Here is a 267587-nt window from a genome sequence, read left to right on the forward strand (position 1 = left end):
GTATAGGATTTGGACATAAGGGACAAGGGGAAGGGTATTCTAGGCAAAACAAAACAAAGCAAAACAAACAAAAAACCAGCATGGCAAAGGCTCATAGTCTTTCCATACAAGGAACAGTGACTATTTGCAGCATAGAGTACTTGAAGGTGAGTATTAGGGGAAAGCTTAGAAAGGTATGCTGGAACCAGATTATGGAGGATCTCCAGTACCTGGCTAAGGTGTTTGAACTTTATTCTGTAAGCCATGGAAGGAATTTGAGCTGGGGAGTGGTGTGGTCATTGACAGACTCCGGGAACATTAATCAGGGCAACAGTGGGTGGAGTGGATTGGAGAAGGGAGAGTCTTAGAGGAAGACGAATTTGGAGGTCATTGTAACTTCTTTATTACACCCTTTTATAAAGCCCCATACTTTTCATGAACAGCACTTATCAGTTGGTAAACATCTATTTGTGTGATTGTCTGTTTGATGCCTGTCTCCTCCACAGTGAGCTCTATAAAGGCAGATTTATCTGTTTTGCTCACTGTTGTATCCCCAGGGCCTGACACATGGAATTATGTGTTTGTTTGTTGAATAAATGAAAATAATGAAGAATCGAACTGGGATAACAGGAGTGAAAACAGTGATGGTGGATGTGAGGACTATTAGAGAGACATAGAGATGATGCAAAGGTTTCAGGTCTGGGTGGGGAGAATGTTTCAACAGCATCAAATATGGCAGAGAGTTTTGTATACCTCTGTGAATGTATAAAATCTGGTGACTTGGAAGCCACGATGACTTTTGAGAGCAGTTTCAGTGGAGTGGTGAAGGCAAAAGCCAGACTGCAAAGAAATACTGAGGTGGGAAGTGGTAATAGATAAGGCAGTTACAGCACAGCAGCGTACCCTGGAACCAAACTGCGCAGGTTCAAATCCTTGCTCTCCCACTTACTAGCTGTACGACTTTGGGTGAGGTACTTAACCTCTCTCCAGGCCTCAGTTTCTTGTCTATAAAGCTTCCATAAAAATCACAGAGTTGTAAAGAAGATATGGCATATATATACAATGGAATATTACTCAGCTATAAAAAGGGATGAGATGGAGCTATATGTAATGAGGTGGATAGACCTACAGTCTGTCATACAGAGTGAAGTAAGTCAGAAAGAGAAAGACAAATATTGTATGCTAACTCACATATACGGAATCTAAAAATGGTACTGATGAACTCAGTGACAAGAACAAGGACGCAGGTGCAGAGAATGGACTGGAGAACGCAAGGTGTGGAAGGGGGCGGGGGGTGAAGGGGAAGCTGAGACGAAGCAAGAGAGTAGCACAGACATATATATACTACCAACTGTAAAATAGCCAGTGGGAAGTTGTATAACAAAGGGAGTTCAACTCGAGGATGGAAGATGCCTTAGAGGACTGGGACAGGGAGGGTGTGGGGGGACTCGAGGGAGGGTGGGGGGGGGAGTCAAGGGAGGGAGGGAATACGGGGATATGTGTATAAAAACAGATGATTGAACTTGGTGTACCCCCCAAAAAATAAAAAATAAATAAATAAAATTTAAAAAAAAGTTTAAAAAAAAATAATAAAAGCCATGGAAACTCAAAAAAAAAATCACAGAGTTGTAAAGAATAAATAAGTAAACACATGCAAAGCTGGTAGAGCGATGCCTGACACCTAGTAAGTGCTTCTGAAGGTTTGCAATTATTATTCAGCTCTTGCTCTCTAGCAGGGTCCCGTGTTTCCCCAAACCCACTAACTCTTAACACCCTCTTATTCTATTTCTCCAGATCTCAATTTTCCAGCCCCAGGAAAGGCTTCCTATCTTTATGGGGCAGCTAGAGTGATGTGGGGTTTTTACCTTCTTGTCTGTTGTCTGCTCATCAGAGTCTAGACTCTGGTTTTTATTCCCCTTTACCTTCTCTATTGTCTATTGTTATTTCTTCTCTAGAAATAGTGGGGTGAACTCTAGTAGACCCCGGAGAGCAAGCACATTTTGTCTCCCCTACTTAACAGCAAGGAGGGTGGGGTCCCCGTTGAATTTTGTAGGATCTTTTTAACTTTACTTTTTGAGTTTCTTTCTTTCTCTTTCTCTCTCTCTCTTTCTTTCTTTCTTTATTGCAGTTCACCCCTCATTCCGCTGAGGAAACGTCAACCTGGGAACCAAGGCCAAAGGCCTGGGAATCTTTTTTTTTTTTATTTATTTATTATTTTTTGGGGGGGTACACCAAGTTCAATCAACTGTTTTTATACACATATCCCCGTATCTGGGAATCTTTTTAATGCCTCAAGAAAAGTGGAAAGTTGAAAAGCTCACATTTAATTTAACAAAGTCAGAAATTGCTCTGACTAAAAGCCAAACCTGGTGCATCTCTGTCTGCAGGGGCATCGGAACTAGGAAGCACTTCCTGGTTGGTGTCTCACAGCTGATGGCCCTCACGCTCTCGTGGGAACCACCACCAGGAACTACTATCTGCCACTGTGGGGCACCTACACTCTCCTTAGGAGGGCTTCTAGTGCCATTTTTGACACCTCCATTTCCATATTTCCCTAGCACCATTTCTTTGTCTAACGGTAAGTAATCAGAATCAGCACCCTCTTCTATCACAGTTTTCTATTTTTTTAAGCTCTCTTGGGATACTACACCTCCACCCAAATGGGAAAAGGAAATTTCCCGTGTCCTAGTCCACACATCTCCTGTGGATCCTTTTGCTCCCTCCTTTCCCGCAGGCATCTAGCCTCTGTGTGTAACGTTCGATCGTGTATAAACCTTGGGCCATATTCTTTGGCAGCTGTATTTAAGCCTTTCACGTAATCTGCATCACTGTTCATTTGTTATTTTCCAACTGCAAATGCACAAAAGGCATGAACTGTCTTTTCATGAGGGATTCCGCATGGTACGTGTCCTTTAGAATTCTGTTTTATCATTGTCAGTAAGCGTGAGAGCTAGAAGAGGCCGTGGAGATCATCTGTGCGACCTCCTCCTGTTTTAGATGAAGACAGTGAGGCCCAGAAAGAGGGAGTTCATTCAACAATCATTTATTGAGTGTTTAGCATGTATTAGCTGCTGTGAGGGATACAAAGATACACCAGATGCAATCCCAGCCTTCTAGAAGCTTTTTGTCTAACTGAAGTCCGTTATGGACAAGGGAGAACAGAGTAAGTTCGTATAACCTGCTAAAGTAGTGCAAAGGAAGGGAGGCGGAAGCTCTTATGGAGAGACCAGTGACATCATCATGAAAAATGCCATTGAAGCTGAAACTTGAAGGGTTTCATAGAGATCAGGACTGGAAACATTCCAGACAGAGGCTTTGCTCACAGCTAAAAAAAAGCAGTCTAGATTGGTTTAGAGAGAAATATACAGGAGATAATGCAGAAAAGCAGATCGGGGCCCGCGGAAGGTGTTCAATACTTCCCCTGCCCACATCCCACACCCCTCCCCTACCAGGCTGGCCCTGCTGGGCTTTCTGGGTCTAACCTGAATGTCACCTCCTCAGAGAAGCCTTCCCTGGGCACTGTCTCTAAGCGGGCCCCTCGCTATATTATCCTCTATTGCTGCATCCTCTATTTCTTTCACAGCATTTAGTATAACAGGTAATTATATACTTAGTTACTTGTTTGTTGCCCTCCCCCACTAGACTGGAAGCTCCTCGAGGGCAGGGACTGTGTTCATTTGATTTGCCATTGTATTTCCAGCACCAAACACAAGTCCTGTCATGAGGTGCTCGCCGGGTCGTGGCTCTTGTTATCGCGAGGGTAGGGGCAGTGCTAATGAAAACAAAGCACTAAAATGAACAGACACTGTAAAGAATCAAGTTTTGGTAGGCGATTGGATATGATGACCAAAGGAGAGAGATCAGATTTCGAGCCTAGGTGACTAGGAAAATGGTGGCACTTAGGAGGGGGGGAAGAGGGAGTGAAGGAGTCTTCCTTGAAGCCAAAGGGCTCCAGGGAGTAACGGAGCCACCGCAAGGAGCAGGGGATGTGGCATATTCATCTTTCTATGACGCTAAGGCTGAGAGAGGAGTCTTTGGAAGTCATGCTTGGGAGATCCTGGCTGACCGAGAGCTTCTGGGCACTCAATAAACTTGTGCTTAACAAACACGTGGTCAGTAAGTGGGAGCAGAGCTGGGAGACTGTTCAGTTCCTGGCGAGAAGGCAGCAGAGTGAAAAGGGGAAGGAGCTAAAGGAGAGGAAGCGGTTGGAGATGAAAAGGAGTCATAATTGATGCAGCAAGATCCCAGAGGAAGTACCAGGGCCTCCAGGATGGAAGCTCTCCATAAAACAGCAAACAAAATTCACATTCAGCACAGGTTTGGGCCGTGTCAAATCTCTTCCCTCCAAGCTTGAGTCAAAGACTAGGACATCTCTTTTACTGAGCACCTGCTATGCGACAGATACTGTGCCAAATGCTGGAAATGGGAAGGCAAATAGGACAGTCTCTGCTCTCAGAGAGGAGTCAAGGAGCGGAAGCCAGATGTCAAGAGAGAAGGGCCTGAAAACGCGTGGCAGAGGGAGAAACAGCACAGCACTTGAGAGCACAGACACTGCGGTCGGCCTGCGCTTGACTCATAGCTCTGCCTCAGGAAAATGAGGATAAGAGCACCAACCTCATAGGGATGTTTCTGGCAATAAATGAATTAAAATCCACAAAGCACTGAGCACAGTGCCTGTCACACAGTAAGTGTGAAATAAATGTTAGCTGTTACGATGACGGCGAAAGGTCTTACAGGGTCTCACAGCACAAAGGAAGGAATGGTCAATGTGACCCATGGTGGTGGAGGAAGAAGAGGTGCTTCAGGAAAGGCAGCATAAAACGAGGGGAAGTCTTGAATCAAGTCATAAAATGTTGAGGAGTTTTCCAGGTGAGCAAGATGGGGTGGCAGCGAGGGCATTTATAGGCAGAAAAAAAAAAAAAAAGTCAGCGAAGACACAGGGTTGTGCTGCGTTCAGAGAACTCACAGCTGGAGTAGACGGGGCCACAGCAAAAGATGAGGCAGGAGAGAAAGGGCAGGCCTGACGGTGGAAGGGTCTCGCTGAGGATCTTGGACTCTTCCCTGTAGGCGACAGGGCCCCACAGGAAGGGAGGGTGCTTTAGTAGGCAGATTCTGTCAGCTACAGGGAAGATGGCTGCGGTGAGAGGAAGGCCAGTCAGGAGAACATCCTCTTGCACGCCTTCTTCACTGCCAGCAAGCAGGTCTGAATCCTTCTTCCCAAACCACCCACTTTCCAGTCCCCTGACATGCGCTAGATGCTTCTGGTGAGAGTGCGAGTGCTGGGGAGGGACAGGACGCAGAGGGAGCCCATTAGGTCTAATGTGGAAACCACCAGTGGGTATCACTGTGCAACAACGGGCTCCGTGCTGCAGATAAAATCTAGTTGGGGCTTCACAGCTGAAACAAACTATCCTCGGCGAAAGCTCTTACTACCAAGACCCTGTTGGTTTGGCAGGAACCAAGGTGTGTGGGGGTGGGAGGACAGTTCTGCTGTTTCTGGGAAGTGTTGAGGAAAAGAGGCTTTTGAGGAAATTGGAATTTGAGCTTCAGAAAGTTACTTGCAGTAATAATAGAATGTCGTAGAGGTGCTATAGAACTGACTGAATGGGTCAGAGGATTAGTGGCATCGAGGCCATGAAATCCTAGGTGGGAACAGGGATGAAAGACAAAACATGGGCGCACTAAGGTGAGCATCTTCTACAGGTGCTTGCTTGTGGGGCTGCCTTGAGAAAGCTAAGGCTCGCTCATCAGCCAGCCACTCTGACACCGTGGGCCTCCAGGGGTTGACACCAGGCAAGTGTTGTCCCTGTGGAGAGGGCTCTGTTGTCCTTTAGCGCTGATCTTTCTGCTCAAGGAGCCCAGTGTCCCTTTTCAGTCCCATCCTTTTTAGCGTGACCTTGACCCGCTCAGGATATTCCCCTTCTAGTCTCTTCCCAGTCCTGCAGCTCAACCCCTACTTTCCTCTGTATCCATATTAGCTTCATCCTTGAGCATAAGTGCCACACTTGTTTTGGGTAAAGATTTTGCTTTCATTAGCTAATTTCTAGAACCACTTTCACCTTAAGATAAAGTTGATCATTCGTATCTGAACAAATATTTTATGCAGTCATGAGTACCATCCTAGGAATGTTTTAATTTAAGGTCTGTTAGAGACAAAGAGACTGGGGCGTGACTGGCTGTGCTGTCAGCAACAGAGCCGAGGAGAGAGCGCAGCGTTGCCTCCCTGTGGAGCAGCGGGAGAGTTCAGGGTGAGGGTGTCCACCTCTGCTCTTTCCAAGTTGCTCAGCATCTTCCCACCGGGGCTGCATGTTCTTCAGCTGCACCGCCTCTAGGAGGGACAACAGCTGTGGAGCCGGAGTCTCAGCGCAGCGGGATTAGAGGCCAGCTCTTTGTGCCCTTTGCACTTAGGACCTGGACTTCCTTAAAACCCCACGGAGCACTTCAGGGACTCCTTTTCTGTCAGGCTGCCTTCTAGCAAATGAGAGACTGTGTGAAAAGAAACACCCTGCAAATTGCCAAGCACTGCAGACAGCTACGGACTGTTGTCCTCGCTGTGGTTCAGCCCCACACACTGAGTCATGGGTCTTGACCTGAACCACAGCAGGACGTCCTCAGGCTTCCCCACACGAGCTGCAGGGACATCAGCCATGTCACAGAAGCCTGCTTTCAGCACTCCTGCTCTCGTCAGACGGCTGCCGGGATGACTGCCACCCTGCTCTGCAAACTGAGCCCACCTCACTCTCATTCCCCCTGTGCTCTGATGCTTTCTAGTAGCCGGGAGGCCAGCTTTTTCTTACCATATTTATGATTCGGTTCTCTGCTGCTCCCTTGGCTCCCGCTTTCTCTAACAAATTCTCTGTGCTGCAGTAGGCACCTCCTGTCTTGTGCACCTTTGCCATTTTGCCCCAAAGGACGTGGACGCCCTCCACAGACACCTGGCCAGCACTACCTTAGGCAGTTTTGGGGCGCGGGGGTAGAAGACCGAGCACATGGCTTTCACAAAGGACCTGTTATGACCACAGGAGTCTAGAGCCACCTAGAGGAACACTTGACTTGGTCAACTGATGGTTACTAAGGAGAGAGCCTTTTGGCCCCCAAAGGTCTGGGACATTTTTCCCACTGCCGTGCCCCCCACCCTCCCCTCAACTACTTCAAGAAGGTCTCTGAGCCACAGTTCATTGCAACTATCATTTATTAAAAAATATATGTCTCCTTGGAAGGAACACTGGTAAACCAGCTAGTGTCATGCTTGCTTTGAATCTCTGCTTTTCTTCCCTGGGAGGGGTAGAGGGTTGAGCATCATTCAGACTACAGCGCTTAATATCACAGACATCAACAACACTTCCAGCTCACCCCCTCCTCACCAGAGTCATAACTGGCCTCCACTTTACCCCTCTTGCCTTCAATCCAGTGCACTGCCCAGGTAAAGCTGCTGCCCTTTCTTTACCCACATTCTGGGCCCCACACTTTACAGTTAGCCTCCTCATGCTGGTAGACCTGTTAACAGATTTCCTAAATTTGGCTGGCAGTGCTCAAAGCATCTCCAACGTGTGTCGTCTGCACCAGTTGTAACACAGTGGGCTAGGAAACAACAGTCTCAACCCTGGGGCCAAGCATGTCCATGCTCTGGTCCCCTGTGTCGTGCCTCCAGCATGGAGCTGAGGGAGGCATGGTGGCTTCAAAGGAGCACCGTGGGGTGGGGGTGGGGGGGGCCTGAGCCACACCTGCCACCTGCATTTGTGGTCTGACAAAAACCCCCTTGACCACAATCACTGCCCTCTGACTCTGGGAAAAAGCAACAAGGTTTCACATCTCAACAGTAAGTGCATCTCAGCTCTACAGCTCAAACTGACAGCATTAAAGTCTATTTTCTTCTTAAAGAAACAGTAAGCTACCAGCTGTTGGAGAAGGGCTGGGGTAGGTAGGGCACATGAAGGAGCTGCGAAAAAACCCAAATCAAACTTTTCATTACACGGCTAGCCGAGCTCAGGGCCTTCCCACTGTCCCAGCGCAGAGCTAGAAAGCAAGTGGCGCCCCATCCCTGCTAGTGGGCCCCATAATGGGGCCTCAGCTGAGCCCAGCATGTCCCTGGCAGGTGAGTGAAGGGACACGTTACGACAGGAGCCCCAGCTCCCGCTGGTTGTCACCTGCCCCCACTCCCCCTTCCGCTAGTGAGATGGCCAAGCCCAGGTCACCCAGGCTACCCCGAGGCCTGGCTCCCCCAGAACATCATGACCCTTTAGAACCCGCTCAAACTGGATTCTACGCATTCACTTAAATAGTAAAAGTAAAATCTGGAAGAATGAAAAGGCTGACACAGTAGCACAACATGGTTTTGGTTTAACAGCAGCTTAAAAATGAACAAAAAGGAAACCTCTCATGCAGACACATCAGGTGGCATAAAACAATCAGCAATTTAATATGGTGGGAGCACCGTTAGCCATTCTCTCGCTTCCCACACGCGGGCCTGACTGTGCCCCACGGGCAGCATCGGCTCTAGGGTCATGGCTCCAAGCCTCTGGCCCCCAGGCAAAAGCCCCTTCTCACTGGCCTCCGGCTGACCCCTCCTAGAGAAAAGCCCAGCTCTCAAGAGAATGACCAATGCGAGTGCCCTCGGTACAGCACTTACTACCACTTTCACTCCCTCCCCAACCAGTTGGGATATAAGATGCCATCTGATTGGAATATGAAAATTAAAGCATTTCTCTAATAACACAGTACCGTTGATGAAGTCTCCATAGATTTTCTAGTCCAAATGCATGTGAATATATATATATATTATATGAGAGTGTATAATATATATATATAATAATTTCTATATATTTTATATAAATTACATATATATATCTATATATAAATAAGATACTTTCTGTCGCCATGACCGCGCCGTCCTGAGCCACGAGGCAGCATACAGATCGTAGCAGAGCCCGGGAGCCTCTCCTCGCATGGTGTGCGGGGCTCGCTTCATAAGCCACGCAGCTGTCCAGTCTGTCTTTCCTTCAGTCCTCCTCTCTTCTCTTCGCTTCTGCTTGGTTTTATGAAAACGATGACTCTGATGGATTTGCACCTGTGCTAGTGCTTGGGAAAGGTCCATGCAGGAATGGGCACAGTCACATGATGAGTGAGATGGCATCATCCCAAAAAATAAACCAAAACAAAACAAAAATTTAAAAAAACAGAACAGGACTAGAAAACTCAATTTTTTGGACATATCTAAAAAAGGGGATAAGAACAGTAGTCATTTGTTCTCCCCATGGGGACAGGAATGAAGAGGGAGGAGGGAAGAGGGACTTGATTTCTTCTGTTCACAATAGAATGGTTGGAGGGGATTCTTCAGAGTTTTTCAGGGGATGGGACCCAAATGTAGTGCCCAGACTGGTCCTCAATGATTTGTTTGATTTTGTTATAAATCTCTTCCAGTGAGTCACCCTGTACAATGGCTGAAGAGGAAAACAGAATTATTATTGTGGTCCACAGCACCACCCAAACCCTGACAGCCTGGCCCATCCCAATCGTCCCACAGCTCAGCCCCACTCATTCACTAGGCAGCCGTCCGGGAGCCCGGGGCACGATGTCAACTTGCTGAGACAGTGAGACTGGGTGGCAATGAGTAGTAAAATGTGTTGTTCAAAAAATGTTTACTGAGCACCCACTAGATGCCAGACCTTGCAGCTTGTGCTGCTCTTGGCTGCCATGAAGGTGGCAGCTGGTAATTCTAATGCAGCCTCAACCAGAAGATTTGGAAAATCCTGGTTATCCAGTGCAAGAGCTGAAGGCCACAATTTCTGGCAAGAAGCAGTGCTCCTGGGGCCATCACATCTGCTCTATGTCAGAGGTCAACCCGGCAAACAAGGACACGGATGCTAACAGCAGAGGGAGCTCCAATACCCAAGGTATGTGAGGACAGTTATGAATCCTGTCCCCAGGTAACCTTGCAGCACCACCAGCTAGAGTTTACTCAGCACCAACCTGTTCACATATGTCACCACACTTCAAAAGGTAAGCAACACATTACACAAAAACCTTCTCAACCTTTTAGGAACTGACCATCTAAAGTAGGTGAACATATAACACGCACACACACGTGTGCACACAGTGCCGGAGAGCCTGAGCACCACACCAGGGAAACATCACCATCATCAACAAACGTGCATTGAGCGCGTAAAACAGGCGAGGCCAAGGGCTGGATGGGGGAGCCTGGGAGGGAGGGAAACAAACTAAAACAGGGAGCCTACAATCTAGGAAGGACGCGAAGACAAAATGAACAAAAACCATCAAAGGCAGCACTTGGTGATGGTGGCTGTTACCATAAACTGGCTAAACTCCTCTCGCTGGAGGGCGCTTGAGTACTTTGGAAACGCTTGAGCTCAAAAGCACCCAGAAACTCTGTGCAAGGTGTCTAGGCCTCTTGGAAACACTCACAGAACAGGTGTCCGGCTGCTCCCATGTTACCCTAGCTGCGCAGCGGGGAGACTGACCTGTGAAGTATTCTCCAAACTCCTGCTCCAGTTTCATGGCTTTGTCATAGATCTTATTTGCTTGTTCATATGTCTGCCGTCGGTTCATTTCCCTGCCAAAGACACGGAAGAAAATAGTACCTAACTAGGTTCTATGTTTTGATTAACAAGAAGGATTGTTCTAGGCTCCCTGAAAAGCTGCTCAGCTGCCCTCTGAGGGCACCAGTGGCCCAAGGTTCAACACCTTCCTCAAACCTTCCAGGTTTGAAAGCTCAACCAGGAATACACGCACGGGCACTCGAATCCAAAGGAGCCCCCACTGCACAGAGTGGGGCGCAGACATTCCACTGAGCACCCGTTGGGTCTTACCCCTGCCCAACAGACCGCTTGATTTTTCATTTCCTTTCTAGGGCCCTCTCTTAGCCAAGAGTCTCAGCAAATACTTACATAAGCGCTTCAATGGACTTGGGCTTGATGAAAATGGCAATGGGGTAAAGTTGTGACTGCTGCAGCCTCTTGATAGCATTGCCAGAAACATCTAAGATGCAGTGCTTGCCCTGAAAAAGCAAGGACTGGCATCAGTCCACCCAGTCCCTATCTACCCACTGTGCTGACCCAAACATCCACCTGCCAGAAACATGGATCATCCAGAGAGGCCTGGAAGATTCTACCGCTGAGGTACCGAGGCTCCACATTTTGCTCCTACAACCCAGAAAAGGCCACACGTGCAGATGCAGGTGGGTGGCGCTCTGGGGTGGGTTTGCACAGAAGAGACAGACGCCTCCAACCAGGCGCTGGGAACACGGAGCGCAGGCGTGGCTGTGGTCAGCACCGCCGCGGCAGGCCATGTGCTGGAAGGATGAGGACCCACACGGCACTCTGGCAGGAGCATTTCTGTGCTCCCTTTGAGGGTGATTTCATAGGGCCACCACCTCTCTCCTTACCCTCTCTGCAACTGCCCTCACTGACTGGATGCTGGTCCCATAGAGATTATCGTTGAATTGACCCGCCTCAATGAACTTGTTGTCCTGAATATCCTTTTCCATCTGTTCTCGGGACACCACAAAGTGGTAGTCTTGCCCGTCCACTTCATTATCACGCCGAGGCCGGGTAGTATCTGCAGGGAGAGGAAATGCTCTGTGGTGCAGGGACAAAGACCTGCCCCAAGCTGCCGAGAGCTGACTTGTTCCCCACCCCCCCACCCCCCAGCTGGGCCCCAGGGCCACTCCAGTGCTTTTCAGATGAGTGGGGTAAAGAGTCTGGGAAGAAGTCTGTCTTGCCTACATCTCTTCTAACTGCCAGGTCTACACACAGGGAGCTATCTGCTTTAGCTTCAATTGGACCAGAAAGGTGGGGTTTCCTGGGCCAAGGTCTGGCAGAGAGAGGGTGCCAAATGTGGTACAGAAGCCAGCAAGCCTAACAAGCCACCCAGCAGGCCGCACCCACACCTCATGGGCTGGGCACCCCCAAGCGTCCAATCGTTCCTGACCATCACCACTCAAGCTCCTCTCCAAGGGAGCAAGCAGGCTGGCCTGATGTCTCAACCCTCCCCACTGCATCAGCTTCGGGGCAATGCATTGCTGCTTAATCTCTTCCAGGGTGTTTATATATATATTTTTAATATTTATTTATTTGGCTGCGACAGGTCTCAGTTGCGGCATGCAGGATTTTCGTTGTGGCATGTGGGATCTTTAGTTATGGCAGGCATGCGGGTTCTAGTTCTCTGACCAGGGATCAAACCCAGGCTCCCAGCATTGGTAGCATGGAGTCTTAGCCACTGGACCACCAGGGAAGTCCCTCTTCCAGGGTGTTACATGCACCCTGTTCATGGAGAACCCTAGAATCCAGCCGCAGGCCCTTTCCATAAAACATCAGAGCAACAATTCCCAGAGCACCAACACCTCCCTCCCAAAGACGCCCTGGGCTCTTACGCGGTACACAGGATCCAAATTTATGTGGGAACTCCGAAATCAGATCATCGTTGACTCTATCCTTCATTGGGCCCAGGATGATGACAGGCCTTGCATAGTGAACTGGAAAGCAAGCACGGAGACAGTCAGTGAGGCGCCCACCAGACGGCCTGTCCTCCCTCCCCATCTGCCTAGAGCACTGAGGCTCTGGAGCCACAACTCAGATGGGACAGCGCATCTTCAGCCATTCTGCTTTTTAACTACAGAGACATCAAAGAGCCTTTAACTTAAGAATATCTAAGTCCTGTATGCTAACTCACATATACAGAATCTAAAAATGGTACTGATGAACTCAGTGACAAGAATAAGGACGCAGATGCAGAGAATGGACTGGAGAGCTTGAGGTTTGGGAGGGGGCGGGGGGTGAAGGGGAAGCTGAGACGAAGCGAGAGAGTAGCACAGACACATATATACTACCAACTGTAAAATAGATAGCCAGTGGGAAGTTGTTGTATAACAAAGGGAGTTCAACTCGAGGATGGAAGACGCCTTAGAGGACTGGGGCGGGGAGGGTGGGGGGGACTAGAGGGAGGGTGGGGGGCTAGTCAAGGGAAGGAGGGAGGGAATACAGGGATATGTGTATAAAAACAGATGATTGAACTTGGTGTACCCCCCAAAAAATAATAAATAAATAAAAATTAAAAAAAAAAGTCAGAGTTGAAAAGAAAAAAAAAAAAAAAAAAGAATATCTAAGTCCAAGGCAACTCTGAAATCAGAAGCATCTCCCCTTCCGACAGATTCAGGAGAAATCTCTGCACGGGCACCAACACGGACAAGGTTTTTTCAGAGTAGCCACTGAAGGGAGGGACCAGAGCCTCTCTTTTAGCAGTAGCCACACCCACTGAAATCGATCTTTGCCACCCTTGTCAACCTGTTCTATCCTTCGGAAAGCATCCCAGCAGCAAGCAAAGGTATGGTGAGGGATGCACTGTGGGTGGCCCTCCCCCTTCTCTCTAATGCCGGGAAGAAGTAGACAAGAAGGAGGCACCCAGGGGCTGGCGGCCCTCCTACTCTCCCACGTTCACTCCTCCACCGCCATGGCCAACCACTGGGTTGGGCCCCACGAGCACCAGACTCGCTCAAAGGCAAGACTCTCAGAAGGGGGCTTACTTTCTTGCCGTGTCACTGGCTCATATGACAAAATAGCATCCTCTTGTCCTTCTGCAAGAAAAAAGGGAGACGTTAGCACTTTATAATCTACCGCCCTGTGTCCTCACCTCCCTACAACATTCACTTCACCCCCACTTCTGCCAGAAAACAGTCTTGTCAACTGGTACTTGCTAATACCTGCCCTGGGCCTGTCTACTTCCCATTGGCAAGAAAGCACAGGAAGCCCTTCACCACCCCTGGGACAGGAGTCAGGAGTCCTCTTGTTCAGCAAAATATAGCTGAGCAAAGGGATGTGACCCAGAAGCCATGAAGCCTCCACCGAAAACCACCTCAATTTCTCAGAACTCTTCTTATAGGTGCTAGTCAACTGTGCTCAGTTGCCGTCTTGCTCTGATAAGAATCACAGGAAAGCTTCAACTGGTCAGACACACTGCCCGTGTCCACTAATCGCGGGCAAGGGATTCAGGGCACTCATGTAGGTCCCCAAAGCTGCAGCTAATCTTTGCCCTTTTAAGAGTCTACCTATCTCCCCTTCATTGGAAGAAGCATCCAGAAAAGTGGCACAAAGCTGGGCTAAGGTCCCCAGTGCCCTTTAAGAGCAGTGCCGAGCCCTGCTCTCCCCTCGTGGTAGAGCTCTGTCTATCCTACCAACAGCTCTTCCTAAAACAGTCACCAAGGAACTTGGCACTGGGCGCTAGGAGGCCCCAAAGGCAGTGCCGGGGAAGGCAGCGATATGTGCATCCAGCCCCGGGATGCGTCCTCAGGGCCTCCAGCCACAACTCTGAGAGGCCAGTATAGTCCCAAAGTTCATGAGGTTTGAATTGTGGCTTCTCTGGCCTGGTCACAGGATCTCTGAAGGAAAACCGGGCAGTTATCTGGTCATTTAGCCCAGCGAAAAGGCAAGGACACCAAGCCTCAACCCAGGAGGTACTAGTGACCTGGAAAGGCAATTTAGGACAATATCCCCCAGGAGCCATTCTTTTGGTCTCTGAGCAAATCAGTAAAACTGGCAGCACCTACAGCCCATAATGCCCATGGCAGGGATTTGCTCACTGGCAGCTCACCCTTCCCAGGGCCCAGGGAAGATTTTAACTGAGGTCCTGGCCAGAACTGAAGGGCTTATACTCTCCTTTAACCCACAGCCTAAACCCCATCCCATAAGGAAAAAAAGGCCACAGCATTTCCAGGATCTCCAAGTGTACATGGCTAAAAGAAGCACTAGCCTCTGAACAGAAATGGCAGCTGTGCAACGCTGGAATGAGGATGGCTGGGACACGTGGTAGAGCTACATGACATGGGGGAGAATGACACACACTTACTGGAACTGCTTTCGCTGTCACTGGTGTTGGATGTCACTCCCTCTGCAAGCCAACAAGAAAGAGACTCCGATTCAGAACACACCACTGAGAGGTCACACGCGGCACAAAACTCAAATGCTCCAAGAGTGAGACACTGAGCTGCCAACCAAGTCAGGCCACAGGAGGCCTGCCACATCAGGCTACCAGCTGGGAGGCGCAGCTCCAATTCTGAGCTCCTGGCCACCTCGCACTTGTCCCCAGGGCCCTCTGGGTCTGCCAAGGTCCTCCCTATAGACTGCCAGCTTCCATTCTTTGGCAGCATCCTCTTCATCTGAATCAAAAGAACTGACTTGGATGGTTTCGAAATCCTATCCCAAAATGCACCTCCCAATGCTAACAACAGGAAAGGCAGTGACAGTAGCAAAGAGAAGCCCAGCAACCAGGATGCTCTTGAATTTCCTCCCCAGATAGAACCCCCAAAGTATAGAATTGTGCACGATTAAGATGCTAAGCACTGGGTCAGTTGAGCAATCACCAGGGAATGATGCATTGGCCATCTGGTGGAACCAACAGCCCTCCTGCCACAGCTACCTGGAAGGAGGGCTTGGCCCCAGTGGTGAAAGAGGATGCTCCTCCATCCATGGGAAGACAGACACATCAAAACACGGAGACAACGAATGAATAAGAACACTTGGAAGACAAGACGATCCTCCTGTCTCAGATTGTTGGGACCTGCCCACATTTGAGTGGGCAGAGCAGCCACACTCACAGGAGGCACAAAGCACAGTTTGGCCTAAAGAAAGCCCACCGCTCCCAAGACGACAGGAGAATGAAGATGAAACATGGATACAAACTATGGAGTGAGACGCTGCTCATTTCAGCCAAGATGACACTGTTCCAGACCGTGATATGCTGTGGCCCCCAGGAAGGACTGGCTGAGTCACCACCCATGCTAGTTCCTGAGCAACCCCCCGAGGAAGCTCCTTTACTCTAACGCCTGTGTTATTTATGGAAGGAGGGTGTACACTAACAGAGCCCGCCCAGCATGGCCGTGTGCACATACGTGCGCGCGCCCGTGTGCACAACAGGAGGCTAAGGCCCTGTCATCTAGGTCCCTTCCTTTTTCAACTCTAGGATTATTTTCCAAAGGGGAGAGGTTCGTCAGAATTTTCTTAAGCTAAAGTACCAAATATATATAGTCCATAAAATGCTGTCGAGGCCCCCATCCGCTCAGCCCCTTAGAGATGCTCTGTGGAGAGCCAGGCCACAGCCATCTGCTGAGGCCCCCAAACCTTCTGGGACATCACAGATGTATGCTGGGTAAAGGGCTTCACAGTACTCTTACCCCCTGTTTAGAGAGACTGAAACAGCTAATTCTTAAGTCCGATTCTTTAGTGCTGTGTCACTGGGAGAGGAGTACAACGGGCGGGCACACCTCACCTCAACAATAGGTTAGAGGTGAGCTGAGCGGTCACCCCTGGAGAAGCACTGCTTGCCCCCCTCACTTGTAAGGTGGGATGCCAAGACAGCTCCACACCATTTCAAGGTACAAAAGGAAAAAACAGACAGGAACGATAGGCCTTTATTAGGGTACCAGGGATCCAGAACAAAAGTGTGACATTCAGAGCCACTTCTACTTCCTCCCGCTGTGGTATCAGTTCTCACAAACTCTCTCACTGCCCTCCCCTCCACCCCTTGCCCTCGCCCATGTCCCCTATACCCCCAACCCCAGCATGTCCACTCATGCCAGAAATACAGTTAACGGTATGTAAGTTTGACTTACTCAGGTTCTTTGCTCCATAATAATCGTCACTTAACCCAGGGAAGTCCTAATTTCACAGACAGCAGGACAAAGAGAGAGGGAGGGAGGGAAAGGATTGGGGAGAAGAAAGAAAACAGAGAAAAAAGACAAGGGGAAGGAAGAATACAGAGCCAGGTGAGCATCAGTGACAGAAGTATGAAATACTATGAAGACCTATAACTACAGTGAGGTTAAGAACTTTGCTACAGAAAGAACATCCCAGGTCACATATGACACCTGGATTTCATGCTGCCCAATTTGCTGCCAAAAGGCTTTGGAGTGGATGACCTTTTTGAGGTGGTCTATATATAGCCTACAGGCCAACAGGACAGACAGGTGACTTACCAAGGCTTGGAGCACCTGCTTTGACTAAATTTGTAGTTACAGAGCCATCTCTGCTTTGCCCCTGAAATCACCATTTCCCTCTGAGGGTGAATGAAAAATCAAACATCTATGTGTGGCAGACAGGCAGGCAGAATTATCATCATCCCAAGAAGCTTTCACCCAATACTGACTCACTCTCTCCAAACCCTTCAGGGAAAGCTTCATGCAGTCTGAGGTGTGGCCTTCCAAGCTAACCTGAGTTGTGCAGACCACAGGGGATGAGATCAGCTTCTGGAGAATAAGCACTAGGCAGTTTCAACTCTTACCCAACAGCCAATCCCCTCCCCCATTCAGCTGGGCCACCCCACAGCAAACTTTCCCCAGGTTGGGCTCAGCATGGAAGTTCTGGAACTCGTCTGGTGAACTGTGGTGACCTCACCGTGGGCCTCTGTCTCAGACCACCTCCTACTGCAACTAGTACTTCTTATTGAGCTACCCAGGACTGTGAGCCCTAACCTCCATCTGAATGAGGGCACCCTTGTAATCTACTAGCTATCACCCCAGACACCAACGACCTATGTATCCCATGACCATGAAACATAGTGGCCTAGAAAACGGACAACCCCTATCGGAACAGTCAGTCTCCTGCTGCCCCAATAGCCCAGGACCCCAAGACCCCTCCTTGTGAGGCAGAAGAGGAGAGTTTTACAAATTCACCATGAGCCACACGAGAAATATTTTAGCAGCCTGACATGGTGTTTAAGGTTAGGGTGAGCACAGTTAATTTCTGAGGCATATGGTAGAAAAGAGTATTTCTCAGGATTGCAAGTTCATTTAGCCCAGCTTTGTGGCCTTTTCTACCAAACCAGCTTTGTGTTTCTCAATAAACTTTTATTTGGGCAATGTTTAGTAATCCCCATTCGGTGTCAATTCCTTTAAGGAAGAAGGATTTTATTTTGAAAGCTGGCTCTGTAACACTCTTGGAAGACAGTCAAGTCTGTTAGAGCCGTGTGAATCTCCCGTGTGCACACGCACATGCGTGTAATTTAAGACGTAGCCCCAACTCCAGATATCCAGGGAAGAAAAGGCTCTTCTCTTGACATAGATGAGTGAAGATAAGGGAAAGAAAACACAAGAGTAAGAAGCCAGGAGAGCAACACTGAGTCCCTAGACTTGGTTTTCTTGAAAAACCATTTTTCTAAACTTGACGCTGCAGCTGATAACCGCTCATCACCACCACAGCAGAGCTCAGGTGGGCACTTCCAATGCCAGTGCCAGGGACTTCCAGGTGGGCCAGCCCTGGAACCAATTCTATGTCAGAGCCTCCAACATTCTTTCAGAGCGAGGAGCTGGACAAAAAAGACCCAACGTCTCCCTGTGCAGACCAATTTCTACCCTGACTCTGCAAATAAGCAGGTCCACACACACACACACACACACACACACACACACATGCATGCACACATGGATGGACGGACGGACGGACACACACACACACACACTTTTCCAGTCTTCGGTGCAAATGAGGAAGAGAGGGCGGGGCTATGGGCGGTCTACTCTCTGTTTCCTGCTGCTACTTACGTTCCTGTACGCTGCTCTCCTGGGCCATGTTTTCTTTGCTCTTGTAAAATGGAAACTTTCGAGAGAGGCGGAAACTCTTTTTACGTTTCGTTTTGATCGACTGTGAAAGAACATGAAGATGGAGGGGAAGGACAGAAGAAAAAAAAACAGAACAATGGATTTTAAAGCATGCAAGAAAAACTAAAATGGAGACAATGGTGAGCTAAATAAAAGACCATCTGTCACAAATGGAGTCTATGAGATTAAATGAAAGTTGATGTAAGAGGAAAATTATGTTTACAGGAAAATGTTGTAGGGATGTTAGAGGTTTCTACCTAATCCAGACTCACAGCACTCACTGGTACTTCCTAAAGGACAAAGGTCACTGTAGTCTCCTGGACACATGCCCTAAGATGCCACTGATATACACAGAGTCATCTACTCCGTGTCTCTCTTTCCTCTACCGCTCCGGAAGTTCTTTGGCCTGCGAAGCTCACAGAAGAAAAGGGGTGAATGGAGAGAGCCCTCACACTTCGTTTGGTCTGAAGGGCAGTTGGAGCTCTGGGGCTGGCCTTCCTGGCTGGATGACAAGGTCAGGCTCTGTTCAGGGTCCCCACAGCTCTGAAAGGGTCTACAGCCAGGGAGACACCCACAAGTGGTTTCATGCGCCCCAAGAAAGTCAGCCTTCCAGACGATCCAACTCCAACACATCATCAAGAGCCAGTTACCCACGGGGAAGGAGTATATACTGGCTGTAGAGTTTGGGTCTGTCTGCTTTCTGAAAAGCAGTCAGTATTCTGATAGGACAGAGCCAGCACCCTGAAAAAGAGATATTCTTCTGTGCTCCCCAGTTCTCTTATCCACCAGACAGACTTCAAGCTTCTTATGCCTCTTCATATACGGCTGACTTCCTTGGGGATTCCCCACTTACCCTGTTAGACTCAATCATCCCCGTCCTGGCATGAAACTTCACGGTTTTCAGTCGAGCCCTTTCTTTCTTTTCCACCCTGTTTTGGAGTCAGAAAGAAGTCCTGTTACTGCCAGTGCATGGTCTCAGCAGTGGGCTGCAGTGGGCGCAGCAGCCATCTTTGGCTTACTGAATCGTAACCATGTCCTGAGCACCAACTCTCTACCAGAAAGGAGTAATAAAGCACATCCACTGCTCTCAAGCAACTTATAGTATGATAGGTCAAAAAGAAATCAATACGAGGAAGAGGACAAGGAAAGCCTCTCTCACGATCATGACAACTCACCTCTTCTTACTGGGGATCACACCGATTTGCTCACTTTCTCCGTGTGGGGTCACCAGTCTCGCCTGCCACCACTCATCATCAGAGGCGTTAATGACATGTAGAATGTCACCATAGGAGAAGCTGAGGCCTTGGCTCGGCAGGCAGCTGTCCCGAGTCCGGTCATAATCAAACAAGGCCCTGGAAATAAATACTGAAAGATGAATGGTCGTCTCAACTCTAAATGGATGGAAGGATGGCAGAGGAAGGCTGAGTCAGCACAGACCCAGCAGCCTTACAGCAGACCAGCAGCAATTCTGTGGGAGACTGCATCCTTTGTTCAGTCTTAACACTGTAAATATCCCATTCTCCCAACAACGGGTTTAAGGGGAAAAAATCTTTTATGAGTCCCATCTCCTCCCAGCTTCTGGACACAAAGCTGGAAGTCCAAAGCAGAACACCCTTGCAACTCCCTCAGCCGCATCCTAGGGAAACAAGTTAGCTCTGCCAATGGGCTGTCTCAGTTTGCAACAAATCTTCAAATAGCAGTTGAAGATAGGGCATAAAAATGTTAACTACAATCCCAGTGAATGGTTAATGCTGAAGAAATACAAAAGAGAAAAGGGCTCTCTGTCCTGGGACAGCCCAAGAAAAAGCGAAGGCTGATGTTGAGCCACACAATGATAAAGCTGAAGGGGCCCCTGTAAAGAAGTCTCCCAATTCATTCTCTCTCTCTCTCATATATGGGGAAACAGAGGCTCGAGGAGGAAGAATAATTTCACTGAGGTCACACACCAAACTAATCTGGGACAGAACCCAGGTCCTCTGACAAGACATGCAGAGTAAAGATTAAAGGGAAGGGTAGGAGAAGGTGGGGAGACAAGCTATACCATCTAGGCTTGAAAAAAAAGGAGTCATGGAAAATGAGGTTGCAGCTGGGAGTCATGGAAAATGGGGTTGGAAATAAAGGTCTGGGGCCAATTTTGGAAGGCCTTGGATAGACCTGATCTACTGACCCCTGAAGATTTGGGAGTAAGGAAGTGACACATCAAAAGAACCTTAGGAACATTAATCTGACCTCATATATGAAGAGACAGATACTGGAGGAAGGGGGTGGATTTGAAGGCAAATTTAAACCAAAGCTACAACTCAATCTTTCAAGATACACCACTGACTTAGGCTTTGGTGAAGCTGGTACTTTACAGCAGAGCTCCTCTGCTCGTGGAAAAAACTCATCTACATGAAAGTACTTTTCTCATCCACTGGATCTCTCCTCATACAGAGTCACCACAAATGGGTGATTTCAGTGAGAAGTTTGTATTTTCTACTTGCAAGCTAGGCTCTGCCTTCTTTGCGTTCTGTTAACACCTTTGCACACACGGCCCAGCAGAGTTCCCAGAACTAGTTCCAAGACTTAGACTTCTACCTGCAATACAGTGGTCTGTGGCTCAGCTGGAAGCTGCACAGTAAAACACACTACTTCCCTACGTGCAGCCTGGTCCAAATGAAAGGCAGAAGGTCGTAAAACTGTGGAATGGGAAATACCCATCTACTTTTTAACCTTCTTAAAATGGAATCCTTAAGAAATCAGTCAGATTATCCGAAAATGAAAATACCTAAACTCTGACAAAAAGCCCTTTTATCTCCCTCAATTTACACACTCAAAGCAGTAAGGAGAGAGGCCGAGGTCAGCAGATTACGGAGGCACTCCATCCCCGAGGTTCTTTCTGGGCTTTGTGTGACAGAATCAAATCTGAATGTGTTTGCACTGCTTTGGAAACTGAGGGTCCTAAAGCAAGGAAGCTATTCTGTCAAGAGGTTCCTACAAACACATGCATGGGGAAGACCTTATCCTAAGTGACAATTAGAAACACTAAATGTCATTATGGGCTTCAAAGATTAAAACAAATGTAGTAAGGAAAAGAACAGAGCTTGGATTCAGCACAAATTAGTTTGTGGAGGGAAGGAAGGAAGATATTTAAATAAGGAGAGATTAGGATGAGGTTGTAGAAGATTAGAAGGGAGAGTTTACTGGTCACAAGTTTAAAACATAAAAGGGACAATCCAATATATATTTTAGCATCTCACAGAACCATATTGACCTTTGGCAACAGCAGTAAGAAGCTGGAGTACATATAGTAAAGCTGACGTAAACGTTTTCTTGATAAGGAATCCAGTTATGGGTAACTGATTGAACATCTGAGATTTAAATAACACTAATAGGTCAGTTTACTTTCAAGATGAATTTCGGATACTTTACAATATTAAAACACATAACACGAGCTAAGTAAAAACAAAATAAGCACAGATCCAAGACAACAAGAATGCCAGCAGTTCCCACTGTGCGTCAGGAATGGAACTGTTTGGTTTGTTTTTAAACCACAGGCATGTTCCTTTTACGACTTTCAAAAATGTAAGTCAATTAAAACGGAACTCTTTCAAATATTTTAGCTGTTTCTTTTTCTTTTCTAACATATTTCTAAACAACTGTTTCTTCTTGCTCTTTCTTGTTTTGTTTTTTACATTTCAGACATTTATGTGTTGGTTTTCTATAGCACTCACTCATCCTTTTTCCCCTGCCCTCCCAATTTAGTTACATCAAAATTTTTGGTTAAACAATATTAAATTTTACACCATTATGTAAGTGGTGTTCATAGATGGCTAACCCTCCTTTCCTATAAACTTTTTCTATTGTTTTTTTCCTGGTGAAAACAAATGCTTGATTTTTCATTTGACTGTATTTCTACATCTCTATTATTTTGTAACTCCATTATTTAACAAATAGAAGATTTATTTAGATTTACTATTTCTTTTTGTTACAGTTAAAATATTTGAAAGCAGTTACCTTTGTGTAGCAAGAAAAGGGATGAACAGGCAAGGGATTAAATTTTTTGCATATACTATTGTAATATCTGAGATTTTAAACTATCCATATGCATTAATTTCATTAAAAATTAAAATAATATAAGCTCGTTATAGAATATTTGAAAAACATAAAGCTTAAAAAAAGAAAAATCACATTTATGTAACTTAGAAGCAACTCTTCATAATGTTATGGTATTGTATACTGTTGCAAAATAAACACAAAAATCAAAAAATACACATTTCACTAAGTTAGAAACATGGTGTGTACACACAATTTTGCAACCTTAGCTGTCAACTGAAATTGTATCATTCATATTTCCCATATCATTGATTATTCTTCAAAATTAATAGTTTTGGGCTTCCCTGGTGGCTCAGTGGTTAAGAATCCGCCTGCCAGTGCAGGGGACATGGGTTCAATCCCTGGGCCGGGAAGATGCCACATGCCGCAGAGCAACTAAGCCTGTGCACCACAACTACTGAGCCTAATCTCTAGAGCCCATGAGCCACAATTACTGAGTCCACGTGCCACAACTACTGAAGCCCACGTGCCTAGAGCCCATGCTCTACGACAAGAGAAGCCACTGCAATGAGAAACCTGCGCACCGCAACAAAGAGTAGCCCCTGCTCTCCGCAACTAGAGAAAGCCATGCACAGCAACGAAGACCCAACGCAGCCAAAAATAAATAAATAATAAAATAAATCTTAAAGAAAAAAATTAATAGTTTTAAAGATGATACAATAGTCTATTCTTAAGGATATTCATTAATTAAGCAAATATTTATCAGCATCTAATATGAACAGACACCACTCTTCTAGGCACTTGAAAAAAGAAAGAAAAGGGAGGGGAAGTTGATAAACCAGACACCTGACTTGAGTCATCTACTTCAGATGAGGAACATGTTTGGCTCTAAGTTCCCTGTAAAACAAGGCAAAAAAGGCAATTTCCCAATAAAATGTGGTATCCAAGTCTACCTGCATTCTATCTGATGAATTTGTGAATGATCAATAGTGAATAACAGAATGGACAATGCTTTTTTCAAACCATGATTTTGGTAAAAAACATAGCATAATATTTGAATTTGAGATTCTGAACTACAATATCATTCTCAGTTGAGAACGTAAAAGGTGAATTGACAAGAATTTCCTTTTCTATCAACTGGAACTACAAGTGAAAACAGAGCTTTGCAGAACAATCATTGAAGCCTCAAAGGTCATCTCATCCCATTTCCTATCTAATAAAAGAAATTTCTTTGATATTCTCTTAATTTCTTTCCAGTGCAAACATTTAATGCGTCTAAGTCTTTCCTAGGTCTTCTTTACGAGGCTAAACATTCCTTATTCTTTCAACAGTTCTTCCATTGTCATGATCTTGATTTGTTTTCCAAATCTCTTCCTGCTGAAATTTTGTTTGACCAAGAGCTGGAAAAGTTCCTCATAGACAATGAAGACCAGTCTTAGAGATGCACAGGGCCTCATCTTAGAGTTGTATGGTGGTCAATTCTCAGACCAGGGCTTTTAAATCTCAGAAAAATTTTGTGAGGTCTAAGTCACAGTCGCATTAAAAAAAAAAAAAGAAAAAAAAAAGAAACTAACTTACTGAGTCTACTTTGGGGCACTGTATTTGACAGACGGGAGATACAGAAGCAAAATCAGTCTTGGCCTTGTGGAGTGTGCTATCTGGCACAAGGGCAGGACAAACCAAGGCCTAAAAGCCTTCAGAAGGAGCATAGGTCATATCAAGCTTGGGGAATCTATGAGAGAGGTGTTGACTTTTGAACTGGGCCTCAATGATGGTTCAGATTTCAAAAGACAGAGATGGAGAGAGGCCCTTCTGGCTCTAAGGAACAGCATGAGCAGAGGCTCGGAGGCAAGCAGCCCAGGGTGTGTGCCGGGGTCAGCAGCACCCACGTGTGGCCTCACCGCAGGGCACTTGGGAAAGCAGCAGGCCAGGGCCTGCCTGTGGACAGCCTGGAGTCCAGCTAAGGAGTCCAGCATTCATTTAGGAGGCCCTGTGTGATCCACTTCATTACCTCAGCTTTTTTTTTTTAATCATTATAAGCTAAACTTTCACATGGAAAGTGATCCAGTAAAAAAGAACAGGCCTGAGTAGTAAAGTCAAACCACCTTTCAAATGACATATTTCATGTAATATGAAAAAGTGTAAAAATTAGACCTTAATAAATTTTGAAAAAACACTGACTACCTACATAAGATCTTTAAGAAGCATGCTAAACTGTGGCCATCTAGCAGTAACAGTCTCTCTTAGGAACAGCCTAGAAACCTAAGGAAGTGACAGCGATTGGCACCTTGTTACAAATGCCTCTGGTCAGGCTTGGTAAGAGGATCACAGAGCACCTTTCTCTACAACATGAACATACCCTCCTGCCTGCCCCTTTTTATCCTTAGGGCAAGCACTAGGGAAAGTCAAGGCAGTAACATACCACCCCTTTTAAATCAGACTGAACCACTGTCCCAGAGCCAAAATCCTACACAGGTAGGGCCAGAGGAGACAGCAACCAACCTTTTCAACCTCTGACTCAAACCAAGAGTGAGCAGGAAAAAAAAACCCAACACCTATTTGTTTCCGGACGCCTAAAGAAAGACCATACATAATAAACCACTCTGTCACCTTGGTCCCATCTCATGTGTGTGAGCTTATTGACAAGATGGTGAGTTGGGAGACTAGAAGCCTCAGAAACTCCTTATCCTTTCTGGGTGTAAATAAAAAGAATTTCATAGGGGCCTCCAAGTTAGGGACTGGTCAGATCAGAGGGAAACACTATGTCAGGAGAGAACAAAACTTATGGAAATATTATCATCCACAGCCTAAGATCACAGTGAGTGGTCTACATAAAAGACTGTTCTTCAACCCTGAAAATGTTCTCCTTGGTTATGGCCATGCACCTCTGTGAAGCAAAGGAGAGCCAGATCCTGGGTTTTCCCACAACTTCTCAATCATGGCCAGGCCAGAAAACACTGATTTATCTTGAGAGCAGGGTAAAGAGCATGTCCCAGGGAAATGTGGCATGTAAAAACAAAGTGGGCAATGAAGCCACCTGCTGGAGCCAAGTCACACCAGCGTGAAAAGCAGATGCTCACTTCCCAGGGTCTGCAAGTTGGAGTTCCCAAGCTAAGTTTCAGCATGGCGGCTTTAAACACCACTGCCTGTCTTTCCTAAGAAGAAAGTATTGTCAAAGGTCTTGAAAGATATGTTGTTTAAGTTGTGACCTTTCAAATAGTATCCCCTAAGAGCTGCTCACAGGGATGATGCCCCTGCTCCGGGGAACTTTGCTTCATCTTCCTTTCAGCTGGGACCTCACTGCCAAGTGGGAAAGCAGGACTATAATCAGCTCAAAGTAAACAGATTACCAGGCCCAAAGTGTCTGCAGTTCAGGCCCGAAATTTTAAAGTTTAGGGTCTGAAAGATCCAGAGAAATCCTAAGCATCTGGCCTAGCCACCATAGTGTCTTAGTGGATTGGAATGCAACGAAAATGGCAACTACCAAGGAAACTGGTCAGGCAGGTTTCTCAAAGCAAAGTAAACAACAGCACTTCAGCACTACAGCCTCAAAGGCAAGTAGCTGCTTCTGTGTGCTCACCTAGTAGTATGCCCACCTCTCTGCCTGTGGCTCCAGCCATCTGTCTGGCCTGGGAAGCTCTGCCTGTCCCCTCACACCATCGGCAGCTCCCGAGGCCCAACCCAAGTCCCATCCTTCTCTGTGACCCTGCCCACTCCAAATTTCCTTCCTCCACATTCATGCTATGCATTTAGCAGTGATCTTTGTTTATTGCTATTTAACTCTTGCAGTTTTTAAATCTTTCATATTATAATCCCTTTGGGGGAATCCCTTTGAGGACTGAGGCCATGTATGATGCTCGTGAATGGTGGATGAGACCAAGCTGGGGCAGGGAGCACAGAACACCCTGCTGGTTACTATCTTGCAGACTGTTCTCCCATTGCATACCCTCCCATACCAGTCGGGAGCATCACTTTCTTCCTTTGGTCAGTGTCATGGGCTGAATGTTCGGGTGCTCCCGCCAAGTTCATATGTTGAAGCCCTAACCCCCAGTGTGATGGTAATTGGAGGTGGGGCCTTTAGGAGGCACTTAGGTTTAGATGAGGTCATGAGGGATGGGCCCTCATCCTAACATCAGTGCCTTTATGAGAAGAGGAAGAGACAGGAGAGACCTGTCTCTCACCTTAAAACACACCCAGGAAAAGCCACATGAAGACACAGCAAGAAGGTAGTCATCTACAAGCCGGGGGGCGGGGGGGGGCTCACCAGAACCTGAATTTGCCAGCACCTAGAACTTGGACTTCCCAGCCTCCAGAACTGGGGGTAATAAATGTCTATTGTTCAAGTCATTCAGCCTATGGTATTTTGTTACAGTACCCCGAAAGCTCCCTGAGATACAAAGTACCGGATAAAGGGCACATATATATTAAAAATTGAGCAGTCCCTTCCTTGCCTGGTCCATCTAAAGGATGCACAGAAAAAAAGCAGCAGTCATTCATCAGCCCTTGACCTCAGTGCGAGAGTTAAAATTTCTAGCAGCTTCTGAAGAGCAACTCAAAAGTCCAAACTTGAGTACCCAGGTAGACAGAAGATGGGTCATCACAAGAGGAGTAAGTGCAGCTGGCAGCAAGTCAGGAACAGCTTGAAGAAGGGAACATGGAGAACAGGGCAGGGCGCTGTTCTCCTTAGTCTACCTCAGAGTCTCAGGCCTTAGAGAGCAATTATAAAGTTAGAGGGGCATTCACGGACCCACAATGTGTGAACATTCGGGGTTCACAGCACCTGCTGGATCAGCTGAGGGGATTACAAGTCTAGGACTGGTGTTTGCATATGATCTAGCAACAGGCATTTCCAGAATCACTGATACAGGAAACTGTCCCATCCTTTGGTAGCCCCGAACACTACATAAATTGCTGTTGTTTTTTAAGATGCAGATTATCATCACTCCCAAATTCTGTCAGATAGTGAAGCCTGCCAATATTACCTCGTTGGCATCTTAATCCACTACTGAAACTCATTAATGAGCAACACAAAGTTGGGCTCCCCCAAGTACCACCCTGGGCTAAGCACAGAGTAGTGTATAATTAATGTCTACTTATTAACAAGAAGGAGGATCTTCCAGCCTTCTTTGATGACCAAGCCAATATTTCTGACATTGTTTCTTGAATCAGGACTACAGATGGGGCATGATTTCCTTCCTAGAGTGGGAAGAAGACTGGGATGGCAGATGGCCAGCCAGAAGGCCAGGACTCCCAAAATGCCTGATGCGTCCTGTAACTGCAAAGAATGTAGCCAGGCTAGCCAGAACAGACTTTCAAAAGCTATTCCTACAAATGTACTATCAACCCCCTTGGCAACCTCTGGAGGATAAGGTCTTTTGTTCATTCAATCAATCAATCAATCAATCAATCAATCAATCAATAAAAATTAAATACAAGTGTAGAACTTAGAGGTCTCTGGAACTCTAACCTACCCTGTGTCTTTTTACTACCTTCACATCAGAATGGCCTGAGTTAAACATCTAATCACCCTGACCCTGAGCAAAAGGCTCAAGAGGGGCATATTTCTGTGGACTTTTCCAGTGTGGAAGGCACATTAACCAGCAGGCCAAAGACCCTAGACTGGGCAGAAAGAGGGGCTGGACTCTGTTCACCCTGCCTATACTATTAAAGAGATGTTTCTAGTATGATGAAGGGTGGGGAAGGCCTTTCCATTAAGTCCCTAGTGACTTTAAAACCAAGTTTCGTTTTCCAAACACTGTTATGTTTCCTTCTTCCTCCGGCTCCCCGCTCCACAAATCCCATCTCCCCTGTGGTTAGTGCAGCTGCAGCTCTCTAGGGCTTCACCTGCTATAGCCGCGGTGCAGCTGCAAGAGGGTGTTATTTGCTTTAAAATAGCTTTGCAACCCCATGCACGCCAGAGAAGGAAAGAGACTCAGGGGAAGGGAAGGGAGGAAGAGCATGTCAGAAGGGGAAACAACAACGAACAGAATTAGAGGTGAAACCCCACTGTAAAGGGTTCCTTCACTTTAACCACCTGCTGCGCAGTATCTTCTGCGTGGATGGCAAGCTGTTGGAGGGCAGGAACCACTTCTACTGCTTCCTTGAATCTGCCCCCGCAACCACGCCCAATTTCTCAGGCCTGTGCTTTACTGCTTTCCACACAGCAGGGGCTAAAGTAAGTATAATGTTCAGTTATTCGAGTGAAACAGAAATAAATGTCTATTGTGACAAACAAGTGGTCATTCCTAAGCATTATGACTGCTTGTTAAAAACAGACATTTCCCCAAACCTGGTGAATCCAAATTGATAGAAGAGGAGGCTGGGAATTTGTATTTTTAACTAGCATGCCAGCTGATTCCTATCAGCAAGTTTGGGAAATGCTGAGAGAACCACGCTCTAGACAGAACAATCAGTTCAAATTCCAGTTTTGGAACTTCTTAGCTGTCTAACTGGAGTCTCAGTTTTCTCACCTGCAAGATGAGAATAATAATGCCTACTTTGTAGCATTATTAAAAGGATTTTGAAAGCAATTTAAAGAGAATAACAAAGGTCCTAGTGTAGAGCAGGTGTTCCCTAAATGTTTGCTCCCCTTCATCCTGAAGACACTGGGAACTACTGAAAGCCTCTGAGCAGATCTTTAGCTTCAGCCTGCTCTGCAACACCCAGAAAAATGGTTGCCCAGCCTCTTCTGTAACACTTCCAGTGACAAAGGATCAAATTCACTATCTCCAGAAGCAGTCCATTCCACTTTCAGACAGTTTTAATCATTAGCTCTCTCTTCCTTATGTTCAGCTGAGATCTGCCTTGGGTGATAGAACAAATCCAATCCCTTTTCCACATGATAGGGTGATGCAATTAATTTTGATAAGGAAAGTGAGGAGGAGTAGGTGTGTGTGGGGGGGTCCATTTGGAACACACAGGGAGGGCAGCTCTAGTCAAGTGTCCAGCAAGTGGTTGATAGGCGGGTCTGGAGTTCAGTAAAGAGATCAGAGTTGCCATTTACATGACGACGACAGGATCTGAATCTATGAAAATAAATGACATTGCCGTTTATGGGACAGACCTAATGAAACGTACTGAGGAATGGTCAGCAAGGTAGAAAGAGAGCCTTTCATGAAGAAAGCTGGTAATTCGTGGAAACAAATGTGGTGAAGAGGTCAGACCAATGGCAGAGAATCTGTGAACCAGTCACCCCTGACAGAGTTGGGCTTCTGCCCCTCTGGAGCCTTCCAGAGTTGCTTGGAACCACACCACCATGCTGAAAAGCAGATGCACACTTCCTTCCCTACTGAAAGAGAGGCAGTTTGAAGAAAAAGCAGCAGCAAGTACAGACAACTGCACCATTTCCCAGCCTGGATGCTAAGACCGATTTCTCCAAATAAGGCTCCCATGTGCCTATCTTTGGGGGAAACACTGCCTAGTACAGTCCCTCCTGGAGATTAACCACAGCAAAGAACCCTATTTACCTCTGCTTAACCCTGCATTCACCCAACTTACTGAACCACTGATTTTTCACAACATACTTAACATCTTGAGGAACTAGTGTTTCCTAGCACATAATCTGGCAAATGTGGTCAGCAGAACAAGAGAGACAAGACAATAGTTTAAGGGACTACTGGTATCAAGGGAATTTTTTTCTCTTCTTTTTAAGAATGGAAGAAACTTGGACCTCCTAGGTGGCGCAGTGGTTAAGAATCTGCCTGCCAATGCAGGGGACACGGGTTCGAGCCCTGCTCTGGGAAGATTCCACATGCCACAGAGCAACTAAGCCCGTGCGCCACAACTATTGAGCCTTTGCTCTAGAGCCCATGAGCCACAACTATTGAGCCTGTGTGCCGCAACTACCGAAGCCCAAGCGCCTAGAGCCCATGCTCCGCAACAAAAGAAGCCACTACAATGAGAAGCCCGTGCACCACAATGAAGAGTAGCCCCAGCTTGCATCAGCTAGAGAAAGCCCGTGTGCAGCAATGAAGACCCAACGCAGTCAATAAATAAATAAATAAATAAATTTATTAAAAAAAAAAGAATGGAAGAAACTTGAATATGTTTAAATGCTGAACAAAAGGAAGCCACCTGTAGAGTAAAAAAAGGCCAAAAACAGGCACAAAAGGCAACAGAGCCAGCCAGGCTCCAGGCTTTGATAGAGGGTTAGCTTAGCGAAATACCTCAGCTCGCTAATCTAGCCATAAAATATTATTTCCCTTGATGAACTCTAGAGATTACAAATGTTCACTATTCTAAACCACATTTACTTTCCTCTGAGGATACAGATGTTATCTAGATAAGGTTAAGGGCAGTTGATATCAAATGTATAAACTGATTCACTAGAAACAGAATGCAGTCTCCACCCTCCTCCCCAGAGTTAGACGGAATGTGTCTCTTGCCAGGACCGGAGAAGGGTATTCCAGGTCTTCCAGGTAGGGAGCTGATGCCCCACTCCCCCTGCCCAGGCAGGGAGAGCTCGAGCACAGGATAAGCGGAGAGGGGAAATCTAAAAATAAAGCTCTCCAAAGAAACTGTCTTGCCTAAAGAGCAGCTTCCCACGCACACTGGAGTGCCACATCTGCGGGGGCTGGAAGCACGGGAATGGAACAATCCTGACCAAGTCATATAGGTATTACCCTTTTGCGGGAGGTAACAGCACATTTCTGAGTCCCCCCATTGGAACCCCAGTGTCTAGCCTGCAGACCCAGAGCAAGGGCTTAGTGACAGAAAACAAGAGACTGAAAAGGTCACCAGTGACTAGTCCACCCTTCCTCCCGCTCTCCTCTCTTCACAGCGAATGTAAAGAAAGCTGTTCTCAACACAGAGGGAGTCAGGCTGAGGGTTCATTTTAGAAAAGAACCATGAAGGGTTCTAGTGGGCTTGAGGCTCAAATCTGGGCTACCTTGGCTCCTCTCCCTGCAGGAGGGTCAGGAACTAGCAACTGAGGAAAAAGAAAATCAAGCACCAAGAGAAAAACTGCAATTAGCATTTGAATCAGTTGGCTACAGTCATCTCAAACCCTAAGGACAGAGTAGGTTTCCCGTTGCCAGGCAACTGACAACTGTAGCCTCCCCTCCCCATCCCCCAACTGGTATCAGAGGCCACTAGAAAAAGTTCAACCCAAGAGTTTGATACAAGCATTAAACACACACACACACACACACACACACACACACAGCTCAGAGGAGTAATCCTACCACCTCTTTCTCCCAGGATTATACCCTTGGAGAGATACAATGTACTTGCCCCAGATGCTGGAGTTTTGCCAAGAAGCTCAAGCAGGAAGAAGGAAACTATTCCTAATTCTAGGAGGAGTCCATAGTGTTCATTTTGCAATCCAACTCTCCAAGAGGTTTGTACTTTGACCTGACAAAGTATTATAATGTGCCTCAAGGGTCAGAAGCTCAACTGTGGACATTATCTCCGAATAGCTTTCAGCAGCTCAATGCTATATATCTGTTCCACCCACCCTTCCTGTGGAAGGTACACCATCCCATCCCATGTCCCATTATTCAGATACAGCAAACCAGTGCAGCAGGGAGTGAGGAAACAATTTAAAAAACAAACAAACCAGAATGCAGCAACCTGTCAGTTCTTTGGTCTCTTAAAAGAGACCCTGTACCAGAACACAGTAATAGCTGATATGCTCAGATACAAATTCTGATGTCTATTATGCATATGTGGAAGGGGGAATGCCAAGTTTCTCCTCAAAAGCACAGATTGCAAGGAAAGTACTTTGAACATTTGAGTGCTATCTGAATGCTGACTAGCAATAATCACCCAACAGTCTTTTACAATTAGAGCAAACTGAAAATTTCCTGTACTGAGTCATTCAGGAGCAAAAAGGAAGAAGCCAGCTCACAAAAGGGAGGAGATACTGACCATAAAGTACACAGCCTGTGCATACAGTGCAAAGTGTTGTTTTCGTACTGGGAGTACACACTCCCTACCCCACTAGTTAAACAAGAAGGGCTGGGTTGGCACGGAGCTCCCCTCGTGCAGCACAAGGCCTAGTGCTCAAAAGTGAGACTTACCTGACATACAAGGACCTCTTCTCACTCGTTCGCAGGGACCCAGACCCAGAGCTCATGCTGCTGTTCATCATCTGTTCTCGCAAGTCATGTATCTTCGATTCAAAGCGACTGTATTCTGTCAGGGAGACAAGGGAAAAGACAGGAAAAGAATGAACCCACGGAGCTGCACCAAGCCTGTGTACCAGCAGCCAAAAAGCCAGGACCCTTGGCTTCAAAGCAGCCAGAGCCAGTCCAGTCGACCTTTGCTTTGATAAGCAGAGTACCTCCTCCAAGCACAGAAAGATTTCTCTCCACCCCCAGACTGACAGAATGAAAGAATATACCTGAAAAAGGAGTAACATTTGGACATATCGAATGGAAAAAGTGCACTAATCCTTTAAAAAAAAATAACAACTGGAACGAGGTTCCAGTGCAGCCTTCATAAATCTTTAGAGAAGGCACTAAGACCCAAGCAGAGCAGATGGGAAAGGAGACTTTCCCGAAAAGTGGACTGCAGAGAACAGATGGCCCTGAGATGCAGGGTGGTGGGGCAGGAAAGGACCTGAGGCCATTATATCATTGTTAGGCAAAGAAGATGATCTGGTTTTTTTGAGGGGGGAGATTGGAATGCAGTACAAAGGTAAAAACAAACCTCACAATCAGAAGAGGAGATCACAAAGCTCTCCTGAATTATTTCCCTTTTAACAAACAGTCTTTGGTGCTCGCTTTGCTTCGACAGCACATATACTAAAACAAACAGTCTTTGGCTTCAGTAACAATTGAACATTACAGTAGAAATTCTCCCAAACCCAGAAGTCTGCTGACAACTCTCTCCTCCAAAATCATCTAGTCAGTGGAGTTATAAGTCCATACCCAACTTTGCAGCCCACTGACACCATCGCAGCAGCCTGAAAAGGCCTCATCATTCTGGAAAGATGACTACAGGTCTACACCCAACATAAGGAAACCTGACATGGGAAAATTAACTCTAACCATACAATTATTATAAAAGGCTTTTTATAGGGCTACTTTACTGTGACATTCTCCTAGTACGTGTAAAATATGATATTCACCTTTACCCCACACACACACCCTCCCCCCACATACATACCACACACATTTTTCAGGTCTATAATTGCCACATAAAATGGAATATATCTAAGGCACAGGCTGTGAAAATGGTAGAAAACAGGTATACTTCATTATGACAAGCTGATTTTAAAGGAAGTCCAAATTTATACTACGGGTTGAAGGTTGGGGAACTGCTTTAAAAAACAAACACATTTCCAGGGGAAAAGAATTCCACAAAAGCATTTTCATGCACCACAGAGGGCTGGCAAGAAGCATCCCCATCTAGTCTGTATGACTCTACAGGCAGAAAACAAAACACCTGTTCCAACACCTGACACTCTTCTTCCCGCAGCAAAGCAACCTGACCTTCAGCTGACTATAAAGGAAAACAGTAAAAGGCCTAAAGGGGAGGGAATAGAGTTCTAACTCACACAAACAGCCTCCTCTCAACAAAGTTTCTTTTTGTTCACTCCAGTACCAAGGAAGCCAACTGGTTAAATTCATGTGCTCTTTCATTCATCACCCACTGGTGTTACGGTGATTTGTCCTCATTGCTTACTCCCCTCCCTGAAATCCTGCAGGAAGCAGTTAAGTCACTGACTCACCCATTAAATGTTGAGGAAAGAAAAAAAGAGAGACAGCAGTTGGACAATTTCCCTGTTCTGAGGGTTACAAGGCAACACATCAGTATTAATGGGGCTTCCCAATCTAAAGGTAGAGGGTGGTGACCGATCTGTCATAGCAGCCCTGGACGGCTATCTACCTCTAGAGCCGCCCGGGCGGAGGTGCCACCCCAAGGCTCAGCCCTCCAGCCCAGCCCTCCAGCCCAGCCCTCTCTGGTTGGCTTCTTTATGGCCCTCCTCCCCACTCACCAGCTAAGAGGAGACCGGGTGAGACAAAGAGATTTCTAACCTAGCAGCCCTTTCTTGCGCAGATAAGTAAAAGGAAGAAATATGCATTGAACGCAGGGGGAAAAAAAAAAAAAAAAACCCAATCTATCCTTAAGCCATTTTCCCCCTCTCCCAACTTGTTTATATATTCTCTTCTTTGGAATTGGCTTGCCCACTGAACTCCAACTTAGCAGCAGGTCATGGCAGTTGCTTAGTAACTACATTTCTTAAAAAACCCTTTAAAAACAACCACCAAACCACCATTTCCTCAAAGCTCCTAATCCAAGGTTGATAACGCTGGGCCAGAAGGCCCACTTAAAATAGACTATAGAAAGAGAACAAGGCAATTGCTTAAAGGAAGCCACTTTCTGTTTTCTACATGCTACTAAGCCTTCAAGTCTATTAAATAGTGTTTTATTCGCTTTTTCCCCATTCAGATGATCCCCTTAGAGTTCTAGCTGCTCATCGGTCTCTGGCTTTTATTTGTAGAGTTATATAATGTCCAGTAAGCACAGAGTAGGCTCTGAATAAATGATTGTTAGGTAAGCGAGGAGCAAATTAGAAAACTGTGCCCAAGTCGACATTTCTCTCCTCAAACTAATGAAACTAATTGTTTATTTAACTGATGGCTGCCAGCTTCACTAAGGGCTTGGAAAGGTAGTTAAGAAGTATTCCCATTTACTTCTGTTCCCAAGGTTAATTGTTGGGAGCAATTGGAGTATATGTTTTTTAAACACCTTTTTGAGATGTTAATAACCCATCGTGGGCATCTGATTAATAAACTTTGTTTATAACAAAGAAAAATTCTAACAAAAAGCTGTTTAGAATAGTGTTTAGATAGTGCCTCATCTTAATATTAGAGGCATCATTTTCCAAGGAAAAAAGCTTCATCTAAAAAGCATCTGAATTCTAAGACCTCACAATTTGCCAAGGTCTCTCTTATCCTTCCACTCATAACAAAGCCGCTGCTGGAAGGCACTTCCTAGGCCTAAGTCATTCCCTAGAAAGCCCACCAGACTAGTCTCTATAATCCAAAGGGCCTACTTCAAACAGGCTATTTTAAAGAAAACAACACATTACTAAAATCTCAAGTCTGCTAAACTGAGTTATATTCATTTTTTGCCATTCAGATGAACCCAACCACCTGTGATCCACACAGATATCGACGGTGAGTCAGTCACTGCTCCCTCGTTCCCTTTACTAATCACAGAGAGAAAAGGGGGTGGGGTGGGGGGGATAATCAGACGTCATTCCCCCAAACAGGATTCCTCACTGACCACCTGGGGTGCCTCTGAAAGATCAGCATTTTGGACCCTACTCCCTGACGCATTGACTCAGAACCTACTGAGCGGGCCCAGGAATCTGTATTTTCAACATGCATCAAGGTGATTCTGATGCTGAATAAAGTTTGAAACTGCTGGTCTTGATTACAAAATTGAGTTTTGTTTTGTTTTGTTAGTTCAGGGAAAAGATAAGGTAAGTATACTGCAGCTTCTGTCAAAAGGAAGGTAGGACAGGAGGGTTCGAAAGCTCTCCAAAAAAAAAAAAAAGGCAATACAATTGCAAATTTCACGGGAAAGGAAAGTGCTACACAGGCCTCTGTCCAATGTGCCTGCAAAGAAAGCTAATGAGTTTACACTTCTTTAAATTATAAAAGTAGCACATGATTTTTTAAAAATCTTTAACTTTTTTCTTTGGACATTCCTGTATCATTTTCCCATCCCCCTACCCAGCAGTAACCAGTTACGATTTTTAGTATGTATCTTTCCAGACTTACTTCCATATATATATCGTTTACATACATACACTCACAACTCACATAGAGTCACATGCTTTCTTCATTCTCTGATATGTCATGGAAACCTATTCATGTCAGTACATAGTGATCTACCTCATTCTTTATAAAAGCTGCACAGTATTACATATTATGGACAGACCATAATTTATTCAGTCATAACCCAACTGACATACATTTAAATTGTTTATAATTTTTTTATATTACAATCAGTGCTGCTCTGTATATTTGTATGAGCATTTCTACAGCATTGATTCCTAGAAGTGAAACTGCAGGGTCAAATTATATGCCCATGAAAAAATTTGATTGGCACTACCAAACTGAACCCCAACATTCTGAAACCTTTACGACTGGAAGTAAGGATAACCTGCTATTCTAAAGCTCCCAGCAACTTTTCTGTTCCTGAAGAAGCAGAGGCAGAATTTACCTTTAAGGACAAACTGATCTTTTTGTTTGGGGGCAAAACTTTAATAAGCCTTTTAAGTTATGCAAAAGCAAAGCCAAGACTGCATTCTGGAATAGAGACAAAGAGGAACCTCAAATGTTCTCTGTGCATAATCACAGAAAAGGTCCTCCTGTGGGTGGAGCTGCTGATTCAAAGGGCTTGTCCTACCACCTATATGACACTTTATCTACCTCTAGAAATATCTACCTGTAGACTTGACCACTCTGCCTCCCTCTACTTGGTAATTTCATGCCAATCCTCCCTGGTACTCTTAATGACAGGCCCCTTCCCCCTGTGCACAACCAGTGTTTCCTCAAGCTTTGCTGATGTTCTTCCTAACTGCTTCCTCAATCCATCCCTTTCTTTCTAACTTCCACTGTCATTGCCTTTTCTTTTTCTCATGATCATTTCATCTCTTGCTTGGATTTAGGTCACACTGTGTTATTTCTTCTCTGGACTACTGCTGTAATGCTCTAACTGGTAGTCTGCCCCCAGGCTCTCCAAACTCCAATCCAGCTTAAGATTCTTATTTGAAAAGCCTTCCTAAAACTCCAACTTGTAGCCCCCTGTCCAAGTATCTATAACAAGTCAACAGCAACTAAAGAACTTTCATATCTCAACTAAAATTACAAAGGCTGCTAAAACCATCATCCTGTCACTCTCAGCTGATCTATCCCATGTCTCATTAGATAGGTCCTCTGTCGAACTAACCTGCCTGGAACTCTTGAACACAATTTGTTCATTCCTGCCTATTAGTTCCTTGTCCTGAAATTTTCCTCCCTGCCTGACACTCAACATCTTGTATGTCCTTCACAATCCAAAAGTTTTATTCATTCATTTATTTATTGAAATATTAACTAAATATCTCCTGTGTGCCAGGCATTATGAGAGCTGTTGGGGATATAATGGTAATAAAACAGTTCCTAGAAATTACAATGATGAAAGAAACAACTATTTAATTACAATTTTAATTACGATTGTGACATCTACTATGAAGAAAACACTAAGGGAGACTAACAGGGTGATCCCACCTACTGAGGGGGGATGGGAGGGTGTTAACAAAGGTTTCCATGTGGAAGTGACATTTAAGCTGAGCCTTTAAGGATGAAGAGTTAGCCAGGGGAAAAGGGGTAGATAAAGAAAGCATTCCAGACAGAAGGAACAGCATATGTGAGGGCACAAAATATCTGGATCACAGGGAAGTAAGGGGATACTGGCAGGAAATCAGACTAGGAAGGTAGACACAGGTCAGATTACATGTGACCTTGCTTTCATCCTGAGAATAACAGAAAGAAGTCCCAAAAGATTTTAAGTAAAGGAATGACATGAACATGTGTGTATGTGTATCACTTTGGCTATTATGGGGAGAATAAGTGTGGTGACTCACATGTAGATTTAAGTTTCTTGACAGCAGAGGACCATGCTTTCTCTTTTTATCTAGCCCCTACAGCCCCTAGGAGGGCCTACTTTACAGCAACCAAACCAGCTAGCCACCCCCCAGCCTCTGTTCAAATATATGCAATGTTAGGAAGCTCTGTATTCCTTATTTACTAGACAACACTATTCAAGAGAAAATTTTTTGATTGCTGGCCACCTCTTTTGCTAGCTGGTCCTATTCTGGTGTCTGAAACAGTATAAAACATGATGGATTCTCTTCTGCATAACTGTATGAAGAAACAGCTTAAAGAAAATCAAAGAGCTGGAAAAGCCTGGAGCAGGTTCCAAGACTACTGAATAAGACTAAATAGAAGGTAGAGTGTGAACAGGGGAAGGGGAAGTGATGGAAGGTTGGGGGCCAGATTATAAGAGTTTGAAATAGGACTTTTCTTTCTAGGCTTTGGGAACCACTGTTAAGTGTTTAAATAGGAAAGTGATACAGTCAGAACCAGGTTTGGGGGAAGATTATTCTGAGAACATAATATAGAAAGGAAAACAGGGACAAAGATAACAGAGACCAAGAACCTATTCTACTAGTATAGACAATGATTTCAAAGGCTTGACATAGCATGGGGGCAACTGAGGACAGAAAGAAGAGGCAAGAATTAAGAAATATGCTGGAACTAGAGGAGAGAAAATCTGACATCTGATTGGATGTAGGGTGAGAAAGGACCAAAGGCAGCTTCAGAGTTTTTTCCTGAAAGACCAGGAAAAGGCGGGATAATATAAGCCATAATAGAAAATGGCCATCATGTCCTCAAAATAAGTTCTCTCTTCTCCAGGCTAAATATTGTTACTTCCTTAACCATTCTTCATCTAACATGGTTTCCAGGCACTCCACTACCTCTCCCTTTTTAAAATCTAGTGCCCAGAATTTGTGGTGATGTCATTTCCTTTACAAAACTATAAGCTCCTTGATGTGGTTTTTGTTTCCTTCTCAAAGTTTAGCATGGCAATCTGCACCCTTGTTGAGTCAACAATCTTTATTGAATGTGTTAACTGGCTATAAAGATCTGACAGGACAAACCTGGACACTGTAATTCTCAAATTCTGGCTCCTCAGGCACTAATGTAAGAAAAAAAGAATACAAAACTTTCTCCTTCTACTCACCCCAAAATGGTAAAAACTGAACAACAAAACCACAAACCGCTCCTGCAAAGAACTAACATATCAGAGGTTTCAAGACCTACTTAATACCCTAATAAAGCATCAAAGAGGACTGAAACTACAATGTTCACTAATATGAAATGCACACATAACCAAGCCTCCAAATCCATCTCCCCTCTAAGCCTATGACCTCAAATGCAACTACCTTCCTAATGACAGAAAAATTGTCTTCTCAGGATAAAAAATGACATTTGTCTGTAATTTGGAAAAGCAGAAAGGGGCTGTTTCTCAACCCGCAGAAAAACTTATTTGATCCTATTTGATTATGGGTAGGAATATGTTGTAGAGACAGGAAACAAACAGAAGCAACAAAGGGTACTCACTCTGCATGAAGCACTGACTACCAATGGTTTGAATGAAGATATGAAAGGTAAATGCTCCAAAACAAAATAAAAGCTATGCCTACCAAATTTGGAAATGACAACAAAGCTGGGGAGACAACTGGATGACAGACTTCAGACACACAGATTGGGATAGGTAGGAAAAATGGAAAGACACATATACAAATAGAGTGAAGAAGAGAAATGTAACTTCCTGACCTTAAGTCCCCACACGAATACTGAATAGGGAAGACGGGCTGGATAACAGCATGTGTCTTGGTTGGCTATCAACACAAGATAAGTCAACAGCTGCCCAAGGACTCGTTTGTTCCTATGGAAGTGAAGGTGTTCAAACCTCAAACTCAAACAGCCCTCTTTTGCCATTGCTGAACTGCCCTGAGCTCAGAGGAATCACCCATTGTGCAAATGTACAGAACTAATGAGAGAGTCATAGATTTTGATGAGTATGAATTGTGTTTTAGGTCTCTACAGTTGCCTCTGGAGTGCAAACCCTCAGGATTTGTATGAATTACAAGCATCTGTCCCAACAACACAGCTCATATTTTCAAAAGAAATGGATGGAGCCAAAAGTAAAATAAGCCCATCAAGAAGGTACCTGTCAAGACTTCCCTGGTGGTGCAGTGGGTAAGAATCCATTTACCAATGCAGGGGACACAGGTTGGATCCCTGCTTCAGGAAGATCCCACATGCCATGGAGCAACTAAGCCCATTCGCCACAACTACTAAGCCTGCGCTCTAGAGCCCGTGAGCCACAACTGTCGAGCCCGCGTGCCTCAAACTACTGAAGCCTGTGCACCTAGAGCCCGTGCTCCGCAACTAGAGAAGCCGCTGCAATGAGAAGCCTGCACACCACAACGAAGAGCAGCCCCTGCTCACAGCAACCAGAGAAAGCCCGCACGCAGGAACGAAGACCCAGCACAGCCAAAAATAAATTTATTTTTTAAAAAAAGAAAAAAAGAAGATACCTGTCAGTGCGGTGATAAGTACATGAATAGTCAAACAGCACAACATTTTTTGGAATCACAAACTTGTCTCTATAAAATAATATGAACCCTATTACTTGGGTTAGTTTCTAAATATGGGACCTACTATTTAAAGAATCTGACACCTTTAAAACTAGACAATTTCTCAGGTCTCTTCTAATTTTGACATAATTATGATTTTGAAACCAAATCAATGAGGTCCATAAGAAATCAAACCTAGGGCTAGTCGAATTAAAAATTTTAATATGATCTACAAGAAGGAAATCTTCACATCTGCAAATAATCCTAAACTCTTTGGGTCAGAAAATACCAATTTAAGGAGTATAAATTGCAAAAAAAAAAAAAAAGAATTTAAGGCTATATGAGAGGGCAGAAAAGTTGGAAACAGACCCTCCATATGGGCAAATACTGCTTGAAGAAAAATAATTTCAGCTCTACTTTTAGAACAACGGGCTTGGAACTATGACTAACCCAGAATAGAAACTTCAGTGTCGTATTCTGGTCCCTACACTGTCACAATGTGCTTCCTCAGCCATATACACACATTGCCAGGGTTCCCGATAGCATCCTGATACAGGGAATAAAACAGAAAACAAGAAAAGTCATATCACCATGCCATAAAAAATTCCAGATTATCCCTACTGACTGGATGTTTCTGTCCCCTGAAGAGCTTAGTGAGGATGCAGGAAGGGCCACTGACATTCAGCCACCTGGTCTGAAATGAGTAGAATGAAAAATGCTTTCATCTCACATCAAGCTAAGAAAAAGTTTTTCACAGGATCTGACCATTGGCTCTTCTCACCCTATTCTGGATCACCCAACAGATCAGGGTAAAAGCTTGAAATAGGGCCTTTTCTCTATTTCAAAAGAATTTCATATAGCATACTCAAGTGCAAGATTAAGAAAGCCTTTAGCTCCTTTAATCCATAAGTCAAAGTCTATGTAAGAACTGCCCCAAGACAAAACACCTCATCTAGAAACCATGAGAATGAATACAGAATTATACCTTTCCTTACTCTGAAGGTAGCAGGTACTCTTTTTCACAACAATCTTTTCCACTTAACAGAAATGCTACAACACAGTGACTGAAACACAACATTTTATGACTAAGCTTGCTAACTTAAGTTAATGTAACTGATTCCTATGTTTTGTTTTGTTTTTTGGTTTCTTTTTTTGGCTGCACCCGGCTACTTACAGGATCTTATTTCCCCCACCAGGGATTGAACCCGGGCCCCCTGCAGTGGAAGCACAGAATCCTAACCACCGGACCACCAGGGAATTCCCTGTTTTACTATGTCAATTGAGAGTCTAGATCCAAATGTTCTTTTCAGTAGTAAATCTGACAGGATCACAAATTCTCTGACAATATTTATTGGGGTATCAACTGAATCTCTTTTAGGTCAAGTTTCTGTGGAAGGAACCCAGAAACTGAGACGTAGAGAAAGACCCTTCCAGTTATTTGTCAAAACACCTGGGGTCATTTTTCAATAACTGATAATCCCAGAGTAAAATATTACAGAACAGAATTAAGAAACCCCAAATCCAAATTACGAGCAGGTATGTGTGGTTGTGTGTGTAGACTGTTAACCACTTCTCTGGTGGCTCAGTGGTTAACAGTCCACCTACCAATGCAGGGGACAAGGGTTCGATCCCTGGTCCGGGAAGATTCCCACATGCCGCGAAGCAACTAAGCCCGTGCGCCACAACTACTGAGCCTGTGCTCTAGAGCCCACGAGCTACAACTATTGAGCCCATGTGCCACAACTACTGAAGCCCACACGCCTAGAGCCTGTGCTCCACAACAAGAGCTGCCACTGCAGTGAGAAGCCCGTGCATTGCAATGAAGAGTAGCCCCCGCTCACCTCGCATGCAGCAACGAAGACCCAACACAGTCAATAAAAAAACAAACAAAAAACAAACCAAAAAAAAAAAAACACAGCAGGAAAATGATGGATTATCTAATAAATGGTACCAAGGTATGCCTTAAATATTTGGAGCAAAAATAAGGTAGTGTCTTACCTTACATCATAAAAAAGTCCAGGCGGATTAAAGTTTTAAATGCAAAAAGAAAAACATTAAATAACTAGAATAAAACAAAGATGGACATTTATTTTCTCTCAGGGTAGGAAAGGCCCTTCCAAACCTATGAGCAGAGGCAAAATACACAGAAGAAAACACAGATAGATTTGACTACATAAAACATAAAACATCTGTACATCAAAATAAATAAAATAGCAAAATGGGAAAAATCTCTGCAATATATAGGACAAAGAACTAATATTCTAACTACTTCAAAGCTTCTACATATCATTAAGAACTGATGAACATACCTCAACAGGGAAATGGGGAAAGGGTATGAACAGGCAATCCACCAAAAAAAATGATCAATGAACACACACACACACGTTCAAGTCTATTATTAAGAAGAAATACAAATTAAGATATGAATTAAACATTTTTACCTATCCAACTTGCAGAGATTTTTTTAAAAATAACACTCCATGTTAGCAAGGATCTCAAAATATATACTTGTAATATTGCTGGTGGAGGTGGAGAAATATCAAAATATATCAAATATATCAAAAGTTTTAAATATGCTCATATCCTTTGGCCCAATAATTCCACTCCAAGGAATTCATTCTGAAGACACAATCACAGATTCACAAAAAGCCTCATACAAGGATATCCATCAAAGTGTTATTTATAAGATAAAAAAATTGCAAACAACCTAAATGTCCTCCGATAAGGGAATGATTACATGAATTATGGCACACACATGATGGAATATTATTTAATTATTAAAAGTCATTTTAATAAAATATTCATGACATGCAAAGTTAAAACAATGGATATAAGACTGCTTAAATACAATGATCCCACTCTTTTTTTTTTTTTTATTGGCTGTGTTGGGTCTTTTTTGCTGTGCACGGGCTTTCTTTTTAGTTGCGGTGAGCGGGGGCTACTCTTTGTTGTGGTGCGCGGGCTCCTCATTGCCGTGGCTTCTCCTGTTGCGGAGCACGGGCTCTAGGCGCGTGGGCTTCAGTAGTTGCAACACATGGGCTCAATACTTGTGGCTCACGGGCTCTAAAGCGCAGGCTCAATAGTTGTGGCGCATGGGCTTAGTTGCTCCGCGGCATGTGGGATCTTCCTGGAGCAGGGATCGAACCTGTGTCCCCTGCGTTGGCAGGTGGATTCTCAACCACTGCGCCACCTAGGAAGCCCCAATGATCCCACTCTTGAAAGAGATACATACATTATATTATAAACAAAAGTTTGGATGGAAATATACACAAACACAAGGTTATTTCTGAAGGTAGTTTTACAGGTGATTTGAACTTTTTTTTTACTTTGTATTTTGTTATGTTCCAATTTCCTACAAATCTGAATGTAATATTTATATATCTACAAAAACATAATATTTAAAATTATATATTTTAAAATTATATATATATTACAATGTAAAATATAATTTGAGAGGGATGGGGAGGCAGACTGAAAAAGGCCCAAGGATGAAGCCAAGACACACATGCACTAGAAATTCCCCTCCACACTGCTCTTGGCTCATTCATTATTTTCCTCTGGGACTGATCTCTCAACCAGTTGCAGACAAATCCACTTAAAACGTATTATCACTATTATCACCTTTGCCATCTTATCCAAGAGTAGACCAAAGAAGCCCTGCCAATGCCTTGCTGAAATCTAGATATTCCACATCTACCATATTTCCTTGATCTACCAGTCCAGTAACCCTGTCCATCAAGGCAATTTGCCAGTCTGACATGATTCATTTGATCTTGGTGAACAAATACTGGTTCCAGTGTTCACCACCTCTTTTTCTGTGTTTACAAAACAACTCAATAATCTACTTTGGAATTTAACCCAAGATTTACAAAATTCTCTTTCTCCTTTTTGAAAGTCTGAAGGACACTCATGTATCCAGATCCCTAATGTACATATTTATACAAAATATGTTAATTTCATCAAGTTGAAAAATCCCCAAATCTCTAGAGTCTGTTTTTTTAAGATATCTAAATTCAGTAAAAAGTAAACAAAGATCCATTTCAAGAGGATGAAAGCCTTATCACAGGAAAGAAGAGAAGACAAGACCTTCACTAAAGCAAGACTGTTATTAACTCAAGACTGTGATTCAATAACAGTCTAGGTACAAACAGGAACTTGTGGATTGAATTCACAACCCACTTCCACTTATCTAACACAGAATTTGAGTTAACGTGTGAAATCATTTTGCACAGTCCCCTCATTTTACATATAAGAAAATTCAGGCCCAAAGAGGTTGACTAGTACAAGATCATTCAGCTACATAAAGTCAGAACTAGAACCCAGGGCCTTGGCGACGCCTCCAAGATGATTCCCTTTTTTAAGATAAAGGGAGCAAAAACAGTATTTTTTAATCTCAGTGACAATGAAAGGCTCAAATCATTCTACTTCTCCTATTTCTCTATTAAAAACAAAACAGGGACTTCCTAGGTGGTGCAGTGGTTAAGAATCCACCTGCCAATGCAGGGGACACGGGTTCGATCCCTGCTCCAGGAAGATCCCACATGCCATGGAGCAACTAAGTCTGTGAGCCACAACTATTGAGCCTGCGCTCTAGAGCCCGTGCTCCACAACAAGAGAAGCCACCACAATGAGGAGCCTGTGCACCACAGTGAAGAGTAGCCACCCACCTCACTCGCTGCAAATAGAGAAAGCCCGTGTGCAGCAACGAAGACTCAACACAGCCAATAAATAAATAAATTGTAAAAAATTAAAAAAAATAAAACAATAAAACAATTACCCTATTGTGGAATATAAGTCTAAAGCTTTAAACAAATCAACAGTGTAAATATCAGGGCCAAGATTTCAACAAGCAACATGTTAAATTAAAAAGAAATCCTAGAAAGTTACAAATAAGAAATAATTCATTCTGTATATTATTCTAATCACTCTACCCCATCAAAAGAACCGATGTTTTACAGACACCAAAGTTCCTAGGATTTTGCCTCAAACCATCTAAGAAGGACAAGAAAGCACCTGTCTAGTTAGATTCAGAATGCGTTGCCAACTCTAGCTATCATGTCCTTAGGCTACATGGAAGACAGAATAACACAGTGCACACACACACACACACACACAGCTGTATATCTGTATATAAAGTTCAGCCCCAGGAGGTAAAATTGAAAAGAAAGCTAACATCTTTTTTCTCTTCTAAGTTTGCAAAACAGGGTGGGCCTAAAAGGGTGCAGCCACTTTGGGAAAGTCTGGCAGTTCCTCAAAAATGTTCAACATCGTTGCCTTATGACCCAGTAATTCCACTCCTGGGCATATATACCCAAAAGAATTGAAAACATATGACCACACAAAAACTTCCCATGAAGGTTCATAGCAGCAATATTCACAATAGTCAAAAGGTGGAAACAACCCAAAAATCCATCTGAGGAATGGATAAACAATTTGTGGTATTGCCATAGGATGGAATATTATTTAGCCTTAAAAAGGAATGAGGTGTTACATGCTACAACCTGATGAACCTTGAAAACACTATGCTAAAAGAAAGAAGCCAGACACAAAAGACTACATATTGTATGATTCCATTTATATGAACCAGCCAGAAAAGGAAACTTTACAGAAACAGAAAGTAGATTAGTGGTTGCCTTGGGCTAGGGGAGGGGAAGAGTCTGGGGGAAATGCGGAGTGACTGCTAATGGGACAGGACTTCTTTTTAGGGTGAGGAAAATGTTCTAAAATTGATTGTTGCACCACTGTGAACAGTCTAAAAACCACTGAATTGTACAGTATATGAATAAGCTGGTTTTTTTTTTTAAAGGTGGGCCCTATCATCTTTATCAGGTCAGCATTCCTAGCTAAAATTATCTGCACCCAAGCCCTCCAGCACACAGTGATAAGAGTGAAAGGTAGTCCCTTATCCTCCTGGTTCCCTCTAATCACCTGAGTAATAACATAGTTGGCATGCTCTGGTCTCAAGTCACTTTACAAACAGCCTGAGAATCAGGGGACTAAGCAAAGCAAAACAATAAGTACATGAAAAGATGCTCAACATCATTAGCCATTGGGGAAATGCAAATGAAAACCACAATGAGATATCACTTCACACCCACCAGAATGGCTAGAATCAAAAAGACTGACATTAACAAGGGCTGGAGAGGATGTGGAGAAATTGCAATCCTCATACTGCCGGTGGCAATGTGAAATGGTGCAGCCACTGTGGAAAACAGCCTGGCCATTCCTCAAAAGGTTAAATATAGAGTTGCCATATGATCCACTAGGTATATATAACCAAGAGAAATAAAAACACATGTCCGTGCAGAAAACTGCATACAGATGTTCAAAGAGCAGTACTCATAACAGCCCTAAAAGTGGAAATAACCCAAATGGATAAACAAAATATGACATGCATATAATAGATTATTCAGCCATAAAAAGAAATAAGAATTGACACACGCTACAACACAGATGAACCTTGAAAACACTACGTCAAGGGAAAGTAGCCAGTCATAAAAGACCATATAATATATGAATCCATGTATACAAAATGTCCAGAACAGACAAATCCATAGAAGCAGGAAGTAGGTTAGTAGCACTGAGGCACTGGGGGATGGCGAGTTGGGAGGCTACAGCTAAAGGATTCAGTTTCTTTTTGAGGTGGTGAAAATGTTCTAAAATTGATTGCTGTTACAGTTGCACAACTCTGTGATTTTACACCACTGAATTACACCCTTAAATGAGTGAACTGTACGGTCATTAAAAAAAAATGAATGACAAATACAACTCCATTTCACTTGAAAAAATGGGAAATGCCTATTTACTGCATTAGTATTCTTAAGCCTGTACACATTTGCTATTAAGTCAAGCCAACCAACTCCCATCTTTTGGCTCCTCCTGAGGTAGCCCCCACAATATCATTCTGTGGTAGTCTTCCTAAGTCCATTTTCCTTTTGCAGGAGAGGAGGGTCTCCTTCAGGCTTCCAGCAGCCCCTCTACCCCCAGCTTACCTCCTCCTTTGGTACAGGAGTTTGTGGTCATCAAGACTTAAAAGCTGACATTTGGGAGTTGGTTTTACTCCATTTGTTAACAGCTTCTGGCACCTGAAGAGTCTCAGAGAAGTATCTTCTGGGTAGGGAGAGGGGGCTCACAGCTTCTCTGCTGTGGAGAGAGGTAGTTGTGGTCTATTGGCAAAAGCCCTGGACACTAAGTTCTCAGGAAATCTGACTTCAAGTTTTGATTCTGCCCCTTACTGGCTGTGGGACCTTGAGCAAGTCACTCAACTTCTCTGATCCTCGCTTTCCTCATCTGTAAAATAGGGATAATACCACCTATCCTACAGGGATATCCTGAAGATTAATGCTTACAAAGCCATCTAGAACATAGAGATACTCAATAATTCAACAAAACACGTACCAGGCTCTGGACTAGGTGCTGGGGCACAAAGATAAATACAACAGTAGCTGCCTTCAAATTGTTCAGTGCAGAAATGCTGTTAACAGGAATTCATTTTCTTCTTTCCCTATATTAGCCTTCTTTAAGGATGGCAACAGGAGTTTCAGGACTTTGATTCTTTGCCTTGATAAACTTTCACCTCTGCGCTCTCAAGAGAGATCTTGCTGACAGGGTGGCAGCTACGTTTACATCCCTCATTCTCAAACAGGGGAGGTGGGATGGTAACTTAAATGTTATGGGGAAAATATCCCCTTTATGCTTTCAAGTTATTATCAACACTGATCCTTAACTCTTCCAGGCCTTACCTGAAGGTGTTTCCATGTTGAAAAGTGCGCTTCTTAGCACTTTAAGTATGGAAAACTCTTTTCCATTCCCTGTACCCCCAGCCTGTCTGGATTTACATTCCAGCTGAAAAGACTAGTCACAAAGGATCAGTTCCCAGTTTAGCTACCTTAGTGACCAATTTCTGGCTCACCTCCTGATTTGGGGTTCAGATTCTATGCTAAAAACAAAAGGGCTTTCCAGAAAAATACTAGCTGAGTTTATAAACAGAGGCTGACAGAAAGTAACTAGGGAGGAAAATGTAGGAGATAGTTTCTAAATCAAAATGTTATAACATGAAATCCATCCTTCCCTTGGTGAAGCAATTCCGCAAGTCACAGAAAAATATTTTTCATTTTAGAACAGATTGGAAGAGAGCCTTTGCCAAGAGCCAGTTGTTTAAATTTTCAATTTGAATTTTAAGCAGGATTATACATGCCCAAGAACATCATGCTATTTTTAGCTTAATAGGTAGGATTGCTGTGTCCACAACAGTTTGGAGCAATCAGGAGTGAAACTATTAAACTGCATCTCACTGTGGTACCTTATCATTTAGCACTTCTATTTCTATTTTAATATTTTCCAAACCTTCATCATACAAGTATTTGTAAAGTACCCATGCTTAGGCACAACACAAAGTTTAAATAGACAGACAAGGTTCCTACCTTCATTATGGGTTCAACCCATTAAGCAACCAGATATATGAAAGAATCTCAAAGTTAGAGCTGCCATCCAGCCCCTAAGTGCCCAGATGAGATACATCAGGAAGCAACTGTCCTACACCTATCACCCTTCCAATGCTTGCACTATCTCTATGTATTCAAAAGAGAGGGGTAATGAAAATGTTCTAAAATTGACTGTGATGATGAATGCACAATTCTGTGAATACACGAAAAGCCACTGAATTGTACACCTAAATGGATGCATTGTATCGTGTATGAATCATGTCTCAATCAAGCTGTTAAAAACAGGAGAAAAACTGCTGTTACTCTGATTATTCTAATTAGTGAAAGCTATTTTTTTAAGCTCTGGTACTAAAGGATATCTAGCTAAAGGCTGCATTGGTTTGGCAATGGTGCCTCAGGGGTCACCATGGAGATCACTCTAATCTTCCCCTGCACATACATCTTTCTTTCCCTCACTCTCTTCTATATTTTCCCAGTTCCTTTCCTCTGCTCCAACTAGGTGTTAGGTTTCCCAGGTATTCCCAAGCACAATTTGTCCCAACTGGTGGACTTCAGGATTAGACTGATTGCTGACCCACAGCAACTTTCCCTTCATGACCTTAGGCAAGTCATGTCCCTGCTCTCCTGTCCCTGTTCTGATTTGCACAATGAGGGGTTGAACTACATGATCCTTTCCAGCTCCCACATTCCATGTGAAAAAAATACAAATGATGAACACTTACTTGGCCAATGACATACAAAATCTCTGCCATTTTAGCCAACAAATATATATTTGGATTATTCATTTTGTAAATGCCTATGCGATGCAATCCTCCAAAGAACAGTATTTAACATAATTATAAAATGATCAACATGGAGTCCTTATTCTTAAAAACTATCACTTTATCAAAGAAAAGTCAGAGCCCAACATGGAATGTTTGATAGTCCCTCGGGATCTGTTTCCAAGGGTCCATTCTTGAATGGAAAAAAAAAAAAGCTTTTGAATGTTGGGGCCCTGTTGGATTTTCCAAACTAAAGAAAGAAATGAGATTGGGGTGGCAGAGCCTTAACAACAGTGGCTCAGCCAAATCCTAAGAGAAAAGAAAGGCTTTGTTTGGCAAATGGTAGAGAGGCCTAACATAAGACAGCACCTCAACAAACATAAATGCTCAGAAATATGCCCAGAGAACAATGAACACTTGCAGGAATCCCTTTAGCCAGGACACCTTGCAGCTTTTTATGCTAATCAATTACACTCTCCCAACAAAACTCATAGAAACACGTAGTCACCAGTTTCCAACATACTACCACCAGACAAATTCACAGTATTGTTTCCATGTGCCCAGCATCAGTGAGCAAAACCGAAACACATCAATTTCTCCTACACACACACACACACACACACACACACACACAAATATGCAAGAGAAACCATTTTCTTTGCAGAACCTACGGTGCCTAAGTTGTGGGCATGAAATGGATAAATATTGGTTGCTAATAAAAATCAGATGGTGAGCTCTACACTGAGAAGCAAATAGCACACGCAGGCATCATAAAAACAATAACCCTAATGCGTATTTCTTGTCATCAAGCTGGACGCCCAACATGGAAACAAACGACTCAAAGTGTCCATTTGCATCCCTCTTTCCCACTACCTCAGACCAACAAGCTCTCCTGTTAGTCACCTCCCTACACTCGTCTCCATCAAAAGAGCCTAGTGCAGAAGGTTGCAGGCCCTTCTCTTCTTGGCCTGCAGGCTCCTGGCTTGAGGCGCTGAACATGGGATGGAGTGGGGGCGGCGGAAAGGACAAAGGTAGGCGCTTCCGATCCCTCACGGCTTTGCAGCAGGGCTGCCAGCCTCTCTCCATTCTCATCAAGGAACGAAGCACCTGCCCGGGAGAGGGCCCTTCTTCCACCTTAGTAACCGGCCGGCGGGGCCTAGGTGTCCCAGGAGCCCAGGCGCTGCAGCCCTAAGGGACAAAGGCGGCCCTTACAAAGAGATGGGGAAGGCGAAAGGAATCGGCGACAGTCGGAAAAAGCTGGCAAACAAAAGCGGCGTTGGGGAGGGGGCGGTGAGAATACCAAGCCCACCTCGGGGGTTCCCAGAGGTCGCCGGGTCGCGAGCGGGGTGAGGCGTCGTAACGGGGGCAGGCGAAGGGAAAACGGTGAAAATTCCTCAGGGGACAGGGATGAGGGAGCTGCTGGGGGCTCAGCCGCGGGCAGGAAGGAGGCTGGGGGGCGGACAGAGGCCCCGGACGAGAAGGGGCAGAGCTCGTGGGTGGGGAGAGGTGATGGTTAAGAGGTAGAGGCTGGCCGGCGCTCGGTGGCGCGAGGGCTCAGCCGCGCGCGACGCTCCGCGGGGCCGCGCGGGGCCCTCGGGAGGGGCTCCAAAGCCCCGCGCCCCTCGGGGCTGGGGACACGCGGCCCAGGGATTCCGGGGAGAGCGCACAGTTGGGGACGCAGTGTAGGAAAAGAGAGAGTCTGAGAACAGAACCGTAGAGAGGCTAGGGGGGACTGTGAGGGGGCCTGACCCCCGTCCACCCCACCTCACCTGGCGCCGGGTCGGAGTCCAGGTCTAGTGCTGAGAAAGCGCCAGCTCCGGCCGGCCCCTCTGTCCCGCGCGGGAGACCACGGACACAAAGCGGGGCGCGCGGGAGGAGGGGAGGAGGGGGAGAGGAGGAGGAGGAGGAGAAGGAGGAGGAGGAGGAGGAGAGGGAGGGAGGAGGAGGAGACGCCTGAGGCGCGCGAGGCGGGGGGAGGGGGGAAGGAGGGGCGGAGGGGCGCCCGCCGCCCTCCGCCTGGGTCAGGGGGCGGGGCGTAAGGCTCGAGGCCGCGCTCGGCCGGCCAATGGCCACCCCGCCGGCCGGCTGGCTCAGGCGCGCCAGCCCGCAGCTCACCTCGGCACCTGGGCCTTGGCTGGCCCCAGCCAATCAAGCGCCTTTATTTGCATAACCGACCCCGCCCACTTGCCCAAGCCGGGGGACTGCTCCCAGAGAACACAAAGAAGACCCCCGTAGGGGGAGGGGCGTCCACTTTCGATTCCTTCCCCGGAGAGCCCAGCATCACCTTTGCAGCGCGTTTCACGGTCACCCTGATGAGGGGAGAAGTGGGGGTCATAGAGGTTTGGCCCAAGCTGTCTTAAGAGGTCGGTACTCTTCTCCCTCGGGTCCTTCTAATCAGGAGCTATCCTCCTGTTCCAGGGTACACAGTTATGGTCTTCGCCTCTTGAACCGTCTGCCTCTCCCCCTCCTCTTTTTCCAATCGCCCCAATCTCTGTGCTTCCTCCCGCAGGCTGCTGCCCACTACTGGCCTTCGGCTGCACTGCAACCCTAGTCACCAGGCTCTGAGCAAAGCCCTGATTGATGCTCCCAAGCTGCTCAAACCCACCCCAGCCCAGAAGGAAAACGAGGGAAGTGGTTACTGTATCAGGGTAGAAGGGACCTAGTCAAGTAGCTTTGCTACCTATGATGGCAAAAAGCTAGCAGTTAGTAACGAGTCTAATCTCCCCAAATTATCTTGTTCCACCTTCCTTCTCCTACCTTCAGGTCTGTACTGGGCCACGATGGTGACTGACTGGCCAGCCCGTTTCAGAGCAGCTGCAGCCTGCTCGTGAGTTGCATTCCTCAGGTTCACGCCATTCACCTGTCCAAAGAGAGGAGTCTTGAGCCACCCCAAAAGCAAGAAAGGAGTCTTCTGTTGGAGCAGCTAGGAGAAGGAGATGGGTAGCCCATCCCTAAGCCTACTCGGATGCCTCTCTCAATATCCCATCCTTGCCCCTAAGATGAGACCTAAAGGATACATCTCTAGTGTAATAATTATCTTCATGGGGGTCAAATGCCAACCTGGGTTAAGATCCAAGAGATATTCATTTCCTCCTTAAGTGTAAGTCTGGTCTCTCTCCCTCACTAAGGAACTTCTATAAAGAGATTCTGTTTTCTCCAGCTCTTAGCCTTCCTGCACTTCAAGAAGCATTCCTTGGAGAAAGCGAGGTCTTCCCTCCTCCCTTTTAGACTGGCATAGCTCCCATCCTCCCACCTTGCCTTTGTCTCCTCACCGATAAGATCCGGTCTCCCCTGCGCAGCTCCCCACTCAGGTCAGCTGGGCCTCCTGCCAGGATGAAGGAGACAAAAATGCCTTCTCCATCCTCTCCTCCCACGATGTTGAAGCCCAGGCCTGTGGAGCCCTTGTGCAGGATGATCTTGCGGGGCTCTCTGGTGGGAAGAGTGGAAGAGTCAGGACAAAGTAGGTATAAACTGTTGTCCCTGTGAGGGCCAGCCTGGAACAAGGCCCACATAGCCATGTAGAAGGACTTAGGTCCCTAGGTATGATACTCTGTTGTTCCCTTTCTCTCCTGAAACCTGCCTGGCTGCTGTTTGTTGCCAGGTGCCAAGTTTCGGTTGTTCTTCCTCCCTTCTTCCTGAGGGCTTGAAGTCAACTTCTTAGTGGATAGTCCCTGACTCTCTCAGGTCAACAAACCCCTACCTTGGGCTCTAGAGACCATATCTCAGAACCCACTCACTGGTCCTCTTCCTCCCCAGATTCTCCCATCCTGCTAACTGGTGTGATGAAGCCTAGGCCACAAGAAGGGGAATCAGGGGCTGTGGAATGGCCCTGGGGTTGATGGCACTCACCACCCACAAACTGTGCATACCTACTTTACACATGCTCCTCCGCAGTCTCAAAAATCCACCCACCAACTATGACCCCTCCTACTTTCCCCAACAACAGATTTAGTCACCAGCTACCACTATGTACCCTTGCTGGGTGATGTGGGAGACAGAGATAAAGAAACCTCAGGTCCCCAGAAGGAGCTTAGGAGCCTAACTGAAGAGAGGAGACAAGCACATGAAAACTCTAACTCCAACTAACCATGTCTAAGGAATCCCTCTGTAAATGGTCACAGTGTCATCAAGTGAGAACAGCAGCGGCTCCTGTATATTCATACAACCCGACTCAGCGCACTTGCCCAGCCCACTCCCTTCACTTTAAGCATCTTTCATCAGAAGAGCCCCAGGTCCAAGGCTCTTCCATTCTTGCTCCCAGTCTCAGGTGCGAGGCTCCCTCCCTGAGACCCAGATGCTCTTGCTGAAGCCCTCCTCTCCTCCTACCTGGCATCCCCTCCAGGCCGCAGGGAGCGGAGCGGCCAGGCCCATCTCTGTGAAGCCCTCCTCCAGGCCGAGGCCGAAGCTGAGCCCAAGCCCAGGGCCAAGCCGGAGCCTGAGAACTTGCGTGTCCCCTCCATGGCTCCTCCAGCTCTCCCCCACCACTCCGTCCGCCTACCCTTCCGGCTCCACCGCAGCCAACCCAGCAGCCTCCCAGGGCCCCACCCTGCAGCAAACCTGTCCCCCGGAACCCCTGCCGGCCCGACCAGTTCCGCGGCGGCGGCAGCCGCCAGAGTGGGGTGGGGCCTTTCCCTGCGAGGCCACCTGGCCCGCCAGCCCGCCAGCCTCCCAGCATCCCGTCAACCACCCCGGCTGAACTGCTCTCTTCTCTAACGTGGAAAGGTTGCAGCAGAGCAGCCTGCAACTGTCTGAGGCGGGAAACCCCGCAGCCTCCACCTCCTCAGCCCCCTAAACACTCCATCCTACCCTTTCTTGCACTTTCGAATAGGGGTTACACACATGGCACTCCCCCTGATGGTAGAACTTGTCCCTGCAGCCACCTCTGTCCCTCCTTAGGGCCCCAAGGGCTTGAGAGGGGGCCTCAGACCCCAAAGACAGGAGCGATGGGGGCTTTATCCTCTTCTTTGCCATACTACAAGGAGGCCTGTGGCCAGCCATAAGCGATTCCTCTCCTCCCCATCACTAGGTAGGATGGTGGGGGTGGGGGAGGGTCTTACCTGGTGAAGTCTTCCTCAGCCAGCATGTGCCTGGGGATGGGAGAGTATCGGGCAGGGGGAACCTGAGGAGGAGCAGGGTAGCTGACCTTGCTCTCCACAGCCCCGAGATAACCCAGGCTGGAGTTATGGCTTATGTGGTTGTCAGCCAAGGCAGTAAAAGCTGGAATCAAGAAAGGGAGAGAAAAGTTCCAAGACCACTCCCCAGTGGTACCCTACTCCACCTGCCACCAAGGGCTGTCTCCCCCACCCCTCCAGCTCAGATGCAAAGAGACCAGACTGAAGGATGCAGATTCCTCAGGCCTCTCCTCCCCACTCCGCCCCCTAGGGTTCCTCCTCCACAGTCCCTTTCTGAATCCTGAGCTCACTCCTGTGAGTCTTAGAAAGAGCTAAAGGCAAGGCAGTCTACAAAAAAAGGCATGACTAGAGGTGTGACTAATAATAATCCCTCACATCTCTAGAGCCTAATACAGTTTTCCAAGGGCTTTCTCGTCCATGATCTCATTTGATCCTTGCAGCAGCCCTATGAGGAGGGCAGCACATATATCATCAGCTCCTTTTTGCCAAAGAGAAAACTAAAGACAGGTGAAAGGGACTTGTCCAAGGGCACCCAGGTATATAAGGGACAGGCCTGGGATTTGGACTCAGCTCTCCTGAGCACCAGTCTTATTCTCTCTCTCTCCCTCTCTCCCTCTCCCCCCCCCACCCCCGCTCTCTCTCTGTCTGTCTCCCCTTCTCTCTCTCTTCACAAGAAGTATAAACTTCTTCCCCTCCAGAAACCAGGGGGCAGGGCTTCAGGAACAGGGTAGACGGGTACGTACTGCTGGCGTAGTCGGGGGGTGCGTACATGTCGTTGAGGTGAAGGCTGCCTGGCTTGGCCACCTTCAGATAGACCATATCTGATGTGTTCTTCAGCGAGGCCACAGCTTCCTCGTGCCTCACATCCTGCAGATTGGTGTTGTTCACCTAGAAGAGGAGAGGCCTTAGGGCTGGCACCGGAGAGAAGAAGGGAGGGCCTCCCCAGGGAACACTGAGGGGTGACCTTTCAGTGAAATTCAACAGTGCTCTATCTAACAGAGGCCCAAGTACAGAAGCAGAGGGTATGGGTGGACAGGTGAGGGAGTTCCAGCCATGAAGAGGACTAGGGCCTTGCTATATGGGGACACACAGCTCAGATGATGCTCTTGAAACTTCCCATGATGCCTAGTCCCTAAGTGAGGTTCGGGTGGGGGGAGAGGCAGCTAGAGCTCCACCTCCCCACCCCACCATTTGGGCATCCCTGGGAAGGCTGTCTCACCGCCAGCAACCTATCCCCGATCTGTAGGCGTCCATCCTTCTGAGCAGCACCCCCCTCGATGATCTTGGTGATGTAGATGCTGTTGTCTCCTGGGATGTGCTGGTTGCCAATCCCTCCAGCAATGCTGAAACCCAGGCCTGGGTGGGAGCCAGCAGGGAGTGGGAGAGGGACACAAGGAGAAGTGAGAGTGCTCAGTCAATTCCAACCCCAATCCCCCACACCCAGCCAAGCCACCAGCCACACAGGAGCTCCCCCCAGGGATCCCAAACACTAGGCTGCCATCCTGAGGTCACTAAGGGTGAGGTGTGAGGTCAAGAAAGAAGGCTGTGAGCTGGACCGGGGAGGCAGGAATGAAGTGAGGGTATTCCCTTCCAGTTCCTACAGGGCCAACCAGGGGCCTCTGGCCAGAGCACGGGAACCCAGAGGGCCGCACCTTTGGGCCCTTTGAGCAGATTGACCTCCATGATGGTCTCTGGTGGGGGCTGTCGCCTCCGTACCACCAACCGCACCACAGGGCCGGCCTCCTTCAGCGCCTCCACCGCCCTGCTGTGCACCACCTCCGACACGTCCACCTCGTTCACCCGCAGCACACAGTCATTCACCCTGTGGGGGAAGCCCAAGAGGCACGACACCCTGCCACCAGCCCTCTACCCCCTCTCCCACCTCCTCCTCTTCCTTTCCCCTCCCAGCCTCCTCCTTCCTCTCCCCCTCCCCCCTCAGATCTAATGGAAGGGTCATCCTGCCAGGTGGCCCTCCTCCCCTCCCCTCTATCCTGCCCCTGCCATCCCCCACCCTGCTTCCAAGCCACCTCACCCCAGCCTCCCGTCCATGGCAGCTGCTCCGCCAGGGATAATCTTGGTAATAAAGATTCCAGGGTCATCGGGGACATGGGGGTTGTCGATGCCACCAGCAATGCTGAAGCCCAGGCCAGAATTGCCCTGCAGAAGGAAGTGGAGGGGCACGGTCTGCTCATGCAGAAGGCATGGGGGAGGGTTGCTGGGGCCCCATCTCCCCCTGCCCCCCCCAAAGCAGCTTGTCCAGGCCTCAGAAGGGGCCACGGCAGGCTGGGGCACATTCATCACAAATCCGGCAGATTCCCAGCCTGTGCTGGCCATTCTGGCATGGAGGCCTCCGCGAAGCCATCCCCTCCTCAATTCCCCAGGCCTCAGTGAGCAAGGTCAATTAATATTTGTTAGTTGATTGACTGATGCAGCCTCTGAGGGCCACTGTTTCCTCATTCTCTCAAAGCAAGTCCCCCATGAGTCTTGAGCCCAAGATTCGGGGCCCTCCCCTCTCCTGGTCCTAACCCTCCCCTCCCATTTCATCCTGCCCCACCGCCAGACTCACCCGTTCAAGGACTATCTCCTCATACTTGAACATGCCATCGCTGCCATTCACCTAGGGCAAGACACAGGAAGGGCCCTAAGTGCATCCTGCCACCCGCCCCCCCCCCCAGTCATCTGCTCCCGGTCAACCTGCTTGTCCTCCCACTCCCCACAGAGTAGGAGAGCCCAAACTGACCCTGGAACACCTCTTGGCCACAGATGGGACAGGCTGACCCTGAGGAGCACCCCCCTCTTGCTTCCAGCCATATCAGGCCAAACCCAGCTGCTCATTTAGCCCAGATCAATTATCTGGGACCGAGCCAGCCAGTGGTGCACTCACCAAGAGGCTGGGCTCCGGGGCCTTGGGATTCACTAGGAGGGGTGCAGAGCTGGCCTGAGGTGGGTGGCAGAAAGGGGATCAGCATCGACAGGGGTACTCAGTGGCCTGCACAGGGACCTGCTCCCTTTCTGAACAACAGCTCTCCCTGACTTGGGGATCCCAGACTCCCACCATGTCAGAGCTGGAAGGACAGCAGACACCATCTTTTTCAGCCTCTCCTAGGTTGACAGATAGTGACACTGAGGCCCAGAGAAGACACAGGTTGTGCCTAAGGGCACACTGGGAGTTAGTGGCAGAGCAAGGGCTAGAACCTGGATCTCCAGGTGCTCCTTTGAGTAAAGCAAGCTGCCAAGGCCATTGATGTTCTGGCCACCCACCACCTTTTCCCATGAGTAAAGCTCATGGGAAAAAGAAAAGTTACCCTCTTCAGAGTACCTCATGAACCCTCATTCTACATCTCCTTCTGTGTCCTGAAGAACCCAATTCCTCAAATGGACAGAAGGAGTCAAAGTCTTAATCCATTTTCTAATCAAGGGGCCTTTGACCCCAAACCCTTTGTGTTTCCCAGCAGAAAGAGATCTGGTCGGGAGTCAGAGGCAAAGCCAGGGGTGGGACAGGAGCAGAGTGGACAAGCGTCCCCATGAGGGAGAAGCTGATGACCCATGGACTGATTGGCAGCAGAGTCCATGGCCTTCAACATGCAACAGCCACGGGAGGAGATGCAAGGGAAGGGGATGGAAACACAGAGTTTGTCTGACCAACCCACAGAGGTGACCTCCCAGACAGGACATACTTGTGACCACTGTCAGGTGAAAATGTGATTCCGGACCGACAAGTAGCACCTGCTCCCTGGCTCACACTCTCATTTCCAAGAATGGAGAAGCCCTCTTGCCCCTCTCCCCAGATAGCCTGGTGCCCTTCCCCCATCTTTCCTGACCCCTGTCTCCTCCTCTGAAGAGGGAAGCTGCAAACCTACGGTGAGGGTTCCTCTGCATGTCCTGCTCTGCTTCCGCCCCTTCCACCTCCACGCCACACAGCTTTGGCTTCGAAAAGCAGAGAGGAGGAGAGGACTGGCTAGTCACACCTCCATCTTTTCTGAGCCTGGCCCCAGGACTTTTTGCCCTGCAGTCCTAGGAGTTGGTGGGAGGGTTCCACTGCAGCCCTGCTCTTGTCCCTGATCTCAGGAGGAAGAACCGAAGGCTCTTAAGAGCCCAGAAACCAGCACAGCTGCCTGTGTCATACCATGCAACAGACACATAGGCAAAAGGAGTTCCATGCAGCTCTTGTATGCATCTGGTGGACCACGTGTGCCCACGTGCGATAACCATGCTTCCACCAGTCCACCCTCCAGCCTCCCACCACCCCCTCAGGGAACTTGTTCCCAGGGCCAGGAGCCATGCAGGGATCAGCCCTGGCAAAGAAACCTTGAACACCTGGCCCAGCCTTGGGACTGGCACCTATCTCCCAGTTGAGCCGGACAAGCATGAGAGAGTGTTTACAAGGGTAGGGTCCCAAGATGGAGGGGGGAAGGAGAGAGGAGACTCCTCTGGAGAGGGCAAGGGGCCAAGGCAAGGGACACAGGAAACAGGCAGTGTGGACAGATAGAAGGCCAGAACCGAGGATTCCTCTCCCCAGGAAGTCCCCACCTTTGCTTCTGAATGAGAGCACATCTGATCCCCAGAGGGGGACGGAGGTGGCCAGAATGGTCACCAGCTTGGGGCAGCCAGCACCTGCCCTCCACAGCAAAGCCTCCTCGTCCCCGCTCCCTACCCTGGGGGCTGCAGAGGCGAATAACCAGACAGGCCCTCCGCCATGCATGCCAGGGACCTGGCTCTGCCGGCCCAGCCTCCATTTTGCTGCTTCTCCCACAGATGCTCCTTCCATTTTCTAAGCTGGCAGTTTAGGCTGGGAGTGGAAGCCGGAGTTGTGCCCAGCACCCAGGGGTTCCCAAGCTGTGCCAAGTCAGGGCTGGGGGGCCAAGTTCTCCCACATCTTGGGGTACCCAATGGGGACATGCCCCACTGGGGCCAGTCCCTGCACCAGAGCAGCTGCCCCTTGCCTGGCTCCAGGCATCATGCCTGTTCTGGAGCAAGGAAGCTTGTTTCAGTACCCCCCTCGGCCCCCGAGCACACATATACACTTCAGAGCTGCTTGGACAAAAGAGTCCATCCTTCTCAGCAGCCTCTCAGCCTTGCTTGGGACGTGTCTCTCACCTCTTCCCTCTCCCCTCCCTTGCCTATCAAGCTCCTCTCGCCAGGGACACCACACACACACACACACACACACACACACACACACAGGCACACGCGTGCACACACTTGCAGCCACATGCTCACACACATATACATGTAGCCCTCCCCCCGCCACACACACACAGGCAAATACAGCCAAACCTGCAGCTTCATCTACAGAGACACCTCTACACCCAGAGAGACATCCCCACATGTCCATGTGCACATTCACACACAAAGGGACTAGGACGGAGAGGGACTCATGGCATCAAGGGATGAAGCTCAGTGAGCTGGGCACATGGACTCCTCGACACAGATTCACAGGAGCTCCACTGCCTTCCTCCACACACCTCAACACACACACACACACACACACACACACACACACACATGTGCCCCCTACGCAGAGCACCATGCCCCCTCCTCCCCTCCCGTGGAGACACACACGGCACACAGCCCCCGCAGAACCTCCCGCCCCCTGCCAGACACAGAGACGCTGCTAAACCCCCACACTGAGGCGAGCCCAATCCCCCCACACAGGAAAATGTGCCCCTCCGCCATACCGCCACCTCCTGACACACAGCTCCTCCCAATCCCCTCCAAATGGAGACCCCCCAAAAGACACACACAGAGAAGAGCACATTTCCAACCGCCTCTCTTGGTCCAGCTGAAATGCTAGGGCTCAGGGTCTGCTGGCTTGAAGCCCCAGGAACCCCTGCTGCACCCCAGACCTCCAGGCGCCCACTCCCTAGCCCCCCTGGGTTGCCCCACCACCACCCCCCCTCCGCTGGTCCATACCTGTTCATACCAATCCCGGTTGGTACAGGTGCACTCGGGCCACCAGCTGGGGCCGCTGCCGTTGAGTTTGGGGGTGCTCTTGCCTGGGACTGGTTTAGGGGGCACTGGCCCCACATCCCGGCCGGTGGGGATGAGCTTGGCCTTGGTGCGGGGGGTGGGGGTGGCCCCCGCCTGCGAAGGCAGGGTCTGCGAGCTGTAGCCCCCATAACTGGCGCTGGCTCCATTGCCCCCACCTGGCCCGTAGGGGTCGGGTACCTGCCAGTCCCCGTAGCCGGGAGGCTCCAGGCGCCGCAGGGCGGCCAGGCGGGTCACCTCGTAGCACTCGGGGCACTTACAGCAGTGCTGGTGCTTGTGCATGGCACTGCCCCCCGCGGCCCGGACCCCCCAGCCCACGCCGGTTTCCACGCCGCCGCCGCCACCGCCGCCTCCGGGCTCCCGGGCACACTCACACTGCTCGGACCAGGAAGGGGGGGGCACCCGTGGGGGCGCCCGGGCGGAGCGGGGCCTGGGGCCGGGCGGGCGTCCCGGGGCCTCTGCCCCCACGCTGCCCCGCACCCACGGCTCCCCCTCCAGCACTGGCGGCTCCGTGTCGCCCGTCGTGGCTCCTGGGCCAAGGCCCAGCGGCAAAGAAGAAGCGGGAGCCTGGGCAGAAGCTGGGTGCTGCGAGGACCGCTCCTGCACTGGTCCCCAGGATGGATCTGAGTGGAGTCAAGAGCATCTCTCCCTGGCTCCCTTCTCAGTTGATTCCAGCCAATCAGCGTGCAGAGTCAGGCAGTGGCAGCGGCAGCGGCAGGAATGCTAAACAGCGGCTCCTTAAAGGAACAGAGGCAGTGGCGCCCCCAGGCTCAGCCCCAGCTCCGCAGATATCTGGGGTAGGGCCGACCCTAGGGCAGGGACAGGGGACTTGGGCCATGGGTGAGCTCAGCCTCCACTCTTGTGCGCCCTCATCTCCAATTTCAGCCTGTCCTCTGCCCACTCCACCCCACCCCACTACCAAGAGGGAGTTGCAAAGAGATGCTCAATGGGTCCCTGGGCTTGCTCTGAGCTGTGGCCACCAGAAGTAAAGACTTGAGGCGGCAGAACAGATCGAAGGGACATTAAAGCAGGGTGAGGGAGGTGCTCTCTCCTAACAGGGGACCAAGGAAGAGGGCAGCTGAGGCGGCGTCTCTCTTGTCAGTGCCTCTTCCTCAGGACTATTGTTCTCTCAACCTCTAGGCCCAGAAATGACTGCAACCTCACACTTGACCTGCTTCCATCACCAATGAGGGACTCAAGCCTAGAACCAGAGGAAAGGGAAGCTCTAAGCTTTTGTCCCTAGAGCACAGATTCCTGTCTCCTCCACTCCACTCCTGCATGGTTATGATGGGGGAAAGAGCTTCAGGCTGCCAAGAGAGTAAAGAAAGTCCAGGGAAGAAGGAAAGGTAAGAAGAAACCTGAAGTGAAAGAAACCTGGGGGGTTGGAGGAGAAGTTGGGAATACTTGTCCAAGGACATCTCCTTAGCCTCTCCTGGCTCAGCCTGTTGGTGGATGGAAGAAAGATAACATGCTGGGAAAATTATTATCTTTTTGCTGTTCTTCTTTTGTCATTAGCTACCAATTATTGAGTCTTTACAAAGTCCTAAGTGCTTTGCATGCAAACAAAACTGCTACCAAGGTGCTACTATTATTATCTGACTTTTACCAATGAGAAATTGAGTCTCAGAGATGTTAATACAGCTCGGTTACACAGCTGGAAGTGACAGAATCAGGATGCAAATCCTGGCCATTTGACTCCAGAGTCCATGCTCTGAACCACTCAAGTACAACAGGTCTATTCACTCAAGTTCTCCTGTGCATCTCAGATATCAGTTCGATGAACATTCATTGCACACCTACTGTGTGCAAGACCTTGACCTAGGCCCTAGCGCTACAGAAATTCATTCTTAACTCAACAAATATTCACTGAGCACCTGCTATGTGCCAGACACTGTTCTAGGACTTAAGGATATAGCAGCAAACAGAACAAAACACAATAAATCCCTGCCCTTGGGGAGCTTATATTCTAGTGAAAGCACACAGACAAAAATTAGCACGATAAATAAGTGAAGTATATACTACAATATATGGTGATAAGTGCTGTGGGGAAAAAGAAAAAGAGCAGAGAAAGAAGGATTGGGAGTACTAGGGAAGGACATGAGGTTGTGATCATTTTTCTTCAAGTTTTTTACCCCTACATTTTAAAATGAAAATTTTCAAACATACAGGAAAATTGAAAGAATTTTACAGGGAACATTTTACTATACTTGCTTTATCACATATATATCCTCCACATATCCTCTCCAACTTTTTTAAAAATGAAAATTTACAAACATACAGAAATGTTGAAAGAATGGTACAATGAACACCTATATATCTTCCTCATAGAGCCAACAACTGGCAATGTCTTGTTATAGTTGCTCTACCGATCTATCTACAATTTTTTCTGAACCGTTCAAATGTAAATTACAAATTTCATTACACTCCTTTCCTAAATATTTCAGCATCCATCTTGTGGGAATAAAGACATTCTCCCATGTAATGACAACATGATTATGACATCTAAGAAAATTAACAATAATTTCATATCATCTAATATCATCTAATGTCCAGTCTATATTCAAATTTCTCTAAACTTGCCTTTTATATTTTTTAACATCAGAATCTAATCAAGGCTGTCACGTTGCATTTGTGTCTTTAGCCACTAGAACAGCCCCAATCTTAAAAGAAAAAATTTTATTTTGAAATAATTATAGACTTACAAGGAAGTTGCATAAATAGTACAGAGAGGGCCTTCACCCAGTTTTCCTCAACGATTGCATCTTACGTAATTCTAGTACAATATCAAAACCAGGAAATTGACATCGGTACAATGTGTGTATAGTTCTATACCATTTTACCACATGTGGAGATTTCTGTAACAACCATTGCAATCAAGACACAAAACTATTTCGTCACCACAAAGACCTACTGGTGTCATCATTTTAACAGATTGAGGAAAGTGTAAAAAACTTACCTCCCTTTAGGTCTCTTTACCCTGTCTCATTTATAGTATGGTTGTCTTAAATATCTCCTCTACAATACTGAGCTCCACATCAGATGATGTTATACTTATTGCTTCAACCATCAAACATTATTTAGACAATTCAAGAGAAGAAGGAAAGTTTGTTGTACGTACTTACATTTTTACTCATCTATTCTTTCTTCCTTCCCGATGCTCCAAGATTTCTTCTTTTATTATTTCCTTTTTGTTTTGAGAACTGCCTTTAACCACTCTTTTAGGGTGGGTCTGCTGGTGTCCTGGTCTCATAGCTTTCCTTTCTCTGAGGATATCTTGATTTCTCCCTCATTTCAGAAGGATATTTTCACTAGATATAGCATCCAGGTTTGGCAGTTCTTTTAACACTTGAAACATGTAGTGTCACTTCCTTCTGGCCACCATGGTTTCTGGTGAGAAATCACTGATACTTGAATTGTTTTTCCCCTGTTGACAAAGTGGTGTTTCTCTCTTACTGTTTCAAGATTTTCTCTTCGTCTTGTTTTTAAAAGTTTGATTATAATGTGTCTTGGCATGGATTTCTTTGATTTTATCCTGCTTGGGATTTGTTCAGCTCCTTGAATCTGTAGGTTTATGTCTTTTGCCAGATTTGGGGGATTTTCAGCCATCATATCTTGAGGACTTTTTCGGCCCCACCCTCTTTCTCTTCTCCTTCTGGGACTCCGATGACATGAATGTTAGGTCTTTTGTTATAGTCCCACATGTCTCTAAGGCTCTGTTCATTTTCTTTTTCACTCTGTTTTCCCACTGTTGTTCAGATTGGGTAATTTCTAATGTTCTATCTTCCAGTTCGTTGATTTTTTTTCCCTCGTCCTCTCCATCCTGCTGATGAGCCCATCCACTTAGTTTTTTGGTTTAGTTACTGTATTCTTCTCTTCCAAAATTTCTATTTGATTCTTCATCATATCTATTTCTCTGCTAAGACTTTCCTTTTTTTTTTCATTTGTTTCAAACTTATTTGTAATTGCTCATTGGAACATTTTTTTTTAAATGTTGGCTGCTTTAGAATCCTTCTCAGATCATCGAAAGCTCTCTGTCATCTTGGTGCTGGCATCTGTTGATTATTTCTTATTCAAGTTGAGGGTCTCCTGGTTGCTGGTATGATGCGTGGATTTTCATTGCATCCCAGATATTTTTGGATATTATGTTATGAGATTCTAGATCGTTTTTAAATCGTTTGTTTTGGGTAGGCCTCTTCTGACACTGTTGCCATCAATGGAAGGGGCCACTACCTGGCTACTGCCAGGTAGGGGTAGAAGTTCAAGTTCCCCCCTCAGCATTGGTTGATACCCAAGAAGGGGATTCCTCTTTATTGCTGGGCAGGCGTGGAAGTTCCAGCTCCCCATGAGGCCTCCACTGACACCTACCTGGCTGGGAGGGGTTGAAGGGCCTCCTTCCTGTTACCCAGGTGGCTTCCACTCACCACGGGTGGGGGTGCAGGTGGGGGTGAAGGTGGCAGAGGACTAGGGTGGGGAGGGGAGGAAGAGCAGGGCAGCAGCAAAAGTCCTGACACTCCACTAGGTCTCCTCTGATGCTCTGATACCACCCAGGTTACACTGTGGGGATGGAAGTCCAGACTCCCTACTCAGACACCACCCCGGAGAGCCTGGGGTAGCCTGGCAAGAAGGAAAGTCTTGGTTTCTACTTGGTCTTTGATGGCTGGCATGGGTGGAACTGCAATTTTTTTCTGTGATGTCTGGTTGCAGGAGAGTGGTTACTGTCTAAGGGTTTTCTTCTGTCTGGCTAAGCTGCCCATTCGCTAGTCTTTGGGCTAGAGAGAGCAGGCTTTTATTGAGGCTTTTTGTTTTGTTTTGCTTTGGTCTGTGCCTATTGGCATTTCCAGGCTGGCTTTGCCGGCCCCCAGTCTGGGATATATGAGGCAACAAGAAAGCCCAGGAAATTCACCTAGTCAAGTCTGCCCTTTTATCCTTCTTTAAGAGTCTTTCTATGTTTGTTTTATATGTCACATGCAGAGTTTTAGCTGTCCTTAGTGGGAGAAATAGGGAGAAGTGTGTCTACTCCAATTGGGTCCAGAACTAGAAGTCTCTCAACTTTATTTTTTTTAAATTAATGACATTGGCTTTTTGAAAGGTACAACTCAATTGTTTTGTAGAATATCCTACTTCTGGATTTGTCTGGGTTTTCCCCCCTTGTGGTGTCATTTATCTTGTTCCTCTATACCCTGTATTTACTATAAACTGGAGATTAGAATAGAGGCGACCTTAAATAGGTTGGTCAAGGTAGGCCTCACTGAGAAAGTGATGTTTGAACAAAGACTTGAGGAGGTGAGGAAGCGAGTCATGCAGAAGAGTATAGCTAGCAAGGGAACAGCCAGTGCAGAGGTCCTGGGTAAGAAGTGTACCTAGCTTGACACAGCAAGGAGGACCAAGTAGCTGAAGCAGAGTGGGAGGGGGGATGTACTAGGAGATAAGATCAGAGATTTAGTAGGAGATCAGATTTTATAGGGCCTGTAGGCCACTGAAGGATTTTGGCTTTACTCTGAGAGAGATGGGAAGCCGTTGGGAGAGTTTTGTGCTGAGAACTGACATGATCTGACTTGCATTTAGCAGGATCACTCTGGATTCTGTGTGGAGGATAGGCCACAGGAGACATGGGTGAAGCAGTGAGACCAGTCAGGAGGCTACTGCAGTGATCCAAGTGAGAGGTGATGGTGGTTTGGACTAGAGTGGCAGCACTGGAGGTGATAAGAAGTGATTGGATTCTAGATGTATTTGGAAGAGAGAGTCAACAGGATTTGCTGAAAGATTGAATACAAGGTGTGGTTCAAGGTTTTTGGGCCAGAACAACTGGCAAGGTGAAATTGCCATTAACCGAGATGAGGACCGCTTTAGGGGAGGGGTCATTTGGGGGAAGAAGATCAGGTGTCCAGATTTGGACATGTTGAGTTTGAGATGTCTATCAGATATCCAAGTGGTGATGAATAGTACACAGGCCCTGTTGCCAAGGTGCTCAAAGTTAGAGAAATGGAACTATAGAAGCAGATCATTACAATAACTGTGAAAAGTGCTATTTCAGAGGGTTACACACACACACAAAAAACCCCACAAGTTATCAACTCTACTTGTGGGTGGCAAAGGCCTTACAAAAAGTTTCATAAGAGATGATATTTTTAGTTTGGTCCTGAAGGGTGACTAGGTATTCCTTAGGTAGAGAAAAAGAGAGAAGTGTCTTGTTTCCTGTATTCTTAGACCCTGGCACACAGTGGTTGTTCAGCCAGACCCAACCCAGTCACTAGTTGTGTGACCTTGGCCATCACTTTACTTCTTGAGCTTCAGTTTCTTTATCTGTGAAATGGACATAATCATAGGGTTTTTGGGAGGATTAAATGTAAAACATTTAGCACATTACCTAGTACACAGTGGGTTAGGGTTAATTATTATTGTTGAATGGACAGATGAATCAATATCTTCCTTCATGACCAAGCCTAGACTATGCTTGTAACTCAGGACCTTAAAGGCTTTTTATATGCTCAGCAGCTTGTCAATACTATAGAGCGCTAGACTCTCTTCCTACATCCTGAAAGTAGCTCAGGAAAAAAAGAACACCCAATAGCCTGGGCCTCTGAACTGCTCTGATTGAGGAATAAACATCGCTAAGCCTGGAGTGAATAGAGAGGGTCAAACTGCCTTCCCCACAGCCCGTCCCCATTGACTGCTCTCTCTCTCTCTCTCTCTCTCTCTCTCTCTCTCTTTTTCTTGCTCTCGCTCTCTCTCACACATACACATTTTCATTTTTAATGAATATGAGTAAAACCCCTTTACATTCATAGTGAGCTTCTCCCCACTCTACAGGCTCTCTAATGCTCAGACTGGGCTTGGTTGACAAGCCTGGGGAGAGGTCAGCAACCCCGAGATGCTTTGAGACTTGGAAACGCCTCCCAACTATTAGAGCTCCAGCCTGAGGCCCCAGGGAGACAGGCGCCCCCTACAGGTCGAAAACAGCCCACGGCCCTGCAGGCGGTTGTGGTTGCTAGGCAACCGGGCGGCCCTCACAGAGACTGAAGGCACCTAGGAGCCTGAGAAGGGATTTGGGAGGAGAGGGACTGTTTCGCACTCCCGTCCACCGTTTCTCCAGCACCCTCAGCAAATTGATGGGGTTAGGGTAGTGCGGCCCGCTGCTGTCTGATAACCTGGGCTCATTCTTGAAAGTACAGCTTCACTGGGTGAACCCAATCTTTCTGTGTGGAGGAATAATCACACTTGGCCCAAAGCCCTCGGGTTTCACCTGGGAGCCAGAGATCGGGGTTGCTGAAAGCAGGAAGTTTCTGGTTTGCGGGTAAGGGGCATTGCCGTGAGTATGCATCCTTGGTGGATGGGAATTCTAGCACATTGGGCGTGGGTAGGAATAATTTTGATGATTAGTCTACTAAGGTATCAAGATTTCCCCACCATTCCCAATGTATGGATTAGGGAACTCCTACTTTCACCCATTAAAATAAAAAGGACCCACAGGAATGACAATATATAAAGGATCATTCATACCTTGGTGGAGACAAGTTTCTCAGTGGCTTTCCTGAATTAGATTTCTCTAAGGAGTAGGGAGAGATCCTGAGTTCTGTTGACCCCTGTGAGTAGGGACAGAGCCCAACAAGAGGGAAAGAAACAAAAAGAAGAATGGGAGGGTAGTAACACAGAATTCGGCAGCTTCCTAGTGCTGTGTCTGGTTTGGGGCTAGCAAATTCTGTCAGCTCTGTGCCCTCTCTGTGAGAACCATGCTAAAGTATCCCATCCTTATGAGGGCCTATGGGGGACCAGAAATCCACAGCTTTTCCTCCAAGTAACCTAGCATTCTGGCCCAGGAGTAGGTCCAAGCAGGCCAAAGCCGTGGGCACAATAATCCTTCCACTTGGGATTCATCTCTTCACTCTAAGTTAGTACAGCAGGAACTTCACTGTGCCAGAGCCCAAAGCCACGGCAAGCTTAGGAGTGAGCTGTGCCCGGCGTCTCATCGTGGTCTTTCCCTCAAGAGTTCCAAGGTAGAGATATCAGGCTGAGATACTGGCAGCCAGAGAGGTCCTGGTCCAGCCACTGCCCCAGTCCACAACATCTCCACAGCACAGGGGGACAGGGGGAGGCTCCTTGCTCCCTGTGCTTCTAAACTGAACTGGGTCGGGGCTGTGCCTCAGCTCTATTAATAGCCCCTTAGCCCAGCCTGCTAGCCCCAAACCCGGATGCCAGAAGCTATGAGTCAGCAGCTAAAAATAACGAGAGCAACTGCACCCGAACCCCAATGAGCAGCTCCCCTTGGCCCTCCGCCCTCAAGTTTTTGTCAATCTCAGTCACCAGTCCAGGACCCTATAGGGGTTAAGTGCGCCATAGCTGTACAGTCCTCCTGGGAAGAGAGGAAGGATGTGCGGTGGCAGGCTCAGGGCTGAGTCCTCAAGGCTAGGGGCTAGGGGCACAGGCTTGGGGGCGTTCTTGCCGGGAGTCTGTGAGGCTAGAGGCCTGCAGCTCAGAGCCTGGGAGCTGAGGTGGAGGCGGCGGGGGTTGGAGACCCTGGATGTGGTCAGGGTCAGGCAGGAATAGGAGGGGAGGAAGAAGCTGCGGGGCTGCGAGGCTGGGCGACTGGGAGGGGAGAGAAAGGTAGGTATGGGGAGAGGGGGAGGTCCATGCTGAGAGGTGAGAGCCCGGCAGTACCTGGGCGCCCCAGAGCTGAGGCCGGCAGTCGGTCTGAGGGGCGGGATCGGGAACGGGGAAAACTACGCAAATGCAGCTTGAAAAAGTAGTGTGTGGAAGAGGTGGTCCAAGGCCGCGTGGACCTCCGAGAAGACTGGGACCAGGCAGCGGCCGCGGCACGGGCTCCCAGCACTCCTCCCACCTCCCAGCCAGTCGCACGCCGGCGCACCCGCCCACCGCAGGCCAGGTATGTTGGCGTGGACGGCGGCCTGTGTACGTATGTGCATGTGTGTGCACGGCGGGCACCGGGCCGCGAGAAGGGAAGGGGCGGGGTCCGGAAGGAGGAGGGGGCGGGAACACAAATTCAAACTGGCTTCTGTCCATCCTGAGACCGGAAGTGGCCCGGGGCATCCTGGGAGTTGTAGTTCTCGGGGCTGCCCTGCAACCGAGGAGGGTCTTGTCCCTAGGTGACAGTGCCGCCCCAGGTCCCCGTCTGGCGAGAGAGGAGGAATTGAGAACTGAACCTCCTGACCTCATCAGACCCTTATTTCCATTTCCCTTTGTGTGGAGGCATGAACCGGGGTGAATGTGGGTGCGGTGGGGTACTGAAGAGTCAGCCAGAGCCCCCTCCTGTCCTTGTGTTTGCCTTAGCCCCTCTCCCACTTCTACCAGACTCCTTATCCTAAGCCAGCTCCGCGCTGGTCATCTTAACTGTTTAGCCCGGGGACTGACGAGCAGCAAACACACCGGGGAACTTGCTCCTCGAGGGTAAGGTGGGCCCGGCAACCTGACCCTGTGCGCGGCCCAGAGAAGCGAAAACTTGTGGAAATCGAACCATGCCCTCGGGGTCCGCAGCCAAGGACACAGGTCCCCAACGGGCACGAGAAACAGGTGGCATTCAGCAAATACGTCACGGGTGACGACTGTGCGGCCCGCCTCTTGGGGCAGGTTACCACAAGGTGGAGCTACAGCGCAACTCTGCACAGCGCGCCTGGGCCACACGGAACGCCCTCTGTGGCGGCTGCGCTCCTGCTTCCCACTTGCACCCTTTCATTGCCCCAGGCGGTCCTCTTGCCACTTCCAACCCACGATTCTCATCACGATGACCCCTCAGTGTCATGTCACATACAGCCCTAGATGGAAGGTGCATCCTCCACCCGGCCCCAGCCCTGAAAAGATTAGATTGTGCCAAATGGGCATTAAATTCATTGAATAACAGATTAATGGACAGGATTCAGTAACCAATGTGTCTTGAAGAAAAGACTGTGCACAGCAAAAAGCCACCTGTAGGCACAGAATTACATGGCTAGATGGGCCCTTTGGCCACCAGCCTCTAGGCAGGAAATCAGATAAATTGAATGTCAAGGGAGGCAGTGAATGGAGCCAGGTCGCTATCTCCGTCATCTTATAGTTCTCCAGGAAAGGCCGTTTTGTCATCTCCTTCAGTCACTGTTCCAAGCTGTCCCATCCCTGACACCCTGTGCCTTCTACACAAGAACACATGCACACGGATCTGAAACATTCTCTTGGCAATCTCCTTGTCTCTTCTTCTGTTCTGGTTTCATTTGGGGAGAAACTTCTCGTGACTCCGTGTCTTCCTAACAACCTCAGGTCAAAATCCCAAGGGAAGCAGATTCCATGGAAGCTTGGGGCATGCCCACCATCTGGGCAGAGGCCCCTCATAGTTCAAAACTTCCTGTTGTCAAAGTTCACCCCACACCAACCCCACCAACATTCCACCTCAGCCATTCTCTCCTCCTTGCTGTTGGCCAATGCAAACAGACCTCAGACCTTGGCTGGTGGGGGCCCAGGACAGGGCATTCACTCCATTATGAAAGTGTTGATCCTGGTCAGCAGCACTGCTGTTTCTAAGCCTGGGGAGGGAAGGGTGGGGGGGGCATATAGGGAGTGAGCGATGGGAAGGCTAGAGGAGGAGAAAAATTAGGTGAGGGGAGAAAGTTCTTACCGGTTCTCTCTCTCTCCTTAGCACATCTCCTGTAGGGAGAAAAGCTTCTCATTGTGAGTTCAGCCAACTTCAAGCACGACCTTTTGACCCCAAGTTCCCCCAAACTGCCTTTCCCAGGTTCAAGCCAATTGGTTGTATAAGAAACCAAACAATAAAAAATTAAAAAATAGAATTTCTAAAAAAAAAAAAAAAAAAAAGAAACCAAACAGATGAAACCCCAAGCCCCAGGCAATGTTGAGTCTGAATCAGCCCCATCACCAGGACCGTAGGGAGAATAAAGACCAAGAAAGCTGAGGCACAAAACACTCACCGTTGGAGGAGGAAGGTCCACAAAAGCAGTAGGATAGAGACACAATTGGTAATGATCCACATCATTAGGTAGATCTGAGGGGGCTGTGGGAGTAGAAAAAAGCCCCTGTCAGTAGCCAGAGCCACCCATATACAGATAGAGGTAGTACACTGGGGGGGGATAAGTAAGGTAGAGAGGGACAGGGACAGGCTTAAGGAGAAGCAGGGATGGGAAAAGAGGAGGAGGGGTGACAGTCCCAGAGCCCTTACAATAAGCCAGACAGGGTAACGCATCTGCTGCAGCAGCTGGCAGTCGTTGGTGGTGACCGAATCCACTCCTGCACACCAGAGTAGGGAGAAGAGCCAGGGCTTGTTCACTACAAATAGGTTCACCGAGACATTATCTTGGTGCAGTGCCCTGTGGAGGCCGGGAAGAAATAGGGAACATCCAGAATTATGGGGCTCCAGGCATGGGAGGGAGACAGCCCCTCTCTGTACTTGAATCTACAGTGTCACTGCCCCAGAGCCATCAGTTCTGCCTTTGCATAGCAGTCCCTGACCAACTCTGTCTCCTGGTGGATTCCACCTATGGGTCCTAGCTTTGCTATCTGGGGCCACACAAATGTGTCTCTCCTCTTTGTCCCCTGACATCCCCTCAGAGGTCTGAGGGACAGTGACCACATTCCCCCGAGTCTTCTCTTCTCCAGGTCCTCAGCTCCAGTTGCTTCAGCCGGGGCTGGGGATCTGGCTTATCATTCCCTTCACCATACAAACCTCTCTAATCTGATCTTACTCTAATTTACCAATGTTTCTTTTTGAAGTATGGAGCCTGCATCTGAGCGTGATATCCCAGGTGGGCTGGGACCAGCTTCGAAGAAAGGAAAACTCCTCCTGCCTTCTGGGCACTATGCCCAAGTAAAGGCAGCCCAGGGTCAGGCTAGTTTTCCGCAATGTTACGTGCTGCTGGTGACTCATTCATTAAGCAGAGGGTTCAATCAAAGCCCCGGTCTTTTTTACACCTGTTCCTACTAATGCCAATGTCTCCCTCTCTCGTTCTTGTGCAATTGGGCTTCTCTTGGACCCTGAATATAGGTCTTTACATGTATCTCTGTTGCGTTTCATCTTGGTACATTTGGCCCGTCATCTTAAGAGTGCTTAGACCTTTTGGGGCCTCCATTTTCCCATCAGTGTTTTCATTACCAATTCATGCCTTTTGGAAACATGGTCAGCAGTCAATGTTGACTAGGACAAGATGAAGGGGAGGGCCAAACCTGATGTCGTGTCTCCTCCCATGGTGACAACTCGGGAAAAGTTCCTTAAAATACTTAATATGATAACTGGGCTATCATTCAGTGCACAGTTTTTTTGTATCTGATCACAGGGCTATTATACGAGGCCTTGGCAACCCCATGTTTTGAAGTCTATCATGTTCCCTGGCTGGGTCAGCTTCTGGGGCCCAGCTCACATCTGGGACTCTCTCGCCTCTCTCCCCTGGACCCATCCTCTCTTGCACCTGTCTCTTTGGTGTAGAATGAAAGCTAAAATCCTTCTGGTGGCCAACAAGGTCCTACCCAGTTTGGCCCCTGCCTACCTCTCCAGCTTCGCCTTCCCCTCACTCATGAGGCTGCTGTTCCTGCTCTTCTGCAGCTCTTCCCATTGTCACGTCTTTGTGACCTGTCAGGTCTCAGCGCAGACCCTACCTCTTTAACCACTCTTCCTACTGTGACCCTCCCTAGCCCCTCTCCCCCAGTCTGTACTACATCTTCCCATTTTTCTTCTTCAGGTCACTTATCACTATCCAATATACATGTTTTGTGCAGTGGTTTATTGTCTGTCTCTTTCACGCCCAAAGCCTGCAATAAACAGTACATGACCCATAGCAGGTGTTCAATAAATATGTGTTGTATGAGCAAATGAATGAATGGCCTTTGCCTTCCCAGCCTTGACTCTACCCTACCATTAAGCCTCACGTGATTCCCTCAGCTGCTTTCCTCTGGCACTCACTTGATATCCAACAGTGGCAGGTCTTGATAGGGGAGGTTGAGAAACTGGGGTCTCTCAGTGCTGTGGCCTCCCAGATGTCCATATATCTGGCGCATTTGGGGGGCCTGTTGTTGGACATGATCCCGATCTTCATCCGGTAGCCAAAGGACCTGTGGTTCAGGGTGGATGGGCGTGAAGCTGGGGAGGGCCTGGGGATCCCGGGGGTGGGGGCAGGGGCAGAGAACTCTGGCCGCAGATGGGGTATATGAGCTGGGGTGGGGCCCTGGGGTTCGGGGAAGCCCCAGCATTATCATCGTGGCCTAGGGAAGGCAGGGGAGAGGGGCAACAGGGGGCACTTGGGGTCCCGGCAATATCACCATGGCTTGGGGCACCCCTGAACTCAGCACAGTCTCCAGTGTCTGGTTCACAAAAGTGTCATGGTATGTGTGGTTTCGTGGGGGGCGGCGCAGGTCAAACATGACAGAAAGGTTGAGGGCTTCAGCTTCTTTCAGTAGCTCTTTCAAGGCTGGCACTGTCTGATTCTCAGCGTCTTTCCGATCAGGGCCTGACAGTTGCTTAGCCCCCCAGAAGGGTCGCCTCTATAAGAAGAAGAAAATTATTTCAAGGCCAGAAGAAGCCTCCAGGCCATCCCCCATCCCCATTATCTTCACTCATTACCCCCACTTGGTGCACAGCTTCAGCCCACTGTGGCCAAGCTGGCCTCTTCTAGACCCTCTGACATTTTACTCTGACCCTAACCTCCTCCCCTCTCGGTTTCCTAACTTCCTTGCTCTCACTACACTTTCTCTTTGGTCTCTGAACCCCTTGGTTTCCTTCCAATCCATCCACCCCTTTCGGGCCACACCTACATCCCCTACCCATGGTCCACCCACAGCTTGAACTACTTTTCCACAGCCGTCTCAACTCCTTGCCTGCCCCGTCTGCCCCACAAATCCCAAAGTCTGAATTCTACAATTGTCCGCCTCCTCCACCCCTAGAATCGGGGGGCGGAGCATACCACGTGGGCTGTTGGCACTGTAGTCCTATTTTTTGCTCTCAGTGCCACTTAGCCATCCTTTTACTTGTTCTTGATTTGCTGCCTCTCCCATTCCTCCTGGTGGCTGTTCCAAACCTCTGCCAATCTCCTCTCCTCCCCTCCCCTTGAAATCAACAAATGACCTTACCTCCTAATCACTGACATGGAAAAAGTGAGCTATCAGCACTTATTAGATGTTTACTATGTGCCAGGCAGTATTAGAAGCACTTTATGTGTATTAATTTATTTAATCCTCCTGATAATCCTACAAGGTAGGTATTGTTACTATTCCCATTTTATAGATGAGGAAAATGAAAAACAGAGACCCTAAGGAATGTTGCCTAGGCTCACACAGCTAGGAAGTGGTGAAGCCAAGATTCAAACTCAGACATCCCTTACTCTTAAGCACTCAGCTATGTCTTAATCACTCAGAATATGTACCCAGCTGAGGGGCTGGATTACAGGAGATGTTTCAATTTTAGGTTACTTCTCTGACAATTTTTTTTTTTTAAACAAGGAACTTGTATTACTTTGGTAATCAAGAAAAGAAGAACTAAACAAATTAAGTATCCTTTTAAATATTTTCCATCACCTGCAGGATCGAAGTCCACACTTCCAAGCCTGGCGTTCAAAACCCCCCAAGAGGGGCTTCCCTGGTGGCACAGTGGTTAAGAATCTGCCTGCCAATGCAGGGGACACAGGTTCGAGCCCTGGTCCAGGAAGATCTCACATGCCATGAAGCAACTAAGCCCATGCGCCACAACTACTGAACCTGTGCTCTAGAGCCCATGAGCCACAACTACTGAGCCCACGAGCCACAACTACTGAGCCCATGTGCCACAACTACTGAAGCCCACGTGCCTAGAGCCCTTGCTCCGCAACAAGAGAAGCCACCACAATAAGAAGCCTGCGCACTGCAACGAAGAGTAGCCCCCGATCTCTACAACTACAGAAAGCCCTCACAGCAACGAAGACCCAATGCAGCCAATAAATGAAAATAAATTAAAAAACAAAAACAAAAAAACCCAAAAAACCCCAAGACCAAGCCTCTGCTTCCCCAGCCCTTGGTCAGTCTCATCTCCCACAACCCCCATGCATTTTTATCTCCTGCTTCCACTGAGCCACTGTTTCATTCTTTTTTACTTTTTTTATTTCTTTATTATTATTATTATCATTTTTTAAACTCTTTATTGGAATGTATTTGCTTTACACTCTTGTACCCGTCTCTGAGGTACACCAAAGTGAATCAGTTGCATCTACACATATATCCCCATATCCCTTCCCTCCCGTGACTCCCTCCCAGCCTCCCCGTCCTGGCCCTCCAAGGCATCTCCCATGAAGTTGATCTCCTCTTGTTATACAGCAACTTCCCACTAGCTATCTATTTTACAGCTGGTAGTGTAAATATGTCTATGCTACTCTCTCACCTCGTCCCAACTTCCCCATCGCCCCTCACCCCAGCCCCATGTCCTCAAGTCCATTCTCTACTTCTGTATCTCCACTCTTGCCTGTCACTGGGTTCATCAGTACCATTTCTTCAGATTCCATATACATGTGTTCGCATACAGTATTTGTTTTTCTCTTTCTGGCTTACTTCACTCTGTATGACAGACTCTAGGTCTATCCACCTCATGACATATAGTTCAGTTTCATTCCTATGGCTGAGTAATATTCCATTGTATATATGTGCCACATCTTCTTTATCCATTCATCTGTTGATGGGCATTTATTATTATTTTTTTCCCGCACCGCCTGGCTTGCAGAATCTTAGTTCCTCAACCAGGAATTGAACCCGAGCTCACGGCAGTGAAAGTGCTGAATCCTAACCACTGGACCACCAGGAATTCCCACTGAACCACTTTTTGTTCCCTGGAAGTGCTTCTTCATATTTCTGGGCTTTACACACACCCTTCGCTCTGACCAGAATTCCTGTTCCCTGCCTTGTCCATCTTAAAAACTACTCTCGCTTCATATGCTGCCCAAGCATCTTCTCGTGTGAAACCACTGATCCTCTCCCACACTCCCCCTGCCCAACAGTGACCTCTCTCTCTTCTCTACCCAGTGAAGACCTTGTTCTCACTGGAGGTTTCAATTCTGATAGCCTGTTGCCTAGTCGCTTTCCTTGCTAGGAGGGAATGCCCTGAGGGCAGAGACTGTATACCTATCGCCCAGCACAGGGCTCAGCACATGCTTGTGAATGAATGACCTCTGCCGTGGGTGCCCCTGCATGTGGCTGCCTCTTCCGGAAGGCTGTCCTCACCTGTAGGAACCAGGCTCCAGCATTGAGTCTCTTCAGCTCAGCCCAGGAGAAGTCGCTACTATGGCTATTGACTCGGTCTGGGAACACAGAGGCCACATCTGTGGTTCTGGTCAGACGCTCATCATGCATGAGGAAGGGGATCCCATCGGAGCTGCAGGCACAAGAGGAGTCAGAGGGCCAAGCTCTGGGGCTGGTCATCATTTCCAGAGCCCCCCTGCTGTGTCACTTGGGTGGGGGAGGGTGCCCCAGCTTCTCTCACCTGACCATCACGTCGGTCTCAAACACAACAGCTCCACATTCAGCTGTCTTCCGCAGGGACATCAGGGTGTTCTCGGGGGCCAGCTGGGAAAAGCGAGGAGGTAGCAAGGAAGGGTGGGAGCCTGGGAACCCAGAGGTCTGGTTGCAGCAGCCTGGAAGAGCAGACCCTCCCTGCCCTGCCAGCATTCTGCCCAACACTCACCATGGGGGCCCCTCGGTGTCCTATCAGCTCAGGCTTGGGGGATAAGTCTTTGGGTTCCATGATACAGGCTGAGGAGATGAATACGGGCACCAGGTAGATGGCCAGGGCAACTCCAAAAAGTACGAGCAGTATCAGAATCTTGGGACCTTTGGGGAGTGGGGGACAGGCTATGGAGAAAGGACAGAGATAGGCCCTGGGGGCAGAAAGCAGAGTGCAGGTGCGGGGAACGGAGCCCCAGGAGGCAGAAGCATTGATGGCCAGTGAGAGTGCGTGGAAGGGTGGAGTTGGCACCTCTTTGGTGGATACGGTAGAAGGTATCAGCCACCGGCCAGGCCAGGAGGGTGATGCCAGCAACTGCTCCAATATGAAGGAATGGGGCTGTGGCCTGTGGACGAGAGCTGGTGAGGAGGGCTCTTCTCCCTAGAACCCCTCCCCTTCTCTTCCTAGGACCTGACTTTTGAAGTTGAGGGCTACCTGGAGTCTTGGGGCACCCGGGAGCAAGCTGTGTCCTGGGTTTGGCCACAGGTGAAGGAGGCTCCCCCCTAAGCGCCGGGTATCAGCAACTCACCTGCAGTGACAGACGTAAGCTATGCCATTCCTCTCGCCATTTGACCTCCAGTCCCACCAGGCCAGCGGCCACAAGAAGTATAATGAGGAGGAGCAGCACCTGGGGGACCAGGGAGGAGTGGGGCACTCGTGGCAACCTGGGCTGCCCCTTCCTCTATGAAGACAAGACCATTCCCTTCTCCTGACTCATCCGCTGTCCTTCTTCCACGCAATGCATATTTACTGGGCTTCAGGCCCTGAGCTCGCGCCCAGGGATAGAAGAACCATCTAAGCGCCGGGCCCAGTGTGCCCCTCCCGCGCTTGCTCCCATCCCCACTCTACCTTGTGGACGGTGTGCAGACACAGAGGCTGGCCACACAGCCACAGAAGCAGGGCCAGGAGCTGGGGGCAGAGGTGGTGGGAGTCGTGAGGTGCCAAGAGGGGTCCCTGAGTGGGCTTCCCAGGCTGACACCTCCCTCCTCCCCTCCCCTCAGTGGCCAGGGTGAGAACAGGGCAGAGCCGAGCAGGAAGGAAGGGCTAAGGTTAGGCCAGCTGCCCCTGGACCCACCAAGAGCAGGGATGCGTAGGTGACCAGTAGTGAGATGACCAGCAGGAATGCCGGGGACCAGTCCATCCAGTGTCCCCAGTGCTGGAACAGGAATCTGTGGGAGGGGAGAGGGAGGTGCCGAGTGGGGGAAGGACGGTAATAGTGGCCTGAGGGGAGTTGGGCTGGGTGGATCCAGGATGGGGGCTAGAAGGGAGTGAGGGGAAGCCCTTCATGGGGTCAGGGTCTCCAAGCACTGCGGAGACTTCACGGAAGGGTTTTCAAGGGGACTGGGTAGGTGGAAAGCCAGGCAGGGCTGGGGATGACTGAGCACCCAGGGGTCCCCGGGTGGGGAGTACGTTGACATGTCTGCTGAGGAAGGGGGTCCGTGACACACTCATTGAAGTTGTGTAGGTCATTGAGGAGGATGAGCACGACGTAGAGCCAGCCCAGAGAGAGGAGGAAGGTGAGGAAGAGCAGGCCGAACCAGATGCACTCGCGCTGCAGAGGAGCAGGAGAGACGCTCACAGCCCATCCCCACTGTGGCTCAGAGTCCCCAGTGGATGGTAGCTCAAGGGGGCTTCCTGCCAGGCGTGGGGCTGCTCTGCTTTGCAGATAGTTCTTTCCATACTTGAGGGGATCTTCCTTCTGGGGAGAGAAAGCCCCTTCCCCACCCCCTTCCCTCCGCTGCCTCTGAACACACCTGGCCTTCTCATCCCCTCCAAGTGGCCTCTGCTCTGGACTCCCCCGCCCCCGCCGCCTCATCCGTACTTCACCTTGTTGGTTTGCGTCCTGTCTTTGGGACGTTTCTCCCAGTGGCAGCTGTACAGGCAGTGGAGGCAGTGGGCCCAGACGGAGCAGCAGCCAGGGGACTCACCCATGGCGGGGGCCTGGGGGGAGGGACACCGGGCTAGCAGGAACCCTGGCAGAAGGCGGATCCCAGCCTCCCTCCAGTATATGTGAGGAGCCTGGGGGAGGAGCAGAGGCCTGCGCTGCTGCTCAGCAACCGAGGTCACAGCGCAGGCCCCGAGGGCCAGATTGGATGAGGAGGGGAGCAAAGGGGACAGTTTCCAGGGTCTTTCTTTCCCTTTTATCTGGACACCTGGAAAGTCAGTGGGACACCCAGGAGGTCTAGCCGCCAGGCAGGATACACACCCACTCTCTCCTTTTAACAGCATCCCTATCTGGGGATGGAGTGCTTGCCTGGAGTGGGGACTCAGGAGGAACGGCCTGGGGGGGGGGCAGACATGGTTTAGCAAGTCGAGGCAGATCTGGCCAAGCTTCAGGCAGCCCCATGTTGAGGCTTCCACCACAGGAACCAGGAGTAACCTGAAGCACAGGCGCCAGTCCTGATCTGGGACTGAGGGGGCCCTGGCTAGTGGCTAGTTGGCCAGTTGCTATGGATACAGAGATTGCACACATCATAAAGCCCTGAACTGAAAGATTCTCTGTCTCTGCCTCCCAGGGGCAGGGGGCACTACCAATAAGGGGAAGTCTTTAGGGGAACGGGTTGCCTGGGTCACTCCCTACCTTCTGGAGGAAACTTTTTCCTGCCTGCACACACCTTGAAAATCTAAGCCTTTGCGCTCCAGTCCTGTCCCTTCCTGCCCAGTCATCCCCCCACCCCAGCCAGGAACCCAGTCCCCGCCTTTCCCCTTTCAGAGGCCCCACCCTCTGAGGTCACTTTGGTGAAAGTACAACAAATACAGGGCAAAGGTGTGTATGGGGGGGGTGTGGTTGTCTTGGGACAGGGGATCCCTGGACCTTGAGCTTTGGGGTCAAACTGAGACCAAGCTGGCTTTCTGATCTCCAGACGGGCTGGGTATGTGATTGTGATTCTACACGAGAAGGTGTGGGACTTGTGTCAGCATTTGTATGTGAGTACGCACTAGTGGCTGTCAGTAAAATGGGTTTCTAGGTGACTTGGCGTATGTAAAGGAGCCCCTGGATACACCCAAAGTGTGTGTGGTCTGAGGAACACGAGCCCTTGCCTTGTCCTCTGCACTCCCCCGAGGCTGTGGAGTCTTAGGGGATGCACAGTGGCCGGGGCCCTGAAAGGAGAGAGGGTGTGGCTGTCCTGAAACAGCCCTTCTTACCCTCCGCTTGCCTTGGGAAAGCAGGGTTGGGGTAGGGCATGGAAGTTAGGGGGCTGAAGCTGGGGGGAGGGCTGGGGAAGGAAGGCTCTCCCCTCCCTGACACCCCTCCCAGGAAAAAGCCAACCCAAAAGGAGGCCCTCCGCCTCGTCCCATGCTGGGACCGAGTGGTAGTAGCCTGCCTTGAGCTCCATCCATACTTTGGGTCTTGCCCCTGCACCCCAGACACTGTCTTCCACGGTCCCACCTCCCTCCAGGAGATGTCTGTAGGATGGGGTCAGGATCTGAGCAGTCAGAAAACTCCAATAAGTGGAGCTGACCAGGGGTGCTGCTCAGTCCCTGGGCCCAGTCCCTCCAGCAGTAGCTGGTCTCCACCCCGCCACTCCCGCCTGTGGCCCCCAGCCTTCCCGAACCCTCACACCTTTTCTCAGCAGCAGCTCCGCTCTGCTCTCTGCTCTCTGCTCTGCACTGCACTGCACTGCTTCCCAGCTCCTTTCCGAGTTGTCTGCCTCCTCCCTCTTCCAGTCCTTGGCTCAGCCCCACCAGTCAAACAGGTGGCACTGTTGCCACCTACAGGAGGCTGTGTGGGTCTTCTCCCAAGGCCTGCAGCTGCTCCGTGGCCTGTGGTGTCTGTGCCCGGGCGGTTGGGTGGGAAGATGGGAGGGAGGAAGGGGGAGGGCGAGCAGATCTGCTTCTTTACTTGCTGCCGCTGCCGGTCAGGGGGCTTGGGGTGAGGAATTCCTTTGTGCAGCTTTCCCCATCCCTCTGTCCCTCCTCCTGTTCTCCTCTCAGTCACTGCTGGGGCTTTGTCCTGGCTCAGGGAGGCGAGGGCTGAGGGCACGGGTGGGCGGGAAGCTGGGGGGAGGTGACCACACAACTTTGCGACTTGGCAGTGAGCAGAAAGGGCCCAGCCAGCCCCCTGGAAAGGGGTGTATGTGTGTGTGAGGAAATCTGGCATCCAGTCTCAAGCTCCCTGGGAGGATAGCCTTAATTCATCAGCCTCCCTTCCCTCTTGGGATCCTGCTTCCGCTTCTGCAACGTGCATCTAGAAGAGAACTGAGTTGCAAGCCACTTCCTGTTTCACCATTTCTGGATTGGGGGTCTCCATGGGCCTTGTGGGGCCTGGATGACATGAGCAGCCCTTCCCTCCCGTCCCCATCACCCCAGAAAGGAGATGCTCATTCAAGACGTGCTGAGATTTGCATCTTCCCACTGCCTGGACCCCAAGGCATCTACAGTCTCTTTCCAAGAATCATTTGAGGAGTGTATAGTGTCAGGGTCACTGGCTTTTGGAAGATGAACACATACAAAAGACGCTTTTACCACACCATCAGCAGGAGAGGGATGGCCAGTAGGCTGTAGAGTCAGCTTAGCGCTAAAGCCCAGGGCTCTGGGTGGGCCAGACACTGGGGGCTGGCTTGACTGACCTTCCCTCTCTACCCTTCGGCTGATGCAGTGGCTTGATGCCTGGGGGGTTAGTGCCGTGTTGGTGGGAAAGTATGTTTTCCCTGGGGATAAGCTCGTTTACCCCTCCCCCCAAACGCACTGGATTTGGAACAGTGAGAAGGAAGACTGGCTCTCTTATGCCAAGAGACGGCCCCCCTCCTTCTCTGCCTTCCCATTGTATCCAGGGGCTCTAGTTGGCAATGGCAAAGGCTCCCTTGCTCCCTCGGCATTAAAATGCAAAGAGGAGCAGGGCTGCTTGCTGGCAGGAGGCCAGCAAGGGCTGCAGGGTCACCTAGTCCCACAGGCATCGCTCTAGGCAGGTTGTCCTTCAGTTTCCTTTGCTTGGCCTCTGTTGGATTCTGGAGGAGTCTCAGCTTTTATGTGCCAAAATCTGGGGGGGGGGGGGGGGCGGGGTGTACTTTGGGAGCTTCTCTCAAGGTAGGGGGCTGGGATTCAGAATGCATGGATATGAAGCTCAGGGTCTCTGAACTCCTGAGAAGGCTACAGGGCCAGGGCTGGCTCCCTTTTTGCCTTAAGCAGAAATGGAGAACCCTGATGCAGAGTGAAGAGTAAGCCATGCCCTTCCTCTTCCCTTTCAAAAGAGAAAGCAGGCAGTAAGTGCAGTGTTGGCCAGGGCTGGGCAGCAGTATGGTCCCAAGCCCAGGTGACCCCAAATCAGGCCGCAGGGTGTTGGTAACGGCCACCGCTGCCATTCTAGAGTCACATAAGAAGTTTTGGTGTCAGATCTGGGTTCAGGGCCTAGCTCTATTACTAACTGTGACTTTAGTGAGGTGACTTAACTTCTTTGCATCTCAGTTTCCTCATCTGCAAAATGAGACCTATTCACCCTGAACTTTTTTTGTGAGGAGCAAATAAAATTGTGGCAAGTACATGGAGATGCTTAGTAAATACGGTTCCTTCCTCCTAAATCTGGAGGTCAGGTAGGCTCTACAGTGAAGGTCAGGCCACTGGCCTTGCCAGCATTATTCTAACTTCCTGAGATAACAGAGCAACGTGAAGACACATGACTTGCTGCTCCACACTCTCCTCGGGGGACAAGGGCTGCTACAAGGCAGTGAGGCCTGGGCACTTGCACTGACTTTTCCTTAATAGCGTTCCCAGGGGCGGAGGAACACAGGTTGAAACTGTATTTCCCCCTCTGGCACAGAAGAATCTTTCCCAAACAGCAGATGGACTAAGATTCATTTATTTACTTAACATTAGCATTTAAAAAGATTTCATTTTCCTCAGCAACATAAAAGACACCGAGGGTACTGTTAAAACACTTGAAATCCAGAGACAGGAAAGAGCCGAACCCCATACTGGAGGTGGCGTGAAGGATCTGTGCCAGGCCTCCAACCTAGGCCAGGCTCTGCCATTACGCTGAGACAACCTAGAGATAAGACAGCCTCAGCCTTGCTCCCATCGGGAGGGAGCCCTAACTGCTCATGAGTAAGAAAGAGCTAGATTGTATGAGTCATCAGGAAGGTCAGTTGGTTCTCTCTTCAGCAGGTAGCTTAGCACCCTTCTGGAAAGGAGAGTAGTAGTCTGGGGCTGGGGGGCTGGACACTGAGTTGCCAACATCCAACAAAGGTTCCTACTTTTTCAGTAATGTGCTATTCCATTTTTCAACAGCAAGAAACCTGAAATCAAGAGGAGTCATTAAAAAAAAACCCTCCTGGCTGCAACCTGAATGCATCTCCCAAGCCAGACTGGGGCAGAGATGACGAGTCCAACTTCAGTGGGCCTCTTCTTCAATAGGGGAGCAGCCAGAGAAGAAGCTGATGTTGCTGGCCAGAGCTCGTTTCTTTTTCTTCCCTGGAGCTTTATTTTCTTGGGATTCTGTTGCTACATGTTTCGACTCTGGGAGGCCAAGGGAAGAGGCAGCTGGAGCCATCTTCTTTAATAGCACCTGCTCCACCTCACACATATCTTTCAGGATCTAGGAAGGACAGAGACAGCTATGACTAGATCTGGGGTAGGGACAGAGGCTCAGTGCAGATGAGCTACTACAAATGCTTAGCACACTCTCAGTGGTACGAGGTGACCTCCAAAATTGCTCTGTCGAAAAAATCAGACTCTAGCTAATGCCTGACTCCCAGTTTCCTGCAAGCTGATTGTACTTTTACCTCCTTTTCTCCCACAGCTCTCTGTCAGCACTAACGCAGACATGGATGCTAATACATCTTGAAACACCTGGCTTTTAGCCCACCTACCTTGCTGTTGGGAGTGGCACAGACAGGGTTAAAGAAGCTCAATCCTGGGGTCACCTCTGTGGGATCCTCCAGTTTGAAGGAGCCTTCAGAATCCTGAGTCCGCTCAACAGTGCCTAAGCTATCCTGAGAATCAAGCAGATAGGCATATTACAAATTCAGCTATAAGGGTTATACAATCAGTCTGCTCCTCTTCAGCCAGTGAGGTACCAGCTCTGAGGGCCCCACCAGTCAGTCTAAGCAAGTCTTAGGGTGACCCTGATTGGGGAGGTCACAATGCTCAAAGGCAGCCTCTGAAGGCAAAGGACTGGGTAGGAGAGTGGCATGGACACATCACCAGGCAAGGTTTAAAACAAGGCTGAGCCTTGGTCATTTCTTTGATTAATCCTCTCCCCTCCACAATCTACAATATACTTTTTAGCATTTCTAGAGTGTTGCCTGTACTGGTCTTCCTTTCAGAGAGGAAGCTGAGGCCAAGAGAGAGAAGTTGCTTAGGTAACAAGGCGACTCTGTGGTAGAGCTTTGGATTAGAATTGTAGCCTGTTGTCATGGAAACCGAACTGGATTAAGAGTCAGGAAGCCTGAGGACTAATCTTAGCCGCCATGACCAGCTGTATAATATCAGGTGAGTGACTTAAGCTTATCTCTGGGCCTTAGTTTCCTTCTCTGTAGAATGGCAGGATTGGACTAGATCAGTGGTTTTACAACTGAGATTCTAAGAGGAAACGATATATAAACAAGAGCAAGTTGCTCTGGTTGGCATGGGGTCAAACTGAGCTGGGCCACACTCCTCTGCCTGGAAGCACTTCCATGGAGCCACTATAGGACTCTAGAACCCAAACTGAGAAAAGCACAGGAATAGAGAATCCTTATGGTCCTTCTACAATGCTACTTCCACAGTTCTTAGCCTGACCTCTAGCTTGCCACTGTAGTCCTCTAATGACTACCTTAGAAGTCTTTTTAATAGAAGACCCAGGGCAAAACTGCTCCCATATAGATGGGCAAGAAATGCATGGTGAACTAGTCTTGCTAGAATTACTGTGTATCACACAGAGAGCAGTAGGAATGAGCTTTTGCCGTGGGCACAGGTAGGCATCTGACCTGCTTGGTGCTGCCCTCCTCAGTACACATTTTGTTTCTCTGCGTTTGCTATTCCTGAGAACAATATAAGAACAGCTACAGTTAACTTGGCTCAGAACAGCGCCTAGAAGAAAGACCAAGTTCGTGTGGGTCTTTTCCTAGAGCCATGGAATAGCTGGTTCCCATGGGGAAGGTCTAAGTAACTAACGTCTCAAGATGTCAGAAGGATTAACTTCCTTCCTGGAAGCTGCTGCCTCAGCACGTGGCCCTTACAATTCCAGCTAAGCCTCTGGACTAGTTTGATCCTGCGTGGCTGTATGCCTGTAAATGCTTGCTCTACTGTTCCTTGTTCCTGACTTAGACACTGTACAGAAATTTTACAGCCAAGGCTAGGGGTGGGGAGCTGCATATCTGGGAATCTCCTGGGAGGGGCTGTGGCTCCTGAAGAGGTTGTGTGGACAGGCTAGCAGCAAGGAAGAAGGACTGAGAAGTGAAATGTCTTTCTCTGGTTCCAGAGGGAAGAAGGGCTGGAAGGGCTGTGCAGGAGACTCCAGGTTTTAGGAAGGAAGGTGGAAGAAAAGGGCAGAAACTGCTGGGAGACCTGAAGGAATGATGAGGGATGACCGCACTGATCCTACCTTGTCTTGCTGACGGTTCCTACACTTTGTGGGGTCACAGCTACAGTCCGTGCCACAGTCCAGCTTTTGTCTCCTGCACCCACACTGCTTGTTCCCACACCAGCCCTTGCAGGAACACTGCAAGACAGGTTTGTAGAAAGACACATTACTGAGTCAGAAGACTAGGTGTGAAGCACCTTCCCTTCATTCTCAAGCCATTCTAGAAAAAATGGAAAGTACCATCAACTTTACTAAGCTTCTGTCTCCTCAGTCCTTTCTTCTTCTGTGAAACAATGATCACCATGAACCATCATACGTTTTCTAAGAACAAGTCACACCACACTTTGGGGATAGTATACTTGAAAGATAGATTGGAGGGATACCATAATAACGCAGGGCAACTGACAAAGATTCTCATGATGATTTTATGACCAAAGTGAAGAACTGTGCGCTGGATGGGAGCAGAGTTAGGCATATTTAAGGACTGAGTATAGCTGCTCAGTATCTTTAGATCTACCCAGCTGTACTTTCATCCAACTCACATTTCTACAGTTTGTTTAGCATCAGCCTGGGCTTTGTCCTCAGCAGTTTAATCATTCAACATTTTAATAAATCACTGATGTGAGATAAAATCATTTACATTTGCATAGCACTTTACAGTTTTCCGAGTAGTTTCATATGTAGAAATACAAAATCTCACGTGAATCTCATAACTAGTCTACAAGGTAGGTATATTTATCAGCCGTAACAACAACACAAAGCTGGAAGCATGATTAATATGTAAGATGACAGAATCACAATTCAAAAATATTTTGCCAGGCTGGAATTATGGGCTGGAAGGAGACGGAAAAGTTATAACAGGGATAAATGTAAGTCTGGCATTTAGGTTCCCCTCAAGTCAGCCATATAAACAGAATACGGGGGGAGATCTGGCTTAAACTTAGTTTGTGCAAGGAATTCCCTGGCAGTCCAGTGGTTAGGATTCCCAGCTTTCACTGCCGAGGGCCCAAGGGCCCGGGTTCCATCCTTGGTTGGGGAACTAAGATCCCACGAGCTGTGTGGTGCGGCCAAAAAAAAAAAAAAGTAGTTTGTGCAAAAAGGGCCTAGGGATTTGAGGTGTCAGCCAGCTTCATGAGTCAACAGTGTGAAATGGCTGTCAAAAAGGAAGTCAGTCAGGCAGAAATTTGGAGTTCAGAAATCACAGGGAGCGAATGCTTCACTATACCCTGGGTGGGTCAGTCAGACCCCATTTGAAATAATGTACCCTATTTTAGGGCACCATAATTTTTTTAGGCATAGAAAAAGTGTAGACAATAAAAAAAAAAAACCCACTGACGTCCCCAACCCTCCCTCGATGAGTAAAATACAGATAGAATGGAAGCCTCCCACCTACCCTTTCCTGATCCCATTCGCCTCCCTCCCTCCCAGGGGCAGTCTCTTGAATGAGGTGCTTATTATCCCGTGCATGTCTTTTACCACATATGAGTTTTTATTTAAAAAATACAAGGAATTATCTTACACCCTCTTAAACTTTATATAAATGGTATGTTATTATCTTGATGCATGTAGCTCCTGTTTCATTCATTTTCACTCTGTGAATATGCCACAATTTGTCCCTACTCCTCACAGGGCCATATATCACACTTACCACAGGCTGCAGTAGAAACAGCTGACATTAACATGTGCCAGGCACTGTTACAAGTGCTTTCCATGTATTAAGCCCATTTTATCAATGTTTCCATGTGTACACATTCAGGAGTTTACTGTGTATGTGTTTCATAAAGAGGATAAAAAGGGGGCGGATGACCAGCATTACAGGAAGTGATATTATAAGATAAAGGGTGGAAGAAAGTAGGATAGTTCGGCTTGGAGCAAATGTAGGTGGCAGAGCTCACAGAATGATAGTCAGAGGAGACCTCAGTGACCATCAAAAGCCTGATTTGACGTATGAAGCCCCACTCTAACATCCCTGGTCATATTATCCAACGCTCTATTTATTCTGAGATGATAACTATTTCTATATAACTTCTGACCTCAGGACCCAATTCTGCCATTTGGAATGACATGGAATGAGTCTAACCCCACTTTCACAGCAAAGATGTTCAACCCCTGTTCAAACCCTGAGCATCATTTTCACTCCCCGGTCCCACTCTGTCCAAATCCTCTCAAAGCTAAATACACCTAGCTCCCGCAATGATTCACCCCATGACATGGTTTCCAAGAATTCTCACCACCTTGGCTATATACCAATTTGTTCATCTTTAATTGTGACATCCAGAAATGAGCATTACTTTCTAAATGTGGTGTGACCATTGTGAAGTAGATTGAGACAAACACCTCCCTTGTTATGAACTCAATAGTTCTGCTAATGAGTCCTAAAATCACAGTAGCTTTTTTCCCCTTGGCATATCTTTGTGGATTCATACTACATTTACAGTTAAATTCAAGCCCTCAAGTTTCTTCCATATGGACAACCATCACCATTGTTCTGTAGTTATGAAGGTAAAAGAAACCATTAAAACATCTTCCACCCCCCGATTATGAGAATAATATATAGTACTTTTATAAAATCCAAAAATCAAAACTATTTAATTTTTAATATTTAAGAGTTGTATATAGTCTTTTATCATGTGGAAATGTCAATTTACTTAACCAGTCACCTAATGTTAGACATTAAGATTGTTTTGAAAGAAATTGTTTGCCATTATAAATCATGTTACAGCAAATATCCTGGTACACAAATACAATCCAAACCCTACCATGATTGACAAGGCCCCTGATTACCCCTCTGACCTGACCTTGTACTGCACTCTTCCACTTCTCAATATCCTCCAGTCACACTGGCCTTTTCAGCTGTTCCTTGATAAGCCAAGCTCATTCCTGCCCCGAGGCCTTTGCATTTACTGTTTCCTTTTCCTGAAATGTTCTGATTATTTTCCTGACTTGCTCCTTCACTTTGTTCATATCTCAGCTTAAATATCTCCTCCTCAGAGAGGTCTCTCCCAAGCACTCTTCCAAAGTACTCTTTTCCTACCCCGTTATTCTCTATGACTTGACTCTATTTTCTTTTTATCTCATCATCTAAAATTATTTTATTTGTTTTTCTGGTCACTATGTGTCTCTCTCCACAAGAATGTCTTCAGTTTCATGAGGCCAAGGATCTTACCTGTCTTGTTTATTGTATCCTCAGCACCTAGAAGCAGTGCCTGACACATTAGTTTGATTCTCAAAAAAGATTTATAAATCTTTTTACATGTCAATGACTATCTCCTTAGTATAAATACCTATGTATATAATTACTGGGCCAAAGGATAGGAACATTTTTAAGGCTTTTGATACATATTTTCAAGTTGCTTTCCAGAAAGGTATGCCAAGTTACATTCTTAACAACAACAGACAGGGATGACCACCTTAGTCACCTTTGCCAACACTGGACATAATAAAAAAACAAAACCCAATTTTGCTTCTTTAAATAAGACAGAGTAAAGACAGAGTTCTATGACATGTCCTAGAGACACCTCACCAGGATGACATTGATCTACTGATTGTTATAGGCTGGGTGTGGTCCTCTGACCATTGACACATTTATCTATATGCCTCAAAAACATTCTATTACCCTGTCCATGTGTCTTTATTTTATCCAAAGGGTTAACAGTACAAGGATGGTATCTGAAGGGCTGTCGTAGGAAGAACAATTAGACTTTTATATAGCCAAGACTCCTTGGGACGACAGCACACTTTAGTTCAACAAGCAACAACTTTCCAATAGCTACCTGGAATACAATAGGCTGCCCTGTGAGACTGTGAGCTTCCCCCTACTAGACTGCTTGTTTTCAAGCAAGCAGAGGCTAGATAAACACCTGGATGTGGTATTATAGAACAGTCATGACATACATGACAGATGTATTCACATGAATGCCATGTGTACTAGCTATAACTTCATCCTATTTTCTCTCACACCAGTTTGCAGATCAGAATATAGGAGAGGGAGAAAGACCTTGCCACAGACAAAATCTCAAATATGTATGTGGCGTGTGTGTGTATACATGTGTGTGTATCACAGCTGCTAGCAGCCCACCAGCATGTCCCAACATAGTTGAGAACCACTATAATAGATTCTTTTTTTTTCAGATCTTTATTGTTAGAGAGAGTCTTTATTTAGAGTGGGAAGTAGAGATGAAAGACCTCTGGGGTTCCTTTAAGCCAGCGGTTCTCAACCCTGGCTGCATATAAGAAACCTCTGGGGAGCTTTTCAAAAAGGCCAGGTCACACCTCAGACCAATTAAATCAGAATGTCTGGGGGTGGGGTCCCAGGCTCCCTGTGTTTAAAAGCTCCCTGGGGGATTCTAATGTGCAGCCAGGGTTGAGAATTATTTCTTTAGAGTCTATAATTCTTCTAGCACTGATTTCAGTGTTACATTATACCTCAGAATGATAAGGTCTGGTAAAATTGCAACACAAAGAATACCAGGTTAGAAGTTAGGAGACTTGGACTCTAGTCTTATATTTAATACTTGGCATGACCTTTGACAAGTCACTCCATCCAAGTTCATCTCCATTCTTTCATTACTAGAGACCAGAATACCTGCTCCCTCTTTTCTGCCAAAGGGGATAAATGGGAATATTTGTAAAAATGCTTACAGTGCTTTAATAACAATAGCTGCATGATATTTTATCCTTAACAAGGTGCTCTTGCATATATTCCTTCTTTTATCTTCTCAGACACCATATAAAGGTAGTGTTATTAAAATCCATCTATTATGGGACTTCCCTGGTGGTGCAGTGGTTAAGAATCTGCCTGCCAATGCAGGGGACACGGGTTCGATCCCTGCTCCAGGAAGATCCCACCAAAAAAAAACAAAAAAACAAAAACAAAAAAAACCCCATCTATTAAAAACAACAACAAAACCCATTTATACATCTTTGTTACTCTGACTCAGGATATTAGTGCTGGAAGTGATATTGTATATCACCATTCTAGTTTCATCCCTTTATCACATAAATAAGGAATCTGAGGCCCAGAGAGATTAAGTGACTTACTTAAGGCCATCCAACTAAACAGTGGCAAAGTCAAGACTAGAACTCATGCCTACCTGGCTTCTAAGCTATCATTTCTTTACTACAGTACATGGTTTATCCTTCGGCATCTCCTTAGTCCATATAGGAAATACGATTGAATGAGGAAACCTATTTTTTTCAGCATTAGCTTTGGACAAGTCATCATTTTGGTGCTTGCTGCAGTCTCCTTTGCAGATACCTAGTAATTCATACCAGCCGGCTTCAGCTGGGTTGAAACAATAATAATCAGGATGGCCTTCATGCAAAGCATCAAGGTCTACAGCTGATGTGTCTACAAGCAGTCTGATCAAAGAGCAGTCACAGCATCCAAGTACTTCGAGGCCGCCAAAAGGGAGAAACTAGATTGTATGTCAACTTGCTCACCTTAAAGCCCAGTTATATTCTCAAGTTGTAAAATCAGGGGAAAAGCCTAGAAAAGAATCATTTCTCAGTGTTTTAGACATAGGATTTATCACTGATAGCAAATATCACTTACTTGCAATTTCTGCTATACTTCTATATTTCCTTTTTAAGCTTATAGCAATAGTGCTATTATATATATGCATGTGTGTGCGTGTGTGTGTGTGTGTGTGAGAGTGAGAGAGAGAGAGAGAGAGAGAGAGAGAGAGAGATAAGCTTCCCTCAAGGATAAGTATACCCATATTTGCTTCCTATTTGGAAACTCCTTCCCAGGGGTTTTAGGTCCTTTACCATTTGTTTCTGTGTGTACTTCTCACCTCTGCTTCCTATTACTTGGCTGACCTTTTCATCAACATTCAGCTCATGCTTCAACCACAGTAGAGAGCATAAATGTTTGCTGAGTAAGTGAATGAAACTCAGACATGTTCTGCCCCATTTTCTCTCAATGTCCCAACTCTCCGTCAGTCTTTGCAATATGCTATTCATTGTGCCAGAAAATGGTCTCCCAGTTGCTCCTTAGACTGTATTTCCCTTTCTGTCTTATAATGCAGCAACAGTCATCTCTTTCATGTCATGTTCTTAAACTATATCTACTTGACTTGGCTTTATAGTCACTCTTAAAAGTCCCTCAGTCCATCTCCCTGAGATGAGTATGCTGAGATTCTATGATGTGCTCCTATTTCTTTGCCTTGCTTCCCCATTAGATTATAAGCTCTCTGAGGCTAGGGATGAGCTCTTAGTCCCACTAAGAGCACATGGTATGTTGCATTCCTGATGACCTTCCAAATGACTTAATGCCACCAGGACTGTCTATTCCTCATGCCTTTCTTCTCTCCCATGTTGTGGCTTTACAAGGCTCAGTTCCCCCATGCGGTGTGCTATCAGCTAATGAAATCAAATAACCTTCCAGGAATCCAGCTAGGGTAATTTGCGAGCTGTTCTCTTTAAGTGGAATGTGACTGCAGGGCACAGTTGGGGTAGTGGTGAGCTGTAATGCCTAGGAAGTTAATGTTTAAGCATAAAACATCTAGGTTTGATAAATATGTAGGACCATCACTGTGTAAGTAAATAGAGCATGCCTCAAAGTAGGATTGTTCCTAGCTAGCCTTAACTTTGGTATGTTCGATCTTAAAGTTCCCACTCAGCTTCTGGTCTGCAATTTTTGCTGATATGACCACGATGTAGTAGAAACAAACTGGACTTGGAGTCAGAATATTTGATTTCAAGTCCTGACTGTCACTTGGTTTTGTGTCCCTGGGCAAGGTCACTTCCCTCTCGTGGGTCTCAGATCCAGCTGTAAAATAAAAATAATAAACACCTCACTGGATTTCTTTTTTGGTGACAATGAAAAGAGGTAACATATATGAGAATGGTTTATAAACTGTAAAGTGCTATAAAAATGTGAAAGATTATTATGATCACATTGGAACCAGTTTCAATGAGATGGTATAGAACACTACTACTCATTGAGACTGGTAAGAACCTGAAAACATGAAGAGAGCCCTGCTGTGCACCCAGGCAGCCCTGTCAACCAGCTTCCATACAGAGCTGGCACAATGATCACCACTCAGTGGAGCCAGTGCCTCTGGATGGGATGCAGGGGCTGCCTGGGGTGTAGGGTCTGGGGCTGGCACATCCTCACCGGCAGTGAAGATGAAAGACTAGAACCCCTGAAAGAGCTGAGCTGCCTCCTACCCCTTGGATGTTCTTCTTGGACATCTTAACTAATTTTGTTGGCTTCCATTCTTCATCATCCCCATCGTCAACATCACCATCACTGTCCTCAGGCTCGTTCACAGAATATTCTGAACAATATCTTAGATCTTCAATGTCCATGCTTTGCTCCGGGAACTTTTCTTTTAAACGGGAAGGTTTGGGCTAAGAAAAAAAGGTTTGGAATGGTTATTTAATTAAAAACAACAACAACACGTGGATCATATTTTCCCAGTAGCTGCTGTCAGCTATATTCTCAGAGCAGAGATTTCAGACGCCCTCAGATATACCCCACTTGGCTTTATCAATCAGAAGAAATTCTGCTTTAGCCTTTGGCCTCACAGAGTCTTTGAAGGGAGAGAAACTGAAGGGATAGAGGCTGAGCAATCTGAGGGAGGAGGGAGGGACTCAAGATATGATTAGTATCTTTGGATGGACAGATGAACACTGCTCTTATCTATGCTCCTCCTCCTCAGTTGTGTTGCATAAGGCCTGTATGTGGCCCGAAGTCAGCCTTCCAGGGAGAGAGAATGCCTACTTCCCTCAAGATTGTACTTTAGTTTTATCTGGGACTCCATGGAAAACTGAGACGATGGAATGCAGGACTTTTAACTCTCAACTGCTTCTAAAAGGTGATTTTAGCACACTGACCCCAAACATTGGCTATGCAAAGCTGAGCAGTTTACCTTAGGTGGGATATATTCGAAAGAAGAGTCTGGAGATAGAAGGGTATCCTTAGGAAGATGAGATTTCTGTCTGCTGGCTACTTGGAGGAGGTTCAATTTCTATTTGAAAAGAAGAGACAAAGTGTACATTGCAGGGCAGCTTCTGAGAGTGTTCGTGGCTAAAACATAAAGATTCCTAAGTTAGTTTAATTTTAAGCCATGGTAAAGTGAGGCAGGGTAATAGCAAAGTGGGTTGAAGGACTCCCACTTTACAAGATCAGTATCAGATTCAGAAAAGAGCAAATTTAAAAATGTGTTTATACCATCTGAAATGCACATGACCATATCACATGAAAACTAGATGTAGACCGCATAAAATAGAGTCAAGTCATTATACTCAGGGCTGCTCCCAAGAGCTGGCCTCAGTTGCAACAGGGTCTCCCAGGGCTTATTAAATGGGTGGGAAGCTCTACTACCTGCTTCATGATTTCATTCTCTCGGAGAAGCTGCTGATTTTGCTCACACACTTCCCGCATCTTCTCAAGTTCTTCATCCTATTTCCAGATAATGCAGTGATAGGTAGGGTTATTTTGGGCACTACATGTGGGTTACCAAACAACTCACAGAGATGAAAACATACTACTGCCAAGCTGCTGGCAGCAGATGGTTTTTGCACAGCAGGCATTGGCAGAAAAATGCCTGATCCCCACCAATTCCTAGGTGTCCTGAATGCCACCTCTATTCCAACGCTCCCAAGCAGCCATGACCATACTTGCAGGAACCATGGGCTCTGCCCTACATGCCTTCCTTACTCTTCTCTATTTTCCAGCCTCATATCCCTTATTCACATCAGGATGCTGATAAAGAAATCCACCCAGAGAGTCAGCTGTTTCTTTGAAATCTACAGATGCTCTTGTCCACGTTTCTCAACATGTAGCAGTTTATTTGCTACACTAATAAGCCTGATTAAACTTACTCAGCATTTAAGACAATTGGATTCATGCATACGACCTTAACAAGTTTGGTTATGTCTTCGATGGGAGATTCTAAGGAAACCTTAGAGACTGGTAGTTCAAGAAAAAGATTCTAAGCTGGATAAAACAGTGCTCCAACATGCTACTAAAGGGTGTGGTGTTCCCAGCCTCTGGAAGAAATGCAGACCCCAGGCATTTTACAAATAGGTCAGGTCTCAACTCAGAACAGACACAGGAAGAGACAGCTAAATGCCCCTAGGATTCTATTGGATGATTTAACTTTCTCAACTCTTTAGAGCTCAGGTTGAGGCAAAGAACCGGGAGGCCTCAAAATCTGGTATGGAGTATGGGCTGTCATTTTTGTACCCAAACGGAGGTTATCCTATGTGTGGCTACATCCTAAATACCCCTAAATTGATCAAACAGGGCTAGCAAGACAACAGAGGCTATCATTATAAACCTTTTCTCAGTAGGTAATTACTCTTTTCTGCAGGTACAATGGTCTAGATCAGACAGGATTCTCAGTCAGGCCTGGGGCCCCCATCTCTGGAGACCTTTGTCTCATCTCCATACCTGACACTTTAGGGTGCTCAGCAGCTGCTGTTCCTTTTCGCTGACTGACTCCTCTAGCTGCTTCTCCGCCATTTGGCTTTGCTGCAGCTGGCTGAGGAGGTATAGCACCTAGAGAAAGATATAACCCAATGTTACTAAAGGAATATGAGGAAAAAGTAACTCCACTTTAGTCCAAGCAGTGATCCAGTTACTCCTTTGTGATTTCAAAGTAAATTGTTCTCTTTTGCTCTCCTGGCTTGAAGTAGTAAGCACAGCCACAATGGTATCAGCATGTTCATCTTGGTATTAAATGTGGAGGCTAAGAGTCATTGTCACTGGTATGTGTAAAATTATTAGGTAAGTCATTGTTCTCTATTTCTGGTTTCTCATTTGAAAAAATTGGAAAAGACTACGTGTTCTTTTGAAGGAAACTTCAATCCCCTCGTTATTATTATTATTTTTAACTAACAACCAAAAGCACCAGTTCTCAGTATAGCTTCTCGGCACGCCAGCTTACCTTCTCTTGGTGCTGTTGCTCCACTCTCACCAGCTCTGCCTGTAACTCTGTCTCTATTTCAGCAAAATGATTTCGTTCCTCAAACAGCATCTTCTGCATGTCAGCACAGCTGGCCTTGTTCTGTTTCAGGCTGCTTGCAAGCTTGCTGACCTGTATTTTGGAGGAGACCAGCTGGAAGGGATAAAAGAAGATCAGTTTATTTGGAGAATGGCCACCTTTTCTCAATCATTAGGCAGGAAAATGTCAGCTTTCTTGAAATGGACTGAGAAAAGTCCTTCCACGTCCAAGTCCGTGCTTATTTGTTCATGTCATATGGATTCTACCATTGAGTAGTAACAACACCACCCAAACCAAGAGCTAAGATAGATATCCGTTGAGATAGAAACCTTAGAGGTGGAAGCCACCGCTAAGGTCATTTAATCTCTTGTTCTACTTCAAGGCAAGGATAAACCTAACAAACAGTATCTGACAATTACAAATTCTGATATTCGAGAAGTTCTTCCTTAATTTTAAAGAGAAATCCATAGCACACACCCTTATGGCTAATTATGTCCCATTTCAGAATGTCTGTGTTCACATGTTGGAACTTGTAGACACATTAGCTGAGACTGCAGCTCTGGTTCTTCAGGCTAGATTGATATCCTATGCTGGCCTAGTTTTATATTCTCTACCAGCCCAGATGGTGAATATCATAAATACCAGTGTTCACAAGACTAATCAGGATTTCCTTAGTAGGATAAATCTGCTAACCCAACACAAAAATGTATAAAGGACAGCATTGCTCAAACTTGCAGAGTCGGAGTTTGTATGCTTGCCTCAGTCACGAGAGGTGATCAATTTTAATTCCTCTTGTGACAGAGGAAGATGATATATTATTTTAAGGTCAGTGAAGATGGATTTTCCTTAAGGTAAATCTTTATATGTCAAAGGTTTTCTCTTTCCTAGATTGTATCTTAAACTTTTTGAATATAATACATGCCAGAGGTGGTTTTTTTTAAAGCTCTTTATTGGAATATAATTGCTTTACACTCTTGTACCAGCTTTTGAGGTACACCAAAGTGAATCAGCTGTATTTATACATATATCCCCATATCCCCTCCCTCCCGCGACTCCCTCCCACCCTCCCTGTCCTGGCCCTCTAAGGCATCACCCATCATCGAGTTGATCTCCCTTTGTTAGACAGCAACTTCCCACTAGCTATCTATTTTACAGTTGGTAGTGTATATATGCCTATGCTGCTCTCTCACTTCGTCCCAGCTTCAGAGGTGTTTTAAAAAGCAGTACAGTATATTTTATGTTTGACCAGTGGCCTACTATGGCATCCTGATCTTTTCATAATAATAACAATGAACATTTATTGAGCACTTGCTATATGCCAGGCATGAGTAACAACTTGCAAGTCATATATATTTTTAAGTGACTGGCCTATACTTGCTCACACCAACCTTTACCTATAAAACTATTTCTCTAATGATAGTGTTATTGTGGTTTCTACCATGAACAGTGGCAATAACACTATGACAGTATTCTAGGCTAACATCTTATTTCAACGCACCAAGCCCGACCCCTAATTGCTGATAGGAAGAGAGATGTTTACCTCTCCAATTAAGTATTTCAGGGCACACTTGGCTTCCAGAATGGTAGCGATATTCTCCCAGCGGTGTTTTGGCCTGTCTTCACTTTCTGCATCCAGCAGCTTCTGCTGTAGGTCAGCAATCTGAGCACTCCTTCAGGGAAAGAAACAGTGAGCCTTATCGCCAGTAGCCTCAACACCAAGGAGAGGGGAAGAGCTCTGAGGAGAAACTTCAAATAGTTTTATGGACAGGGGTATCAGTTAAATATCATTCAAATAATGATTGAGTCACCTGGTTAGGATTTTATACAGTATCTCAAATCTTGTTACAAAGGGACTCTAAGACTATCTAAATGGTTTTATTTTATTAAATACTGGTTGAAATAAGTGGGTCATATAGTGGGACTTGGAAAGATTTGTTTTAGTGAGGCTTTTGCTGTAGTGCATTGACTGTAATGTGACTTCGTCTTGAGGCCACATAACATGGAATTGTGACATGGTGGCTCACCTATGCAAGGACAAGATTCAGGATAGAGACCTTAAGGAAAAAAAATCTCAAAAGAACAAGTAGGTAGATGTTCTTTGCAGGAATCGAACACCAAATTGATACCTATGGCTGGTGTTGTGAGAGGTTATCTTGGAGTACCTGCTGCAGGACTGAGAAGTTTATAAGAAAACTAGATACCAGGACCCTGTTTATAGCTTCCAGATACTTTACGATCAAGTGTGGCCCGAGACCAAGATCTACATGATATTTCAGTTTCATCAATAGCTTCCTTCTCAAATTTGCTAGGTATCCAGTGAGAGGGAGAGTACCGGCATGTGTGTAACATGCAGTGCTGTGTAAAGTACTATAAAGAAGATGGGTACAAAAATAATCTAAGATAGCAGTTCTAAACTTTCTGGGTCTCAGGACCCTTTTATACTCTTAAAAATTATTGAGGACCTCTAAGAACTTCTGCTCATATATGTTATACCTGTAGATATTTACAGTATTAGAAAGTAAACGTGAGAAAAATATTTATTGATTCACTCAAGATCACAATAATCCATTATACATTAACAATTACATCTGCAATGACACTATTTCTAGATAAAGTCATATTCTAAGGTCCGGGAAGGACCACCACAAAAATTAATGTAGTGAGAAGAGTGGGATGGTTTTACATTTTTACAAATCTCTGTAATGTCTGGTTTAGTAGAAGACAGCTGGATTCTCACATCTCCCTCTGCATTTAATATTTTGTGACATGTTTTGGTTGATGTAAAGGAAGGTAATCTGGCTGCACATGGATATGTAGTTGGACAAGGGAGGAGCATTTTATTATTTTGTTTTATTTTATTTTGGCTGCGCCCTGTGGCTTGTGGGATCTTAGTTCCCCAACCAGGGATTGAACTCGGGCCATGGTATAGTGAAAGCGCCAAGTCCTAACCACTGGACCACCAGGGAATTTCCAGGAGGAGCATTTTTAATAGCCTTTTCAGATAATTGTGGATATTCTTCTTTAAGACTACACCAAAACCCAACAAGTTTCGTTTCTTTTCTTTTCTTTTTTTCTCTTTATTGGAGTATAATAGCTTTACACTGTTGTGCCAGTTTCTGCTGTACAACAAAGTGAATCAGCTGTATTTATAGATATATCCCCTTGTCCCCTCCCTCTTGAGCCTCCCTCCCACCCTCCCCATCCCATCCCTCTAGGTCATCACCGATTGAATTGATCTGCCTGTGTTATGCAACAGCTTCCTAGCTATCTATTTTACATTTGGTAGTGTATATATGTCAATGCTACTCTCTCACTTTGTCCCAGCTTCCCCCTTCCCGCTCCCTGTGTCCTCAAGTCCGATCTCTACATCTGCATCTTTATTCTTGCCCTGCCATTGGGTTCATCAGTACCATTTTTCTAGATTCCATATATATGCGTTAGCATATGGTATTTATTTTACTCTTTCTGGCTTACTTCACTCTGTATGACAGACTCTAGGTCCATCCACCTCACTACAAATAACTCAATTTCATTCCTTTTTATGGCTGAGTAATGTTCCATTGTATATATGTGCCACATCTTTATCCATTCATCTGTTGATGGGCATTTAGGTTGCTTCCGTTTCCTGGCTACTGTAAATAGTGCTGCAGTGAACACTGGGGTGCATGTATCTTTTTTGATTATGGTTTTGTCAGGGTATATGCCCAGTAGTGGGATTGCTGGATCATATGATAGTTCTATTTTTAGTTTTTTAAGGAACTTTCGTAGTGTTTTCCATAATGGCTGTACCAATTTATATTCCCACCAACAGTGCAGGAAGGTTCCCTTTTCTCCTCACCCTCTCTGGCATTTACTGTTTCTAGATTTTTTGATGATGCCCATTCTGACTGGTGTGAGGTGGTACCTCATTCCCAACAAGTTTCTTAAAAGTTAGGTGAAATGTGGTTACTTGCAGTCTGAGTGGATCTTTTACTCATATGTGATTCTGTAACATGTCATTTAGACAGTCACACAGAGCCTTCAAATCAACACATTTCATTACACAATATAAAAAAGACCATAATTGTTAATATCACTACTGATCTCATTAGAAAAGTAATGAAAAACTGTCAGCTTTACAGTGGCAGATACATATTTTCCAAAATTCTAAGTTTTGCTTGAAAGCTGAAATTTTATTTTTGGTGACAAACACTGTCAGTTGTTTTCCAGGCTCACTTGGTTCATTTTTGAGGAAATGTCTGCCAAGTAGCAAGTCTGAATACCCATAGGTTTTCTGTCAGTCTTTCAAGTAAAAATGATGTTCCATGAAAAAAGAGGCCTGTTGAGCTCACACCTCAAACAATTGCACAAGTGCTTTTCCTTGAGAGGAACATCATCCTTTGGCATCAGCACAAGTGCTTTATGTGTTCTTCCCATTCTGTCACACAGAATACTAAAAAGATCTGAATTCAAGGGTGGAGATTTAATAAAATTAATAATTTTTATTGCTTTATCAAAGCCATTCTTAAGTAAAATTGACTTTTAAAAAAAACTGAGAGTATGTGGTGGTGAAGTATTCAATGACTGCTAGTACAGGTTTGTGCCATTGCTTTGATTCAAGCTAAGGTGCCAGCAGTTCTGTCCACTGTTGCTTTTGCACCATCATGGCAAATGTCAATGTAGTAAAAATGGCAAATGACGTCTTAATAGTATTATAAAAACAGGGAGTCATGTAGACTCCCTGAAAGGGTCTTAGAGACCCCCAGGAGTTTGTAGACCTCACTTTGAGAACCCTGGTCTAATATACAGTCCTTTCCTTTAACAAGCTTACAATCTGTCTAGATTCATAAGACTAATAAGTGTGAAATAATTAATAAATATTTATAAAGCTAACATATATCATCTGTACTACATGATTGAGTGCTGAAGGAGTTCAGAGAGAAGGAAAATTAGTGAGGGATGAAGAGTCAGGGAAGGCTTCTTGGAAGAGGTGGGCCAGAACACTTCAGAGCTGTTTTATCTATCAAATGCCCTTTCCTGTCTTTAGGGAAATTCCCTTGATTAGACTCACCTCTGTCTAGTTGCCCTCTACCTGGCACCTGCCCTATATTTAAATAATCATTTACTTATGCACAGTAGTGTGCATGTAAATGTTTAACAAACAGCACCTAAGAAACCAGACCTCATTTGTAGCTTTTGCTAAGTTTCTCTCACCACAAGCAACTGTAAGCTATCAACAGTTTACAACATTCCTGAAATTTTAACAAACAATTCCAACACACCACTGTCAGTCATTATACTGTTTCTACTTGAGAGCAAGGACAATGCCACGCAATCTTTCTGGATATCCCAACTGCATCCAGTGCAGCACAAAGCAGAAACTCAAATGTTGAGTGACTTAAAGACGTATCCAAAGATAAACAGCTAGTATGTGTTGCTAAAAACAAATGAAATGATCTCCAAGGTCTTCTGGGCAATAAAATTCTATTATCCTAAGACACTATAAAATATCTGTCAAAATTCTGTTCCTTTTGGATTTCACAGATACCTAAAAGACGGTAATGGTGATTAAAGAGAAGAACATTCATTGAGTACTTCTAATATGCCAAGTGCTATGCTATGTACTTTACTTTCTAATCTCATTTAATGCTCATGATATTTTACTTATGCATTATATTATATCTACTTTGCTGATGATCGCTAATGTTCTCCTTCTCCCAGGTTGTTGATCTTCTGGTATCATTTCTTGGGTTCCTTAAAATTTTGTTTTTAGTCAGTTCTTGTGGTGTATGATAAAGACCACAGGCTTTGGAATGAGATAAGCTGGGTCTCGAATCCCAGCTCTGTATAACCTTTAGCAAAATTTTTAAGATCTTCGAACTTTAGTTTAGATCTCTAAAGTGAGAAGAATGATACTCATAAGGTATACCTCATAGGGAGAGACTGAATGAGAAAATGTATCTAACATGTCTAGTGAAGTGTATAGTTCAAAAAACCATTACTTTCTCTTATTTCTCCTACATCACAAAGCGTTTGAAAAACAAGATTCTGAATCACTGATTGATAGGTTCTAATTTGGTTCAAGGTGTAAATTTTTATAATGCCTTAGAGATAGTCCCATTACCTGAGTTCCATTTCAGTCTCTAGGCTTTCAATCTGCTTTGAAATGGAATCCTCTGACTCAGATACTTGACCACGCAGTTCAGCAAGTGAGAATGTACGCCTCTGTAAAGAAAAATAGTGGGTATGAGGATGAAGTACTAATTGGAAAGTAGTGAGGACTTCTGGGGAGTGAAGAGTCTTGTCACTGGTAACATATTTCCACAGGGCACTTACGCGGAGTTTAGAGGGTGGATTCTCCCCAGATTGCATTTTTTCTTTGAGTTGAGCCACATCCTGAGCCAGGATCTTTCTGTCTTCAAGAAGGTCATTCAGATGGCGTTTGGCTTCCTCAGTACTAACCATAACCTCAATTTCATTTCCAAGCCAACTCTAGGAGATAAATCAGCGATGTTGGGTTAGGGATGAGGAGTCTCTGGCCCATGGACTAGATTCAGCTCCAAATTTAATTTCACTTGGACCAGAGCCCAAATGACTAGAAGTGAGATTTCCAATTGTGCCGACAGTCACCAAAAATCCCAATAGTGCTCTAAGAACCTTTAACAGCAATATCCCAAAAGGTCACAAGAAAAGCTTTCTGCAGAACACCTTTCTCCAGATATCCTAGCGTTTCAATGTATTTTCATTTTAACATCTCCATTTTCTCCTTAACAAGTTATAATATAAAACTGAAGTACATTTTGATTATCTGTTCTGTTTACTAAATAGATAACCATTATTAATCTTTAAAATAGTTGAATGGAATTTTTTTTAAAAAAGCACATGAAATAAACTAAATTCAGTTTTTGTTTGTTTTGTTTTGTTTTTTTGGCACACGGGCTTAGTTGCTCCATGGCATGTGGGATCTTCCTGGAGCAGGGAATGAACCTGTGTCCCCTGCATTGGCAGGCGGATTCTTAACCACTGCACCACCTAGGAAGCCCCTAAATTCAGTTTTTAAAAAAGTAACGATACTTGAGAAAACTTTCACTTTTGGACGAAGATAAACCATGCTCAGAGTAATCAAAGAAAGCTGGAATGGATATATTAATATCAAATAATATAGAATTTATATCAAAGAATATTAAGAAGAACAAAGCTGGAGGTATTATGCTCCTTGATTTCAAACTATACTACAATACCACAGTAATCAAAACAGTATGGTACTGGCACAAAAACAGACACATGGATAAATGGAACAGAATAGAGAGCCCAGAAATGAACCCACTTATGTGGGCAATAAATCTATGACAAAGGAGGCAAGAACATACCAATGAGGAAAAGACAGCCTCTTCAATAAATGGTGTTGGGAAAACTGGACATCTACATACAAAAGAATCTGGACTACTCTCTCACACCATGCACAAAAATAAATTCAAAATGGATCAGAGACCTAAACGTAAGACCCAAAACCATAAATCTTTTTAGAAGAAAACATACGCAGTAAACTCTTTGACATCAGTCTTAGTAATATTTTGGGGGGGGGGATATGTCTCCTCAGGCAAGGGAAAAAAAGCAAAAATAAATGAATGGGACTATATCAAACTAAAAGCTCCTGCACAGTGAAGGAAACTATCAACAAAATGAAAAGGCCACCTACTGAATGGGAGAAGATAATTACAAATGATATATCTGATAAGAGGTTAATATCCAAAATACACAAAGAACTCATACAACTCAATATCAAAAACAAACAAAAATGAACAATCAGATTTAAAAATGGATAGAGAATCTGAATCAACATTTTTTCCAAAGAAGACATACAGATGGCCAACAGACACATGAAAAGATGCTCAACATCACTAATCATCAGGGAAATACAAATCAAAACCACAATTAGATATTACCTCACACCTGTCAGAAAGGCTATTATCAAAAAGACAACAAATAACAAGTGTTGATTATCCATTTTAAGTATAGCAGTGTGTACACCTGAAACTATCACAGCATTGTTAATCAACTGTACTCCAATATAAAATAGAAAGCTAAGAAAAAAGTGTTGGTGAGGATGTGGAAGAAAGGGAACCCTTGTGCACTGTTGGTGGGAATGTAAACTGGTGCAGCCACTATGGAAAACAGTATGGGGATTCCCAAAAAATTAAAACTAGAACTACCATATGAGCCAGCAATTCCACTCCTGGGCATTTATCCAAAGAAAACAAAAACACTAATTAGAAAAGACATATGCATGAATGAACCCCATGTTCATTGCAGCATTATTTACAATAGCCAAGATACGGAAGCAACCTAAGTGCCATCAATAGGTTAATGCATAAAGAAGATGTGAGATATGAAGGTATATACGATGGACTATTACTCAGCCATAAGAACGAAATCTTGCCATTTGTGACAACATGAATATACCTAGAGGATATTACGCTTAGTGAAATAAGTCAGACAGAGAAAGACAAAAACTTTGTGTGGTTTCAGTTATAAATGGAATCTAAAAAACAAAACAAATGAACATAACAAAACAGAAACAGAGTTATAGAGAACAAACAGGTGATTGCCAGGGGGAGGGGGATAGAGGGAGGAAAGAAATAGGTGAGGGAGATTAAGAGGCACAAACTTCCAGTTGCAAAATAAAGGAGTCAAGGGTATGAAATGTACAGTGTGGGGAATATAGTCAATAGCTATGTAATATCTTTGTATGGTGACATATTGCAACTAGACTTACCATGGTGATCATTTTTAAATGTATAGAAATATTGACTCGCTGTTGTGTAAGAGGAACTAACATAGTGTTGTAGGTCAATTATACTTCAAAAATAAACTAACAAACTCATAGGAAAAAAATCAAATTTGTGGTTATCAGAGGTGAGGTGTGGGGGAAGGGGGAACTGGATGAAGGCAGTCAAAAGGTACAAACTTCCAGTTATGAGATAAATAAGTACTAAGGATGTAATGTACAACATGATAAATATAATTAACACTGCTGTATGCTATATTATAAAAGTTGTTAAGAGAGTGAATCCTAAGAGTTCTTATCACAAGAAAAAATATTTTCTATTTCTTTAATTTTGTATCTATATGAGATGATGGATATTCACTAAACTTGTGATAATCATTTCATGATGTATATGAGTCAAATCACTATGCTGTACACTTTAAACTTATACAGTGCTGTATATCAATTTATCTCAACAAAACTGCAAGAAAAAAAAAGAAGTATTATCAAGGATAAAAAAAAGATCATTTCATAATGGTAAGGGAGTCAATTATTCAAGAGAACTTAATCCTTAATGTTTATGCCCCTAATATAAAAAGCACCAAAATATCTGAAGCAAAATCATATACAAGCCAACAAAGGAGATAATATGGAATCATGAAAATACTCAATTTGAAAAGGGAATGAAGAACAGATGGGACAAATAGAAAACAAACAGCAATATGACAGATTCAAATCAACCCATATCAATAATCATATTAAATGTAAATGGTCTAAACAACCCAATAAAAAATGCAGATTGTCAGACTGGATTTAAAAAGCTAGTTTCAACTGTAAACTGCCTATAAGAAAAACACTTTAAAAACGAAGGCACACAGAGGTTAAAGCTAAAAAGATTTTAAAAAATATACCATGCTAACATTAAAAGAAAGCTGGAGGGACTATATTATTATAAGAAAAAGTAGATTTCACAACAAAGAATATTGCTAGAGATAAAAAGATCATTTTATAATAATAACAGGATCAATTAATCTTAAATGTTTATGCCCCTAATAATGGTATAAAACCAGAAGTATAAGAAGAAAAAGACAAATCCGTAATTCTAATTGAAGATTTCAATATGCATCTCTAAGTAATTGATAGAACAAGTAGGCAGAAAATCAGCAAGAATACAGTAGAAATGAATGGCACAGTCAATCAAATTGACATGATTGACATTTACAGAGCACTCTATCCAACAACAGCAGAATATACACTCTTCTCAAGTACACACAGTGTGAACATTTACCAAGATTGACCATATTCTAGGCCATAATAAGTCTCAATAAATTCAAAAGGATTCAAGTCATATAAAGTATATTATCTAACTACAATGGAATTAAATATAAATCATAACAAAGATATTTGGAAAAACCCCCTAATATTTGGAAACTAAATAACATCCTTTTAAATAACTGTGGGTCAAAGAAGAAATCAACAGGGAAATTAGAATGTATTTTGAATTGAATGAAAACATAACTATCAAAATTTGTGGGATGGCATTAAAGGAGCATTGAAGGGGAAATTTATAGCACTAAATGTACTGGAAAAGAAAAGAACTCAAATCAATGACCTCAGGTTCTACCTTAAGAAACTTAAAAAAAAGCCAATTAAATCCAAAGCAGAAATAAAGAAATAATAAAGATCAGATTAGAAATTAATGAGCTGGGTTTTGGGGGTATTTTTTTAAATTGTGGTAAACTGTATATAATATAAAATTTACTATTTTAATCATTTGTAAGAATGAGCTCGTTCTCTGATAAATCTTAGCCAAACTAATCAAGAAAAAGGAGAAAAGACAAAATATCTGTAACAGGAATGAGATAGAGGACATTACTACAGTTTTTACAGATGTTAGAAGGATAAGGGAATATTATGAATAACTTTATGCCAATACATTTGACAATTTAGATGAAGCACACAAACTACCAAAGCTCATTCAAGAGGAAATATATAACCTGAACAATCCTATATCTATTTAAAAAAGTTAATTACAATTAACCCCTCCACCCCCACCAAAAGCAACAACTAACAAAACATCCTTCAGGCCTAGATGGCTTAACCTGTGAATGGTACCAAACTTTTAAAGAAGAAACAATATTAGTTGTATACAGATTCTTCCAGGCAATTTAAGCGGGGGCAATAGATTCTAACTTATTCTAAGAGGCCTTGATACCAAGACCAGACAAAGACATTATAAGAAAACAACAGACCAATATCCCTCATGAACACAGATGCAAAAATTTTACACAAAATTTTTATTTTAGCAAAATTTTAATTTTATGTATTGTTGAAAAGGATGATATATCACCAAGTGGAGTTTATTCAAAGAATGCAAGTCTGGTTCCACATTTGAACATCAAAATCATTCACCAAATCAACAAACTAGAGATAAAAAGTATTTGACAAAATTTATATCCACTCATTGGGAATTCCCTGGTAGTCCAGTGGTTAGGACTTGGTGCCTTCACTGCTGGGGGGCCCAGGTTTGATCCCTGGTCAGAGAACTGCAAGCCACATGGCACGACCAAAACAAAAAAACTCACAGCAAACTAAGAATAGATAAGAACTTCCTCAAGCTGATAAAGGGCCTCTATGAAAAACCTACAGCTAATATACTTAATGGTAAAGACTGAATACTGTTCCCCTGAAATCAGGAACAACAGAAGAGTTTCTACTGTCACTACTCCTATTCAACATCATCCTGAATGTCCTAGCCAATGCAATAGGGCAAGTAAAATAAAGACATAGATTATAAAGGAAGAAATGAAACTGTATTTACAGATGGCATGACTGTCTATGTAGAAAGTCCCAAAGAAGCTACACAATAGCTAGTAAACTAATAAAGTCAGAAGATCAAAGTTAATATACAAAAATCAATTTTATTTCTATACACCAGCACTGAACAACTAGATAAGTAATTTGGCAGTTTCTTATAAAGTTAAACATACACTTACCATATGACCGAGCAATCCCACTCCTAGGTATTTACCCAAGTGAAATGACTACCTTTGTTATACAGAAGCCTGTATGTGAATGTCTTTACAGTGGCTTTATTCACGATCCCCAAAAACTTGGGAAAAAAAGACTCCAAGATAACCTTTACCAGGTGAAGAGATAAACTGTGGAACATCCATACAATGGAATAACATAGGCAACAACATGGATTGATCTCAAATGCCTTATGCTAAGTGAAAGAAGCCATACTGTATGTTTCCAGTTATATGACACTGATGCAGTGCGAAGTGAAAACAATAATGACAGAATACAGATCAGTGTTTGTGAAGGGCCAGGGATATGGATGTGGGAGAATTTGACTACAGAGGGTTATAGGGGAATTTGGGGGGATAATAGAACTATTCTATATTTTTATTGCGGTGGTGGTTATACACCTGTATATGATGTTAAAACTTTCAGAACTGTACATGAAGAAGGGTAAATCTTACTGTATGTCAGTTATACCTTAATAAAATAAATTGGAAAAAAAATCAATGTCATTTGCTCTACTGAGTAAAAACAAACCAACCATAAGATTATCTCAAGAAGATTCAGAAAAAACTTCTGAAAAAACCCAACATACATTCATGATAAAAACTTTCAGTAAACAAGGAATAGACAAGAACGTCTTCAAACTGATAAAGAACATATACAAAAACCTATAGCTAATATACTTAATGGTGAAAGACTGAATACTTCCTCTCTAAGACTGGGAACAAAGCAAGGATGTCCTCTTTTCACCTATTTTATTCGATATTTTACTGGAGGTTCTAGGAAGTACAATAAGGCAAGAAAGGTTTTTTAAAGGCACACAGAGTGGGTTAGGATAAATAAAATTGTCTCCATGTGCAGATGACATGATTGTCTATGCAGAAAATCCAGTGACAGAAAGCAGATTAATGGAGTTGGGGGTGGGGAATAGACTGCAGAGGGGAGGGAGGGATTACAAAGGTGTACAAAGAAAGTCTTGGTCCTGATGGACACTGACATTATCTTGACTATGGTGACGATTTAATGGGTGCATATCTTTGTCAAAACTTATTAAATTGTACAGTTTAAATATGTATAATTTATTGTAGGTCAAGTATACCTCAAAAAAACTGTTAAAAAATTAACTGAACAGGGGCAGGGATAGAAAGGGTTCACTACTCCTGGTCTTTAACAACGATTCAGAGATAATCATATCTTTAGGAAATAAGGATTTCAGGTAGAACTTCAGATTTTGTAGTGTTTACTTTTAAACAAAAAGAAAGCTATTTCCCATTTTTTTCTATCCACAATGTACATACGACAAATGGCAGTTCAAGCACTCCATACCTTCACTCGAGCTGCAGTGCCTTCCATTCCACGGCTCTGAGTCTCTTTCCGCTTATCTGCGACCTCTCGTTGTTTTTGGAGAGCATCCTTGAGACGCTTGTTGGCAGCTGCTGCCTAAAGAAAAATGGTTCATAGTATTGTTGAATTAAAGGGTAGAAAAGAAGAACAGTCTAATTTCTAGCATATTAGTCAAGAAAAATTAAAAATTCTATGGGTTTGAATTCTTATAGGAATCATGTTTATAAGTCTCCATGTACATAACACTGATGAACAGCTACTGCTTTAGAGCCTAGGGGAGGCACACATTTCAAGGAAGTACTGCAGACTGAAAGTGTCTGGAAATGCCACATATCACTATTACTCTGTTTTTTATTTTTTTTGGAAAGAAGCAAGCCCAATTAGAAAAAATCCTTATTTGAATAGTGCCAATTTTCATCAGGTTTTTATCTGCTCACAGTTCATGATAAACAGGGATCAAGACTTAGGAATTACTGGTCAAGATTGGTATCCCTGGTTTCTCAGGACACTGGTTCATTTAAGGGACACTACTCTGCCAGCATCTAAGCCTGAAAGTGATAATACATTTGACCTAGCTGACTGGATTTTCTTACCTCCTCAGTTTTACGTCTGAGCACATTAGACTGTTTCTGGAAGTTTCTTTCAAGTTTGAGCAGTTCATATTGCCTCTTACGGTCCTGAGAAGAAAAGAGTCAGACTTCTCATTGCTATTCAGCTAGCGAAAATAAGACCTTATAATGTAAGCGAAGAGTCTTTCAATGGTACAGTCATTATGGAAAACAGTATGGAGGTTCCTTTAAAAGTTACAAATACAAAGACCATATGACCTGGCAATCTCACTACTGGGTATATATCCAAAGGAAATGAAATCAGTCTCTTGAAGAGATTTCTGCATTCCCATGTTCACTGCAGCATTATTCACAACAACCAAGATATGGAAACAACCTAAGTTGACCTAAGTTGTTGAAAAATGAATGGATAAAGAAAATGTGGTATATGTATACAGTTGATGCCTGAACAACGTGGGGTTAGGGGCACCAACCACCATGCAGTCGAAAATTCATGTATAACTTTACAGATGGCCCTCCATATCTGTGGTTCTGCATCTATGGATTCAACCAACTGCAGAGAGTATAGTAGTGTAGTATTTACTATTTTTTAATTAATTAATTAATTGGCTGCTTTGGTTCTCATTGCTGCACGCGGGCTTTCCCTAGTTGTGGCGAGCAGGGGCTACTCTTCATTGTGGTGCTCGGGCTCCTCATTCTGGTGGCTTCTCTTGTTGCAGAGCATGGGCTCTAGGCATGTGGGCTTCAGTAGTTGTGGTACATGGGGCTCCATAGTTGTGGCTCATGGGCTCTAGAGCACAGGCTCAATAGTTGTGGCGCATGGGCTTAGTTGCTCTGTGGCATGCAGGATCTTCCTGGAGCAGGGATCGAACCTGTGTCCCCTGCATTGGCAGGCAGATTCTTAACCACTGTGCCACCTAGGAAGTCCCTGTAGTATTTATGATTGAAAAAAAAACCATTTATAAGTTGACCTGTGGAGCTCAAACCCTTGTTGTTCAAGGGTCAACTGTATACATGAGGGTGAGTCAAAAATTATCCACACTCTAGTCATATTAAAACTTCTATTGGTTGCACTGTCTTATCAGCATTTTCCGTTCAAGGTTACTGTCTCCCCAGTCACTGCTGTGCAGGTGTGAACGTGTTACATCAGTTCATTTGTAACTGCGGTGTGAGCGAAAATGGATGCCCCACTTGTGATGTGCATGAAAGAAGAGCAGCGTGATGTGATTCATTTTTTGTGGTCTGTGGGTGTGTACATCCATACACACTGTCAACACTCTGCAAAAACTTCATTTTGAGGTGTTAAAGCATCCTCCCTGTGGTCCTGATCTTGCTCCATCCGACTTTCACCTGTTTGGTCCCCTGAAAGCAGCCCCGTGAAGATGAAGATTCACTTCTGATGAAGAAGTGAAGACAGCAGTGCATCTGTGGTTCACAGCTCAGCCTAAAACATTTTTTTACTGAGGGAATACAACAGCTTGTTGACAGATGGACAAAAATGTATTCAAAAGCAAGGAGGTTATGTTGAAAATGATGTATCTGCCTTTTCTAAAAGTTAATTAAAATAAATGCTACAGCCAGAGTGCGGATAATTTTTGACTCACCCTCGTACAATTGAATATTATTCAGTCACAAACAAGAAGGAAATCCTGCCATTTGAAACAACATGGATGAGCCTGGAGGTCATTATGGTAAGTGAAATAAACCAGACTGAGAAACACAACTACTATATGATCTCATTTATATGTGAAATCTGAAAAAGTCAAACTCACACAACCAGACAGTAGAATGGTAATTACCAGGGACCGGGAGCGGGGCATGAAGAAAATGGGGAAAGGTTGGTCAAAGGGTGCAAACTTTTAGTTATAAATGAATAAGTTTTGGGGATCTATGTGTAACATAGTAACTATAGTTAATAATACTATATTGTATACTTAAAATTTGCTAAGAGAGTAGATTTTTTTTATATAAATTTATTTATTTATTTAATTTATTTACTGGCTGCGTTGGGTCTTCATTGCTGCACACGGGCTTTCTCTAGTTGCTGTGAGCGGGGGCTACTCTTCATTGTGGTGTGCAGGCTCCTCATTGTAGTGGCTTCTCTTGTTGTGGAGCACAGGCTCTAGGCATGTGGGCTTCAATAGTTGCGGCACATGGGCTCAGTAGCTGTGGCTCACGGGCTCTAGAGCACAGGCTCAATAGTTGTGGCGCACAGGCTTAGTTGCTCCGTGGCATGTGGGATCTTCCCAGGGCAGGGCTCGAACCCGTGTCCCCTGCATCGGCAGGCGGATTCTTTACCACTGCGCCACCTAGGAAGTCCCGAGAGTAGATCTTAAGTGTTCTTCCCACACTGAAAAGAAGGGGTAACTGTGAGAGGTGATGGATGTGTTGCAATCAAGAAGTGTGATATCTCCAAATTTATTCTTCTTTCAAGATTGTTATAACTATTCTGGGTCACCCACATTTCCATATGAATTTTAGGATCAGCATGTGAATTTCTACAAATAAGCTAGACGAAATATGGTTGTGATTGTGTTGAATCTGTAAATCAATCTGGGGGGATATTCCAGTTAAAGAATATTAAGTCTTCCCATCCATGAGCATGGGTTATCATTCCATTTATTTATATCTTTAATTAACTCAATGATGTTTTGTGGTTTTTAGTGTACGTCTTACACTTGTTTTGTTAAGCTTATTCCTAAGTATTTTATTCTTATTTTTTTATTCTTATTGATGCTATTAAAAATAGAATTTTCTTAACTTCATTTTCAAATTGTTAGTTGCTAATGAATAGAAATACAACCAAATTTTGTGCATTGAACTTGTATCCTGCAACCCTGCTGAACTCATGTATTAGTTCTAATAGTTATCAGTTGATTCTCTAGGATTTTCTACTTATAAGATCATATCTATAACAGAGATAGTTTTGCTTTTTCCTTTCCAATCTAGATGTCCTTCACATATTTTACTTGCCTAAGTGTCCTGGCTAGAACCTCCAGAATAGAAGTGGCGAGAGTGGATACCCTTGTCTTGTTCCTGATCTGATGAAAGTTTAGCCATTAATTTTATTGGTATTTCTTTGTATGTGATGAGTCATTTTATCTTGCTGCTTTTAAGTTTTTTGTCTTTGTTTTTCAACATTTGGACATGATGTGTCTTGGGTGTGGATCTCTTTGCATTTATCCTACTTGTAGTTTATTGAGCTTGTTAGATGTGTAGATTAATGTTTTTCATCAAATTTAGAAAGTTTTCAGTCATTAGATCTTTGAGCATTTTGACTGCTGTTTCATTTATTGTTCTCATGGAGCTACCAGTCTCCTCTTAATTGCTCACTACCAAAATTTCCACTATTTTTGACAGCACCTTTAGTTTTTTTTTTTTTAATAAATTTATTTATTTATTTATTTACTTATTTAATTGGCTGTGTTGGGTCTTTTTTGCTCTGCGTGGTCTTTCTTTTAGTTGTGGTGAGTGGGGGTTACTCTTTGTTGTGGTGTGCGGGCTCCTCATTGCCGTGGCTTCTCTTGTTGCAGAGCACGGGCTCTAGGCACATGGGCTTCAGTAGTTGCAGCACATGGGCTCAATAGTTGTGGCTCACGTGCTCTAAAGTGCAGGCTCAATAGTTGTGGCGCATGGGCTTAGTTGCTCAGCGACATGTGGGATCTTCCTGGAGCAGGGATCGAACCTGTGTCCCCTGCGTTGGCAGGTGGATTCCTAACCACTGCGCCACCTAGGAAGCTCGCACCTTTAGGTTTTAACTTCCCCAGACTCTGTTCCCAAATAAAGTCAGTCCCCCTAGGGAGAGCTGCATTCCTATGGCCTGCCCCTTCCCCTGGGCAGAAACCTCCGCATCACTGCTCAGGACCTGGGGGTGTGGACAGCAGCCCACTTCTCTGAGTGACATTTCTGTTCTCTGAGTAGGATGCTGGGCAGAAGCAGCACACCCTATTTTTCTTGGCTTGTCTCTCCTGACATGGAACCTACATCCCATGATTAGATGGGTTAGGGTTCAGACCCCAGTAGTCCTGTTCTTCTGCAGCAGGGGTAGAGTTTCCACCCTCTGCATGGGGGCTAGGTGGAAGAAGAGATCCCCAGACTTCTTGGCTGCTCTTGCCTGAAACAAAGCTTCAGCAACACGGAGCTGTGGGGGATCAAGGGAGGGAGTTGGTTGTGGCTTAAATGTCACAGACTCTTACTGTTCTTACTGAGATTTAGTATATCTCCTTGAATAATCGTTTACTTGCTGTATGCCCTTAGGACAATTTCCAGAGACTTTTAATGATTGTTTTTATAAATTTCATCAGTTGTGCTTCTTTTGCTGGGAAGAGAGTCCATAAAGTTCCTCATGCCACCATTCCTCATGTCACCATTCCTAAAGAACTTCTCTCATTTCTTGACCCTACATATCACATTCTGGCCAATTCTAGGACCAGAAATTAAGGACCCCAAATGAATGTCCTTCCCAGTGTACTTTCCAATAACACTGTTACTGCTCTAATTCAGGCCCTTATTATCTTTCCAGATGATGCAATATCTGCTTAACTTATGTTCTGGCCTCCAATTTCTCAATACTTCAGTTTGTTCTACACCTGACTCCCAGATGTATCTTTGGAAAACAGTACGTTGCTGATTACACTGCTAACAAAGTAAAGTTCAAATTTCCTGGATCTTTAATAGACCAGCTTCAACTTGTCTTTCCAATGGAATCTTCTCCTACTATCCTTCATCCCACCTGGATAATTTGCTATTCCTTGAATATTCCTACAAAGTTGTCATCTCTGTGTCTTTGTTCCTGCTCTTTCATTTATCTGGAATGCCTGCACTTATCTCTGTCAAAATCCTCCCCATTGTTCAAGGTCTTTTCAGCTATCATCTTTTCAGTCCCACTGGAAGTGTGCTTCCCTTTCTTCATTACATTGGTATTTTAGACTATTTGTAAAGCACAAGTCTCTTTATTTCTTGTATTGAAGAAAACCATGCTTATTTCTCACTTTCTCCTTTAGACATGATATTCTTCAAGGGCAGAACACATCAACTACCCATCTATGTTCCATGGTGTCTAGTGGATAGTTGCACATAGTAGACATTTAATAAATAGTTGTTAAATTCATGAATGTGTCATATATTTAGATACCAGTTGTCTGAAGAGAAGCTTTAATGTTAGCCAGAAAAGCATTCATCAGGTAGGACTTTGCGAAGTTGTAGTTACTTACCCGTTCTTTTAACTGGATTACTTCTTTGTCTTTTTGTTGCTTCCACTGTCTAAACCTCTCAGCATCCTCTTTCATCTGACGCATTAACTGTACCCGCTGGTTTTTCATCACCTATAAAAACAAAAACCAGCATGAGTAGTAGTCATCTGCACTTACTCTGGGCTGATGTACAGATGGATAGACTAACCATTAAGAAGAGAGAAAATCCAGAGCTGAGCTGAGAAGGCTGCCAGCAGATTTTCTGATTACACTTGCAATACTCCTTGCAATGCTTACGCTTGCACAGAGTTTCCAAGTATAGACTATACAAATGAACGCTCTGAAGAAATAATAGAAAAAATGTACCTACAAGCTAAATCCAGCCCTAAATTCACCACGTATAAATGAAATTTCAAGGAAGTATCTACTAAGTCTCAAGGACAAATCTATATAGCAACCACTGTATTAGAATAGTTTCAGTACAGTGACCTGTAACCACCACTTTGTAGATGTCAGAAGTTGAACATTCAATGACTGAAAATTTTCGCTAGGTGTCTGTTGTTTTGCAACCACTTTGCAAAGTTATTCCACATGATCATGGAAAGCAGTCAGAATATCACCACTAAATATTAAGGTATCCTTGCTCTTTGGTTTCAGAGAATCTAACATTAAAAATCTGAATGTCAAAGCAGAATTTTGCTATTCAGATTCTAGATGCCTATTAGCACAATGTCCTACAAAAGGGACATTTGTAGATTCAAACGCTTGAAATGATGGGCCCTGCCTGCTACCTTCTCACCTGAAAACACCTCTGTAGTATAATTCAAAATAGAACACCTATGTTTGCATAAGTTTCTATAGGGTAAATGCAAGGATGAGAGTTTGTTACCCTTATTTCCTGGTTCAGTTTGGAGACGGTATGCTCTGTGGATTCTTTCAGCTTCAAAAGTTTAGACTGTTCATTCAGTTTCTTCTTCAGATCAGCTATTTGACCCTCTAGCTCCTGGAGACGTTTCCGGCGGCGCTCACTCAACCTAAACACAGATGTTATAGGAATGAGGACTAGCAGCAGCAAGTATGACTTCAAAAGACATAATATTAGACTCCCAGGTTCACAACCTTGATATATATAAAATAGCTGTCTTTAAATAATGAATACCACTCAAACAACCAAAACTGTCTCAACGATGGGAGCTTAATACAAAGAGTACAGGAAATTTTTTGCGTACGTAACAGTGTAGCTGCCGCAATACATTACTCCCCCACCACTCTGTGTTAAAAGGATGGTTCTTTGAAGGCATTTCACTTCACTTTAGCTGTAAGGAATAATTCTGATGATTGTTACACAAGTCTGAGACAGAAAGTAAACATTCAACATAACTTTTAAGAACATGAACTTTAGATACTATAGAGAGATATAACAGAATCACTGAGTAAAAAGAAGGCATGATAGCCAATAAGGCAAAGATCTAAGGGAGAGTAGGATATTCTGGTAATTTGTCTTGGTTTTATTCTTAACTGACTAAGGGATGGCTAGATTGATTTTTCATTTATTAGCCTGATATTAATTATGTTCACAAGCTAATTTACCATGAGTGCAGGGACAAAGAAACTGCTGCTGTCTGGTAGGTCTGATAATCTTTCAAAATCCAGCTCAAATGCTAACTTCTTCTAAAGCCTTCCTTGTTATCATGCCAGTCAGAACCGATATCTTTTGCCTCTGAACTCTTAAAGCAATTACTGCCTAAGAAATTTATTTGGCTACTAATCAAGTACTGTGTTATGGCATTCTTTTACTGTCACCATGAAATGTTATTTAAAATCTCACTTCCTTAACTTTTCTTTTGTTTTAGGTCTCCTCTCCATAATTAGGTTTAAGTCCCATACAGGCAGGAAATGGCTCTTTTACTTCTCTATTTCCTCTATAGTTCTTCACACACAGGGACTTGAAATAACACTTATTGACTTTTTCCTTACTTGGCTTGGTTGACATCCTTCTTTGTTGTCTGAAGTTCAAGAACCAATTCTTCTTTTTCCTTTTGCAGATTGATGACTTCCAATTCTAGATTTTTTATGTTATCCTAGAAATGTTATAGGTCAAGAGAAAGAAAGCATTACGAGGCAAAGGAAGAAAATCACTTCAACATCTCATGTCTTAAGGAACTATGCATTTACTTTTACCACTTCAATTGCACACTAAAAACATTTGTATTTGATTTGATGGAGATTAAAGTTATGTAGTGGGAAAAGTACGAACTTGGAATCCAAAGGCCTGGGTTTGAATCTTGAATCCAGTAAGTCTTATCTAAATAACTTATGGAAAGCCATTTCATCTCTTTTAGCCTTAATTTCTGTGCGAAAAAGTTAATGTGGCAGGCCTGAGACTGGTATCCTAAAAACAGACCTGCTTGCAAGTTGGACCTTGGCTCATGTCTGCGAACTTGGAGTTTGAGAGGATTCCCACCATTTCCTAACCGATAGGAGTGGCTCATTATGCCTAAACTATGCAAACAACATGATTTATCTTGAACACATTCTTTCCTTTTGGGAGTCTAGAATTTTCTCATGTGCTAGGCAGACAATGCCTACATGAATTAACCCTGCTAACAATCCTGGACCCCTAGGCTCAGGGAAGCTTCCCTGATAGACAACATTTCAAATGTGCTGTCAAAACCCATAGCTGGAGGAATTAAGTACATACTATATGACTCCATTGGAAGAAGACTCTTGGAAGCTTGCACCTACTTTCCTTTCGACTTTGCCCCAAGTGCTTTTTCCCTTTGCTGATTTTGTTTTGTACACTTCCACTGTAATAAATCTTAGCTGTGAGTATGACTATACATTGAATCCTGTGAGTCCTCCTGGCGAATCGTTGAACCTGGGGGTGGTCTTGGGGACCCCCGAGAGTTTTCCTACCTATGTAAACAATGAACACCACCTACCTCACAGGGTTGTTGGGAAGATCGAATAAGACAAAAAAAAAGTAAAGCTATTTTGTAAACTGTAAAGAGTTGCATAAACATTCTTATATACAGAACTTTCAAACGTATGCATTCAATAACAACTACAGTTCTACATGCACTTAGAAAACAAATTCTAGAAACTGAAGTTTGGTAGTTTTTCCAAGATTGGGAAAACTCAACGAACAGATTCCTTCCTGTTTTCATAACCAAAAAAAAAAATTAAAGGAAACTGGTTGAATGCGTGGTTGCCAGCCAAGAAGATTATATAAGGGCCTTAGACCAGTATTGAAATGACACAAAGAAGCAGAGCAGGTTAGGTGGCACTGTATCTAAATAGGCAAGAGCTATTTTCCATGAAATATATTTTTAGTCATCTCAATATAATCAATGAAAAGCAATCTCACTGTTTTATATACCCTGTATATTTAAACTGGCAATAATGTGTGTGTGTGTGTGTGTGTGTGTGTGTACTTATAGAAGTAACACATGAAAACATTCTTATAAAAAATAATCCAGATAATACATATAAAGAGCAAGTCCCCTTGACTGCCCCACCCTTGCCAAAATTCCAGTCATCTCTCCAGAAGTAACCATTGTCATCAGCTTGGTCCAGATCTTCCAGACATTTTTTTCCTAGACATTTACACACTACATATATGGACTTGCACATATTCTAGACATTTACATAGAAATATAAACTCCTAGCGTATGTGTGTGTGTGTGTGTGTATTTACTAAATATATTGTGGCAAATGCCTAGAATATATAATAATATATGTAAATAAATAGATTTAAAAATAATATATATATACACACATGCATATATGTATGTGTCTATGTGTCCCTACCGAAATATGTTAAAGATAGAGTTACATTATATGTAGATAATATTCTGTAACTTGCCTTTTTAAAAAAAAAACTTGGTCTTGGAGATTTATTTATATCAGTGCATACAGACTTATCTCATTCTTTTTTTTTGGCATAATGCAATATTCTTATACGTGCCTTCTGTGTGCATGTGCAAGGTTTTTCTAGGGTAGAGACAAGTGGAATTACAACTGGAATTACAAGCTCATGGGGGTACACATTTTCAATTTTAACAGATACCGCCAAATTGTTCACCAAAGTGGTTATTCCAATTTACACTCTCGCTAGCTATGTATGAGAGTACTTGTTTCCCGGCACCCTTGTCAACATTTGATATTGCTACACTTCAAAATTTTTACCAATTGGATGGGTAAAAAAATAGCATCTCTTCATTATGTATGCCACATTCAGTCAATAGTTGTCTCACTGGTTCCACTAAGGAAATTACTCAAATATTTGACTCCTGGTATTATAATTTATGGTAATCTTCACTAACCAGAACTTTATACCTCCTCAAATTTTTCTATAGCAATTCTTCAGAGTGATAGGAAAAAAATGTTTAGAACAAAAAACTACCTATATTTCTTAGAGAAAGAGAGACATTTACATGTGATTAAAAGGTACTGTTAACATTAAGAATTTATTTCCTTTTAACTTTAAGGTTTGGAAGCTCAAGCATATTTGATTCCAAGGGAAAAAAGGGACAAGTTATCTTACCACAGCTATAGCTATAGCCCATTGCTAGCACCCTCTCATAGGGTTAGAAGTACACTGGGGGAACATATGTCCCTGTGTTTCTAGGCAAGAGTATAAGAGAGGAATAATTTTGCAGCCTAATCGTTAATCCTTTGTTTATCCTGGAAAGGCCAAAATACATTTGACCTAAAAAAGGCTGCATTTTATGTCCTGTTAGTATGGAGGATTGAGCTATGTACTTAACTTGCTCTCTCCTGAAAGCCCACTAAAATGACCTCCCAAAAGGGTATAAATCAACAAGGATGAAGAGAGCAGTCAAGAGATATAAACAAACTTTTTTGGAAGAGGAAAATAGTTGGATAAGTGGTAACTGACTTGGCAGAGGAGAAGAAGCTAAACTATGACTCCTATAGGACAAATGTCAAGAAGAAAGCCAATTTGTACTGTAGAACCACAAAGAGGAGAAGAGGTTTCCTCTCTGGAGAGGCTGAACCTGACAGGCTGGACTCACAGGCAGCAGACACAGTGAAAGGCAGGGATAAAGTAACATACTACTGATAAGGGATTAAATAAAAGTCTGTATATAACTGGAGAGACTTCAACTTCCTTATTTCCTCTGAGTTACCAGAAATAGGGCATATTACTACTCTCCCCACACAACTCCAGGCAGGAGAATGAAAGATTTCTTTATTGGAAACTGACCAGCCCAGAGAAGCCGATGCACATAGAACTTCCTATTGGCTATTAGTGTCTCACTGTTAAATATGGGTGGACAACCAAAGATCACTGGAAATTTGAAGAAAGCTTCTTACATGAAAGAAAGACCAAATCAAACACAGTAAAGAAAGGAATTTGAATGAAACAGAGGCAAGGCAGGAAGATGAAGAAAACTTCAACAAAATTGAATTTCTATCCTTAGATATGAGCACTACATCCATGAAAAAAAAAAGAAGAAAAGGCTATAAAAAGGAACAATTAGAGGATTTTAAAAAATCTTAAAAATAGGCAAATAAAAAAATTCACCATAAGGAGTGCAAGAAAATCTCCCAGAGAGTGGAATAAAAAGACAAAGAAATAGAAAATAGGAGGAAGGAGATAAGAAAAGCGGAGACTAAATCTAAGAGAGCCAATATCTGACTAAGAGGAGTGCAAGAAAAGAGAAAACAGAGAAAATAGAGAGATGGCATTATTAAAGGAATAATACAAGAAAACTTCCCACTACAGGAGAATACAAATTTCTAGATTGAAAGGACCCACCACCAAGCACCAAGCACAATAAGTTAGAAGAGGTCCACACCAAGGCACATCACTGTGAAATTAAATACTTGGAGACAAAGAAAAGATCCTTAAAGTTGCCAGAGGGGAGGAAAATACAGGTCAAATAAAAAGAATCAGGAATTATAATGGACTTCTAAACAGCAACATTGGAAATAGAAGACCACGGAGCAAAGCCTTCAAAATTCTGTAGGAAACAATTTCCATTACAGAATTCTAAACACAGCCAAAATAACAAGTGTAAGAAAACACCACCGTCACCACCACCACCACCACCACCACGACAAAAAGCTATTCTCAGGCACGCAATGGTTTAAAACATTTTCCTTTCATGTACACTTCCTCAGAAAGCTATTTGGCTTGTACTCTACCAACACAAAGGAGTAGCCCAAGAATGAAGAAGACATGGAATCAGTTTCAACATAGATATGAGAAGTGAAACAGGTTCCCAGGATGACGGTCCCAGGCTGATGGCTGGGCAGTAGGCCTAGAGAAAGCAAACCAGAACAGAAGATTCCAAGAGGGTTGTCTTCAAGAAAGAAATGGATTGATAAATTACCTGGTATGTTTGACTCTACTGCGAGCGGCTTTATAATTCCGTTAAAAAGTTTGGAGATAAGTTATTGACAGGTACATAGAAGACTAAGTAAATGAAAATATGAAATGATGCTGATGATTTTTGGCCACACCGCGTGGCTTGCAGGATCTTAGTTCCCCGACCAGGGATTGAACCCACGCCCGTGGCAGTGAAAGCCCCCAGTCCTAACCACTGGACCGCCAGGGAACTCCCCAAAATGAGATTATTAACTTCAGGAAATGCAAAAGGCTGTACAAGAAAGGAAATGGAATCATATTATACTATGTGGCTCAGCTATAAAATTTATGTAACCATAAAATTTAAACACAATATTCATTTAATCAAAAACTGTGATATAACCATTTTGAAAAAGAGAGGTGAGGCAGTGTGCATGGGGGGATGTATAAGAGAGCTATATTCCCATCTTCCATAGTGCGAAGTCAATTGATAATGTCTAAAATTTTTAAAGTAACATAATTATACTACCAACTCTTATCTAGAAATCTGGAGGTAAATGTCAGAAGAAACAGCTTAAAGAACTTAAAGTATAAGCCCAGGGAATACAGGAGAAGGTAGTAGGGCAGGAGATTGTTTTTATTTTTCTGAGTATTGTACTATTTGAGCTGTAAAAATGATATACATGCATTTGTGTGACATAGATAAAAAATAAGTTTTAAAAAAGTTAAGACTGTGATAACAAAAAAGAAATAAAACCTCTATTAGCAACTCAGGTATTATTTTGGAAGCAACTTCTACCCTATGGGAAAAAAGTGGTGAAAATTATTTAGGAGAAACACTTTTCTTGTTTTTGCCCTGAAAATTTAGGGGAGCTGGTGGTAGAAATGTATGAGTAATATAGGAATTTGTCCAGAACAGGATATAGGATTTTGGGGGTAGCAGGATATAGCTGAATGGGAAAACAATCCACCCTTCCCCCTACCAGGTCTGCTAACATCCCTTTGTGGATGGGAAACACCGGGCTACAAGGGAAAATAAGGTCTGGAGCAAGGGTAACCTTGTGGACAACCTAAAAGCCCAAAACTTGTCTTTAAGTAAAGACCTGATTATTAATTAGCAAGGGCCACTTAGGACTACCACTAGGAAAAGCAGTTTAACCATTTGCCAAGTCATGTGACATCCACTACAAGTGTCTTCATAATTCTCACTATAATCCAGACAGTCTACTAAGAGATGTACCTTTCTTAGAATCCCAGCATAGTTATTAGAACACAATTTCTCTACAAGTAGGGACCACATTTATTATAACATTATCTAACTATTTATTAAATACCTGTTGCATAAGAAAGGTATTAGATTAAATGAAAGAAAATTACGGTTTCTTTATCTTGAATGTATCCTTTTTTAAACCAACAGTACAACTCCAGCTGTACAATGCACATTATGTTGCTTTGTCATCATCAAAAACGGTGTGCCTGTTTTCTTCCCATACAACTAAAGAGAGATGCTAGACATGAACACTGCGGGCCCTAGTAAATATTTTACCTGGTACTGGAACTGGATGGGCTGTAGTTGGCTGTCATTCTGAGTCATTTTCTTGGCTAGGGCCTCTTTCAGTGCAAGGGCTTTGTTCAATTCAACCAGCTCCTTAGACATCTGAGCTTGACGTAGAGCATGCTGAGTGGTGAAAGCATCAGAAGACCTGCTGCTCCCTGGACTGATTTCCACTTGCTGGAAAAGATCAGGATAATAATTTGTAAGAGAAACAAGCAATTGGAGTTCCTTAGGCACTATTTCATCAAGTCTCACAGCCACTTCTCCATTATCAGTACCTCTGTTCATTTAAAACTGTGGCTTCTCAAACATTTGCTTTAAACACTGGAAATAAATTGAGCTAACCTATTTCTCTGGTTTCACAAGCACATTATTTCTTTTGTCCTTTAACTGACTCTTTTAGAGTGAACCAAGTTTCTTGCTCTTTCCTTTATGGGTCTGGCCAACACTTCTTCCTTTCACCTTATTCTAAGGGGTCCTTAGAGGAGAGAAGGCTCTGGAAATGGCACTTTAGTAATGGTGGAAATGGAGAAGAGGCTTCATTCATTCTCAGAGTTGACCTCTGCCCCCTGATTTATCTCCTATCTTTCTTCTTTCAGAATATAAAAAAAATAACCATATATATTTGTTTTAGGGGGAAAAAGCTGTCTCAAGCAAACCATTGTCCAGCCTTTCATTTTAACTCTGCTCTATAACCTTCAGCCAATATCTAATACGTTTTATCTATTCTTGCAACTTGAATGCTCAAAATATTTTCCTTGGTTCTTTTAGCCCCTAACCATCGCATCTACAGAAACATATGCTGAGAAGAAATTCTTTCATTTTTTTCTCTAATGCTTTTTCGACTTTGCCATAATTTCCTAATTTGTTTCCTTCCTCACCTTAATGTGCTAGACAGTTGATGCAGAATACTAGCATCTAAGAAGAAATCAGTAAGCCAGACTGCAAATATGGAAAGTGGCATCCCTGGGAAGCTCTGCTACCCATTAGCAGTTATACTATTAGAGAGCCTATCCAAGTTAGGGATTTTACAGTTAACTGAGGTTTATACTCAAGATTTCTGGATTTCCAAGGCATTCTATGGAGGATGGTAGCAATCAGGGATTCTCTTCCTCAGTGGAATAATAAATTATAACAAATGGTACAGTTAAAGGTCCTGGTTCTACACAAAGGAGCCAATTACTTACCGATTCTGGTTCCACTGCAGTATCAATGGCTGCTGCCATGCAAGCAACAGTTTCATCCTGCAATGACAAATGATGTCTCAGTTTAGGAGCTTACTAGTGGGTTTTATATAGGTTATTTAGTTGTTTTCAAGTGTATATAGAGACCATTTAAGGTGCTGGACCAATTCTGTAGTAACATATACCCCAACAGCCACGTTTCCACTTCCCATCTCTCAAGAGTCTGTCTTCTTTATAAAGGTCGATTGTGTGGTCTTTGTAAAAATAGGATCATATGGCAACTGCCATATTTATTGCACCTTTCCTGTTCTGCCAGAGATCACTGGGCTAGAGTGAAACAGCCACTCCAACAGGCCAAAATTCAATCCACTTTATAGACTCTACCCTTTCTTTCTCTGTTTTTTACCACTAAGTCTATCTCTATAATGTACAGGTCTAGCCGGTTCTCATGGACATACCATCCTAAGACCAGACATAGCAAATGTAAGGCAATGCAACAGAAAAGTGAAAAGGATGAAGGATTATTTTGATTTTTATTTTATAGCCAGTCAAGGTAGCAAGAGCCTACTCTATGAGGAAATAAATGCCACAGGTGAATGCCCCAGAAAAATGAAGTCAGATATACTTCAGACACTGTCCCTCATATACATAGGACCCAATCATATGCAGCTACCCCAGGTAGTGGTTACTTGAAGGGAAAGGGTAAGCACCGATTCCTTCCCAGAGAAGGGCACATTCCTTTCTTGGGTGTTAGAACGACAACCACCTAAAAGGGAAAGCTGTAACTACTTATTAGGACTAATTTGATTATAGGCTATCATATGAGCGAGCTCTGTTCTCCCCACTGGAATTTAGGCTTTATTTGGCATTGCAACATAAGGATTACCACTTCTGTTTAAGTGATTCTGCAAAGCCCTGGGAAGAAAGGATTATTTCCAGGATGTCACATGATTAAGGTCATAAGTGAAAGAGCTATTGGCTCAATAGCAAGGAAAGAATTTAGGGTTAGCACAGGGAGTCTCTGCATCAGCCCAGTGAAATATTACCTAGTTGCTGAAACTTGAATCTTAGTACCTTTAAGGCGACAAGTGAAAAAGGCCCTTAACGGGACTTCCCTAGTGGTCCAGTGGTTAAGACTCCGTGTTCAAAATGCAGGGGGCACAGGTTTAGTCCCGCAGGGGAACTAAGATCCCGCATGCCACACGGTGTGGCAAAAAAAAAAAAAAAAAAAAAAAAAAAAAGCCCTTAGTAAATGCTGTCGGTAAAGCATTTCCCTTATTCTGCCCAGAAATTCCTGACCAGTGAGACTCAAAGAGAATTCAAAGGAAGCCCCAGTGTTCCTACATCCTTTCTCATCATGATTTACACTACTAGTGACTCTCCAAGGGCAGGACATACTAAATCCTTCTTAAAAAGCAGAGCACTTCACTATATTATAAGTTAATGGTTACCCTTTTCTCCCTCCCAGTAAGTCTCAGTAAAAGGACTAGTTATAGGTCTATTCTAGATTAGTAGGGCCTATGACATTGGCTTTTGGAGACTTTTTCTAGGACCTTCCAGAGGGTCAAGATCAAAGTAGATCCGATTCAACATGCTCTGAAGAAGACATGTTGTTACTATGGGCTTACCTTTTGGCTTTTTGCCTAATAAAATTTCACAATGCTAAGGTTTTAGCTTTGGTGACATGTTCTACGTGAACATGGCTGGATTCTGCCTTTATAATCCTAAACGTAAATATATAATAATAGAATTTATTTCAATCTAACAGTCTCTTTCTCCCTCATTCTAAGGCTACTTTGACCCTCTTGTAATAAAAAGACATGATTTGCTGAAGGTGATGGTCAGGGGAACAGGGCTACGGTATACTGAGCTACATCAACCAGTAATACCCTCCAAAATGAAGTTTGTGCTTGTAGGCTGTAGACAATAGCATTACTGGGCACGCAAAAAGCTTTTTATGGAACTGGTCTTAGAGGAGGGGGTAAAAACACAAAAAAATTGATTTTTGTGGGAACTTAAAAGGACTGCACGAATTTCCTCACAGGTAACTGCAACAAGGAGGTTTGCTTGAATTATATTTTAAAGGAAGAAATGGTAGAGTTTAGCACTTAAAGCCCTAGGAGAAGGGTCTGGGAACAATGGTTGCCTTCATAACTGAAAAGGGGGTGTTCACCCATCACTTAAAATAAAAATAGTTTTAATACAGAAAGAAGGGCACAAGCACTTACATTTGAAACATTTTGTTTTCACTATAGTGAGTCTTAATAAAAGCCACAGGATACATTGTTGCATATTTCCAAAAAAAAAAAAAAAAATGTAGCTGGGAGGGTCTCCAAACAATAGACACAGAGAACTCTGATTCAAGAGTCCAGCAGGAGCCCAGGGTAAAAGGGTTTACTCTACCTGACCGTGGCAGTGGATGGAAGCCAGGGACTTTATCAGCTTGTGGCAATCTTTAGCACCCTCCTGCTGTGTGTGCCAAGTGAATTTTAGTGGCAGACAAAGCAATTCTCTAGAGTTCCTTTGAGCCAGCCACCACTAGCAACTTCCTCTGTAGTCACTCCAGGCACCAGTCATACTGCCAGATCCTCACTGACGATATGCCTTCTCTTATATTGTTAACTTGGTTCCATTGGTTTCCTTCTTCATCTTTCCCATGTAACTCGAAGACCCAGAAATGAGGTGATACGGAATCCTTCAAGATCGGTGTGGTGGCCATGAACAATGGTGCGCTGGACCACTCTTTTCTGATCTTACAAGCTTTGGCTCCAGTAGGCTTCTGCAGCCTAGGTTATCTGGATTCTGAGGCAATTCACACAAAGTTTTCATACATAAGATGCTTCACCTCTATTACAGATGGTGAAATTTAACCTTGTGATAGCCATTCTCTAGCACTCACTCTATACTTCAGCCACAATGAAGTTCTTACCATGTTCTAAACATTCATACCTCTTTGCTTTTGCGTGTACCTTTTCCTCTACATAGGTCGTCCTTTCCTTCTGTCTGTGTGGCAAACTCCTATTCATTTTTTAGGACCCAGTTTCTTCTTCCTGAATTTTCTAGGACGTTAACCACCCCTTCCTTTGGGCTCCCACCATACTTTGCTCATATTGCCAATGTAAGAGGATTAAAACAGACATGAGAGAGGGTTCCTAGTTTTCCTTGCCTCCTTTTCCTTTCCCCCTTTTTTTCTACCTCTCCCACCTGTGAACCTTTACCAACTGACAAACAACAAGGCTTGCAAAGACAACTCTTGAAAATAAGCGGACATTTATCAAGATGGGATTACACCAATGTTCATGAGCAAGAAGCATGAAAACTGGAGCATCTTCCAACCAAAACATTCACAGCAATTAACAACAAAAACTGCCACCTGAGCCAAACCACAAGGATACGTACCCTTCCCTTCTCACCCTATGAAACTCCAATCGTGTTTCAACTTGGGGACTTATCTGGAATTCAGGTGATCCCTGAGTACATCAGCTGAATAATGCTGTTAACCTCGATTTGAGTCACATGGATTATTTTCTTTTGATATTAATACAGTACTTACCAAGGTTACACAGCTAGTGACTGGCAGAATGGGCTTCAAACCAGGGTTTGTCTGGATTTGGAGCTCAGATTCTCAATTACTATGGCCTAACGAACTGTCATCTTGGACTATCTGTAATACTTTTGTACAGTACTACTCATTCTGCAACACTTCTTTTTAGTCTTTTGGAGGTTTACTCATTTAATTTCTTGAACTAGCCATCCTAACCACTCCCCCCACAATATTGTATGGTATTTTTTTCACTGACTCTTTAAGAGTAAAATATAGGTGTGGATGATTTTGCGATACCCTTTTGACAACTCTAGAAAACACTGGGCAGGACCCGGGGTAGAGATTCACTGTTCTGGTAAAATTAAAATCTGTTTCAGAGCTAGGAATTACTACCAGGCATTTACATACACATTACTGCTTCAGAATAATAAACAAGAGGGTATAGATGGAACAAAACAAACCATAACCCCTTTACCAACCATGACCCCTTAACATAATATGATTTCAATTTTTTAAGAAGGTATCTATGCCTAAGGACTAAGATGGTGAAGGAACACCAAAAATAAAAAGAGGTTTTTAGGACAGTAGGATTGTAAGAATGTTTCTTCTGGGGAAAGCAACAAACAACCACCCTCCCAACAAAATCCATCTGCAACTATTATACTAGTTCTAAAAATAAATAAAAAAGGGAACTTACAGCAGAATGATCATTCAAGCTAATTTATTACCGGTTATAAAAGAGAGCTATGGTATTCCCTGGAGGCTCTATGCTCTCTGTCAGAACCCAGCTTATTTAAAATTGGGGTATGGTATAAGGCCTCTTATTAAGTTAGCCTACACTGAAAGGACAGCAAATCAATGACTGCCGCTTGTGCTACCCAGACAATTTTGCACCACTGTGTTGCTGCTTCCAGTGTTTGATTAGAATACTGAAATATTAATGTGCCACTGCACAGGTAGTCTATGCGTGTTTTGATTTAACTAATTCCATATTCAGATCGTATCCAATGATCCAGGATCTTTGTCCTCAAACAGCTCACAATCTAGTTGTTTCAGTAAAAGGTACAGAGTTAGACATGTTTATATGCCTAAGAGAAACAAACAAAAGCAACATGCCTATTTACACTGCCCTTACTTGGCTTACCGATAGCTGGGTAATCACTTGCTGCAGGTTACGAATTATCTCTACATTTTCTTTTAATTCCTGGTCTTCCAAAGTCTCCACTAGCTTTTGAAGATCCACTTTGCAGCTGAAAATTCAAGCAAAGGAACCCAAGGGTTAATCATACTGCAAAGGCCAGTGGGTCTGTGATTATGTACTAAGGTGGTATAGGTCACTAACAAACACCTGGTAGGAAACTTACGCTGCATGCTGCCTGAGCTCTTCCAGCTTGGCGTTCATTTTTTCATTCGCTTGTTCTGTCTGCAACAAAGACCCAGGAGATCATCAGTGGCAGTGCCTGACAGCCTCACCTAATCACGCCCCCTCTCCTACTCCTATGGATTAAAACCTAGGTAGAGAGGCTGCCTCCTTTGCTATAATAGAGGATTTATTGGTCTTTGGTTATTTAGTGAGAAATGTATTTTTTACCAGTCATGGAAATTAGCCCTTCAGTCAACATGAGCTACTAAAAATAGTATCCAAGCAGCTGGGTGTTATGCTTGCCATGAAGCTCAGACTATGCGGTGGAGTGTGAAGCCTTAATTCCACAGAGAACTTTGCAACTGGGTGAAAAAGCAGTACTTCCTGGCATGCTACTCCCTGCTGTTTGCAAAAAACCCACTTGCTTTAAAGTGCCTCCTACACTACACTGTTCCGTAGCCCCAGCATAAGGACATTTAAAACATAAAAGGGCCTCACATTGAATATGAGCTGAGGGTTTTTTCAAGTTACACTATCTGATATGGTAGGCTAGTTTTAGCAAAAGAAAGCAAGAAAAAGGATGAAGCATAAGAATGATGGCAGAGAAGAAGAAATGGCAGAGGCAGCTGGCTATGTCTTAGGAAGGGTGAAAGATAATTTTTAATTTTATTTCAATCACAGTCTGTAACATGCTAGATGCTGCAACAGATTTGGGAAGGACAGTTTATAGAGGACAAAAATGTTGTGCTTGTTATGAAGTTCTGACAAGACATCAAACAATAAGCCTATTGAGCAGCCATTGTAACAGCATCATAAAGGTCAGATTGTTACGTGGCTAGAATAATAAGTACTGTCTGTTACGTCGGCCACACTCACATGTGAAGCATAGCTTCTAGAGTTACTTCAAAGACATAAAATGTAGCACTGGAGATAGAAAACTGTATATAAAAAAATCCCCTAGATCCCATTTTCACCCTTCTGCTAGTAATGGACCTGACAATGGACCTAGGATTTGGTCCCCTTTAAAAATCTTTAAGCAGCTTACCCTTCCTTGACTGGAGCACACATGCGTAAAGGTGTATAAATTACAGACGTTCAATTACATTTTGGTGGAAACTCATTTTCACCTCTGGCAATAGCTGTGCTATCAAAGATTGAGTTGTATTTAGACTAGTAGAAAAATGTTAGTGACACAGCCAGCACGCACTGATCCAGGAGGTTACTATCAGACAGGTAGTAGGACACAGAACTGGTGTAGTCAGCTACATAGTGATCCACCATTTAAAAATTAACCATATGTAAAAGGAGTTAAAATTAATTTCCCAGATGTTTTATCTCACCATGACAGCTGTCAGGATGGGATATAAAATGTGACAACATTAGGGGAAAGGAGATAGAAAGGAACTAAAAATCTTAGGGGAGTTACTTGGTATTATGGATGATTAGGCAGAACTTAAGGTGACAGAGAGGGACCTGGTTCTTTCCTCTCTGGTATTTTAGAACAAATCCATTTTAAGATGGGATTCATGTAGATTCTTTGTGGTAGATATACAGGTGTTCATGGTTTAATTCTTTTAATTTTTCTGTATGTTTGATTATACGTTCTTGAATTTTCCCCAGAGGGGCTCCATTGAGGATATGGTAATACTAATCCATTTCTTTCCATGTAATTTGTCTCGCATAATGAGAAGCATGTCAAGCATTTCAGGAACTAAAGCTAGTAAACATCCAGACTGTTAGCAGTAGTCTCAGGGCCTCACCAAAATGATCCTCTCCAACATCTGGGCTGTCTGACCAGCAGCCTCACTTAGACTACGACTTAATTTTTCATTCTCCTCTACCAGTGACTGATTCTTCTCCATTAGGGATTGTAGATTCTCTGATGGTTCCACACTAAAACAAAGAGAGTAACATATTAGAAAAATACCTGGTTTGATAACACCTATATCAAAGGTGGATTAAAATATATATCCCATAGGCCTTTGGGGGGGAATTGGTTTAAAATTACCCCCAAAAGTCTAGAAAAATATGTTCATTCCAATATATCCTTCCAGCCAGGTGGTATATTGGATAAATACAAAGGTACGCCTGAACTACTTTAAATTAATGGTTTGGAGGAAGGTAGTAATTCAGAGCCAAATATAGTTGCCACAGGAATGACTAACCTCTACCCTTGGCTCTTAGTTTAGGATCTTTCTATTTACGCCCTGTAGGTAAGAAAGTAAAGGCTAACTACAGCTAAGATACATGTTCTCTCCCTCTTCTCATTCTCAACCCCTCATTAAAGATTACGGAAGTGGAGAAGGAACAGGTATGGGGGAGGTAGAAATGACACTATTCAGGGTCAAAATTTAAGCTCATCAACATAAGTCAATTACCAATTTGCTGTAAAGTTTACGGAAACTGCATTTAAGGAGTCAAAAAGTTGAAATGATGGCCTGTGGCCACTAAGAACACATTTCACAACTCTCTGTAAACAAGTGCTCCCTTCTAAATGCTTGTCTTGCTTCAGACTGATGACCTACAGCCTCCTGTTCATTTGTCTATCAATTTTTAATGGCTTAGAGTGGGTGGTGGCAACAATAGTATTCATTTCAAATAGAAGTGGAAGGGAGGGACAGAAATAGCTTAAAAGATAAGAACATTTGGAATTTATGCAGATTACTTGCTATCAGTTCTAGACTAATGAAGCAGATCAATAAGCAGTTTTGATTTGCTTTTTTTTTTTGGAATCCACTAGGATTAATTGTTCAAAAGACTAGAAAATAGGACTGGCAAAAAAGGATCAGAATAAATATGAAGATTTGATCTGAAGGAAACGGAAGGGGAAAATGAATAGTTGTCAAGGATATAATAAAGAGAAAGAGGACAGAGAACAGCCTGTTCTCAATCTCAAGAAAGGATAGAAAAGGATTTCAGGAATAGATGCCCTCTCACCCAGTTTAAGACTTCCATGAATTCTTTTTTTTTTGGTCAAATTTGCTTTTATTTTATATTTTTTAAATTGAACTATAGTTGATTTACAATGTTGTGCCAATCTCTGCTGTACAGCAAAGCGACTCAGTTATACACACATAGACATTCTTTTTTTATATTCTTTTCCATTATGGTTTATCAGAGGATATTGAATATATCAATAGTTTCCTGTGCTATACTGTAGGACCTTGTTTATCCAAGGACTTCCATGAATTCTTATAGAAGATCGTAGCATGTTCTTTATCAAAAAGTTAACAGCAAGGCCGCACCATATTATACTCTTGAGAATTTACTAGAACTCTTATGAAGGAATGTTGAATTAAAATGTGGATTATGAAAATAAACTGGGTAAATTTAGTGTTTAGATTGCTCTGATTTCCTTATTGCTATTAAACTGAAAATTTCCATGCATCATTCATGCAAGTTGACAAGCTCCAAAGTAATGATACTTTTAACTCAATAGTGTTTTTCCTGTAAAAATTTCCAAGACTTCTTTAAATGGGGGCAAATACAATGGAAACCCATGTTTCCTCTTTCAGATGCTATTTAATCAGTGCTAGTAGGAATGAAGTTAGTTGAGCATGTGCAAACTGACAAACACGTGCAGAAAAGCTATACAAAGTCAAAAAGAAAAGAATATAACCTAAGGAAAAAAAATTCATGTATATAACCTGTACATTTTGTAAAAAGCCTTAAGAAATGTCTCTAAAAATATAAATATACATTTTTGAGAAAAGTAGCATCTTTATTTCTCTGTAAAACATTGAACAATTGAGTTAAAGTGTTTCATTCATCAACTGTTTCTTAGAATCTGTTACTTTTGTAGCTGATATCCTGCAGGATATTCTAGGTAGTTGGAAGTCTGGAATAGTTTTCATTAGTCTTGTCTTAGGTGAAACAGGTCTGTGCTAAACTGAAAGGAAAGGAAGATGGGTCAATTGCTTCTAAACTGGGTATACTAGAACAGGTCTTTAGGAGACCCTTTAAGAGAGCCAAGCTTTCCTCAGTTTCTTTATCCAACATTCTTTTTTTTAAAAAAAAAAATTTCATTTATTTATTTATTTTTATTTTTTGGCTGTGTTGGGTCCTAGTTGCGGCACATGAGCTTCTCTCTAGTTGGGGTATGCAGGCTCCAGAACACGTGGGTTCTATAGTTTGCACACATGCACTCTCTAGATGAGGTGTGCAGGCTCAGTAGTTGCAGCGCTGGGGCTTAGTTGCCCCACAGCATGTGGGATCTTAGTTGCCCAACCAGGGATCGAACCCACGTCCCCTGTATTGGAAGGTGGATTCTTAACCACTTGACCACCAGGGAAGTCCCTATCCAACATTCTTAAAATATTATCAGGAAACCAAGATTAAATGACCCAAAGAGGGAGAATTACAAAGAGAAGGGCAGTCATTTCTAGGTGATAAAAATATGGCAATTTTCAGATTTATTTTTTATACTTTTCTAAATGTCCTACAAGAAGCATTGTGACACTTTATAATCAGAAAAAATGAGTTACTGAAAATAAGGATATTAAAAGAAAATAGGTTCACACCAAACAGAAGTATAAATTCCAAATGGAAAAATGAAATGTAAAAAATAAAGCCAAAGTAAATACTAGAAGGAAATATGGGTGAATTCCTCTTTAATCTTGGCATAGAGAAGGGATTTCTAACTATGAATCAAAATCCAAAAACATGAGGAGAACATAAACAGTATAGCCACTTTGGAAAACAGTTTGGCAGTTTCTTTAAAAGTTAAACATATGACCCAGAAATCCCACTTCTAGGTATCTACCCAATAAGAAAATATATCCATACAAAAACTTGCAAGTGAATATTCATGGCAGCATAATTCATAATAGCCCCAAAGCTGAAATAGCCTGAAAGTCCATCAACTGGTAAGTGGATAGACAAAATGTGGTGTATGCAGACAATGGAATACTGTTTAGCAATGAAAAGGAATGAAGTACTGATAATCTCAGAAACATTATAGATGAAAGAAGTCAGACAAAAAGTCCACATACTGCAAGATTCCACATATGTGAAATGTACACAATAGGCAAATCTTATAGAAACAGAAAGCAGATTAGTGATTGCCTGAGGCTGGGAGTGGGAATAGGAGTGACTGGAAATGGGCACAAGGGATCTTTCCAGGGTGACAGAAATGTTCTAAAATTGGATTGCGGTGATAGTGGCACAACTCTGTAAATTTACTAAAAACCATCAAATTGTATACTTAAAATGAGTTAATTTAATTGTATGTAAATTATACCTCAATAAATCTAGAGGCTAAAAAACCCAGAGGCAATAAAAAAATGATTGATAAACTTTTTACTGCATAAAAATTAAACTTTTTTACATGACCAAAAAAAAAAAAAACCCCACCATAAACAAAGTAGAGAATAAATTAGGAGAAAATATTTGTAACACACACTACAGACAAAAGACTAATATCACTAATATACAAAGAATTATTGAAAATAAGGGCCAAAATTAGGGTGGCTGTTATTAAAAAAAAGAAGAAGAAGAAGAAAATACCAAGTGCTGGCAAGGAGGTAGAGAAATCAGAATATTTGTGCACTTCTGGGAGGAATGTAAAATGGCACAGTCACTATGGAAAACACTGTGGTGATTTAATTAAAAAATAAAAAATAGAATAACTACATGACCCAGCTATTCCACTTCTGGTATATACCCAAGGAATTGAAAGCAGAGTCTTAAAGAGATATTTGCATACCCATGTTCATTTCAGCATTAAAGCAACCCATGTCCATTGACAGATGAATGGATGCACAACATGTGGTATATACATACAACGGAATATTATTCAGCCTTTAAGAGGAAGGAAATTCTGACACATGATACAACATGGATGAAACTTGAAGACATTGTGCTAAGTGAAACAAACAGTCACAAAAGGACTATTCTATTATTCCATTCATATGAGGTACTTAGAGTAACCAACTAAAGTAGAATGGTGATTGCCAGGGGCTGGGGAGAGGGGGAAATGAGAAGTTATCGTTTAATGGGTACAGTTTCAGTTTTGCAAGATGAAAAAAGTTTTGAGGATGGATGGTGGTGCTGGTTGCACAACATTGTGAATATACTTAGTGCCACTGAACTGTCTACTGTAAAATGATTTAAATGGTAGATTTTTTGTTATGTATGTTTTACCACAATTTTTTAAAAAAGGGCCAAAGGATCAAAAAACCCAATAGAAAAATGGGACACATGAACAGACAGTTCACCAGAAAAAGAGATAAAAATGGCCCTGAAACATATGAAAGAAAAAAAAAAAAAGCTCAAACCCACTCATAAGTAAAGAAATGCAAATTAAAACAACACTGAGAATTTCTCCTGTATCAGATTGGAAAAAATTGAAAACGTATGACAATACATTCCATTGGCGAGGCTGTGGGGAAACAAGCACTCTTATACACTGCTATTTGGAATGCAAATTGGTATAATCCTCCTGGAGGGGAATATGGCGATATCTAACAAAACCACGTGCACTTACCTTTTGCCCCAGCAATTCCATTTCTAAAAATCTACTCTGAAGGAAATTAAATAACAATATGAAAATATATACATACAAGGTTATTCACTGCAACATGTTTGTAATTGCAAAATATTGGAAACAACCTAAATGCCCATATACAGGAGAGAAGTTGAATTACTATGTATGGCACATATACACAATAAGAGTACCATGCAGCTGTAAAAAAGAATAAGGAAGACTTCTATCAACTGATAAATGATTTTGAGGAAATACTGAAAAAAGCAAAGCCATGAAGCATATCTATAGTATACTACCATTCATAGGAGAAAGAAAGGGATATGAAAAAACACACAGGTATCTGCTCATTTGTACAAAAGAAATACAGGAAGAAACTAAAGAGATTGGTTACATACAGGGTGGTAAAGGAGTGGAAATAAGGGCCAAATGGGAACAGTGTAGCAGGGACAAAGAGGGAATGACACTTCTCTGAGTATACACGATTTTTTTTTCTCTTTCAAAAATATTGTGGTAAAAAGCATAACATAAAATTTACCATCTTAACCATTTTTAAGTGTACAGTTCAATAATGTTAAGTATATTCACACTGTTGTGCAATGGCTCTCCAAAACTTTTTCACCTTGTAAAACTGAAACTCCATACCCATTATACAACTCTCCACCCCCCAGTCAATTATTTTAGTTTTCTGCCACTGCTTTTATTCATAGAATGTTCTTTACTTTCACCTATGTGCACACAGAACTTTGGCTATGTTTTCTTCTAGGTCTCCTGTACATTTTTTCTTTTTTAAAAATTGCGGTAAAAAAAACATATTACATAAAACTTACCATCTTAACCCTTTTTAAGTTTACAGTTGAGTAGCGTTAGGTATATTTACATTGTTGTGAAATAGATTTCCAGAACTTTTTCATCTTGTAAAACTCAAATTATATACCCATTAAATAACAACTCCCCCTTTGCCCCTCCCTTAGCTCCTGGTAACCACTATGCTACTTTCCATTTCCATGAATTCAAGTACTTTAAATTCCTTATATAAGTGGAATCATACAGTACTTGTCTTTTTGTGACTGGCTTATCTCACATAACGTCCTCAAGTTTCATTCATGTTGTAATATGCGATAGGATTTCCTTCCTTTTTAAGGCTTAATAATATTCTGTTGTATGTATATACCACATTTTATTTATCCATTCATCCACTGATGGACATTTGTATTGCTTCCACTTCTTAGCTATTATGAAGAGTACTGCTATGAACATGGATATGCAAATATCTCTTTGAGACCTTGTTTTCAATTCTTTTTTTTTTTTTATTTTTTTGGCGCACGGGCTTAGTAGCTCTGCGGCATGTGGGATCTTCCTGGGGTAGGGATCGAACCCGTGTCCTCTACATTGGCAGGCGGATTCTTAACCACTGCGCCACCTAGGAAGCCATTCAATTCTTTTTAATATATATCCACAAGAGAGACTGCTGGATCATATGATAGTTCTGTTTTTAATTTTTTGAGGAACCTCCATACTGTTTTCCAAAGCAGTTATACCATTTTACAATCCCTTCAACAGTGCACAAAGGTTCTAATTTTTCCACATCCTCCTCATATTCTTTCCAACATTTGTTATTTCCTTTTTTCTTGTTTTTTTTTTTTTTTGATAGTAGCCATCTTGGCAGGTGTATGGTGATATCTCATTGTGGTTCTGATTTGCATTTCTCTGCTCTGAGTATATCTTTTTGTAAAACTCTGACTCAGACCATCATAATATTTCACATACCCTTAATATACCCAAAATATAAACAAACAATTAAAACCAACCAAGCAAGATGAAGGGGGGACCCACAATGTATTACAAACAGTAACTCTGAGAAACAGTATCTTGCCTGGATACTCTAAGTCTAAAGACAAGAAGAACTGTACATATATGCTGTAATTTAATTCCTAAAAGTGCTTCTCGCAGGGGTATGGGCTAGCAATTCCATATTTTTATGCGTATACTAGAACTGAACAAGTAAGTAAATAGAATGCAGATAATGAGAGCTGATTTTTTACTGCTGGAGAAAGAAGTTATAAATAAGGAGAGTGGGAAGATTAAAATAAACCCTGTAGTGTTGGACTGGAATTACAGGTATTAGTCTAAAATCATGGTTTTATATATATATATATATATATATATATACACACAGTTTGATAGGTATAAAAATATAGATATATGTGTGGGTAGTATATATACAGATATTTCCTAGCTCTACTCACTGAGAGGGCCTAGAAGTGGTGACATCCCAGTAACAATGAGCACACCTAGCACCTGCATCTGGTTTCTAAACACCATTTTCCAATTAAAAAAAAAAACCCAGGGTTCCTTGGATATATGGTTGATTCCAGAACTGGGGCAGGGAAAATACAAGGTGGGTGTAGAACATCTGGTTGATATGCTTAAAAACTTGATGTCATGTTAAAGAATACAAGAGCCACCCTGAAGGCTCCTAGTAGACAAAGCAGAAACAACAAATAAGACAAGCAATAAAACAAATAATGATAGTATTGGATGTTAATGCATAGAATAAAATAAATACCCATGAGTCTATATGGCTCTAAATACATAATGAAATAAATAAATGGTAGGAGGGGAGAGACAGCTCTTCCTCATGGTAGAATTCCAATTAATAAATTTTTCAGGCCAGGACCCATGCTCTTTCTATTATATCAGGTTGTCTCAAAGCTAACTAGCTAAGCCCTAAATAGACAGCAAATTTGTTAAGATCCCTACCTTGTCACCAAGTACTACCAGAAACTTTAGAGTATCAGGGGAAAACAATCATAAGGAGAAAAAGGCTCTGTTAGAATATACATTTAAAATTAGTCTATGACTCTTACTTTATAGATCCAGGCAGGGTACCTCCATGGGCTTGTAGCAACAAGACCTGTAGCTGTTGTACCTGGAAAAGGCAAAGAAAAATAGTCAGCTAGTTACCAATCAAAAGCTACTTATCCCTTATCAGCAAAATAACCATGATTAGCAGTAGGGTAATTTTACTTGATACCTATGAAATCTAAGGCATATCTTAGGTATTACAGAAAGCAACATGACTGATAATTCAATGATAAAAGGACAATCCGCATTACATGAATAACTAGCACTTAGAAGATGAGTCATCTCTTTTTACCTAAGCATCTTCATGAGTTTTTATTGAGCATCTATTTTTTTTAAAAAAAATCAAACCTAGTACTGGGCTAGGCAATGTGGGAGGGTGATACAAGAATAAACTCTTGTGGTTTATTACCCAGTTTACAATCTAGTTGATGAAGACAAGACTAAGGCCTGAAAAAGTAGGAAATAACACAAGACAGAAGATACTAAGTTATCAAGTATAGTTAAGTACTTTAGGGTTCTGAGAAGAAGCAAATTAATGAAATCCCAAAATAGTCCAAAGGAGGCTTAATGGGGATGGATCTTAAACCAGAGTGCACGTGCAATCCTCTTCTCCATTTCCTCATGACAAAAGAGGAGCTGTTCTGCTTGAGCTTTGGATCACAACTCTTCTTGCCTTTTGATAAATTTTATTCTGTGTTATCCCTTCTCTTTTCTATATCTTTGACTTCTCCCTTTTTACAGGATCCTTCCTACTAAAATTAAAACATGTTCAAGTCTCTCCCATCTTAAAATAACACAAAACAAAAGCACCTTTCCCAATCCCACTTCCTATCTCTTTTGCCTGATTTCCTTCACAAAGTTTGACAGAATAGTCTACACCCACTGCCTCCATTTCCTTTTGCTCTTCTCTCACTTGCTCTTTAACCTATTCCAATCTGATTTGTGCTCACAACATTCTACTGAAATAACTCTTGACGATGTCACCAATGATCTGCATGTCACTACATCCCATGGGCATTTTTCTGTCTTCATTTTATTTGTTTGGTAGCATTTGGGTTACCAAGACATCACACTTTGCTGCTTTTCCTTCTATTCTTCAAGCTGATCTTCTAAGTCTCTTAGTTCATCTTTGCTCCAATCATCCTTTAAATGATAAAGTTCCTCAAAGCTCACTCACTTTATATTTTCTCCTTAAAATCTCATCTCTGCCTGTGGTTTCAATTACCATCTATAAACTGGTGACTCCCAAATTTATCTCAAACACAGATCTTTCTGAATTTAGAACTCTTTTAAAAAATACATTAACACTAGTATTTTACATTTATTATCACGTCATTATTTCCAAAGCATGACTACACATGTGATTTCATTTGATCCACATAGATTTCGAAAGCATTTACAGGGAACAAGGCTGTTTGACAGGGAGAAACTGGTATTTTATATCCATTTTATGAGTAGGAGTCTTCGGGCAGAAAGCTTAGGGGGGATTTGCTGGCCACCAGTGAAGGAATTGCTGGTAGGGGGGTGCTGTTCCCTCCAATACAGCTCTCTCTCCCTTGCAACCTGCAAGTAAGGCTTATCAGAGTTACTATCACATTGCAGGGAGAAGAGTTTCTCTGTTCCTTGACAAGCCACTATTGCTCCATCTTGGGGAGATAGTGGGAAAAGTCAAGGGCAGGATATCAGGAGACCTGGTTCCTCCATCAGCCTGCCCTGAACCACCTATATTCACTTCTTAGACCCCAGTGTCTTAAAATGGGAATAAAGATATCTGTTGTGTTCACTGGCTTATTATGATGATAAAATTAAATGATGAATACAAAAGGTTTTTTTTGGAACCATAATCACTACGTGAATGTCAAGGTGAGACAGGAAATCTGAAAGGAAGGGAGCTTCTTTGAGGCCTGAGTCTAGCCCCTGGAGCCAGACACCATGCAAAATGGTTTAGACATAATATCTCATTTAATCCTCAAATTAGCCCAGGGAGCTGAGTATTACTATTATTAGATCCCTTTAGTTTTTATGTTTGAATTTAGAACCTTTATATTCAACTATCTACTTAATATTTCCACCTAGTTGTCTGCTATCCCAAACCTGGTCCTTCTCCAGTGTACTCTAGGGCAGTGAACACGCAGTTTCACATGCCAGAAAGTTGGGTGTCATACCTTTACCCCCTTATCTAATCCACTGGTCACTTCTTTCACCACCACCACCCCCCTAAGTCGAAACCACCATTTCTCTCTCTTGGACCACTGTAGGAACTTCTTCAGTGGTCTCCATGAGTCTACTTCTGCTCCACTGTAATCTATTTCCACACAGCAGCCATATCATCTTTTAAAAGTGTAAATTATCAACATTGCCACCTTGCTTAAAATCATTTTTAACATAGTACATGAGGCCTTGATCAGGCCTCTGCTTCATCTCTAGTTTCAGACTGGAACACCCTTTCCTTGCTCTCTCCATTCTAGCCATGCTGGCATTCTAAGGTCTTCAAATGCACTATACTCCTTGCAAACTCAAGACCTTTGCAGACATACTGTATGCCTGGCACTGTTCTAAGTGCTCTACATGTATAAACTCATTTAACCCTCACAAAAACCCTACGAAGCAGGTACTATTATTATTTCCATTTTATAGATAGGAAAACTGAGGCACAGAGAACTTGCCCAAGGTAAATAGCTAGTGAGGTAGAGAGCCAGGATTTGAACCTGGGCAGCCTGGCTGCAGTGTCAATGCTCTTTCCCATTATACTTTGCTACCCATGCTATTTCTTCTCCCTGGAATCCTCTTCTTTCTTTTCTGCATAGATGATTCCTACTCAGTCCCTCAGATCTCAGCTCAGATGTAGCTACCTCAGGGAAGCCTTCTCAGATTAGATATTTAACAGAAGATCCTGTTCACAGTGCCCTATAGCATACTATCCAAGTTTATAATGATATGTTGGTATGATTGTGTTATTTAATGTTTGTCTCTCCCACTAGGCAATAAGTTCCATGAAGGCAGAAACTGTGTCTGCTTTGCTCAACAATGTATCCCAGCACAGTACCTGGCACATAATAGTGTTCAATAAATATCTACTGTTGGAATGGATAAACAAATAAATGACCAGGAAGAAGAGCACTTTTGTCAATAGGAATACACATGAAAGAAAACGGAGGAGCAGAACTGAACAAGGTATTTTATAACTGAGATGATTCTGTGAACAGGTAAATTACTTATATTTTCTATAAGTGAACCCTAGGAGGGAAGGAAATAAAGGAGGATAAGGGGAAGGAAGACAACAGATTAAATGAATAGTAATTATTATCACTGAAGAGGAAGGCCAGAGACAGAGGGAACGCTAGACAGTTGGAAAACATTAGATTCCCATTGGAAAGAGTAATACACCAAGAAAAGCTGACCCACCCCCGGCAAAGGGGTCAGTCCAACCATCTGCCCTCTCAGCTCCTCTGCCAGGGCTACTGCCAGTCATACTGATACTACCACAAATTCAAGTTCCTAGTCAGCTATTTCTTCCATTTCCATGATTTTAAGCCTTCTATGGTCACCTCAGTCCCTCTACCCTGTCATCTGCTTGCTTGCTCTTAGAAGATGACCTCTGAAAATTACTCGATTTCCCTTCTTCTTCCTTTAGATTAGTGTCACCGTATTCTTCCTATCCTAACCTCTTTTCTTCTAGTCTTGGGGGCAAGAAAAGCCCTCTTTATTTGTGCTCAGGATCTCAACTAAGAGATGACCCCTTATCAACTCATCCCTATTCTCAGTTTTAGTCTCTCCCAACTGGTTCTTTCACATGTTCAAGTCTCTTCCACATTTTAAAAACAAACAGATTTACATCCCTTGGCCCATGACTACCAGCTATTGTCTTCTTTCATCTTGCCTTCTTGAAAGAAGAGCCTATCAACTTCCTCCACTTCCTTATCTAGCATTCACTGTCCATCCCATAGCAATCTGCTCCTATCATTCCCCTGACCCTTTCTCATTGCTGTCATCAATAGCCTCCTTGTTGATTTAAAAAAAAGCAATGGATACTTTTCAACCTTTATTTTACTTTACACTTCTTTATACATTTACACTTTTGGTGGCCCTCCTTGAGACTTCCTTCCCTTGTCTTCCATGAACCACTGATTTTCTTCCTACCTGTTTGCTCCTTCTTCATCTCTCTTGTTGTCTTCTCTCCTTTCCCCCTTCCTTAAATGCTGCTGTTAACCCTGAGTTCTGTCTAGCCTTGTTCTCTCATCTTGGTCATTTGCTCATTCAGTAAATATTGAATACATGCCTTTAACATGCCAGGCACTCTTTGATCTCATCCACTCCATAACTTCAGATACCATCTAAATGCTGATGATTCTCAAATCTGTAACTTCAGTTCAGACCTCTCTACATTAAACCCACATACCCAGCCATGCTTGAACTCTACTTAGATGTCCCCCAAGCCCTTCAAATTCAAAATGCCCCAAACTGAATTTCATCATTTCCATTTCCCTACCTGACCCCGTTTTTCCTCCTATATCCCCTGAGTCAATGATTGTTACTACCATTTATTCAGTTGTCCAAGCAAGAAACCTGGGAATCAACTTTGATTCTCCCTACCTACCCTTCCATGTCAAATGTGTTACCACATTTATAAGCCCTATACATTCTACCTCCATGTTTTTTGTTTCTAATTTGTCCCCTTTTCTTCATCTCTATTGCTATTGTCTTTAGTTCAGGCCATAGTTCTCACCTGAGTTATTATATACCCTAATTTATTTTCCTACTTCTAGTCATGCCCACCTCTAATCCACTTTCTATATACTTGGTAGAGTAATCTCATTTCAACATGTCATCCTCTTACTTAAATCTTTCAATGGCCCCCCCTACAGCTTTCAGGTTGGATTCCAAATTCTTTAACAAGTCATATAAAGACCTTTGGGATCTGATCCCTGCCTACCTCTCTCACTGCTCACTTCTTTATCAGTAAAATCTCTAGTGCAACCCCTAATCTTAAATATAACCAAAAAACATGTTAATAGGAGTTACTTTAAGATTTCCCTAAGCTAACATAATGCTTAACCAACATCTCTAAACTGCTGGTAGAGAAGAAGCTGAGAAATAGGAGCTCTATCATTCCACTCACATACTTGTAATTTTCCCCAACAAATGTAAAGTCCCTTCTACCTGTTGCTTCAGATGATTAAGTTCAGCTGTCTGAGGATCAATATTAACAACAGGTTTGTTCTTGATTTTTCTTGCTCTGTCAGCATAGCGAAGAGTATTTAATGTTTCCTCTAGATTGGAGTCAGCAGGACTCACACAGGCTATCATAAGAGTGTGGCTATTTCCTCCTAGAGAATCTGAAACAATGGAAAGAAATGAAATCAAACAAGTAGGATGCAAGCAAAGCTGTCCATTTGGGTTGGTGACTTCAATCTTAGAGCTGTAAGAAAAAAATTCTTAAGTATCTACAAATTTCCTATTGTGTCAACATAAAAACATAAAGATTTTTATTGTGTAAAATGATATAGTTTAGAATCCTATCGCATGTGTCCTCATTCTTAAGAGAGACTGTGACTTCAGCAGCTAATCAGGTTAAAACAACTGGGGCCTGGGCCAAGTAAGTTAGGAGGTATTATTAGGATTAAACATTCTTTGGATGCCCCCTCTAGGTCGATTTTAACTCTTTAGGGAATTCTGCTTATCAGCACTAACAAAGACAGTAACCAAGTTCATTTGCAGGTACAAAGTACTAAGTACAGTTGACACTGCAGATTTTTTGGCTCTCAAAGCCATATATGAAAACATTTTTCCATTACCCCAGAAGCCTGCTTGCCAACAGGTCTCTCTCCTGTTTATCAATTAGACAGCTCTGTATGTAATAGTCCAAAAGTCTGGCTTTTTACCTGTTCTGTCTTTGCTTTCTCAGTACTATCATTCTGAGTTATCTCTTATTTTTAGAGGCACTTTGGGCTTACCTTGAAGCAGTCGCGTCAACTTGGAATCTCTGTAGGGCACGAAACCACCCTTTTTGTCATCTCCAAGAGCACTGATTACATTTCCCAAGCATAGGAGGCCTCGGTTAATATTAATACCTAATAGCAGAAAACAAAATTTAAATTGCTTGGTAACATATATCCATGTTACCTTGGTAATACGTAACATATACCTATCCTAAGAAAGGAAAGAAATAAAGACCCCATAGAAATATGAAGTCAACAATCTTAAGGAACCCTCTTAATCCTGTTCACTTTTCTGAGAGTGCCTCCTTTTTTTTTTTTCAAACAGAAAGCTTTATAGAAATGAAAAACATTATTTAAAAATCTTTAGTGTTCTTATCAAATATTCTTATGTTCTTTGGGAAATAGGCCATGTTTTTCCTAGGGGGTATGGGTAGAAATGGGAATAAACATAATGCTGGTAGAAGTTGGTGATGTCCACTCTAGTTTACTTTCCTTCCATCTCTACCTCTTTCAAACAGTTGGTCTTCCAGTTAAGTAAAGTTCAAAGGACAAAGGTGAATGCACAACTGAGTCTGTTGACACTTCTTGCCCTTTCCGATGGAAACAAAGCAGAGACAGAAAATGATCACCACGACAACAACCACTTGTATAGTTATTTACTTTTTATATACATTATCACACTTAATCCTTAATGTTGTGAAATTACATTAAAAGCTATTTTTTATTATTATCATTATGTTTACTATCATTTTCAGTTTATTGATGAGGAAACTAGCTCAAAGGTTAAATGACTTGTCTAAGGTCAAGTGGTACCACTAGCCGGTAAGTGGTAGGCCTGAGATTCCATCTCAGGATTGCAGTCAAATCCTATGCTCTTTCTACTATACCACACTGAAACACCTTTCCTCTTATTGCTTTAAATAGAGTAAAGATTCTTTTCCACTTCTTAAATTCCAAGGTTTACTTTTTAAACATTGTAATAATCTGAGGTCCCTTGAAAGCCCTGACCCTCCCATGGTTGTTTATCATGGAAAGTCTATATAGTATAATGGTTAAGTGCATGGGCAATGGTGTCAGACCTAGGTTCTACTTCTGGCTCTGTTACTGACTAGCTATGCGATTTTGGGTAAGTTCCTCAATAAAATGAGGCAAACCTACCCACCTCATTAGGTTGTGGTGGGGAGTTAATAAGATACTTTATACAAAAAGTTAAATGATATATAAATGGCATCATTATTGTTAGTGCTATACTGCTTTACTTATTCAGCCGTACTCTGGACTCCCTTGTAACCCAAAACAACTATAAGATCCTGAGCTCCAAAATTCCTCTCTGCATCCTACTACTATCCTTCCATTTCTTTCATGGATCCTATTCTTCACCCTTATTGTGGCTACAAATTTACTGACCCTTCCTTCCTTCCTCCTCCCCTTTCTTTCCAATATTATTTGACCCAAAATGTCAATAGTGCCACAGCTGAGAAACCTTGCTCTACGTGTGAAAAAAATATGTATGAGCCTAAGGCAGGTAGCAAAGCCAAGAAAATTAGGGTGAAAAACAGAAGTAATATGATAGTATAGATATGGTCTGCCTAGTTAGAGAGAAGGGGAATGATCTATTACTGCAGCAGATCACAAGACTTACAGGAGTAACTACTTAGAGGGGATAGAGTGGGAAGGAACTTGATTGGGAGATAGAATCTTAGTTCAAACTCTGCCTCTGCCACTTAACAACGTGGACAAGCCACTAAAATTTTCCTTTATCCATAAAACAGGTGTAATACATACCTTACCTCATGAGGCTATGATAAAAATCAAATGTGATCTATAAAGTGCTACCTACATGTAAGTTATTATTAATAGGATAGAGAAACTTAGATAATCTGGATATTTGCTGTTACATGACACTGAAAGCAGAGCACCCGATAAATTCCTTATCTACCCTGATGACAATTTCTTCACCAAAAAAGATACTGCAAGTGAAGGAGGAAATGGCTGCTTTGGCCTTCAAGTTGACACACATGGAAGAACTGATTACGTAAGTAAAATGATGAGAATGTGGTTGCAGGGGACCGAGGTGCATGGTCAGACATCAGTACGCTAGATGCTAAGAAAACAGATCTTTAAAATTCTGGAAAAAAAGACAGTTAAGTTTCTGGTACAGAAAGTCTAAAAGGGGAAAAGTATGAAAGCCTTTCAAAAAATAAAACTGTAATTATCTAGACACATATTATTCCAATAAAAATTGATATCGCTTCATAGGAATCGATGTAACAAGTAAAATCATATACAAAAAGAACACAGAGAGCATTAAAGGAAATTATGTTCAAAAATAGACTGACCACCGGCATTTCTTTCCCCTCAAGATACCGCTAACAGGAATTTAAAAGTAACAACGCATAAGATCACAGAGCACAGGAGAGGAAATATCAGTAGGCAAGAGGTTTCAATGTGTTTTTAGAGTACAGGTAGAGAAGCAATAACTGACTCAGCAAGATGGAGGAGCCTCAGTCTAAACTACCTGCAAAGGGACAACAATGATGATGACAGTGATAATAACAGCTAAGTTTATACAGTGTTTAAGCCAGATACTGTTCTAGGAACTTTATACTTATTACCTCATTTAACCCTCACAACAGTCTGATAAAGTGTGCATAAAGTATGATTATCCTTGTGTTGACAGATATGAGAGCTGAGGCACGAAGAAGTCAGGTAACTTGCCTAAGGTCACGTAGCTAATAAGTGGCAGAGTCAGGATTCACATGGAGGCAGTCTGACTCCAAAGTCCATGATCTTAACCTCTATGCTCTATGGAAATGAGCTAATTTGCTCACTTAGAGGTATCAGTTGCCTTGGAAAGAGGAAAGATTTGAGGCTGAAAAGATGGGGTTGGGGGAAAATATATTTAAAGAAATCTTGAACTCTCAAGTCCCTCCTCCAGAGCCATGTGACTACTGTGTCCCCCATTCTCAATCATTCCCAGCCTACTTAATGGGATAGTCTTTCCAATACCGGCCCATTAAATGTTGATATTCTCTTGCAATTGTCTTAAACTCTTTGCTTACTACATATACTCTTCCTGGGGTATCTCATCCTTGCCTAGAGTTCCAATAAATACCTATATTAATGACTCCCTCAAATCTGCATCTCCAAACCAGACCTCCTTCCTATTGTATAAAGCTATATTTTGTCTGCCTACTGAATAACCTCTAGTGGGCTGTGCCCAAGTGGCATTGCATAACACATACTTGAACAACACAGAATTCATCTTTCAGTGCAAATCTATTTCACTTCCAGCACTGTTCCTTTTCATTTGTCTCACCACCTAAACAGTCACTGAACAAACAGCAAACCTGAGACATCCTGGACTCTCCCTCTTTTCTCACTCCACACATCCGAGTCCTTTTCATCATCTAGTGAATATGTTCAATATTCTAGGCACTGTGCTAGGCATTAGAGATACAAAAATGAATAAGTCACAATCCCTACTCTCACGGAGTTAAAAATCTAAAAGGAGACAGACAAGCCAACAAAAAATAATTGCAAATATAATGTTAAAGGAAAATTGGGTTCTCATAGGAGGGAGTGGAAATTGAAAATCTGAGCTGAACTGTGAAGAATGACTAGGACAATGCCGATGGAGGAGGGAAGAGTAGGAAAGAAGAATGTAAGGGCATTCCAGGCAGAGAAGTAACATACGTCAAGGCACATACTTGTGAGAGGGCATCATACATCTATGAACTACAGGTAGTTTCGATAGGAAAATACCGCATGTTATGAGACAGAGAGTAACAAATAATGAGGCTAGAGGACAATTAGGGACGGATCATAAAGAGCATGACAGATATGTCATGCTCAGTATTTGTGTTTATCCTGTAGGGCAGTGGTTTTCAAATTGTGTTCCTCAGAACCTTAGGGATACTTTAGGGAACCACAAAAGTACTGCAGAGTTTCCACAAGTGTAATTTGGATTTTTTTTAAAATTATGTTTATTGTGGGAAAATATATATAACATAAAATGTACCATTTTAACAGTTTTTAAGTGGCATTAAAGTATATTATGTTGTTGTGCAACCATCACCGCTACTTAAAGTTATTTTAACTATTTTAAAACTGCATTTTTTCCTGTTTTTTTTTTATTTTTATTAAAAAAAATTTTTTTAAACTGCATTTAAATGGCTCATTCCAATGTGCTATAAAGCAAATCTTAACACACTGGAGTCTACCAACGCATTATCTTGCACAGCAAGGTTAATTACTTTTTCTGTGGTCTTTGAAAATACCTCTATTATTTGTACATGTGGTTGAAGTTTTTGCATATGTGTAATTTAAAGTTGTGGCTTTGTACTAGACTTTTGTTCAGTTCACATGCACACTCACGGAAAACTGTATAAATATTTATACCACTGGAGCACATGAGCTTGTACTGAAACACCAGACAGAGGCAGTTACTCAATTCATGTGCTCAGCACTGTGTCACAGTCAGTTGTGTGGGACCAAATGAATATGGAACTCAACATGTTATGATATGTTATTAAAGATGGTTTCACTATCTGTGTCCATTGATCGAGGAATGAATAAAGAAAATGTGGTACACACACACACACAAATATTATTCAGCCACAAAAAAAAAGAAGAAAATCCTGAGGGCGTCACGCTGGGTGAAATAAATCAGATGGAGAAAGACAAATACTGTATGTCTTCACCTTATAGGCGGGATCTATAAAAAGGTGAACTCATAGAGAGTAGAATGGTGGCTGCCAGAGGCTGAGGGGTGAGGGAAATGGGAAGATGTTGGTCAAAGGGTCAAACATCCAGCTATTAGGTGAATAAGTTCTGGGTATCTCAAGTACAGCATGGTGACTATAATCAACAGTACTGTATTACGTACTTGATGGTTGTTAAGAGACTAAATCTTTTTTTAAAATAAAGACGCAGACATAGAGAATGGACTTGAGGACACAGGGCAGGAGCGGGGGGAGGGGGGAAGCTGGGACAAAGTGAGAGAGTAGCATTGACATATATATACTACCAAATGTAAAATAGATAGCTAGTGGGAAGCTGCTGTATAACACAGGGAGATCAACTTGATGAGTGATGACCTAGAAGGGTGGGATAGAGAGGGTGGGAGGGAGTCGTGGGAGGGAGGGGATATGGGGATATATGTATAAATACAGCTGATTCACTTTGTTGTACAGCAGAAACTGGCACAACAGTGTAAAGCAATTATACGCCAATAAAGAGCTGGGAAAAAATTTATTGAGATAACATTGGTTTATAACATTATATGTTTCATGTGCACAACATTACATTTCTACTTCTATATATCCTACAGGATGTTCATCACCAAAATTTTAGTTTCCATCCATCACCATACAGTTGCTTCCCTTTACCCATTTCATCTTTCCCCAACCCCTTCCCCTCTGATAACCATTACTCTGTTCTAAGGGAGTAAAGCTTAAATGTTATCACCACACACACACACACACACACACACACACACGGTAATCATGTGAGGGGATGGAGGTGTTAACTACCCTTATTGTGGTAATCATTTCGCAATATATATGTGTGTCAAATCATCACATTGTACACTCTAAATGTAACATATGCTATATGTCAAGAATATCTCAATAAAGCTGGAAAAGAAAGATTAAATGCAATGGTGCATATGAAGCACTTAGCCAATGGCACTCAAAAAAAAAAGAGATGGTTTCGATGCTTCTTGTAAGCTTTGTGAGTATCTTGTTAGACATTTATACTTATTATATAACATAAATTAGGAAATATATCATTAGTGATCCAACATTGAATTTAAATGTCCTATCACTCACTGAAGCTCCTAGATCAGTTTAATAATAGAGGAGATTGTAAACTGGGCTGTCAAACAATGTTTATAATTCATAATTATGTATTAGTATGAATCAGGATTTTCTTGATAATATATGACAAGAAAAAATTGTAGAAAAAATTAGATACAAAACCTTAAATAAGATTGTCACCGTCATCCAGAATTCCCATCATGTTATATACTAACAACTAAGAATGTTCACTGTTGCCTAGTGTGTAATAGGAAAAGTCTGGAACCAACCTAAATGTTCATCAATAGAGGAATGGTATAATAAATACAATGGCATATCTATACAATATATGGATATGAAAAAGAATATAGTAGAGATGTATATGCTGATATGGAAAAATCTCCATAAATAAAGGGTAGATTAGAACAGAGTATATAGTATGCTTCCATGTATATAGAAAGAGAGAATGTCTAAAAACACAGACTAGGGATTTGGGGAAAGAGAAAAAATTACTTTTCATTATACTGCATTAAAAAAGCGTTTTATTTTGAAATAATTATAGATTCACAGGAAGCTGCAAAAAGTGTACAGCAAGGTCTTGTGCACCATTCACCCAGCCTCCCCCAAAGGTAACATCTCACATAACCATAGTACAATATCAGAACTAAGAAATTAACAGCGGCACAATCCCCAGATGTTATTCGGATCTGACCAGTTTTTACATGTACTCTGGGTGTGTGTGCGTGTAGTTCTGTGTAATTTTCCCACATGTATAACTTCATGTAATGATCACCCAAATCAAGAGACAGAAGTGTACTACCATCACAAGGCTCTCTTGTACTACCCTTTATAGGCACACCTACGTCTTCACCCTCCAATCCCTAACCCCTGGCAACCATTAAGCTTTCTCCCCTATAATTTTATTATTTCAAGAATGTATAAACAGCATATACAGTGTAACCTTTTGAGACTAGCCTTTTTTTTTTCCACTCAGCATAATAATAATCCATCCAAGGAGTCTTTTTCAATAATTCATTCCTTTTTACTGCTGAATAGTATCACATGGCATAGATGTACCACAGTTTGTTTAACCATTCATTTACCTGCTGGTGGACATTTGAGTTGTTTCTAGTTTCTGGTTATTACAAATAGAGCAGCTATAAACATTCACGTATAGGTTTCTGTGTGAACAAATACTTTCTCTGGAATAAATATCCAACAGCACAATGTATGAGAAATTCTATTTAACCACATTCTTGCCAGTATTTGGTATTGTTACTATTTTTTCTTTTAGCTATTCTGAGAGGTGTTCAGTGATACCTCCTTGTGGTTTTCACTTATATTTCCTAAGGATGCTGAACATCTTTGCACGTGCTTATTGCCATCTGTATATCCTCTTCAGTGAAATAGCTGTTCATGTCGTGCTCATTTCCTAGTTGGATTGTTTTTTACTATTGAGTTTTGAGAGTTCTTCATATATCCTAGATACAACTCCTTTGCTGGATGTACTGCATTTTTTACCATGAAAAATTTTATGATATGCAAGTTAATATAAAGAAAACTTGTGATCATAAAAATAGCTATAATATTCTTATTGTTTGAAGATTGACCTACTCAATGTTATAAATTTGAACTTATAAAATAAATTTATGTGAATTTAAAATCAGTTTTTTAATTTATTTCAATTGTTAGAATTTGTTTTAAGATTTCATTTTAAAAAGAGTTCTTCTGTTCTAAAAGGAAGGCAGATTAAAACCATCTGTTGTAGATGATGGACACAAATGAAACGTTTTAAATAGGGAGTAAACATGATCAAATTTTGATTTTAGAAATACTACTTTAGTAGTCATTTGGAAGGTAGATTTGGGAGTAAAAAACTGGTGTTTAAGAAACCATTTAGGAGGTTATTTTCATAGTTCAGTTGAGAGATCTCTAAGGACAGGAACCATGGGAGAGGAATGAAGGAGACAGAAGTCAAAGGTATTTAAGTCACAAAAATAACATGACCAAGAGACCTTTTGGATGTGGAAGATGAGAAAGAAAGAGAACGAATACAACATATGCTCACATTCCAAGAATAAGGCAGATATTCATATATCCGGCCAGCCAACAGTTATGGAACACCTACTGTGTGTCAGGCACAGTTCTTAGCACAGGTGGCCAGAAAATACGAACTGGTCGCTACCTTCAAGGAAAACAAAGTTTAATGAGAAAAAAAGACAAATATAATTACAATGGAAAGGGAGAATGCTGTGAGATGAGGTAGGATGACAACTGACAGGGAAGGGAGATAATCTTCTATATTATGATAAGGCTTTGGATTACAGACTTTTAGGTAAATGCATTTGTCAAAATTCAGCTAAAATACACTTAAAATGTATGTGTGCTTTTCATTGTAGATTTTACATTAAAAATCTAAACAAATATTAAACTCCAGTTAATAATATGTAAGCTTAAGAATTTGGGAGGAAGTGCACTAATGTGTGCAATTTACTTTAAAATGCATTTTAAAAAAGAATGTGGACTTTACCTCTTCACCTCCCCCTCTTTGTTCTATGGAAGAAACTAGCAACCAAACCCAGGATCAGTCACCTTTTTTGCCTTTCATAAAAAGAGGACAAGATGGCTAGAAGGACAGCAAGGTATCTCTTGCTTAACTGTAGTTAAAAGAAGAAAGATGGTGGCGAAGTAGAAGGACATGGAATGCATCCCTCTCCACAGATGCATCAGGAATACACCAAAAGATGCAATAATTCCCACAGAGAACCAGCTGAACACCAGCAAACGACCTTGGACACCAGAAAGGACTGCAAAGATCCTGACATAACTGGGTAGGACAGAGGGGGAAAAAAAGGAGAAAGAGGAGGAGAAGAAAGGAAAGGGACGGGTCCCACACCCTAGGGCGGGGGATCTGAAACAGAGGAGAGATTGCCGAATTTGGGGAAATGTCCCTTATCTGACGGGCAAACCCCTTCTCCAATGGGGAATTTCCCTGGGACAGAAGGGAGGCATTTGGGACTATTCAAAGAGGGTGAAACGGCTGAGCTGGAAAGTGGCAGACAGGAAAGAGTGAGAAACACACGGAGGGTCTGCACCAGGGCTCAGCGTGTCCAGACTGAGACATTGATTCACAGCTGAACAGAGGGCCTGGGAGCAGGAACATGGGAACTGGACAACTGGTTCAGGGTGAGAAACATTGTTGGCAGTGGGGAGATGGACTGAGGGGACAGGAGGGAAGAAATCTGCAGTGGAGAGTGCCTACCATGGAAAGCTGGGTGGCCATGGCAGCGGCTTGCTGCTGCTGACTCACAAGGAAGGGGGAGGAGCCGTGGGTGTAGCCTCTCTCTCAGAGTCTGAGATGGACAAAGGAAGGAACCCTCTGGGCCTGGCTAATGCACTCAGGGATAACAAAGGCCCCTGGGCGGGGCTGGCCTAGAGTGCCTGCAGCTGAGAGCCAAAAGTCCGCAGAGTGGCCCAGCTCTGGAGACATTCTGTTTACACCTGAGCCACCGGCGTCTCTCTGCAACAGGCACCACCATGGCCGACTGAGCCACCGTGACCCAGGCAGGGCGCCCCGGTGGAGTCGAAGCAGGGGGTAGGAGCCACTGTTGGAGTTGCTCTCTCGGCCTGAGCCGCCGGTGTCCCTCTGCAACAGGCACTGCCCAAGCCGCTGCGACCCAGACAGAGTGCCACTGCTCACTCATTCCCAGGGGAAGAAGCCACTATTGTACCCTCTCTCTCCCCACACATCAGCACTTACAAACGAACAATAAAGGAAGCTCTGCTGGTCGCAGAGTAATACAAAAAGCCCAAGGTGGGTAAAAGGACACCTACAGCTGAGACCCCAAGGAAACAGAAATATTATTATTAATTCTATTGATCTGGTCCATTCTGGGGTCAGGTCTAGTTTGTTTTTTTTTTTAATTACGATCTTAGTCCTAAGGGATCTACATGTTTTATAACATATTTTTTTCTATTCTATTTTTTATTTTTATTTTTAGCCTTTTAATATATTTCTATTTCTAGCTAAGTTTTTTGTTGTGCTGACTGTATTTCTCCCACCTTCTTTTCATCTCTATCTTTTATACATTTCTATTTCTTTCTTTTCATATTTCCAGTCATACTATGCTCTTCTGTTGCCCTGTCTTCTATCCTTTTTTAGTTTATTTTATCTTAATATACTTATAAGCAATATTATCGGTCTGCTCTGTTTCCTTGCTTTATTCTCCAGATGACACAATGCTTTGGTTTTTATTATTAGGTTTTGTCTTTATCTTAGTTCTAAGTATAATTGTCTGAATTCATTCTGAGAATCTTCAGTCTGTCTGGTGGTACTCTTGCCCTTTATTATATTTGATCCTAGCTTTCAAAATCTCCCTGGATTTGTGTTTGCGTGTGTGGGTTTATTTTATTTTATTTTTTTGGTTTTGAATTTCTGTTGGTTTTCTTTTTGATTGCCTGATTGCTTACTGGGGTCCTTCTGTCAGGTCTTTCTAGTGCCTTATGTTTTATTGGATTCAGTATTTGTGTGTCTTCTATATGTATGTGTTTTGTTGACTTACTATTTGTTTCACTCAATACTCTGCCATTAGTCTGGGGCTTGGACAGTCTTCTTTAAACCCCTTTATTGCCAGGACAAGCAACCTCTGAAGTCTGGACTGCTCCATCAGAAGTCAAGTAGGAGGCTCCGGGGAGGGAGCACTGAATGCAGGATGCTAGACTACTAGGGAGTCCTCAGAAACAGGGAAGATTAACTGCAGAGAACTCTCATAGAGCCCTGTATCAGAGTCTAAGACTCTGCTTCATCCGACTGTCTGCAATTGCCAGTGCTGGACACCTCACACCAAACTACAAATAAGACAGGAACACAAACCCTCCCATCAGCACAGAGATGACCCAAAGCCATATTAACCTCATGGATACCCTAAAACACACCACCTGCCATGGCCCTGCTCATGAGAAAGAAAAGACACAGAGCCACACACCAGAAAGCAGACACAAGGCCCCCCACCAGGAAGCCTACTCAAGACACTGAACCAACACCACCACAGGGGGCAGAGGGCAGAAACAAGAGGAATTACTAGTAGGCAGCATAGGGAAAGGAGAAAGAAAATCCTATAAATTAGACAAAATGAGAAAACAAAGAAACACCATGCAGGCAAAGGAGCAGGAAAAAAATCCAGAAGACCAAATAAATGAAGAGGAAATAGGAAAATTGCCTGAAAAAGAATTCAGAGTAATGATAGTAAAAATGATACAAAATCTTGATAACAAAATACAGAAAATACAAGAAACAGTTAATAAGGACTCAGAAGAACTAAAGAGCAAACAGACAGTAATGGACAACAAAATAACCTAAATTAAAAATACTCTAGATGGTATAAACAGCAGAATGACTGAAGCAGAAGAATGAATAAGTGAGTTGGAAGACATAATGGGGGAAATAACTGCTACAGAGAAGGAAAGAGAAAAAAGAACAAAAAGAATAGAAGACAGTCTCAGAGACCACGGGGACAACATTAAGCGCACCAACATTCGACTCATAGGCATCCCAGAAGAAGAAGAAAACAAGAAAGCGTCTGAGAAAATATTTGAAGAGGTTATAGTGGAAAACTTCCCCAACATGGGAAAGGAAATAATTAATCAAGTCCAAGAAGCACAGAGAGTCCAATACAGAATAAATCCAAGGAGAAACACACTGAGGCACATATTAATCAAACTAACAACAATTAAACACAAAGAAAAAATATTAAAAGCAGCAAGAGAAAAGCAGCAAATAACATATAAGGGAAAACCCATAAGGATAACAGCTGATCTTTCTGCAGAAACTCAGCAGGCCAGAAGGGAATGGAAGGATATACTGAAAGTCCTGAAAGAGAAAAACCTACAGCCAAGAATACTCTACCCAGCAAGAATCTCATTCAGATTTGATGGAGAAATCAAAAGCTTTGCAGACAAGCAAAAGTTAAGAGAACTCAGCACCACCAAACCAGCCTTACAACAATTGCTAAAGGAACTTTTCTAAATAGGAAACACAAGAGAAGGAAAACACCTATAAAAGCACCATAAGAGACTACTGCAAGCAACTATGTGCCAATAAAATGGACAACCTGGATGAAATGGACAGATTCTTAGAAAGGTATAACCTTCCAAGACTGAATCAGGAAGACATAGAAAATATGAACAGATCAATCACAAATAATGAAATTGAAACTGTGATTAAAAATCTCCCAACAAACAAAAGTCCAGGACCAGATGGATTCACAGGTGAATTTTATCAAACATTTAGAGAAGAGTTAACACCCATCCTTCTCAAGCTCTTTCAAAACATTGCAGAGGAAGGAACACTCCCAAACACATTCTATGAGGGCAACATTACCCTGATACCAAAACCAGACAAAGATACCACAAAAAAAGAAAATTACAGACCAATATCACTGATGAATTTAGATGCAAAAATCCTCAACAAAATACTAGCTAACAGAATCCAACAACACATTAAAAGTATCATACACCATGATCAAGTGGGGTTTATCCCTGGAATGCAAGGATTCTTTAATATATACAAATAAATCAATGTGATACACCATAGTAACAAACTGAAGGATAAAAACCACATGATCATCTCAACAGATGCAGAAAAAGCTTTTGACAAAATTCAACACCCATTTATGATAAAACTTCTCCAGAAGGTGGGCATAGAAGGAATCTACCTCAACATAATAAAGGCCATATATGACAAACCCACAGCAAACATCATTCTCAATGGGGAAAAACTGAAAGCATTCCCTCTAAGATCAGGAACAAGACAAGGATGTCCACTCTCGCCATTACTATTCAACATAGTTTTGGAAGTCCTTGCCACAGAAATCAGAGAAGAAAAAGAATTAAAAGGAATCCAAATTGGAAAAGAAGAGGTAAAACTGTCACTGTTTGCAGATGATATGATATTATACATAGAAAATCCTAAAGATGCCACCAGAAAACTACTTGAGCTAATCAATGAATTCGGTAAAGTTGCAGGATACAGAATTAACACACAGAAATCTGTTGTGTTTCTATACACTAACAATGAAAGCTCAGAAAGAGAAATTAAGGAAACAATCCCATTCACCACTGCAAGAAAAAGAATAAAATACCTAGGAATAAACCTAACCAAGGAGGTAAAAGACCTGTACTCAGAAAACTATGACACTAATAAAAGAAATCAAAGACGAAACAAGCAGATGGAGGGACTTATCATGTTCTTGGATTGGAAGAATCAACATTGTGAAAATGACTATACTACCCAAAGCAATTTACAGATTCAATGCAATCCTGATCAAATTACCAATGGCATTTTTCACAGAACTAGAACAAGAAATTTTACAATTTATATGGAAACGCAAAAGATCCCAAATAGCCAAAGCAATCTTGAGAAGGAAAGACAGAGTTGGTGACATCCGGCTTCCTGACTTCAGGCTATACTACAAGGCTACAGTGATCAAGACAGTATGGTACTGGCACAAAAACAGAAATATAGATCAATGGAACAGGATAGAAAGCCCAGAGATAAACTATGGTCAACTAATCTATGACAAAGGAGCCAAGGATATACATTGGAGAAAAGACAGCTTCTTCAATAAGTGGTGCTGGAAAAACTGGACAGCAACATGTAAAAGAATGAAATTAGAACACTTCCTAACACCACACACAAAAATAAACTCAAAATGGATTACCTATGTAATCCTAAATGTAAGGCCAGACACTATAAAACTCCTAGAGGAAAACACAGGCAGAACACTCTATGACACACATCAAAGCAAGATCCTTTTTGACCCACCTCCTAGAATCATGGAAATAAAATCAAGAATAAACAAATGGGACCTCATGAAACTTACAAGCTTTTGCACAGCAAAAGAAACCATAAACAAGACAAGAAAGCAACCCTCAGAATGGGAGAAAATCCTTGCCAATGAAGCAACAGACAAAGGATTAATCTCCAAAATATACAAGCAGCTCATGCAGCTTAATACCAAAAAAGCAAATAACCCAATCCACAAATGGGCGGAAGACCTAAATAGACTTTTCTCCAAAGAAGACATACAGATGGCCAACAAACACATGAAAAGATGCTCAACATCACTAATCATTAGAGAAATGCAAGTCAAAGCCACAGTGAGGTATCACCTCACACAGGTCAGAATGGTCATCATCAAAAAATCTAGAAACAATAAATATTGGAGAGGGTGTGGAGAAAAGGGAACTCTCCTGCACTGTTGGTGGGAATGTAAGTTGGTACAACTACTATGGAAAACAGTTTGGAGGTTCCTTAAAAAACTAAAAATAGAACTACCATATGATCCAGTAATCCCACTACCGGGCATATACCCTGAGAAAACCATAATCCAAAAAGAAACATGTATCATAATGTTCATTGCAGCACTATTTACAATAGCCAGGACATGGAAGCAACCTAAATGCCCATCAACAGGTGAATGGATAAAGAAAATGTGGCACATATATACAGTGGAGTATTACTCAGCCATAAAAAGGAATGAAATGGAGCTATACGTATTGAGGCGGATAGACCTAGAGTCTGTCATACAGAGTGAAGTAAGCCAGAAAGAGAAAAACAAATACTGTACGCTAACTCATATATACGGAATCTAAAAAAAAAAAAAAGAAATGGTACTGCTGAACCCAGTGACAGGGCAAGAATAAGGATGCAGATGCAGAGGATGGACTGGAGGACACAGGCTTGGGGGGAGTGGGGGGGAAGGGGAAGCTGGGACGAAGTGAGAGAGTAGCATAGACATAGATACATTACCAACTGTAAAATAGATAGCTAGTGGGAAGTTGCTGCATAACAAAGGGAGATCAACTCGATGATGGGTGATGCCTTAGAGGGCCAGAACAGGGAGGGTGGGAGGGAGTCGCGGGAGGGAGGGGATATGGGGATATATGTATAAATACAGCTGATTCACTTTGGTGTACCTCAAAAGCTGGTACAAGAGTGTAAAGCAATTATATTCCAATGAAGAGCCTAAAAAAATAATGTGGATTAATGAGTGGATAAAAGGACAGATATGTAGTAAAGCAAATATAGTAAAAAAATTAATGGTGGAATCCAGATGCTAGGTGTAGGGATGCTGCTGTATAATCTTTCAACTTTGTTGTATCTTTGAAAATTTTCATGATAAAATGTTAGGAAAAAACACAATGGAGCACCAACTGATGGAAAGACTTCAACCAAAGTAGAGGTTTCATAGGTGGGTGACATTTGAACTGTGAATTGAAATATTAGTAGGAATTACCAGTCAGACCAAAAGGGAGAGAGAACTCAAGCATTCAGGGAGGGCCTATGAGGACATGTCAGGCACTATGCCAGGCCGTTGGGGTTGAAAGATGAATAAGACAGAGTTCCGACTTTTGACTCGCTTGCTGTCTACTGGGAGTCAACCAGGCAAGGAGATGATTGTAGTACAGAGTTGGGGTAGTGTTCGTGTAGGAAAGAGGTACGCGCTAGATGCAGGGGGTGGGAGTGGAAGGAATTGGAGGGGGTCAAAGAACTGGAGGTAGTTCAAGGGGGTGGAGCTGGAGCTGAGTAGCGAAGGGCAGAATAGAATTAGCCACGTGAAGACAGAGGGAGGGCAGTTCTAGCAGGAGGAGCATGATGTACAAAGACGCACAGACAAGCAAGAACGTAGCACACTTAGTATGTCTAAGCAGATTGTGGCGAAGGGCTGGGAAGAGGAGAAGCTAGCCAGGTAGGAAGGCTAGAGCACAAAGGCCTTGCTAAGCAGCGTGGTACAAAGTGAGGAGCTCTAAGCAGGGATATCCAGTTTAGGGAGAACATCCTGGCTGCTGGTTGGTAGATAACTTGAACAGGTACCTGACTGAAGATAAGGAATCCAGTTGGAAAGCTTGCTATGAGCTAATGATAAAGCCCTGAATGAAGGTAGTGGTAGTAGGGTTAGAGAAAAGAAAGTGGCTTGAGAGATGAGAAAGTAAGACTGACAGGACTTGGTGACTGATGAGATTGGGTGGAGGAGTCAGAGTGAAGGAAGAGTATGGAATGATGCCCTGGTTTCTGGCTTGGGTGACTGGGAGAATGTTGATATTACTGAATACAGGTAATGAAGCCGCAGGTTTAACAGAGGCAGGGAGGGATGGGGAGCTGAGCTTTAGATATGTGGAATGGGAGGTACCTGTGGGACATTCATGAGATGCCTCATAGGCAACTACATTTACATACTGAATTGTAGATGTGAGATATGGGCTGGAGATAGAGATTTGGGATCAGCAGCATATGGGTAGAAGCTATAAGCATCTAAGTGAGTGAGACCACTTAGGGTGCTGAGGAGGTGGCAAGGTGATGGGCTTGAACAGTGGGAAGAGAAAGAAAAAAAATCCCAGGACAGAACCTAGGCCATGTTTCAAGTATGAGTGGGTGGAAGAAGAGGAGCCTGAGAAAGAGTCCTCAGAAAATTAAGAGGAAACTCAGGAGAGGGTAGTGTCACAGATCCAAGGGAGGAAAGAGACTGTCCAGAAGAAGGGGCAGGGTGTCAGACACAGTGGAGTCACCAAGAGGAGGACTGAAAAGAGCTTAATAGATTCAGTTATTCAGGTCATTGGTTGATCTCGGCAGGGACAGTTTCAATGGGATGAGGATGGAAGGCTGCCAAAAAGCAGAGTGAAAGGAAAAGGGAAAAGAGCAGTAGTATGAGGGGGATGAAGGATTTCGTTTGTTTTAAAATGGGAGAAACACATTGGTATGCTTCTGTGCTGAGGGGGAAAAGCCAATAGAGAGGGAAAGGTTAAAAACACAGGAGGAACAGGGGCGCTTGATGAAACCAGGTTTCTAAGGCAGTAGGGAAAAGAAAAAACCCAGCATACACAAGTACGACAGGACAGAGATCTGAAACAACAGTACCATTTGGACAGCCATGAGTAGACTGCTGTGGCTGGATCCCTGTCGTTTGTGGGGAAGTGGTGGGAGATGAAGCTGCAAGTATAGAGGGGCCAGAAAATGATCAGGTAGCCCCCTGGTACTACAGAATTTCAGAGGAGAAGAAATACATTAGAAGATGAAATAGTTACAAAAGGTGACATCAAAAACCTTAAGACTTAAGTTGGACCTCAAAAGATGGCCATGTTGTAGATAGTTTGATGGGGGATGGGGAGGATGATTTCATTCTGGGAGAGAAGAGGAGACAGCTGTGATGAAAGTATGCCGAAGCCAGAATTAGCAGGGCATGTTGTGCAAGCCAAGTAGCTGGAGTAGAGAGTGTGGGCAGGGAAGCTGTGAAAGATAGCTGAGGAGGTAAGCTGGGACCAGGGTACAAAGGTTCTAGAAGGCATAGCTATGGTTTTTAGACTTCATTCTATACGCAGTGGTATGCCACTGAGTTTCTAACCAGGGGAGGTGCTGTGTATGAAGTGGTATTTTAAGGAGATGAACAGAGCTATGGTATTTAGAAGGAATGCCTCCTAGGAGTGAAAGTGTTAGGGGGCTCCTGACCAGGTGTGCTGGGGAAGGCATGGACTTTGCAGGGGCAGCAGGAATAGACTAGAAGTGGGTGAATCTCCACAATATTGCTGAGCAAGAACTAACAGCAGGTTATGGGTACTCATTGCTAGTCAAGGAGATCATGTTGATACAATAATTAGAATATTATTAGGAATAGGAAGAAGAAAAAGCAAGACTAAAAAGGAATGGTTTGAGTTAAGAAAAGAACTAGGAGTGTGAGGATTCACAAACCAGAAGAGTTTCAAGAAGGGTATGTTCAAGTGTCAATGCCACAGAGAAGTCAGGTAAGATGGACACTGAAAAGAACCAACTCATTTTGGTAATTGAGATATCACTGGTGATCTTACACATAGTGGTTTTAGCAAAGTGGCTAAAGACAGACTATGGAGAGAATAAATCTGGTTCCTAGATACAAAGTCAATATTAGAAAATAAATTTTATTTCCATATGCCAAAAACAAGGTTAGAATATAAAATTTTAAAAGATTCTATTTATGCTGGTTACATGAGTTTATTCAGTTTGTGAGAATTCAGCACTAGCTATTCGCTTGTGATATATGTGCTTTTCTGTTTGTATATTTTACTATAAAGATTTTAAAATATGACTTCCAATAGAGTCAAAATACAAATTACCCAAGAATAGGACAAAAGATGTGTAAGATGGCTACAAGGAAAATTATTGAGAAATATTAACGAAGTCCTAAATAAGTGAGGAGATATATATAGATTTGGAAAACTTAATTTGGCTTAATAGAATAGAGTGCCCAGAAACAGACCAAGGCATATTTGGGCACTTAATATATGACAAAAGTGGCACTGCTCATCAGTGGGAAAAGGATGGAATTTTCAATAAACAGTGCTAGGACAAATGGGTAGTTACATGGAAAACCAAAATCGGACCTCTACATCATTCCATGTACAGAAAACAGTTCCAGGTGAATTACAGAGTTAAATGTGAAGGCAAAACTGTGAAGCTTTTATTAGGTAATATAGAATATCGTCAAGAATGTCTTGGGGGTACTGAAGGATTTCTTAAACAAGACATAATATAATGGAATCATAAATGAAAAGAGATTGAAAAGACAAGCCAGAGATGAAGGAGAAGATATTTGCAAAGCATGTGGGGGTGGGGAAGTTTGCAATAGATAGAATTGAAAAGTGACTAGAAGCTACAGTATATAAAGAACTACTTTTTAAAATCAGTTAAGAGACAGGCACAATAGAAAAATGGGCAAGAATAGATCGGGCATTTTACAGAAAAGAAAATATACATGGCCAATGAACATATGAAAAGGTGATCAACCAGTCATCAAGGTAATGAAAATTAAAACCGCAATGAAGTTTATCACTCCCCACCTACTAGATTGGCAACTATTCAAAACTCTAACAAAACATGGGGAATATAACCACCTGGGGAAGGTTGAGCAACCAAGACTCTAACACATTAGAATACTTTGGAAGACAGTTGGGTGTATATGTACCCTATGACCCAGGAATTCTAATTCTAGGTATATACCTTAGAAAATTCTTACACATATGCATCAGGATACATGAACAAGAATGTATTGTTGATAAGAGCCAAAAACTGGAAACAACTGAAATATCCATCAACAGTAGAAAGAATACATAGTGGTATAATTACACAATGGAAAACTATACTGAAATGGAAATAAAAGAACTACAGCCATATGTAACATATGAACCTTTCACACACAATGTTGAATGGAAGATGTAAGACGCAAAAGATTACATACATACAGTATGATTCCACATATATAAAGTTGAAAAGTAAACAAAACTAAATTATGCTGTTTAGAGGTGTATACACAGGTGGCACTACTATCAAGGAAGGCAAGGGAATTAGTACCACAAGTCAGAAGCGCTGACCTCTAGAGGGAAGGGAGGGGATTGTGACCTGTGAGAGCTGTATATGGATGCTGGAAATGTTTTAATTTTCAACCTAAGTGTAACTACATGGGTGTTCACTTTACAAATTATTAACAAACTATGTACATGATTTATGCAATTTTCTGTAGGTATGCTATATCTCACCAAAAAACGTAAGAGTGAATCACATGTGTTGCTAAGAAGTGTAAACATTTTTGAGGAGCTTAACTCTAAAGGGAAGCAGATAGGGTAGCAGTTACAGGAGAATTCAGGACTGAAGGAATTTGTGTACATATGTTCACCAAAATACATGTACAAGAATATTCACAGCAGCACTATTCACAATAGCTCCAAACTGGAAATTACCCAAATGCCCATCCAACAGTACAAAGAATAAATTGTGGTATATTCACCAATGGAATATGTATAGTAATGAAAATGAATGAACTACAACTACATGCAATAATATGGATGAATCTCACGAGCATAAGGTTGAGTTAGGGTTACTAGATTTAGCAAAAAAAAAAATACAGACATCTAGTTAAATTTGAATTTCAGATAAATGATGAATCATTTTTAATATATGTATGCTCCATGCAAAATGATTCACTGTGTATCTGAAATTCAAATTTAACTGGGCATCTGGTATTTTCTTTGGCGACCTTACATTGGATGAAAGAAGTCAGACACAAAGGTTACCCTCTGGGGAAGATAGAGACTGGAAGTGAGCGAAGGTGGTAATTCTGGGATGCTTGTAATTTTGTTTCTTGATCTGGGTGCTAGTTACAGGAGTATATTCACTTTGTGAACATTCATCAATCTCTATAATTATGATTTTGGCACCTTTCTATATATATATATATATATAGAGAGAGAGAGAGAGAGAGAGAGAGATATTATACTTCAACTAAATTATCTGTTATCCACCAGTAATCTATTTATAATCTATCTGGTAGTGATCTGAACATGTTTTATATTCAAAGTCACAACAAAATGTAGGGATAAACTTAACAAGAAATACACAGCACCCACACTGATTAAAGGGAGAGAAATGCCTTGAATGGGTAATTTAATCCAGAATATAAATGGTCTATAAATATAAAAGTATGCTCAATTCACTAATAACTACAGAGATGAAAAGGAGATACCATTTTTCACTCATCAAATTGGTAATAATACTTAGTAGAAAAGTGAGAAAACTTTAGAAAAATGAATAATCTCATGGCTTCATGGGAATTTTAAAAATGTAGATGGATTTTAGGAAGATGGTAGATTAAAGACATCCCAGATCCCCTCTATTCCCAATTTTGATCCGTCTACTCTGTTCTTGAGCCAAGTAGGTACTGTAGTCAGCCAAGAGAATGAGGTCACAGGATGGGTCTGAAACCTGAGAATAAGGGGTGATGCAGGGTTTTTCATCTCTAGAACAGAGGAGAGCTCTGGACTACTGGCCTGGGTTCTGCTGTAGGAGAGCCAAAGTGCAAGGATGGGAACACGGCTCCTGGTGAAGGCTTGGCCTGCAGGACTCTATGAACTCCTAGGGGACAGTCGATATTACCTATGTGAGTGTACCAGGTTTTCCCAGATCTGAAAATGCTGAGAAGAAACTGAAGAGTTGGATTGGGTCCTCCCTACCTTGAGACAAGGACAGCACCAGGGAACAAGAGTACAGAGCAGCCTCCTCTTGATGCCTCCCAAGAGTGTGACAAGCTGACTGACAACATGCCTGCTGTGACAGTCCTGGCTCATGGGCAGAAACCACTGTGGCTTTTCCACTCAACATAGCTGCTATGATGTAAGGCACCCGAGCGTTAGGCTTGAGCCCCAATGAGCAGACAAAAAAAATAACAATACATGTAAGGAGACCCGGAAGCCAATAAGAAGAACAAGTGGAACACTTAGAATAGGCCTTTTATGAAACAGAGTTGCTTGCTGAAAGGTAGCAGACAACTGGAGCTTAAAAAAAGATCTCTCAAGGAGATTAAAGTATAACATAAAAAAGACTTTCCGGAACTAAAAGAATTAGATACCATTTACCAAAACCAGTAGCAATTATCATTCCAAATATTAAAACACTAAAGCTATTCCAATTAAAATCAGAAACTAGATTCCTCCCAAGGAAAGCAACTTTACAAGCCCAGGATGTATCTTTCAGCATGCTTTTTGCTAATAAAGAAAAAGTAAGAGAATTAAATAACAGGAATAAGCATTGGCAAAGAGATAATTTTCTTTTTACTGATATGATTTTATACTAAGAAAATTCAAGACTCTAGTTAAATAAAACTTAGAACAGAGCTATATGGATCAAGATGGATGACTCTCACAAGCATAACATTGAGAAAAAAAATCAGTGATGAAAGAACAAATACATTATGAAACCACTTATGAAAAGTTTAGAAACAGGCAAAATACCACTACATATCGTTAAGGGATACAAGAATAAGGAAATTAATGGAACAGATAAACACCGCATTCAGAACGGTAGTTACATTCACACCCCAATCTGATGCAACCTGCCCCATTCCTTACCACTCAACACTGTTCTGGTAAAGATCACCAAAAACCTCAGTGGACAAACCCACCTGTTTCTTCTCAGTCCTCATCTTATGTAACCACTCTGAAACATTTGACACAGGTGACAATGCCTTCTTTCTAGAAACTCTACTTTGGTTTTTTAGCTACTACTATCCTGTGTCTCTTGAACCTCTTTAATTGGCTCCTTTACCCTTGACTCTTAAATATTAGCGCTCCTCACTAAAATTTAGTGTTGGCTCTCAATATCTAGTCTTTCTCTACAAAACTCTCTTTGGGCAATCTCACCAATAGATTCCAAATATTTATCTCCAGCCCAGATGTTGCTTTTAAGCTCTAGTTCTGAATTTCCCATTTCTTCCTGGACTTTTCTAATATGCATTCCAAATCTGACACATGCAAAATCAAACTCATTATCTTTCTCTCTGCTGTCTGCTTCCTATATACCTATGTCTTGTTTTCTCACTAGCTTCCCTTTCAGCTAATGGCATCTCCCACTTGATCTAAGACTCAACTGTGATTTTGTCATAAACTTCTCTGCCTCATAAATCAAATCTGACACTTGAGTACACCTCCTTCCTCTACCCCCAGTAATGCAATATGCAACAAAATTCTGATGCGCCATATCCACCATCTGAAAATATTCTAGAGGGGCTAGTAACTTTCATAGCTCTTGATAGGTAGAAAATGATTCCCTCTAATAGTGGGGGGCTTGGCTTTGGGAATGATATTTTGTTAGCTAAAGAAAACTTAATTCCACTGGTACAAGTCACATTCCCGTAAGCCTCTTCCACCCTCAAAAATCTACCTCAAATGATGACAAGCACCCTAGCAAGCTCCTAGGGGTCTTAGTTCATCTGAACTTGTTTATAAATATATATATGTATATATATATAAAGGAAAATATAAATTACCAAAATTGGCTCAAGATATAGAAAATCAAATCTTCAAGAAACCTTCAGCAGGGCCTTATTAACCACCACTCAGAGCAAGTGAAAACACAGAAGATGGAATTAATCATTATTAACAGGCTACCTATACAGCTAGCAACACAGCTTAAAAATATATAATACATAAACAAAGAAATACAAGGAGAAATTGACAAATCCTTGGTCATAATGTAAGAAAATATATTAAGTAAATAACAAGACAGGACACAGAGACTCTGAATAATGCAATTAATGAGCTTATCTAATAGATATACATAGAACTATATACCTAACAGAAAACACACTCTTTTCAAATACACATGGAATATTAAAGCTCAAACAAGAGTCAGGCAAAATTTCAAAAAACAGAAATCACACACATTCATTGATCATAATACAATAAATCAGAAATTAACAACAAAAGAATACACAGAGACACGTTCTACCTAACTCTTAGGTTAAAGAGAAAATTAAAATGGAAATCTCCTATTTAAAAATGAACAGAGTACTATTTCTCAAAATTATAAGATTATATCCAAGTGGTACTTAGAGGAAAATGTAGTTTTAAATACATCTTTTTAGACAGGGACAATTGAAAATAAATGAGCTACACGACCAAAAGAGAGATAATCAAACAGTATGTACAAATAAAAGAAAAAAAAATTGATCCTGAATGTGATTTAGCCTCCAGATCCAACAACAATTTGTAGGAAATACAGAGGAAAGACAAACATGTTAAAACTACATGGGTCCTTCTCCCTGCCCTGCCCCGCCCCACCATGTATAAAATAGATAACTAATGAGAGCCTGCTGTTATAGCACAGGGAACTCTACTTCACTTCACTGTACAGTATAAACTAATACAACACTGTGAAACAACTATACCCCAATTAAAAAAAAAACTACATGGGGATGCAATCAGTGAAGTTTAGACCATGAGAAATTCTATAAGACAACCTGATTTCTTCAATAAATAAATTCTAGGAAGTTGAGGAGTAAGAGGAGATGGAGGGGGTACCTATAGATTAAAAGACCTATCAAGTAATAACAACACGTGGACTTTGTTCAAATCCTGATGCAAATAAATAAAATCAATGAGACCTGGAAATTTGAACACTTGCTAGATATTGGATGATATTAAGTCATTAATTTTTTAGATTATATTTTTTAAAGAGTTCTTATTTTTTCAGATACAAACTGAAATAAATAAAACATGTCTGGGATTTGCTTCAAAATAATATCACAGGGAGGAACTGGTTAGGATGCAGATGAAACAAGACTGGCCATAAATTAGTCACAGTTGAAACTGCATGACAGGTACATGCGGGTTCATTATAACATCCTGGCCTCTTTTGATAGGCTTGAAAAGCTTAAAAAAAAGAAAAGGAAGAGAAGAAAAGAAGAGAATTAAGCTTTCAACTCAGGAAGCCACAAAAGAACATATCAAAACAAAATAAAACAACCTGGAAGGAAGTCATTAATTGAGAGTAAAAAAATAAATAAAATAGGGGAAAAAAAAGTAAATACAAATCTGTCAAGTATGATAGAAAAAAATAGAGAACATATATAAACAAATGAATTGAAAGTAGAGACATAATTACAGATATAGAGGTTAAAAATATAAAGTAAATCTGTATGCAATACTACAGCAATAAGCTTGACAATCTAGACAGAGTAATTTTGTAAGAAAATATAAATTACCAAAATTGGCTCAAGATATGGAAATTCAAATCTTCAAGAAACCTTCAAAGATAATTTCCATGTTATAGAAACTGTACCAGAGCATAGAAAAAAACTGAAAGCTTCCCAACTCATTTTATACACTTGGCAAAATCTTCAAACCAAAACAAAGAGAGCATGCACACACAAAAAATTTATGGCTACTCTCTCATAGGAACAGACATATAAATGTCCTAAGTTGTAAACTAGTACATGAAATCCTGCATTGTATAGAAAGAGTAATTTATCATGATTAATTGGGGATGATTCAATGATAGAAGATTTATTTTTACAATTTATTCTATCAATAGGTTAAAAAAAAAAGAAAAACTACGTTCATTAATTCCCAATCAATGATAAAATTCAATACTCATTTCTTATTTTAAAAATACATAATTCTTAACAAACGAGGACTAAAAGGTCACTTCCTTAACTTGATAAAGGCTATCTGCCAGTAGATAAAAGTGGAATGCTAGGAATGGCCTTGTTAGAGCAAAAAACTAAAAAAAAAAAGATGAGAATGGTTACTATCATTGGTACTATTTAACCTTATACTGAAAAAATATATGAAAAGAAATAAGATGTAAATGTTGGAAAGGAAGAGGCCAAACTATGTACTTGAAAATAATGTAAATACTTACCTAGGAAATCCAAGAAGCACAACCTGCAAATCATGAGAAACTAAGAAAGCAATTATGCAATGTGGTTAGATATAAGACGGAAATTTGAAAATTAATACTTTTCCTAAACAGGATTAGAAAATAAAATATAAAAAGAGGTATTCAAGGGACTTCCTTGGTGGCGCAGTGGTTAAGAATCCACCTGCCAATGCAGGGGACACGGGTTCAATCCCTGGTCCAGGAAGATCCCACATGCTGCAGAGCAACTAAGCCCATGTGCCACAACTACTGAGCCCGCATGCTGCAACTACTGAAGCCCGTGTGCCTAGGGCCCATGCTCTGCAACAAGAGAAGCCACTGCACCACAATGAAGAGTAGCCCCTGGTCTCCACAAATAGAGAAAGCCCTTGCGCAGCAATGAAGACCCAACACAGCCAAAAATAATAAATAAATAAATATTTTTAAAAAGAGGTATTCAAAATAGCAACAAAAACTATAATATTCCAGAATAAGCTTACCAAGATATGTGGTGGAAGAATTACATTAAGAAAACTATAAAGCTTACTGAAAGACATAAAAGAAGACTTGAATAAATGCAGAGAGATCATGCTCATGGATGGGTAGGCTCTATATTTAATCTATAAACTGAATTTAGTTCTCAATAAAAATCCCAAAAAGATTTTTCATAGAACTTGACAATTTGATTCTAAAATTCACCTGGATGAGAAAATAATCAAAACAGTTCTGATAAAAGAAAAGTGAGGTGAAACTTGCCCTCCCAGAGATTAAAATACGCTATGAACTAGATTTATTAAAAGGTTTAAGAATAAACAAATTCACTAATAGGGCAGAATGGTGTCCAGAAATAGACACACACACATATGGTCAACTCAATACATCAAGATACTAAGTCAATTCAATGGGTAAAGGACCTTCTTTTTAATAAACGGAGCTAGAAGAACTGGACATTCACCTGGGGTGGAGGATGATCTTCAACTCCTATCTTACTTTATAACCGAAAACTAATTCAAGATAGATTATACAACTAATGTAAAAGTTAAAACTATAAAGCTTCAAGTAGAAAACATAGGAAATTATCTTCATCACTTTGGGCATGCAAAGATTTCTTGGACAGGATACCAACAGCTCTAAGCATTAAAGAAAAAACTTGACAAACAACTTCATCAAACTTAAAATTTTTGTGCAAATCAAAACTACAATGAGGGACTTCCCTGGTGGCACAGTGGTTAAGAATCTGCCTGCCAATGCAGGGGACACGGGTTTGATCCCTGGTCTGGGAAGATCCCACATTCTTCTGAGCAACTAAAGCCCATGTGCCACAACTACTGAAGCCCACGCACCTAGAGCCTGTGCTCTGCAACAAGAGAAGCCACCGCACAGAGAAGCTCACATACCTCAACAAAGAGTAGCCCGCACTGCCACAACTAGAGACAAAGCCCATGCATAGCAACGAAGACCCAACGCAGCCAAAAAAACAAAAATGAAAACAACCCCCCCAAAAAAAAAACCCCAAAACAAAAAAACAAAAACAAAAAACTACAATGAGATACCACCTCACAGTGGTCAAAATGGCCATCATTTAAAAGTCTACAGATAACAAATGCTGGGACTTCCCATGCAGGGGACATGGGTTCAGTCCCTGGTCCGGCAAGATCCCACATGCCATGGAGCAACTGAGCCCGTGCGCCCCAAGTACTGAAGCCCACATGCCTAGAGCCCATGCTCTGCAACAAGAGAAGCCACCGCATGGAGAAGCCCACGCACCTCTACAAAGAGTAGCCCCCATTGCCACAACTAGGAAAAAGCCCGCCTGCAGCAATGCAGACCCAATGCAGCCAAAAAAAAAAAAAAAATGCTGGAGAGGGTGTAGAGAAAAGGGAACCCTCCTACACTGTTGGTAAAAATGTAAGATGGTACAGCCACTATAGAAAACAGTACGGATGTTCCTCAAAAAACTAAAAATAGAGTTGCCATATGATTCAGCAATCCTACTCCTGGGCATATATCCAGACAACTATAATTCAAAAAGATACGTGCACCCCTATGTTCATAGCAGCACTATTCACAATAGCTAAGACATGGAAACAACCTAAATGTCCATTGACAGATGAATGGATAATGGATAAAGAAGATGTGGTACGCATATACAATTGAATACTACTCAGCCATAAAAAAGGATGAAATAATGCCATTTGCAGCAGCATGGATGAACCTAGAGAAGATCATACTAAGTGAAGTAAGTCAGACAGAGAAAGACAAATACCATATGATATCACTTAGATGTGGAATCTAAAATATGACACAAATGAACTTTTCTACAAAACAGAAACAGACTCATAGATGTAGAGAACAAACTTGTGGTTGCCAAGTGGGGGGTGGTGTGGGAGGGATGGAGGGGGAGTTTGGGGCTAGCAGATGCAAAATCTTATGTTGAGCAAAAGAAGCCAGACACATGAAAAAATTATATGATTCCATTTACATGAGGACTAAGAACATGTAAAATTAATCTATGGTGATAGAAGTCAGAAAGTGGTTGCTTAAAGCAGAATGTGGGAAGGGTGGACTGACTGGAAAGAGGCATAAGAAAACTTTCTAGGGGAGAAGGAAATGTTTTTATCATGTTTTGGGTGGTAGTTACATGAGTGCATACAACTATCAAAACTCAAGAAACTGAGCATTTAAAATATGTGCATTTTATTGCGTATAAATTTTACCTCAAGAAAAAGCTACATAGGAAGAAATACACACATAAGACATGAGTCTAAAGATTAACAAAGTTACAAAATGAGACAGAAAAATATGTGCAACAAGGGATTAATGTAACAAGGATTAATGTAATGAGGGATTAATATCTAGAATATAGAAACAACTCCTAAAGTCAACAAGAAAAATAACAAGAAAAAGTCAACCTGAAAGAAAACAAAACAAAACAAATGGTATGAGCAGGCAATTCACAGAAATGGAAAAAGAAATGGCCAATAACCTGAAAAGATGCTCAATTTCATAAGTAATTGGGGATATACAAGTTTTAAAAATAACATGCAATGTTCAAGATAGGCAAAACTAAAAAAGGTCAATAATATCCAATATTGTCAACAGTACAGTGAAACATAGTCTCATATATTGTGGGTGATGTGCATACTGGGACAGACATTTTGGAGGACAATATTTAGCAGTATTTAAAAATCTGAAATGTGTACACACTTCAAATTAGCAATTCCTCTTCCAGGTATATAACCTAGAGAACACTCTCATGTGTATATCATATACAAGGCTATTGACTGAGGCATCATTTTGCAATAGCCAGGAATTGAACAATCTAAATGTCACTCAAAATAGGAATAGTTAAACAAACAAGGTAGACTTTGTATCCTGTGGAATCCGAGATAGCAGTTGTAAAAATGAGGTAGATTTACATACCGATGCAAAAAGATTTCAAACATATATTGCTGAGACAAAAGCAAGCTGAAAAATAATATATGCAGTATGATAGCATTTATCTTAAAAACAACAGGAAACACCAATAAAAATATATTCACAGAAAAACATCTTGAATGCTACCCACCAGGCAGGTAAAAGTAGTTACCTCTATATTAGGATTAGGTGGTAAATCAAGGGGGATTTTATCTTCATCCATATTGCTTATGTTTGTATACTGGGAATTGATTCATGCATTACTTGTGTAATTAAAAGGAAATAAATTAATTTAGCAATGCCAAAATTTTAAAAGGCATATAACAAATGTATTACTAATTGTGCATATATATAAATAATGTATGTATACACACACACACACACACACACACGTGCATAGAAAAATATGTGGTGATGATACACACCAAACTTAATACGCATGGTCAAACAACAGCCTGGCTGAAAACTTAAAAGGAAGATCTGGGGAGTGAAATGTCCACTGGGGACTTTTAAAAATTCACAGCTAACATCATACTTAATAGTAAAAGACAATGCATTTCCTCTAAGATTAGGAACAATGCAACAACATCCACTCACGCCACTTCTATTCAACACTGTACTGGAGGTTCTAGCCAGGACAATTAGGCAAGAAAAGGAAATAAAGGTATCCAGACCAGAAAGGAAGAAGTAAAACTATCTCTGTTCACAAACGACAAGATTTTGTAAATAGAAATCCTGAAGAATCTATTAAAAAACTATTAGAAATAACAAGCTCAGCAAGCTTGCAGACACAAGATATACAATATACAATAGCTTAATAAATACAATATACAAAGCTCAATAAATAATCTGAAAATAAAATTAAGTAAAGACAATTCCATTGGGACTTCCCTGGCAGCGCAGTAGCTGAGAAATCTGCCTGCCAATGCAGGGGACACGGATTCTATCCCTGATCCTGGAAGATCCCACACGCCATGAAGTGAGTATGCCCGTGCGCCACAACTACTGAGCCTGCACTCTAGAGCCCATGTGCCACAACTACTGAAGCCCATGTGCCTAGAGCCCGTGCTCCACAACACGAGACGCCACCACAATGAGAAGCCCAAGCACTGCATCGAAGAGTAGCCCCCGCTAGCAGCAACTAGAGGAAGCCTGCATGCAGCAACAAAGACCCAACGCAGCCAAAAAATAAGTTAATTAATTAACTAATTTTAAAAATTCCATTTACAAAAGCATTGAAAAGAATAAAATATTTAGGAATAAATTTAACAAAAGAAGTGTAAAACGTACTCTGAAAATTAAAAAAAATACTATTGAAAGATATCAAAGAAGACATAAATAAATGGAAAGACAGCTAATGTTTATGAATCGAAAGACTTGAAAGAATTGAAAGATGCCAATACTTCCTAAATTGATCTACAGATTCAACACAATCCCTGTGAAAATCCCAGCTGACTTCTTTGCAGAATATGACAAGCTGACCCTAACATTCATATGAAAATGCAAAGGACCTAGAATAGCCAAACAATCTTGAAAAAGAACAAAGTTGGAGCCCTCACACTTCCCAATTTCAAAACTTATTACAAAGCTACAGTAATCAGGACAGTGTAGTAATGGCATACACATATAGATCAATGGAATAGAATTGAAAGTCCAGTTGCTTCTTGCCAAGGATGCCAAGACAATTCAATGGGTAAAGAATAGTCTTTTCAACAAATGATGAGGGGATAACTGAATATCTACATGAAAAAGATTAAAGTTTGGACTGCCACTTTACACTACATACAAAAATTAACTTGAAATGGATCTCAGACCTATATTTAACATCTTTTTAGAAGAAACCTCTTAGAAGAAAACAGAGACGTAAATCTTTGTGACCTTGGATTAGGCAATGATTTTTTAGATATGATGCCAAACACACAAGCAACAAGAGATGAATGGAATTCATCGAAAAATTTTAAATGTGTGTTTCAAAGGACACCATCAATAAAGTGAAAAAGCAACCCAAAGAATGGAAGAAAACATTTGCAAAGCATATAACTGATAAGGGGCTAGTATACAGAATGTATAAAGAACACACACAACTCAACAATAAAAAGATAAATAACAATTAAAAAAATGGGCAGAGAATCTGAATGGACGTTTTTCCAAAGAAGATACACCAATTGCCGAGAAGCACATAAAACATTATTAGCCATCAGGGAAATGCAAACCAAAACTCCAATGAGATACCACTTCATACCTACTGCAATGGCTATAATTAAAGACATAATAAAACTAAGAATATGGAGACATAATAAAACTAAGAATATGGAGAAATTATAATCCTTATATATTGCTGGTAAGGATGTAGAATGTTACAGTTGCTGTGAAAAATACTCTGACAGTTCTTCAAAAGCATAGAGCTAACATTTGACTGAGCAATTCCACTTAAGTATGTACCCAAGAGAAATAAAAACATACATCCACATGAAAACTTGTACATCAGTGCTCATAGCAGCATTGTTCATAATAATCAAAAGTGGAAACAACCCACATGTCCATCAACAAATGAATGGATAAATAAAGATTTATATATTCATGTAGTGGAATAGTTTGGTAATAAAAAGGAATGAAGTACTGATACATGCTACAACTTGGATGAACCTTGAAAAGATGTTAAATGAAAGAATCCAGTCACAAAAGATCACATATTGGATGATTACAGTTATATGAAATGTCCAGAATAGGCAAATCCATAAAGACAGAGAGATTAGTCACTGCCTAGAGGTGGGGTAGCAGGGTGGACAATGGAAAAAAATGAGTGATTGCTAATGGGTGTGGCTTTCTTTCGGGGGTGATGAAAATATTCTAAAATTTATTGTGGTGATGGTTATACAACTTTGTTAATATACTAAGAAAATCACACTTTAAAAAAGTGAGTTTTATCGTAGATTAATTACATACTAATTTTTTAAAAAAGAAATGTAAACAGCTATCATATGACCCAGGTATAACACTCCTAGGTTATACCTAAAGAGAAATTAAAACATTTGTCCACACAAAAACTTATACATAGATGTTCACAGAGCAATATTCAAAATAGTCAAGTTGGATACAACTGATGAATGGACAAACAAAATGTTGTATATCTGTACGATGGAATATGATTCAGCAATAAAAGGGAATGAAACTGACACATTTTTAGAGACATAGGTGGACCTAGAGACTGTCATACAGAGTGAAGTGAGTCAGAAAGAGAAAAACAAATGTATATTAACACATATATGTGGACTATAGAAAAATGGTACAAATCAACCGGTTTGCAAGGCAGAAATAGAGACACAGACGTAGAGAACAAACATATGGACACCAAGTGGGGAAAGCAGGGAGGGTTGGGGGGGTGGGGAATGAATTGGGAGATTGGGATACCAAACTGTACACTCTAAACATATGCAGTTTATTGTAAAAAATTAAAAAAGTAAAAAAGTAAAAATAAATAAAAGGGAATGAAGCAATGATATACACTGACATGGATGATCCTTGAAAACCTTATGTTAAGTGAAATAAGACAGTCACAAAAGACCATAAATTATATGATTCCATTTATATGAAATATAGGTTAGTGGTTGCCTAGGGCTAGAGAAGGGCGTGGGGATGGGGAGTGACTGCTAATGGGTATGAGTTTCTTTTTGGGGGTGATGAAAATGTTCTAAAATTAGATTGTGGTGATGGTTGCACAACTCTGAATATACAAAAGTCCATTGAAAATACAGTTTAAATGGGTAAATTTTATGGCATGCAAATTATATCTCAATAAAGCTGTTAAAAAAAACTCAGAACTGTACACCAAAAAAAGATAAAGGAGGCACAAGAACCTTTAAAAATAGTTTTAAGAAAGGTAAATCTCAAAGTACAAACATAGAACAAAAAGGGCACTTTTAAATACATTCAGAACAAAAAGCTGAATGAGAAAAAACTAGGTCTCTGCCCTGCACCAGCAGTATAATAATGATAAATGACAAAGAGGTAAAATTCCTCAATTACTATTTCTGCTTCTGCTTTCTCAGTTCCCAAGAGGGAACTGAAGGCCAATATGAGTAAAGAGGTAGTAAGCAAGAACTCAGCTACTTTAATAAGAGTTCAAATATCTTGGACCAGATGAATTATAGCTGAGGGAACTGAGAGTAATTTCAAACAAGAACACTGAAGCTATGTCAATGATATTTGAGGAATCACAGAGAAGGATGTTTTGGAAGACTGGGCAGATGTAACTTTAATTTTCGAAAAAAGAGGTGAGTTAATTCCATAAATTACAGACCAGTAAGTTTGATATGAGTCTTCTAGATTATTACAGGGATGGCTTATTACAGGGATGGCTTGCAAGAACCTAGAAACGGAAGAATAAGCACTAGAAGCCAGCTTGAATTCACTTAGAAAAAGTCAATTTAGGCTAATCCTCATTTCTTTTCTGTACTGTAACTAAGCTGGTAGCTATGAAAAATATGGTAGATATACTATACCTGGACATTGGCAAGGCATTTGACCAAATCTTTTATGTGGTCCTTAAGTACAAAATTGAGAAATGGGAGCTGGTTGTTAATTTTCGTTAGCTAGATTAATAATTGCTTGAAAGACCATTCCCAAAGCATGCAGATTACTAGGTCACTATCATGCTCGACGAAGGTTTCTAATAGCATACACCATGGGGTTCTTCTAGCCTTAGGAGCTTCATCATTTATATCCAACAACTTAAATGAAGATATGGAAACCATGCTGATGAGGTTTATAAGTGACAACATCTGGGAAGGATAGTGAATACTTGGGATGACAGAATCAGGATACTGATTTTAATTATAAGTAGTTGGGAGTAAAACAAAACAAAACAAAAACTTAAACTTGCCTGGGCCAGATGAAATCAAACCAAGGACCAGATCTCATACCTAAATTAGAAAATGAGTGCAAGGGAAAGAAACAATTTTTCACTATTTCTGAAATCAGCCTCAAACTTGAATTGTAGCTACTGTTGGAATGTGACTTGAAATATTCCAGTCAAGACACCAACAATAGCAATAAGAGTACTAGAAGTTTTTATCTACAACTGTGGCCTTAATTACTCTCACCCTCTTTTAGACGATCCCCTTCAGCCTTGGTTTTCTTCTGTCTTTCTGATCCAGCAAGGTCTACAAGATGCAGCTTGGAGCGAAAGCTGCTATTCCTGTGATAATAACAGGACACAAGTGAGCTTGAGGGCAGGTAAGTATCAAAGCTCATCTGCCACATATATACAATGGAATATTACTCAGCCATAAAAAGGAATGAAATTGAGTTATTTGTAGTGAGGTGGATGGACCTAGAGTCTGTCATACAGAGTGAAGTGGGTCAGAAAGAGAAAAACAAATACCGTATGCTAACAGATATATATGGAATCTAAAAAAACAGTACTGATGAACCTAGTGGCAGGGCAGGAATAAAGACACAGACGTAGAGAACGGACTTGAGGACACAGGGCAGGAAGGGGAAACTGGGACAAAGTGAGAGAATAGCGTTGACATGTACACACTACCAAATGTAAAATGGATGGCTAGTGGGAAGCTGCTGCATAGCACAGAGGGGTGGGATAGGGAGGGGGGGAGGGAGGCTCAAGAGAGAGGGGATATGGGGATATATGTATAAATACAGCTGATTCACTGTTGTACAGCAGAAACTGGCACAACATTGTAAAGCAATTATACTCCAATAAAGAACTGAAAAAAAAATAAATAAATGAGGGAATTGGTATTAAAAAAAAAAAAATCTCACCTGCCAGCTCTCATTTTCTTTCAAGTCAGTCCAAATGGCTCCATTCATTACTAATGCTCAGAGTACTGATGTCTGGTTGTCAATTCAAGAAGCAACCTATTATTCAACTTTAGTAGAACTAACGTTAAAAATCTTGACTCTTTAAACTGTAACTTACTTGTCACTTTTCTTTCTTTGCTCTATGGAGATTGTAAAGATGGCATGAGATCGGGATGACTGGGAGTTCATAGCTGTGGAGGCCACAGTCCTACAGTTGTTGCCCTGCTCCAAACAGGAAACAGTATCCAGGGCAACTAAAACAGTCTTCTCAGTGAGTCCCACAATCTAATTTAGAGAAAGAAAAACTCTTGTATGATTCAACTTCAAATATTTCATTGGAAACATAAGGATTGGTGGTTTCAAAAATAATGCCTTGATGTTTCAGTAGAACCTCAATAAACAGTCACACTAATAAGGACTGTTTTAGCTAGCAACTCTGTGATCACTGGAAACCAAGGTCTCTAATCTTTGCTAGGGACCTCTAAGACAAGGATGCCAGTCAATAGTGGAGCTACAAAGGACCTCTAGATTTTATGGTAGCAATGGATAGGTGCCTTCTAGGGAGCCCCAAGTGAAGATAAGCTTTGGCCCTAAGGACAGCAAGGGCAACACAAATAGCTATGGTATTTCTCTTTGCAATGTTCTCCTCCATGTGGCCCTATGTTCCTCCCTATATCTTGGGCCCATTTTATACTTGATTTTCACTAGGAGAAATAGCATGGTACAATTTCCACTGGATTAGGAAGCCAGGAAAACAGGGTCCTGGGCTTGGTACTGTATCTACCCAGGAGAATTTGTACAAGTTAAAATCTCTTGGAGCCCGTGGAGATCGAACTAGATGATTATGAAGTCTCTTCTAGCCCCAATATGCTATGATTTTATTACTCCATAGCTCCCAAATCTACATCTGTGGCCCTAATTTCTAGTCCTATATTTCAAATTGCCTGTTACTTACACTTTGACATCAGTGAATTATAAAACCGAACTCATCTTCCTTCCACCAACACTGATTCTCTCCACTACTTTTTCATTTCTAAGATCTCTATTCTCAAAACCTCAGATTCACCTTTAATTCCACCTATCCCCCCATATCTCACCTATCACCAACTCCCAGTCTTCTTTTGAATCCATTCCTTCCTTTTCCTTTCCACTTCTACCTGCCTAATCCAGGCCCATATTACCTCATGCCTGAAAAATAAGGCAAAGTTTTCCCAAATTGTCCTTCCTCATCCTAGTCTTTCTCCTTTTCAATCCATTCCTGTTTAGCCTTCTGAAAATCCTGATTCCTAAAATGTCACCAAACTCCTAAGCCCTATGCTAGATAATGAGGGTACAAAGAGATTTTAAGATACTCTCCTAACCTCCCATGGGCTAACTTACTCGGAGATATACACATAAGATAAAAACTTGGTAAAAGCAGCCACTGCACTCCTTCATTTGGAAGTATTAAGTAGCTTATATACTATTCATGGGGATAGAAACTAAGCTCTTTAGTCTGGCTTCATAATCTGGTCCTAACATATCTCCTATTACTTCCCAACCCATATCCTTTAATGCAGACCAATCTAGTCTTAGGAATATATTTTCTGCTTTCCTCCTTAAGCTATTCCTTACTACAAGAATACCCTTACTTCTTTACTTCCTTATATTCCATCCATCCCGTCCGAAGAGTGCTTACAAACTTGTCCTTACCTACCCCAACGTGAGTCAGAAACTCAACACTTCTCTGTATTGCAAATTTCCCCTCAAATAGTGCTTGGGATTTAATTCCTGCCTTGGTATAGGACATGTAAACGATCTTAGTACTGGGTCAAGACCTGGCTCAGTACCAACACTCTTTCTGGTGGCATGCATTTTACCCAGGTTTCTTATCCTCACTATCCAAATCGTCTTCCTGTATTCCACGCTTATCAGGCTTTCAAAATAGGTCTGATCCTTCAAGCCTTCCTTTTGTGCCTGGCTAATGACTTAACAATCCGGAAGGAAAAAAATTGCAGAAGCATAGGCACCTGCCCCTCAAGCACCTGCACCCTAAATTTCAACTTTCTGTGCAGGGAAGAGAAGAAGGAGAGGACGATGGATAACGTATTATTTTACCACGTTTTCCTAAATCTGTACTACCCTACGGTCATCCACTTCCTACCTCAAATTCTTCCACTCCCGAATACTCATTTCTGCCTGTTTTCAACACTGGCCTCTGGATGTGGCCCACTCCCATATACAAAACTCCCAATCCTGCCTCAAACTTTGTTCAGCTACAGCTGCTCAGCCTACATCTATACCATGTGACAGAAGCCTCTCAAATAAGTGATCTCTTCTTCCTATGGTACTTATAAATTAAAATTTTTTATACCATTTTACTTTCTAAATATCATTCCAGAGAACTAGCACAATGTCTGTTACAGTGCTGTCTAACAGAATTTTCTAAGACCATGTTCTATATCTGTGTAATCCAATACAGTAGCCACTAGTCATGTGTAGCTATTGAGCACTTGATATGTGGCTGGTGTGACTGAGGGACTGAATTTCAAATTATATTCCATTTTAGTTCATTTAAGTTTAAATAGGGGCTTCCCTGGTGGCACCTTGGTTAAGAATCTGCCTGCCAGTGCAGGGGACACGGGTTTGATCCCTGGTCCAGGAAGAAGCCCAAACACCGCAACAAAGAGTAGCCCCCACTTGCCATAACTAGAGAAAAGCCCACGTGCAGCAACAAAGACCCAACACAGCCAATAAATAAATAAATATTTACAAAAAAAAGTTTAAATAGCTATTTGTGGCTAGTGGCTCCCATACTGGACAGCCCAGCCTCAGAACTCTGTAAATAGCCAATAAATACTTAATTGATATTAGCATTCCTTCAAGAGGTAATAGGAAGGTGATAAAACTTTCTTCCCCACAAGAGTTCCCATCTAGGAATTCTAGATTAACAAAGGGAATTAGGACCACACAAAATCTGAAAGAATAAAATGTTAGTAGTCATTTAAAACCACAGTGGCAAATAAAAGGAGTGTGAACTTTAGTAGTGGCCAAAATTTTAAAATAACATCAAATGAGAGACAAACACACCTTTATGCCTTCCTTAGGATCCTCCCGTATATTTATTTGAGGGGCTTTCTCACGAGATGGGCATAGAAGATCCAAGATTTCTTCATTGTAAATCTGGTATTGTTGAAAACAAAGTGGTAAAAATAAGATGTTAACAGTGGTAATTGAGGAGTGGTGGGACCACAAGTGACTTTTAAAATTCTTTGTGACTTCCTGTATTAAAAAAAAAAACTTTTTTTGCAATAAACATATTATTTTTATAATTAAGAAAAGGATTTTAATCCTACATGTAATCATTTGATATTTATAAGAATAAATTCACATATTACTTGTAACAAAATTGACACTGGTCTCTTGAGTTTCTTAGGAATAGCAGACACAATGAAAAGTTGCATGGGTGCCCAAATTCATTTCTTTGAGGGTGTCATAACAACATCACCTTCACCGATTTTGTTAATATGTAAGTAACGGGTCCTTAGTGGAGGGTGGAAGTGGGAATCAAAAGGGAGAAGTGGCAACCAATATTTCAACAACAACCAGAACTTTAAGTACTAAAAGAGTGTTTGCACATAGTAAGCACCATGTTTGTTTGCTATTACTGTTGTTGCTACTATTTAATATAGTAGGTTCCTAAGTTATTTTTACATTTGGTCACCTTGGCCACAACTGGGTCAATCAAGTGATTCAAGAAGCCTAATCTTAATGATGTTTAACTCCTCACCTTCCAACTCTATACCTCCTATACCTATTAACATATTGAGATTCAACTTCAGGATGAACTATTCACATACTATTTATAATTGCATGTTTAAATTATATGCATTTAATTACTGCTCTTTAAAGATAAGACAGCTTATCACGGCTATGGAATCAACCAGCTAGTTTCCCAGAAGCTATAAAGTTCCCTAAATATGTGTTTCTGGTGTCATGAGGTTAGATGTAACTGGTCGGTTTACTTGTATACTGATATATATACTAGAACGAAAATATCCACAAAGGCTGTGACTTTGTTTTCTTCACTGATATATCCCAAATACATAGAACAGGGCCTGTACTCAATAAATATCTGCTGAATAAACACTCTGTCATCACTTACACATCTCAGCACCCAATTTTTATAACATTCTTCATGGAGTAGCAGCATTATCACTCAAGCCTTGAAAAAGCAAAGGGATATCAAATATTTTTCTACAGACTCTGCAGAGAATCAATAATAGATGGCAAACTGGAATTAAAGGATTCCTATCATCTTTTTTATATGGGAATGCCAACTCCCCTAACAATCAGGTTAAACAGGCTGTTCTGACAACAAGGAAAGAACTGGGTGGGAGACAGATTCAATTGAGCCAGTAAGTTTTCTCTATCAATTTATTAAAATGTAATTTACTAAATATGCAATTTATTAATTTGAGTCATGCCAGGAAAAAATCTGATTTGTGTTTATTTTTCTACCCAAAGATAAATTTTCATTCAGAATAGTTAAAGATAAATCATTTACCTCCAAGTATGAAACTTTCAAAGTAAATTCGAAGTCACTCTTTCTCTCAATTTCTTTGAAGAGCAGTTGTATTACCCTAGGAATGACCCCAACTGTTGGTTCATGTTCTTGCTCTGCAGTGTATGCGCCTCCCATCGAATAGGTTTTTCCAGAGCCAGTTTGCCCATAGGCCAGGACGGTTGCATTGTATCCTGGCAAAATAGAAATCCCATACGTGGTGGTGCGAGAATATTTTCATCCAGTCAATACACTCCACTGACTTCAGCAATTACTTGTAACAAAATTGTGACTGCTCTCTGAACACAAGGGTCTCTTAGGAATGTGAGACACAAAGAAAGGTTATAAGGGTATCACGACTTTGCCCTACTCCAAAGAAGCAAAGAAGAAAAATATCAGACCTGAATGTGCGCCCCTCTTGATAGCCCTTAAAAGCAAGGAAGTAAGGGCTTCCTAGGTGGCGCAGCGGTTAAGAATCCGCCTGCCAATGCAGGGGACACGGATTCGATCCCTGCTCCAGGAAGATCCCATATGCCGCAGAGCAACTAAGCCCGTGCGCCACAACTATTGAGCCTGCCACAAGAAGAGAAGCCATGGCAATGAGGAGCCCACGCACCACAATGAAGAGTAGCCCCCACTCACCGCAACCAAAGAAAGCCCGCACACAGCAAAAAAAGACCCAACACAGCCAATTAAATAAATAAATTAATTAATTAAAAAAAAAGCTAGGAAGTAAAACACTTAAAGATATGGCTGAGATAATGAAGGTGGCCAAGTCACCGTCTAAAAGCCATTCAGAGTTTTATAATCCTATCTTCTCTTTACTTTGAACAATTCTACATTATGGGAACTAAATGAAAGTCTCAGAAGCTGCATAAATAGAAGGGAGTCCAACAAGTATTTCTTTGATTAACAGAGTCTTCATTTGAAAAGGCAACAGAGTTGCTTTTTACAGTCAATGAAAGCATGCCTCCCTATCTGAACGCTCAGACTGCATTTGGACCATATTATCAGGCTCCCCGTAGAAATGTCATCATTTAAGTATCATTCAATACGATACATGCCCTTTGCTTTTTTTTTCTTTTTAAAAGAACTTATTCATCTAAATGAAGACCTTGATGTTCTGGAAGATCTTAAGATGTTAAATTGAGATTTTCACGGTAATAGATTGCTAGTGTCACCTGGCATGACTCTGGGGCAAGAGAATAACATTTCATAATCTTCTCAATACCACAGACATGTATATATAGTAATAACTGGAGAAACCAAGTTTCAGCACTTTTTACTAAAAACTCAGGGGGCTGTTGAGCTGGCTGAAAAAGACTGGCTTTCTCTTTGCAACTAAGAGCAATGTTAACCAAACGCATATATATTGGAATCACTTTCTACTTTATATTGCCTCTAAAGATGATAATTCTCATAGTTTCCCAAGTTAAGAATATGAAAGTAGAACTACAGTGTTCTTACTAAGCTGTGAAGGTACATTCTGAGGAAGATAACAAGATAATGAAGGGTCTGGATACCACATTTTTTTAGGAATGGCTAAAGGAAAGGAGGGGTGGTTAATTAGAAGAGACTTAGAATCAAATAATGGTCCTCCAAATATGTAAATAGGAAAAAGATGAACTTCATAGTGGAGAAATCTGGCAGATATCACCTTAATCAAATGATCAAAATGAACATCAATTGTAATGGAACAAATCAAAATCGTGTGCTGCCTGATAGAACTCAAGAAGAAGAATACAGCACCACTTCTGTGATGTTCCTGCTAAAGATATATTGATACAACCTGGATATAATCATAAATAAACATCAGACAAAACAAAATTGGAAAACAGTTTAGAAAATAACTGGCCTATTAGTTAAAAAAAAAAGAAAGAAAATAACTGGCCTGTGATCTCCAAAATTGTCATGATCATGAAAGTCAAAAGACTGAAGGAGTTTTAGAACAAAGGAGACTACAGAGGCAGTACAACTAATACAACATGATTTTGAACTAGATCCTTTTGCTATAAAGGGCATTATTGGCACAACTGGCGAAACTTGAATGAGGTCTGAGCACCAGATGGTAGTGATGTAACAATGCTAATTTCATGATTCTGATGGTCGTATTGTAGTTATGTAGGAGAGAGTTCTTGTTTGTAGCAAATATACACTAAAGCAGCGGTCTCCAGTTTTTTGACACCAGGGACCAGTTTCGTGGAAGACAATTTTTCCCGGGGAGCGGAGGATGGTATCAGGATGATTCAAGCACATTACATTTATTGTGCACTTTATTTCTATTATTATTACATTGTAATATATAATGAAATAATTACACAACTCACCATAATGCTGACAGGAGGCGGAGCTCAGGTAGTAATGTGACTGATGGGGAGTGGCTGTAAATACAGATGAAGCTTCACTTGCTCACTCACAGCACCCCCTCACCTCCTGCTGTGCGGCCTGGTTCCTAAGAGGCCACAGACCAGTAGGTCTGTGGCTGGGGGTTGGGGACCCCTGCACTAAAGTATTCAGGGGGCCATCAGGTCAACAACTCAAGTCAAATGGTTCAGGAAAAAAAAAGTTCTTTATGCTATCCTTGCAACATTTCTTTAAGTTTGAGATTATTGTTTTAATATTTTAAAAATTTGAAACAAAGTGTTCGATGTGTGCTGAGCCATGACATCATTTTAAAAAGTGAAAACAAATATGTGAATAGCTGTTGCCTGGAAGAAGGCTTCTGTTTGTCTAGAGGGATGTACTAATATCACTGGGTAGAAACTACCAGGAAGCAAATTTCATCTCAATATAATCTAACACAATTAGAGTTGTCCAAAAACCATTCAACAGGACTGCCCTGTGTATGAGTCAGTGATATCCCTGTCAAAGGAAAAGAATTTAACCAGGTGCTGGAAGTTCACTTAACAGAGATATCACTAGAAAGTATTTTTCTTTGGATGGAAAGTTAGACTAGATGATGTACAAATATCCCTTTCAACTTTAAGGGACTAATATGCCATGGTTCTACTTCTTTTAAATAGCCCTCTGCTTTGAATCCTGAATAACCACTGTACTAGAATAACGATTAGACCCCTCTCAGACACTGCTCCCTTCTTCAGAATTTTGCCATGGTCTTCAATAACACTAAAGCCTTAGCTTCTGTAATCAAGATTAGTAACTGGTCAGGGTATTTGGGGGCTTTAGAAAATCTCCAAGATTTGATTAAAATCTCAAATATTTTAACTTTTAAAATATTTTTTCTTAAAGATAGGAGCAAAAAGTTTAACATTTCTAATGTATTTAAAAGTATGGGGACTTCCCTAGTGGTCCAGCGGCTAAGACTCCACGCTCCCAACGCAGGGGGCCCTGGTTCAATCCCTGGTCAGAGAACTAGATCCCAAATGCCGCAACTAAGAGTTAGCATGCCACAACGAAGATCCTGCATGTGGCAATGAAGATCATGTGTGCTGCAACTAAGACCCAACGCAGCCAAATAAATAAAATAATTTTAAAAAATTTTAAATAAATTCACAAAAGAAAAAAAGCACAAGTGATAAATGTCAGTAAAATAAAAAGATTAAAACAAAATAGAAGTATGTATGTAGTCATCTACTTCCTTTGAACACTTCCAGGGCCTAGAACCTATGTTATTTATCTCTGAATCCCTCAACAGGCTTTGCAGTGCCTGGGCCTCAAGGAGATCCTCATCAGCACCCATCAAAGAGGTTAGAATCTAATGAGGTTCCAGGACAAACAAACAAAAACGTACACAAGTCAAGGATGAGAAGAGCCACAGAAAGCAAATATAGTATAAAACTAGTTTCAAGGGTACAAGTGATATTGGGTGAGTTCTTAGGTTGTGGACTTTTTGAAGGCAGGACTCATGCTTCTTCCATTCCTGTATTGGCAGCACCCAATCGCAGTGCCTAACACATAGTGTATGCTCAAGAACGGTTTGAAGAATCAAGCTGCGAAGAATCAAACTGCCTCACCTTTAAATACGCCTTTTATGAGTGGTGCTACGGCAGTACTGAAGACTTCCTCCTGTTCAGTAGAGGGGTCAAACACAAAATCGTAGGTAAAGGATTTGTCAGTACCAACCACCACCTAGAGAAGGCAACGGACAAGGAGTAAGAAAAAAAAAATGAAATGCCAGACCATGCCCCTCACTGCCAGCTGTTCAGAGGCAGGCCCAGGATTCCGCTACGCACCTGAGGTTCCCCGGGTACGAAGGAAAGGCACATCTGGCAACCCTCATTAATCTCTTTGGGGACCAGAGGGCGACATCGCAGTGCCACTCTTACAGGAATGCCCTTCACTTCTTCCTTCATGATCCTACCTCGGCACCGTCTCTGCAGGGGCGGAAAAAAGATGCTCGCTGATGACTCTTGGTAGGTCAGCAGGGGTTGGAGGGCGTCCTCCCTCAGTTCCGGCCCTCCTCGGAGGGTGTGGTGGGTTAGGGAAATTAGCTACGGTGGTAGCCTCCCCCACCCACCGGGATCGCTGCTTCGGGCAAGTCACTGTCCCTCGGGCTTTGCCACGACAGGACTGCCCGTCAGCCCGACCCTCTGAAGAGAGCAAAGTGGCATCTGAAATGGAAAGGAAAAGCCCAGCGGAGACGACGACAAAGAACCAAAACCCCAGGGTACCGGGAAAGGCAGATCCTGAACTAAGGTGTGCCCCCTTAACTCACCAAACTAAACGTCCCTTCCCCGGTCTCCCGCTGCCCTGTCCCAACCGGAGCTTTAACCGCCAAGTTTCAAATCACTCCCGGAGGCGCCAACCAATCGGAGCGCAGACAGCCTGTGGGCGGAGCACGCACGCGGCGCGCGCAGGAAGAGGCGTTGGGGAGGGGAGGGCCTGCGCGCCGCACCCTGACCCCACCCCTTTCCCACTCAGCCGAGCATCCGTTTCCGGTTCCCAGGCCGAATTGACGGTAAACGGAGTCACCGGCGCTTGAGGCCTGCGGGCGGGAGAGGTTGTACGACGACTTTTAGAGCGTCGTGGGCGCAGGGCTCAGGCAGGATGCGGGACGGGTATCTGGAAGGTGGCTGGTGGTAAAGGAAGGGCCGATCTGGGGACCTCCACCATTACTGATCGCAATAGGGAATGTGGGGCGGTGCCTTGCCCCGCGTCCCTGTGGATCGTTGGAGTCAGCACGCCCTTGAATTTCGAAAGGAGTCAGATACTTTTAGACGCGATCCGAATTGCCTCTTCTGTAGAATGAAGACGGTAACATCTGTTTTGCAGGATTGTTGTGAGAAAGGGGATCATTTCTATAGTGTACCTAACAGGTTGCTTGGCATCCAGATATTCAGCCAAGCTGATAGTTTTCTTCCTTCTGTGGGCCGGGCTTATAGACTGACAGCCTTGGAATGGATTGGGGTGGTTTGCTGAAACTTGCTGGGCTGCTTTCCCTTTTGAACCATTTTCTCAGCTTTGATTCACCCTTCTATTCCAGGGCCTTGCTGGAAATGGACAGCCGGATTCCTTATGATGACTACCCAGTGGTTTTCCTGCCTGCCTATGAGAATCCCCCAGCATGGATTCCTCCTCATGAGGTGGGAACCATCTGTACAGGGATTTTTTTCCCCCATAGGCACGAGATGATATATGAAAGGTAGAACGGCAGGGTTAGAAAGCTCAGGGGAGAGTGACTCTTAGCCAGAAGTTAGATTCTGAGCAACTGGGCCCATTGGGAGCTTCTTATGGAATCCTCCTGCCAGAGCCCATTTACACCAGAGAATTCTGGATATTCAGAGCCCTAATTTCTATTTTGTTGAGGTAAAGAAGTGGGGAGCTACTGGGTGGCTAGCACTTTCCCATTGTTATCAATTTACCTATTTGGACAGTGTTATCTGTTCTACTTAAACTAAGTCCATGACTTTCCTTCTCCTGGCTTCAGGGAGATGCATTTGTTTTCTAGATGAAGGTAGTAGGACTTGTAGTAAGATTTCTGGGGTTGCTGTGTCTTGCAGAGGGTATATCACCCAGACTACAATAATGAGTTGACCCAGTTTCTGCCCCGTATCGTCACACTGAAGAAGCCCCCTGGAGCTCAGGTGAGCTTATGGAACAATTGCCTCTTATTCCAGGCTAGATTTGTCCGTACCAGGCCCAGACTTTGGCCATGGTTGAGGGGACAGATTGGGAAGCAGGTAGGGAGGTAAAGAAACTTCCTTTTACGGGCAGAAAAGCTGAGATGCCACTTCCACAACTTCTGACTTCTCTCTGAGGGACACAAGGCAAGCTATCATATCGTGATGCTACTAGATGTTCTTGTGTCTGTGGTCTGTAGTGAGCCCCCCTTTCTGTGCTCTTGTCTTACAGTTGGGATTTAACATCCGAGGAGGAAAGGCCTCCCAGCTAGGCATCTTCATCTCCAAGGTGCGTGTGCCTGGTAGGCAATATGTATAGCTACGTCCCTTTGTTAAGTGATCAGGTTGAAGAACCCTGATGTCCCAAGGCTGGGGAGAAGGATGATTCAGTAGACTCATAGAAGGGGCATAGTGGGGATACCCTTGACCACGTAAAACTTCCCACCTGGCAAGCCACCTGTTTCCCTGTATTGAGACACACACACACACACACACACACACACACACACACACACACACGTGTGCGCGCGCGTGCACACACACACAAAACCAATAGTACTTTATGTTTGAATAGCACTTAATTTCACTTATATTCTTTGAAATTATCCCATCTTGATCATATATGTTCTCTCCTTACCAACAGGTGATTCCTGACTCTGATGCACACCGAGCAGGACTTCAGGAAGGGGACCAAGTCCTAGCTGTGAATGATGTGGATTTCCAAGATATTGAGCACAGCAAGGTGAGCACAGCACCTGGGCTGTGGTGAGACAAGAAGCCATCCCAGGTAGGACACAGTGGATAAGATTAGCCTAACATGTAACTTGATAAGAATTTCTCCCTGATAAGAGGGAAGCAGCTATTAGTGATCCAGAAAGTTGGAGTGGCAGACTACATTCCTCCTGTTATGATTCTGTCCCGGCTCATATCTCTTCATTTGTACAAGCTGCTTTGTTCCTCCCAGGCCGTTGAGATCCTGAAGACAGCTCGGGAAATCAGCATGCGTGTCCGCTTCTTTCCCTACAGTAAGTGCTGCTCTCTTTTTTGCTTACCTGGCAGGGCCCTCAGTAGGAACTCTTTAAATACTGATTACTTGAGGCCCCACAAGTTGGGATGGGGAGTTGGGAGCTCAGGCCAGAAAATAACCTGTTCTTTTCCTCCTTTTCTTTCTTCTTTTCCCCAGATTATCATCGCCAGAAAGAGAGGACTGTGCACTAAGAGAGTTTCAACCCACAGCCCTCCACATGGAATCTTCTAGGACAAGCTAGCTAGGCCTCAGGGAAGTCACTTGGGAAATTCTACTCTCAGCCCCACCTTGGCAGAGTGGAGTAGGGAGAATGGGGAGACAGCGAAGCCCTGCACTGAGCCAGCTGGCCAAGTGCATTATCCCAACTGTACTGCACTTTGAGTTTCCTAGTTTTCTAGGTGGGCTTCATTCCTGGAGGGAGAAGGATGATGATGTCTAGGCATCGCTAAGCCTGTGGAGAACCCTGCTAGAGAAGGCAGCTGACATTTATTCAATACCATGTGCTAGGCAATTCCACATATGTCGTGTCATTTTCATTAACGTATACAAATCTTGGGGGCCTCCCATGTATAATCTGCCTGGCCATCTCATCCCATCCTTTTACTACCAGTCCCATACACTTTGGAGTCTCCAGTGGAACCCTGTTTTTTCCCCCTCCCTCCTGTCTTCTCCCCCCAAAAAGTAAAACACAATGCTGAGGAAATGCTGGTGTGACTTTTGGATGATACTGATTGTTAAATGCTCTTGAGATAAAAATAAATAGAAGCACTTTCAAAGACAGGAGCCACTAGAAGCAGCAGAGCAACACCATATGTACTTTACAATTATCTCTCTCAGGCCAGAACATTAGGGAGACCCAGGAAGCTTATCTACAGTATAACTGAAGAATGGTATAGGATGAGGGGTACTGCAGGAAACAGTGCCCCTTCCCCCCTGAGCTGTGGCCATTTCTCTGCAGGGGGCAGTGTTAATATAGTTCTGTCTTCTCTTTTCCTAGATTCTTTCATCTGGAACATAAACTGAGAGAGAGGCTTAGGTGCATTTCTTTTCAGGGACAGCAGTAAGAAATTTGTTCCCAATTTCCGCCTTGTTGGTTGAATAGTACTGACTCCTGATTTCTCCCTTGTCTTCACCCCAGCCCTCAAGTAATCTTCTGCTATGTTCTTAGCAATCCATTTTTAGAGGTTCCAGGCCACACCTTATGCTGTTTCCATTGGCGTGTTCACAATACCCGTTCAGAATAGAAAGTTGTTTAATGAGGTATGGGATGAAGTTGTACCCCGTAATGAAAGTCCTAAATTTGCTTTGAAAGAATCCTGGGAAGCTTCAATATGTATTTCGAGGCCTTTACCCTGAAGAGTGATTCTATTGGTCTGAGATGGAGCCTGGATGTCTGAATTTTTATTTTTTTGGTTTTATTTGTTTTGTACTTAAAGATGTTTTTATTCAAAGTCACAATACAATTATGTACATCAACTGTACCTCATTTAAAAAAATCACAATACAATTAGGTAGGAGGCTGCCCCTCTGGACTTTCAGCACCACTTCTCATGTTACCACAGTTAACTCATTTTGCCACCCTACTCTCTTCTCGCAAATTTTGCACAAACCAACCAATTTACTGACTCTGCCAAGCACTAATCACCCAGGGTTTCCATGCTTTTCTTTAATGAATTTTAAAATAAGGTGACTAAGTCTTCAAATATGGGAAACAATTCTAAATAGTAGTAACATATCTCTGTGAGGAAGTTCTGGTTCTTCCTATAAATCCCACACCAGCTCTACTATGGTACCTCTTCTAGAGGCTCAGTGCTATTGTCAGCAACCTCCGGCCGAGCAGAGCTGCAGATGCAATCTAGCTGTCTTTGTGTTTCCTGGGAAATCGCCCCCATATAGAACATATGCTCCTATTTGCTCTGCTGCCCCCCAGTGGCCGTCTCAGTAAGAAACTAGAGGCTGAGATACTTGCACGAGGGCATATTGGCTAAGTCTACTGAATGTTGAGGTCCAAGACTCTCCCAGTGGTTAGAAGGTTTTAAAACAACTCATCTAAGAAGTATGGTAAACAGGGTAAAAAGTCCCAGCCAGGTGCCATGGGCCTAAGAGGCAAAAATCCTGCCCTAAATTGGTTCTTTGAGGTATTTGGAATGGTTCTGTGTTGGGGTACCAGCATGATGCAACTGCCCTGTGGAGGTGGAGGTGTAGCGTGGAGAAGGCGCAAACAACAAGAGGCTGAGGTAAAAGGACCAGTCATTTATTGAGGGTGTAGGTAAGAAAACAGTGGAGAAGGAACTGTATGGACTTTTGAGATATCCCAGCTGCTGTAGAACTGCATCCCCTATAGATGTCTTTTAGCAGTCAGGTGGGCCCTGCAAGAACTTTCCACCCTGTAACTGTGAGAAGTGGTCAAGAAAAAATGATAGCATTTTCAGGGGTTCCGTTTTATTCCTAAGCCTAGGAATTGAACAAGAGCTTAGTGAGTGGCCAAGTATTTAAACCATAAACATGAGGTTGAGGGAGAAGGACTGGTACTGGAAAGCCCAAATGCAGTAAGTGGATCAAATTAGGCAGCGAGATAGCCTAAGCTATCAACAGGAACAATGGCTTTTGATGCCTGACTCACTGGAAGGTTCCAGTTGGATTTCACCACTGAAGTGTGTGTTAAGGAAGGAAGGTAATAGAGTGAAGTGGCTGGGGTCAAATCTCAACTCCCAGGGGCATCTAGGAGACATAAAAAAGGAATTATTTTTATCTTATGATCCCTTTCACCTAAAGGCAAATCAGGGAGCTGTGTTGGGCTGAAGTTAGTCCCATTTTCCCTTCAGAATCAGTCAGGCAGAAAAACTGCCCTGGCCATAAACTCAGCAAAGGAAGTTTGCCTTCTCTGCTTGTACTCTCCCTGCCCCAGCAAAGCTGGGAGAAAGGATACTCTCCTCTTCCTTCAGTGGAAAGGAATTACCTGTGGAAGTTAGGGCAGAAGCCATGTTATGGAATAGGGGTGTGTGTGTGTGTGTGTGTGTGTGTGTGTGTGTGTGTATGCGCGCATGCGCAAAAGAAAAAAGGTCAGGTTCAAAGACATGATTCCAGGCCTTTGCATTGCATGATGGGGAGATGAACTTTACCCCCACCCCAGCAAAGGACAAGCCAAGGTTATCCAAAAGAGTCAGCAGTGATGAATAGCTAGGGACGAATGCAATGGAAGGATCATAAAGAGAAATGAGTGTTATATTTTTCACATTGTAACTGGTTTTGGTACTGGTCTCAATAAACATCACATTGAGGTCTCTGGATTCTTCTTTTGCCTCCTCTGTAAAAACTTGTTTGGACAAATGAGAAATGATGTAAGGGACCAGATAGAGGTAAGACCCCCTTCTGACCCAGAGTTAGTGGATAGGAATAGATCCTTCTGAGGCGTAATGATGCCTCTCTAGGACCAGGAATGCTCTAAGCCCTGAACCCATGACCTTTCTGATCCCTGACACAGGTAACTCCTCCCAAGTAAACAGAGCAAAGTAGACCCTCTCCATTGGGATTGAGCTCTAGGTATGCCAGAAGCAGTTGTAATCATACCTTTCCTTTTGTTGTTCAGGTCAGTCTTGTTACCCACCAACATGATGATGAAATAATCACCTCCCTCTACATCTTCTACCCACTTATCTGTTTCCTTGAAAAAATTAATGTCTATAAGACAATGTGTTGCAGAGAGTTGAAACATTTAGTAGAGATTTTGAGAGAATAATATACCTGTCTTTCTCTCTGCTAGTCTTTTTTTTTCTCTTATGCACTAATGTTTATATTTTTTATCCTCTCTTCTAGGCTTACCAACCTCTCTCTTGCTTCCCTCAGTCCCCTTTTCAAGTAAAACATGGCATAACACCCACTTGTGATGTCATAGACAACCACAGCAATAGTTGAATCACGAATGTTGCTAGAAATCAAGCTGCAAAAGTTCTGGCCAGCTGTGTTCCATAGCTACAGCTGAACCTGCATAAAACAAATGTTTAGAAAGAAGGTAGAGAAAGAGAGAAAAGAAACTAGCTTTTTAAAGGCTAGAACTTAATAAAGGCAAAATTAAAAAAGTCAAGGAAATTGGGTTCCTGAAAAGTGGCTGCTACGGCCACAAACCAAGTGCCTACCCTCCTAGGACAGACAGGTCTGATCTCAATAGACTATTTTGATTAAGGAAGACCCTACAGAGCAGCAGATTTAAGGATTCAAGGCCACCTGGACTTCGTTACAGCTGGAGATTAGATGAGGGCAGACAGAATAAGAATCAGCACAGGGTTTGGTAGTTTGAGGAGGTTTCACATTTTATTTCTCCTTTATCCACAGGTAATGTGGGGTGGTGCTACCCTACTGTGATGAATAGGCCTAAGTGGTTGAGGTACTGGATTAGTAACATGAGAATGAACACTCACTATTCAGTCCTCCAAGTACCTGACCTTAGACAGGAAGTGAATTCCAAAGGTTGCCTGCAAAGGAGAGTCAGATACTTACTCTGTACCCCTCCTTTACCCCCAATATGAGGCAGTCTGAGACTGGGAAGTGGAGAATGGCCCTTGAAAAGTGTCCTGGCTCAGCTTTTCAACACTTACAATAGATAATTTTAAAGAGACCAAAGAAGGGGTAAGTCGACCAAAGAAGGGGGCAAAAATATACTGTGTGATGCCTTGGAAGTGGGCTCACCCAGCAGGTGCCTTCAAAGCTGTTGTACATAAAGCGAGTGGTGATAAGTAGGCCAAGTGTCATCTTGGGCGAGGAGGAAACTGATTCCCCAGAGAACCCCCCACTCTATTCCATAGCATCACACCTCCCTATCCCCAAAGCCCAACCCAGACGCCCGCCGCTCTTCCCCCCAAGGATTGCAGGGTTTGGATTGCACAGAGACTGGTGCTGAGATGTGATGGATCCCAGGCCGAAGCCTCGGCTGTGGGCCTGTGGTGTGCTGTATGCTTGGCGAGTGGGTGGCACTTGCTGCCTGGGGTCACATGGCACTCTCTGTCCAACCATCAGCGTCACCCTCAGGCCTGCGCTCAGGGTCATGCCCCCTCAGGCCCTGCCCACAGCTCCAAGGTGGGACGGCTGGGGCTCTGTGATCCTGGGAGTGGGATAGTTGGGGGTGGGGTGGGGGCAGGGATGGCCAGGGCTCAGAAGGAAAGTTGAAAGACTCACAGAGGGCGGGTAGCCTTGCCAGAGGGAAGTCGGGGTTCATTTAAATGAAAAGCACGTCCTGCAGGAAATCTAGTCACTGATGTGGGGTGGGGGGTGGGGGAGCTGGTGGGGAGGTGACTCATCCTAGGTAGTTCCATTACCCTCCTCCAGGAGGAGGAGATACCAAAGAGATCAGCAGGCGCATCTGGACAAGCTGATTTATTAGAGTATTACAGTGGGGCTTCCACACAGAGGCACCCGAGCCAGGCGCTCAGCTGCCCTCATCCCCGTCGGCCGCCAAAGCCTCCTGGCTCTCCTCTCCGCCGGGCTCCTGCTGAGCAAACTCCTCGATGACGATGTCCTCAGAGCTTGCAGAAGCAGCAGAGGGGGATGGAGGGTTAGGAATAATTGCCTGAGCGTCTTCCACATCCACTCCCGTTTCCTGATCCCAGAGAAGTGATCCCTTCCCTGCTTCCCAACTCAGACCCTCACCCCCTCTCAGATCCGCACCGCCCCCCACCCCACTTGGACCACACTGGCTTCTTTCCTCCGTTCCCTCCCCAGTCTCCCAACACAAAAGCCCCCATGAGGGCTGGAGGGGAAATAAGAATGCAGGGTGGGAAGGAGGGAACGGATGGAAGAATGAAAGATGGGAGAAGTTAGGGTGAGGAGGCGGGGGGGGGGGGGGAAGTGGAAAAGAAAAATGGGAGGGATGAGGGGGAAGGACGATTGGGTGAAGAGCAGAAGGTGGAGGGCGGGGGATGCAAAAAGGAAAAGAGGGGGGTGTATGAAAAGCACTGAACTATGACACGAAGCTAAACCATATGTTTCCACTGCACACCTATTGAAAGCAACACTCCAGGGAAGCTTTGTTACATTTCCATCATCATAAAATAGAGAGTGGCAGTGAGGAAAGGGGGGGGGGGGCGGTTCCAGGCCTCACATTTTCTTACCTAGCGGCCTCTGTAGCAAGCATGGAGAGGGAAGGAAATATGGATTGAAGCTGATAAATTCCCTGAAGAAATGTCTTGTTACTCTTCCGTCTCCCCTTTTAACCCTCTCCCTCCCATACACAATACACACACACACACACACACAACTTCCCCTGAAAACGTAGACACCCAACCTACCTATTGCTATTCAATCTCTACCCAAATTGCCAGTCCTCAATTCATGAGATCAGAACTGCTTGGTCCCCAACCCTCAGGACCACTGCTCCTGTGAGTCCCACCTGGTCACTCACCATTCGATGGCTTTGGATGCATCAGGATCAGGGGCAGCTCCACGCCAACATCACTGCAAGGATCCCAAGGTGGAATTACAGATCTCTCTCCAAGGCCACTCCCTAAACCTCTCTCCCTCAGTTTTTCAGTCCTGGGATGCCCTTAGATTCTCCCCTGTCACTCTTTTGGTCTCCTGATCACATCCTCCCTCTTGCCCCAGCCCACCTCCCCAAAGTCTCTTACCTGGCTGTCAGGTCGCCTAGGATGCTGAGGGTAGAATGACACCCTAAAATTAGCAGCTGGAAATGGAAAGTAGCAACGTAATTTTGCAGGGGAATGAGGGATTGTAAGGCCAGCTCAACCACAGAATGGGTTTCTGGAAGGGAAGGTGACTTGTTCACAGAGCTCACAGGTTTGGGAAACTGGTCCAGTGACAGACCCTGCACTCTCACTCACCCTCCACAGGACACCATCAGGTTGACTCTGACTTTGTAGGACACCAGGATCCCCAGCAGCTCCTTGTCCATTCCTGGTCGAAGACTGGAGGTGGTAGTATTCATTGTTGTGTGTTTGGGGGGAAAGGGCTGGGGGGTAATTCATTCAGTCCCCCAGTCCCTTCCTGTGCACCTTTTGCCATCTGACAGGTCTCCCAGGCTCTGATCTCCTACTCATTGGGACCACATTTCTGTTCCTCAAATCCAGTTTGACCATGTCACCCTCTGCTCAGGAGCCTACCTCTCTGAATATAACTACTACACTGCTTAGCTTTCATGACCCTTAACAATTTGGCCCCACCTAGCCTCTCTAACATTCCTGCCCTAACTCCCTAACACCTGGGATACAACCTAAGTGGACCCATCTTCTCCATGCTCAGAACATGCCAGGCAGATTCCTACCCTCCAGCCTTTGCCCAGGCTATGTTTCCAACCTGAAACACGCTTTTCTTCTTCTGTTGCTATCCAGATCCAACACATTCTTCAAGATCTAGCTCCTTCTGTCTCATCCAGGAAGCCCTCTCCAGCTATGCTGGCTTCTTTTAATTTCTATTGGATCTGAACCACATGTACTAACATTTAACTGTTAGATTGCATTTGCATTCCTCTTTGTTCCCCGTTTAGGCCATAAATTGACTGAAGTCAGAGACTGTCTTAAAGTTCATTGTATCCTCCCACATTGTTTAGCATAGGAATGAGCATGTAATGGGTGTCCAATGAAAACCCACTGATTGAAAAATAAGGCACAGAAAGCTATATGATCTTGGGAAAGTCTCTTCATTGCCCTGGGATGCTGATTCTCTATCTGTAAAATAATGCTGTTTGGACAATTTCTCAGGCTCTTTCAAGCAGTCTAAGCGACATGATTGATAAGGCATAGGGAAAGGCAGTGGGAATTAACGCTTGTCAGATGATGGCAGATGGCTTTCGGTGGGAGACACATCTTACACTAGGGCCTGCAAGTGTTAGGCATAGGACCAAATGAATGATTTGATAGAATTCTATCAATTCCTATCATATTCTTCTTTTTTTGTCCTCTTTTCTCTCCATTTGTCACCTGCCTTCCACTGAACTTCTATCTTCACTATAGAGTAGCTGCTGTAGAGATCGCAGTGTTAGAGCCAGATGACCTGTGATAGACTCTTTTCCACCTCTGTCACTTATTAGCTATGCAAGCTTGGACAAGTTCCTTCATCTCTCTGAGCCTCAGGGTCATTAAGTGTAAAACAGAATAAGAATACATATCCAGCCTACTTTAATGGGATTCTTATGAAGATAACACTACCATACGTAAGATCTTTATGAGCTGTAAAATATTATACAACATAGGGAATTTTTCCTTTCCACTTTTTCCTTTCTTGTTGCCTATGACCTAAGCCTGCCATTGGTCCCATGGGTATTATTGAGCTTACTGTCAGCCCTCTTGCCGGGAGGCATCTCTGAACACTGACCTAGGACATTTTTTAAAACAGGTAGGCTTCATTGAAGGTGAAACCTCAGAACTGTATATATAGCACACAGAATGGGTTGGGGGGTAGAAAATGGAAGTTGGGAGTTACATTTGAGCTTACATTGTGCTAGAGGCCAGATTGGTGTCACCGTGCTTGAGTTTGCCATCTAGGGCCAGACCCTGTTTCTGGCAGTTGGCAGCCAGGAGTGGGGTTACTGCAAAGCTCTTGGAGAAGGTGGAGTTAGCAGCTATAGTCTCCCTTTGAAAGGAAAAGAAGAGAAGAACTTAAGCTAGGCTTGCCAACTAAGTGATTCTCATTCCCAAGAATGTTTTCTGATTGTGGAGAGGGAACAGTTCCCTCTGGTGGGAATCCTTATGCCCCTGCCCTCTTAGGATTTGATGATCCTCTTGTGTGTATCCTCCCTCGAGCTCTCTTGAGAATCCCTCCGTTTTTCCACATCAACCTTCACCTTGACCTTCCTCAGTCCTGGGCTCTTCTCCACTTCCTTCTTTCCCCAACCCCCTCCTCTGCCTCCAGACCCCAGCCCCCTTCTCACCACCCTACCCCTCGGCTCTCTGACCCCAGCCCCAGAGCCAGCTCACGTGAACTCCTGAACGAACACTGTCTTGGTGTACTTGTCCAGTGAATACAGGACGACATCTGTGATTTGGTCAACTGAAGAGCCAGGAAAAGCACATGACTACAATTAGTCATCCTCGAGACCACAACTTGCTGTCCTAGTACACGGGCGTACTAGGCACGATGTGCTAAGATGTGCATATGGACAAACAGAGATATGTGTTTTGATGAGCCTGCATTGGAGGGAAAGCCTAGATGAATGCAGACTGGGTAAGTGGGGCAGAGTTCTGGAAAAAGAACTATGGATTTGGGACCAGGTGCAGGGGTATAGGAAAAGAAGCTCACCCGAGATCTTGATTTTTTTGATGACCTTGTTGGTGGAGTTGTTGATGGAAACATTGACAGAGATGGGTTTGCCGTGATAGTGAACCTGAAGCCGGAGGGGAGGCCCGTTATAAGATTAGAGAGAGGCCATCTAGATCAAGACCTAGAATTTGTTTCCTCAGTGCTATCGCTACCTTGGCTTCCACCCTTATGTTCCTAAGCAGGAGATCAGTGAGGAAGGAGTTTCAGAGGGGTTGCACGGTAGGGGGCAGGAAATGGGGGTCACAAACCTCCCTGTCCATCCAGGCCTGGAGTTGTAGGGGCTGAGCTGACAGAAGGAAGCGGCGAATGGTCTGGGCCCAGGGGCCAGGGCCTGGCTCCACGGGTGCAAACTGTATTTTCCGAATCACCAGCCGCACAGAGTCTCTAAGTAAAGGCCAAGGGAAGAGCCAGAATGTCTCCTTAGGACCCACAGACCTTTCTTGTGCCAACCCCACAGCCCAATCCTTGCTTGGGGTGTGGAGGTGGTGGAAGGCCTCCCTCAGAGAACTCCTCTGGACTCTCAAGGTAGGTTATTTAGTCCACAGGTCAGCACACTATGGCTCTCCGGCCATATCTGGCCTGCTGCCTGTTTCTGTATGGCCTGCAAGCTAAGAATGGTTATTACATTTTTAAATGGTTGAAAAAAAAGCAGAGAGCAATAATATTTCATGACGTGGAAATTATATAAAATTCAAATTTCATTGTCCATAAAAAAAGCCACACTCGTTCATTTACGTACTGCCTACTGCTGTTTTCACGCTACAGTGGCATAGTTGAGTAGCTGCGACAGAAACTGCATAACTCACAGAGACGAAATATTTCTTTTTAGGCCTTTTACAGAAAAGTTTGCTGACCCTTGCCCTAGAGCAAAGAAGAGAAGTCAGAGGGGAATCAGAACTGGGCATCTGAGTTTGTGGTGACGGTGCTACAGAGCTTAGAAGTAGGGCTGTTTCTGTCCTGAGAGCAAGATCTGTTTCCTGGCACAGGCTGGAGGCAGGGGTTTTGGAGAGGACCAAAGAAATACCTCTTGGAGACTTTCTCCTCCAGGTTTTCAGCACAGAAACTCTTCACTTCAAAGTCAACACCACAGGCCTGCAAAGGGGCAGGAGCAAAGAGAACTCATTTCTGACACTGCCCCTCCCTTCCTCATGGGTTTATAAGGAAATGTCTGATCTCGTCCCTTAGCTGTCCCTTTCTCTAGTCTTGTCCATGTGTCCCTCTGTCTGTCTTTCTCAGAACCCAGGCCTCACCTTTCCTGTATCATCAGGACCTGGCTGCAGTGTCACTGAACAGGGCAGGTTGACAACCATCTAAAAGATCAGAAGGAGGTCAGCGAACAGAAGAAATAGGGACCCCTTTCCTCTGTTCTCCTTTTTTAGCTTCCTCTCTTAATCTTCCCCGGAAGCCTTACCCAGGACTTGGGATCAGTACCTGCAGGGTAAAAGGGTAGGCATTGTCCCCCAGCTTGTGCAGCAGTCGCTCCTGCAGGACTGTGAGGGGTCCCTGGGGGCTGCTGGGCTCAGCTGGGACCACCTGCTGGACCTGTACATACAGATCTTTGCGGAATGACAGACCAATCACATCCAAGTCATCATGGCCATAGCGAAAGGCACACGTCAACATGACAAACACTGCGGGCAAAGGAGGAAGAGAGTGACCTGTCAGGCCTGAGGGGGAAAGGAGATCTTAAATGGCTCAGAGGAAGACATGGAGAAACAATGTTAATATGATCAAAACAATATGGCCGTAAAGAAAAAAGATTAATATATTTGACTATAGTAAAATTTAAAACATCTTTACATTGAGTCTTTATAATGAAACAAGCAAAAGGCTGAGAGGAAATATTTGCAACACATATAACAAACAAAAGTTTCGTGTTTATACTATATAAAGAACTCCCACAAATCAATAGTAAAAATAAAAACATCCTAATATAAAAGTGTGCAATGTGTATGGATAGGCTCTGCATAGAAGCTCAAAATGGAATGGCCAATAAGGTATGAAAACATGTCCAGTCTAATAATAATCAGATAAATGCAAATTAAAACCACAATGAGAGGACTTCCCCGGTGGTCCAGTGGCTAACACCCTGTGCTCCCAATGCAGGGGGCCCGGGCTCGATTCCTGGTCAGGGAACTAGATCTCACATGCCGCAACTAAGAGTTCACATGCCACAACTAAAGGATCCCGCGTGCTGCAACTACGACCCGACGCAGCCACATAAATAAATATAAAAAAAAAAAACACCACGAGATAACATTTCACACCCATCAGATTGTCAAAAATGTTTAAGTCTGACAGCACTAAGTGTGGAGCAGTGCTCCAGATGTGGAGCATTAAGAGTTCGTTACACACTGTGGTGGGAGTATTAGTACAACCACTTTGCTTTTGTTTTTGTTTTCTGACAGAGTCCTTAGGTTTATTTGTTTATTTATTTTTCACATAAGTCAAAGATTTTATTCAATTCAGTTAATGAGGAAACCAGTAAGATGTTAACGCTGATTCAAGAGAAATTTCAAGGACCTGGAGATTTGTAGTTGGTCAAAGGAATGCAGAAATAAATTTGCTAACAAATGCACAACTGAGTTCAACCACTTGAGAAGACTATTGGGCACCATCCAGTAAAACTGAATCTGCTTGTATCTTATGACCTAAGAAGGATTAGAGGAAGTCTTGTTCATATCTATAAGGAGATACATATGAGAATGTCCATTGCATCAATGTTTGTCATAGCAAAAAACTGGAAATGATTTAAATACCTATCAGGGGGAGAATGGGTAAACAGTTGTGGTATATTCATATCATGGAATACTAAACTGAGGTTAAAATAAATGAACCTGAACTCCACATATTACCATGGGTTAAGTCTCAAAAACTATTGACTGAAAAGCTGCAGAGTAATATGCACAATCGGATACCATGTATCTAAAGTTGAACAGCATGTAGAACAATACCAGAGTTTCTCACTGATATACAAATATAGAGTAGAAGTATAGAAACATCATGGGAATAATAAGCATCAATTTCAGGATAGTGATTACCTGGGGTGGAGGCAGGAAGGAAAGGAGGGAGGGAAGAAGGAGTATGGGATTAGGGAAGGATACATGGGAGATTTCAGTTTGTTTCTGTAACTCTTTTTAAAGCTAGGTGGTGGGTACAGGGCATTCACTACATAATTCTCTAGGGTCAGAATACCTGGGATTGAATATGACTTGTATAAATCCCTTGAGTTGTCTCAGCCTCAGTTATTTCACCTGTCAATAATAGGACTGCACTAAGAGCTCTACATGTGTTATTTAGACCTCACAGTCATCCTCTGAAGTATTATTATCTCCACTTTACAGGTAGAGAAAATGAGCTCAGAGCAGCTAAGTGACAGCCCAAGACTTCAACTCAGGCCTGACTCCAAAGCCCAGACTTGTACGTGCCTAACGTAACTCATAGGATGGTTGTAAGGAGTTGATGTATGAGAAATCCCTTTGGAAATTTAAATTATCGATGTGGATGATGATGATGATCCTGATCATGGGAATACTGGAGAAATCGAATAGTTATAATTGAACTTATACATTGCAGCTAGTACCTAAGACTAGGGGCAAATAGAAAGCCACTTCAGTGTACTAGTGGAGTGTGGGATGGGGTACAGAGAGATACCTGTCCAAGGACAGTGACAGAGACTGAGGGAAGGAAAGATTTAGGACAGGGGTGGAGAATCTTATTTTTAATCAGGAGCCCTGACCCAAAGAAAAGAAAACTACCAAGAGCCGCACACTAGTAGAAAGCAACTTATTTTTGTATTTTTAAGAGATCAAAATATCAAACAGCCAGATGATTGGCTTTTCAAATTACGAACAAGCAAAGAAAATGAATCTGTATTCAAAAGATACAACAAAGACTGAAAGTAACGATAATGGTAGTGTTTATAATGACTGGGGCAATGGGCAGCCTCATACCCTGCAGGAGGGAGAGTTAATTGGTACAACCATTTTGAAGGACAATCTGGGGATAGAAAGCTTTAAAAATGTGTCACTGCCCTTTGGCCATTCATTCCTTTCCTAGGCATTTAGTCTAAAGAAATAATTGAACAGGTATGAAAAGAAATGCATACAAGCATGTACTTTATGGGGTTGTTTATCATAGCAAAAAATGTCCAATGACTGAAGTTGGCTAAATACATTATGGTACACCCATACAATATAATACTAGGCAATTAAAAAATTTATAGATTTTTACATATTGCATAGGTAAAAAAGATTAGAAATTGTTAATTATAATTAGCATTTTTAATAAAAATGTAGATGTTTTTGCTCAGAAAATATGAATAAATATGAACTGAAATATTGGTGATTATCTCTGAGTGAGGGGATTACAGTCTTTTTCTCCTGCATCTGTACTTTCTAATGTTTCTACAATGAAGGCAAACTTAACAATTTTCAAAAGATACAACAAATTAAATTCACCTTGGTTCCCAATTATGCCAATAAAAGTGGGAGAAGGGAGAGAGAAAGAAAAGGAAAAGGAAAGAGGGGGCAAAGGAAAAGAAAAGACAGAGAAGATGAGAAAAAGAGGAAAATAGGTGGCTGAAAGGAAGCAAGGGAAGGAAGGAAATGATAGAGGTGAGAAATAAGACAGAAAAAGATCAGGAGAGGCCAGGCAGAAGGGTGTCTGATAGCCCCTGAGGTGAGGATGTTAATCAGATGAATTGTCCTTGTCACATCCTGCTGTGGCATGTGGGGAGGGCATCACCCCACCCCTAAGATCTTATTGGCGCTCTGGCAGTTTAGAATCATCCTTTTTTGTGTTAGGAAACAGCCTGTTTTTATTTTGTTAATTCAACATCTAGTCTAAAGTTATTAATTTATATTTGTGTTTATTATATAAACAATACATATTAATTGTGTGACAATCAGAAAACACAAGGAGAATCACAGCCCTGCCATCATGCATCAGATTCCAGAGATAACTGCTGTTAATTTCTGTTGCATTTGTTTCCCAACTTTGTTTGTTTCTATAATTAAACATAAGGCCACCTTAGGTATTTATGACTTCTCTCTCATTGCCTTTTTGAAATGAAACATTTTATTTTGAGATCATTGTAGATTCACATGCAGTTATAAGAAATAATACAAAGAGATCCCACATCAGTTTTTGTTAAACCACACTTCATTCACACAACCACATATGTTGCCCTACAACCAGATTTTTTTCATTCAATGGTGTAGCGTAAGCATATTTTACATCAACAAATGCACCTCAAAAGAAAAAAAACATATTTGAAAATATGATGCAGATAAGATTATCTCCATAAAAGTGACAAAACATATAAAATAGCTAAGGAATAAACTTAAATATATACAACTTAGAATCAAAGGAAAAAACACATCTTATTCCTGGATCGACGTGCATTTTTTAAACTAAGGATTTCTTTCTGTAGGTTATGCTGGAGATTTGGTAGGACTGTGAAAAAATGATTTAGATTTTAGAAATACAGAGTAATTGAAAGTCTTAAATAAGTTGGTTAATTTACTGACTATACCTCACTGGCTATACCCCAAAGTTCCTCTGATGTTTAAAACCGGGTGGACTGCTTATCCACACTGTTTAATCTGAGCGATGTCTGGTTTATTCCACAATATCTAAAGGTTACATCTGAACTAGTATTCATCAATTTGTTCTGAGCTTTTTTCAGATCAAACCCAATTTTCAATCTAGTTGGATCACAGAGTAAGATTTGAAAGAAAAACAAAGTGGCAAAACAATATTTCAGTGTAGTCTGGATCTATAATACTGTGGCCAGAGCAATGTCTCTTGCTGTTACTTGCTGTAGTTACTGTTTTATTTGTTTCTTTGGGATTTTTTTTAATGGAAAAAATGGGTTTCCCTATAAAAAGTAGATATGGAAAGACATGCAATTAAAGGAAAAAGCAAATGCAATGTGGCAGGCTGAAGGTCACATCCAGCCTATGGAAAAATAAAGTTTTTTGATTTATCCAAGCCTTTAAAAATCTTTTAATTAGTTGCTGACATTTGAAAATCAGGAAAACTGCATTAAAATATGGATTTCTGGTGTACTAGATCTTTCCATAGGCGGTCTAAGTGCATATTCAGATCAACAGTGAAGCAGAGGCGCCACCAATAGTAATGTAGAAAATCAGAAATTTTAGAAGAAAACTTTTCATTTCAGCACATACATAAATGTTGTGTGATCTTGAAAAAAAATTTTATTTAAGCTTTAGAAATATATCTATTTTGAATATCATTTGGGCCTCTCAGGGTCATATTCTGAGCTTCATTTCCAGTTCCTCTTTAACAATCAGAAAATTTGGCCACACTGGGCTGAAATTCCCAGTTGTTAGCCTCCAACCAGACAAGACATTTACAAGTCCCACCACTTTTAAATTTTCTTATACTCCTCTGGCCCACTCATCCACGCCACTCATTCAGGTTCCTTGTCTGGTGTGTGTGACATTTTAGGTTGGGGTCCCTGGCACACACACAGACCCATAAGTTTTTACTTACTTTTTCGACCTTTTAAGTACTCAGGGTCAACCAGGACTACACCATCTGTGGAGAGGGGGAGAGACGGCACCCTGGTCAGGAAAACTCCTTAGACCATGAAACAGAAGTTGACCCCTGAATGGTTCCTCCCATTTTCCTCTTTAATTGGCCTCCTCTTCTGCATGGTCCCTTCTTGGTTTCCTTTTACTCTCTTGCTCCCATTCCCTTCTCCCCAGGCTCTTTCCCTTTTTGGACTCACTGACCAATAGGTTCCACCATGTCCACATGGTCCACGAAGTCCCGTTTCCCCAGGTAGACGGAGAGCTGTTGTGGGACAAGCTCCCATGTTATTCTCATAAGCATCTTTGAATGGATTCCCCTGAAGCCCCCAACCCAAACCCCTGAGACCTTGAAGGACATACCCATCTGTCCCTTTTGCCCTCTCATTTGCCCAGCTGGGCCAGCTTCTCTCACCTTGCCATTGGAGCAGGTCTTCTTAAACACCCTATGAGGAGAAAATCAGAGGAGAGGCAGGGGGATTGGAAGAGGAGAAGAGAGGAAAAGAAAGAAAGGGAAGTGGGAAGAAAAGGAATTATTTCTAGGATTAGAAGAAGAGGCCCAAGAAGAGTGAAATGACACAAAGGTGGAGGCAATTGGGATAGAGTCCAAGACCCAAAGGCAAGTACTTGGGTTTGGGTAAGCGACAAGTCACAGAATCAGAGAATTAGGAGTTCTTACTTACCTGGACATGTTGGCCATGGTGTTGATGTTGAGCCCTTTCTGGCAAGAGAGAAAGAAGGAGGAAGGCTCAATCATTTGGTCCCTATTCTCCTTACCCAGCTCTGGTATACGATCCAGACCCACTTAATGTGATGTAGCCTTTTCTTCTTAGATAGACACCTCACCACCATCCACGCCTCCTATTCTCCCTCCCACTAAGGTTACTTATTCAGCCATATTCTCACCCATTCTGGAAAAAAACCTTCCCTATTTTTTTTTTACCAATTGTTGACTAACCATACTGTCTATTCTCCAGAAAGAGAGAGGCTTTTTGAAATAGCTGGGGCCCTTTTGAGAGCCTTCTGAGAGCAGGAATTTCTGGAGAAAGGCCTCCATCCAGGAAAGTATAAGGAGAATTGGACTGGATGAGGCTGAGCATCACCTGGCCCGCGGCAGGTGCCAAGACATGTTTGTTAGATACACGAATGAATGAATGAACAAAACCCAGACTCTGGGTTTTGCTCATGCAATGGATTCTGAGCCTGAGTTCACCTCACAGTGGCCTTAACACTCAGCTAAGAAAGGAGAAAAGTGCAGGATAGGAAAAGTTGGTGCCCCATGCTCTTGGTTGTTGGTGGCAGAAACCTGCATGGAGGTGGAAAGTCTTCCCTGAACCTATCCATCGCTCTCATCTCCCTCCCCAGATTTTCCCACCCTTATCCCCATCCATGTCTCCAGGTGTTAAGCCTTGGAGTAGGGATCCTTAGAGAGAGGAAGATGTCTCTCTAAAGCTTTTCTTTGATGCGTATCAGATCTGGCCCGAGGGGTGAGCTTAGGGGAGCTTCCAGAGGTCTCTCCCAGGGTCTCTCAGCCTGAGTGCCTGTCAGCTGTGTCGGGAAAGGTGCCCCTCAACTGCTTCTTCATATATTGAGGGGGGTGCTAAGGGCAGGGGATATGGGACCTAGTATGGGCTGGAAATAGAGGACTTTGGACTATTACCTGGGGAGGAAGATGAAGCTCACATTCGTCGCCAGCTCTGGTCGCTATGCTCGTCTCCCCAACCTCTTATACCCAAGGTCCTCTGAGTTTTTAAATTGGTGGGGGTCAGGGGAGAAGAATAGGGTTCGGGGGGGGGCATGAAATACTGCTTTATAAATAGCTCAGGTGCCAAGAGTTTGGAAAGCAGATTAGTGGCTAAAAGATTAGTGGCTAAAGGATTAGTAGGCTCCTGCTGGTGGGACAGGGCGGAGGTCATGGGTTGAAGCTGATGGTGTTAAAGTCAGGGGAGCTCGAGAAAGGGAACTACAAGGTTTTGGCCTTGTGAGACCTTGAACCTGAGGACCGGGATCAAAGGGGAGTTGGGGACATTAAAAGAAAAGCAACGTGAGGGCTAGAAATAGGAGGGCTCAAAGTATAGGCCTTTGTGATTATGAAAGGAAAGCCTCGTGTCCCATTCCAGTCTTTCTATATCTCTTGATCAACTATTACAGGCCACACAAAAGCCAAGGGTGTGGGAAAAAACACCCCTTCCCCAGCCCCGCACTACTTGGGACTTGGGACTCTTGAAGTGATGTTTAGAGACCGGATTATCCCAGCTTATGTGCACAGCAGGAGTCAATCTGCCATAAATGGGGGTGGGGTGGGGCAGGGGAGGCTGAGCGTATTTGAGCTGTGCGCTCACACACGTCTGTGAGCCTTGAACTTCTTTTCTTGTTGGAGAGGAAAGTAACAAAGGATTCTTGGCCCAGGGGCAGGTTCTCCAGGATACTGCCGTGGAGGGAAAAGGAATTGACGCCTATATTACCCCCGCCTAAAGTAACCTTCCCCGCCCCCCAGCCCTTGACTCTCTCCAATCCCTAAAACTAAGTCCGCGCTATAGGCCCTAAGCAGCTTCCCTTGCCTCATATGACCACTCATGGAATTAGAGATATTTCTGTCCTGCAGCTGCCAGGACCCCCACGAGGGCAGCAACAAAAGCAATCTTCCTTTCTTGGCTGTCCTTCCCATAGGGCCCAGGCCCAGGCTTCATGGACATGGGGGATGTAGAGACAGGATCTCCAAGTTCTGGGGATACAGGGCCCTACCCCACCTCACCTTGCCATAACACTGGCTGGGCTTTAGCATCTATCCATCGGTGCAGCCCTCACCCCTCCGCAACAGCGTGTCCATTCCTCAGAGGGTGGCTGTGGCCGCGGCTGGGGGGGCTGGGCCTTCCCTACCTCCCGCTCCCCACTGTGGGCGCTGGATAGCTAGCTGTCCTGTAATCTCTTTGCCCAAATAACCAAGTTAGTCTTTGCCATTCCTTGTTAGTATGCACCCCAGGGCCTTGGCTTTTAAGTCATTGTAACTCTCCGTTAGGGATTTTCAGCTAGAGCTAGAAGCCCAGACTCTACGGGGAAGGTTGGTGTCTATGTGGAAGGTGAAAAGTCAGAATAAATGTGCTTTTGGACTAGCCTTCAACCCATTGTTGTCCTCAGACTCTTAGCCCCTCTTTCAACTCAGGTCCATGGTCCTCTCAACAGGAAGAAAGTAGATCTGGTAAGCCTTTAATTCATTATTATGATTGAACTTAAATCAGTCTCTCTTTTCCTGGAGTATGTGCATTTCTTGCCCGAGATATAATTTAGTGAAAGTAAAATGCACAGATCTTAATTGCACAGCTTGATGAGTTTTTACCTACTGTGGAAGGCTGAATAATGGACCCCCAAGGATACCAGGTCCTAATCCCCGGAACTGGTGAATGTTACCTTATATGGCAAAATGGGACTTTGCAGATGTGATTAAATTTAGGATCTTGAGACTATTTTGATTCATCCGGGTGGGCCCTAAATGTAATCACTAGTCTGTTTATAAGAGGGAAGCAGAGGGAGATAGAGGGAGATTTGACTGCAGAGACAGAAGGCACTATGAGGACTGCAGCCAGATGCTATGCTGCAGGCTTTGAAGATGGAGAAAGGGGAAGATGGAGGAGTGCAGCTCTAGAAACTGGAAAAAGCAAGGGCATGGATTCTCCCCTATAGTCCCTCACGGTTGCAAGGCGGCTGTTGCAGTTCAGGCATAGCCCTGAGGATACCTTGATTTTGGCCCAGTGAACCTCATTTTGAACCTCTGACCTCCAGAACTGTAAGAGAATAAATGATGTTTTAAGCCACCAAGTCTGTGGTAATTTTTTACAGCAGCAAGAAGAAACTATTACACCTATGTACACACACATGTAACCACCACCCAGATCAAGATATAGAACATTTCTAGCTTCCCAGAAAATTCCGTCTTGTCCCTTTCCAGTTAATAGTCTCCCAAAGAGACTATTACTGTAGTTTCTTTTTTTTTTTTTTTCTGTGTGTGGGCTTTCTTTTAGTTGCGGCGAGTGGGGGCTACTCTTTGTTGTGGTGCGCGGGCTCCTCATTGCCATGGCTTCTCTTGTTGCGGAGCACGGGCTCTAGGTGCGTGGGCTTCAGTAGTTGCAACACATGGGCTTAATAGTTGTGGCTCACGGGCTCTAAAGCGCAGGCTCAATTGTTGTGGGGCACGGGCTTAGTTGCTCCGCGGCATGTGGGATCTCCCTGGGGCAGGGCTCGAACCCGTGTCCCCTGCATCGGCAGGTGGATTCTCAACCACTGCACCACCTAGGAAGCCCCATAGTTTCATTTTGACCAAGAATATTTGCATTTCATGAGGAGGCAAGAGTAAGAAGACAAAGGAATGCATCTCTATTGGCGAAGTATCTGGCCCCTGTGATAGACTGATGTGAGAGGTATTTTCAAGTCCTTACCCACCTTCACTCTGCACACCCCAATGATATTCCCAACCAGTCTTTCCTGTTAGGAAGTGATGATCCGATAGCTGAGTGAGGAAGGGCTGGGTTATTCTGTAAAGGATCATAACAGACAGGATTGTTTATCAACTCAATAGGCATCTCTCCTTTCCTTCTTGTGGACACAATCCCCATTTTTTTAGGCACCCCACCCCCCTCCACCTGGCTCTCTGCTCCCCTCAGCCAGTCATTGTCATTTCATCCTCTTTCCCCGTGGTTGGTTTAGTTATAGGCATGATGAAACTCAGGCCACTGAGACGTGAGTGGACGCATGCTAGGGAGATTCTGGAAAAGGTTTCCTGAGTGATAAAAATAAACACACAGGAAGAGAGGCCTTCCTCTCTTATTGTCAATGGTATTTCCATGTTTGGATGCAATGCCTGAAATGCAACAGACACCTTGTGACCATGAGAGTTGCTGAACAACAGGCTGAGGGGTGCAGATCAGAAAGATGGAAAGAATCAGGATTTTTTAAAATGGCATTGTTGAGCTGTTGAATTAGCCAACTCTAAAGCTCCCTGCTCCTGGACTTTAGATGCAAGATAATACATTTCCTTATTTTAAAATCAGCTGAGTTGGAATTTTCTATTATTGCAGCTGACAACATACAGACAGACTTAAGTGGGATCTGGACGATGGCATCGGCTCAGTGTGGGAGGATGGAGAGGAGGCAGACAAATCAAATGGTAGAAACAGAGACTTCCCCTGCTGTCCTAGGTACCGGACACAGCGATACTGATCTCTAATCTGAAGTTGTTAACAGCCTTGCTGGAGATAAAGAGCAGATATTTAGAAAGACTAAGAGGGAACACTACAGAAAAGACACCTGGACAACACTAACTTGGGTACAATTATATGGAACCAGTCACTTTCCCATGATTTTATTAGTAAATTTGGATTCTCCAGGATTTCAGATTGCTTCTCCTTTCCATCAAGCCTGTGGGGACTGTCTTGTTCAACTCCACACTGTACCTTACTCTCGGCAGGTGACCTCATCTTTTCACTTCATAAAGAAAACCTAGGCAATTGGAGAGAAATTTTGATTGGAGAGAGATTTGTATGCTGGAATCTCATTGGTCATTATAATTATTCATAACTTGTAAGTTAAATCATGAGAGTGGATGGAGAGAGAGAGAGGGAGAGGAGGAGAGAGAAAGAAACAATGGAGGAATGGAGAGGGAGGAGAGGAGCGAAGAGATCTGGAAGTAAGCCTTGGGGAAGGGTCACATTGGAGGAAGCAGGACAAAAAGAAGCCAGGAAAGGAGTCAGAAGGAACATCCAGAGGAATAGGAGAATCAAAGTAATGTGAAGTCACAGAAATGAAAGCGAGTAAGAGTTTCATAGGAGACAGCGGGTCTGGCCTGCTTCCTTTCATAAGGCATGCATTCCTTTGGGCCCAGATGACGTCAGCAGAAGCTAGCTTCTGGTTGGAGACTGTTGGGAGAGGTCTTTTCCTGAAGTAGCCACTGGGCGGCAGTGGTGGCAGCATCGGCAGCTGCAGTTGTGTCCAGGGACTGGCAGAAACCCGGCAGAGTTAAACCAGCTTGAAACAGTAGAAGCAGGACGCTGGCTCCTGCTGGGGATTCTCTAGTTCAGTGGACACTGGAGTGTCCCCTTGAGTGCATGCCAAGGCTCAAATCACACTTGTCCTCCTCTGAAGAGGCCAGCTTCACCCCGGGAGCAAAGTAAATAATACAAAGTACTTTATAGATTAGCAGCATTTTATGGTTTCCAAAGTGTTTTCACGTCTATTAACCAATTCAGTACTCAAAAAGCCCTGAAAGGCTGATATTGACCACATTTCACTCATGCGGAAACTCAGTTATGAAGAAGTATCTAGGGTGACACAACTAATACGTGGAAGAACAAGGGTTTGAATTCAGGTTTGTCTGGCTCCAAACACCTGGACCTTTTGTGCAATATCACAGTGGTCGGCTGTCCAGGACTCAGGCTCTGACTGCTTCCTCCACGCCTACCTTCTATCCACCCCCGCCCCCCACCACTGGGCAAAGATCTCCAGGTTTCCCCCTACTAGGTTTCTGGGCCTTCCAGGAGATCTAGATTCTAGAGCCTCCCCGGCAGCCCTGCCTCCTCCTCTCGCTCCCAGGATCCAGCTGGGCAACATTCTCAGGACCTGAAGATCAGTTCAGAGTCCCCGTTGCTTCCCAGCTCCCTTCCGAGTGGATTCTGCTCCAGCCTGCTCCCCCTCCCCAAGGACACTACACACATCACCCTCAGAGTCCTTCAGGCCCAGAGCTTGCTTCCTGTGCCTAAGATTTCCATAATCACAGAGTCTTAGTTCGCCCCAGGAGCCTTAGGCCCAGAGCTCCTAACAATTCTGCCTTCCTTATCGCTAGGCTCTCAAACATCTAGGCTTGGTGTCCGTACTTGCTTGGCTGTATTCAGACCAGGGTCTCCTGGGGTGATAGAGAGAGGTGAGGGGTGGTGTGTAGGAAGGGGTGGAGTCTGTAAGAGAAGCATGTTGGCTAGCATCCTTGGAAAGGAGTGAATCACCTCCTCACCACCTCCTCTTACATGTGTAATAGGTCTCTTGAAGTTGGCAGGTGAAAAAATGAGCTCCACATCTTTCCCCAAGCCTACTCCTCTCACAGCCTTCCCCATCATTGTCAGTGGTGTATGTCCATTCTTCCAGTTGCTCAAGCCAGAAATCTTGGAGTCATTCCTTTTTTCTTTTTCCAGCTCTTTATTGGAGTAAGTTGCTTTACATTTGTTGTGCCAGTTTTCCACTGCACAACTGAGTGAATCAGCTGTATTTATATATATACCCCCATATCCCCTCCCTCTTGAGCCTCCCTCCCAACCTCCCTATCCCACCCCTCTAGGTCATCACTGATCATCGAGTTAATCTCCCTGTGTTATGCAGCAGCTTCCTACTAGCTATCTATTTTACATTTGGTAGGGTATATATGTCAATTCTACTCTCTCACTTGGTCCCACCTTCCCTCCACCCCCATGTCCTCAAGTCCGTTCTCTGCATCTGTATCTTTATTCTTGTCCCGCCACTGGGTTCATCAGTACCGTTTTTTTTTAGATTCCATATATATGAGTTAGCATACGATATTTGTTTTTCTCTTTCTGACTTACCTCACTCTGTATGACAGATTGTAGGTCCATCCACCTCACTACAAATAACTCAATTTTGTTTCTTTTTATGGCTGAGTAATATTCCATTGTATATATGTACCACATCTTCTTTATCCATTCATCTGTTGATGGGCATTTAGGTTGTTTCCATGTCCTGGCTATTGTAAATAGTGCTTCAATGAACATTGTGGTACATGTTTCTTTTTGAATTGTGATTTGCTCAGGGTATATGCCCAGTAGTGCGATTGCTGGGTCATATGGTAGTTCTATTTTTAGTTTTTCAAGGAACCTCCGTACTGTTCTCCATAGTGTCTATACCTTGGAGCCATTCTTGACTCCTATCTCTCTAATACCTCTTATTGGTAAATATTGTCATCTATACTTTCAAAATCTAGCCAGAATCTGTCACTTCTCACCACTTTCACCACCCTGGTTCAAGCCACCATCATTTCTATTGGCAATAGCCTCTGATCTGACCTTCCTCCAGTGTCTCTAGCCCTGTAGCCTATTCTCAACATAGAGCCAGGGGATCTAGCCAGGGATCCTCCTAAAATGTGAATCAGATCCTGATGCTTGTCTCTTCTAAACCCTCAATGGCTTCCCAGTCACTGAAAGTGAAAGCCAAGATGTCCTCACAATGGTTTCCAAGGACCTTCATGATCTGGTTCGTGCCAAACTCTCTGACCTCATCTCTACTTTTCCTCTTCCTCACAACCTTCTGGTCTTTATTCAGAAGTCATATTACTCAGCCATAAAAAGGAATGAAATTGAGCTATTCATAGTGAGGTGGTTGGACCTAGAGTCTGTCATACAGAGTGAAGTAAGTCAGAAAGAGAAAAACAAATATCGTATGCTAACTCATATATACGGAATCTAGAAAAATGGTACTGATGAACTTAGTGGCAGGGTAGGAATAGAGATGCAGACATAGAGAATGGACTTGAGGACACCGGGGGGAGGGGAAGCTGGGACGTAGTGAGAGAGTAACATTAACATATACACACTACCAAATGTAAAATAGATGCCTAGTGGGAAGCTGCTACAGAGCACAGGGAGATCAGCTTGATGCTTTGTGAAGACCTAAAGGGGTGGGATAGGGAGGTTGGGAGGGAGGCTCAAGAGGGAGGGGATATGGGAATATATGTATACATGTGGCTCTTTGTTGTACAGCAGAAACTGGCACAACAATAATGTAAAGCAACTATACTCCAATAAAGAACTTAAAAAAAGTCACCCTAATATTTAAAACAGAAACCCTCTCTATTCTCTTTCCCTCCTTTAATTTTTTCCATAACAATGATCATGATCTATATACTTTACTTGTTAATTTTATTATCTTTGCCCTCCCATTAGTATGTAAGCTCTACTAGAGAAAAGTTTTTGTTTCGTTTACTACGAGAGTGAGTCAAAAAGTATACGCATTCTGGTCATATTAAAACTTTTGTTGGCCGCACTGTCTTATCAGTGCTTTCTGTTCATGGCTACTGTCTCCCCAGTCACTGCTGTGCAGGTGTGAACGTGTTGCATCAGTTCATTTGTAACTAACTGTGGTGCGAGCAAAAATGGATGTCCCACTTGTGATTTGCACCAAAGAAGAGCAGCGTGCAGTGATTCCTTTTTTGTGGTCTGAGGGTGTACCCGATGCCGTTACTTATTGAAGACTTTGTGCACAGTATGGAGAAAGTGTTTTGTTGCAAAGAAGTGTGTATGATGGATAGAGATGTTTATTGAAGAGCTGAAGCCTAAACTTCAGATTAAATGCAGAGGACTGCTATCCAAGGGCGTTGTGATCTTGCATGACAATACACGTCCACACACTTCTGCCCACACTGTCGACACTTTGCAAAAACTTCGTTTTGAGGTGTTAAAGCATCCTCCCATTGCTCCATCGGACTTTCACCTGTTTGGTCCCCTGAAAGCAGCAGCCCTATGAGGACAAAGATTCACTTCTTTCTTTTTTTTTTTTTTTTTTTTTTTTGGCACACGGGCTTAGTTGCTCCGCGGCATGTGGGATCTTCCTGGAGCTGGGATCGAACCCATGACCTCTGCATTGGCAGGCGGATTCTTAACCACTGTGCCACCTAGGAAGCCCAAAGATTCACTTCTGATGAAGAAGTGAAGATAGCAGTGCATTCGTGACTCACAGCTCAGCCTAAAACATTTTTTAATGAGGGGATATGAAAGCTTGTTGACAGATGGACAAAGTGTACTGAAAAGCAAGGAGATCATGTCGAAAAATGATGTATTTGTCTTTCTTAAAAGCTAAAATAAATTCTACAGCAGAGTGTGGATAATTTTTGATTCACCCTTGTATTCGTGAATCACCAGTGCCTAGAACTGGACCAGGCACATAATAGGCTCTCAGAAAATATTTGCTTATCCTTTCCTAGGTTTTGGCCAGTGGCTTAGAGAGGCCGCCTAAGAATAGCAATTAAGTCCATGGATGCTAAAGCCTGGTTCAAAGGCTGGCCTGACTGAGTTCAAATCTTGACTCTACCACTAATTAGCAAAATACTTCAACCCTCTGTGCCTTAGTTTTCTAATCAGTGAAGTAGGGACAATCATGGTGCCTACTTCATAGAGAGCCTGTGGGGCCATTAATAAGTATAAAGCACTTAGAACAGTGCCTTGCATGTAGTAAGTGCTATATACACATTTCTTATAATTATATGCACATGGGGTTAAGATTTATATCAGTAGTTTAGATTTTCTAAAATCTTTCAATGTGTTATCCATGTTAACATTCATTTTCCATGTTTCTGCTTATACAGATTTCTATGATCTTCCTGCAGTTTTAGTTATCTCTAGTGGCCTGGCTCTTCATCTGTCAACACGGACGTTTCCTTGTGTACTCTCTCCTACTGTCATGTAGGAGCTGTTACATTGTAATCTCACTGGGCCCCAGTTTCCCAATCTGTGCAGTGAGTGGGCGGGACTAGATAATCTTGATGGGCTTTTCTAGCTCTAACCATTTCCCAGGATGGGAGGAGGTACAGGTCCCACCCCTCAACCCCGCCCCCTTGGATATGCCCTCTGGCTGCCAAGGGGAAGGGTGACAGAGTCAGCTGGGCTCAGCTTCAAGGGGACCAGGTAGGAGATGTGCCAAGTTTCTTGGGTAAGGGTGGCAATGGGGTTCCTGGGCTGGCCCAGGCTGGGGGAAGGCATCAGAGATCACCGTAGTCCAGAGACACTGGGACCAGGGGAGAGAAGTCACTGTGTGGAGAGATGCCCTCTTCATAGGGACGCAGCGGTTGTGATGAGCTGGGAGACAATTTGGGTCTGGGTATCACCCCACACTGAATAGTCCTGGTAGGCCTCGACCCCCTTCAGCTAGCTGAACTCTGAAGGACAGAGTCAGCTTCAGAAGAACAGCCCACACCCACTGACTGCCCTCCTGGGCTCCGGCACTGCCTGCTGCCCACGACTCTCTGGGGCCGGACCGAGGGAGCTCTGGCAGGAACTGGGCTGGCCTGGGTTACCTCCAGATCCATCCTCTCAACTCCGCCTTGTGCTTCAACTATCGCCCTCCCTGTTTTCTGCTTTTTTGGCTCCAGGTCAGGGCTGGGGTGCCAGGGAAATTTAGCCATCTTCACTTCTGCCCTTTCCACCTCTAGGGGGACCATGACCAGTACAGAGTCCTCGCTGTTCACAACCTTAAGCCCCCACTCAGATCCTGACAACAGTGAGGTGGAGCTGGACTGCCGCTTTAATGAGGAGTTCAAGTTTATCCTGCTGCCCGTGAGCTATGCAGTTGTCTTTGTGCTGGGCCTAGGCCTCAATGCCGTGACCATCTGGCTCCTCCTCTTTCGCCTCCGACCATGGGATGCGACAGCCACCTACATGTTCCACTTAGCTTTGTCGGATATTTTGTACGTCCTGTCGCTGCCCACCCTCGTCTACTATTATGCGGCCCGCAACCACTGGCCCTTTGGCACTGGGCTCTGCAAGTTCATTCGCTTTCTCTTCTATTGGAACCTCTACTGCAGCGTCCTTTTCCTCACCTGCATCAGCGTACACCGCTACCTGGGCATCTGCCACCCGCTGCGGGCGCTGCGCTGGGGCCGCCCGCGCCTTGCTGGCCTTCTCTGCCTGGCAGTTTGGTTGGTTGTAGCCGGCTGTCTCGTGCCCAACCTGTTCTTTGTCACCACCAGCGCTAAGGGGGACATCATCTTGTGCCACGACACCACCCGGCCTGAGGAGTTTGACCACTATGTGCACTTTAGCTCGGCAATCATGGGGCTGCTCTTCGGTGTGCCCTGCCTGGTCACTCTTGTCTGCTACGGGCTAATGGCCCGGCGCCTGTATCGGCCCTTGCCAGGGGCCGCCCAGTCATCTTCCCGTCTGCGCTCTCTGCGCACCATTGCTGTGGTGCTGACTGTCTTTGCCGTGTGCTTTGTGCCTTTCCACATCACCCGCACCATTTGTTACCTGGCAAGGCTGTTGGAGGCTGACTGCTGGGTGCTGAACATCGTCAACGTGGTCTACAAAGTGACTCGGCCTCTGGCCAGTGCCAATAGCTGCCTGGATCCTGTGCTTTATTTGCTCACTGGGGACAAGTATCGACGTCAGCTCTGGCAACTCTGCAGGGGCGGTGGGCCCCGGCCCCCGACGACTGCCTCCTCTCTGGCGCTGGTGTCCCTGCCTAAGGACAGCAGCCGCAGGTGGACAGCCGCCCCCCAGGATGGCGACTGCCCTACGCCTTGGGCAGATAGATTATAACACTGGAAGCTGGGAAGTGAGGGAAAGGGGGTCAGTGCAAAGCAGAGGGGAGGGAACCTGATAGTGACACCCGATCTGGCTGCTTTCTCTTCTTTTCTGGGCTCTGGAGAGAGGCCCTCATCCTGAGATTTAGGAGGAGCCGGAGAAATCACCTGTGAGCCCATCTCTCCTAAACCCTTCAGTTACCCTCTCCTTTTTAGCCAAAGACACTAGCAGCCACTCTTCTTCCTCAACTTCTTTCTCTTTGTTTCTGTCCCCTTACTGGGGCCAGTGGTCCTGTTTCTTGGTCCTACAAGGCTGCTGGAAATCTTTCCCAGCCCTCTTTCTACTGCCCTCTACCCCCATATCCTTGTATAGCATGCATTCCTGCAGCCGCACCAGAGCATTTAACTGGAGGGGTGGAGAAGCTGCGGCGATCTCAAGATTGGCCTGACTTATCTGACAGTGATAGCCAGAATCAGGAAGTGGGGGCACCAGCATATCACAGATGTCTGGGAAGTGACACATGTAGTGCCCACACCCACTCCCTGGTTTCCCCTGGAAGACAGGATAGTCTTGTCTACCCCAGCGCTGAACTAGGGCACAGTCCCAGAGAGCCTGCCTGCCAGGGTCCCCATGTGCAGCTGGAGGCATGGCCCTGCTGAATGGTGTGTAGCCACGAGGTAGAGAGGGAGCCCTGAGTCTTCCCATGGGGTGGGGACCTGGAGGAGCCTCAGGGGGCAGGACCCAAGCCGATAATGGCCTTTGGAACTGGAATGGGACTTCTTTATGATGTTTGCTGAGAACATATTTGACAACTCTCCTGTACTTAATGAAAGACAGAGTGGATGGCTCAGAACACAGGGGAGGAGCTCTCGTGTCTGTGGCATGGGTTCCAGCACCAAAGGGTGGAACAGGTTCGTGCAGAGATTGGAGTGGTGACAGGGACTGAGGCCCAGAGCTGGCTCTCCACTGGTCTCTCCCCTTTCTCTAGCTCCTGCCCTCGATAAATGATAAATCTGTTACCAGCTCTTTCAGATCAGGCTTTAGGACTTCGAGGAAAGGGCAAGGCACTGGGGCTAGGACGGCTCCCCTAAGAGTTTCCCACCCAGTCACTTCCCTCCAGCACCATCTTAGTGCCTATGGGCTTCCAGGAGTGGAGGTGGGGAGAGGAATTTGGGGAGCTAACCCCCAAGCCTTGGGAAGTAAGAGTTTCTGGGAAGGCATTCATGAGAAGGGTAGGCTTATCCTTCCAGTCACCCTCTCTAAAATTGCCTTCCAGCCCTTTGGTCTCCTGAGTCTCCAGCCTTCCTTTCCTTTTGCACCACCCTTGCTCACCTAGCTCTGATCCCTTACTTGTCTCCTAGCTTCTAAGGGGTCTCTCTGGAGAGTAAGGTTAGGGCTGGCCTGCAGAAAAAAATGACTTCAATGCCCCTGAGTCCCCCTTTGCATTCTTTTAAGTGCTCCCTTTTCCTCTCTAGGCATCAAGGACCCCTTCTGCTAGGAGTTAATGAACTGGCCTTTCTTTTTTCCTAGCCTCCCAGTCTCATGGCCGCTGCCTAGACCATTACATATGCTGGCCTTCATCAGCACTCGTTCCCTTTTATTCTGATGACCATAGCCTCCTCACCTACCACGTCTCCTACCCACCCAATAAAGCTGCTCTCTTCATCACAGCTGACTCAGCCTCCTCCATTTCTCCAGTCCACTGAAGTTCCCTACGCTTAACCGAAACTGCCCAGACTTTGTGGTCTGCTACTTCTGGGCTGCCTTCCCTCGCACTCTAAACACCTTGACTTTCACCTTGGGCCAATCTTCTCTCTCCTAGGACTAGAGGGGATTGCAGACGAAGCCAGAGCCGAAGGCTGGTTTGACCCACTGAAACTTGTGTTGGAATTTCATCTAAGCCCCCATTCCCCTTAGCCTGCTGAGTTCCTAGTGAACATTCCAGAGCAGTTCTTTCCTGTCTTCTCAAGGCCCCAACTTCATCCTCCCCTATGACCTCTTAAGAGTTACCTTGCCTCCTGAAAAAAGGAGAAAATCTAACACCTCAACTTCCCTCCATTTCGTTCACTATAAGTCTACTTCTATATTCATCTCGCCTTTCTCCCTTTCTTCCCTGCCATCCCAGAATAAGAGGTGGCCCTCTTTCCTTTTCCTTTATTTGTCCCTGTTCATCATTTTCAGTCTCTCCCATAGCTGATCTCATCTCGTCTTAAAAAATCTTCTATTCATTTTATTCATTTCACTGTCAAATATCTGGAAAGAGTGCTATGCATCCCATTTCCTCACCACAAAGTCACCCCTTAACTTTCTGGATCTGGTTTCCTTCCTACACTTTTCTGTACCTAGAACACAAATTGCCTCATAAGCCAAACCTTTAATGATCTGTGCTCTGCCTTCATCCTCTTTGACTTCTCTGCTTCACTTGACCCTGTTGCATACCTTCTCTAAAACTTTTTATAAAAACCACATTAAAAAGTTCCATTATGACAACATTAAAGCAAAGTTTGAAAGAAAATATTTACCTCAATTTCCTGACCTTAGACGATTGTTTTTATTTTTCCATTTCCATGGTTTTCCAGTCTATATAATACACGTGTGTGTATATATATATTTATATAAGTGCAATCATAGTGTACATGTATTTTTTAATTCTTCTTTTAAACTTTTCATTGCAGATACTCTCCTGGTGTTACAGTCTTTCATATTTATCATTTCAATGGCCACATAAAATTACATCCATCAGTAGATTATATTTTATTTGACTATTCCCCTACCATTGGACAATTTTTCTGTGCTTTGAATATTTTAATGCATATAGCATTTTTCTTCTTTGTAATTCTCTTCCTAGGACAAGTTCCCAGGGGTGGGATTACTAGATAAAAGAGCATGAATGTTTTTATAGAGCTTTATTTCCCAAAGGACTGCACAAATTTTCAACACCACGATGACGCGTGAGTGTTCCAGTTCCCTTGCGGTCCCAGCATTGGACTTTATACGAAATGTTTTTGGATGGCTTAAATACTAACTTATTAATTTCATTTCTTTGATTACTCATGGGATTGAACACTTTCCCATATGTTCACTATTTGCATTTTCTCTTGGGTGAACTGTCTGTTCATATTCTTCTCCAATTGGTATCTTAGTGGTATTCTTATCTATCTAAATGTATTCCTTTTTTTAAAAATAAATTTATTTATTTATTTATTTTATTGGCTGTGTTGGGTCTTTTTTGCTGTGCGCGGGCTTTTTTTTTAGTTGCGGTGAGTGGGGACTACTCTTTGTTGTGGTGCGCGTGCTCCTCATTGCCGTGGCTTCTCTTGTTGCGGAGCACGGGCTCTAGGTGCGTGGGCTTCAGTAGTTGCAACACATGGGCTCAATAGTTGTGGCTCACGGGCTCTAAAGCGCAGGCTTAATAGTTGTGGCACACGGGCTTAGTTGCTCTGTGGCATGTGGGATCTTCCTGGAGCAGGGCTCGAACCCGTGTCCCCTGCATCGGCAGGCGGATTCTCAACCACTGCACCACCTAGGAAGCCCTAAATGTATTCTTTATTTAACATACGTATTAACCCTTTGTCATATTTGACATAACTATTTCTTCCATTTGTTGTAATACTTTTAACTTTAGTTCCTTATTTTATCCCCTTGCTTTAAGATTTGTCTCTTCCTACTTTTCTCTCTCTTATTACTTCTCTTTGCTGGCTTCTCTTTCTCTTTTACTCCCTAAGTGAACAGAGTTCCAAGATCTGTCATAGTCATAGCGTTTGCGGGTTATTTAATATCCTCCCCTCATCTGAGCCTTGATTTTTCTCTTGGAGAGAACATATATGCATGTGAATACAATTCAGTTGACTCATAGTCCTTGAGAGCACCTTAGAAATCTTCTAGGGCCTGGGCACCACCTCACTTTACAAAGGAGATAACAGGCCCAGAGATATGACTTGCCTGTGACTTAGTAAGTTAGGGGCAGAGCAGAGACGACGCCCCAGGACCCCTGAATTCCAGAGTTCCTTCCATTACACCAGGCCAACTCAGTTCTAGGTCCAACATTTCTCCCATGCTCCACCTCTATATATGTCTTTGATTGCCTGCTGGACAGTTTCACTTGGATCTTCCATTGTTACTTCCAACCCAAAATGTCAAAAACTAAACTCCCTGAGCTAGTTTCCCTACCTTTCTTGCTCATTTGTGTTCATGGCATCTTCTTTTCTCAAGTCACCTAGTCTTGAAAACACTCAGGCAACTTTGACTCTTTGCCCTCCCTATTTCACAAGATTCTGACATTTCTTCCTTCATCATGTCAACTACAATTGGCCTTCCTTTATGGTCCCAGTGCTACCATTCTAATACTGGCTCTTGTCACCTTCTCCCTGATTGTCACTGCCTCCCAACTGGTTTTCCTTACCTCCTGTCTCTCCTCAAATGATATATACAGTGCATATTGCCAGATTAATTGGCCCCTAAACTGCTTTCACTGCTTCACTCTCCCACTCAAAACTCTTTCATGGTTCCCCATTGTCTACAAGACAAGGTGAAATTCTTTTGTCAGAAAATCAAGAGTGCGAATGCATATGCTTCCCCATCATTAGCCTCACTTCTCCTCCCTTTGTCTTTACTCTTTAAAATTAAATCCCTCTTGCCAGGTGGGTGAGAAGTTGATATGTGAACTTAGTTCCTGCTTTTCCATTCCTTGGCCGCTGACTAAAGCTTGTGCTGTGTCAAAAAGAAGAAAGAAGAAGAAGAAGAAGAAGAAGAAGAAGAAGGAGAAGGAGAAGGAGGAGAAGGAGAAGGAGGAGAAGAAGAAGAAGAAATTCAAGGGTGCTTTTTCAGTCTTATTTTCCATTCCTCCCCAGTACAAATCTCTCTTCTCCCGCTATTTGGATCTCCTCTTTCTTTTTCCAAATAAGACTTTCACTTTCTCACATCTCCACCTTTATTCTTCCTTTCCCACACTCTAGAATGCCCTCTCTTTATTTCCCATTATCCTTTTCCTATCCAGTGTCCAAGGCCAGGCTTAAGTCTCACTTCCTCCTTGAGGTCTTCTCTGCTGACTCTTACCCACAGTGACCTTCCTGGTCATTCCTACAGTAATTATTATCTATATCAGTCATTTGGTACTTTTATTGTCTTTTGATATTGCTTGTACTATTACCCTGAATTATTATTTAACTCTTTATTATGTTTGTTCTGAGTTCCTATCTGTAAACTCCTTGAGTTACTGTGATAGAAAGGAAAGAGCATAGAACTGAAAATCAGAAGAACCAAGCTGGAGCCCTGGTTATCAAAGCGGGACTCAGGTGTGTCATTTGGGTGAGTCACTCAGACTCTCTGAGCCACAGTTTCATCATTTGTAAAATGAAGCTCATAACCTCAACTTTAGGTACTCCAGATTGTGGCAAGACTGCAAATCTAGAGAGCTAAGCAAACATAAATATTTGTTATTTTATCATCCCGTTTGCTTAATAAATATTTGCCAAATGATTATATTTCAATACTTCAGTTTAATGTTTCTTCTCCTGGGAATATTTCTTTTTTTTAAAATAAATTTATGTATTTATTGGCTGCTTTGGGTCTTTGTTGCTGCGCATGGGCTTTCTCTAGCTGTGGTGAGCGGGTGCTACTCTTCATTGCAGTGCGTGGGTTTCTCATTGCAGTGGCTTCTCTTGTTGTGGACCATGGGCTCTAGGCACGTGGGCTTCAGTAGTTGCGGCACGTGGGGTCAGTAGTTGTGGCACACGGGCTTAGTCGCTCTGCAGCATGTGGGATCTTCCCGGACCAGGAATTAAACCTGTGTCCCCTGCATTGGCAGGTGGATTCTTAACGATTGTGCCATCAGGGAAGTCCCCTCCTGGGAATATTTCTATGTTAAGCGGCCAAGGAACCTAAAGATATAGGAGCACTTTAGGAGCAGTGGAGGCCAGGAAGGCATTGGAAAGATATTTTGAAGGAAAGTAGGCCTGTCCAGCATATCTGACATCCTACTATACTGGCTACTCATTGCTTGGCCTACTTGTAAGGGTAACCTGGATGTGGAGAGAAGGAGAAGGTGGTACCTCTGAGCTTTTGCTTTCCCCACACTTCCTACTACTGCATCCCACAATCCCTAACTGGTTATGCTAAATGTTTCACCTAGGACCTCTGTTCTCTTTCATTCATGTGACCAAAACCAGTATTTTGGTGAAGGAGGTGGTGAAGAGTAGTAGAGAGAACAAGCACCTTTAGTCAGATGACCAGATGTGGCTTTGAATCCTTGATCTGCTACTCACCAGCTGCATGATCGTGGACATGTCACTTAATCTCTCTGAGCTTCAGTTTCCTTGTTGATAATTTAGAGCTAGTAATATTTATTTAGCAGGGCTGTTGTGAAGTGTCAATGGAGTAATGGATGAAAAAACATCGTTTACGGTTCCTGTGGGTGGAAACCCCTTCTCAAAAGTTCTCAACTTTAGTGTATCTAGATGAGGAATCAGAATTCTACATTGGGATTTGGTACTGCTTAGACGTGATAGGTAAGATCATGACGAAGAATGAACACCTGAGTGTGAAAAGCAGAAGACTGAGACCTGATAGCTGAGAGATGACCAGAGTGGTGGATTGGGACAAAACAGATTGAGATTGTGGCGTTGCATCACGGGAGAAGGGAGTTCCACCCCCCCCCCCCAAAAAGGACTTATAAAAGTTATTTTAAAAAACCCTTTGAATGAAAGGAAAAAAGAAAAATAAAGTAAGCAACTGTGTCAAATGCCTAAGAGAATTCAGGGAGGATGAGATATTCAGAAAGATAATAAAAAATACTTGATTCCCTACCAACCTGGATCTATGCATACAAAAGATATTAGCCAATGACATTAACTAAAGAGGCCACCCTCAATTAGCTTTTGTAATCATGATCTGTTTACATGCATTTATACACACCCATCCTGTTGAGTTCCTAAGTGCCTCTACCTCTTTCCAAAGATTTCAGAATAACTCATTTAATGGGTTACTTGCCATAACCTACAGAACTGATATTTCCAGTATGAGCTGAGATGTGAAGTGCAAAAATACTTGAGTACAACCAAAGAGTGAGTCTGTCTATATGGGCACCTTGGTGTATGTTTAATTGCCAGAGCCTGTGTATTTGGCTCACTGAGTGGGAAGAAGACAAATTATCCCTCCTTGAGTCAAAGTGCAAATTATGAAAACATGGGAACTCTGCAAGAGAAAGAAGAAGATGAAATCCTTCTTGGGGCTGGCTGGTTATCACTGTAAATTTTGAACCACAGCTTGAGGCCTTGCTCATGCTCTTGGTTCTACTGATGGGAAGGATAAACCAAATGTACTCGGAAAACAAGAGAAAAATCAACTAATGACCTCTCGGGTGACTTTGTGCTGCTGGAACCGGCTCAATTTGTGTACTTCTCATGATATTTAACTTACTGCTCATTGTAAGCCTCATTCCCTTTACTATACCAATAGCCCTTTACCGCCAAGGTGAATTCAACATTTTTTCTTACCCATTCTGAGTCTTGCTGGATTCCTTTCCAGAAGGTAGCTATTGCACTGGCTCTTTGAGGATTTAGGCTAATTCGATGCTACAAGTTTTTGTCTTTATTCATTTCTCTAATGCATTTCCCAAAGCACATGTTCCAGGATAGTAATAGGTGTTACTAAGTTTTTAAGGGTTTGGGTTAAACAATGTTAAGCAGCTTTCTTTACTACAAGATTTATCAGAAACTTTAACATCATAATGCCCACTGTGGATTTCTAAGAAGGGGTTCTCTGTGCAATATCTACCAAACTTATTGCCCAAGGAAATCTTTCTCTCTCTCTCTCCTTTCCTTCCTTCCTTTCTTCTTTCTTTCTTTCTTTCTTTCTTTCTTTCTTTCTCTTTCTTTCTTTCTTTCTTTCTTTCTTTCTTTCTTTCTTTCTTTCTCTCTCTCTCTTTCTCTCTCTCTTTCTTTCTTTCTTTCTTTCTTTCTTTCTTTCTTTCTTTCTTTTCTTTTCCCCTGAGGTGCATCTCAACAACATACTATGCCAAGACACATTTTAGGAGACAATTGCTCTCATAAGGGAACTCTGATATCTTGATCCCACTTGATCAGAGAGTGGGAGTTAACTTATGTTTCCTACTCTCTTTGATTTCTTGCTTTCCACCATGGGCAGATACAGACCAAAAAAGGAAAAGTACTTTTCTTTTTGCAGGAAATCCCATTGCTTTTCAAGTTAGAAGGAAGACTTTTTCTCCTTCTCCTAATAAAAAGTAAAATATTTTTCCTGCAAACCTTTCCCTTTTGAGATAGAGTGTATCAGTTAGGACTGCTTTTGACTGCATGTAACAGAAATAAAATAGGTGTTCTTTTTACCAAGTATTCCAAGGTAGGCAGTCTAAGGGCAGGTGCAGCTGCTCAAAATAATCAATACAGCTTCGTGCTTCACTATCTTTTTAGTGTGTGTTTTTCATCCTTATGGTTGTAAAAATGGCTGCTCAACTTCCAAGCACTTTGTCCATGTTCTATGCAGGGAGAAAGAGATAAGAGCATAACGCAAAAGACTAAAGGATCTGGTAAACTAAATTGCTTTTCTTTATTAGAAAAACAATAGCCCTTCTAGAACCCTGCCCACTAAACTTCTGCTTAAATCTCATTGACCAGAGGTAGGTCATGTGGCCACTTTGAGCTATGTGTATGGGAAGTTGGGTTTATTGCTGCCCCAAACAAGGTTGGGGTTCTCTACATGAGAAAGACTTGGGACAGTGGGTATTGGGTAGGATACTAGCAGGGTCTGTCACATACTGCTTAGTTTATTTCTGATTTAAAAACTGGTTTTCCTACACTGATCTTTTGTAACACATTAAACTTCTTTCTGAAAGAGCTCTGAGTTACAAAAGTGAGATTAAACAGTATATAATCTTTTGTCATATTTATTAGAGACTTAAGCAACTTTTTGGAACACGAAGAACCTAATGAATCTTAAACTCAACGATTTAAATTCCTCCAGTTGTCTTGTACTCATTGTGTACATATTGTAACTTGACATCATCACTTCTCTTTCCTGTGCAAAGCTTTATACAGCCTGCATGTGAGAACACTTGCTACATAGGAAGTCAACATTAATAACTGTAAACTGCATTTGTATATTCATCCAGTAGAGTGAGTTTCTTAAAGACAGAGTAGGTGTCTGACATTTTCCCCCACTGCCATAATAGAAGATGAATAAATACTGCTGACTGATGTGAATGAATGAGTGAATGTCTGAGGTGTCCGGAAAGACCTCGGGGCTCTAAGATATCAAGGAAGATCCAACCTCAGAGTAGGCGAGGACCAACCTGCCAGGTGAAAAGATAGCAGAAAAAGAGAACAGTCAACAACTGACTCAGAAGCAACTTGCTATGGATTCTTAGAGAAAGTGAAAGCTTTTCCTCTAAGAACAGGAACAAGGCAAGGATCCTCACTCTCACCACTTTTATTCAACATAGTATAGGAAGTCTTAGCCAAAGCAATTAGACAAGAAGAAGAAATAAAAGGCATCCAAACTGGAAAAGAAGTGAAACAGTGACTATTTGGAGATGACATGATACTATGTATAGAAAATGCTAAAGACTTCATTAAAAAAAAAAACCTGTTAGAATTAAGAAATGAATTCATTAAAGTCGCAGGATAAAAAATCAGTACACAAAAATCTGTTGTATTTCTATATACTTATAATAAACTATCAGAAAGAAAAATTAAGAAAAAAATCCCATTTACAATTGCATCAAAAAGAATAAAATACCTAGGAATAACCTTTTTTAATAAAATTTTTTTTTTTTTTTTGGGCACACGGGCTTAGTTGCTCCGTGGCATGTGGGATCTTCCTGGAGCAGGGATCAAACCCATGTCCTCTGCATTGGCAGGTGGACTTTTAACCACTGCGCCACCTAGGAAGCCCCTTTTTTAATAAATTTATTTCTTTCTTTTAAAATTTATTTTGGTTACACTGGGTCTTCATTGTGATGCATGGGCTCTTTGTTGCGGTGTGCGGCCTTCTCTAGTTGTGGTGCATGGGCTCTAGAGCATGCGCGCTCAGTAGTTGGGATCTTAGTTCCCCAACCAGGAATCAAACCCCAGCCCTCTGCATTGGAAGCATTGAGTCTCAACCACTGGACTACCAGGGAAGTCCCCCCAGGAGTAAATTTGACCAAGGAGGTTAGAGACCTATATATTGAAAACTATAAAACATTAAAGAAAGAAATTGAAGACACAAATAAATGGAAAGCTATTCCATGCACATGAATCGGAAGATTTAATATTGTTAAAATTTCCATACTACCCAAAGCAATATACAGATTAATGCAATCCCTAACAAAATTCCAATGGCATTTTTCACAGAAATAGAATGTGCAATCCCAAAATTTGTACAGGACCATTAAGGACCCAAATAGCCAAAGCAATCTTGAGAAAGACGAACAAAGCTGGAGGCATCGTGCTCCCTAATTTCAAACAATATTACAAAGCTATAATAATTAAAACAGTGTCATATTTGCATGACAATAGGCACATAGATCAATGGAACAGAATAGAGAGCCCAGAAATAAACCCACACATATATTGTCAATTAATTTATGACAAAGGAGCCAAGAATATACAAAGGGGAAAGGAAAGTCTCTTCAATAAATGGTGTTGGCATAAGCTAATACATATATATGGAATCTAAAAAAACGGTACTGATGAACCCAGTGGCAGGGCAAGAATAAAGACGCAGACGTAGAGAATGACTTGAGGACACAGAGGGTGAAGGAGAAGCTGGGATGAAGTGAGAGAGTAGCATTGACATATATACACTACCAAATGTAAAATAGATGGCTAGTGGGAAGCTGCTGCATAACACAGGGAGATCAACTTGATGATGGGTGATGCCTTAGAAGGCTGGGATAGGGAGGGTGGGAAGGAGTCACGGGAGGGAGGGGATGTGGGGATATATGTATAACTACAGCTGATTCACTTTGTTGTGCAGCAGAAACTGGCACATCAGTGTAAAGCCATTATACTCCAATAAAGATCTGAAGGAAAAAAATTTAATTAAAAAAAAATAAATGGTGTTGGGATAAATGAACAGCCACATGCAAAAGAATGAAACCGGACCACTATCTTATACCCTATGCAAAAATTAACTCAAAATGGATTGAGGACTTGAACATAAGACCTAAACTGTGAAACTTCTAGAAGAAAATATATGTGCTAATCTCTTTGTCACAGGTCTTGGCGATGATTTTTTGAATTTGACATCAAAAACAAACATGTGGGACCACATCAAACTAAAAAACTTCTGCATAGCAAAGAAAGCCATCAACAAAATGAAAAGGCAACATACTGAATGGGAGAAAATATTTGCAAATCATATATCTGATAAGGGGCTAATATCTAAAATATATAAAGAACTCATACAACTCAATAGCAAAAAGCCAAACAACCTAATTAAAAAGTGGGCAGAAGATCTGAATAGATATTTTCCCGAAGAAGACATCGAATGGCCAACAGGTACATGAAAAGATGCTCTACATCATTAATCATCAGAAATGCAAGTCAAAACCAAGGTGAGATACCACCTCACACCTGTTAGAATGGGTGTTATCAAAAGGACCAGAAATAACAAGCATTGGTTAGAAAGTAGAGAAAAGGGAGCCCTTGTGCACTGTTGGTGGGAATGTATCAATATATTGGTACAGCCACTATGGAAAGCAGTATAGAGGGTTCTCAAAAAATTAAAATAAAACTACCACATTACCCAGGAATTCCACCTCTGAGTATTTATCTGAAGAAAGGAAAAACACTAACTTGAAAAGGTATATGCCACCCGTGTGTTCATGGTAGCATTATTTTGAGTAGCCAAGATATGGAAACAATTTAAAAGCCCTTTGATGGATGAATGGATAAAGAAATTGTGATACACACACACACACACACACACACACACACACACACACAATGGAAGACTACTCAGCCATAAAAAAGAATGAAATATTGCCATTTGTGACAATGTGGAAAGACCTTTAGGGCATCATGCTAAGTGAAATAAGTCAGACAGGGAAAGACAAATACTAATGATCTCTCTTACATGTGGAATCTATAAATACATACATACATACACCCAAGCTCATAGGTATAGAGAACAGATTGGTAGTTGCCAGAGGTGGGGTGTGGGGAGATGGGAGAAATGGGTGAACTGTTTTTGTTTTGTTTTTTAGTTTAAATAAATTGAATTTTAAAAAGAGCATTTTTGAATTCAAATATATGAATGTTATGCATGTACTTGAAAAGAAAGTGTAATTCCTTATTTTGCTCACTAATACAGCTTAAAGCTGTATTCTGAGAATTTCAAGAGTAAATAAAAACACAGATGTCTCTTCCTTCACAAGGCAACCAACAAATAGACCCACTTAAAAACACAGCAAGGGACCAAAAGTTAAAAGACCGTTTAGAAACCCATTCAACTCAATAGCAAAAACCCCAAATAATCTGATTTTAAAATGGGCAGAGTATTTGAATACACAATTTTCCACAAAGACATCCAAATGGCCAACAGGTACATAAGAAGAGGCTCTACATCACGAATCATCAGGGAAATGCAAATCAAAACCACAATGAGATATTACCTCACACCTGTCAGAATGATTATTATCAAAAAGACAAGAGATAACAAGTGTTGGTGAAAATGTGGAGAAAAGGGAACCCTTGTGCACTGTTGGTAGAAATGTAAATTGGCACAGCCACTATGGAAAACAGTATAGAGGTTCCTCAAAAAATTAAAAATATAACTACTATATGATCCAGCAATTCCATGTCTGGGTATATATCTGAAGGTAATGAAATCACTATCTCAAAGAGATACCTGCACCCGCATGTTCACTGCAGTATTGTTCACAATGGTCAAGACATGAAAACAACCTAATTATCCATTGTCAGATGAATGGATAAAGAAGATGTCACACACACTCATACACACATTGAAATATTCAGCCATAAAGAAGAAGGAATGGTTGCAAATACCTTGGGATTATGATGTCAGAGGACATAGTAACGTCTGTGAAATGCCTCTGCCAACTGAAATGTAATCCTGTAATACCTTTGATCTTATCTGAAAGGTGGGCTTGTTAGTTCAGTGGTGTGCACATAAGGAAAGCCTTTATGTTTGGAGACAGAAGATTACCACACAAAAACTTGTATGTGAATGTTTATAGCAGCATAATTCACAATAACCCCAAACTGGAAACAACCCAAAAGTCCATCGGCTGGTGAATGGATAAAAAATGGAGTGTAGAGGTACAATGAAATATTTATTCAGCAATAAAAAGAGTGAAGTACTGGGGACTTCCCTGGTGGTCCAGTGGGTAAGACTCCGTGCTTCCAATGCAGGCGGCCGGGGTTCAATCCCTGATAGGGGAGCTAGATCCTGCATGCCCGCCCCAACTGAGAGTTCACATGCCGCAACTAAGGATCCTGCATGCCACAACGAAGATCCCCAGTGCCGCAACTAAGACCCGGTGCAGTTAAAATAAATTAAAAAATAAAAGTGAAGTACTGATACATGCCACAACATGGATGAACCTTGAAAACATTACACTGTGAGAAAGAAGCCAGCCACAAAAGGTCACGTATTCTATGATTCCACTTATACAAAATGTCCAGAATTGGCAAATCCCTAGAGACAGAAAATAGATTAGTGGTTGCCAGGGGCTGGGGATGGGAGAATGGGGAGTGGCTGCTAATGTGTACTGGGTTTCTTTTTGGGGTGATGAAAAATGTTCTAAAATGAGATACTGATAGTAGTTGCACAACTCAATATACTAAATACTACTGAATTTTATGTTTTAAATGGGTTGAATTGATGGTATGCAAAATATATCTTAATTTTAAAATGCATTAGTACAACAACAACAACCACCAGAGTGGTGGCTACTCGAGCTGCCTGGCTAGCATTTGAGTCCTTCAGGCCCTGGGGGGTTGGGCTCAGAGAGGAAATCCAGTAGGGGGTGGGGCAGGGGGCGGGCAGGTGGCTGGGCCTGAGGGTTGACTCAGTGAAACACCTCAGGGACCATGACGGCAAGGCCTCGGTGGCAAGGAATTCCTAGTGCCTTCCCCTACCACATACTGCCCTCCTGCCTCTCCCTTTCTCCTCCTTTCGGTTAGCAGCTAATGAGTTTCCTCTCCAAGGCATGCACTATTGGGCACGTAGCCCATTCAGTCACAGGAAAAACAGCTTTTGGGTCTCTGAGCAGCTGTACTGGGTCTTACGCTGATTGGTTTGTTCAGGGCCTCCGTATAGAGGGTGTGCTATTTGTCCACCATCTCCTGGCTTGGTTTTTCAATTTTGGGCAGAGGCAGAGCCTCTCCGCCTGCCAAGAAAGATGGGAAAAGAGAAGGGACAGATGTTAGAATCTTCTCCTCCTTTAACTTCCTTCTTCTTCCCTGGGCCTGATCCTTTCACATGCCAAGTCAGCTCCCAACTTCTCCGCTTAGGCTGCCCTCTTATTTGGTGGTGGGGGGTGGGGAGTTTGGGGAGGCCTGAGGTTGAGGTTGAGGGAGAGCTGAGGTGGCCCAGGGGCTGAGAGCAGCGCTCACGCACAGTGATGATAGGCAGCGGGGATGGCAGGAGCTTGGTGGAAGCCTTATCCACAGAAGATACAAAGATAGAAACCAGTGATCCAGCGGAAGCAGCTCTGAAACTTGTACCTATAGCTGTCCTTATGGAACAGCACCTGATTGTACACCTCCGTTTCACCGGAAGTGGAGGTGGAGACCAGATGAGCCCTGTAGGAAAACCCTGATTTATCTCCCAAACACAGGCTGGGGTGGAGAACCCCCAAGGAAGAACATTTGTTCCTGGCCAGGCTCCCATCTATTATAAAATCCCTGTGGTGTAAAGCATTTCTTGCACTGAACAAGGCTCCTGTATTTAGTGTCTCTTGTCCTGAAATTTTCAAGGCCAGCGAGGATACTACCTTTGGGCCAGGATCACTAGGACAAGATATGGGGGCAGAGATCCACATTAAACAAAGAAAAAGCTTCCAGGAGGTGTCATGCGGGGGAATATCCTACTCTGTGTCTATTAGTAGGAAGCACAGAGCAAATGATGGTGGTTTTGCACAAATGTGTATGTATGATATGCCCCTCACCTGCAGGCACTATGATAAGGTGTTCTGTCTGAGGTCTTGAGATTAGAGGAGAGCAAAGTTGTTTCCCTCTCACAGGCCATGGGCATCCATTCTGACGGTGCTCTAGGTAGAAAAGCAGGCTCCCTAAGTCTTCCTGTGAGAGCAACAAGAACACAGTCTCTCTTATACAAATCTTTGTGAATTACTGCTAACAATCTCTCAGCACTTTGACATATGTTACCTTTACTGCTTCCTCACAGCAGAGACAGTGGAGCACACACCGAGGGGTTTTCTTTTTCATACAGCTCCAGAAGCCCACGTTCAGGAGGAGGAAGGGCATTCAGGCAGTCAGTGAGTGGCAAGACCTGGACTAGAACCCAGGACTCCTTCCTCCCAGCTCAGAGCTCTCTCCCCTACGTTATGCTCCACCCTGATGAACACGCCACTCAGGCAAGGTCTTTAGAAGAAATATTTCTCTTCTTCTGTGAGTCTGCTACAGGACAGTTGTCCCTGTGTCCAGTGAATTGGCCTGCTGACCTGATGGAGCCCCCACAGCTCCAGCCTTGGACTCCTACTCTTTACTTCCTCTCTTTACCCCTGAGTCAGAGTGGGTAATGTTTATCTATCGCTTACAGTGTGTCAGGCACATGATAGGTATTTTATGTGGGTGAATTCATTTAAACCCCACAATAATCCTATGAAATAGGTACAATTATTAGTAGCCACATGATGAAGAGGAAAACACCAAGGCTCAAAATGATTGAGTAACCTGTCCCAGAGTGCACAGTAAATCGTGGAACCAGGATTTCAAAATTAGGGCCCCTGACTCCAGACCCTATGTGCATACTCACCGTAATGTACTGCCTTTTGCACTTACCATTGATAAAGAGAGGTAGATATCAGTGTTGTTAGACATGACGTGGGCATCATCTATGTCTTAGGGAAGCCCTAGCCAAGCCCCAAATAATGAATCTGGATTTCTGGTTTGGCTTCCTGGGAACTGGTCCAGCTAGCTCAGGAGTGGATGACCCAAGTCTCTTTGAAATTCTACAGCCATCTATGCTACTCAATAGTAAGTCCCATGAGGGTAAGACTCATGTCTGATTCATCTTGGTATCACTTACCAGGTCATGCTGCTCAGAGAAGGCTACCCACCCCTGCCCAGGGAGGGACACTTACCCATTCTTGGGGGGCTGTGCGCACAGAGCCCTTGCGCTTCTGGAGAATGAGGGTGGTGGTGCTGGGCACACTCTGCAGGGCCTCTCCCACCCCTCCCACTACAATGCCCACGAGGTTGCCAGCGCCATGGCTTAGCAGGTAGTTGATGGCTGGCTGACTCGTGGAGCACACATGTGACGAGGGCCAAGGAGCAGAGAGACGAGAAAAATGATCAAGAAGGGGGAGAATGTCTGAGAGGGAACACCCTCCACTTGACTCACTGGCTTGTGTGTCCTCTGTTCCCATGGGTCCCAGGAGGAGAATCAATGACTAGGACAAAGGGTGTGGAGAAGAGACAGCTGTGACAAGTAAATGCAACACATTTCACTTTGAGGCAATATTTCCAGTTCACAGGAGGCATTGGGGCGAAACTATAGTAGGAAGGTATTCAGTGGGATAACCAGAAGGACTTTCTGAATCCCAACTGTAATTCTACCCTTTTCTTTTCCTGGATTGCCATTGATAGCAACAGCTATTATTTATGGGGTACATACTCTTTGGCAGGTGCTATCCTGGGTGCTTTACTCATATTATCTCACTTAGTCATCACACCACATCTGAGGTTAAACTATTACCATCAGCACCACTTTACAGATGAGAAAACTGAGACCAACAGAGGTTCAGTAGCTTGCCCAAGACCACACAGTAGGCGGCAGAGCCAGGATTCGAACCCAGGCAGTTTAGCTCCGGAACATATACTTTTGAACTACTGTGCTATAATGGCGGGGGTTGGGGATGAGAGAGGGTTGAGAGGGAGGGGACGGGGCTTAAAAAGGTGCATCTCCAAGCAGGGAGATGGGCCAGAAGCTCTAGTAAGTATGGTCAGAAAGACCTTTGGCCGTGAGGTAGTCCCTAACAAAGGTGATCTTCAAGAACCAGGACAGCGTGGCCAGATGAGGAGCGATGCCTGGAAGATCGAGAAGCCTGTGGCCTCAGTGCAGGAGTTGCAGAAAGCACCAAATGTCAAGAGGCCATGGGGGTGGCCCCCATGAGATAGTTGTGCTCAGGTGACAGGTCTTTAGCGTTCAGGATCTGCAGCCATGGAGAGAAATGCCAGAGGTCGTGAAATGAGAGTACATGAGAAAGCAAGGGCAAAGATGCTTCAGGGTTCAGGGCACTCTCTAAAGCAGAGCTTTTCAATAGAGAGGCCAGGAGTGGCTTTGAGTGGGTCAAGATATCGGACCCCTCAGCCTCTGGAAGACCAGGTAGGATAGGGGGCAGCTAGAACTGCTGGGCTTCTTGCCTCTGGCTGCAAGTAGTCTCAGCCATTGATGCCAGTGCCCTTTAGACATGGGATCATTTTCTGTGAGTGCTATTATACGAAAAAGTTGGCAAAAATCTAGGTGGTGTCTGTTGTCTACTGCAAAGAGTGCTCAGAGGAGCAGCATAGCAGTACATTTCCTGGTATTCTCTCCCCCAGCCTCCTACCAGTGCCAGCCTAAGTAACTTTAATTGAGCTTTGAAAACTCTGCTTAAGCTCAAAATCAAAAAAAAAAAACAAACAAACAACCCAATCAAAAAATGGGCAGAAGACCTAAATAGGCATTTCTCCAAAGAAGACATACAGATGGCCAACAAACACATGAAAAGCTGCTCAACATCACTAATTATTAGAGAAATGCAAATCAAAACGACAATGAGGTATCACCTCACACCTGTTAGAATGGGCATCATCAGTAAATCTACAAACAGTAAATGCTGGAGAGGTGGAGAAAAGGGAACGCTCTTGCACTGTTGGTGGGAATGTACATTGATACAGCCACTATGGAGAACAGTATAGAGGTTCCGTGGAAAACTAAAAATAGAATTACCACATGACCCAGCAATCCCACTATGGGCATATACCCAGAGAGCACCATAATTCAAAAAGAGACATGCACTCCAATGTTCATTGCAGCACTATTTACAATAGCCAGGACATGGAAGCAACCTAAATGTCCATCGACAGACAAATGGATAAAGAAGGTGTGGTACATGTATACAATGGAATATTATTCAGCTGTAAAAAGGAACAAAACTGGGACATTTGTAGAGACATGGATGGACCTAGAGACTGTCATACAGAGTGAAGTGAGTCAGAAAGAGAAAAACAAATACCATATATTAACACATATATGTGGAATATAGAAAAATGGTACAAATCAACGGCTTTGCAAGGTGGAAATAGAGACACAGATGTAGAGGACAAACATGTGGACCCCAAGGGGGGAAAGTGGGGTGGGGGTTGGGGTGGGATGAGATTGGGATTGCCACATGTACATTACTAATCAGAAAAAAATATCAAATTGTACACTTTAAATATATATGCAGTTTATTGTATGTCAATTATATCTCAATAAAAGTTATTAATGAAGAACCAAAAAACCAAAAAAATAAATTCAGACACTCAGAGGCATGTAAAGCAAGAAAAAGAAAAAAGAAAACCCTGCTTAGATATCACCATGTCTGTGAAGCCTTTCCTTACCCTTCATCTGAACTACTTGTGTACCTTGTACCAAACTATAGATATATACTCGTCTGTCCTCCCCATTGGATGTGAGCTTTTTAATGGCAGAAGATTGCATCCTACTCACTTCTCTGTACCCCAAACATGAGGTATAGAGTATATTTTCAGTGTTTGTTAAACAATCTGAACTGTATTTGTGTTTCTGCCTGCATCATCTGGTAGGTCATGCCTACCAGGGCATCCAAAGCATAGTAGCAGTGTAGCGAGTGCTCAGTAGCAATGTTGGACCCTGAAGTCTGTCTAGCCTGTGCTGAGACTTCTCTGGGGTTCCCATTTTCCTTATGGACAGCCTCAGTCATGTGGCGTCAATGCTTAGTATTTGGGGAACTGTGAGGGATGCTGGGAAAGAGACACGTACAGAAATGGGAAAATAGTCCTTGACGTGGGTCCAGGCACACTATCTCCTTACACAGGCTGATCGCCTGCCACCTGAGATAGAAATATCAGTAGGGGATGGTGTCTGTGTGTGCCAAGCCCATCCCTCCTGCTCACCCAGCGCTTCCCTAGCAACCTGGAGGGACCGGGGCTGTTAGGGAAAAGGAAGAGACCCCAGGATGGTCCTGGCTGGCCCAGCTCCTGTGGCTCTGAGAACTTGGATGAGAGGCCTGTGACATGGTAAGTGGGACTCCCTGGTTACAGGTTGGGGTGGAACATTCTTAAGTCCTGTTCTTTCTAGGTCCATGAGTCTTACCTTGCTCTGGGGTCTTCCAGTCCAGGAAAAACCAGGCGAAGTAAAGGGCTGCTGGTGGCCAGCAGGATGTAAACAGCAGGTAAATAAATGGACAGTGGCTGCAAGATCCAAACTGATGAGGCAGCAGATCAGACCAAATTTGTTCTGCCAGCTGAACTTGACCATGTCCAGCCCTATTAAGAGCCCTCCAAACTCTTCAACCCCCTGGTCCTGGCCTTCTGCACAATCCAGCTCCTGCCTGTCCATCAGCCATGTCCACTTGTCCTTCAAACTTTCCCTCTATCATCTACCATACACACCAGCCCTATTTCTCTGCTTACCTGTCATCCTTGTCCACGTGCCTGCTCAGCATCCCCCTACTCCTGCTGCCTGCCTGCCCCCAGCTCTTCCCCCACTGCTTCCATTCATCCACCATCTTTTCCCTCTTGTCTCCTGTCTCCCTTCCTACTCGTCATCCTTGAACCCTTGTTAAACCGCTAGTTCACCCTCCCTTGCCCATATGCCATCCACATCTCCCCATACTCCATGCATACAGCATCTGCAGCCCTCTACTGCTGCCCGTTCACCATTCCTTCCATTATCTCTGTCTCCCCCCACCCCCACCATGCTACTACCACTCCCCTCCCAGAATGGAAAATCCTAAGGTTCAAACACAGGCTATACTTCTCTAAGTCTGTAACGCTAATGCTTCCTCTGCCCCACTCCCCATGCCTCCTTAAGATGGTGGACAAATCACGGCTATTCCATGGGCCTCATTTCTCCTCTCCAAATAGTGAGGGTTAGGAAGTGGCTGAAATTAGCTAGATCTACTCATAACCATCATGACTGTGTTCTACCTCCTCCCCTCCACCTGTCCTTACTGCCCCTGAGGCTCTGTCTCTTCCTTCTCCACAGCACTCAGGGAACTCGAGACTCCTTGGCTTTACTCTGTAGTACCATCTGAGATGATCAAAGGCCAGAGATGAGACTTGCGACGCGCAGAAAAATCACCCCAGATCTGGTCGTGGCCTCTGACTCTGGCTTCTTGCCATGCTCTCTTGGATCAGCATTCACATATGACAAGGTAGCTCGGGGCCAGTGCAGAAGTACCAGACTCTGGAAGTGCTTAGGCTGCTTGAAACAAGGCATGATGCCCAGGAGTCTGAAGGAGGCGAAGATCCCCAAACGGTGTTCCAATCAAAGGTGCCACTAGCCTCTGGAAGCTCACTTGATAGTGAATGCATAGGATATGAGGATTTGCACCTGCCCTGTCCCTTCCTTGTCCTGCCCCACACCTACCACCCGCTGAAGGGGGCAGGCTCTGCAGTGCTAAGAACTGCCCCATCAAGTCTGAGCCCTGGGCCTTGCCCGTTTGCCCTCTGATTGCCTTTCCTGGGATTATTAGAACATCAGGATGGAGAAAAGGTGAGAAGGGCTGCTGTCCAGTCCTAGTGACCCAGAGGTCCAGAGAAGGGAAACACCCCTCACATCACAGGCCACTTTTAGGACTGCAGGCATTGTGACCTCAGGGAGATGGCTGGTGGGAAGGGAGCACTGTGGGTTTGTGGGGTGGGGAGTACCTGGGGTTAGGTGATTGTCGCGGCTGTTGCCCTGGGGCAGCCTGGTTTGGGGCTGTGCCCCTCTTTTAATTTTCTATTATAAAAATCTCCCCCCTCACACACAAAACTAGAGAATGCAAGAAATTTTCATCTTTGTGTTCATGTTTTATGTTCATCTTCAACAACTATTAACATTTTGCCATACTTGTTTCATCTGTCTCCCTGCTCTCTTTTTTCCCCTTGGAGTATTGTAAAGCAATTTTAAGACATCATGTCATTTCACCCCTAAATTTCACTATGCGTCTACAAAAATTTGGATATTGTCTTCAATAACAACAATGCCATTGTCACCCTTAACAACATTTAATACTCCTCTAAAATAGCTAATATCCAGTCCATATTCAAATGTCTTTTTATATTGGGGTGGCAAAAAAGTTCCTTCGGTTTTTAAGTAAAAATAAAAGACACATTTTTCGTTTTCACCAAGAACTTTACTCAGCAACGTATTTTCACTGTTTTGTTCCGCTACCTTCTGCCATTTTCCAGGCAACTTTATAATTCCATCTTCCCAAAACTTTTTATCTTTTTGATTAAAGAACTGTTCCAGGTGCCTTTTACAGTCTTCCAGGGAATTGTAATTTTTCCATTAAGAGAATTTTGTAAAGACCGAAATGAGTGGAATTCCGAAGGTGCAATGTCTGGTGAATACAGTGAATGAATCAGAACTTCCCAGCCAAGCTGTAACATGTTTTGCCTGGTCATCAAATAAACATGCAGTCTGATGGACCACATGTATCCTGTGGAAGAGTACAGTATCCTGATGGAAGATTATGTGTTTTCCGTTGACTAATTCTGGAAACTTTTCATCAAGTGCTGCTTTCAGTTGATTTAATTGGAAGCAGTACTTGTTGGAATTAATCATTTGGTTTTCCAGAAGGAGTTCATAGTAGAGGACTCCCTTCCAATCCCACCATATACACAACATCCCCTTCTTTGGATGAAGACTGGCCTTTGGTGTGGTTGGTGGTGGTTCATTTCACTTGCCCCATGATCTCTTCCATTCCACATTATTATACAGTATCCACTTTTCACCACTCATCACAATTTTTTTTTGTTTTTTTAAATTATAATCATTTTATTTTGTAATTAAAAAATTTTTTATTGGTGTATAGTTGCTCTACAATTTTGTGTTAGTTTCTGCTGTAAAATTTGTTTTAAAAACAGAACATTTTCATTACATTTAATTAGAGAATCACATGTGGAAATACAGTCAAGAAGGTTTTTTTCACTTAACTTTGTGGAACCCAAACATCAAAGCAATTAACATAACCAAACTGGTGCAAATTATTTTCAATACTTGATTTGGATATTTTGAGTATGTCGGCTATCCCTGCATGGTATAACGTTGATTGTTCTCAATTAACATCTTGATTTGATCGCTATCAACTTCAACTGGTCGACTCAACTGTGGAGCATCGTCCAGAGAGAAATCTCCAGCACAAAACTTTGCAAACCACTTTTGATACGTTCAATCAGTCACAGCACCTTCTCCACACACTGCACAAATCTATTTTTGTGTTTTAGTTGCATTTTTACCTTTCTTGAAATAATAAAGCATAATATGCCAAAAATGTTGCTTTTTTCTTCCATCTTCAATATTAAAATGGCTACACAAAAATTCACCAATTTTAATAAGTTTTTTTAAAAATGCACACTGATATGACAGCTGTCACAATACAATCTAACAAAATTGTTTCAAATGAAAAAGACGACTAAGCACTACTAGAGCCATCTTATGGAAAAAACCGAACGAATTTTTGGGCCAACCCAAGAGTTGGTTAATTTGAATCAGGATCTAAACAAGGTCTACTGATTTTATTTGGATGTTATGTCTCTTGTTTCTCTCTTTAATTTTTCATTGTAAAATAAAACCCAGATACAGAAAACTACCTGAAACAAATGTATGGCTTAATGAATTATTATAAGACTAATACCTTGCAGCCACCATTAGGTCAGGAAATAGAAGTTTTTCACCCACCCCGGAAGCCTCTGATGTGCCCCATTCCAATCACAACTCTCTTCTTCCTCCCAAAGTAACCATTATCTTTGACATTTAGAGGAATCTTTCCCTTGCATTTCTTTGGTTTTATTACCCAAACATACGTCCCTAATGACTATGGTTTAGTTTTTTCCATTAAAAAAATTTTTATGACCCTTAAATTTTCTTTTTTAAACATTTTCTTTGGGAATAATTTTAGATTGACAGGAGAGTTGCAAAGACAGTGTGGAGAGTTCCCTATACCCCTCACCCAGCATCCCCTTTTCTTACCATTTTATGTAACCATAGTACAGTCATCACAGCTAGGAAACCAATACTGGAACATTATTGTTAACTCCTGACTTTATTTGAATTGCACTATTTTTTTTTCTACTAATGTCCATTTCTATTCTAGGGTGCCATCAGGCCCCACGTTGTATTTAGTCATTGTGTCTCCCAAGTCTTCTCCTGTGACAATTTCTTGGTCTTTTCTTGTGTTTTATGACCTTGGCATTTTGTAAGAGTTTAGGTCTGTTTTAGTTTCCAGGTTCCCCCTCCATCCCTTTCTTTTCCTGACTATTTACCTGTTGAACCACTCACATTTGACCTGGAGAATCTCCCACAGCCTGGACTCTGCTTGCTGTGTGTCTATATGTCCCCCATATTGGCAGCTGGATTCAAACACTGGATCAGACTCAGGTTTGAGCCCTTCAGCAAGATCTTCACTTACTTTTTTATTTTAGTGAAAACTTTTATATTTAGAATTAACCAGCTGGACTCAGTTTAGATGATCCCAATTTTTTTTTTTTGGCAACATGCAAAGTGTCATAGTCAGAAGCCAGTATGCCTTCTTCTCTCCATCAGGCCCCATCAGGGAGTTGACCTTAGCCACGTCAATGTCATGGAGCGTCTTCATAGCCTGTTTAATTTGGCGCTTGTTGGTCTTGACATACACAATGTGTTGTCTTCTATTTTCTTCATGGCTGACTCAGTGGTGAGGTGGAACTTGATGGTGGCATCGTGGTCAAACTTGTTTCTCCTAGGGGCGCTCTTCCGAGGATATTTGGGTTTCCTCCTGAGTGGCAGTGTTTTGGGCTGTTGGAAGGTGGGTGACGTCCAGATCTTTTTTTTTGTGGCAGTGGAGGCCTTGCAAAACTTCTTTCTTGGCCCTCAAAGCCTTTGCTTTGGCTTCGGCTTTGGGAGGGGCAGGAGTTTCCTTCTTTGCCTTCGGCACCATCTTTGTGAAAAGGCTCATTTACTTTTTTTTTTTTAAGCTCTTTATTGGAATGTAATTGCTTTACATTCTTGTACCAGCTTTTGAGGTGCACCAGAGTGAATCAGCTGTATTTATACATATATCCCCATATCCCCTCCCTCCCGCGACTCCCTCCCTCTTTCCCTGTCCTGGCCCTCTAAGGCATCACCCATCCTCGAGTTGATCTCCCTTTGTTATACAGCAACTTCCCATTAGCTATCTTTTAATACAGAACCATCCCACTTCCTACCCTCTTTTCCCCCCTGCCATTGACCTGTCAAAGACTGTTCTCCTTTGGAGTAAGCCAGTCTTCTTCCAGCCCTCAGCACCAGTTCCATGAGACCAGGGGTGAGGGTGTAGAGCCTGGTGCACAAGTGAGCTCCATGTACAGGCCAAAGTTGGGGGTGGGGTGGGCAGAAAAGCCCTCATTCTTCTTTCTGACTCCCATTTCTTACCTTGTTATAACTTCATGCTCACTGAGGCAAATTGAGTTGTTGGTTTTTTGTTTTGTTTTTTGTTTTTGTTTTTGTTTTTGTTTGATTTGCACCAAAAAAATAAGATACGGTCCTGGGCCTGGCAAGTCCTAGGCCCTCAGTATTAAATGAACAATCAGTGAGTGAGTATCTTAGTTTGAGGTCTGTGGTATTTTATGGGTAATGAGATCACAGGAGTCCTATGGAGGAGTGTGTCCTGGGCACATGAGTGGTGGGACAAAAGCCTATATAGAAATAGAGGACAAGGGACACACTGCAAAATGGGAAAAGAAGAATGAGAGGAAGGAAGGCAAGTGCTGACCTCTGAGTCAGTTTGGCAAAAGACAGAGTTCTGCATACTTTGCCTTTCCTGCATCTGGAGGGCTGTCTCCACTCCAGCTCTTCCTGAGAATTGAGTTGCCCGGCCCTAGAGCAAGCATCAGCATTCAGGTATTGCAGCATCTCCTGCAGTCTGTGTTGACATCCCTGTGCTTGAAGGTTAGGACTAACCCTTGGCAGTACAGGAGAGATTATCATTCTGTCTTTCCAGAATAGAATTTTCTGGGCCAACATCAACTCCCTCTCCGTGCCCTCTCATCCTTGTAAATTGTCTTCTTCAGGACTGCTCCTGGATTAACTTTTAATAATTTGTGCATTTTCAGTTTTTCCCCTTTATTTCCTCCCACCCCTCACCCCGAAAAAAAAGAGGTCAGTTGTTGAGAAGACACTCAAGTTACAGAGAGCTGATCTGTACATATAGTTTTTTCTTTTAACGGCAGATCGCATCCTTTGTTTCTATATTTTAATGTTTAAAATGTCATGGACTTCCACATAACAATAGTTGTATTTCTAATATCCATTGATTGAGAAATATATAACAAACGAAAACACTGTGGCTATACATCATGACATTTGAAAAAAACATATATGTAGGCATATTTTTTGTTCATTCTAGACAGTTCCCTGGGCCATATAGGAATTTCCAGAACTCTTATAATAATTAAGTTACTCCCCCCTACCCTGCCACAGTGGGTTGCTGTTTACAGGTTAGAAACAATGGCTTGTTTGCTTTTTTCAAAATGGAAATTGATTTATTGCTTTTCCTGATTATAAAAATAATCCATGTAATTCACAGAAATTTCAAACTACCCAAGGAAACATAAAGGAAACAGAAGTCACTCGTAATCTCACAATCCAGAAATAACAACTGTTAACTGTTCACATGCTGGTATCTCTCTTTCTTGACTTTTTCCTGTATGAATATAGATATAAATATTGTGTCACTGCGAAGAGTTTGGGCTCTTGAGTCCAACACATCCTGGTCTGTATCTCAGCTCTGCCACTTAAGTGAACTATGGCAAATTACTTAACTGCTTAGTGCCTCAGTTTCCTCATCTGTAAAAGATGAGTATAATACCTACCAACATCACTGGGTTGTCATGAGGGTAAGTAATTAATGTAAAGCATTTTTTCAGTGCCTTGTTTATTTATATGCCCATATTTAAAGCTCAATAAATGTTAGTTATTATGTATAATTTCTTAATCAAAATGGAATCATATTCTCTGTACTGTTTTGTAACCCATTTTTTCACCTAATAGTACATCATGCACATTTTTCATGTCAGTTTTCTTCTATAACATCATTATGTCATTGTATGGATATACCATGATTCATTTAACCAACTCTTATTATGGAGGAAGCACTAATTGTTAGACTTGTCTCTTTCACTATCTGGTCAGACTTCTAGGTCTTTTAATGGCAGATGAAAGATTACTGATTAGAAAGCTTCACTTACCTGCAGCCCTTTCAGTGGGCACTGCTCAGTTCCTCTTTCCCAGCAGTTTTTAAGATTTACTGTGGCAAAAAGTGGGCCACCTCCTCAAGCCTTGGTTAACCCAGGTAAGGTCCAGGGACCAGGTAGCGTGGTCAGCAGAATCAGTCTTTCTCTCCAAGGAGACAACTAGGTCTGAAGAAAGGGCTTGACCCTCTTCTCCAAACAGCTCAAGAAACAGGTTTCTTGAAGGCTCCCAATATACTAGACCTGGCAGGATTACTGCTTAGTTTCACCTCTGCTCAAGCTCAGGAACATTTAAATATAAGCCACGTCCAGGGCTGAGGTCAAGTGTGGAAAAATGGGTCTTGAAAGGTGTGGATCACCGAGATCAGCCTGTACCCAGGAAAATATCAGGGCAAGAAATACGTTGGTTTCTATGCTTTCATATTGTTTTGTTTCCTTTTTGAGAAAAAAAAATTTTAATCTAGTCTCACCTGAACTAAGAATGAGAGAGATTGCAATTCCCTAGGCTGGAGACTTCCTTGGTATGTGGGTGGTCCTGGTAACTATGAATTGTATCAGAGAAAATGGAGTGATGGCAAAAGAAATTAAGAAACCTGGGAATGTGAGAACTGATTGTTAGTAAGTATATAAGTCCTTTCTTTTCTCCCCGCCCCACATTTTTTTAATATGACCTCACAGAATTATACTAATCGTAATCCTTGGTTGATGACACACTCTCATTGTGTTAGGATGTCCCCCTTCTCCATCTATCATCCCTATATTTATCTATCATCTATCTATCTATCTATCTACCTATCATCTATCTATCTATCTATCTATCTATCATCTATCTATCTATCATCTATCTATCTACCTATCATCTATCTATCTATCTATCTATCTATCATCTATCTATCTACCTATCATCTATCTATCTATCTATCTACCTATCATCTATCTATCTATCTACCTATCATCTATCTATCTATCTATCTATCTATCTATCTATCTACCTATCATCTATCTATCTATATCTATCATCTATCTATCTACCTATCATCTATCTATCTATCTATCTATCTATCTATCTAATCTATCATCTATCTATCTATCTACCTATCATCTATCTATCTATCTATCTACCTATCATCTATCTATCTATCTACCTAATCTATCATCTATCTATCTACCTATCATCTATCTTATCTATCTATCTATCTATCTATCATCTATCTATCATCTATCTATCTATCTATCATTTATCTATCTATCATCTATCATCTATCTATCTATCATCTATCTATCTATCTATCATCTATCTATCTATCTATCATCTATCTATCTATCATCTATCTATCTATCTATCATCTATCTATCTATCATCTATCTATCTATCTATCTATCTATCTATCTATCTATCTACCTATCATCTATCTATCTTCCTTTGCAATAGGAATTGCCCTCTTGAGCACTATGCATGAGAAGCACTGTCTTGCCCCTGGGTTACAACTTAGCACCTAATTGTCTGGTCTTGGTGTTCACTTCCTTCTCAGACGTCTGAAGTTCTCCTCTTTCTCCTCCTCCTCTTCTTCGTTTATTTTATTGAAGCATAATTGATTTACAATGTTGTGTCAATTTCTGCTACGTAGCAAAGTGATTCAGTTATACATATATATTCTTTTTCATATTCTTTTCCATTATGGCTTATCACAGGATATTGAATATAGTTCCTTGTGTTACACAGTAGGACCTTGTTGTTTATCCATCCTATATATTGAAGGTATCATCTTGATGCTACAGCTTTGGTAATAGAGTTCTTCTTTTCCTTATCTTCAGTCCCTGGCCTGCTAAGGATTCATGAGAGCAGCATCAAGTCCTTAGGTGAGTTCTGTCACAATATAATGTGAAGGGCAAATAGCCAAAGCAGGTCATGAGGAAGGATGGACAGGCATCAATATTCCCTAAAACCAATACCTGGTCCTATGGAGATCTGGATCTCAGAAACAAGTTGAAGTTCTAAGATCTGGGAAGTCAGCAAGGTGTGGAAGTCAAGGCAAGAATAAACCAAAAGGCAAGGCCATTCCAAAAGGTGACACAGCCAGCAGAAACCACCCGGGTCTAGTCCAAGGTCAAAGGTGAGTGGAGATCAGAAGGTCAAATGATCTTGATCTCTCTGTCCAGGTGACTAGAACAATCATACAGGGGTCTTGCCCTTTCCCTACCTGCTGTGGCATGCAATGTCACCGGCAAGCCTCAGTTTATCCTCCAAGTCATACTGCCTGCCTCTGGCTGTCTGCCTATTTCTTTCTAAGCCTGTTTTGCATACTAAACAATTGGATGAATTCATGCTGTGTGGTGTGTGCAGAAATAGCCAAGCTGTGGGTGGCAGGAATCAAGGATTTGTTTAGTGCAGTGTGAGAGCTGCAGGAGTGAAAACCAGAGTTTGCAAAGAAAGAACCTGTCATATCACCAAATATGGCTGGGCAGATGCTAACTGGGAAGCTGCTTCAGTTTCCCCGATGCCACTGGACTTTGAGGGACTAAGAACTGATGTCTGAAGAGGAACTGGTTGCAAATTAGTGCCTAAGCACCCTCAAGGGATTCTTTCTCACTCACAAGTCCAGGCACCAATTACAGCCCATTTATCTCATACTTTATATCCCTGACACAGTCTCAGGCCCCTTGATGTTGCTGGAAGATTTTCCTTTCCCATCCTTTTCACCTTTGATGCCAGAGAGTCATAAAGAATCATCAAATTCTTTATCTTATCTTCTAGGAGAAGCTAGCTGGTATGGCTTGAATTTTTCAAGGCCCCCTCCTTATCTTATAAGGTATAGTATACTTGCCGAAGTTTCTGTAGCTGTTGGGAGGTGAGTGAAGAGGGCTTCCTTCCCTACTGCAGGGTAGTGGGGAATTACATCAGCTTGTGTTATCCTCTCCTGTTCTAAAAACAAAACTTTGCACAAGGTTTGTTCAGCCTATGGGAATGGCCAAACAAACCACGCACATGCAGGAGACAGGGAGATGCAAGAGGGGCCAAGACCTACAAGCTGAGCTACCAGCTGCAAACTCAAATGTCTCTAGGGACCAGAGGTACTAGAAATGAGGGAACAGGCTGAGAGTGATAATAGGGAATGGTGGGAACTGTGGTGAACTAGAGAGGACATGCTCCTTCTAAAGGCCTTCGAAGTTAGTTTTTCCAACTTTTTCTTGTAAAAAAAATTCAAGCATACAGGAAAGTTGAAAGAATACTATAATACACACCTGTATATCATCTACCACTTCAGGTCAACAATTGTCAATATTTTGTGTATTTATTTTATTTGTCTCTCTCTGTAGGAATGCATGTAAATAGGTATGTATGTATATATGTATGTATGTGGGTTTTTTTTTCTGAACCATTTAAAATTTTAAAAATGACAATAACTGGACTGTCTAAACAAAAGACAACTGCAGACAGATTTGGCTCAAGGGCTGCTCATTTGTGACCAATGGGGAAAGACTGGTAGGAAGGGCACAGACCAACTGTGGGGAGTCAGAAGGAAGTCCTCGGAGTCCAGTTAACACGCAGTTAACACAGAGAGAGCCCACAAGGAGCAAAGCGGGGACCAGCAGAAATGAGCATGGCCTTCCCACTCCTCCCCGACCTTCTTGTTTCTGAAAAGAATATATAATCTTTTTCAGGCTGGCTAGGGTTCTACTTTCTCTTTTCTTTGTGTTTTTGCGAAATGTATCATATGTGTAAAAGAGTTGAAATAATGATAATGAAGGCACTATTATGATATACTGTTCTATATTATTCATTTTTATAATTATTATATATAATAATTAGGACTTCCCTGGTGGCACGGTGGTTAAGAATCTGCCTGCCAATGTAGGGGACACGGGTTTAATCCCCCGGTCCAGGAAGATCCCACATGCTGCAGAGCAACTAAGCCCGTGCAGCGCAACTACCGAAGCCTACGTGCCTAGAGCCCAAGCTCCGCAACGAGAGAAACCACCGCACTGAGAAGCCCACGCACCACAACAAAGAGTAGCCTCCACTCGCTGCAACTAGAGAAAGCCCACGCACAGCAACGAAGATCCAATGCAGCTCAAAATAAATAAATAAATAAATAAAAATTTAAGAAGTTAATAATTATATGATAATAATGAGGACACGTGTATTTACTACCCAGCTAAAGAAATAATATGCTACCAGTAGCTTTGAAGGTTCCTGCATGCCTCTCCCTAATCTCCTTCCCCCATCTCCTCCCCTGCCTTGAATAACCTCTATACTGATTGCATTTATCTATTATTTCCTTTCTTTTATTTGTAGTTTCATCACGTATGTTGTTTAGTTTTGCCTACTTTTGTGTATATGTGTGTGTACACACACACACACACACGTATATGGTATTTCTCTCTGACTTGACTGTTTGCACTCAACACTAAGATTGTGAGTTTCATCTTCGTTGACATATGTAGCTTTACTTTTTGTATTCCATTGTATGAATATGGGTGGATGTAGTGTGGTTTATTCATCCATGATCTTATTTATGGACATTTGGGTTGTTTCCAGCTGGTTTTTGCTATTATGAACCCTGTTTCTAGGACATTCTTATCCATGTCTTATAGTGCTCATGCGTAAACGTTTCTCTAGGGTATATGCCTAGGAGTGGAACTGCTGAGTCCTAAGTTCTGTGCAGATTCGGTTTTACTAGGACATGCTAGATTGTTTCCCAAAGTGATTACATCATATGCTTTCAGCAGAGCGTGGGTTCACATGCTGCGTATCCCAACACTTGGCTTTAACTGACTTTTAAGTTTTTGCCAAACAGTTTGGTGTCAAATGCTACCTTGTTGCAGTTTTAATTTGTATTTCCCTAATTACTAAAGAGGTTGAGCATCGATTCTTATACTTATGGGCCATATTTCTTCTGGAAAATATCTGCTTACATCTTTTACTCATTTTTCTATTGGTTACCTTTTACTTAATCATATGTAGGAGCTCTTGACATAGTCCATATACTAATCCTTTGTCATCTGGGTGCTGTGAATGTCAATATACCAGTTTACAGTAAGGAATAGAGGACATGGCCTCTGGAGCCAGACTGGGTTCAAATCCCAGCTCCGCCCTTTAACCAACTGTGTGATCTCAGGCAGTTAACCTCTTTGTGCCTCAGTTTCTTTAACCTCTTTGCGCTTCATTTTTTTCATCTATGGAGTACCTAACCCATAGAGTTACTGTGCCAATTAAATGAGTTAATATGTGTAAAGTACTTAAGATGGTACCTGGCCCCTTTTAATCAACATAGCATTCAAAAGAATGTTCCTTAAGGGCAGGGATTTTGTTTTGATTTGTCCACTAATGTATCCTAAGGACCATTAAACTGCCTGGCACATAGTAGATGCTCAATAATATTTGTTGAATGAATGATCTTTCTCCTCGTTTGTAGACTGTCTTTTTCTTTAAAGATTTTTAAAAATTCTTAGTGTTAATGTGAATGTATCAATACTTTCCTTTAAGGTTTGTACTTTTGTGTGTTGTTTTAATAAAAATTTCCCCGAGATTATGAAGATATTTTTCTATACTTTCTTCCAAAATTTTAAAAGTTTGTTGTTCTTAAAAAATGTTTAAAGACAAACAAACAAACAAAAATGTTTATAACTTTGGGGAAAAAACAGAGGTGCAAAAACAGCAGGCCTAGTTAGTTACAGAAAACACTAAAATTGCCACAAAAGTTGATTTGAGTGCTTTTCAGTCTGCAAATGGGATTAGACTAAGCCTCTCAGCTCCTCTTCAAGTTCATTGCTCCATGTTCTTAGCCTCAGGGATGAGTGTTCCATCCTAGGCCTTCCCTCCTCACCTCTTTTGCCTCATGTTTTCTCTAAAATTTCTTAAAGTCAATTACTAGTAGAGGGACATAAGGAAAATCTATTTTATATCTCATTCATTCATTCAACAAATATTTATTGTGTGCCAACTATTGTATACAGTGTTCTAAGTGCTGGGGTTTCAGCAGTGAACTAAACAAGGTTCCTGCCCTCATGATGCTTATATTCTAGGGATGGATGACGACAACCAACAAATAAATATATAATGCCAAAGGGTGATATATTCTGTGAAGTAAAAAAATCAGAGTGAGGGGGATGAGGAGGGGCTGCCATTTTAGGTAGATTGGTCAGGGAAGGTATGTAGCTATCAAGGCGAAGAGCCATTCCAGATGGAACAGCAAGTACAAAGGTCCTGAGGCAGGAGCATACTTGTTCAAGGAATTTAATCAAGGAACAGCAAGCAGGTCCTGTGGCTGGAGTGGAGTTGACAACAAGTAGAGAAAATAGTAGGAAATGGAATCAGGAAAATAGTAGGAAATGGTTAGGTTAACCACGGTAAGTCACTGAGGAAATAAGTTATCTTGGATCATCCATGACTATGTGTCGGGTAGAAGCAAGGCCTAGGGCTGGGTTCCTATTCTGGTCTCCTGGTCTCTGGTTTCTCTTCCTTTCTATACTACTACCCACTTAATCTTTTGAGAATTCCTTCTGTACTATCACTTTCAGGGGTCCTCTATTGCTTATGAGATAAAGGCCAAATTACACAGCCTCTGAAACCTTACTCATGCTGTTCCTCTACCCAGAACATTCTCTCACCTCTTCTTTGCTCAATGTCACGTGTTCAATACAGTCAAGACCAAGAAGCCAGCTGTCTTGACTCCCAGTCATAATAATCAGAGCATGTTAGAATAAGAAGGATTTGTCAGTTAGGATGTAGGTTCAGTGACTGTGACGGAGATCCAAAATAAAATGTAGTTTAAATAAGATAAAGATCTATTTCTCTATCTTTCAGACACAAGGACGAGGTGGCTATTGTGCCAGGCTGCTCAGTGAAGTTGTCAGGGGCCCAGGCTCCTCCATCCCTTGGGCGTTGCCTTTATTTGCTTGATCCAAGATGGCAGCCTCTTAGTGATCTGTCTGCTTTGATATTTGTCCTTTTAAATTCTATTTTTTACAAGACAGCTAGAGGAAGGCTTCTAAACTATGTCAGATTTTGTCACTCCCTTGCTCAAAACCAATAAAAAGGAAGATCTCAAGACAGATACGATTTCCAGGATATATTTAAGTGAAGAAACCAAGATACAGAATAACATATACAGCAATGCAACCTTTAGTCAAGAAGAGGGGGGATATGAATAGATACATGTACATACAAATATATCATATAAATGCTTCTAATTGGAATAAGAACTCTAGAAGGAAAAAAAAATTAACCTTCCCTGTAGAGACAGGGAAGGAACAGGTTAGAGGGGGTGGAGTTGGAAGTGAGGCTTATCAATATATTGCATTATGTGAGCTAATAAGTATGGATGAGATGCTAGAAATAGAAAAACATCATTGTACAGCTTCGGATGAAATACTTGTGTCATGCAATGATCATCATTGACTATAACCATGAGGTGAAGGTTGATGTAGAAAGTTAGAATGAAAAGATCAGGCTATCGCCATCCATACTTCAGATTAATCTCATCAGCACTAAAAGGGGGATAACCCCAATAGGAAGCACGTACCCATCAAGTATCTTTATCTTCAAAACTGAACCTGAATCTAAACAAGCCTCTGGCTAACTTCCAGTTTACAGGAAATAGGAAGGATAAAGGAACAACTTAAAAGACACCATGAGGAAGCTAACAGGCAAATCCAGAATATAGGACTTTTTATAAGACAATAGTCAAGTTTCTTTGATAAGTCAGTGGTTTGAAAAAAGTGGGAGGGAGGAGAGAGGACTGCTCTAGATTGAAATAATTGATAGGACATCATAAAGCAATTGTAAAAAAAAAACCATTTTGAAGGCAAGGAGGGAAATTTGACTATGGACTCAGTATGACAAGGATGAGTCAAAAATTATCCACACTCCAGATATATAATACTTCTGTTGGCCGCACTGTCTTATCAGTGCTTTCTATTCAAGGCTACTGTCTCCCCAGTCACTTCTGTGCAGGTGTGAATGTTTACATCAGCTTATTTGTAACTGCAGTGCAAGCAAAAATGGATGCCTCACTTGTGATTTGCACGAAAGAAGAGCAGCGTGCAGTGATGTGTTTTTTGTGATCTGAGGGTGTACCTGGTGCTGTTATTTATCGAAGACTTTGTGCGCAGTATGGAGAAAGTGTTTTGTCGTGAAGAAGTGTGTATGAATGGATAGAGAAGTTCAAGGGAGGTTGCACAAACGTTAGCCATCAAGGAGGAGTCAGACGCCTGTCCACGTGCACAGCTGATGACAACATTGAGAATACACGTGAAATGATTCTTTCGAAAGATGAGTGACAGTGGATTATGTGGCAAATCATTTGCAAATCAGCCATGGCTCGGCCTATGAAATAATCCACAACAGACTTAGGTTTCGAAAAGTTTGTGCGAGATGGGTACTGAAACAACTCACAGAAGAGCATAAACTGTAGTGCTTGGATATCTGCAAAAAAAATTTGAATCAATACTCTAAGGAAGGTGAAGGTTTCTTTCTTTTAAAAATTAATTAATTAATTAATTAATTTTATTGGCTATGTTGGGTCTTTGTTGCTGTGTGCGGGCTTTCTTTAGTTGTGGTGAGTGGGGGCTACTCTTTGTTGTGGTGTGTGGGCTCCTCATTGCCATGGCTTCTCTTGTTGCAGAGCATGGGCTCTAGGCGCGTGGGCTTCAGTAGTTGCAGCACATGGGTTCAATAGTTGTGGCTCACGGGCTCTAAAGCGCAGGCTCAATAGTTACGGCTCATGGGCTTAGTTGCTCCTCGGCATGTGGGATCTTCCTGGAGCAGGGATCAAACCCGTGTCCCCTGCATTTGCAGGCAGATTCTTAACCACTGTGCCATCTTGAAAGCCCCGAAAGTTTCTTAAAGAGAGTCATTACTGGTGACAAGACATGGGTTCATCATTATGAGCCTGAGAGTAAACAGCAGAGTATGGAATGGAAACGTCTTCAATCACTGACCAAGAAAAAGTTCAAAAGTCAACCATCAGCTGGAAAATTGATGCTTACAGTTTTCTGGAATTCTCAAGGGCCAGTATTGGAACATTATCAGGAAAAAGGTTGAACAATCAACAGTGCTTGCTACAGTGAGATGCTTATTGAAGAGCCTAAGCCTAAACTTCAGATTAAATGCAGAAGACTGCTATCCAAGGGCGTGCTGATCTTGCATGACAATGCACGTCCACACACTTCTGCTCACACTGTCCACACTCTGCAAAAACTTTGTTTTGAGCTGTTAAAGTATCCTCCCTATAGTCCTGATCTTGCTCCATCGGACTTTCACCTGTTTGTTCCCTTGAAAGCAGCCCTATGAGGACAAAGATTCACTTCTGATGAAGAAGTGAAGACAGCAGTGCATTCGTGGCTCGCAGCTCAGTCTAAAACATTTTTTAATGAGGGAATACAAAAGTTTGTTGACACATGGACAAAGTGTATTCAAAGCAAGGAGATATGTCGAAAAGTGATGTATTTGTCTTTTCTAAAAGTTAATTAACATAAAGTCTACAGCCAGAGTGTGGATAATTTTTGACTCATCCTCGTAGATGATAATAAGGAATCATAGCTAATTTTTTCGTGTGATAATGGCTTTATTGTTATATAAGAAAATGGTTATATTTTTTAGATGTGCCATACATAACGGTGAAATTTGCTTTAAAGCACTTCAGCTTAAAAAAACAAAAAGAAAGTTTGGGATAGATGAAGCAAGTGGCATTATCTTAATAGTTGTGGAATCCAGGTGATACATTTATGGAAGTTCATGATTACTGTTCTCTTTAGTTTTGTATATGTTTAAAATTTTTCATACTAAAAAAAAGTATTAAACCTTCCGACAACACCTCATCATACTTAGTAGGAAATCCAAAGCTATTACATTGTCTTATGAGGTCCTACTTGATTAGCCCCTGTCTACCTCTGTCACCTCATCTGTCATTCTCCTTTTGTTCATTCCACTTCAACCAGTTACCAGGCAATCTTTTAAAAAAATTTTTTTAATTGAAGTATAGCTGATTTACAATGTTGTGTTAGTTTCAGGTGTACAGCACAGTGATTCAGTTATGCATACATCTATATATATTTTTTTCAGATTCTTTTCCCTTATAGGTTATTACAAAATATTGAGTATAGTTCCCTGTGTTATAAAGTAGGTCCTTGTTGGTTACCTATTTTATACATAGTGATGTGATGTTAATCCCAAACTCCTAATTTATCCCTCCCTGCCACGTTTCCCCTTTGGTAAATAGCCCTTCCCCTCAACCCCACTTTTCTCTTTGGTAACCATAAGTTTGTTTTGCATGTCTACCGGGCAATCTTGTTATTCCCTAAACATGCCAGGCTCTTCGTCTTTGCTGATCCCTCTGCTAGAACTGTTCTTTCCGCCATGCTAACATGACTGGCTGCCCTACCTCATTCAGATGTCTGTTCAAACAACACCTTTCCAGGGAAGGTCTCCCTCACCACCCTAGCTGAAATAGGACTCCCCATCACACACTGGTCCCTCATTGGCTTTATTTTTCTTCAGGGTACTTCTCATTATCTGAAGATGCTTGCTTGCTTATCTGCCTCCCCCAACTTGAACGTAAATTCTGTGAGGGCAAGTTCTCTGTTTTACTCTGTGCTCCAATCCTAGCATCTAGAACAGTGCCTGTCACATAGTAGGAACTCCATAAAACATTTGTTAAAATAGCAAAAGAATAGTGTCATAATGGCTTAAAAGCCCTGAGTGACGTGGCACAGATAGCAATTCATGCTGACACATTTGCTGAACTGCTTATCCTCTAGGAACAGCACGTGCTGTGATGCCCTGTATATCTCATGTGGTGAGAGAGATCTTGGAGATAAGGAGAAAGGCATCTGCCAGACTCTGCTTGTCTTCAGGGAGGACCTGTTTGCACAGATGCTTTGGGGCTGTGTCTCCAAAGGCCGTTGGGTTTGTCAAGGGGGAGGAGTCCCCCTCCAGCTTATCAGCGTGACTGCTGTTTTCTGACTCACCAGTTCCCAGTTCTGGGCCATCCCTAAACTCAGTTGTCTTCTAGTTACTGGGGGAAAAAGGCAAGCTGGTTATTGAGAAAAAGCACCAGGTCCTGAGAGCCAGAGATAGGCTCTGAGAACTTAGAAACCTCAGAAATTATACTTTGAGACTGTGGTGGCTTCTGTGGAGGCCTAAAAAAGGTGGGGGGGGCGGGCTCCCTGTGATAGCTTTGGACCTGGGAGCAGCAGTGAGCCTGAAGGTCTCTTCCCACCCCCAACAAGGAACCCTCCCCCTCATCTGTATTCCCTCCAATCTCTTTGCATTGTCCCTCTTGATATCCTCTTGTTATGCAGCCACAGGATAGACGTGAGCTTGGGCCTGTGGCACACTTGACCAAAGCCTGTTCAGAGACGTCTGAGCAGAGACCCCCATTCAATTCTTCAGCTCAACAAATTCTGAGGGACCTTGGCCACTGATTTTGCTGCTCACTCAGACAATAATGTTTTGCCATTGGGTTGAGGTCTTGCTTTGGTCTAGAGAGCACCAGTGTCAAGGACAAACCTTTGTAGGCCCTGAGGAAGCCCTCCCCATTTTCTCCCAAGGGAAGAGACCACGAGGGAACTGTAAGCAGAGAGACTCTAAATTGTGTCAAAAACCAAAATTCAACCGAGTAAATTTGAAGATCTAATTTGCTTTGTTAGACGATTCATGAATCCGTCAGCATCCCACCTAGCAACCAGAAGGACTCTCCTAGGAGCAGTACAAAATGGAAGGCTTTTATAAAAAGAAAGGTGGGGAGAGGAAGTCATTAGCAAAAGAAAAGAAAGGGTGGGGTCTTCCCTGGTGCTCCAGTGGCTAAGACTTGGCGCTCCCAATGCAGGGGGCTGGGGTTCCATCCATGGTCAGGGAACTAGATCTCATATGCCGCAACTAAAATATCCTGCATACTGCAACTAAGACCCAACACAGCCAAATAAATAAATAAATAAATACATATTTAAAATAAAAGTAAAAAGAAAAGAAAAGAAAAGAAAGGGTTACTTTGGGCCAAGACATCTTTTTGTGCAGAAGGGAACTAGAAGATTACCTCTTCCTACTCTTGGGGTGGGGGGAGATGTAGAGGGCCCATGTGACAGGTTACCTCATTGGTGCTGACCAGAAAATTCCAGACTGTTTGACTAAGACTGCATTTCTCAGGAAGGTCAAAACTGCAGTTAGGTTAGCTATCATGGGTGTAGGTTAGGTTTGGCATCATGGGCTTCAGCACAAGTGATGCCATTGTGGGTCTGTGGTTTTTCTCTTTAACATTTCTAATTGGTTATTATTAGTATGTAGGAAAATTTGAGTTTTGCATATATTATCTTGTATTTAGCCACTTGACTGAACTCTCTTATCAATTCTAAAAATTTCTTAGTTTATTCTCTTGAGTTTTTAAATTAAACAATCATATAGTTTGCAATTAACTTGTAACCTATTGGTTCCTGGACCAAATTCAGGCATTAAGCTGTCATAAGGCAAATTCATATCCTAGTGGTGCAATATAATACATTCTAATTTGTTCCTGAAAACTCATCTGACACTAAAAATGCCAAAATTGATAATGAAAATAAATGAAAAAGAAAAAAAATCCAAATATATGCTTTTAAAAGATCCTTATGAACTATGTAATATGAAACACTAAATAGTAATGCTACAGTATAAATGCTTCTTTGGGGGGGAGGTTATTTTTCCTCATGGGCTGGTCTAAGATGACCATTGTGAATATATGAAAAACCACTGAATTGTACACTTTAAAGGGGGAAACTAGAAAGGGTAAACTTCATGTGGTATGTGAAGTACATCTCAATTTTTTTAAAAAGAAGAAGACATAGTCCTTGAAGTTTGGAATGAAGATATTTTTTCCTGCTAAATATCAAGTGAGCATAGGCATTCTGTATTACTCTTACAATCTTCCAAATGCACTTTAAAATAGAGTTATCTTTCTGGAAAGTTTTTGTTGCTGACGAGCTGCATATTGACACACGGTAAATATTTGGAGAGGGATAATTTCTATGGCAACCTGAACAGTGACCCCTTGCTCTCCTATTTCAATAAAATCTTCATGGCTGAGTTCCTTTGAGAATCTAACAATTCAACCACCTGTGCTTCATAGCCAGGTCTTGATTATTATTTCCTGACATTGGAGGTTTGTGACAGCATTAAATTACAAAAATCCCTGCTTTATTGATATGAGACACCTGTATGAAAATAGTAGCCTTTCTCTTCAATGATTTCAGTTAACTTTTCCAGGAACTCCTTCAAAGCTTCTGTGCTGGGACATGCAGATATCCCCTCCTGCAATTCTGATATCGCAGCAAAATTTCTTTTGCTGTAGCTGTTAAAACAGAAGTATACTTTGTCCAGGATGAAATGTTTTCTTTTGATCTCTCACTCTGCTTATTTTTATTTTTATTTTTTTTGGCTGCATCAGGTCTTCGTTGCTGCACACGGGCTTTCTCTAATTGCGGTGAGAGGGGGGCTACTCTTCATGGTGGTGTGCAGGCTTCTCATTGTGGTGGCTTCTCCTGTTGCAGAGCATGGGCTCTACGCGCATGGGCTTCAGTAGTTGTGGCTCATGGGCTCTAGAGAGCAGGCTCAGTAGTTGTGGTGCATGGGCTGAGTTGCTCTGCAGCATGTGGGATCTTTCTGGATCAGGGATCGAATCCATCCCCTGCATTGGCAGGCGGATTCTTCACTGCGCCACCAGGGAAGTCCCTCTGCCTATTTTTATGTGTTCTTAAGAGAGAGAATGTTTTTGTCGAAATTATTGCTTGGCTCATTATGCATTAATGGAGTCAAAATATATTTCAATTTTAAGTTATAGTCTCTTGATTCTTTATTGATTTGGCATTTCTTTTCTCATATATTGGGGAAAGTTAAATTTTTTTCAAATTTGAAGAAAACTGATAAAAAAGTGATAAAGGGGATCAGATATTGTCACTTCCTCATTCAAAACTTTTCAGTGGTTACCAATCTCACTCAGAATACTTACCATGACCTCCAAGACCTTATGTAATTGAATCCCTGCCTACCCCCTCATGCTGTTCTTATTCTTCTCCTTGTTCACCCACACCTCAGCTTATTATCAACTGATGTTGCATTGGTGTAAATAGCAGTTTTGGTATTACAGTGGGGATTTTAGTTGTGATAAGAAAGGAATCATCTCTAAACAGAATTCTGTTGCCTTCTTTCCCGTATGTATTCCTCTTCATTCTGTTTCACTTGTTATTGCTTTGGCCAGGAATCTAAAAATAGTAGTAATTGTGTTGATAAAAGACTTTTTTGTTTGTTTGTTTCTGATTTTAAAGGAAATTTCTATAGGGTTTCATTGTATGATGCTGGCTATTGACCTGAGATAGATAGGATTTGTGATACTAGAGAAGTATCTTTTATTCTTAGGTTTTAAAGAGCTTTTAATCAAGAATGGATGTTTAATTTTATTTTATGCTTTTTAAGCACATATTAAGATGATCATACAGTTTTTCTCTGTTGACCTATTGTTGTATCCTAGGAATAGATTTCCTAATATTTAACCATATTTGCGTTCCTGGGATAAACCTTTCTTGGTGGTGGAGCATTCTGTTAAGGGAATTCTTAATCCAATTTATTCTTATTTTATTTAAGAGGTTTACATATTTATTTGTAAGTGATATTATTCTGTAGTTTCCTTTTTTGGTATGTGTGCTATCTCTGTTTTGGATCAGGTACTATGAATGAAAACACTTGAAAGAGATGAACCATCTTGGTGGCCTTCTCTGAGTAGGTACAATGGTTCCATTTGCTCAGGGTGGCACTTTATACATAATCAAAAATTATTAATCCATCTGCTTTACACAAAAATTAATTCAAAATGGATCATGGGCTTAAATATAAAAAGGAAAATTAGAAAAAAATTTAGAAAAACACATGGGAGAAAATCTTGGGGTCCTAGAGCCTGGTGAAGTACTCTTAGACATGACACTAAAAGCAAGATCCATGTAATTAACCCCAAAGTGTCCATATCCTAATCCTTGGAGCTTGTGAATTTGCACCTTACATGGCTGAGGACTTTGCAGATATGATTAAGTTAAGAGATGGGACGATTATCTTGAATAATCTATGTGGTCCCAATGTAATCACAGGGGTCCCTATAAGAGCGAGGCAGGAAGGTAAGAATCAGAGAAGGAGATGTGATGCCAGATGCCAGAAGCAGGGGTTGGAGTGACACCTTTGCTGGAAGAGGGTCATGAACCAAGGAATTTGGACAGCTTCTAAAAGCAGGAAAAGACAAGGAATGAATTCTCTCCTAGAGCCTCCAGAAGGAACGCAACCTTGCCAACACCTTGATTTTAGCCTGGTGAGACCCTTTTCAGGCTTCTGACCTCCAGAACTTTAAAATAATATATTAGTTGTTTTAAGCCACTATGTTTGTGATAATTTGTTATAGCTGCCATAGTAAACTGATATAATTCACAAAACAAAAATTTGATAAATTGGACTTTACCAAAACTAAAAATATTTTCTCTGCAAAAGACCCTGTTAGGAGGATGAAAAGAGGGCTTCCCTGGTAGCGCAGTGGTTAAGAATCTGCCTGCTAATGCAGGGGACACGGGTTTGAACCCTGGTCTGGGAAGATCCCACATGCCGTGGAGCAACTAAGCACTACAACTACTGGGCCTGTGCTCTAGAGCCCATGAGCCACAACTAATGAGCCCATGTGCCGCAACTACTGAAGCCTGCATGCCTAGAGCTCGTGCAGCAAGAGAAGCCACCTTAATGAGAAGCCTGTGCACCACAACGAAGAGCAGTCCCTGCTCACCACAACTAGAGAAAGCCTGCGTGCAGCAACGAAGACCCAGCACAGCCAATAAATAAAAATAAATAGATTTATTTTTTAAAAAAGAGGATGAAAAGACAAGCTACAGACTTGGAGAAAGCATCCAACATAGAAACCATGTATCCAACAAAGGACTAGTATCTAGAATATGTAAAGAACTCTCAACAGCAAAAAGCTAATCAACCCAATTAGACAATGGGCAAAAGACTGAAGAGGACAGACAGATGGCAAATAAACACATGAAAAGATGTTCAACATCATTAGCCATTAGGAAAATTATAGTGTAAGAGCCTGACAATTGGCTTTCTTTTTTTTGTAATGTAAGTGCCTGTCATTAAGCTTTTGATTGCTGAGGCGTCCATTTCAAAAACATTCATCTTGAATAAACACATTGCCAGCTACACAATGAGATAAAGAGCCAGGCTACTCCACTCCTGAAGCTCCCCTTTTAGAAAGCTCTGGGCGACCTTAGATAACTGAAAGGATGAGTGACCCTGCTTTTCCCTTCCTGTGCTTCAATTCCCGCTCTTATGTTTTAAATTGACCAATAAAGAATGAACCCCTGAAATCCTGGGCACGCCACCCTCGACCCCAATAAAGGCAGAACCTCAGGTTCACATGTGCGCGCGCTCTCTCTCTCTCTCTCTCCCCCCATGACCTCTCTGTGTGGCCCTCAGCGTGCTACGTACCATCCAGGACTTATGAGTAACGAACCTTATTTTTCGTAAGTTCCCTGATGGTTGTTGCTGAGATTCATCTTGCAATCATAATAAGAATCACAAGAGCCAGTCCAGCCACAACATTGGCTCTGGTTCGGGAAATGTCCTTGGAGCGCGCCCACAAGTAATTGAGCCCAGGTGAGTGCCCCCAGGCATTTCTGATAGCATCACCATTAGTAGGCTGAGACCAACCCCCTCTAAATGCAAATTAAAACTACAACGAGATATCACTACACATGTATCAGAATGGCTAAAATAAAAACAGTGACAGTACTCATATATTGCTGATGGGAATGTAAAGTGGTACAGTCACTCTAGAAAACACTGTAATAGTTTCTTATCAAACTAAACACGCAATTACTTACATAGCCCATGAATTGCACTCCTAGGTATTTATGCTAGAAAAATAAAACATGTTCACACAAAAACTTGGACATGGATGTTTGTAGATGCTTTACTTGTAATAGCCGAAAAATGGAAACAATCCAAATGTTTTTCCTTGGGTGAGTGGTTAAACAAACTTTGGTACATCCAGACCATGGAATACTACTCAGAAATAAAAAGGAATGAACTATTGAACACCTTGGCTGGGTCTTTTTTTTAAATAGATTTCTTTCTTTTTTAAAAAATATTCATTTACTTAATTTTTTTCTTTTTATTGGCTGTGTTGGGTCTTAGTAGCAGCATGCGGGATCTTTCCTTGCGGTGTGTGGGCTTCTCTCCAGTTGTGGCATGCAGGTTTTCTCTCTCTAGTTGTGGTGTGTGGCACGTGAAAAAAGCCAATTTCAAAATATTACATACTGTATGATTCCATTTGTATACAGTTGTCCCTTGGTATCCAAGGGAGATTGGTTCCAGGACCTCCCCCCCCCCCCCCCCCCGCAGATACTCAAATCTGCAAATATTCAAGTCTCATATAAAATGATGTAGTATTTGCATATAACCTATGCATATCTTCCCAAATATTTTATTATTTTAAATTTTATTTTATTTATTTATTTTATTGAGGTATAGTTGATGTATAATATATTAGTTTCAGGTGCATAACATTCAAAATTTTTATAGATTATATTCCTTTTATAGTTATTATAAAATATTGGCTATATTCCCTTGCTGTACAATATATCCTTGTAGCTTATTTATTTTATACATAGTAGTTTATACCTCTTAATCCCTTATCCCTTCCCTCTTCCCTCTCCCCATTGGTAAGCACTAGTTTGCCCTCTATTATCTGTGAGTCTGTTTCTTTTTTGCTATACTTGCTAGTCTGTTGTATTTTTTAAATTCCACATATAAGTGATAAAATACAGTGTTTGTCTTTCTCTGTTTGACTTATTTCACTAAGCATAATACCCTCTAGGCCCATCCATGTTGTTGCAAATGGCAAGATTTCATTCTTTTTTATGGCTGAGTAGTATTCAATTGTGTATATATAAATATACCACATCTTCTTTATCCATTCATCTGTTGATGGACACAATTTGCTTCCATATGTTAGCAATTGTAAATAATGCTGCTATGAACATTGGGGTGTATGTATCTTTTTGAATTAGTGTTTTCTTTTTCTTTGGATATATGCCCAGAAGTGGAATTGCTGGATCATATGGTAGTTCTATTTTTAGTTTTATGAGGAAACTCCATACTATTTTCCATAGTGGCTGCACCAATTTACATTCCCACTCACAGTGTACGAGGGTTCCTTTTTTCCACATCCTCTACAACATTTATAATTTGTGGGTTTTTTTGATGATAGCCATTCTGACAGGTGTGAGGTGATATCTCATTGTGGTTTTAATTTGCATTTCTCTAATGATTAGCAGTGTTGAGCATCTTTTCATGTACCTGTTGGCCATCTGTATGTCTTCTTTGGAAAAAATGTCTGTTCAGGTCTTCTGCCCAATTTTAAATTGGGTTGTTTGTTTTTTGATATTAAGTTGTATGAAGTGTTTATATATTTTAGATATTAATCCCTTATGGGGACGTCCTAGGTGGTGCAGTGGTTAAGAATCCACCTGCCCATGCAGGGGACACGGGTTCAATCCCTGCTCCGGGAAGATCCCACATGCCGGGGAGCAACTAAGTGCAAGCACCACAACTATTGAACCTGTGCTCTAGAGTCTGTGCTCCACAACAAGAGAAGCCATTGCAATGAGGAGCCCACACACTACAATGAAGAGTAGCCCCCTCCCTGCTCACTGCAACTAGAGAAAGCCCCTGTGCAGCAACGAAGACTCAATGTAGCCAATAAATTAATTAATTAAAAAAATCCCTTATGGGTCATATCGTTTGCAAATATTTTCTCCCATTCAGTAGGTTGTCTATTTGTTTTGTTGATGGTTTCCTTTGCTGTGCAAAAGCTTTTATGTTGAATTAGGTCCCATTCTCATATATTTTAAATCATCTCTAGATTACTTTTATTATAACACCTAATACATTGTAAATGCCATGTAAAGAGTTGCTGGCTTGTGGTTAATTCAAGTTTTGCCTTTTGGAAATTTCTGGAATTTTTTTCTGAATATTTTTGATCTGACAATATTTTTGAGCAAATATTTTTGATCTGTGGTTGAAACTGTGGATGCAGAACCCTTGGATACAGAAGGCTGATTTAATATCCTTGAAATGACAAAGCAGCAGAAATGGAGAACAGGTCAGTGATTGCCAGTAGACAGGGACGAAGGTGGAGGCGTGTGATTATATAGGTGTAGTAACGAGGGAGTTCCTCTATGGTGATGAAACGGTTCTATATCATGACGGTCATGGGGTTACACAAATCTATATATGGGGTCAAATTTTATAGACACACATATATGCACACACACACACACACACACACACACGAGTGTGTATAAAGATGGTGAAAACTGAATGAGGCCTGTAGTCTAACTAACAGTATTGCATCAGTGTCAATTTCCTGTTTTGATACTGTACCACAATTCTATAAGATGTCACCATTGTGAGAAGCTGCGTAAAGTGTCAAATGGACCATTTTTGCAAACTTCATGTGAATCTACAATCATTTCAAAATCAAAAGTATTAAAATTTTTTATTGTAATTTTGAAACTTTAATATAGCTCACACTTTTCCCCTTAAACTAAAAGGCTAATTTTTTGGGGGGATAGAATTCATATTGTAACCAAGCAGGACTGTGCAGGGCCCTCTTGGGGATAGATTCCCCCCCCACCCCCACACACAATGTCCCCTGCCTACCTCCTGTTTGTAGAAGAAGCTTGGCATCTCTGACTCCATAATGTATCTATCTCTTCTGCTGCTTTAATCTCTGAGTCATAAGCCTCTACTTAGCCCTGCATGTAGACATGTTAATCACTAAAGGAATTCCGCTTTCAGCTTAAGATTTGTGCAAACAGCCCTTTACCTGAAACTTGTCTCCCACAGGGAATAAGGAAGTATGAACAAAAAAATAACGATTGTCTTGTCAAGATTTAAAGGAACACTGTGACCAGACTCACGTCAACTAAACTCAACCGACAGAGAACAAAGAATTTTCACAACCATCCCTGGACACTTGCTGGTGACCAGATGTCATTTCCTGATATTTACCCCGTCTTACTTCTCCCTTCCCTAGAATAAAAAAGCTTGAATTCTACCCTGAATTAAGATGGTTCTTTAGGACTTTAGTCTGCCATCTTCTTGGTTTGCTGGCTTTCTGAATAAAGTTGTTTTTCTTTGCCCCAACACCTTGTCTGTCAACTCAGTGGCCTGTTGTGCAGAGAGTGGTATGAGCTTGAACTTGGTTACAATATATCATAAAATTCACCATTTTAAAGTGTACAATTTAGTGGGGTTTAGCATATTCACAAGGTTGTGCAGCCATCACCACTGTCTAATTCCACAACATTTTCATCACCTCAAAAAGAAACCCTGTACCCATCAGCAGTCACTCCCCTTCACCTCTTTCCCCAGCCCCTGACAATGAGTAGTCTACTCTCTGTCTCTCTCTTTTCCTGTATCCGTATATTTGCCTATTCTGGACATTTCATGGAAATGGAATCATGCAATATATGGCCTTGTGTTTCTGGCTTCTTTTACTTAGCATAATGTTTGCAAGGTTCAACCTGCTGTGGCATGTAACAGTACTTCATTCCTTTTATGGCTGAATAATATTTCATTGTATAGATGTACAACATTTTGTTTCTCCATCCATCAACTGATCTGGGTTGTTTCCACTTTTTTGCTATTAGAGGCTTACCTCAGAGAAGGTGTGGGTTCAGTTCCCTACCACTGCAATAATGCAAATGTTGCAATATAGTGAGTCACGTGATTTTTTTTGATTTCGCAGTGCATATAAAAGTTATGTTTACACTATACTGTAATTTATTGTGTTATAGCATTGTGTCTAAAGAAATAATGTACATACCTTAAGAAATGCTTTATTGCTAAAAAATGCTATTATCTGGGGCTTCAATGAGTTGTAGTAACATCAAAGATCACTGATCAGAGATCATCATAATAAACATAATAATAAAAAAAACCTTGAAGGATTGCAAAAATTACCAAAATGTGCCACAGAGACACGAAGTGAGCAAATACTGTTGGGAAAGTGGTGCTGATAGGTTTGCTCCACATAGGGTTGCCACAAATGTTCAATTTGTAAAAAAACGCATTATCTGCAAAGGGAAATAAAGGGAAGCACAATAAAAGGAGGCATGCCTGTGTAAATAGTTGTGTTATGATCACCTATATACAAATTTTTGTGTGATCGTGTGTTTTCAGTTCTTTGGGTATATATGTAGGAGTTGAATTGCTGGATCATATGATAACTTTTTTTGAGGAACTACCAAGCTGTTTTCCAAAGGGGCTGCACAATTTTATGTTCCCATCAGCAATGCCTTAAGAGTTCCAAATTCTCCATATCCTCACCAATACTATTTATTGTCTGTCTTTTTTATTATACTCATCCTAGGAGGTGTGAAATGGTATCTCATTTTAGTTTTGTATTACACTTCCCTAATGGTTAACTGATCATCTTTTCATTTGTATATCTTCTTTGGAGGAATGTATCTATTCAAAACCTTTGCCCATGTTTAATTGGGTTGTCTTTTTGTTGTTGAGTTGTAAGTTATTTATATATTCTGAATACTAGAGTTTTATCAGATACATAATTTGCAAATTTCTCCTATTCTGTGTGTTGTCTTTTCACTTTACTGATCGTGTCCTTTATTTATTTATTTATTTATGGCTGTGTTGGGTCTTCGTTCCTGCACTTGGGCTTTCTCTAGTTGCGGCCAGTGAGGGCTACTCTTTGTTGTGGTGTGTGGGCTTCTCATTGCAGTGGCTTATTGAGGAGCACGGGCTCTAGGTGTGCGGGCTTCAGTAGTTGTGGCATGTGGGCTCAGTAGTTGTGGCTTGTGGGCTCTAGAGCACAGGCTCAGTAGTTGTGGTGCATGGGCTTAGTTGCTCTGCGGCATGTGGGATCTTCCCAGACCAAGGATCGAACCCATGTCCCCTTCACTGGCAAGTGGATTCTTAACCACTGAGCCACCAGGGAAGTCCTTGATAGTGTCCTCTGAAGCACCAAAGTGTTTAATTTTAATGAAGTTCAACTTATCTATTTTTTCTTTTGTTGTTTGCGTTTCTGGTGTCATATGTAAGAAACCATTGCCAAATCCAAGGCAAGCAAACTACCCTATTTTTTCTTCTAAGACTCTTACAGTTTAAGCTCTCACTGTAGGTCTTTGATCCTTTTTGAGTTAATTTTTGTATATGGTATGAGGTAGGGTTCCAACTTCACCCTTTTCCATGTGAATATCTAGTTGTTGCTGCATCATTTATTAAAAAGACTATTCTTCTCCCCGCCCCCCGCCAATTGAATGAATCTTGGTACCCTTGGCAAAAATCAATTGACCATAAATGTAGAGTTTGTTTCTGGACTCTCAGTTCCCTTCTGTTGCTATAAAAGTTTATTTAAGTAATACATTATTTTTCGTGAGGCCTAACCTGGGACCACTTGGAGTAGAATCCGTGTCATTTTTACCCATACTTATTAACTAATTTAAGTAAAGTGCCATGGGACCTCATTTAGGAAAATGAAGTTGATTACTAGGTCTCCAAGAAATGA

General features: G+C 42.8%; 7 protein-coding genes and 1 pseudogene across 29 annotated transcripts; 2 read left to right on the forward strand and 6 right to left on the reverse strand.

Annotated features, from left to right (window-relative positions):
* Positions 1-7153: 7153 nt before the first annotated feature.
* DLG3 (discs large MAGUK scaffold protein 3) lies at positions 7154-69978 on the reverse strand. Of its 4 annotated transcripts, XM_057717959.1 has the most exons (23): positions 69741-69978; positions 68586-68668; positions 64208-67388; positions 61011-61822; positions 57664-57714; positions 57130-57254; positions 56750-56919; positions 56317-56453; positions 55841-55985; positions 55023-55182; positions 53238-53394; positions 52723-52825; positions 32632-32746; positions 19753-19929; positions 19431-19506; positions 18521-18620; positions 14836-14877; positions 13517-13567; positions 12368-12469; positions 11381-11553; positions 10884-10993; positions 10458-10549; positions 7154-9419 (listed from the first exon to the last, which is right to left on the reverse strand). In XM_057717959.1, exons 4-23 carry the CDS (start codon positions 61365-61367, stop codon positions 9313-9315), a joined length of 2550 nt encoding a protein of 849 aa, XP_057573942.1. In that variant the 5' UTR covers positions 61368-61822; positions 64208-67388; positions 68586-68668; positions 69741-69978; the 3' UTR covers positions 7154-9312. The 4 variants fall into 4 exon arrangements, with proteins under 4 accessions (XP_057573942.1, XP_057573943.1, XP_057573944.1 ...); XM_057717960.1 differs by lacking the exon at positions 61011-61822 and having other exon boundaries at positions 69741-69977; XM_057717961.1 differs by lacking the exons at positions 55023-55182; positions 55841-55985; positions 56317-56453; ... (5 more) ...; positions 68586-68668; positions 69741-69978 and adding an exon at positions 54292-54471.
* A 931-nt stretch (positions 69979-70909) lies between these two features.
* Positions 70910-81439, reverse strand: GDPD2 (glycerophosphodiester phosphodiesterase domain containing 2). Of its 6 annotated transcripts, none has more exons than XM_057718012.1 (16): positions 81317-81439; positions 79579-79692; positions 79200-79303; positions 78827-78920; positions 78601-78660; positions 78281-78379; positions 78004-78097; positions 77713-77858; positions 77512-77594; positions 77253-77403; positions 74334-74555; positions 73978-74126; positions 72244-72391; positions 71996-72078; positions 71686-71714; positions 70910-71593 (listed from the first exon to the last, which is right to left on the reverse strand). In XM_057718012.1, the coding sequence occupies exons 2-16, from the start codon at positions 79681-79683 to the stop codon at positions 71541-71543; spliced, it is 1620 nt and encodes a 539-aa protein (XP_057573995.1). In that variant the 5' UTR covers positions 79684-79692; positions 81317-81439; the 3' UTR covers positions 70910-71540. The 6 variants fall into 6 exon arrangements, with proteins under 6 accessions (XP_057573995.1, XP_057574001.1, XP_057573996.1 ...); XM_057718018.1 differs by having other exon boundaries at positions 79137-79303; XM_057718013.1 differs by lacking the exon at positions 78601-78660.
* A 2099-nt stretch (positions 81440-83538) lies between these two features.
* Positions 83539-187905, reverse strand: KIF4A (kinesin family member 4A). Of its 7 annotated transcripts, none has more exons than XM_057718010.1 (31): positions 187823-187905; positions 187341-187481; positions 187122-187236; positions 183151-183341; positions 181674-181766; positions 178723-178889; positions 177887-177981; positions 144369-144485; positions 143575-143750; positions 138417-138478; positions 130826-130958; positions 129067-129125; positions 128847-128952; positions 124162-124218; positions 122966-123151; positions 117063-117166; positions 115975-116119; positions 115107-115217; positions 109918-110001; positions 109307-109420; positions 102523-102678; positions 102311-102411; positions 97748-97877; positions 96151-96321; positions 95655-95762; positions 94584-94661; positions 94129-94227; positions 93425-93607; positions 86273-86389; positions 84558-84680; positions 83539-83984 (listed from the first exon to the last, which is right to left on the reverse strand). In XM_057718010.1, the coding sequence occupies exons 2-31, from the start codon at positions 187458-187460 to the stop codon at positions 83970-83972; spliced, it is 3516 nt and encodes a 1171-aa protein (XP_057573993.1). In that variant the 5' UTR covers positions 187461-187481; positions 187823-187905; the 3' UTR covers positions 83539-83969. The 7 variants fall into 7 exon arrangements, with proteins under 7 accessions (XP_057573993.1, XP_057573990.1, XP_057573988.1 ...); XM_057718007.1 differs by lacking the exon at positions 83539-83984 and adding an exon at positions 84080-84283 and having other exon boundaries at positions 187122-187173; XM_057718005.1 differs by lacking the exon at positions 83539-83984 and adding an exon at positions 84080-84283.
* Positions 187906-188015: 110 nt separating this feature from the next.
* PDZD11 (PDZ domain containing 11) lies at positions 188016-191047 on the forward strand. 9 transcript variants are annotated; one of them, XM_057719132.1, is made up of 7 exons: positions 188016-188065; positions 188591-188690; positions 189108-189191; positions 189460-189516; positions 189871-189969; positions 190192-190252; positions 190411-191047. In XM_057719132.1, the coding sequence occupies exons 2-7, from the start codon at positions 188604-188606 to the stop codon at positions 190443-190445; spliced, it is 423 nt and encodes a 140-aa protein (XP_057575115.1). In that variant the 5' UTR covers positions 188016-188065; positions 188591-188603; the 3' UTR covers positions 190446-191047. The 9 variants fall into 9 exon arrangements, 8 of the variants coding, with proteins under 8 accessions (XP_057575115.1, XP_057575118.1, XP_057575121.1 ...); XM_057719131.1 differs by having other exon boundaries at positions 188049-188149; XM_057719134.1 differs by having other exon boundaries at positions 188055-188107.
* Positions 191048-195676: 4629 nt separating this feature from the next.
* ARR3 (arrestin 3) lies at positions 195677-206775 on the reverse strand. The gene is made up of 16 exons (XM_057718444.1): positions 206759-206775; positions 206491-206521; positions 206280-206340; positions 206038-206082; positions 200950-201149; positions 200769-200828; positions 200543-200610; positions 199767-199902; positions 199498-199582; positions 199176-199248; positions 198694-198831; positions 197085-197168; positions 196872-196895; positions 196649-196701; positions 196359-196368; positions 195677-195773 (listed from the first exon to the last, which is right to left on the reverse strand). Exons 1-16 carry the CDS (start codon positions 206773-206775, stop codon positions 195677-195679), a joined length of 1182 nt encoding a protein of 393 aa, XP_057574427.1.
* A 10501-nt stretch (positions 206776-217276) lies between these two features.
* On the forward strand, positions 217277-218463 carry P2RY4 (pyrimidinergic receptor P2Y4). Its single transcript, XM_057718906.1, has one exon. It carries the CDS (start codon positions 217277-217279, stop codon positions 218372-218374), a length of 1098 nt encoding a protein of 365 aa, XP_057574889.1. The 3' UTR covers positions 218375-218463.
* A 14095-nt stretch (positions 218464-232558) lies between these two features.
* AWAT1 (acyl-CoA wax alcohol acyltransferase 1) lies at positions 232559-239011 on the reverse strand. The gene is given in 12 exon segments (XM_057717636.1): positions 232559-232617; positions 232620-232709; positions 232936-232985; positions 232987-233137; positions 234644-234819; positions 235518-235602; positions 235605-235670; positions 235673-235718; positions 237551-237621; positions 237884-237971; positions 237973-237995; positions 238852-239011. Coding segments are annotated over 12 exon segments (1065 nt in total).
* A 3226-nt stretch (positions 239012-242237) lies between these two features.
* Positions 242238-242696, reverse strand: LOC130841498 (60S ribosomal protein L23a-like; annotated as a pseudogene).
* Positions 242697-267587: the final 24891 nt, after the last annotated feature.

This window comes from Hippopotamus amphibius, chromosome X, assembly GCF_030028045.1.
Source record: "Hippopotamus amphibius kiboko isolate mHipAmp2 chromosome X, mHipAmp2.hap2, whole genome shotgun sequence".
NCBI lineage: Eukaryota > Metazoa > Chordata > Mammalia > Artiodactyla > Hippopotamidae > Hippopotamus > Hippopotamus amphibius.

What these genes read in the sequence shown, in the direction of transcription:
- DLG3 (XM_057717959.1), bottom strand. Translation starts at nt 61,367, where the DNA reads ATGCACAAGCACCAGCACTGCTGTAAGTGCCCCGAGTGCTACGAGGTG. An exon ending in AGGAGATAGTCCTTGAACGG is followed by an intron (nt 57,255 to 57,663) that starts GTGAGTCTGGCG and finishes TTCCTTCTGCAG; the next exon opens with GGCAATTCTGGCCTGGGCTT. An exon ending in GGAGAGCAGCGTACAGGAAC is followed by an intron (nt 14,878 to 18,520) that starts GTAAGTAGCAGC and finishes GTTGGCTTGCAG; the next exon opens with AGGGAGTGACATCCAACACC.
- GDPD2 (XM_057718018.1), bottom strand. Translation starts at nt 79,683, where the DNA reads ATGGGTGAGTCCCCTGGCTGCTGCTCCGTCTGGGCCCACTGCCTCCAC. An exon ending in CCCCACCCGGGGACCCCTGG is followed by an intron (nt 78,921 to 79,136) that starts GTGCTCAGTCAT and finishes CCCCTCCCACAG; the next exon opens with ATTCCTGTTCCAGCACTGGG. An exon ending in GCTTACGTCTGTCACTGCAG is followed by an intron (nt 78,098 to 78,280) that starts GTGAGTTGCTGA and finishes TCTCGTCCACAG; the next exon opens with GCCACAGCCCCATTCCTTCA.
- KIF4A (XM_057718005.1), bottom strand. Translation starts at nt 187,460, where the DNA reads ATGAAGGAAGAAGTGAAGGGCATTCCTGTAAGAGTGGCACTGCGATGT. An exon ending in AAGTGATTACCCAGCTATCG is followed by an intron (nt 124,219 to 128,846) that starts GTAAGCCAAGTA and finishes TTGTCATTGCAG; the next exon opens with GATGAAACTGTTGCTTGCAT. An exon ending in GGAACCGTCAGCAAGACAAG is followed by an intron (nt 84,681 to 86,272) that starts GTAGGATCAGTG and finishes CTTGATTCTCAG; the next exon opens with GATAGCTTAGGCACTGTTGA.
- PDZD11 (XM_057719132.1), top strand. Translation starts at nt 188,604, where the DNA reads ATGGACAGCCGGATTCCTTATGATGACTACCCAGTGGTTTTCCTGCCT. An exon ending in AGAAGCCCCCTGGAGCTCAG is followed by an intron (nt 189,192 to 189,459) that starts GTGAGCTTATGG and finishes CTTGTCTTACAG; the next exon opens with TTGGGATTTAACATCCGAGG. An exon ending in AAGATATTGAGCACAGCAAG is followed by an intron (nt 189,970 to 190,191) that starts GTGAGCACAGCA and finishes TGTTCCTCCCAG; the next exon opens with GCCGTTGAGATCCTGAAGAC.
- ARR3 (XM_057718444.1), bottom strand. An exon ending in GTACTTAAAAGGTCGAAAAA is followed by an intron (nt 201,150 to 206,037) that starts GTAAGTAAAAAC and finishes CTTTGCCCGCAG; the next exon opens with TGTTTGTCATGTTGACGTGT. An exon ending in CAAAAAAATCAAGATCTCGG is followed by an intron (nt 199,249 to 199,497) that starts GTGAGCTTCTTT and finishes CTGGCTCTTCAG; the next exon opens with TTGACCAAATCACAGATGTC.
- P2RY4 (XM_057718906.1), top strand. Translation starts at nt 217,277, where the DNA reads ATGACCAGTACAGAGTCCTCGCTGTTCACAACCTTAAGCCCCCACTCA.